The 220,362-nt window shown below is 39.3% G+C and overlaps 2 protein-coding genes and 1 long non-coding RNA gene across 9 annotated transcripts; 2 read left to right on the top strand and 1 right to left on the bottom strand.

The window, feature by feature from the left end:
• The first annotated feature begins 23,933 nt into the window (after positions 1–23,933).
• Positions 23,934–65,574, top strand: SCAMP1 (secretory carrier membrane protein 1). Its single transcript, XM_075740555.1, has 9 exons — positions 23,934–24,166; positions 36,997–37,074; positions 48,339–48,437; positions 48,712–48,823; positions 50,575–50,703; positions 56,436–56,595; positions 58,307–58,408; positions 60,264–60,381; positions 62,211–65,574. The coding sequence occupies exons 1-9, from the start codon at positions 24,110–24,112 to the stop codon at positions 62,373–62,375; spliced, it is 1,020 nt and encodes a 339-aa protein (XP_075596670.1). The 5' UTR covers positions 23,934–24,109; the 3' UTR covers positions 62,376–65,574.
• A 2,558-nt stretch (positions 65,575–68,132) lies between these two features.
• LHFPL2 (LHFPL tetraspan subfamily member 2) lies at positions 68,133–199,931 on the bottom strand. Of its 7 annotated transcripts, XM_075740556.1 has the most exons (5): positions 199,792–199,912; positions 168,544–168,780; positions 133,974–134,026; positions 87,310–88,096; positions 68,133–72,718 (listed from the first exon to the last, which is right to left on the bottom strand). In XM_075740556.1, exons 4-5 carry the CDS (start codon positions 87,737–87,739, stop codon positions 72,462–72,464), a joined length of 687 nt encoding a protein of 228 aa, XP_075596671.1. In that variant the 5' UTR covers positions 87,740–88,096; positions 133,974–134,026; positions 168,544–168,780; positions 199,792–199,912; the 3' UTR covers positions 68,133–72,461. The 7 variants fall into 7 exon arrangements, with proteins under 7 accessions (XP_075596671.1, XP_075596678.1, XP_075596672.1 ...); XM_075740563.1 differs by lacking the exon at positions 168,544–168,780 and having other exon boundaries at positions 199,792–199,931; XM_075740557.1 differs by lacking the exon at positions 168,544–168,780 and having other exon boundaries at positions 199,895–199,913.
• Positions 75,945–77,761, top strand: LOC142599532 (uncharacterized). The gene is made up of 2 exons (XR_012833099.1): positions 75,945–76,768; positions 77,369–77,761. It is a non-coding gene; the product is annotated as an uncharacterized LOC142599532 (long non-coding RNA).
• Positions 199,932–220,362: the final 20,431 nt, after the last annotated feature.

Here is a 220,362-nt window from a genome sequence, read left to right on the forward strand (position 1 = left end):
AAACTCAACATCTGCTACCTTAATATAAGGTGTGCGATATTTAATGCCATGCACAGTTTTTCACATTTTAGAATAACAATGTATAGAAAAAAGCTAAACATAACAGAACTTAGTTGAGATATTTGACATTGTTTGAAAAACATTACAGAACAGTGCTAACCTTGAGAAATAATTCCAACTATTAGTAAAATATGAATGTTTTACAAACTTACTTTTGAACTGTATTCTTTATATTTTTCAGAATTTTAATCTCATTAAGAGGAGGTTTAAAATAGGATATTAGCAGTGAAAATATAATTTAATAGTGGAGTACTGCTAACAGTAGCTCTCCAGTGAGTATGTAGACAGCTGTGAAAACTTAATAAAACAGTAATTCCTCATATATATTGCTATATTAGCACGATGTAGACTGAAATATTTAATTAAAGTAATTACTTATATGGCTCCAGTTAGTCTTTTTATCATGAAATGGAGATTTGATATGGCCTCCTACCTACGTGTTTAATTAAGCTGAGCTATAAATAATTTTTTATGGTTGGTTGTTTTCATTGTTGGCTCTATTTAAACTATTGTCCTTCCTCCCCTCCAGAGTAATTTTCTTATAGGTGTCACAGTCATTGTTCAACAACCTAGTCCTACCAGTATGGCCAGAGTACCATATACACAATTTAGATGTTTGTAGAATGAGTTAATTCCAGAAAGAACCTGTGTTTCCTCATCTGACCCCCTTCATGGACCAAGTTACAGAATATGCATTGACTCCCATTTAAAACAAGAGGTATTCTGTATTGTGACCACCATTTAGGAGAACAGTGGATCTTCGCTGTTTTGACAAACAATCCATTAATTTCCCACAGTATCTGATTACTCTTATTAAAATTCAGTGTATTTGAGCCTGAACGCATATAATTCAGTCTTAGCCTCCATGTTTCTATCTTTATTTGCAAGACTTAGCAATTGTGTTCCCCATGCATGCATTAAGCATAGGTTTAGGACTAGAGTTTGTCATAGCTTTTCTAGTTTTCTTAAAGAAGCCTATGTGGACAGCACGGAATAAATAACATTTTATGCCTCATAAATACATCTGGATGTATACATCTTTATATGAATTTTGTACTTTCCTCCGAGACTTTCAAGGGAAGTGCTAGTAACGAGATGGTCTACTTCACTGAGCAGCAGAGGGCCTGACAAGTTCCTGGTTTGTGCTTATCAGATCCAACTGGGAAGTGCACAAGGCTTTTTATATAGAACTGGAGAGGATTAAACTGCAGCTTTCATTTGAGGAAAGGTGATGGATACTTGCATATGGCAAAAATATGAAGAGAATAATTTAGGCCATTTTGCACATGGAGAATCAAACTGTTGTCAAAATGGGACTTGTGAAGATTTTTGGTCAGCAGCCCCAACTGCTAACAGTGTTGGTAATTCTGTTCAGAGCTAAGTTTCCAGAAATTTCGTATAGATCACTGGACATTTCTCTTGATATTAAAATGGTAACTAAATTGAGGTTAGAACTAATGAGCCTGCAGTGAAAAGAAACCTCTTCTCTCAGTTAACAGCACAATTTTAGATTATCCCAGAAACATGAATATGAAACTGTGGAATAAGCTAGCCAAATGATTTTATCAGCTTTATTTGAGAGAATAAAAATTGCTCAGAAGTTTTGGTTATTAATTTTAATACACAGCCTCCAGACATATGACTGAAATGAACATTGCTCTCTCTGCTGTCACAAAATACGAAATTCAAGGAGCTGGTTATTCTAAGAGCTTAAGTGGCCCATGTGCCACATACATACTTAAATTTGTCTGTCTCTTCCATCCTACAATTTGACTTGCACTAATCTAAAATTTTCAGATGAGTTTCTTAGACGATGAAGCTCATTGCTGCTCTTCCAGGACTGCCTTTCTGCAATTCACTTCTGCCAAATTATGCTTAAGCATAATTTTGTCCTACTTAAAAAAAAAAAGGTGAAAGTTAAATCCTATTGTCCAAGCTTTTACAACTAATTATACATGGTTCAATAAGATCAGGATCCCATTTAGGCTGTTGCCGAAATGGAGAAATAGGAGGATATTTTGCTCTTCTTACTTAATTGAATAATTCTATTGTGGAGATTCTGTGGTAAATTCTTTCTTTCTTTCTTGTTTTAATTTACCTTCAAATTACCAGAGATACTGTAGTAATTTGCTTCACATAAATGTATGTAACGACAATGACTAATCTCTTTATGAACAAAAACTAGCTTTGGAAAAATATATTTCTATTTAATAAGGAGAATATCACTACTTCTACCACCCTAACTTAGTATCTCCCTATTGCAAATGCTGAAAAACAGTAGGCACTATATATTTCAGGAATTTAAAATGAATGCTTTTACTGATTAGACTACATGAACATAATTTTCATATTTGTATTTGAATAGCAAGGGACTAAACAGATATTCTTTGCTCAGCCTGGCTGAACTTTTAGAAATATACTACCTAATTTGAAAATATCCTCCAGAAAGATGCTCAGTCCACAGAAGTGTGTGCCAAACGATGATGCTTTTGGAAACAGGTTTGCAGCAAATCAGACAGCTACCAAATAAGAAAATATTAAAAAGAAAAGCTATTCCTGAGACAGCAGTAATTTTGGTTTTAGTGGTTATGGAACAGACCTTAGCACCAGAAAAAGAACACAAAAATGGAAGAGAGATATTATTCTTAAAATTAAGGCAGATTTGCAAATTTCCATTGCTACCCCAGAAGATATGTAAACTGTTCTAGAAAAAGCCTAGCAATCATCACCAATTATTTATTACGAAGAATGGCAGAGAAAGCAAAGGCATCTATGACCCTTAAGATAGAATAAAACCAGAAGGAATAGGAATTATTACTGGAGACCAAAGAATTTAATTCTAAAGTAGACATGTATGCTTGGCTAGATGTATCACGCTCCTATTTCTATTTCTATTTTTCTATTTCTATTTTTCTATTTCTATTTCTGTTTCTATTTCTTGCTATTAACTATAAATGGTGCCTTCAATAAGTAGATCAGATGTGGAAGGATACATTGTAAAAGACAGGTTAATTTAGTCAAATGAATCACATCCAATAAAAAATTAGCAGTAACTTGGGCAAGGTTTTGGAGCTGTGAGGCAAGTTTCTGCTCATGGTATGTATTTGACTATCTGTCTGAAGACCTGTGGGAATATGCAAGTCATTGCAGACTTCAGGAGACTTGAAAACAAGAAGAAGAAAGGCAGGTAAATTTATTGGAAAGCATTCTAGTCCCATGACCAAGGGAAAACAGAGAACAGAGAAGGCAAATAGTTTGTTATATAACTAGTATGAAAATTATAAGTTCTGTGGAGCCCTAGGCTACATTCCAAGTAAGTAGTTAAAAGTAGTAGTGGTAGTACTTACGGGACTATAATGTTCAGTTCTGGTATCATTATTAAAAATATTAACAAGAAAGGATATGAAAGAGACTGAAAAAAACTATTTCACAACTTGGAAAAAAAGCCTTATAGAAACTTACAATTTTATCAGTTCAATTTGACTGGTTTCTTGAATGAAAGATGAAAGATGGCTTTATTATGATGCACTTGTATATCATAGGGAGAAAATAAAAGTTAACAAAGAATGAAGTCATCCAAATTAAGCACAATAGCAATGATTTAAAATTAAAGCCATAAAAATACAAAATAAGCTACTTATCTACAAAAACAAAAGTGGCTAGTCATTGGAACAAAAAAGCATATTCAGATGAAGACTAAATGTTTATTTCCTTCAACAGACTCCACTTGTTTGGCTCAAACCTGGATGAACTAGATAAATCTTTATGGCCCATGTTACATGGAAGATCTGAATCAATGAACTCATGATCATACCTGACCTTTAACAATTGTGATTCTGTGATTTTCAGGTTTTAGAAAACACACATTTAGTATAAGTGACATACAAGAATTTGAAGAAACCATCTTATGCTTTTTTGTCCTATTTTCTCTGTTCTCCATCCCAAAGCAAACACTGTGAAATAAAACAAATCTGAATTGAACTTAATTCTGAAGGTGGATATGGAGCTTGTAGATCTATATGCAAGGTGACTAAAGCAGTTGTATATACAAATCACCATTATGATAACCTAACATTTTATTACTGTACCAGCCAAGTAAATACTTTTGTCCTTCATAACATTAAAAGTTACCTATCCTCTGATTTTTGAGTAGTTATCACTATCCCATCCCTCCTCTCCAGTATCATCAGCTACTGTATGTAAAGGACTCAACCCTAGTCCTGGAAAGGAGTCACTGTATGGTCTGCCTGAACAATTAATGTGGGTGGCTAATACGTAATAATGAAGAGACTGAAAGACAATTTAGTAAGCTCATGAATGTGATGGACAGCTACTTAATCGCATGGGAGAAAGTTAATTCACTACTGAAGTGTCATTATTTAAGTAATGCTTGTCTGTTCAACAGGCATCTACTTAATAGAGATGTTATTAAAGCTAAATTACAGAAAAGCTGTGAGACATCTCCATCTAAACAAGACAGGCAAGTCAAAATGAGTGATGAGATACTTATTTTAGTAATTTTCAGTTTAGCCATTTATTGTAATTACTATTGGATGCTACATCTTCCGTTGCTTCATTTGTCACCTCATGTTTGGAGCCACCTGATATGTATTTTTGTTGTTCTAAGTACATACGCAATATAAAGTAATACAGAACTTTTTTTTAAAAAAAAATTTATACTGTTATTTATTTGAAGAAGTGATATGAAAACAAGATGTGATATGAAGCAAAAGAAATTAGGATGTAATACAAACTAAAATAACCTCAACTGCTAGATGAAAATCAGCATCTGGGAATATCAACTTTAAATTTTCAGTCTCTCATGGTTGCAACAGAAAAGCTTTAAAATGTAATTACAGTGTTACCTGCAAGATATAAAATTAGAATAGATATTAAACCCCCTCTTTTGCTATTATTTAAATCTGATTGGTTTTAAGGCAAGCTTTTGTTATGGAGCAGAGAGAGGAGTTAAATATTAATATAAATAATAGACCACAGTAATACAGATCTTGATTACTAAATTTGTATCAAAACAATACCTAATCCACTCAAAGCCATAAAAACATGGACCAAAGAAATTTAGGGGAGAGGCAATTCCTCTGAAGCATGCTTGTACATCTTTTTATCTTCATATTTTTAGTACCCCCAAAAATACCAATAATACAATTTAATGATTCCAAAGGCTTTCACTGTCAATCAGCAGCAGAACCTAAACACAAACTGTACCCACAGTTCTGCGATATTGAAATGGTAATATAAAATTTAAACTCTCTTCTGCTTTTATGTCCATTATATCGAGATCAATATATGGGGCAGCCTCACAAATTCTGTTATTGTCAGAAGTTATTCTGCACTAAAATAGATGAGGATGCAATCCCAAAATAAACTTCAAATTTCATAAAGAGCTAATAAGTTTGTTTTCCTAATAATCTTGAGACTCTTTGTACGGAATCTTCTCTCTTTTAGAGCATGTGAAATGGGAAAATTGAAATTATTGGTTTTTTATTTCAATACATAATGAAATTTGTATATTTATTTTGTTCTTGAAATTTAATCCAACCCAGACAATTGTCTTTTACATTAACATGTTCATCTGTTTTGTTTCCTTTGTTCTCAAAGTACATCACAGTGGTGTAATAATATCTACAACAACAAAGACCACTGCTGTTTAAACAAGTTGTTTTCACTATTTTGCATTTACACATTTTCTTTTAGAGTTTTTAAAATAGTTTAGCTCAAAGTTTATTCTTCATGTATAATGTTAGCCTTTTAAATTGCTTAGTGCATTTATTCTCTTAAAATATTTAGTAATGTGACGTTTTATTTACTAATAGTAATATTTAAAAAATAATGACTACTAGTATGGTATGGTTTTTTTACCTAACTGATTAAAATTTGGCATTGAAAAACCTTGTTCTCTTCACCTTCAAATACTGGATAAACAATAAAAGATGTTTATTTACTCATGGGTCACGTTGTGATTTTACATTAGATTTTAATGTATTTTGTTGCCTAATCTTTCTTAAAATACAGAAAAGTGATCTGCATTGTGATTTCCCTTTTTCATCTAGATGGCAAAAGGTTCAGACTAAGGATCTGACTTGTCATCCTTTATTTGTATGAGTACTCTTTCATCATTTCAGTAGTTCTCCTTAGTTGAGTATTCATACAAATAAGGGATTTTTCAGTTACGCATAAAGTGTGTCATTCAGCTTTCATCACTTATGCATGGATTATTTTCATTTTCAGTTATGAATACTTGATATCTTACTCTTTTTTTTTTTTTCCTTTGATCAATTTCAGAATTTGTAGCTTCATTTCTTTTTTCAAGAGGTCTGGAGGAAACATTGCTGAATATATAGCTTAATGTTGTGCAATTTTAGTGCAGTATTAAAGAAAATTGTTAAAAACTCAAGTTTAATTATTCCAGTCTGTCACTGAAGAGAAAGAGAGTTTTGTTTACACAGGTCTGACCTTTAAAGCATGCCAGATGTTGTGGAATGAGCTATATGAGAACTGAAATAGATGTTTACTCTTCACAAAGTTAGGTGTGTTCCTCAGAAAAGAGGTTCTTTAACCAATTACTCTCATCTGTCCATTTCTACATTAAATGGCTTTTTATTATATTATATTGAGCACCTTTCTTCCTCCCTGGCAAGTAGGAAAAAGGCTTTATTACTCAGATGATGAAGTAAGTACTCCATGTAATAATTCCTACTTCAAAAATAATAACTTAAGAGTAAGTTGCAAGCAACATATGGTTTCACTTACTCAAGGCACCATCTGATACAGCGGAGAAAGTCTCAGTAATTCTTTATGTCTTCCCAGTATTTTATGGCATCTTTGAAAACTTAATTTAACTGTATCCTTTTATTTATTGATAATTCCCCATTCAAATTAGGAAAGCATTAGTAACTGTCTCACTTGGCTGTTTTAAAATGTGTTTGCTCTTGAACAGCTAGAGAGATCTCTTTTCCAATTAATATTGCCTTGCTCATTAGACTTAGAAAGTGGGTTTCTTATTAACCAGCATTGGTTTAACCTCTTTTTGCCAACACTTTACAATATTCTGTTGTATTGGGTTTGCGTGGCCAGATGAGTTTGCTACCCATTGGTAGTGGGGGGCAGCTACAGGGGTGGCTTCTGTGAGAAGCTGCCAGAAGCTTTCCCTAGGTATGATAAAGCCAATGCCAGCCAGCTCCAAGACGGACCCACTGCTGGCCAAGGCCGAGCCCATCAGCCACAGTGGTAGCAACTCGAGTATAACATAGTTAAGAAGGGGAGAAAAAAACACCACCAGTAATTGTAGCCAGAGAGAAGAGTGAGAATATGTGAGGAACAACTCTGCAGACACTAAGGTCAGTGAAGAAGAAGGGGCAGGAGGTGCTCCAGGCACCAGAGCAGAAATTCCCCTGGAGCCCCTGGAAAAGACCACGGTGAGGCAGGCTGTCCCCCTGCAGCCCATGGAGGTCCATGGTGGAGCAGATATCCGCCTGCAGCCTGTGGAGGACCCCATGCCAGAGCAGGTGGAGGTACTCAAAGGAGGCTGTGACCCCGTGGGAAGCCCGTGCTGGAGCAGGCTCCTGGCAGGACTTGTGACCCCATGGGGGACCCACGCTGGAGCAGTCTGTTCCTGAGGGTCTGCACCCTGTGGAAGGGACCCACGCTGGAGCAGTTGGTGAAGAACTGCAGCCCGTGGGAAGGACTCATGTTGGAGCAGTTGGTGGAGGACTGTCTCCCGTGGGAGGGACCCCACGCTGGAGCAGGGGCAGAGTGTGAGGAGTCCTCCCCCTGAGGAGGAAGGAGCGGCAGAGACACCGTGTGATGAACTGACCACAACCCCCATTCCCCGTCCCCCTGTGCTGCTGGGGGGGAGGAGGGAGAGAAATGGGGAGTGAAGTTGAGTCCGAGAAGGAGCGAGGGGTGGGGGAAGGTTCTTTAAGATTTGGTTTTATTTCTCATTACTCTACTCTGTTTTGCTTGGTAATAAATTAGATGAATTTTTTTCTAAGTTGAGCCTGTTTTGCCCGTGATGGTAATTGATGAGTGATTTCTTCCTGCCCTTGAGCCTTTTGTTATATTTTCTCTCCCCTGTCCAGCTGAGGAGGGCAGTGACAGAGCAGCTTTGGTGGGCACCTGGCCTCCAGCCAGGGTCAGCCCACCACGTCTGTCAATATTTTAAAATATTCCGAAAATGGGACAACTTTCCAAAGCAAGCCTTGTGGAAACCAGAGCTTACTTGAGAAAATCAATCTGGTGAGAAGTCAGGCTGAGGAATCCACAGAGCTTTCTTCTACACTCACCAGCTCACTTCTTCACAAGGTCATCTTTGTTGTATAGTTTTCCAGACTCAGAGTTCTTGCAGGTCAGCACCTACAAATACTGTAACTTGCCCATAGTTATGGAACAGAAGTACAACAGGGAGAGCCATGAGCTCTAGCATCACTTCTAATGGTGATCTCTAATGATTTCTCCATTTTGTAGTCTTTATGACTTTTAGAAAGTACTAACGTGCCTTCATTTTAAAAACAAAAACCAGTAAACCTGCAGAGGAACATACCAGGAAGAGGTGATGTTAGGACACCATATTTCGAGCATAGCAGACTAAAGTTTTGTCAGCCGAGTAGAAATGCCTTTCAAATTCACAGGCATTCAGTATATACACTTATCTGTACCTGCAACATAGATCCTCTCTTAGGTGCTTGCTCTATCAGGCAGCACTTACTGGATGCTGTTACAGATCAGAAAGATATATAAAAGTGCTATCTTTCAGTTGTTCCACATCTGATGCATTAAATCAGTGGCATTTTATTTCTGTTGACTGATAAGATGGATATGACAACCAGATTGATACAAGCAATTACATACACTGCATTTAATAAATTACATCAATATAGAATATCAAGGTTTCTGTATTTTTCCCAGTTTAGTGTCTAACAGCTTTAATATTTCCAGTATATCATACTTGCATTCAACTTTGAAGAAGGAATAAAAATAAGCATTTAGGAAATAGCAAAGACATGTTTCTCTTGTTGTATTGTGTTGTGTAAATGTATTTGAAAATTCTTTCAAAATATTTTTCTAGCTTGTATCGGGCATTAACCAAACATCTCTTATTGTTTTGAATGCAAATACCATAACTACACTTTGGAAACTTCGAAAATTGGCATGATACATGAATATACATCATATAAGATTTAAACTATTGCTTATTTCTGTCTCAGATCAGCTGGTTTTCATTTTAAAACTCATTCAAGGGATTTCTATATTGATATTGGATAACAAGCTCTCCATGAGCCAGCAGTGTGCCTGCATGGCCAAGAAGGCCAAAGGTACCTGGGGTGCAGGTTTGTCACTGAAATCCGGGAATGAACCTCGTAACACCAATGTAGTGTTAAAAGGCAGGCATTCTTTATTGCAGCACTGGATGCACGGGGGATAGCTCCACCCAACGTGCATGCCAGGTGATCACCAACACACAGGTTATGTAGGATCAAAACATACATATTCATCATTTTTCTCAGAAAAGGCAGTCCTATGATAATCATTTCTTGGAATCCATTTCCATATTCTCCTCCCCATCACGCATGCTCAGTGATTTGAGTCGGTGGTCCTCAGGGGTCTCTGGTGGTCGTCAGTGGTCTTGCACCCGTGTCCGCTGGATGACCCCCTTCATGCAGGCATGCACAGTATCCTTGTTGTAGGTGCACCTGTCCATAGCAACTTACTTCATAAGATTAATATCTCCAACCCTATTGTTCAGTTTGGTAGGGACTGTACGTGGAACATAGCAGCATTGTATCTTGCCACGGTCACCTTGCCACTTGCCACGGTTAGTTAGCTTCATTACCTATTACCTTGGTTATAAACTAATTACCTCAACCTGATTCTATAGTTTCTATTTCACGGCCCCAATCCTATGGTTACAGGTTGAGGGAGGTTATCCTTCCCCTCTACTCTGCCCTGGTGAGGCCACATCTGGAGTTCTGTGTCCAGTTCTGGGCTCCCCAGTTCAAGAAAGACAAAGAACTACTGGAGAGAGTGCAGTGAAGGGCTACAAAGATGATTAGGGGACTGGAGCATCTCTTGTGTGAGGAGAGGCTGAGAGAGCTGGGTCTGTATAGCCTGGAGAAGAGAAGACTGAGAGGGGATCTGATCAAAGCTTATAAATATCTAAAGGGCGGGTGTCTAGAGGAAGGGGCCAGACTCTTCTCAATGGTCCCCAGTGAAGGACAAGGGGCAATGGGCACAAACTGGAACTCAGGAAGTTCCATCTGAACATGAGGAAAAACTTCTTTACTCTGAGGGTGGCTGAGCACTGGAACAGGCTGCCCAGAGAGGCTGTGGAGTCTCCTTCTCTGGAGATATTCAAAACCTGTCTGGATGTGATCCTGTGCAACCTGCTCTAGGTGATCATGCTCTAGCAGGTGGGGTGGACTAGATGATCTCCAGAGGTCCCTTGCAACCCCTACCATTCTGTGAATCTGCAATATTATATTTTAAATATTAATAATATAATATGTCTTTTTATCATATAATGTTTTTAGTGTTGGTTAGAATATAGCAATAATAATAATTTTTATATTAAATAAAAATATAATATTTTTATGAAAATAAATATTTTCATCAAAATGCTGACATTCACATAAAAATTACTATAACTAATGTTTACTAAAAGTAAACTAGCTTTAGAAAAGAAGGCCGATATGCAACAGAAAATAATTACATGAGAGGGAGAATTTTAGAACTACTAACAGAGAGACCTACTACTTTAACTAGGAAGAAGTATTTGAAATTGCCAGGATATCCTCTTTTGTTCAGAATATAGAAGACAGCTGTTTTGGGGAACGCTTTCTGAAACGAACTTAAAATAATGGCTGTTCAGCTGTTTGGAAAACAGTAGCAAAACCTAGAAACATAACATTATACAGAAGAAAGACAGGGACATTTCTTATTATACTTACCACTTGTTGTAATTGTAAAGCCATTTAGGACAGTTGAGTAGGGACAAAAAGAAGCTGGAGGGATTTACCTACTGGAAGCAGAAATTAAGATTTCATTATATACTTATAACTTTATGTTCTTCCTACAATATACATAATACAGTTGGGAAGGATTATAGGAAGTAAAGCTTTTTTCAGCAGTAAGGATAGGAATTAAAATACTGTAAGTCACAAATACAGCATTGTGGCTTAAAACAGTAAAGAATGACAGATGACTTCTAAAATGTATAGATGACAAATTTAGATATTTTGGCACTAATATTCTGAAGAACGGGGATCTGTTTCAATGAAATATGGAATGGCAATTACTTACTCTGATGTAAATGTGAAAATATTACTATCTGTGAAATGACCTGGTAAATTACAGGACTTTAAATGAACAGTTGGACTTCAGTATCTCCTTCTCCTGAATCTCTCTTAATCCAAAGAAGAATCTTAAAGAACTCTATAAAAATAATTAAACAACTCCTTCAGGTGAAATTGAAAGTTAATATGCAAAATAGAACAACTGAACTGTCCTGCTGTGGCAGGACAAACCAGGGCAGTGCTGCCACAGAATTCCTGGAGGAAACGCTTCTTCAGAAACACTGGCAGAAGAGAACTTACTGACATTGATGCTGCAATGTAGCTCAGCCCAAAACCTTCAGTATAAAAATTCTGGCAAGCGTGAAACAGACTCTGGAATTTAAAACCACAAGTGACAGTATATGGCACTGTGGGCAATATGGAATTAGCCAATATAAATCTAATATATAGATACATACACACATGTTTACATATACAGAGAGAGGAGGAGGAGAGAGATGTTTTCATTCAGACTCAAATTAAAAATTGCACAAGTCTTTAAGCAAGGGAAGTATTTATTCATAGTATACAACCTAAGATAACATTATATTTATAATAGATGTATTTAAAAATAACTACCTGATAGGAATTTTTAAAAGCAGTCCTTTATAAAAAAATCTCTTAGAAAGCAAGCTGATAAAGCTATTTACCTTATGAAATGTCATACAGAAATCTGAAATGTGCAAAGGCAATAGAAATTGTTTTGTAACTTATTATTTCAAGGCTTAAAAGACAAAATTCAAAGTCTAAAATTATGAAGTGTGCAAATATGAACCAAGAGCAAAACATTAGAATGAGCTAATGCAGATCACAACTGTTACTCAAAATTAACCAGATAGCACAAGTTCACTACTATCTGCTCCATGGAACATTTTAATCTTTATATAATTAGATAGTACTGCTGTCCCAGATATCAATGTGAAATGTAAAATTACACAGGCCCTACTTTACACAGGATGTGGTGGTGAAGGCAGAGCTTATACAGGGCTGCAAAACTGACGTGGAAATGAATTTTGCAACAGCATTCTGGGAAAGCAGGAGCGGTGAAAAATGAATTAGTTGGGGAAACGTGTTACAGCAAATGAGATATGAGATGATGAAAGCCTTGCTGAGGGTTTTTAGTTGTCGGGGTGGATAAGAAAGGGGGCCACTATGACTGCGTGTTGCTAACATTTTTACTTCACTTTATGTTTCATTGCAAATGCCTGGCTGAAACCCTGACTAAGCTTATCTCTTGGACGGGACACCTAGGTGAAACTGCATCAGTTTTTAACATTTCTCAGATAGTTACTAAGTAGATGGAGTACTTATTCTTGTGTTGCACTTTTCATATAGGTGTTCATCTGAATTAAATACCAAATATGTTATTTTGCTGACTGCATTTTCTCAGCATTTCTACAATCCTCCAATAGATGCCCTTTCACAAAAATAGGAACAGTATTGTTTAGTTGCTAAATATTTCTCAAATGTTAAGTGCATCTCACAGCAAGGACAGGGGCATAAAACAGAAAGTATACAGCTTCTTTGTCACTAAGAATATTGCAAATTGAAGAAGAACTATTTTACAATGCAGTTACACTTTTGAATAGAAATTTTGCAAAATCAGTTTTCTTGATTGGAAATTTTGCTCTTTGTGTTCTGTATCACATTTGGGTTCTATATAATTCAAATTTTCACTCACTGTAAATATGGATTTTTTTCTGATTCGTACAGCATGAAAAAACTAAGCAATTTTGAGTTATAGTTTGTATCAAAAAATAGAAACTCCTTTGAGTCTAAGACTATACTTCTCTAAACATTTTCTAAAAGCTAAAAACAGCAAAATACTTCATTCTTTGAAGGCTCATCTAACTACGTTTGGAAAGCAGAAAAAGCAATAAATATGGAACCCTTTTATTACTATTTTTGCAAAGTCACATTTCACAGCGGGTCGAGACTTTAGCGAGCCACTACTAAATGTTTTAAACATCCTGTAGGATGGTACATTTGTACGGTGTGAATGGCAGTCTGTTTCTAAAGGAATGGAGTTGCACACTCATCAACATTAGTAAAAAATTTAATTCTTTCCTTTTCTATTTATTTCTGTTGATGGAATTGAAAGGAAGAGGGGGGAATAAATACTGAGAAAAGTGTTGAAGCCAGATTTCTAAGGATAAGTAATATTTGACAGATATGTTGGAATAACTACTTGGACAAAAACTGAAGGAACATTTGTTATTTACAAAAAAATTCACATAACTACTCCATGTGTGAAACAGGTTATTAACTAGTTCTTCTTTAACATAACATACACAAGGGTCATTCTTCTCACTGAAAGCAAGCAATTACTTTCACGAATTCTTGTTTATGAAATGAGTCTCATCTACACTGTTAAATTAATGTCCAGTATATAACCGTACTTTTTCCTTGGAGTCAAGGTGCTAGGAACTCAGCTCTCACCTGCTATTTTTTGAACAGTATTTCCTCTCAGGCATTTGATGAACACCAGTGGGGTTTGCTGCTTACATATTTAGGTCTTAATTCCGTAATTTTTCCCAACAGTACTTTCTGACTGATGATTAACATCTATCTTCTTTCTTGGATCTCTACAGAGTTATTGTACCATAAAAACCAGAAAAATGAGAGTCTTTTTGAGGAAAAAAACCAACACACATCTGCTTGAGGGAACCAAGGAAATGCAATAAATAAAGATTAGAATTATTAAACATTGTGAAAAACAGGTGTCAAGGTTGTCTGCTATCAGGCTTCCTTTCCTAAAACATCCCTGAGTCCAAGGTAGCTCAAAACATACTCCTACAACTGAGACTGAGATGTCTCTTCTGGGACAGTTTGCTCCTTCTTTGGAAGGTATTTTAAAACTTTCAAACATGCCTCAAATGACCTGGCAAGATCTAGCTGTGCTGACAACATGACACCAATAGCTTATGCTGGAAGCAAAGATGCCAGGCCAGCCGGGATAGCGCTGGAAGCCTGGGCTAGGTGATGGGGTCTCTGGGCTGAACTGCTGATCTGCCCCCCAGTTTTGTCAGCAGGGCTGGGGACTGGGACAGCTGGCTATTCCACTCCAGAGGGGGTCCTGGTGCTCAGGCACCATGCCTGGTGCTCACGCCCTGGCTGAGTGGGAAAAGGATGACCCAAAGCAACAGTAATAGGTGCCCCCACTGTAATGTAAATATCAAAGCCAGAACATCTGTCATCAAAATAACAAGCTCATCAATGCTTAGCAAGCACTATGCAGTAATATAATCAAGTTTGTTTAAAAGCATAGTACCATGTTTCAAAGTGAGCTTCTTTACACTGACTGGATCATACACCTTCTGGTGACTTTTTTTTTTACCGAGCTTCGTGAAAGTGATACCTCATCTATCAAACCAGACACACCTATCAAATGCTAACATTAAAAAATGGAAAAGAGGTTAGTGTTTTCAAGGCAAATATGCTTTGAGAACTAAATTAATAGTTCATTATCCCATCTTCTGCTGGCCACTTACAGTACTTAAACCATGCTGCTAGTCTGTAGATACTGATAGTCTGGAATATTGATAGTATAGATGAAAAATTAATTCTTCATTTCTGCTAAAAATGCCTATGAGACTTATCAAAGTGTAATATCTAGCACTTTGTAATACCTAGTTATGAGCTGCACTCCAGCACTTTCAATGCACATTTATTTCAGAGTTCTATTATAGATTTGTAAATTAGTCTTTACTAAAGCACGGATCAAACTTTCTAAGGGGAAAAACTTGATTTGCATTGATTCTAATGGTAAACACATACCCCTATTTTTTTTTCTTTCGATGAGCACACAATATTTGGCTGGAGCAGAGCACTCTGCATGCACTACAGCTCTACCACACATATGATGTAATAAAGATACCATACGATAATTGAAATGGTTTGGCAACCCAGTTTAATAGATCTGCATCAAGACCTGCTACTCTATCCATCACTCTCTATTCCACATAAATGTTAACAGTATTCTTTGCTTCATCTGCAATTCTTATGGAAAGACTGAAACAAGAATATCCTTGGCAAAACATTAACTTTGTCATAGCAAATCTCTTTCACCAAGCACCTGCATGTTTTCTCCCTCACACTTCAGATCTCCATTTACTGAAATGATGATTTGACATTTACAACTCCTAGGTTATTCTGAGCTTTGAATTTTCAAGTACCACACAGAGCTTGCCGCACACTTGTACTCACGTATTTCAAAGGGAATATTGATTTGACTTTAGCATGCTTACCATTAGCAGTTCAGAGTTGGCAAATGTTTTAAAGGCAAGCATTTTCATGAAGTCCAGGATTTCCTTAGCTATTTTAGATAATGTTAAACTTTATCAGTATATAAAAATATTTTGTGATGTAATTTTTAATTATCTTATCATCCACAAAAAAGGCTACATGGTCAAGAAAGTGTTGGAATGGAGATTAATCGACATTCTTGGCTAATTCTGCAATTTAATTTAAAGAGTTACTTTTGAAACTATAGAAAAAGCAGTTATCTTTTTTAAATGGGGGACAAGGGGATGTGATCCTAATAAGAAATTTCTTGCTTATGAATTGCAGACTTTCTTAGCATATGAGCTCCTGAATAACTTTAAACTTTTGAGCTAATAACGCACTCTTGTTTCCCTTTTATGCAATGCTTCAGAGATGCAGATTTTTTTCAAAGGCAGCAAGATATGTGGTTTTTCTGCCACTTCTGATATGTTTCCAGTGAGGCTTGATTCAAACACTGAATCAACTAACTTTTCATAACTGCTAACATTTTAAATATTACAATTACATAATTATATAAATTATGTAAATCTGGTTCCCTTGCTGTATTTCTTTCCAACAGTTAGATTTAGTGATATGCCTGGTTTCTTTTCTTTTTTTCTCCCCTTTTGAAAAACAAATCTGTCCTAATAAGGAATCATTACAAAATGGAATCAATGTTGAAATCCTTTCCTCCAGAGATCTGTAGTGCTTTAAAGAAAAAATACTTTTTGTCTTGAAAGCATGCACTGAGCTACTGTTATTAGAAAAGAGAGAGCAATTACTACATTTTTAAGATAGAATATCCTTCTTTTTTAATTGACTTTAAATCTGAAGAGGCACAAGTTTAACAAACATTTCATTTATGTTTCTTCTTCTTCAGAGGAAGCCTAATCTGCATGCTGAAATCTGTCATTTTTCATATCCATAATTTTCCCCTTCTGAAAACAAGCCTCTCAAAATAATGAATGGGTGGGGTTTTTTAGTTCTGCCAAGATGCTTTTCCTTTCAAGGATCTTATTAATAGCCTGTTATGAATGTCAAAGGGCAAATTCAAAATAAAGAGTTATTATTAAAAAAAAATGAACATTTTTTTTTAATATGAACCCTTGTGCAATATATGTCTCTCATTTCAAACTATGCTGCCTCTACAGCTATGTGCATGAGTAGCTACCAGAAACATCCAGAGCTCTTTTGTGTCCATCCCCACTGCTTCCTCAGTTCCCTCCCCTTTCCTGCACACCTTTTTAAGTATGCAAGTAAGATGCAAAAGATTTTTCAAAAGTCAGACCTTAAATGAATGTGCTTTCCTAAACCCTACATACAACTCCCATGAGAACATAAACTCCTGAAAAGGAGAACACAAACTCCACATTATATATACTGTCAGCAACAGACCACCATCTGATTTTTTGTTGGTTTTGTCTACAAAAGAAAGGTTTGCAGAGATTCCTGAAAGCTGTTGTTCTTATGGATTATTTTATAAAAAGATGCCATATAATAGAACATATACCCTCTGCTTTAGGTCATGCGCCCACTACATGTGATAGGCCACTGTTTGTGGTTCTGTCATTGCCCGAAAAAAATTCTCAGGAATAAAGTTTGAACAGAGAAAAACAGGAAAAAACCTGTATGCCATTAAAAAAATACAATCCTACCCAAAATGGGATATCTGGGTACCGAACTTACGGTTTACTGTCATCTCTGATCCTTCCAGTTGCTGACACTTCTGGGAATCACTCCTTTCTCTTCTTTATATAAAAAGCAGACATCAACATATAAGAATCATGCCTATCCAAATTAAATAAAAACATGCCTTATTTTCCTTTAACACTCTATCTTTCCTATTTAATGTTTAAATCACACAGATAGGAGTCCTTCTGTCAGCTTCACTTCATGTCTGCTATTGCTGCCTATCTCCACCACACCATATCTTCCCAGCAGCGTGGTAATCTGGAAGGCTAATTTCACGAGGTGATCCATAGATTTAATCTTGGAATTATCTTTTTTTATATCCAAGATTTAGCTTCAGACTGCAGGTAGCTGCCTTAAAGTTCCCTCGTTGTCTGAAACTTGTTCCATGTTTGCGGTTGTGCATTGTCCTGTCACCCTGGAGCACAGGTTTGAGTCAGTTCAGAGAAAAGGTCACTTTTCCAACACCACTGTTCACTTAGCAAGAGCTAATGTTAGAGGTTCTTGGATGGCAAGAAGCCATCCTCTTTCCCTCTGGGGCTCCCTGTGGACTGGCCTCTTTGGAAGAGCTGGCCTTCTGTTTATAATATCAGATTTCCTTACATTGTTGGTCATAAACAACTGTCCTTAAAGCTCTGCTTCACTGCCAGGACACCATTCAGCACTGCACAAGCAAAACACAATTTTTGCTTTTGACTAAGCAGTGACTGCAGCAGTAGACATGTGGATTCTTGCCTCATGACAGCTGTACGTGTCCTAACGTAGCTGCATTGAGACCCTCTGTTCCAGGCATGAGTCTTCTTGTTCACTAATGGTCACATACAGGGAGAACAGGTACATGCAGAGATGCAATGACACTGCATTTAGGCTGTCTGAAGCCTGAAAATTCTCAATATATTGTTGGGCTTTGTGTGAAGATCATTAACTACTTGCACTTGCACATCAGAATCAGTTGAGTCCAACTGTGAAGGACGCTCTCTGAGCTATTTTATGCAAAACTGTGTATAGTTGAATTGAAACCAAGAAACCATCATTCCCTATACCTTTTGTTCTCAATCTTTCTTCCTTGTCCTATTTGTTGCAGAACAGAACTCCTGACATTTGAGGACCACAGTTTTGAATCACTCACTCCTCATATGTATAGAGATTCCTCCCTGAATTGTTTTCCAGATGCCAGAATTGCAATTCAATTGCTTTTTAATTGGAATTTAATTCATTAATAATTACAACTTAATAATGGCTCAATGAAGAAAATATAAGTGACTAAAAAGCAATGCAAAACATAAAATAATAAAAATGCAGACAACTATTTATGTTCAAATATTTATGTACAGCTTTAAATTGGAAAGGATGAGACACACACTGAAAAGTTACTTGCCAGAATCATTTGGCTGGAAGGGATCACAGCACGAGTCCTGCTGCTGTCTAGACAATTCCCACAGAAGTCCACTGGTGTACCTCTTCTTGAGGGGTATGGATACAAGAAGAGGTTGGGGAGGTGTAAGAAAAAGGCTGCAGCAGCCAGGCATCTGCTGTATAATACAGCAAGAGATAATACAGTGGGAGGAGCAGACAGGTGAGACTGGGGTCTGCTCACTGCCTGAACTAGCCCTTTTATCACCTGCCTTAGCTTCTGCTCTTCCTCCCACTCTTGAGTTGATACAAGAACATATGCAAGCAGCACAGACTGCTAGTGCCGCTTGGCTTCACTCCACAGCTGCCTGGAATGCTCTCCCAACTCACAAATAGCATGTGTTTGATTTGTTGTATCTTCCCTCATGACTGTAGCTTACTATTCATTACTCCCACGTGCTGGCTTCCACAGTACTTTAGCCATCCTCTTAAAGGTAGCGTTTGTGGCAGTATGTGGGTTCATCCGCGAGTGTCATGACACTTCAGACAAGAGGGGAAAATTGCTACTGTTCTGTCCCCAGCTAGATGGATACTTAAGTCTTCCAACGGAAATAACTCTTCTTACATGATTAGATCCTGCTGTCTTGGCCAGTGCTGGGCTCTGTAAGTGTGCTTATAATTACCCTTGTCGCCGGTGTGATGGGAAACAGGCAGACAAGCTCAGTCTGGGAGAAAAATGAAGACATCTTGCTGGTGATAGCAATGCTGTGCCTGCATGCTCCTAAAATACAGACATCCCCTGCCATGGGAGGAGGAGTCTACTCCTTGGGTGAAGACCAGCAACTTGGTCCACAGGGAAAAGAAGCAGAAGGAAGTATGGCTTGCTGATGATGTACTCTTTGTAGAGGCCCAGGACAGATGGAGCAGAATAGAACTAAGGGGAATATGAAAAGCAGCACAGATTAATAGTTCCACAGGGGATAGCTTTTACTTTTCATATTTAACCTTCCCTTTGAATGACATGACATTGAGTAATGTCATTCTAGGTCAGAAAAAAGATTCTTTGCTCAAGCCAAGAATGACCCGATTTTGGTTTTACACAGCATGCCCTTAGAGCACATGGACACTAGTGAAACCAGTTACTCCAAGCAGTGCATATGAGATGTTGGTTCTCCACTGTGAACTCAAGTTCAGTTCTAATTCCCCTGAGGGGTATGAGGTACGGTGGCTGGATGCACATGTCCTTACATCAGTGAGGGTCTGGGGTAAAGCGTACAGTGCAGGGTCAGTCACAGCAAGAGTGGGGTAGAGCACGGGCATACAGGCACAAGATCACTGGCAGTACAGACTGACATTTGGCAAAACGACCACAACTTGGCTATGCTCCAGTTACCTGTTCCCTGCTGCAATTCAGCCATTGCCCTGACAATACTTCTCCTACCTCTGAAGAGGTGAGATGTCCACAATGAGTTCCAAATATCCTGCTACAGTTCTGGAACACAACAGGAAAATCGAAGTGTAGGATTTCAGAAAGTAGTCAGAGTTCTCATAAAAAGGGCAAGATGCTCACCAGCCTATGCGTATCCACTGTTGCACTTGTTAGGTGACCCCAGAGGTTTGCTTGGTGACGCACCACCTCCTGTAAAACCGGCTAAGCTGGTTCTACTCAGAAAAGGGTACAAGTGTACCTTCTGACAGCAGAACTGGCAAAGCTGCCCCATTCCCAGAAAAAGACTAAAGCTACCTCTTCAGACTATTTAAAACAAGTTTATATTAGCTCAACACTTTGCATGATGGAGATTTTGATTCAGTAATTAGCACACTAAAACTGGATATATTATCTTGCGGAATCAGGGCTTCATTGATTGTGGGGAATATTGCAGCTCATGACCTTCAAGTATTATATTGAAATGCCTGTTCATCATACTTCTCTTCCCTCTCTCCTAAGTTAAAACCTTTCCAACATTTTGCAAGTAAATCTCTCAGCTGTAAAACCTAGAAAAAGGTTCGTGTTGTTTTAAATTGTTCCAAGAGGTGTTATTGAATAACTCTTAGGGTGAAGTTTTACCTAACAGACTAGGTGTCTTCCACCTAAACTTTCAGCAAGACTTTAAAATTAGTATCTGCACATGATATAATTTGAAGCTGTAACTTGCACTTATACTACCATAGAGTTCTCTTGCATGTTTCTGCTACATGAGTTTTCTAGCAGTTGCTTCTGTGCCAGTCATTTTGCCCAGTTTCTGTAGCAAAGCCTTAGCTATATGTTCATGTGGAACGTTAACATAATCCATCCTTGTTTTTTCTAACAAGTACGCTTGCATTTGATGCTGCATAGACTGCTCCATTTTATGAAAGGAAATACTTCTTTACAAGGGTTACTAGGGTTTATTTGTTACAGCTTGGTTTTATTTTTTGAAGGTCCATCCTCTATAAAACTGTGATCTAGTTTATTGGAATCAAGACAGATCACTTAGTTGCCTACTCAGCATTTGAACATTCTGCTGATCTGAGCACTCCTCACCACCATCTGAGGTTTGCATAAACACTGTAAACTCTACAAGTGATATAAAATTGAGAGAACCATGTCAGTTCCTTGCACAAGATTTCGTAAACACAGTATACAAGTACAGTACTCACGCAAGCAGTTCAAATCTACTGTTTGTTGAAGTTTAAACTCTTTCTGAGAAAATGACCAACTGAGATTGAGATAACTTTGTTTGCTAAGGCGGCAATTATTTCAGAATTATTGAAAACCACTGAATCAAACCAGTTCCAGGAGACTAGGAATTTTTAGTTGAGAGAGATATTTTTATCTAATGTCACCCATTCTCTACCAGAACATATTTTTCAATAAACTTACTAGCATATTAAAAATCAGATGGATGTATTTATGAGCTGTATCTTGTACCAGAATTAGAAACAGTTAATTGCATGTAGGTAATTCTTACAAGAAATTTAAATTCTACTATTCGAAAGCACAGTGTAGACAGGACTTCTTTAAGTGGGGCATCCTTGGCTTACCATGTCTCTTTTCTAATTCTGAAACTTCTTTGAAGATGAGGAAAATAATTAACAATGTCAACCCTCAGCATCAAACGATCACCATTTATGTTGCCCATGTTGTTTATGATAGTACAAACTACTCAATTATTTGGAAGCACACATTAATTCTCATTTCTATTAGCTAGCAGTCAGTTGGTATCTCCCAAAGTTGACACTTCTAGTAGCAAGCAAAGATACACTATCAAAGTTCTATCATTTAATTGTAAAGCACTTATTATCCTTTCCAAAAATGTCCTAATACAGTTTCATTATTGCCTTGAAACTCATACGAGATGACAGATTATTCCTTTTTAACTGTGCACTAACTATTACCAAAGAAATGTCACAATGTCCATGAAGAACCAGCAACCACACAGGAAAAGATAATCTTTTCAGCCAAACCTTCATTCATGCATGCATGCATTCATTCATTCATGTTCAGGTGAAAGAGGTGCGAATATACAGTTGCCAATACACACAGCTTTTGAACTATCAACACATATCTTTGCGCTATGATACACCGAGTCATGGGCGAATATTGGAAAGCAACATGATTTAATTTGCTGTCACCATAAGTGATCTGTATGAACGATTGTGACTAATACTGTAACGTACTTTTGTTGATTGTACAACAGCTACCTTTGTGTTTTTTGAAGTATGAAGTATTTTACACTTCATAGCAACAAAAAAGTTGAAAGTGTTTTGTTGTTTAGAAACTGTTTTTATGATTTGTCCCATTTGCATACCATCTTATATCTGACAGTCCTTCACAAATAACTGAGAAACTTCTGCATAAATTAGAGCAAGCCTTGAAGCAATTATTGCTTTCTTTACTGATCCATGCAAAATCAATTCTTGTGTACACATAGAATTTTTCCTGACTTGTTGACAGAATACCACCATTGTAATGACTGCCAGTGTCAGGATTAGGGTAATGATACATGTAGAGCCATTAAAATACATAGAAGTGTTAACATTCTGAGACAGCCTTCAAAAAACCCTTGATAGTGTGCCCCACAGTTAGTCTGTGATTACTCATGGGAAAAAAAAAAATCACATTTGAATACCAAAAAGTTAAAATGCCAGTTTTACTTTCACAGCAATTTCTTTTAATCTGACCTGCCTCAAACCATATTTTTTTTTTCATTTAAATGAGAGCTTAAATAATTTCTTTAGAAAGCATGTAAAGAAGTTCAAGATTCACTGCTTTTAAAAGTGTTGCATCAATGCAGACTGTTTGATATCAAGCATATGGGATTTCAGGTTTCAACCATAACTCTGGAACAAAGGTTCTTCAGTGCTTCAAACAGCTGCTCCCATTTATTTGCATCATTTGGACTGGGTTCTTCGAACTGCAGTGTCAGCATTTCTGAGGAAGTATTTGAAGTCTTTCAAACAGTTCAAAATGGTTGAACATTTTCAAGAAGCCCTTTTATTGTGTCAACCCATGGAAGTAGGATTTTGTGACCATGGTTCAAAGCCATGCTCCACCTACAGCCCTTGTTGAACTTTTATGCAAGACATCTGAGAAGCCATACACTTGGCAAGCGATTTATCATGCCAACAAGAGAAAGGGAACAAGAGAGTAAACTTGTGTTTTAACAAATTAGCCTCAAATTTGAAGCCTTTCTTATTGCCTTCATACGTGCAATTTCAGTCTCCAGACGAGACAGGCTGTCCTGACCCACTCTGAGGTGTGGCAGGGGTGGAGGAAAGGAGAGGCCACGCACCTCCTCCCTTTGGGTACCGAGTAGCCCCGAGACACGGTTACCAAATGGGGGCGACCCTGGCCGAGCCGGCGTCTCGGAGCTGCCCGGCCGGGCGCCGCTCTGTGAGGGTAAGCACCCCGCTACCGCCATGGCCGCTGGCACCCTCTGCACGCCGTTTCCAGCTGCCGCGCCTGGCCTGCCACACGCGGGAAGCCCCGGGCGCCCTTCCCCCACGGATCTCGGCTGGTGCTGACAAGCGAGGGCGGCGGGATAGAGTCCCCGCCCCCAGCCCAGGCGGAGCGGCCTAACGGCCCTCACCGGCTCCAGGAATGGGCTTTCCCAGCCCTGCTCCCTCCCAGCCCCGGGAATGGGCTCTCCCAAGCCCTGCTCCCGCGGCCCGCCCCGGGAATAGACGTTCCCCCTCCTTTCCAGGGCCGTCCCGCCCCATAACCTCACTTCCGGGGCGGCCATTTTGGGAGGTCGGCGCTTCGTGGCTGGTCGGTGGCGGAGGGGGCGGGCTCGGGCCCGGGCCGCAGCGGCTGGTGAGAGCGGCGAGGGGGCAGCCCGCGACCCGGCGAGTGTCGGGGGCGCCGCAGGGGAGGAGCCGCCAGCAGGTGGTCGCACCGCCCGCCTGCCCCCGCCATGTCGGACTTCGACAGCAACCCCTTCGCCGACCCGGACCTCAACAACCCCTTCAAGGTGAGGCTGGGGGCGGCGTGCGGCCGTGAGCCTTCCTGCGTGTGGCGGCGGGGGGAGAGCGGGCTGCGCCGAGCCGCGGGCATCCCGCGGGAGGGAAGGGAGGGAGGGGCCCCGGCCCTTCTGCCGCTGCCTGTGGGGGGGCCGCTCCCTGCCACGGGGGGCGGGGAAGGACCGGCGCTGCGGGGCAGCGCTGGCCTCGGAGGGGCTGGCGGGCCGGGGGGGGCTGCCCTTCGCGAGGCTTGGGGCATGAGGGCTGGTGGGGGAGCTCGTAGGGTAAGCAGCGGTTTTGGAAGTCCTGGAAGCGGGCACAGCCGTTTCACAAGTTCAGGGTTCCGTGTTTCCTTCTGTTGCTAAAATAACACAAATCGCGTTTCAGGTGCATTATTTTGACGGGGGGGAGAGAAAAAGATTTCTTGATTTTTGGCGGTAACTTTGTGTATAATACTACTACTGTCTTTTTTTTTTTTTTTTTTCCATTTGACCTGGATACTTAAGCTTAGTGAATTTACCCCCTTTTTTCTCATTAGCCTGCTCCCAGTCCCGGTCAAGGTACTGACTTCTTTACATTATTTCTGAAGCACACAGGATACAGTGATGTCTAGGCATAAGTTTTGCTCTGCATCTCAGAATCCTGTGTTGTAATACATTCTAAAGCTTTTAGCTTTTGCACTGTTGACTTGTCATACAGCTGAGAATTGTTTCTTTACCTGCTGTTCTAGCTTCAACTGTCAGGATGAATTGACCTCCTTGGCTGCTTCTGCTCCTTATTTTGTCTTTCTTTGTCATTTGAATCCAGTTCAACTAATTTCTTGAGCTACTTATTTTAATAATCTTACAGAACTTTTTTGCCTCACTTTTATTTCATGCTGACACTTTAAAGCACGCGCATGGTATATGGCAGTGAGTTTAGGATGCCAGCTGGAATAATTAAGCCTTTTAAAAATTGAGCTGTCACATTTCAAGCATACTTCTTTGCAGGTAGCTGCTGGACGCATAGTGTTACTGACATTTATTTATTGGAGTCTGTTTGCATCATTAGTTTGGTTTTTATGGTCATAAAATTTAGTTGATAGTGTTCCTTAGGCTAGATACTGTGTTTTTACTTCTTGTTTTACACAATGCAGTGACCTTCCAGATGAACAGCAGCCCTGGCATTGAGGTTGCCGCCAACAATAGTTTGGACTGGCACCAATGCAATAAGCACTGTTATTTTAAATACCTTTTGGCATCATGTACTGAAAAGGTGTCATTGTTCTAGAATATGCCTTCAGCAACAAAAATATGTGATACTTTTCCTTGCTTTTTGTAATAGCTAGGAAAGTAACATCTAGCAAAATTTAGTGTGTATAGATACCCAGAGTGGTTAGAGATATGGAAAACAGTATAGTTGCCCCTGCATGCCTCATCGGCCCAGGTAACTTGTCCTATGTAGTGTTTCAGAGACCTGAGCTAGGGACCTACCTCAATCACACTTACAGTTTGATGATACTGCTTAGAGTGCAGTAGTTTATTCCAATTTCTCTTCAGGGAAAGGCTTCTATTGTAGCTGTCAGGCAGAATCCACGCTCTACTTCTCATCTGCAATGCATCATGATAAAAGGACTTGATAACAATTTCTCTGTTATTTGAAGCTCACTGTTAAACATGCATCTGGGTTTCTTTTACTTGCAGGAGTTGTTTTAAAAAAGCTGTATAGTTTTCCTTTTTTGGAGGCTTTTTTCAATTCTTTCAATCTTTGCTAAATTCCATCACGTTCCACTGCCCACAAAAGGTAATTTTGCATACCTTTGCTTATCCACACATTTACTTGAAGGGGCAGAAGGCCTCGTGATAAACTAAACCTTGATTGCCATCTTGCTGGCAAAACAACTTTGAAATTAGTGGGTATTAATGCATGTCTGCATTTAAGTTTTGTCTATGCGTTTGACTTTGCACATAGAACCAGTATTTCCAGATGGACCCTGACAGCCTACGTCATGTTGTCTGAACAGCTTATTGAAATGTATTCATATTTTTATTTGTCTGCTTGATAATTTTATGTACGATAAGTTGTTTTCCTTACTTTTGAAGCCGCTTCCTGTGCTTGTGTAAAATCGCAAAGTAGGATGGCAAAGAGGGGGGGAGGAGGGGAGCATCACATAGAAGAGTTGTTGCCAAAGTCTAAAGCTAGATCCTTTTTCTTAAATAATTTGGTTTTACTAATTGTCTGTGATCTGCTTGTGGGGTTTCCTGTAACTATGCTCATGCTTTTTAATAAAAAGATTTCAGCAGAGATTCTTACTCAATGTTGAATCAAATAAATATGTTCTCTGGGATGATTAAGGTTAAGACAGAAACATCTAGTTTGCTCAGTATTTTTGGTAGTTAATTCTTTCAGAAACCTAAAATTAAATTATGTTTCTGGTTTGGTATCTCCTGGAAGTAATGAAATTCAGTTTGTAAAATAGAATTTCTTGTTTCAAGTATTAGCTTTCTTGGATTGATCATAAAACGTTGATTTTGAGACAGTGACTGCTTAATTGCTGCTTTTTTTGGTATTCTTTTCAAAAGAAATAACCCAAAGGCTGATACGCTTTTAAAGTAATAGTATTCCTCTGTAAATAGCAGTCCTCTGGATGCTGTACCAACAAAACCAAGAGATGTTTTGGTTTGAAAGACAAGAGGTAATGAAACAGATAAGTAACAGTCTAACATTAAAGTTGTGCAGAAGAAAAAGCATCCGTGTAACATACAAATGAACATGTGATAATCCTGCTATAATTTGATGTAGCAGCATTTTTAAGAAATACACATTGGGTGTAACCTCAAGTATCATAAATGAAAGTGGACTATTAGTGAAAGTTCTTTAATTTCTTTCACTGAGAAACTCTTGTCATAGCTTGTGAGCATGAGTTCACACTTGGTGGAGTACTCACTGACAAACAGCGCAGTTCCACAGCACCCAAACAGGGTGAGCAGAGCAGGTCCAGTGACGGTAACTGCATTCAGCCAAGAGTCTAGAGTACTAGACAAGTCCATAGAGAGAAGGCAGATCGAAGCCCAAGTTAGAAAGTCAGGTTGGGGTCAGGATTAGGTCCAGCAAAAGTAACTAGGGTTGGCCAACAGTCTGATGATGACCAGGCAGGACCTTAGTGATGAGGCTGGTCTGACTTCTGAGGAGATGTTTGGGCATCCTTGAGGCCCTGACAGTTTATTCTTGAATAGATTACAGCAGCATGAAATAAATTTTGCATGACAAAATAAAGGCAAATTTCTAGTGTAGCTGTCTCCTTGGTGTACTTGCTTTTTTTTTTTTTTTTTTAATGTCATAGGATAGGGGAAGTTGTAGTCTTCTATCTTGGGAGATGATATAGATACGAAAGTTCTGAAATTACAATGTCTTGAAATCCAGTCTACACTTAATTTACTCTGAAACAATTCAGCAATTAATCTACAACAAAAATGTGCTGTGGTGTTTTGTTTTTTCTTTTACAAGTGAATGATACTACTACTAAGAGAAGAAATTCTTTTTTTTGAATAGAGCTATGAATTTTGCAGGCCTTTCTGGCTTGGCTGACAGACTGTAAAAGGTTTGAGAGGTGGCTGTTACAGTCATCCAAACATATGAAACGGTTACTTCCAAGTGACTGTGGAATTGGGACTTTAAAAACTGGGTTCTGTGATGAATTCTGTTGGGTCAGTTCATCTGATGTGTTTAGAGCTCTGAGCAGGTGCAGGTATTTAATACTATAGAAATTATGATAGGACTGAAAACTAAGATATATTTCTGTTTGCATGTGAATGGTGACCTTCAGATAAAAACCAAACCACTAAGTGATGTGGATGAAGATTTGAACAGAATGCCCAATATCTTGTTCAATTATAGTGTGGAAGGACACTGTCATGGAAAGCCTCAAATGTATGTAATGTTAATTATATGAGTAGATGCTTTGGGTGGAATTAGTTATCCAGACTGTGGTTAGCTGTGAGTTGTTGCTCCAAAAAGACATGGGTCTTCTGTAGTTCTGTCACAACTGCCATTCTTGTATGGATGCCTGACATGCTCTAAGATACCTGAAAATGGCATTAGGCACCTAAATTGCTCCCACTGAGGTCACAGGATTACTTGAGTCACTAGAGCTAAGTATATGTTGGAGCTTAAATTTACTACAGAGGTAGTTCCAATTATAATTTGGATATTACACTAAATCTGACTCACATGAGCACAAATTAATCTTCTGTCTGGTTTGGCAGGAAGTACATGCTGGATGTTCAATGTTGAAGCTAATAGTGCAGATGACTTTGCTACCTTCTGTGGCAGCAGAATCCATACAGTTTACGCCTTGATTGCTCAAGTGAAGCTGAAGTGATAGAAACTTACAAGAGGAAAGGGAAGTCTTAATTATTGTTGAAGGATCAGGACCCTACTTAGTTGAAGTGTTTTGCAGTATTTATGCTTTAGTATTCAAAAGTTTTGTTGTGTGCCTATACAAATAACTGAGTTTTAATTCTTTTGTATGACTATAAAATATGCCTAATTAAATTGTCTGTCTTTAAATTAGTAAAGGATGTAAAATACAAATATTTTTCTGACTTAATTGCCTGATTTCCCTTCATGACTTCAAAATTTATGAATTCCCCTAAATCTTGCATAATTTAATGTTGAACATCATGGTATTGATGTGTCCTTTAGCTGTCCTACATGGTAGTTAGCTTTCAAGAATACACTTCATCAGTGCTGTAACTGCACTGTAATCTCTTAAAGCTGTGAAGAGTTATAACTGCATTTTTTTCCCAGATTTTCAATAAAGTGTTGGCACGTATTGCATTAGTATTATTGTTGCACTATATATTGAGATTTAACATCACAAAGTGGAACATAACACACCTCTCAGAGCTGAGGAAGGAGGGAGATTTAAGAATAGCTATGAGATGGAGATTATGCTTTGTTAGGCATCCAGTAGTCCGTTGCAAGATGGGACCAGTGTGGGCTTTAGGACAAATTTGGCCTTGTGAGCCTGTGAAGTTCTTTTTGGTTTCAGAGGTGCGGAATTTGTCTTTCTCAGTAGCTCAGAGCCCTGCTTGAGAGCCAAGTGTAAGAAACCCTAGTTGGCTACTTTTGCATTATCCTATTTAATAATTGTGTTGTGGTAGTGCTAGAGTGAAAATCTTTTGAATATCATCCTGTGAGGTCAGCGGGGAATAAGATGTTAAACTTGAAATTGTGAAAGAACTATTGTAGTGGTTACTCAGATTTTATTTTTTATTTTTTTATTAGAAGTACAGAAATAGTCTTTATTTTGCCTTTAAGTCATTAATTCTACCAGATGTTACATGTGTAACCTTTGAGGACAGTTCTTTCTTGCAGTAAGTGGTTCTTAATCATAGGTTAAAATACACTATTGTAGGTGCAAGACATTAAGACTTCCTTCATACTGTTAAATGTAAACTGTTTATACTGCTAATGTACTATTAGGATAGTGAAACATGAAATCTCAATTAAGTTACTGTTTGTGAAGTTTCTGTAACTTTACTCATTCTTGGGTGTGGTATGATGAAGGAAAAAATAAAGTGTGAAGAAACAGCAATGTTTGACACTGCATCAAAACATTAATAGCTTCTTGAAAGTTTTCTTTCCCATGTGCAGCTTGTTGTAGCATGAACAGGGAGGAAGTCTTTGGGGAGTTTAGATGTCTGATTTATACCAAATGTTTACTGAACGTGTGCAAATTGCAATTTCAGAGGCTTAATCTGGCTCAATGTAGAGTGTTACAGGACTGAAAAACACATCCTTCATGTGCAGGCTATCTTCTTTTCCGAGTGTCAGGTCCTAATTTAAAAGCTAAGACCCAACAGTTAGCATAGGAGGAAAAAAGCTTTGATATTCATTGCTGGCCAAATAATTTTTTTTCTCTCAATTTTGTTCTCAAAAGCTAAGCTTTGTCAGAAATCTTTCCCGAAAATGCTCATGAGGACGTACTGAAAGCAAAGTATATCATTTGGAGAGTTTCAACTGAAACAGCAATGGCTTTGCTCTCCAGAACTTTTTTATTGAAAAGTGGGATGGATAGTTTTCTTTTTGATCAAGAAATCAATAAACACAGTTTCAGGCATTTTTCATTGCATTTTTGCTTAATTTTCTGAGCCAGTGGTGTGATCTTAGCAAGTACTCAACAGAGGGCAGGAAGTACAACTATTACTATAAAAAAAACCCCAAAACTTCAGGATAAATTCTCACTGGAAAGTGTACAATTACTATTATTCACATTTGGAAAAGGCTACTATGAAGTGGATATAAGGACTAATTTGTGATAATCAATGGAGAACTTATTTTGAAATGAGAAGAGCTTATCCTTTTTTGTGTAGCAAAAAAAAGCCTTTCAGTAGGAGTGGTAGGGATAATAAATCCTAGTTGGTCAAGATTGACTTTGCTAGTTTTGTGGACCTAATCTCATGATTTCCCCAGGGTGGATTCACCAGTCTGGATTCAGTCCTGGTAGACCTCTTGCTTCTGCTTCTATTCTGTATACAGTCAGGGTTTTTTGAAGGTATAACACCTTTGCTGAGCATGTTGAGTAGTTTGGAGGATAAAATTGGGGCTGTGCCTCTTTTGCTTTCTGGGAACTTCTTTCCAAGCACAAAAAAGCAACAAGGAGAATGTATACCTAGGTGAAGGTGGTTATGGAATGGTAAATGCTGAAGAAGTCAGCAGAGTGAAGGCTGGTTGATGTCAGCGACTGGTAAAGCAGTTAGGTTGGTTAAAGTTGTTTGTGGGGATCTTGAAGTAAAAGACAAAAAATGTATGATGGCAGAGGTGAAGGGTAGCCAGTGAATGATGTCTGATGAGGGAGGTGATGGGATTGGTATAATGAATTACTGATATTATAAAGGGATTTCTTCTAAGAGATTTGTGATGAGGATAACTGGTTTTTTGGCTTGGACTGAAACTACTCCAGTCATCAAGAGATTATTCTTAGCCCTTGAACTTAATATGAAACTAAGGTCAGAAATGAAGAAAAAAATCTGTCACTTCTAAGTGCAGCATTTCAGTTTTATGCTTTTTCCAAACAACATAGTTATTATATTCTTTTGATGTACAGTACGGCTGGTATTGGTCTTGGAAGATGTAAGCTTAGCTTTTTCAGAATATTATTGTGTTACATAAGTTATCAAAGCATCTTACTCATGGTGGAACAATGCTGGACTCATTCCCAGTGAACAATAGTATAGAGGATCATTACAGATGTATCTACTTCTTCAGTCTTTAATTTGCTAATCTCTTCTGTATTAATGAAACCTGGTAGCTGATGACTAGTTTTGGTCTCCTAGACAACAGAGGTCTCTGTTCCCTTTTATGTGATTTTTAAAAAGCTGTAAAAACTTGCATAGAATGGATTATTCTCACTTGTAATTAATTGAGTTTCCACACCCTCTGTGTTAACTGGGTATTCAGGGTTTTTTTCATCTGTATCTGAGTGATGTGATCATAATTTGTTAACCTGGCACAGGAGACGTTTTTAATAGTTCTATAGGTGCCCTTGCCAATGTGAGATACAAATTTATCAAGTTTTCTGGTTTTTGTTTGTGCTTGGTTTTGGGTTTTTTTCTGACTGATTTTCCCATTCTTGATGTAAACACTGGGGTGCTTCTTGTACCTGACTCCTAGTGATTCAAAGAGTGTGATGCTAATCTTTGCTTCTGAGGTTGACCTTATAGGAGGGAGATCACAGGAAGCAGGTAAAATGAAAGATCAGATGGGAAACAGTTACTTAGGTTATGCTTGATTCTTGAAACTCCAGTCTCCTGAACTAGTTCAGATCTTGAAATGTCATCTGAAATAAGTGTGTGTGACTTCAGTGCACCAATAGCTACAGTAGCTGGGTGTGAAGAATGGCCTGTTCTTCAATTCTGTTCCGTGGTTGGTATCACTAATAGTTAAATAAAAAGATGAGAAACTCAGAGGGCTGAACATTCCAGGTTGGATGAGGCTTTGGGCAACGTGGTCTAGTGGAGGGTGTCCCTGCCTGCAGCAGGAGGGTTGGAACTGGATGATCTTTAAGGTCCCTTCCAACCCAAACCATTCTATGATTCTATGATAACTAGCAGGATTTGGGGTAAGATAAGGCTGGAGGAGGAAGTATGAATTGAAAAGGAGAAACAAGGAGTTGGGCAAGATGAGAATTACAGGGATCAGAACTCAAAGGAGCAGGAACTGGGACTGGCTGGGTGGCTGAGGAAGATCAGGTTGTGGCAAGGAGTTAGTGCAAGGGCAGGTCCAACTCGGCCAGAAGTACTGGTCCACCAGGACATAGCTTTCTCAGTATGAGACTGGACCAGGCATTTTGAAGTTGCTGCATTTAGTGGCTGACATCAAATATTTAAAGTCTGTCCCAGAAATTCTTTATCTTCTCTATCTGCAGTAGTTAAGACAATTTTTAATCACTTAAATCATGCAGCAGGTTGAGGTCTCTGGATATTTGATGATTCCAGCCATGCTGCTGCTTTGGGTTGGTGTCTGTATGTTATCACGTATTGGAACAATAGACATACTATTTCACTCTGTGGCTTTTTTCTGTTTCTTAATATTAAAAACCAAAAATAACTCAAAAATAATGCATTTTAACTTTATTATCTAGGTGGAATATCAAATATGGAAAAATAAGTTATGCCAGCCTACATTTAGTTATTCCTGTAGAATATTAAAGTTTTCCTTGGTTTTAACCACTAGAATATACATGTCATGCAACATAGAAATTTGATAGCATTCATTTAAATGCCACTTCTTCTGTGAATATGTGGTCATGCACAGCATTTAGTGCTCGTATTCATTATTCAAACCCAGATTAACTTCTAAATTCGATGTTTTTTTTATTCTGCAGCAGTGAGTATGAGTGCTTCACAGTTTTTCTCACTGTATTTAGATGAGTTGGCATTTGCTTCAGTTTTAAAATGAATGCAGTGAGTGTAAGGTAAATGATTCAAAGTAATTCTTCATGTTCCTTGGGATGTCAGCTCTAATCTCTTCAGAAATATTGTAACTAGTGTTTTGAAACGTGAAGTGCAGCTCCTGTTGGCATCAGTTGTTCTGTGCACTGTAGGTATTCAGAACAATTTGAAGTCTAGCAGCATACACCTGGGCATCCAGACTATGAAGAGCTTGTTTCTTTCCATGCTGAGGATAGCTCTAGCATTAGAGAAGATCACAGTGAATGATCTCTCGGCTAGTACTTACTTCCTTCAGCTATGAGGTTACTTTTCTTTTTCTGTGATCTCTGGTTTACTTCTCCTTGAGTCTTTCTGTTTATGGAAGAAATCAGGCCATGAACTTCTATTGAAGTCCAGATTGTGTAATTGAGGTTTTCTGAGAGCAGAATTTGAATGCTGCTTGCCATGGTGGCGTTCAATTTGTGCATTTCAATACATCTATAATTTTTTTTTCTTACTAAATAATGAAACTTTTCTTATATAGAGCTGATATTGAATGTCCTCTGAGTCATTCTGTTTTTTTCAGAGCTGCTGCTCCTGTTGCAAACAATAGCAATATTGGAGGGCTTCTTGCTCTACTCACTGTGTATATTTAAGTGTACAACTTATTTCTAGTACTAAGACTTTTGATGCAGTAAGCTTGTTTGGCTCAGCATATGTTTCCTGTTTGTCAGTGTTAGAATGTCACAATAGCTGTGTGGACAAATCTGAGAAACTTCTTTCTCTGAAACACTCAGAGAAAAAAGGCTTTCTTTAATCAGATATTTATTATTGTTTGCATATTGTATTTCTAAATATAGATTGCTCTTCTGAATTTGACTTCACCAGTCCTTCCTGCTTTTTGGAAATCTGCTGCTGTTCAGTGGCTGTCTCATGAGTCTCATATTGTAGTTATTCAGATAACTGCATTGTCCTTTGGTTAGTAACGCACTCTTCAAACAGAAGTTTAGTGTTGAAATGTACTTTTTAAGCAGCTAATTTAACTTAAAGTACTAAGTGCTATTTAATAATGTGGACATACTGTTTCACTATGTGGCTGATAGTTAGGTATCACTAGTTTCATATGTGTCTGTACTTGGAAATTTTTGTGTGGAAGAGGGAACGATACGAGAGCATTTGTGGAAAGGGTACCATACCAAAAGCATGAACAGAGAATAGAGTGTTTTATGCTTTGCTAATTCACACTAACATGTAAAGGCTAGAATAAGTGTACCAGGTCTGGGTAGGATGGAGTTAATTGTTTTTCATAGCAGTCCTTATGGTGCTGTGTTTCAGATTCCTGACTGAAACAGCACTGGTAAGGCACCAGTGTTTCAGCTGTTACTGAACAGCGCTTGCATGGCATTGTGGCCTTCTCTGTTCCGCACTCTGCTTCCCTCTGGGAATAGGCTAGGGATGGGCAAGAGATTGTGAGGGGACACAGGCACGACAGCTGACTCCAACTGATCAAAGAGATACTCCATACCATATAGCATCATGCTTGACAATAACATTGGTAGTGCTGGGGGTGGGATGTTCCAATGTAACCATTGTTCAGAGGCTTGCTGGACATCTGCTGGTGGGAGATGATGAGTGTGTTTGCATCACTTGTGGGGTTTTGTTGCTTTTTTTCTTTTTTTTTTCCTTTACCCCTCCTCTCCCCTTATTAAACTGTCTGTTTCTCAACACCCACAAGTTTTACTTGCTTTTGCCATTCTGATTCTCTCCCCCATCTCACTGAGGAGGGCAGTGAGTGACTAGGTGGGGGCTTAGCTGCCAGCTGGGGTAGACTCACCGCATTAAGTTAAAAGTTTTCAGCTGTATACAACTTTCTACCATTCTGTATATTGAATTACGAAATTGTCTTATTTGTATTAACTTTGTTTTATGTTTTTGATTTTGTACTGACAAGTCTGGTAAACAAATGCCTAATTCTAATGTCAGATTTAATTCTTCCCTTATTTTTTATGATCTTTTCTGTGTTTCAAATGATACACAGTTTAATTTTGACAGCAAACATTCTCCTCACTCATACTTTCCGTTGTTTTTATTGTTCATCTGCACAATATTTTGTGCCAGTCATTTAATGAAAGAACATGTTACAGTGAATTAGTCTGTCAGTTTCTGCAAGACCTGATGACATTTTAGTTGGAACAGTACATTCAAGTCTAGGATAGTAACTAAAAAATATGGCAAACTTGTGGGAGGAGACTGTCACTTAAGGTGGCTTTATTGAGATCACATTGTTGTATAAGTCAAATGTAGGAAAGCTGATGATGAATTGCATGTAACATTGTTTTGTATACATTTATAGAAAGGGTTATTCTTGTTGAGTCACCATTAAAATAGTGCTTTGTAGGTAAATGTATGCTTTAGCCAAAAGTTTGTGACCAGAAGGGTCGCTTTTATGTATGTTTATGCACATGAATTTAATTAAAATATGCAACATACAACTTTTTAACTTTGAAGCAATGATTTTCTTGTGGTAAGCTTTTTTATAGTAACATTTTTTTTAATTGCCTCATATTAATAAATCTGTGACTGTAGCTAATGGAAAAAACAATGTTCTCATTTGCTGTATCCTTCAGGATTTTAGAGTTGATAGATATTCTTCCCTGTCTCTTTTTCTAGCTGTAAATAAGTTGATTGCAGCTATTAAAAAATATTGTTGCTGCATCTGTAAATCGTTACTGCTGTCAAGACTAATGCTGTAATAGATACTGGTGCTGAGAATGTAGATTTTAATTTTCAGTAGTTTAATAGCTTGTATATTTACTTAAGTGTAGATTAAGTCACTTACTGTTCTTTTTTAAAAAATTAGGCAAATATTTCATGTAGAGGTTTTAAATTTAGCTGTCTTTAAAGGAAATAAGATTGTAAATGTATATAAATGTAAAGACCTGGAAGAAGATAAGTATTTATCAACTCCATTTTGTTTTCTAATGTTGAACTACAGTGTTGAAATTAAGAAAATATGTATATTTATACATAACAATTATAAATAAGTAAATAGTATATTTACAGGTATTTGCATATTTGATATACGTATAAAATATTGTACACTTCTTTTGTTCATTTACGTAAATATAAATGTAAATAACCATACTGATAAGTGGATTTATTACTATTCCAGAAAACCTTCCTCTCACCTATTTTTATGTTCTGAAGGTGCAAAAAACAATGTAGTGGACAGAAACAATGTAGTGGACCCAGGCATCTGTGCAATAAGTACAATTTTTCTTCATATGAAGTTAGCGTGCTCTATACTAGTGGACACTTCTGCTGTTCTGCAGAACCAAGCCTGCATGTCTCTAGCACAGAGAAATGTTTAATTCCTGAAATAGCTTTCTTAAGCTAAACCTCAAGTAGTCTTTCTTACTGTATAGATCATTGGAGGAAAAAAAATTACACTTTTTTCATAATTTTACTGGTTCAGGTAGAAGCTGAACCAGAGGGGCTTTTGGCACTATGGGATGCCGTTTCCTCAGCTTCATTTTTCTGAAATGTTTTCCTGTGAAGGTTTTGGAGGTGCTTCTGGGTAGGGAAAACCAGGAGTTTAGAAAGCTCTTTTCTTCCCTTGTGCTTTTGGTGTCAGTGGCCAGTGTAGCAGGATACAGTTTTCTTCCTTACTCTGAGAGCTTTTTTCCTTATAAATCAGATGTATGACAGATGGAGTTTCTTTTAGACTGTGTTAATCTCAGTTTATGAGAAGCTCAGAAGTGAATTATGTCATTTTGGAAACAATGAAACAGGTGGATGTTTACAGGCTTTCTTAGTGAAAACAAACCTTTTTAGACTGAAACAAAAGCAAAGTTTTATGTGATATAAGTGTTGACTTGTTGCTTATGTACACGTGCATACATTTACAGAACTGCTTTCTCTTCTAGGATCCTTCTGTTACACAAGTGACAAGAAATGTTCCTCCAGGGCTAGATGAGTACAATCCTTTCTCTGATTCAAGAACAGTAAGCACATTTATTTCTTAATGCTATGTGTGTACAAATGAATGTATGTGATAGGAGTAAGGGCAGAGACAGTGGCAGTGAATGTCTTCAAAGATTGAACAGAGGTATAAGCAGGGTCTGTGAATTTTAGACTTGGAGGATTACAGTGTTCATCAAGGTAGGGATAGGAATTACTCTGCATTTTGTGTGCTGCTTAGAGCAAAAACATCCAAATAGTTTCTGGGGGTTTTGATTTGCTGCTGTTGCTTGTTCTACCTTTGTTGGGAAGCTAAGTTACCTTGAACAGTTTTGTGCAAGTCATCCCACTTCTAACATTTCAAAACCATGGTGGCGCTAGTGAGCAGAAAGGATACAAGCTAGCGGTAGCAAAATATGTCCTGCAGATTTCTGTGCTCTTTAGTTTGAGAATTGCTGGTCTGTAAGATTTAAAATGATGTTTGTTTCACTATGAGTAACAATATGTAGTTGTAGGTTTTAGGGAAGCTGAGAATGGTATGCTTCAATTAGAACCCCAGATTTCTAGTGGTAGTGATAAGATGGTGTCTTGCAGTTTATAGCATTGACACAGCATTAACCTTTATTCTCTTTTCCCTCCAAATTCAAGTTAATAAAGCAGCTGAACTGCAGAAATATTTCTCCATTGCAAATCCAGATTTTCTTCTGTGAGAAAGCGACTTCAAATGCTGAATACTGGCATTTGCTATCTTAGCTCCGTTGTGTTCTTCTTTTGCCAAGGGAGATGCTTCCTATCATTTCATTCGTGGTTATCAGGATAGGACAGAAAAAAAAAGAAAATTCTTTTTTTTTCTCAGTATTCCTTATTCTATTTTTTGTATTTTATTTTTTTTTAGTATTTTGGTGCATTCACCTTTTCTCAGTCAACTTATGTCCTCCACATCTGCAGTGGGAAATTTGGTAGGAAAATAACATGTGAGACATAATGAGGAAGGTGAATGGGCACAGGAGATTTTAGGTCTCAAGTGCCACCACCTTGATACCTGACATGAGAAATCAGGACTCTTAAGTTTTCAGTGAATGGTACAAATGTCAGATTAAATATTGTTGCCTGCATCTTCAATGGTTTTGTCTTCAGCTCTAACAGTCACCATGGAGATGACTGTATCTTTTGTCATGTTTCTGAAATCAACAAGGAACAGATGATATTAGACACTTTGTATTTCTGCTTTATCATTTAATGAAACTAGTGTTAAAGAAGGCCTTTAATCTCTTCATGCTTCTACAAGTTTTGCTAATTGAACTCCTCTGAGCACTGTGTATGTGTAACACGTATAGACAAAATAATGCACATAGCAATCACTTTCCAATTGCTACATTAAAAATTTGGAAAAAATCATTAGTAGAGTTGGGGTGGTTTTTTGTTTTTAAGTGTATTGGGTTTGCACGGCAAGGTTTTGGTAGCAGGGCGGCTACAGGGGTGGCTTCTGTGAGAAGCTGCCAGAAGCTTCCTGCACATCCAGCAGAGCCAATGCCAGCTGGCTCCAAGACGGACCTGCTGCTGGCCAAGGCCGAGCCCATCAGCCCTTCTGGGATAACGTATTTAAGAAGGGGGGGAAGAAACCACCAACAGTAATTGTAGCCAGAGAGAGGAGTGAGAGCATGTGAGAGGAGCAACTCTGCAGACACCCAGGTCAGTGAAGAAGGAGGGGCAGGAGGTGCTCCAGGCACCAGAGCAGAGATTCCCCTACAGCCCCTGGTGAAGACCATGGTGAGGCAGGCTGCCCGCCTGGAGTCCATGGAGGTCCACAGTGGAGCAGAGATTCAACCTGCAGCCTGTGGAGCACCCCACGCCAGAGCAGGTGGAGGTACTCAAAGGAGGCTGTGACCCCGTGGGAAGCCCGTGTTGGAGCAGGCTCCTGGCAGGACCTGTGGATCCGTGGAGAGAGGAGCCCATGCTGGAGCAGGTTTGCTGGCAGGACTTGTGACCCCATGGGGGACCCACGCTGGAGCAGTCTGTTCCTGAAGGGCTGCACCCTGTGGAAGGGACCCACACTGGAGCAGTTGGTGAAGAACTGCAGCCCCTGGGAAGGACTCACGCTGGAGAAGTTGGTGGAGGACTGTCTCCCGTGGGATGGACCCCATGCTGGAGCAGAGGCAGAGTGTGAGGAGTCATCCCCCTGAGGAGGAAGGAGCAGTGTTGTGGTTTTGTCCCAGTGAGCAGCTAAGCACCATGCAGCCGCTCGTTCACTCCCCCCACAGGAGGATGGGGGAGAGAATAGGAAGAGGAAAAGTGAGAAAACTCGTGGGTTGAGATAAAGATTGTTTAATAAGTAAAGCAAAAGCCGAACACACAAGCAAAGCAAGACGAGGAATTCTTTCACCACTTCCCATTGGCTGGCAGGTGTTCAGCCATCTCCAGGAAAGCAGGGCTCCATCACGTGTGATGGTGATGTCCCTTCCCAGCTTCTTTTGCACCCCCAGCCTCCTGGCTGGTGGGGTGGGGTGAGAAGCAGAAAAGGCCTTGACTCTGTGCAAGCACTGCTCAGGAGTAACTAAAATGTTTCTGAATTATCAATACTGTTTTCAGCACAAATCCAAAACACAGCCTCATAGTAGCTACTATGAAGAAAAATAACTGTCCCAGCCAAAACCAGCACAAGCTGCAGAGACATGTGATGAACTGACCACAACTCCTCTTCCTCCATTGCAGCTTTTTTTTTAAATGAAGTTAGCTTAATTCTTAATTCTTAATTCTATTGCCTTTTTAATAACTGTACAAAGAACTGTCTGCCATACTGTTTTGTCTACCAAGCCAATAAATTATTATTTCTTTGACTTAATAATAAGTATGTCTTCATTGCATGTATGAAGGAACACTTGTTTTGAGTACCTTGTTTGCATTAAGGCTTTGTGTGCATAACCTCTATTCTCCCTGGTTCTTGTTTGTTTGCCTTGTATGCATTTTTATTGAACTTCTGTTTTTTCCAGTGATTGCTGAATACTGGGAAATATATTTATAGAACCAAAGAGGACATTAAGTGGTTTCTGACAAAATCTTATCACAACTAACATTTTTCCTCTATTTTTCCTGTACCCTTTCCTTACTACGTACGTCAGTCCCGTAATAGATGATCTATTACTACAACAGCTACATTTTGCAGTTTTTGTTGGGTGGGTTTTTTTGGCAGCAGAATGATTTTCTAAGGCAGCTAGGTACTTCTGTTTTTTCATTTTAAGTAGCTGTGGGTTTTGTGGGGTTTTTTTTTGTTTCTCAGCTTTGATGAGGGTTATAAAAAATAAGTACTTCAGTTTGATAGGAAGACTTAGTGCAACCTGAGTTTAAAATGGTGGTATGCTGGTCACTTTTTAAGAGCGCAGGAGCAGGGAATTCCAAAGTGTCAGAAGTTAAGCAAGTGGGGCAGAAAGCCGGCTTGGCTGAGCAGGGATCTTGTTCTAGAACTTAGGCAGAAAAGGAGAGTGTATGGACCTTGGAAGGAAGGACAGGCAACACAGGAGGATTAGAGAGATGCTGTTCACCACTGTAGGGAGACAATTTATGTGGCCAAAGCTTGATTAGAGTTCAAGCTGGCCAGCACTATGAAGGACAATAAAAAGGGCTTTTTAAAATGTGTAAACAGCAAAAGGAGGATCAGAGATAACATAGGTCCATTACTTGGTGAGGTAAGTCACCTCACCGATAGGGATGTAGACAAAGCAGAGATGTTTAATGCCTTCTTTGCCTCTGTCTTTAACACCAGTGATGGGCACTGGGACCCCTGGAGCCCTGTGACTGGAGGGATGCCAAACTTGCTCCATCAGGATGCACATAAATCTGTAGGGTCCGATGGGATTAATCCAGGGTACTGAAAAAGCTGACCAATGTTATTGTGGGACCTCTCTCCCTTATTTTTCAATGGTCTTGGGAGTCTGGAAAGGTACTAGTTGACTGGAAGCTGGCATATGTTGTCCCAATTTTCAAGAAGGAAGACCCTGGTAATGTCAGGCCTGTCAGTCTTACTTCAGTGCCTGGTAGAATTATGGAGAAGGTTGCTCTGTCTGCTTGAGAGACAGTGCAGTCGTTAGCCATAGCCATCATAGGTTCACAAGAGGAAAGTTCTGCTTAACTAATGTAATTTCCTTTTATGACAAGGTTATCTGTCTAGTTGACCAAGGGAAGCCAGTAGATGTGATGGTTTTGGATTTTAGCAAAGCTTTTGATACTGTCTCTCACAGTATCTTGCTGGATGGAATGTCCAGCACACAGCTAGACAAGTCCATAATACGTTGGGTGAGCAGTTGGCTGATGGGTCAGGCTCAAAGTGGTATGGTAAATGGAGTTACATCAGGCTGGTGGCCAGTCACCAGTGGAGTTCCCCAGGGCTCAGTTTTAGGACTGGTGATCTTAAATGTTTTTACAAATAATCTGGATGCAGGAGTCGAATGTACATTAAGTAATTTTGCCAATGATACTAATAGGAGCTGTGGACTCCCTTGAGGGTGGACAGGCCTTAGAGAGATCTGGATAGACTAGAGAGCTGGGCAGTCACTAACCGTATGAAATTAAACAAGAACAAGTTCTGGATTCTCCACCTAGGGTGGGGTAGTCCCGGTTATATATACAAATTGGAGGCTGGAGAGCAGCCCCACAGAAAGAGATCTGAGGGTTTGGGTTGATGGCAAGTTGAGTATAAGTCAACAGTGCGCCCTGGCAGCCAAAAAGGCAAACTGTGTCCTGGGTGCATCAAGCCACAGCATAGCCAGCTGGTCGAGGGAGGTGATTGTCCCACTCTACATTGCACTGGTGTGGCCCCACCTCGAGTACTGTGTGCAGTTTTGGGCTCCTCAATATAAGGAGGATATCAAACTATTAGTGTGTCCAGAGGAGGGCAACCAAGATGGGGAAAGGTCTCGAGGGCAAAACTTAGGAGGAGCAGCTGAGGTCACCTGGCTTGGAGAAGAGAAGCCTGAGGGGTGACCTCATTGCAGTCCACAACTTCCTCAAGGGAGGCAGTGGAGGGAGGAGGTCTTATCTGGTAACCAGCGATAGGACATGAGGAGATGGAATGAAGCTGCATCAGGAGAAGTTCAGATTGGACACCAGGAAAAGATTCCTCACTGAGAAGGTGGTCAGTGGCTGGAACAGGCTCCCCAGGGAAGTAGTCCAGGCACCAAGCCTGTCAGAGTTCAAGGAGCATCTGGACGATGCTCTTAGTCATATGGTTTAGTTTTAGGTAGTCTTGTGAGGAGCAGGAAGTTGGACTCGATGATCCTTACGGTTCCCTTCCAACTTGAGATATTCTATGATCACAATGCTTTCTTCATTAGGTTCTTGATCTACAGAAGATGATTTATAATACCTCTGCCTGTTGTGCATTGAATTGTGATCTTTGAATAATAACCTGGAAAAATAAACACATTAAAGCAATATTGAACTTCTACCATTTGAGGTAGGTGTGAGCACTGACACTTGGTTCCCCTGTGCACACATTATAAAGCTAAGTAATAAAAAAACCACAGTAATATACAAAAACATGCATGGCTTTTTCTGTACTTAATGAAGACATGCTACTATATTTAAACAACTGGCTGTATTCTGTGCATACAATGGGTGGAATGCAACTTTTGCTGGGATTATATTCTTAATATATATACCTAACAGAAATGCTGGAGTGATACTCAGCAAAAATTAACAGTGGATGTTGAAGCAGATACATGATTTTTCTTATGTTTCCTTACTACCTATGACTCTCTTACAAGCTCTTCTCTTTACTTTTTCTAATATCGTGCACTAATTCCATCACGTGATATTAAATAACTCTTAAGTGATGTTAAACTCACAATAACATCCGTGAATGGTGTAGATATACTTACTGCTCAAAATAGCTGGTTTAGATGCACCATAAGAAGACACTAACCAAGCTGGCTTTTCGCTTCTTTTTCAAGTGTGCTATTGGGGTAGGACAGCCTTTAGAAAAGTGGAAGCTATTTTCAAAGAAAACGTGAAAGCTTAAACTCTGCCAAGCTCAAGTGTGGTACTGTAAGGCAAGCTCAAAGCTCTGAGGAAAAGCTTGTAGAACAACTTCGGAAACTTGCTTTCCTGGAAGCAGGAAGCTTCTGCCATCTTTAAGGCTGTAAGAGTACTAACAGATGATTATGAAGATGTAGGAAAAAGCTAAATGAATTGTTCCTTTACAGGGGAAGTGCCTTAAACTTGAATTCTCAGTAGAATAGGCTTTAGAGAAGTCATAACTTGCTGGAAATAGGTAGTCAGCTAAGTGTTAAAAAAACTAAGATGGAAAATTGCTAAAGCATGAACTGGAATGTACCTCAGCTGTACCAGAGGAAGGAAAAGTGACAGCTGTCAAACTCACCATAGAAAAAGCTCTAGGATTCAAGAAATTAAGTGGCCAGAGGGTACAAGTTCGTTACTGGCCACGTAAGGGCAGGGGTGTTATGGCAAGGGCTACTAATCATAAATGGGGTGTTGGTTGGTTGGTGTTTTTTTTGTTTAAGGTTTATTTTGTTCGGTTTTAGCAGACCTCTACACAGACAAGGGCTTTATCCTTTGAAAAGATGTGGAAGTTGCCTTGACTACTGGGTCATTCCTGTCTTAAGTAATGGACTGTAGCACACAGATCTTAACAACATGAGACTCAGGGCAGCTGTTTCCTTGCACTACAGTGCTTGAAATGATAAGCCTGGAGTGTCCTCCTTCATGTTACTACAGTGATAATGGCTGTATGGTTCTTGAGGGCTACGGCCTGAATGAAGGTCATAATCCCAGTCATATTATTACAGAGTATCCAAAGGTATACGTGATTCTTAATCATGTACCATTCTTGTAAAAGTCATGATAGCCTTTCGGTTGCAAACCTTCATGATGGTCTGAATAATCAAGTCAGTCATACTGTTACTGTATAGAATGTGAGAGCTTCTGTTTCATTAAAGTTATAGACTCTTTTCAGCTTAAAGGGAGTAATAGGTAAAAGGGAAAGCAGTAAACAAAGGCAGAAACACAGACCTGATAGGTAAGTGATAACTGAGACAAAACAGAAGACCAAAACTCTTTAGCCACTAATGTATGGGCTTTGAAGAGTGTCAGCCTGCACTTTTTAACTGATAAGAAGGAAGAAACAAGCTAAGCGTGAATATTACGGATAGTTGAGGGGAGCCTGTGGGACTATGAAGAATTTAGGAAAGAATATTTAGGAGAATAAGTCAAAGATGTGGAGCACTTGAGGAGTGAGGATAAGCAAGGATGAAGCTAGAGAAGAGGATGGATTTAAAGGGGCTGGTTGCATGTAAGTGCTACCAGTCAGTACGCTTGTCTGACAGCCATGTGCCTAATCACTGCAGTTACTGTTAAATTCTCTCTTAACTGTCTTTCGGTGACATTTCACTCTACTGCATCTGTGAGTGCTGCAAGGTCCAGGTGCCAGCAACTGGAGAGACTAGAGTGAGTGACTTAGATGCCAGCAATGCAGTCAGACCCCAAGTAGCAGTGGTCCGTATGTCTGTGGAGTCAACAACTGAGCATCTGGGTGTCAGCAGCTGGAGGGACCATGGGTCATAAGGCCCAGGTGTTTGAGGTGCCAGCAACTGAGGGGACCAGTGTGTTTTCCTCTGTGTGTATACGTGTGATTCACTGTCAAACTTCAAGCTGGACTAGCTGGCAAATGGGAGGAAAACCTCTCTCTGCCAATACTCAAAACCGGAGCCAAAGTGATTAACGGAGTCTGGGGTCTGGGATTGGACATGTGGCAAGCTGAAAACCCGTGCTGAAGTTTGAGGGAGCTATGAGTGTGAAGGTTCCCTGTGACAAGAGTGTATGAGTGCGTGAATCTTCTAGTGAATGTCAAACTGGCCTAACTGGCAAACAGGATGAAACCTGTATACCAGGCAAGAGAGCTCCAGATCCAGGCAGGTGTATCACACAGGCTGAGGGCCCACTGCTCGTATCTGAAGGATCTGCAGCTGTTGGTGTACTTGTAAATCTAGAGAGAGGCATGTGCTTTCAATAGCGAACTTCAGTGCTGATCAGCTGGAGAGGAGGAATGGGATATGACTCTCTGTACCTATGTTCTGTGTAGTTCTGATAGTGTTATGGGGGGGTGTTGTTAAAGGCAGTGCCCTGCCTGTGGCAGCTTGTGTAGTGTCCTTGGTATGTGTGGACACATATGCGGACATGCTAGTGTCCTTGGTATGTGCATTTGTGTGTATCCCTGGGATATGCACTCAACTTGCTACTAGCTGAATGTGGAAACAGGAAAGCAATAGCTGTATCTATCAGCCTGGAATGGAGAGCCCTCAGAGGGTCTCAGGGTGTGCTGGACTGGGCTCCAGCAGTCAGAAAGGAGGAGTCCCCAGGTCTCATAGTGGTAGCTGGAAGCGGTAGCCTTTGTAACATTCCTTAACAGCTTTTGTCCCCCAGCCCGTCTTGACTTTCTTAGGATTCCAGGACCCTGCTAGTATTTGCTGGTGTAGTCTCATTTCTTGCCGGGAGCACAGGCTCTTCCCTCCGCATCGGGTCTTTTACACGATTGTCTTCATGTATGTAGTAAACAGCAAGTCTAACACCATATAGATGGCCAGCTAGCGTATAGTAGAAGCTAAACAATGTAGAAATCTAAATTGGAAGAATCTTGTACATGTACAATTAGTACCTTATATTAATGTTTTATATCATACATGCTGTTGGCTAACATCTTTGCTTATGTAGTTCTAATGCGCTTTCTGATTGGTTCCTTTGTTCCCAAGCATGTATGCATGTCCTAGTCATTAGCAGCACTGCAGGCTGTTTTGACAGAGCATCTTCAAGGATAAATATTTTGAATTCATTGTTCAAATATTTTCTACTCTGACAATCCACCTTCGTACACTATTACAGGTAATATTACTGTTACTTTTTACAGTATTACAGGAGGGCTACTGGAGTCCTTGCTGGAAATTGCGAACAGTCTTGCTCGTTTGTCTAGCTGTTTATCAGTTATGCATTCCAAGCTATTATTACTTTAGCCACAGAGCTACAATAATCAGACTTTTTTCTTTTGGCTTTTGTAGCATTGCTGTGGACGACAATGCATAATACATGAGAGTTTTTGTTCAGTAGTTTTTTGTTCCTCTGATGCAGGTATCTTATCCTATGTTTGAAGCAGAAGATGATAAGACTCTTGATGGTTGTCTAGTTTTTGTTGTTCTCACACAGGCCTTTTTCCTTATCACAGAATGCTCCAACATAAGGAATAGCAGTATTAACCATCTTTAATCAGCTTCATAGAATCATTTAGGTTGGAAAAGACCCTTAAGATCATGGAGTACAACTGTTTACTTAACACTTCCAAGACTCCCACTAAACCATGTCCCTAAGCACTACATCTACACATGTTTTAAATACCTCCAGGGATGGTGACTCAATCACTTCCCTGGGCAGCCTGTTCCAGTGCTTGACAACCCTTTGAGTGAAGACATTTTTCCTAATACCCAATCTAAATCTCCCTGTCACTACTTGAGGCTGTTTCCTTCTGTCCTATTGCTTGTTACTTGGAAGAGGAGACCAACACCCACCTGGCTACAACCCCATTTCGGGTAGTTGTAGAGGGCAATAAGGTCTCCCCTCAGCCTCCTTTTCTCCAGGCTAAACAACCCCAGTTCCCTCACCAGCTCCTCATAAGACTTGTGCTCTAGACCCTTCACCAGCTCCATTGCCCTTCTCTGGACACACTCCAGCACCTCAATGTCTGTCTTGTAGTGAGAGGCCCAACACTGAACACAGCACTCGAGGTGCGGCCTCACCAGTGCCGAGTACGGGGGGACGATCACTTCCCTGGTCCTGCTGGCCACACCATTTCTGATACAAGCCAGGACGCTGTTGGCCTTCTGGGCCACCTGGGCACACTGCTGGCTCATACTCAGCTGGATGTCGACCAACACCCCAGGTCCTTTTCTGCCAGGCAGCTTTCCAGCCACTCTTCCCCAAGCCTGTAGCGTTGCCTGGGGTTGTTGTGACCTAAGTGCAGCCTTTGGCTGTCTTCATCCTACAACACTGAGTAATCCTTTTTCGTATGAAAAGCTTAAATCACTAAGCATTTCTGAGAATTGAGACCTCCCTGATATTTTGCAGTTCTGTCAGGAGCTGATGTATGAGGTGGAAAGATAATTTTGAAATGCTGGAATCAGCTTATATTGGTGAGATATGCTGCAGTATCACAGAGGTGGAGTTCACTCAGACATGGTATTTTCCCCTCTGCATAGCATTTGTGCATTTCAAAAGATGGTTAGAAAAGATGGAGGTAATCTAGGCCAAGTCATAACTTGCCACGTTAGTGGTATTTAGTTGATTCCTGCTTTGTTTTAAGGTGCTTTTGTATTGAAAATATCACACTTCTCACCATATTTTTGTTCTTGATTTCAGTCTTACTAGGGACAAGTAGTTCTCTGACTTACAAACTCACAGAACAGGGAAGTCTTTCATGTTGCAAGCTCTACAAAAGGAAAGAATTGTAGTTTCCCTCCAAGCATATTTAAGAATAAAGTAACATCATAGTGGTGCTATACTGATCTGCCTTGGTAAAATCAAGTTCATAGCTTCAATCTAGGCAGTAGTTTTTTCCTTGTTTTGACAGCTACTGGTTAACATTGTGTATGATAGATGTGGAGAAAGTCAGAGATGACAAATGGGAATAAGGAGGAGAGGATTTAAAAAAAAAAAAAAAGAAAAAAACCAACCTGAACTCCTAAAAGCTCCTTGTAAGCTGTATTATTACAGGTAATGACCAAGTGAATGAAGTGCCACTGATACCTGAAATCTAGATACTATGGTACGTACTGGTAGAATAGTTAAGCAGTAGATTATGGATCTTGAATTGTAAAGTTTAATACGGTACATTGCTTCTCTGGTTAGCCAGGTGATAAAAGCCTTTGTTAAGTAAAAAGCTCTGGAAGACATTGCTAATAAATGGCATTATGTTTCAGAGTATGAATAGATAAATCCTGCAGTTCTCTTAAACAGTACCTTATTCATATTTGTGTCTGAACAAAACTAAAATTCTGTTTACTTTCTACTGATCCCCAAAGTGCCGTGTGTTTATGGCAAGTAGTGCAGTGTAAAAACAAATGAGCAGAACACTGCACCACAGAATACAGTTAACTTCTTTTTCCTAAAGGTTATAAATATTGCAGGCAGCATATCAAATTTTCAGTTTATCAGTAACACCTCCTTTTAAAACAACGAGATTAGTTCTTACAGAATTAATGAAAAGATGTTTATTAGGAGACTGTTTTCCTATAATTGTCTCTTGTTTTCTTAGCCTCCTCCAGGAAATGTGAAAATGCCTAATGTACCCAGTACCCAGCCAGCAATAATGAAACCAACGGAAGAACCACCTGCTTACACACAAATTGCAAAGGTTTGTCTATAACTTTCAGGCACTAGATTCCTTTTAATTACAATTTTAAAAATATGCTTCTGGAATAATGTCTTTTATAAACAAGCATTACTTTCCTGATTATTTATGAAAATTAATAACTGCCTTTAAGTAACCACTTAATGAATGAATTTGTGCAATATTAGGTCAGTCTTCATCCATAACTGGAGATGCTTAATTGTAGAAAATAGACTTGGAATATCTATTTTGTTTTCATATTTTTTTATCAATATCTAACAATGCTTGTTTTGTTCAGGAGCATGCTTTGGCCCAGGCAGAACTGCTAAAGCGTCAAGAAGAACTCGAAAGAAAAGCAGCTGAACTAGATCGCAGAGAACGGGAAATGCAGAGTCTCAATCAGCAGGGGGGTATGCATGAAAAAAAATACTTCCTTAAATTGCAGCAATTTCACTTTTTCTTAGAAATTGTTTTAGTTTTATAGTGACATTGTGAAACAGATCAAAGAGGGAGTTTTATAATCTCTTCAGGAAAAGAAAGTTTATCTCCTTTGAGACAATGCATAGAGTGAATAAAAACTGGCCTGGCCTGTGCAGATTTTCACTGTAATAATTTTACATGTGTCCTCTGTTACTTGTTACTTTCTGCTTTCTGTTTTCATTGACATTTTTACATTCATTTTTACTTTCTGTTTTCATCGACACATTCCAGGAATATGATTACCCAAAGTGTATTTAGAAAAAGACAGTTTTTTGATCTCAAAGCTCATCAAGCTGTCTTTCAGTTTTACTTGAAAATTTTGAAACCTGTACCACAGCATAGGGAAAGTACTTGAAATACAATTCTTAAGTAATAACTTGAATTATTACAAGATATCCAAATTCTTCCATAACTCTATCTTGAAACTATCAGTCCTGAGAGAAATAACCATATAGTGCAAACGAAGATCTGAGTTATTATCAGATATTTTTCACATAAGAAACCCCAAGTAGTTTTTAATATGGATGGGATTATTACTTGATTACTTTCTCTGTGCCCCCTCTGCCAATCCCTTGCTCTGAAAGGCTTGGTAAAAATTCCAGTAGAAGAGGCAGAAAACTTAACAGGTACTCAGTGCTTTAAACCTGTTTGGGCAGAACTGACAGCTTCACCTTGTCTTGTGTGGTAATAAGAAATAATGCAAGTATGCAAGCTTTGCGAGTTTTCTGTTCGTATCAGATGAACTGCTAGTAAAGATATGGTTGAAGATAGAAAAGGCAAACAAAATCTTGTCAGAATTTCAAATAAAGGTGCCATTAGGTTAGTTTGTAGTGCAGCCGAACTTTTGGAACATGGGGATTAAGGTATCACTTGCATCCAGAATTTGAAATGCTATGGGAAAGGTTTGTTGTAGTTATTACCTCCATTGAATCTCTGAGTCTGTGCTTGGTATAAGTTGTGTTTGGCAGCATGTATACTCCAGCCAGTGAGCAGATCAGCATACAGGAAATCCAAGTGTCTGATAACTGTGTCCTTTGTGGTGTCCTCACTCTGTAACACAACTGTATCAAAATACAGTGATGCTGTAGGGCATCTTCTGGTAACAAAAAAGTAGTTTAGACCATTTCAATGGCTGCCTTTCTTGATGCTTATGGGCTTTTAAGTAAAGCTTTGACCGTAAACTATATTGGGAACTAGTTCAAAGTGTCAGAGATGGCCTGGTGTTAAAAATATCAGGATTCTGAGAATGAACAAGGCTTTTCAGTCCTCAGTCTTTGTGTTCAACAAGTGCGTGAGTATGGTGAGACTTTAGGGAAACGTACATTGAAAAGTCAAGGAACTCTGAGAAATTGGTTTTCTGTTCGTATCTGCTTGTTTTGTGAAGAATTGCCTTTTCCCATTACTTTCTGGGAACTGTCAGATACCTGCTTAGTCTTTTAAGTAGATAAACTATTGTACTTTCCTTGATCTGTCTGCACTTCATTGTATTTTATTTCTGAAGTTTATTTTCAGTATTGTGTGAGGATTGCTGATAAAACTCTTGGGTTTTAGTAGCCCAGGTTATCCATACGCTTGTGAAACTCATGCATAAAACAATTTGAACAAGTCCAGATGCATATCTCTTTCTAGTATACAGAGATTAAAACTGTATTATAAAGCTCTTTTTTTCTCTGTTTTGCAGGTAGAAAAAATAACTGGCCACCTCTTCCTGAGAATTTTCCAGTAGGTCCTTGTTTCTACCAGGACTTTTCTGTAGACATTCCTGTAGAATTCCAGAAGACAGTAAAGATTATGTACTATTTGTGGATGTGTGAGTATTTTTTTAAAAGAAAAAACAAAGCGCGTATTCAAACTTGATGATACATACCTGCTGTTTTGGCTTTTGCAATATATGTATTGAGAAATTGTTTTGAATCCAGAGGTCAAGTGTTGAAGTGAAATCTTTTTGCTAGCTTCAATTTTAAAAATATGGAATTATTATTTCATAAAAACTTCCACAGAAAAAAAGGAGGAGGATTATCCTAAGGCAATTTGGTTATAGTATATTGCACTTCTCTGGTTTAAGTATCTCTGTTGTTGTAAAATGAGCTTTGACCATTTATTAATTTAGAAATAATTTTAATGTTGTTAAAATCAGCTTATATATTAAGAAATATAATTCACAATCAGTGTTAGTAGACTTATGAAGCTAACTATAATATCAGTTTGCTTTGGTATACAGTTTTATATAGTTTAATATAGTTTTTAGTCTATAGCAGAGATGTACTATCATTTTAGTCTATTTAGGAAAGTACTGGTAAGTGAGTTAGCTGAAGAATCAGACCATGTTAGAGTGATCCTTTGTACACCAAGAAGGTTCTACACCATCTTTGTGGCATTAATTTTGTGCCCATTCAGGTGCTGTGTTTTGATTTGAGAAATGCTGGATGAACCAAATACACAAATACTCGAACATTTGTATCTTCTGCCTTCTCCAGTGTGATGAGAGCTTAAGAATTAATCTGACACTGAGGAAATTGTGAAGATTTAGGTGCTTTGATGCCTTTAGTATATTTTTAGCATACTAAGGGAGTGTGAATTTCAGAACTCTTCTGTATTTTTTTTCAGGGTTAAGATTTAGTTAGCAAATCTCTGTAATTTTACCGTTAATCTGGTAATCTTATTACTGTGATTGAACCACGTAACTGAAACACATAAAATGAGCAGTCAGTATTGAATCAAGTGAATTCCACTTCATCATAATACACAGCTTTCTATATTCATTGCTGGGTCACTAATCTTCAAATAAGCAACTAAATCCACTGTAGAATGTGTGACTAGTTACTCATAAATCTGATAGACCTTTAAGATTTATATGACATCTAAGATGAAGTACTCCAGAATTTTAGGATAGTTACTAATTCTGGCCATTTGCAGGACTGAGTTCTGAAAGTGCCGTATGTTTCAAACGCAAGGTGAAATTGGGCAGTGAGAGTTTGAATATTAATACTGTTTTTCTTTTTCCTTCTTATGGCCATAAATAAAGGAAGCAGCAATGTTACAGTATTTAAAAATACATAGGAGTTGTGCTTTTGTACTAGCATGATGGATTTTCTTGTAGGTAGACTGAGATTTTAGCTGAGTTCTCTTGCTCTTTTCAGCTCCAATACTCTGACTTAGGGATTACTCAGGAAAGAAAAAGGCTTAATAAAGGAAAAGAGAGACAAAATCTATTTCAAGCTTTTTTTAAAGAAAAAAAAAAGTTTAGTACAGATCTCCATTCCATAGGGCTGGTTGTTGAATCAGTCCTTGTGACTCTTCTTTCCCAGGATCATAGCTACGTAGTTTGGCTCATTTTTCACTAGAGTGGCTGTGCTTCCTCAGTGGAGGCACTTACTACCATAGCAAACCAGTCTGCTTCTGCTTGCTGCTCTACCCTACATTTTACTTCCTCTTCCAGAACTTCCTGGGTCTCGTAAGGCCTAGGGCTTCTGTGAACATAATCACACTTTGATAAGTCTAGTACCACATGCTGAGCACTTGGTAAAGTAGGTTAGTTTTCCTCTTCCTTTTTAGCAGCCCTAGGAACAAACCTTTCTGTTTCAGTTTTCTGTGTGTTTCTGTGGTTAGTAGCAATTTTTATATCCTTATTATTGGTCTTTATGTATCTGAGGAAACTTTTTTACCTGTTTCAGATCTATATGCTCTTTAGCTCATGAGAAAACAAATATTTTGTCTTTTTTTTTTCTTTTTTTTTCTTTTTTTTTTTTAACTGAGTGCTACCATGGTTTTGGCTTCTGTCAGCTGCCAGTGGAACTCTATCTTGGTTTTGTGACCATTGCTGTTTTAGTGGCTTGCAGATAGAATGACAATTTTCCTGTCATTCTATCTATCTTTAGCACTGAGCACTACTTTTTAGATGTTCCTCTGCTGTTACTAGTGAAATGTCCCATGTCTCTTGACCTGTATCTAACACCAAATTTATTTTGGCTTAAAAGCCTGTGTTTTCCAGCTACTTTCCCCACAGGCTGATAGCATGCACAAAATGAGCAGTACTGATTTTCAAAGAATATTTCTTATTTGAAGTTACAAACCAAAGAGCTGCTTAATCTCATCAAAAGCTTTTGTGGCGTTTGGGTTTGTTACTTTACATAGGCTGTGAATGTTTCCATTTTCTATGAACAAGACTTCAAAGGTTTTCAAAGACCAATGACATAAACTGTAGATTCTTGTAGAAAAATAATACCCTAAGATGCCAACTTCTATGGTATTTTTTCTGTTTAGGAGAGTTTAATCTCATCCATCCTTCTGTCTGAGCATATGATCAATAGTACATACATAGTCTGTGTTGATGTTTGTTCTGCCTGTTCTTGAGAACCTCCAATGATGGACACTTCATAAACTCCCTCCAAGCCTGTTCTAGTGTGTTGCTGTCTTCTATCATCAGAAGATGTTTCCAAGTGTATAATTTAATTCTCCTTTCCTGTGATTGATCTTCCCTGTTCTGTCCTCTGTTGTTATGGAGAACACATTTATCGCCATTAGCCATCTCCTTTTGGGTAAATTAGCCAAATTAGCTGAGTAGTTTACTCATGCTTTCTTTGTAGGTTATGTTTTCTAGAGGTCTGATCGGTTGCTGTCTTACAGATTTGCTGCTTGGTCCACTCTCTATTATTATGGGGTTTTTTTAGTATGTAGCATCAAGAATTTTACAATATGGACTGTGTCCAATATTTTAGCTGAACTGCTACTGTACTGTGTAGAGGGGAAAAAACCACCTTCACATTTTTGGTGGCAGGTGCTTATGTGCTGATCTAAGTCTGGTTTAGAGTATATTTTTTTCCTATGGAAAATTTTTCTGTCCTTTGTAAGGTATGTTTGCACATGTCTTACACCCTCTCCAAAAAGAGCAGAACAGACAAGGAACAAATGCCTAAACTACATTTGAAGCCACTGTGTGCTCCAAGGTTGTGTGTGATTAAACTTCACCAGCAATATCTTCACTTGTTAGTTGCTTGTGGCTTCAAAACCCTCTCTTCTGTAGGCATCCCATTCCCTTCGAGGCAGTCCATTACAAGGTGGCAGTCCAGCTGGTTCCAGGGAAGAAGTGCACTCTTTTGTCATGTGTCCCAATGAGGACTTTGGTTTCCTGAGAATACCATCAGCAAAACATTACTGAAATGAAATTTAGTACAAAAATCTATTTTCATACAGTGTCAAATGGGACTGCAAAATAATCATCTCAATAATGTAGATACCAAATAGCGTCAGAGCAACTTGTAGTCTTTATCTACAATTCACTTTCAAACATTAATGGATGATACAGTTAATTAAGATAGGGAATGTATATCGAACTAGGATTCTTCTGTACAAGGAAGTTTAATAAAAATGAAGTTGAGTCTGAATATTTCTTAAAAGTAATTTCCCATTGTTCACTCTCATTCTGGCATGAATGCCTTTTTTTTTTTTCTTCTTTTTTAATATCAACTGCTTCCACAGACAAATCAGGAGAAGGCTTTCTTAGATCACTTTATACTGAGTATTGTATTGGTATAGCTGTGGAGTTACTGTCATACAGACATTGAATGTTGCAGACTTCCACCAAAGCCTTAGGTCATTTCAGCCCCCGAGTGGTCATTATCGTCTAAAAACTTGTATCAGGGTTTAATTTGAAGAGGCAAGTAGGTAGAAGGTGCTTAAAACCATTACCCTGAAGATAAAACCACCTGTCTGTTGATGCAACAGCAAAGCTTATCCAGGTCACTCTAGTGAAGGTGTTGGCTCAAAGAACAAATAATGCCTTTCTGTAGCTTGCAGCAGGCAGAGAGAAGGGCGAGTGGAGCCAAGGGAGACTTGCCAGTGAAGTCCCATATCGTCTGTAGCTTGCTGTAGCTTTTGCAGCTGAGATTCTCTGTGACAGTAGTGAAGCAGACCCCTCTGTTGCTGGTTTTACTGTGGTAATCGGTATCAGTAGTGTGTGTGACGTATTCTTTTAAAACTTGTCCTGTTACCGTAATTGCAGTTATGAAAAAAGTAGTAATTTCGGAAAGCTCCAACTCCACCAGAATGTGGATGTTTCTATTAACCTAGGGAGTCTCCCTGTTTTCCAGTACTGACTAGAAAAAGAAAGAAATACCACTTAGTAAGTGTTCTCGTGTTTACCAAAGGCAGGTAGGATTTGTATCCTTTGTTGTGCTTTCTGAGGCAAAGACACACAAATTCTGAAGTGACTTGCTGTGTCGACCTCTTAGAGCAGTGCTGAGATATGTAGATGCATTAAATGCTTTATATTTAAAACCACAAAGTTTTCTGTTTGTGGTGACTCTTAGAGGAAAATATGACTTGTTTTGAGTTTCATCAGCCTTTCATGCAGTGATGTGAGCATTTTGTGTTAATGTTTTTTCCCACTAAGTTGATTTAGGGCTTATTTTAGTACCAGTTAAGACAGCAGCAAAGAGTTTGAGGAGTCTTTTTCAGAATCTATCTTGCCTGTTCTGTTAACCTTACCTTCCAGTAAAATGACTAAAATGTTTCTCTGAAGTTAAATAAAAAAATCATTGCTGCACGGAGCAGCTTGTGCACTCTTAATTATAAATACTCTACTTTGTTGTGGTCCACAGGGACAGAAACTGTCCTCTGAGACACCAAAATCACTCCTGAATCACTGGTTATTACTGAACAAAGACAGAAATTCATGTTCATCTTTTAAGGCGAGCAGAACTAATTTCTGTGCCAGATAGCATGAAGGTACTAGTTGTAAAGTTTCTTAATACTGCTGTATCTTTTTCTAAGAATTAAATATATTTGAAATAAACTGTGAAGTCATAATGCCAATGCATTTTCTTTAGTGGAAATTCAATAGTTAACCTGTAAGAAGGTCTGCCAATGAGAAAATGCTAGTATTGAGCTAAGAATGGAGCACCAAAGGTAGATGTTTCAGACCAGTGTCACAAGAAATACCTGAATATGCAATATGTATTAAAACATCCAGAACAGCTTCTTGCAGATCTTGTTTTACTGAGAAACATTTTCATTAAGTGGGGTTTTTTTTGCTTTATTACATGGAAGACAAAGAGCTTTTCCTTGGAAGATTTTTTTTGGAAATTTTAATTTTCAAATTAGAATGTGTACAGTGCTAAATTTATGATTCATTTTATATCATAAGCCTTCTCTCAAACAATATTCAGTAGTGTGTTAAATATCTGTATCCAGTTATTACTGTAGAAAAAGTATCAATTATTGCAGCTATAGAAGCCTTTTTTTTATCATTTTAAGTTTGAAAATGGTTTATTGTTATGACAGGATTTTTTCCTTCACCATATACTTGATAGTACTTGAATTTTCCTGTTCAGTACTTTCACTTGTGAATACAGGGTTTACCTGAAAGTCAGAAAACTGTACAAAAATCAGCTTATTGCTGAGGGTATTGAGAGGTTATTGATTTATTGTCAGCATGCTGATGTTTTCTTTAAACTTGCTCAGTTTTGGTATTACTTTAACAGTTGTAATAATTTATTGTATAAACATAACTTAATTAAGACTATTTTGCTTTTCCTTCTACAGTCCATACAGTGACACTGTTTCTTAATATCTTTGGATGTTTGGCCTGGTTTTACGTTGATGCTACGCGAGGGGTTGATTTTGGATTGAGTATTCTCTGGTTCTTGCTTTTTACCCCTTGTTCTTTTGTCTGCTGGTACAGACCACTTTATGGAGCTTTCAGGTAACAACTTCAGCTTGACTTAGGATATGTAAACACTTGTCGAAATGCATTAATATTCCAGAATTTGCTTATCATTATGATAATCCTTTAATATGCCTTCATTAGAAACAAGTAGTATGTTTGCCATTGATTCAATTGTTATATTTGAAACATTAGATGGCAATAGTTAGGAATATCATGGAATATCCTTTAAAGTATTTATTGCTTATACCATTGACAAAGTATTTGTAGGAAATTTAAGTTTGTATTGGACTGATAATAATTTTAAGGAAAATTCTTATTAAATCCCTATACTAAGAACTTGAGTAGGTTAATAGTTGAGTGCCTTAAATTTTTGTCTTCCTGAATGAACTTCATAAAATCCTACATGTAAAAATCTGACGTCATTAAGTGACCTACAGTGTCTGTAATTGAAGTAGAATGAAATTCTTAAGAATGAGTAGGGTTGGTATATAGTAATGAAACTAGTATTTTTCCTAGCTTTTAGCAATCTCTGCAGATGGCACAAGTGTCAGGTGTGGTAGCTTTGTGTTTAAGAATAGCATGGTTGCTTGCAAGAAAAATGGAATTTTTTTTCTTTTTTTGTGCAAATCAGCATGTAGAGATGCTAAACCCAGTACTCTTACAGTATTTCTTAGGATTTTTTTTTTTTTTTTTTTTACATTGAAGTGATTCAGGATATTCTCAGTTAAAATGTACTAATTCTTGTAGAGAAAGATTGATGGCCAGAAATTGCAGTTAAGCATAACTTTTTGACTAAATCTGATGTTTCCTTTGGCTAACCAAGGAAATACTGCTGTACCCACACATCTTGAGGAATCATGTAGTTTAACTTGCTTTTGGTCTCTAGTAAATCCATAGCTTTTCTTAGTGAATATTGATTTTTTGGAAAACTACTCCTTGTATATTCAACTTTCAGTCAGTTGCTCAGCTGAAAATGAAATAGTTATTGAACTGAACTGGTTGAATAAATGGAAATGTAGAAACTACCTTCTGAAGGAAGAGCTATTAATGGCAAAATCTGGTTCTGTGACTTAACTAAGTGATTTCTACTTTCTTTAGAACTCTGGTAGCAAGCATATCATATGGTAATTTGTTTTGTTAGTGATAAGTTGAGGTCTTTGTTGAGATTTTGCCTGTACATTTATATTTGGGGTTCTTGGTTTTTTTTTTAACTTTCAGTCTTTGTCAAGCTGGCATTTTAGTAATTTAAACAGCAAACCTATTTTGTATATTTTGCTTTTAAGCAACAGCTGCTTCAGTATTCTGGTCTGCACTGTGTTTCAGTATTTCCATATTAGATTTTATTTCCTTTTACAAGTAAAATAGTTTCTTCCCATCCTGCCAGCACTGTGAACTTCAGTCTGAAAGTGGAGCAGAATTCTGTTCTTCATGCATTGTAGCAAATCTGTGTTCAGTCTAAGAAGCCCTGCTGCGTGCTGAACAGAACACTAAGGAATAGTATCTTGCTGCTATTCTCACCTCTGTTAGAGGTGCCGGTGCCAAAAATACTGTATTAAAGAAGAAACAGCAACTCTTAAAAATAAACACTCTACAAAACCACAGAATTACTGATATTTCAAGTCACTGTCAATAAACAAAAGCACTTTTCTTCTCGTTAATACAGAAAAAAATTTTAGCTTGGTACTGCAGTATTTGCAAAAAGTCATTAATTTCCTGGCTGCTTTAATCTTTTTTCCCCCTCTTTCAGGAGTGACAGTTCATTCAGGTTCTTTGTGTTCTTCTTTGTATATATCTGTCAGTTTGCTGTACATGTACTTCAAGCTGCAGGATTTCAAAGATGGGGAAACTGGTGAGTATTCTGTTTGCTGTAGTGCTGTGTACTCCGTAAGACAAACACTTATATTTGATACAGCAACTGCAATATAGTCTGTGTTTTTTCAAAAAAATAATCTTATGTTCACTGGAATTGTTATATTTAGCACTCAAAAAAAGCATTTTTTGAGTCCTGTTAATGAGGAAGAGTGGGTGAAACATATCCCAAGAGTGTGAGAGATTTCTGTTATTAGGCTGGTCAAAATTGTATCCTTCCATGTAAACCACTTTGAATTATTCTTTCATACATTACCTCCTCTATTTTGGTGGTGCGTGGAGATGTTATTTGCTCCATATTTAAGATAAAGACATAAGCAAAACTTAAAATGAAAATTATTTAGATAGTAATATACTGTTTGCATATTATTTTGTATGATTAATTATTTTAATTATAATAATATACTTACTACTTATTAAGGAAATTTATGGCTAGAATTTGAAGGATCAGTCAGCAGTGTATTCAGGTGAATATAGTGGTATATCTTTGTTAGTATTTGAAAAGCTCATTTGTCTGAGTCAGCTCCTTATTCTGTAATAGTTGACTGTTCTTTTTGATGCTTGTAAGTGTGTAAGATTTATGTGAAGCTTTTATGCATATTATCTTTTATTTGAGATTTTACAAGGAAAAGCTATTGGGAATTGGTCATTATCTGTGGGGAAAAAAACAACCAACTTAAATTAACTAGAAGCATGGTTGTAGAAGCCAGCTGGTAGCATGCAGAGCTGTGACTGGCAGTGCTGTAGCTGGGTGATGACATTCTCTGCCTCAGCACTTTTTGCTGCTAACCTCCAAACATACGTAAGGTAGACAAAACAGTATTGCTTTTAGAACTGCAGTGTAAGGAAAGGTCCTGTTTTATGATTTTTGCTCTCCAATCCGATATTCTGTTTTTTAATAGATGCATTGACATTAATAAAAACGTATTTTAGAGGGCCAGCTTTCCAAGTATATGGACTGTGCTTTTAAGGATACTTGGGGCATGGGTATGAAAAGTACCCAGATCATCAGAAAATGCTAATTACAGTTTGGATTTTGGAGTTCTGTGGTAGAGTCCAGTTGGATATAGGGGATATCAAAGCATCTTAAAACAGGTAGAGGAAAGTTTTAAGGTTGTTTGGGTTTACAGAAATTTTTTCCTCCTTTTTTCTGTGGAAGAATCTTTTCCATCTTAATGTTTTCTTTTTCTTAAGGCAACCTGCTTTTAGTGGTTTCAGGTTTGAGATTGTATTTTTCTGTTGGTGCATCAATTTTGAAGAATGGGGAAATGTTTGAAATAGATACTGATACAGCACTCTTTTCTATTAGTTAATCTGATGCTGTCTACTTCAAAAAATCATGAAATTAACGTCAGTTGAGAAGGAAGCACTGTGTGAATACAAAATAAATGAGTCTGCCCACACAGATGCTGTCTCTGTGTGTGGCATGTTTTTGTTTTATATTTAAAGAAGTTAGAAGCTAACTTTTTAGGGACATTTTCTCTTCCACAAAATCACAAATCATGTAGTCTTAAAGCAGTCTGAAATAACAGTATGACAAAAAAAAACCCCAAAATTGATGAGCAATTCTCTAATTTCTTCACAAATTCCGCTCAAGGATAATCATCTTTACTACAGCTTTTCTGCATGCATTGGGAAAAATGGAAACTCAACTCTAAAAGCTTATTATAGAACTGAAATATGCTTATGTAAAATTGCCTTGACTTTTTCTTCACAAATATTCAAAGCTGATCAGAACCATAGCTTCTAGGTATAAAGCTTCCCTGGATGTGGATACCTGTGGTTGAATGGCTCATGTGCTGTGCTAGTAACGTTTGTCCTTTCTTTTTCTTCAGTGGGTGGATTTCATCTCTTACTGGTCTTAATAAGAGTATTCCTGTTGGCATTATGATGATAATCATAGCTGCACTTTTCACAGCATCTGCTGTTATCTCATTAGTTATGTTTAAAAAGGTAAGTTAAATATTATTCCCCTCTTCTCTTTCCTGTGTTTCATCTAGATTTTGCTTTCCTGCTTGAGAGGGGTACTTTCTCACAAGTAGTGGGGATTTAATGATATTCTTGGGAATGTGCCTTACCTATTAACAACTGTACTTTTTTTTTTTTTTTATACTGTTGTGGACTTAGAAAATGCTGCTTGTACAATGCAATTATTTTCTGCAAACTAAAATGGGGAGAGATAGCTCTGAATAAGAGAAATTGGGAGCTAAGTCCACAGTGAAAGGGTAGGTGATGAATGCACTGGACACTAGGATTGCACCTGTAGATGCCAGGTTGTAATTTTCAAATCTGTGGCAATTCATCAGGCTGAGGGAAGTGTGATTCAGACGATTGCTAAGTTTCAGCTCTTACCAAAATCAGAAGAGGGAAATGCCTGGCACCTCAGAAAAGGAGTTTGATTTCTCTGCTTCTATTATTTTAACATTTTGTTGTCAATCAATGATTGCGTAGCATAATGGCTCAAAGAAAGATGGGGTTTTTTCCCCTTGGTTCCTTTTTCTAAATTTCCACCCAGAAGATCTAAGTTTAGGTATTAATGTGCTAGTCAGATTTTGATGTTTAGACAAAATATAACTGAGGATTCTGCTGCTGATGTGCTGGCAATTCTAATAATTCAACCTCAGTTACAGTTACACTTCAAGATTTTCACATACCCAAGCTCTTCTGGCCTATTTACAGTAAACTAGAAATTTTAAGTGTTGCCTGTAGATGTCCCTTCTCATTATTTGTTTTCTGTGTAAATACTCAGGTACAAGAGAAAGAAACAAGCAAGAAAAATGTATGGTGGAGCATTTTTTTTACACCCTTCCTACCATATGCATCTGGATGCTTTTTAGAAAGCTGCATACTCAGATATGTCCTGGTGTATCTTTATGGATGAGAAATAGTCACATTTATAACAAAGAAAAAAGTTAACATTAATTTCCTGCTACACTTGAATGAAAATGTCTTTGCAATATTATTTGGCAACTTTATTGTGATTTGATTGAATATGAGTCAGAAATAGCATTTTAAGTTTAATACTCAGGTAATTGGAAGTTACTCAGGATTTATTTTTTTGCTATGCTAGAGATTATACACCATATTGTTTAGAGTGTTTGCAAGTCATATTGTTTAATAACTCTGCTTATTATGCAGAGCTATTGGTCATCACACTAGTTTAGCACAAACATATCTGAATTATTATGATGTTTTATACTTTTTAATATTGTCATAGCTTAGCTCGTTTTTTAACTGTATCAATCAGAGAAATTAAAATGTTTCTAAAAATTGATGTAGAAAAAAGTTCACCAAAATGTTATTGACACAGTGGATTCAAAACTACTTTTTTTGTTTTGTTTCATGCTGTTATTTTTTAACATGCACGCTTACCAACTCTTTTAATAACTATGACAAGTTGTGTACAAATGGAGACAGAAGACATTTTTGCAAGGTGTGAGCCCTGTGTTATGCGAAGGATGCAGCCTGTTTCTGTATTTAAATATGTTGTTTCAGACAGTAGCTACCACATGGCATTTTAGAAAAGACCTGTGAGACCCTCTGAACTTGCAAAAAGTGATTGGTATTCCTACAGTCAAACTGTGCATGCAGCAGGGCAATCAAAAGTTGTAGGATTTCTGGGGAAAGAAAGTCTGTTTACTCATTTCGGGATCCTGCCAAACAAATGAGCAAACCAGGTTTCCCCACCACATGGCTCTGCTTCATGTTTGACACTTTGCTGTTAATTTACCAAGAAATGGAAGGCTCAGCACCATATTTTCACTGCTTTTCCACCCCTCTAGGTGCATGGTCTCTACCGTACAACTGGTGCTAGTTTTGAGAAAGCGCAGCAGGAGTTTGCAACAGGTGTGATGTCCAACAAAACTGTACAGACTGCTGCAGCCAACGCCGCATCAACAGCAGCAACCAGTGCAGCTCAAAACGCGTTCAAGGGTAACCGAATGTAGGGAAACACAAAAAGTCATCGCGGTTCTCTTCGATTGTACTTTATTTTCCAGTCATTTCTTTTATTCCCTAAAAGCCTAGATCAAAATTCACACAGCATGTTTGTCTCTTTTGCAGCTGTGCATGGGTAAAACGGGAAATGTTTGGTTTATTTTATTTTAAAATTTATTTGTTTTAAAAAGATAACCATTCTTTACCCTTCTTCAAAATGTTGCATTCTAGAATGTAAAGCGTTCCATATTTTATGGAGGATAAATAATTTCAACAATTGGCCTGAGAATGAATTGTGGTATATAATGCTCCAATAAATGTATTAAGAATTTGGAAGGTTTTTTTAGTGGTTCACTCTGGTATTTTTTTTAACTTCAGGAAAGCACTTTGGATCAATTATTTTGCTTCATAAGAACTGTTTTCCCTGTTTCTACTATTAGAAGTGGGGTAGACTGAGATGTAGAAAGTTAGGTATGGCTACTGCTTTTGCAATTTCAGCAGCTGCTGGAGGACAAATACAAGTAGGGTAGATATTATAAATTCTTTTCCTGGGTTTTCTTTTAGGATAAGTCTTTTGATATAAACCTGTAAGTTTGCATGAATACTGTTGAGTTATCTGATCTTGTTTAAATAGTGTTTTGGTCCAGAATTTACCTGTGCCACTTTATAATTATAGCATTTGTTTGTATCCATTTTCATGGAGTATTCTCTACCTGTGAGAAATGACTGTGGTGCAGAAACATTCTGTAGTAGAATGTGTAATGCAGTGTACAGTTCAAGGAAGTTAATTCATGGTTTCAATCACAGAGCTACATGATTATATATTTGCTATTTTTAATTTCAGTATTCATGTCTTGGGGTAATACTTTTGCTGGAAAAGAAACTAATATTAACTTTTAGAACACTAGTTTCTTGCCCGCTTTCCCTCTTCTATGTGCAGTGGTATTTTTGTTGTATTTGGGATTTTTTGAGGGGTTTGGTTTTCTTTTTTTTTTAAAGTATAGATTTGTGTTTAACAGTGGTACTAAATCTCTAGCCCAGTCAGTCACTCTGTTTACTGCTTGTCCAAAAACCTAAATATACAGTATTTAATTTTCTAACAGGAATATTGTCTAAAAACAAGCTTTTTAAGCAATGGCATTTAACAGATACTTGAATCCGTTTTAACATTAACTCAGCCATTTTTGTGATGTGATTTAAGCTGGGGGAAAAAAAGCTTTTAAACTATTTTGAGTGGGAAAAGTGAGAAATCTTCATCTTTAACAAAGTTAAATTTTAACTCCTTGACCTGGAGGCCTAAGAGGTTAAATTGGTGCTGTGGAACTGAACAATCTATAATGGTACTTACCATCATAATATTCTGGAATCTAGTCAGGTCTTTGTAATGTCATGCTTCTCCCCTTTGAAGATTTTATGTTCTTGGATTGCCTCATGAGTCTTATGCACAATACTTGGGCTGTTTTTTCTAACCATTACAGAAAATGAAAACGGGAAGGGCCATATCCCAGACACAACCTGTATAAGTATATGCTGTAGCTGAAATTAATTCAATTCTTAAGGTGAATCACCTTTAGTAAGGGAACATAAAATTCTGAGGCCCTTCCATGCCCTGAATGTGGACCGACTTCTCATAGATTCTTTTTCACTACACTGTATTCATAGTAACAGAAAAACATTACAAAAAATAAACCCCATAGCTTAACCCCTGGATCAGTATTGTACTGTTAGCATGAAGTCCCTATTAGTCACCTTTCTTTTACTAATTTCTTTAAATCCAACTTGAATTTGGGTAAGTGTAGTAGTTTCATCTATGCTGAAGTTTATATTAATGAATATACTTGCTTCTAAATGTTCTCTGCATCATGAAGTTAAAAGCAATTTAAATATTCTGTGTAATGGAGGCTCTAAAATTTCATACTAGTGGACATGCTAGCATTGAACTTAAATTTGTGTTTAATGTTAAAGGCTTTCCAGACAAAAGCCACCATTTTCTGTTGAGATCAGGCATTATCCTTCCAGCAGCTGTAGGCCAAGATTGTTCTTCATAATCTTTTAAACTTAACTTGAGGGTTGTATCTAGGAACTCTACTGTGGATTACTTTTAAATCTAAATTTAAGCAATTCTTTTGGTATCTCTTGGATAGGAATCCCAGGGACATCATCCTTGCAAAATAACTTAAGCTGAAGATTGCATAATAACACATGTTACCAGAATGTATTATGGGGAAAAAAAGATTAGGAATAAAACTTGAATTTGTCAGGTAGATTTTTTTCTCCAAATATTTAAAGTCTCTTTGAGAAAACATATTTAATGTTCTCTGTATAGGGAGTGTTGATTTGTAATGTTGAATGTACGGATTTAAACCTCCTAAGTGAAATTCAAGGTTCAGTTGCATATGAATTGTTTAAACCAGAAATCTCTGAGACTTCGCAGTCCAAAAGGGAGGGAAAAGTTTGAGTTTAGCTTTGACAACAGAAGGCTGATATTTGTTAAAATATTTTGTACCCAACGAAAATAGATTTTACAGTCTATTACTAATTTTAATCAGAGTATGGCACCCACTTAAGTTGTCATTTTGTTGTATTGTGGCAAATTGAGTACAAAGTATGAAGTTTAAACACTGGAATGTCAGTCGTCATTGATCTGTAATTTAGGAGTCGGTTTTATTTATCTGAGGGATGTTTGTATATTTTGTAAATTACTAACAATGCTCTGCCATCCTGGTGAATGTCATGGTTCTGTACAAATGCACTTCTGTCCCTCTGTTGCATGTCTGAGTAGTTCAGCAGTTTTGTATATTTATTGTATTAACACAGTGTCATAGAATAAAAAAAGACTTTTTTCCTGGACATTTGCTCTGTATAGTTTTGACCAATATAGGGATTTTTCTTCTAATGATCACGATAATGTGCGGGGCAACTGATCTATGTAGAAGTCTCAGTTGGTTTTTATAATTCTGTATATAAACACTGTAATTCTGCTGAAATGGAGAAGCAAAATGTCCACTATCAAAATGATACATTAGGGTATTGAGAATTAGTCTACTCAACTGTTACGAAGAAAATTCTTAAACACTTGTAGCCCACTTTCTTGTGCTGTAAACTTACGAGGGTTAAAATCTAAACATGTTCTGTCATTACTGAATGAAATTCTACAGGTGTTAAGTGACTCCTGAAACACTATTGAAAGTAAAATGAAGTTGCTGAAAACAGCATAGCTTTGGTAGTGTTTATTTTCCTAATATCTGCTTATGAATTATGTTTCTGTATCACTGCTATCTCTTGCCTTTTTTCTTTTTTTCAGGCCCTATCACAGTGTGTTGACTTTTTTTTTTTCATACGGTAACTGTAACACCTGCTCTCTAGTACTGCGTTTTCTTTGAAGGGCAACACAACTTCATCTAGACCACGGTGATACCGTTATGTTTGCAAATGTACAATACAGAGAACAGTGCGCTGAGGCACAGTCAGGATTATTTGGGGAGATGGCAGACATGATGCACGCATGTACACATCATTTTGTAGTGAAATTCTTCATCAGCTTAATCCATTTCTTTGTAATTTACAGATATAGGATGGCAGTGGCAGCAGACTAAAGGAACAGGAACAGGTTACATTTACTCGTAAATGGTAAGCACATGGGCAGCATGATCCAGTCATGTTTTATGATTAGAATTATTACACGATTCAAGTGCTGTTGTGGGGAGATAATACCTCTGGTTTGCTGAGGCCAGTTTTTCTGAAGAAGATGTAAGCATGAAGTTGGGGAGGCACGTACACAGAGACAGCAGCACAGGGAAGAGAACTGTGACTGAAGCACTCAGTGCTACTTTTCCTTGACACCTAGAGCATTCTGGTTATGAATCAGTAGTAATGCACAGTGGATCAGATAATTAAAACAAATATGTGTTAGGTTTCACTCAGTTACATTAAAATCTGTAAGAGTTAGTTTGTACTTTTTTTCCCTACAAATTAATTTTATGTCTGAAAGTACGTTTTTTCTCATCAGTAGAAAAATCAGGAAGACTTACAAAAGAAATGGTGCAGATTTATCTCAGCAGCAGAATACTTCATGCTTTAATTTCATGCTAGGATTAAGCTAGATACCATGTCACACACTACTGAGGAAGGAACAAAGTGTCGATAGGAAGTATGACCTGTGGATCACGCTGCCATACATTATGTTCTGTTTAATGGAAACAGGTACAGCTCGTCTAAAATGTGCTTTGTGTTGGATGAATGGATAGTGATTACACCAAACAAAAGTGCTTTTGTTTGTTTTACCTTTTCTCAATACACTTGGTGCTGCGATGTGACTAATGCGTGTGTGTGTGTGTATATCTTTGGTGACAAAGTTGGAGGTTGTATTAGTAATTGGCAGTGTACTTGGAACAGGGCTAACCTAGGCCTGGAGAATACAGCCGGGGTTAGAGTCCAGTTACTTGTGACCATTGACTCAGCTTTTCTGCTTCTCCAGTGTGTACAACTAGAGCTGGGCAGAATACACAGCCTGGAGCCCAGGCCGTTTTAAAAACCAGGTGCTTCTGATCACTGATGATGTCTCTGTGGTATCACCTGCTCTGCCACTGTCTCAGCTGACAGCGCTGCAAGTAGATTTTACAATGTTTATATTGTTTATATTAAACAATCATACATCATCTGAGCTGTAGTCATTGCACATGTGCCAAACTTTGCTGTTTTGCAGTGCAGGCCTGTTGTCTTTGCTATGAATGTATTTTTCATGTTTTAGAGAAAAAAGTGGATATGCTGGATTGGGCAGTGGGGTGATACTTTTTGTCCACGGTAAGATAGCAATTGGAAGTATCAGAATAATGTGATTAAATTTGAAATTATTTTTTCTTTACCTTTCTCAGCTAGACCAAATTACTGATGCTGCTGTGGGTGATACCTAAAGCTCGTTAGGGACGCCAATTTCTACACTCTCAGAATTTCACTTACATGAAGATAGTGCAAATCAAATAAAAGGCATCTATTTGAAAACAAGCTTTCAGTGAACCACAGGAGCAAGACAACATCTTTAAATTCCTGTCCCTCTGATATTAATAATATACATTCACTTCCTTACTGCATCACCATTCTAAACTGGAGCTTGAGGAAGAAGTTACTAGAATACAGAAATCTGTAGTAATTCACACAATTAGAGAACTGAACTCTGCATTCCCTATTGCCAACTCCATTAACCTTACTGAAAAAGGGAGGTAATATTTTTAGCTATACAAATCAATACGTTGCCATTTCTTTCAGCAGTATTTGGTATTTGTAGACTAACTGCTGTATCTATACCTGCTTTGAAATCCATAAAGGTGACTAATGTGGTGCTGCATTGAGTGACAACTATCCCCTAACTTCTGGACTGTAGATTTCTAAATGTTCCAAGTTTTAACCAAAAGCTCCTTCTTAGAACTTTAGAAGCTGTTAGAAGTGTAATCCAACTAAGTGCAATAATTGTATGTAAATTTAATAGAAATGGACCATAGCAACTATGAGACAAAAGCAACATCCTGACTTTTGTTTTAAACTGCTAAAAGCTGTACTCCTAGTTCTGTCATAAATTTGCTTAGGGAACAATATGTAACCTGTCTCTAGTGTTTGTCAAGTCACAGCTGAAAGATGAAACACATTGTGCCAAACACCATTTAAAAAGTCTGTGGGATTAAGGATGTTGTTTTATAACCTTCACTACCCCTTTTCATGAGAAAGGAACTGCAGTGCTTTAGTTGCAAAATGAAAAACATTTCAGACATATATTCAATTAGAAAGTCTCTTTAATGCAACTGTATTGTATAACATATAGCTACAATTTCAGATCACATACTTTTTGATCAGTAAGTGATAATTCTTGAATTCAGATGGAAATCTGAAACACTAACAACATCAGTGGGCTGGGGTCTTAAATGCTATTACAGCTACAATTAAAGCTACCTTGCTATGGTTCAACACGTCCAATACGTTTGAATTAAGGTAGTCAGACTCCTGTTAAAGTTAGAAAACTCACATTTTAATTGAAATTTAGATTAAAAATAACACATTAGGTACATCGTTCATGCTAACAAATGTACATAGTGGTGACGCAAGAACAGGAAAAACAGTACCACAAATAAACCATGGCTCAAAATCTACTCTAGCTGGATTGCCACAACTGCTCTTCCTATACAAAGCAGCTGTGGTGTATACATTGCTGCCATGCTCTGCTTTTGTTGGGCTCTGTCCTTCCCTTGAGGCAGGCACCAGTGCCCACTCCTTTCAAGGAAGCCTTGAGCTCCTCTCCACTTTCCCTTGGGACATGAGAAACTCTGATGTGGCATAATAATGCAAAAGGGAAATGATTTGGCTGAAAAAAAAATCTCAGAATTAAGGGAACTTTATAGAGTAAAATAGATACAAAGGTGATACAGACAACCCAGGAATAGCTCAGTAGCAATGGTTTTTGCAGTGCTGCCTGATAAGTAAAGCACATTAAGAAACCTTGCTCAGCCTTTTCAGCTTTTAGATTGTATGTTGTCAGAGATAGACACAGCTTCACATTGAATTGTCTGTATTATATAGATGCGAGTATTGCAAATCAATCTAGAAGAGATTTTTGTTTAATGTTTAAGCTGCTGTTGTATTAATCTTCAAAATCAGTCATTCTATTGCATTAATCTATGCTTTAGTTTGTCCACACCAGCAAAACTCCAGCCACATCTTCCCTGGGATGTCCCTTTTCAAATATCTTGTTTAAAAACAAAAACTACGAAAAAAACCCCAAACAACAAACCCATTCCTGGTATTGCACATCTCACACAAGTTTGTGTATATATATATATATATAAAATTTTTTAAATATGCTACAATTTTTTTAAAAAAAAGGTCTATGGCACTTTACAGAATATAAGTTTACGAAGTCAATCAAACCACAGATGTTTGAAGAATTCTTCAATACCACAAAACCAAAGTTAAACTGAACTAATTGGCACACAGGTTTTAAAGAATCCACAGCAAATTCTTCTAGATCCTATGCAGTGCATGTACATTAAGAAGCAGTTACACTCCGCAGCCCCCTTGTGAAATTACTTAAATTAGCTTTAAGCTGATTTTTTTTTTTCCCCAAAAATATTATTGAAAACTACTGCAGAGGTGGACTTTGGGAACAGCTTTAAACAGCTGTCAAATTTAATGAGTGCACCCTACATCTGAAACCCTCATCCAGAAAAAAAAAATTTTGCAATATATACCATCTTATCACTTGCTAGAAAAACAGAACCCTGAGAAAATAAATTCTGATGATTTTTTTTTTTTCTGTATTTCTTCCCAGCCTGTCTTCTATCTGTGCTATGTGATGAACATGGATATTCTTGCAAGTTAGTTGATTATGTTGTTGCAGAGCAAGTTGATAGTAGACCAGCAACAAGCACAAAAGCTGGTTCTTCTTGGTTACAAATGCAAACAAAAGCAAAACATGCCACTGAAAATACCTCCTTGTACTTAAAAAAACCCCACAATGCACTATTAAAATTTTTAAGCGTTCTGTATCTCACTGCAGAGGTCAGCTAGTAATGTAAATAAAGATTGGTCATCATTTACTTCTAAGCCAAAGCAGTATATGCCCTCTATACCTTTTGGAAGAACTGACCTTATTCTGACTATTCAAGTGCTCAAGCCAAAGCAGCATTTGTCACCCTAATATAGTGTCAAGATTTGTTGGCGGTGGTGACGTGGACATCAGATTGCTACCCACCTAAGAAAACATAAGTGTAAATCTACTTCGTAATTAATTTTTAGCTCATTTATATACTATCCTTACTCCTTCTAGCCCCCCTTTTCCAGTTGCAGCACCCACAAGAGCAGAGTGGAGCTGTTAGCCCAGCCTCTCTGCTGCACACTCCAGCAGAGGGCTCAGGAGGAACGTCAGAAGGACGGTCTGAGGCACCTTCAGCTGTGCTGGACCTGAGGTACAAGCCAAGTGTGTGCCCTTCAGATGGCGTGTTTGGGGGGGGGGGGGGGGCGGCAAAAACATGGAGAGAAACACAAGTGTGGACAGGATGTGCTGGCTGTGATTTTTGTCCTCAGACACCACTTTGTGCTAGTAATTTTGATTTGTTAAAATCTGGCTTTGTGCTGGCAGAAATGGTTCCAGACCATAACTTTTGTGTGTTTAAATTAAACATTTAAAAGAAAAGTTTAAAGTCAAGAAAAGCCTAGTTTTAAACTAGACTATGGTGGACGTGGGTTGCAGGAGCAGGTGAATGTAAGAAGAGGAGGCCAGAATAAAACAATGCCTTTTTAATATGGGCAGTTGACTGTGCGTGTTGCACAGCGGCTCAGAGATCACCTCTGTATATCCAGAGGCCTGAAGGTGCACCGGGCAGGGACACAGGCAGGCTGGGAGCTGAGCCTGGTTTGCTCCACGGATGGGCCAAGCTGAGGCGGCATCCATGCTGCACAGTGGGCACCAGAGGAGTGCTCCAATGCTGTGGCTGCTTGTGCTCGCTGTGCTCGAGATTGGCCCTGGGCTTGTGGTCCTGACTGCTGAACAGGTCTCGTATTGCGAGTGACTTGAGCAGTGTATTGAAATTTGTGATCTGCCTGTACAGTAACAATGATTTTTTAATACCTATAAATAACTAATGGCACACTTTAAGGGACTGACCAGGCATAAGCAAGAATCTCTGCTCCATATTGCACAGTGAAGTAATGGAGAGCAACACTGTCACGTGATGATGTTAAACTACCACAAAATAAGAAGAGGATTCTAAAATTCACTTAGTATTTCATTAGAACTACTTCTCAGATGAATTCTCCCCAATGCTCCTATGGCACAGTTGCATCATCATTCCTTTGTTTTTAAAATACTTTCAGGTTTGTTTTCAGAAGTAGTTCTAGTAAGTGATGCAACACCACAAGTAATACAACCAACTGCCTTTGAGAAAAGAATGTCATTTGTGGCAAGGTCTGTTTTAATTCTGCTGATTTTAGTTGGAAAAGGTCCATAATACATGCAGTTTAAAAAAAAAAAAAAAGGCAAAGATCTTCCCAGTCCTGTAAAATTTGGCAAGACTTCCTGAAAAATTTAAATTTTCTTAAGGACTCATGTGGCTCTTGGTCATGAGACAGAGTGATCTGTAGACTAGGAAAGAGGTTTCACTGGCAAAAAAATGAATAATAGTGTTGAAGTTCAACATGTGATCTGCATTTGCAGGAGAGGTTACAGCCCAGACCAGGCTGTTGGCATTCACAAGGTAATGCCCGGCTGTGCTGTGGGGAGTTGTCATCTGCTTGGGATTTTCAGGAGAGGCTGCAGAAATATTTCTAACAATGGTTATTTCAAACAATTTTATCAAAATCAGGTGAAAGCCAGCATAACAACAGCTTCTCTGCCTAGTCAATGGAAACAAAATCATTTACCTGCTAATTAACAAGTGGCACATACCTTGCACTATCATTTCAAGATAAAAAAAACCTGGCAGGGACTCAACTTTTTAAATGCTTAAAGACTGGTGTAAACTGTGTCATTTCAACTTTGCTCTCTCCAACGTAAACTTACTATCTGAGAAGGCACTGCACTTTAGGTTCAGTATCAAAAAGCACCTCAATGAAAAGTATTGATGAAAACACCAAATCTGGTGGTGTTGAAATATTCACAGGTGAGGGGAGCCCTTGGAAACAAAGCCTAAATAAAATAGGCCTCTTTTGTATAAGAAAAAAAAGTGTGCTAGCTTTTATTATTTTAAACCCAAATTCTTCAAAGTTACCAAGGTGGGTAAGGCAATTCGATCTATCAGAATTTGTCAGTTAAAACAGCATTCCTGCTCTATATACACAATTCCTCACCTCCCCAGCCAAATTAATATATTCCACTGTGTCCTGATCATAGAGTGAAACTAAAAAAAAAATCCCCAAATATTTACATTCTGCTTTCTTGGGATCCTTTCTCAGATCCTCATTGCCCAGCAAGGAAGAAAGACCATTTCAGTAGTTCGGGTCTGGAATGCATGGGGCTCAATCACACACATGGTAGAAACAAGTAAGCAGATCTGCTTGCCCAGTCAATGGAAAGCAGATCAAGAGCCCGGTGCTGGTATTTTTCCCCACTGGAGTTAAAGGAGGCAGATAAGGTTTTTTCCTTCTTCTATTTCTTCTTGCACCTTGTCACTGGATGTGGCTATTTCAGCTTGTGCCGAGAAGACTGCACAGATGAACGTCAGAATAGTGCCACCAATAGCTGTGTAGAAAGCCCAGCCCAAGGAGCAGTCTCCGAGTTTGTAAGCAGAAGCATAAGGTCCACAATAGCTTATTGCTTTCTGGCATCCCCAACCTGCAGGGTAAAGTATCAAGCCTAAGATAAGGAAGAGCCCTAGAAATAAAAACAGAGAGACAGAAGTTTAATACACGATCAGTTTAACAACATGCGTAGTAATGGCTATCATGGTCACTACTCACTCCTAAGTACTAGGATTAGGAGAAGAACCCTTCCTCATCCATCCAACCTTCCTTTATTAATTATTCCCTAGTATATACACCATGCAGTGTTTTATCTAAACTTGGAGCTATCCTTTTTTTCTTCTGAAAGGCTTATTTCATATGATAATAGCCTAGTTCCTAATTTTAATCTCTGTGTTTCTTTACATCCTTTGTTTTCACACATTATTGCTAGGTATACAGAGCTTGCAAAACATTTCAGCAACTCTGCCTTCTGCTTATACTAGCACTTTTCAAATATTTAGGAATGTATGCATCCACTTTTGAGTTTGTGTTTAGCTAGCCCTCATTCAGTTTTATTTAGTCATTCATCATATACATTTTTATATTTTTTCCCCCTGGATTTTGCTTACATTGCTTTTCTTGCCTGGGGGGGGGGGGGAAATCTCACACTGCATCTGCTTATTTGGCTGCCTTAGGACACAGTAGAAAAATAATACTGCCAGTTCAGTAAGCTGCTTTTGTAATGAAGGAATTCTGGAGTCAGCCCCAAACAAATGGATCTGTGCACAGCCAGCGCATAGGTCACAGTGGGATCCTCTAAACGAGCGACTGACTCCTGCAGAAGGAAAGCACATTTCTAGTGATGTTGGAGCAAAAGCCTCAACTGCCCATCTTGCTAAACTGCCTGAACACTCTGCTGTGCCTCCGGCTGGAAGTTAAAAGCTCACACTAGATGTTTTGCCTGTCCAATAGTCTCTCAAAGCCATAGTTTTCTCTCCTATGAGGACCAGTCTTTATCTAAGCAGTGAAGGGATTCATTAAGGAAATTAAAAGTCACATTACATGGTATGTCTTTGTACAAAGATGAGAGATTTAATCAGAACGCCTACTATGCTAGTGGCTACAGTTCTCTCTTATGGGCCCTGCTAAAAAAATCACAGTGAGTTAAAAATAGATCTCCCTCCTACAAGATATGTAGGAACGATCTAAACATCCAGACAGATCATAGGTATCAAAATTTTGCTTTGCATTTTCTTCAAAATTTTACTTAGAAGAGCAGAAAGAATTATAAAAAATAGTTTTTGCTTAAACACAACCAGTTAATACAGAAAATGAATACAGCCTTCCAGATCCCATAAATATTACCAATTTATTTGTCCTGCACCGTAAAGCCCTTTATTCAACCTAGCACTTTGATGAAAATAGCTGGTAAAGGTGCTGTCACCTTCCAGAAGTGGGCTGAAAGTTGTGCTTTTTATGTATGGTGTTGGTTCATCCATTAGATTTCATCTAATCCCAAAACTTCTACCAAGTAATAACATAGAAAACAGTCCTCTTTTCTCCCCTACACTAAGAGATTCCCAAGAACAGCTGTAAAGACTTTGCATCTTCTTCAATTCAGTTAGACTAGCCTATGCTGCAGGACTTTACATTTCCTTAATGGTTTGTTTCAAAAATTCAGTCAGATGCAAGAAAACTTCCTCACTGAGAAAGAAAAGCTTGGTCCTAGCTAGTAAGCAGTTAATATACACAAAATGCAAAAACCATCATCCAACTGTCTAAAATTAATGTCTATGAATGCCACACATTTCACAAAAGAAAATCCTTGCTCCATCATTTTTCTAATGATGACAAAACACCATGGACATGAATGAACTAAATGCCATTATTGTCTGGGGCGGCAAAATCTATTAGTGACTGATACTAATCTCTGTGAAGGGATTTCATCACTGCTTACATTTAAGAACCAATGACAAATTTTATGCAGTGTTTCCTGGCTGATTGGCGAAACTACATTAAGTATAAAGTATTGCTTTATCTTGGACAGACCTGGATAAGCTGTGCTTTCATCCTGCTGAGCCCTGCAGCCGTTTCAGACTAAACACCGGCAGTTCCTTCTCCTCTGTTCATCACTAGTTTCCTGTTCTGCGTAACCGGCATGACCACACTATGTATTTTTCTGACTGTACATTGCTGTGAGCCAGTTGCCATTTTCTCTGAATGAGCACAAGCCCTTTGGTAGTTAAAACCCACCATCACTGAACTAAGAAGCTGGATCTGAAATGCAAATGTAGCAGCTGCCAACATTTTAAAGTTTACCACTCCATCACTCACAAACCTAGAGAGCCTGTGCTTAACAGCAAACCTGGCTTATGGCTGAGTCACAAGCAGTACTAAGAAGCTACAGCCATCTCTTTTTACCAAAACTAGAGCACTGAACAACTCCTGAAAGCTACTAGTTCATGGTATGTATGCCCCAAGCTGAAAAGCCGTTACCCAGAACTCAGCCCCTGCAAAAGGCTGTAGCACTGCTGTCAAGCGTAGCCATCAGGAATTTACTGAATTAAAACTTTTTTTTTTTTAAGAGTACAGAAAATTCCTGGAGAAATAGTGACTACAGCCCTTAATTTGATAAACTACAGCTGTTTTCTCACCAAACAAAACAAAATTTGCTGAAAAGTCTTAACTAGGGACTTGAATATGGTCAGACTCTCACCTGCTTTTTCCTTCAGATAGCTAACTTTGTGAATCCTATACTAGCCTAGCATACTAGAAGAAAAAAAAAAAATTTCCCCACCAAACCTACCTTCTACTACTCCATTTTAGTGCAGACAGAAAGCTTCTCAGGACATGCACCTCTTCACATTATCACTAATATTTATCATAATTTCTCATTTCATTAATACCTGGTTCCTCCTTGTTAGGCAAAGTGAATAGATGATTCAATTAATCAAATTCAACATACCCACAACAGAAACAGCACTCCTTGGATTTCACACTGACCAAAAGCAAGTAGAAAGGCACAGACTTCTCATCACATACTCAGCTCAAAGCTCCAATACCTGGAGCAATGCCTGAGCTGTTCACGGTGCAGACATGCCTTCCTGACTCTTCCCACCTGTCCAAAAAGGGGTGCTCAAGTAAAAAGATCAAGACAAGCTTTGCCTCCTGCTTCCCATTAACTACAACAGAGACGGTCACAGGCTACAGAGCTCATCTCAATGACTCCTGCAGTTTAAACAAAATAGAAGCTGCTTTACCACCCACCAACAGAGCAAGCCATGGGCTAAAACAGAAGCCAGCAATCCAAAGCACTTAACTGTCCAGACTACCTGTAACCAGAGTAGTGGCTTCCAGAGACACACACACTCCCCCCCCAAAAAGAACCACCTCTCTGCTCCTAGGAACATGGATGCAGAGGGAAAAATACCCATGTGGAAAGAACAAGGTAAGATATAGCAGGGGTAGCAAGGGCAGGAAAGGTTGTGATGCTGCTTGAAAAGTCATGGTCTGCTTTTAAACAGGCGAAACGATTAAATGCAATATGAATAGCTTGGCAGTCTCTGCACTTTTCCACCTTTGACCCGTGTAGCACTGCACAACCATTTTATGCAACACAAAGCCAGAGGGCTGTTTCTACAGCTAACATTGCAGCCTTGATCTACATCTAACACACATGTAAGCAGCTGCAGTTGAGCAAAAACCAGTCTGTGGCGAGATGATCCACAAAGGGAAAAAACATGGTACATTTTCAGTGCTGATTTCTCATACCAGTGTCCACAGGGTAGAGCCTGGCCAGGCCCCTTACATCTCTTTGCTGCTTTGATTGATAGAAGTTTAAGCTTAACTGCCTATAATCCTGCCTCTCTGTAGCTGCTGCTCAGTCCCTGGCGCTTGCCTGCCTGCAGCTCTTTCATTTGGGTTATTTATTTGCATTACCACAGAGCCTGGCAGCTCTGCTCACAGTTCCTGCCTCCAATAGCCGACAATCTGCTTTTCAGACAAGGCACACAGAGATGGAGCGCAAGGCACAACTGAGGTAACTCCAAACACCATACCAGCAATAGCTTAATGAAGTCCATAGTCTGCTAGTTACCAAGTTTTTCTTTTACAGCCTCTGCAACAAGAAGGTCTTAAGAAAAATGTTGAAGGAAGAGAAATGGGTTTTCAGTTGCTTGTGGACAGCACAAAGCAGCATGGGGTGTGTGGTTTTGTTTTCTGAAGAGTCCCCGGGGGCGGGGGGGGGGGAGGCGGAGGAGGGCGCTCGGTAGGCTGCAGGGAGCCAGCGGCAAAGTATCTTGCCAGTGCACGAAACACGGGAGACCACGGGCTGAAGGTCACAACGGGCTGGAAAGGGGAGCCAAGTGCCTTATCCCTGGCATTCATTTATACTCACAGCGCACAGGAACACACCACCAGCTCCAAATACGATCTACAGACTTGTATAAAAGGTGCTCTCTGGATTGATTAACAATTACAATTCTCAGGTTTCTTGAATTTGATTCAGTTACTTTTACACTTGACTCGTTCAAATATTACTTCTGTATTTAATCTGTATCGTGTGGTTTTCTAAACCATTTAATGCTGTAAATTAAGAATAAAGCACTTACTTAAGCTTTTGTTAGCCATTGACGTACAAAGCTTAGTTTTCTGTTGTATAATTTCATGTCAGCATAATCTGATAAAGCAACAGTTATCTCCTGTCAACAGTTTGCCTTGAAACGTATCTGGCAGGAGGACAGTAAATACTAATGATAGAGATTTCTTTTTCTTAATAAATCAGTTTTTGCTCTTGTCCCAGTGTCTTTGAAGAGAAGCCAATCTTCAAGAGAAAGAACAGAGAAGAAAAATAGAGTGCTGTCTGAAGAAAAGTTTTTTGCAACTGATCCTTTGAGTTCTTTGTGCTGACATACAGTAAATGAGAGTTTTAATTCACAGAGAATCTACCTGTGGAATTATTGCTGTTTCTTCCCCTGCTGGGAGGAACAAATTAATTTTGAAAACATTACAAGCTGTTTTCCACTGTGCTTCTCTACAGGCCCACAGAGCTCAGGCTTGCTCTGCTCTAGATTTAATCCCCTCTCTGAGCACAGATGCACTGCTGGGAGTGCAGGTTCTGCTGTACATATACTCTTGCTCCTACTTCTTAATAAATCTACCTCACTTCTTTAAATAAATACATAATTTTTCATAATTACATTTTCCTTTTTATTAGTTGTTGCCAGATCTCAGTTACCTTTCCTCTTAGGATTCCTTAAAAGAGAGGTCTGAAAGAATGCTACACAATGCTGCCACATGCCTAGGAATGACAACAGAAAGCTATTTAAATTACTTTTTTTATCCACAGACCTCATCTAAAACTCTTTGGTATAAGTCTGTCAGCAGAGAACATTTTCCCATCTTTCACTGAAGGCAATTTGCCCACGTAACACTTTATTATCAATTCCTATTTACCTGCTTTCAAAAGGAAGCTTTAAGAAATACAGAATTTAGATGAGATTTAGATTTTATTGGGATTATTAGACTAAAATGTATTTCCTTATTACAACACCAACAACCTATTAAACATTATCCCTTCTGTATTCAAATGATATAAAAGCAACTCCTTTCTCCTTAGATACCAGAGCAAAACACTACAGCATACTGTGAAATATCAACATAAATATAGCAGACTGTACCTGCTGTGCAGCAATGTTTCTGAAGACAGTTCAGTAATGCTTCTTCTATATGAGAAGTCTTTTTCGTTTTGTGCACCAAGAACTTTTCCCCTTTTAAGGATCTGGAACTGCAGCAAGGAATTGCTGCTCCTCCTGTTTTTTATACACTGCAGTAGCATTGCCAGCCTAACATTGTGAAAAACCAACAGCCCAATCTATCATTACGAGCATTTGTACATCACATTATGTACTGGGGTCAGATCTGAGTAAAAGCTTTTTCATTCCAACCTTGGAAGCAACCCTCAAGACAGGGGTTAGGCAGATGCTTGTTTAGCTAAGTGAAGGCACGCTACTTACTTTTGACAGTCTCCTGTGCAGCTGCTGTTGTGCCATATTAAACAACAGCATATACTAACAAAGCCAATTTCCATTGCAAAGCCTCAAACTATCTTCTCATTTCCTAGCAAAATAGCAAAAAAGCTTTTAAATGCTGCTGAACAAACAGGAAATTAAGCAGCTGTGATCAATGAGGTGGCACTGCAACAGGCTCCCAAGGAGCAGCACAACTGAGCAACAACATTTTAAGAGAGGAAGAAAAAAAAGGGTAAAGGCAGGGAGGGATTAGCCTTGCACAACACCACGCAGGCAGTGCAGGTGGGTCACTTCCTCAGTGGCAGTGATTCCAATCGTTCTCATCTTCTGCGCAACCACAGGAGATTAACGCTCAGCCCAAGGGCATTGCACCAGCCAGGCAAAATAACCCTGCCTTTATTGCTCATATTTCCAAATGTGTCATTATGCTACCTGAATACCCAAACAATTTCACATGTAAAATATGTGCACAAATGTACTATGCTAGCTTAACCTGAAGAGGCTTTCACATTGCAAACTTTCCCCGGCAAACCCCTACTCAGCAGGAATACTACTACCAGGTTGCCATTTGCGTGCTTTTGACCACTTCATCCACCGATAGACAACTGAAATGATGGCCTCCCACTTAGCAGCTGTATAACAGAACCCTTGAGCCCTATGAAATGATTCAGTAATCTCATTTGAATCAAATGAGAGCTAACAAGCCAGGCTCAGGTCAGCTGATGTGGTGGTCTCAGCAAGCCCCACTGGCTGTAGGAAAAGGGTGTGCCAGGCTAGTGCCAAGATGCTGAAGGGAGCGCTGGTTAAGGTACCTGCACAGCACAGGGCCCCAGACCTGCCTTCTGCAGTGGCTCTCCATTGCCCTGATGACTGCCAGACCCATCAAATGCAAGCAGCTAACAAGAGGCAAGAAGGTCTTTGCCCAAAAAGAAAGGGAAGACTCTGCAAGCCATAGTGCCTTGGGGATGGCCTCTGGCCCACTTGGAAACGCTGCACAACAAACAAAAGAAAAACTCGTAACAATTAGAAGATCAATGTTTTAAAAAGCCACCTGGACACTACACAATGCAGGTTTGCAGAAGCAGAGGGGATTTGGGCTAAGTTGGAAGCATGGCTGTTGAGGGTGGGGAGGATTGCTGGTGGGCAGTGCACCAAGGCAAGGTCCATACCCCCATACCTGCAGTCACTGCAGAGGACTGCAGCTGTATGCAGATTTCAGTGTACCTGGGATACCCAAGCTGAGGCAGGAGAATTAATTGTTTAAAACTATAACCAAGTGATGGCTCAAAACCTGCCAGATATACTTTTTTTTTCCTTTAAAATTGTCTCAGGGTCATATAAGGGTAAGCAATTACCAGAAGAAAAAGCAGGTCCCTAACCACTGCCTTCCCCAAGCTGAGGATGAGGGTAAGATCCCATCTCTTTTCAACAGTAAATTAACTACACCATTTGCTTATGTGTCTTTTCCCATTTATTAAGCAAATCAAAGATGCTCACTGATAACCAAACCTATGCAAACACATACAAACTTCTGATGGCATTACTGATGTTGGGGCCCAGAGACAGGGACAGGAATACAGGGGGCTACTGGTGGGAGACTCAACTGTCAAGTGTATTTTGCTATCCAAAGAAAAGGCGAAAAGTCAGTCAGTTTATCAGCTTGATGTGGGTTGCTTTGGCAGAATATCTTTTGGGGGATTCAGGGTTTGGGTTTTTTGATATAGGTATGATCTAACTGCTTGGAATTACCTGTAACAAAGTATAAGCCTGCAGACTCTTGGTTTTAGGAGAGTGGAAGGCAAATTTGCCATTAGCTTTTAAGAATTTTTATACAGGTGGTGAGAGTCCCCATTAGTTGGAAGGGAAGGAAATCTGGAGACTCAGAGTAAGATCAGTCCCAAGCCCTGAAATGGCACCACTGCCTCTTTGCTGGCCATTAGCCATGTGGAGTCATGTCACCACACTACAGGGACTCCTGTGCAGTGGATGCTAACTCTGCAATTAAGTCAAGATAAAGCACCTTATAGGGGAAATGCCAAATGTTTACAAGTTTTCAGCAATGCAGAGGTAACCAAAGACCTCTCTACTTGTAGGGCCACTGTTCAGGTACAGACACGAGGGCTGGTCACCTCTCACATTTTACCTTAGAAGCCAATGAATCGTTGAGTGTTTTTAATCTAGGACAGCCCAATAAAAGGCTTGAAGCTGCTAAATGAGAAACTCAACTGTGGATGGTAAATTCAGGAGGTTCCTTAGATGGGGAAGGAAACATCAGGCCATGTCAATTATTTCGTCCATGAAAGAAGCAGAGAACACCCAGTACATTTCACATCACTCACCATAACCTTTTCAACTGCTGTTCGACCAGTGAGTGCCATGCCTTCTAAACCATCAAACGCTTACACTGACTCAGCAAAAAGGGCATGAAAACCACCACTTCTCAACCACAGCTCTGTAAGGGAGACTGAAACAACAACCTGCCGCGGCTTAAGCAAAGAGGTAAAAGGGCTGCAGGCCATCTTTTTCATGACATTACGTTTCCTTAATACTGATCCCACAACACAAAAAAAGACCTCAGAGGTGCTGAGGGGAGGAACTGCAGAGGAACTAAGGCTCAGTGAGAACGAAAAGGTGAAGGGGGATGCAGGAAGAGGAGAATTTCGGGTGGGTTCACAGGTCATGCACCACCATTTGATGGAAGAGATTTATGCTTGCTGAGAAAATCAGCTGCCAATTTTGATCACTGAAAACCTGAGTTTTTTGTTTATTTTTCTATTCTATTTACAATCTGCTGAGTGTCTACTGGTTCCCACATGCCCACCATGGTAGCACAGGAGATGAGCCAACCACCAAATCTAACAAAACACTGAAATCTTCGCTTTGTTTCTTTGAAGTTACTAATAGTCTCCCTCAGGCTCAATAGCAATTTAGCACTTGAACTCAGTTTTCCTTCCCAGGCATATTCCAACACAGCAGTCCCCTTCACTTGAACTTTCAGCAGCCAAGTGTGTATTAGATGTCATGCTGGCATTTGGCCATATAGGTTACAGGAAGCACTATACCACAGACAGCACAAGCAGTTCAGACTGTCAGGATTTCCATTAGAAATCCCCACCCCCCTTTTTTCTTTCTTCCCACCCCAAGAATTCAGAATTCTGGCATAAGAAAAGAAAAACTCTGAGCTGCATCCAAGAGGAAATATGCTTTTTGAAAAATGCATGCTCTGCATTTTAGAAAGACAAACAAGAAGCTTCCTAGCCTTCAAGGGCAAAACCACTCTCACTCTGCTCTCCTACTGCCTGGGCTCCCTGGCCAAGCAACAGCTTCTGTCACACGCAGGCAGCAATGTGAGCTCACAAGGCACTGTCTTCTTTGCTCGCCAGCTGGGCCCTTTCTGAGACAAAATAATGCTTTTTTACAGCATGCCGCTGCCTACAACTAAATATCCTAAACTACTCTGCAGCTATCATAACCTTTCATGTCATGCTTTGAGCATTAAAGAGCTCTAGCAGCCTCATGCCCCCTCTACAGCAGCTTGCTTCTCCTGCATTTTCTCCCCTCTCTGAAGAAAGTCCTGGCTGACCTCCTGCTTTCTCCTCAGCTTCCTCCTCCACAACTCCCAATGGCTGCCTTACTTTCCAGCAGCCAGGAGTGTGCAGCTATACTGCCCCAGGCACCACAAGCCCACCCTGCACAGCTGGATCCTACTTCATACACCCCCACAAGCAGCTCCAGATACTCTTCCCCTTCAGATGGTTCCCATCACGCTCTGCTCAAGCCATCTTCCTAATCACCCAGCCTCCCAAATGGAAATGATGACCAATAAGTATAACACACTGAACTATTTCTTAGTGCAAGAGATGTAAAACAAACTCTCCCAGCAGCAAAGATAGACTGTTACAGACACAGCTGGCTTCAAACTGCGTTTCACCTCTTCATTTTAGAAAATTGTGGAGAAGTCTCCTTGCATTTGAGGGTAAAGCTGCACTGCTGGAACAGAACTATTGCCTAGGGAACAGAAGACATGAACAGTAATAAAAGGGAGAACATAAGAAATCATGGAAAGGACAGAAGAATGAATGCAGAAGAGCTTGTGAGATACCAGAAAAGAGAAAGTAATGTGGAAGAGACTTCACTGCTTGGGACTGAGCAGGACAAGTGCCAGGGGAAAAAAACAGCCTCCCAGAACAAAGCAGGGGTAAGAAGAGGAAATGCTAGGCAGGAATAAAGTAAGGTGAAATGGTAAGGAAACCTCAGCGCTGGGTGATGAGAGAATACTAAAGTAGGACCCTGGAAAGGAAAACCCGAGTCATACCCCAGTAATGCTGCAGGAGAAACTACTGAGGTGAGGGAGCAAAGCCCAAACCTGCAGCATCTGGGCCCAAGCAGACAGACTCTGACAAAGTGGCATGGGGAACCTAATGCTCCCAGCCCACCTGCAGCAGCCTTTGAAGACACAAACTTCTGCTTCGTCTGACTGGACATGTATCTGTTAAAGGCATAACAGCCAGTGGCTCAGCCTGCTAAGCCACACGATGGCAAAATGCAGCCATGCATTCTCCTGACCAAACCAGAGATGCTCCTTGGCACATGGCTGGGACGCAGCTCAGTCTCCTGACTGATGCAACCCAATTTTTACATCCTTTTTTTTTTTTTTTCCATGCTTCTGTCAGAAACTCATTTTGAGCTAGGAGACAGTGGACTGTGAAGAGTGAGAAGGGGATGACCCACAAGAGGCTCCCAGATGAAGCCGTCAGCACTCTGGAAAGATTTGAGAGAAGAGGAGCTATTTTAACCCCTTTCAGTAAACCTACCAGTAAAACCAATGCAGCCCCACTCCAGCATGGCAAAGCAGGAGTAATAGAAACTGAACTCCCAAACCCGGACAGCTTCCTGACATGCCCATACCCTTTCTCCTCTGCTCTCCCCAAAGCCTTCCCAGGCACCTGATGGTGTAGCTCCTCACAACGAAGCACAGGGCCTGCTCAGGTTTTGCGGTTGAGATAATATATATGCTGCTAGTTTAGCTTCCGCCTCCTGGTGCGTGGTCAGGGTGTCGCTGGCGTGTTGTGGCTCACCTGCAAGTCAGGCAGCTGCTCGCTGTGGGGAAGGCCCTGTCCACCCAGCCATGATGCCAAGGGCCTGCTCTGCACAGCTGTGCCCTTAGAGGTTTTAAAGAAAAGAAAAAAAAAAGCCAAGAAAAGTTGGTAATTATGAACTTCATTAAGGAAACTGTGTCAGAGATGGAAGCTGACCCTGGTTTAGGCTTGCCTTAAGCTCCCCCCCCCTTTGAGGCCAGGTTATATTTAAATTACATTACTTAGCATCAAAGTGAAATACCCAAGCCCAAATAAGGCTTGTAAGCACATATGCAGCTATCCTATATGCGTACCAAGGTATGTCAGTAAGGGATCACCAATTAATTATTTACTTGCTTTAACTAGATAATTATTTTGAATTGGTTCTTATCAGCTACCATATAATAGCATGCTGCCTCTTCTAGCCTCTGCATTTCAAGTGATTCACAGACTGTAAAAATAGAATACTTTCCCCAAAAAGACATTCAAATGAAAGTCTGCCTGGTCTTCTTGCTGCTGGGTAGTAATTATCTATTTAATTACATGGCTGTGTTCTTTGCAGTCTGTATTGCAGAGAAAAGTTGCTTTTCCAGATGAAATGATCCTCAAACATCTCCAAAAACAGGGCCACTGATTACTCTCTACAGCTCCAGAATGAAAGGCACTGCAGTCTGAAAATAACAGGTAGAAGGTCTTGCTGTATAACAAAGGAAATAGAGGAGTTTAAATGAGAGCCATATTTTCTTCCTTTATGACTTCGTATTTCTAATTTTCTGCCACAAAAAAACCCCAAACGTCTATGGAGAGATGTGTATATGGCTCCTTCCCATTGACCTAAATGAGAGTTTGCATATTTGTCCAAGGGTTGTAACAGAAGAGACATAGCTTTCTGTTCTGTAATTTCACCATAGGCATCATCCAGGTCACAACCAATGTTGCTAGACTGAAAAGATATATCCAGTGTCTGTTACTGTTTTTTCATGATGAATTCCAGGAATAAATTAACTTGTTGTATGTTTTTAATTATATTAAATCTCCACTGCAAAGATATAGAGATTTTAAATGAGATTAAGTCTGCAAGATCCTGAGTTCCTGTAGATGACACTACCATGGGTGCTTCTCGTCTTTGAAAATGAGATGTTTTACATACTTGCAAATATTGGACTGATATAGGCTGATAAACAAAGTGATTTTGTGAATTCTTCTCCTATGCTTATTAAAAACATAATTGTTCACATTTGAAGAATGATCTTACACTTAAGACCATTAAGACAGGGTTGTATCTTGTTCTCTGGTCAGGCCATTGGTCTAGCTATCATAATCCCTGTATGGATTAACCATGCTGACAACTGTCCTTATGAACAACTTGCTTAAGCATTTTCCAAAACTCAGGAATTGAGAAAGTTGAAATTAACAGCTGTGATAAGTCATAAGGAAAATAATTTCAACTAAGTAAGCAGATGCTGCAATGCTACTGGCACAAAAGTAGCAGCGGACCCAATAAAACTAATCTTGAGAAAACGAGTTGCTAGCCACAAGACGCCTTGCTGCAAATACTGGCAGACGTACTTACATCAACAGTTTCAGTATTGTGACCTTTCTGTTATCCAGTTTCATGCTGTGTCATTTATCTGAATTATAAGAAAGGAAGTGCTTCTATCCTCAGTACAGCTCATAAAGGACTGATCTACTCTCTAACATGTAAGAAATGCTTTGTTGACCATGTTGTTCAATTCATGAGGCCACAAGTCACATTACAGGTACAGCCGGTTTGATTAAAAAACATAAAACTGCACATATTTTCTCACAAATACGTGGTCCCCAGAACAGTATTCCAAGATACAAGAACCTACTTCCTGCTAATCTTGATGTTAGACTAGATATTTTGAGATGGTATCAGAGTTGTAAGTAATCTTCTCAACAGCCCCAAGTCTGACGTGCCAAATACCTACTTACGCTGCTAACCAATCTCTCACGTACAAATACCCCTCGAACAGAAAAGAAGTAATGTCATCTGCTGAAAAACACGTTTCATGGATTATTTCTGAAATACAGGTTAAGAAAGCAAGGAGCTAATACCTTCCCCCGGCTTAATCTGCACTGCAGAGCTGCTTCCTTGTTGCACTGGTTCTGGCAAATTCTGCAAACTGGGAGTGGCTACAGCAAAACCTGTAATTTTTATCTAAAGTACATTCATCTGCTAATTGTATGCCATCATGTGAACAGAAGCATCTTGAGCCAACTTAGGGATCTAATTCTGCCCCAGAAGCACAACCCTTACATTGTGGATGACATGAAATAAGCAGTATGCTTTTATACCGAAGCTGCATGAAGTGGAGGTGGTGAGAGCCACCAGGCTAGTGCTTCAGGGGCCAGCGTCAGCTTGTCCCTGGCTCATACTGCTGGCTCTGGAAGGCTGCAGCAGGCAACAAATTAAGTTTTTGCCCACTTCCCCATGTGTATGTAGAATAAGATTCATTTAGGTCTCAACCAAGCAAATGAAACCAACCAGCTTCATAAAGGTTTGAACACCTATTATTACACCTCCTGTCAAGGTACAGCCACTACAGATATGTTTGGTCACCTCAGTGGAGGCAAGAAGCCAGATTCACTCTTCAAGGAAACAAGTTAAAACTTCCCAATTTTTTTGTAACAAAAACATTTTTTGAATTGAAAACATCTGCTTAAGAGCACCACCAAGAGGGAAAGAGGAGATGGCCCTACTCATTCCCTCCCTCCTCACAGGTCTCTGAGGGCTGCCAGAGGTAGGGCAGAAGACTACTGTCCTCCTCCAGATGACCACACGCGCACAGCACAAAAGATGAAAACCTGCATATGGGACAGGTTCTCCCCACAGCTTGCTGGCAAGTACAGAAAGCCAAATACTTGTCTAACTAGGGCTGTCCAGTGTCAGTTTACTAACAGTTATTTAATCTCTGTAAAATCCATGGGTTTAAGGAGAAACACCAAATCTCTAGAACCAATTCATCTTTTCAGGCAAAGCACAGCTGATACTTGAGACAGTGAATAGATAAGCTCACTGGGCTGTGTAACTGCAGCTGAACAGTAAGCTGGCTAAAGGAAGGGTTTATCATAAGATATCACTTGTCAAACTCACAGCCTTGAAGAAGGCTGCTTAGCATGAACAGCTGGGGAATGGCGTGTGCGACTGCAGGCTGTTCATGTCCTCGGGGTGGTATTTGCTCTCACCACAGTCATGAAGCCTCCGAGACACTGAGAACTGCCTTCAGTCCAGTCCACGGAAAAATTACTGAAGTAGTGAGAGGGAGATAGACTGCCTTAACGTGAGTGAGTATTAACTTTGCTCTCTGCTGGTAACAAAGGGGAGAAGTTTTTGTTACTGAAAGAAATTCAAACAGATGAAAAAACTGAACAGCAAACAAAAGCAACACTGGTCAGTTCATTTTGGCACACAACAGGCTGCAATTCTGCTGCCAATGTCAATGTATTACATGCTGTGTAGCTATAAATTTCAGTTGTGTTTGAATAAACACCAGCATATAGAACTGCTTTGGGTCTGCCTAATGCAGTCTGTAGACAGGACAGAATTGCTCTATTTCTTCAGCTGAATGGCCCCAAATTAACATCTTTAGTTGCTGTCAAAGTACACATACCTGCAATCCCTTGTAGCAGCCCACAGACATTAAAAATGCTTTTCTTCATAATACTCTGCACACACATAGTAAAGACAGACACAAACGCCACAGCACAGAGAATCATGATTCCCACGGCTAGAAAAATAGCGGTTGCCTGCCAGAACCCACTGGCAATCTCATTGAAGTTTTCGGCATAAGGACCACAAAGCGTGTCTCGTCTAGAAAGCTGCGTGTGGGAGATTCTGGTGCAGCGCCCATAGATGCCCAGCGTTGGATGGTAAGGCTCCTGCGATCCCCCTGTTCTGTTGTCCACATCTTCGGAGTTTGAAGGCTTTGCTTTGCCAATCAGCCAGTCTGCGCTCATGAAAGCAATAAGCTCTGCAAAAGCCACGACAATACTCAGGAGAGTCCATAGCATCGACCGACACGTTACAATGACATGACACATATTGATGTCCAGCGCTTGTGATCAGTGCAGCTGACAGTCTTAAAATCCAGGCACAAGGGGGGAAAAATTAAATTAAGAAAGAAAAAAAGGACCCTAAGATAATCAGGGTGGCTGCTCTGTCTGCTCTTTCAGCTCTCTCACAAAGGCCAAGATGAAATTTCTCAGGAGAAAAAGTGAACAGCCCCAAGTTTTGCAAGCAGTGCAGTCATTTGTTCTTTCCGTTTAGTTCCTCCTTTTTTCTTTCTGGGATGCTGCGCTCTGAAGTATGCTTTTCTTTCTTAATATTCATACTGGCACATGACACTGCAGGCTGGCGGGGGAGACTGCAAGGACTGCCCACTGTTTGACATCACACACCTACAAGAGAAAGAGACAACACATCAGCAGTGAGAAAAAAGTCTTCATTTCCACCCCCGCAACAAGCCAAGATCTTGTGCAGAACCACATCAACATGCAAAAGCCCTAACAAGGGCCGGTGAAACAGAGCCTGCTGGAAACATCATGGCTTTGTCCCAGGGGAGTGATTAAGCTCCCGCCCGGCAGTACTTACAGTATCTACTCTGCCCCATCCTATTGAGGGTGTTTGTCAAGCACTTTGCAAGCAAAGGTCTCTAACACCCAGCAGTCCCACCCACTCCTATCACCACGCCCCCGTCATCCTCCTCTGGTCGAAATTAACCAAGGTTACTGGCAGTTACCCAGCAAAATGTTCGTACACGTTTAAGCAGTTTCACAGACGTGCAGTTCCTGCCTTCATTTTGGGGAGGTAGCACAGCGTGCCTTTGGGAAGGGAGCTCGGTACAGCGCCACGTGCCACAGGCACCTGGGTGCAAGGAGCAATGAAGGAACCTTGTTCCAACCTTTTGGGCTTCTGCTGACTGCAGCTAAGCCAACCTTGGCCTCGAGACGAGATGAACAGGATTGCAGCTGGGAACAGCCCACCCTGCAATGTGGTGACACTGCCCATCCCTTTGAAGCCCAGGTTTTGCAGAAGCAGTGCTTCCCCAGGTCTGTACCCAGCTTTGTACCAGTGTTTCAGAAAAGCTATCTGCCTGCAGGTATGTCACACACCTCATCTTGAACTGATGCCAACACTGGCAGCCTCTGATGACTTAGGCCACTGTAAACAGGAATCTGCAGAAAAATGTACCAGTTGCTGCGAAGTGGCCAAGAGCTCTGGTGAGGGGGGTTGCCAGTCAGCCTTGAGCTTCCTGACTCCTCTCAGTTTCCCCCATCAACAGTCCCGTGCACACTGGGACTGCAGCAAAATGATCCCCAGGGCTTCCCCCAGGCCTTTATGCTGCCTTTCAAGAGTAGCTGATGACATTCCCAGAATTACAGTTATCTTAGTACAAGAGGCAATCAGAGATCGCTATACTTCCAACTCATATCCAAATATTGGCCTTAAAATAACAAACGGGTCATCGCACATGCCTCTGTGTCACTTGAAAGCAAGGGGAGGTAGCAGGAAATGCCCTCACATTACCCTCTCCGTGATGAGAATGTAGCACTTCCAAGTTTTCTTCACAAAAAACAAAATACCAACACTGAACTGGAGGCAAGAGAGTTGAGAACCAGATCTGGACCTCGCTGCTGCGCTGCTGCCAAACACAAAGGGGTCAGCAGATGCCAGAAAAACAGACATCCTCTTTTTTTTTTTTTTTTTTTTTTTTTTTTTTTTTTTAGCTTTGTCATGTGGTTGGTATTTCATGTCTCAGGAGTTTTGAGCTCAGTGGTTGAATCCTAGTCCCACTGAATGCAAAATGAAACACACCCCCACAACTTCAACACATTCAGACTTTAATCCAGCAATTTCTACTCCCTCCTATACTGGTCATAGTTAATCATCTGCAAGATTTTATCCACATTACTCTTTCTCATCTAGATCTGCAGACACCTCTGGTACTAGCAGATACATAGACTTAAGTTGCTGTGCCAACAACTGAATTTTGAATCCCTTAGGTCAACATTACAGCACTGCCTTAAAAAAAGGCAAAACCTATTTAGTTGTGCTTTAGCCATACTGAGATAACAGTTCAGCTCATTTTCCATTTTTTTGGGGGGGAAGCATGAAGTTTTCAAGCAACCTGACATACTGATGACTGGAATACACCCTGTGTAATAACAGAGAGCTGAAGTATCAGCCTGCCAAAAAAAAATTAGTTCTCTCAGTATTTCTACTTTAAATAACAACTGGAATGTAGGAAAAGTCCACTACAAACCTACATTTTCCTGATGTCATCTGCACAACTAAAGAGAATTTAGTAGAAAATGTCTTTGTTTTTTAAGAAAAGTTCCAAAAAGCTCTAAAATCCATATTTCTGTGCAAGCACCACACCCATGTGAACTCCTCATCTTTGTAATGCCAGGATTTTAATTGAGGTGCAGTAAGAGTTGAACACCCATCATAGCTGTTACTGATTACTCTGTACCTACTGAACATAAAATACTGTTTATTGAACATAGATGAGAACAAAGTTCATATTTACTTAAGTAGGTGGAAATGTCAGATGAACACTGGCAGCCATAAAAACATGGCACTGATAACAAATGTGGGATGCTGTATTAGAATCAGAAGAAAAAAACCAAACCATGGGGTTCTTTTCCATTTGAAATACAAGTGCAAGAATAAATTGCAACAACATTTTAAAACACAGCATCTCTAGAGAAGTCACTGCATAAGCAAAATAGCCTGTCTAAAGATGATATGGAGGCTGAGTCAAATCTTAGGAATTCAGTGAAACGTATACTTCCCTGTTTTGCAACACAGGCAAACTTCACAGCACCTAAAAGTTAGTAAATGTCATCAATAACTACAGTTCAACAGAATATACTTTGATTTCCAATTAAACCTTCACAATTCATCTTTTCCCAGGTAACGAGTACTTTATTCTGGTACAAAACACATATCCAGAGCAACATACCCTTATTCATGGGAGAACTTCTGCATAAATTTATTCTTGCACTAGTGATGCCCTCAAATGGGAGTGCCACTCACCTACAACTCCTTTTTGTGAGCAGATGGACAGAAACATATGAATGGATTGAGACCAAACGAGGGGCAGGGGCCACCCTCCTGCAACTCCTTTTCATGAGCAGACAGGCAGAAACATATAGACCAGAGGAGGGGCAGGAGCATTTCTTCTTTGTGAGACTAAGCAAGGAAAGACTGCACATGAAGTACGGGAGATAAGTTACAGTTCAGTCATAATTGTGCAGTTAACCTTTTCCTTCCAAGACACCTCACCTTAAGTTTCCAAATGAACCTAACCAATTCTTACACAGCTCCAACAGCATGTTTGTGCTACACACCAAAGCCTTTCCAGCTACAGACTGTTAAATAACTGCACTTCATGAAGCTTCCCTCCAGCACTCTGCTCACCCCTTTTCTTCCATTTTTGCTCACAGAAACTCAGGCTAGGCCTTTGCAAGGCTGAAAAATGGCTGTTTATTCCTCCTCTCAGTTTCCCATCCCTCTACAAGTGTTTTCCATGACAGAACTGGTATGTTCTTCACAGCATGCCGCTCAATATCCACTTTTGACTGACTGTCAAAATATTTGCTTTGACAGCCCAAATTCAAAACATACAACGGTTCTTTAACCCCTTTGGTATTAACTCATTCAAAATAACTCTCACTGAGGAAGCAGACTACAAAAAGCTGGCTCACCCTTTAATCATTTGGGCCTCCCCCTGTTTTTACTATTTCATTCAACTGTACAGGCATGGGAGGAGGCCATCCGTGCTAGGAAAGCAGGTACCCTGGGAGGGAAACAGGCCCGCACAGCAAGCAGACATGTGAGCCACGCACCATGACAGGTCCTCAGCGCGAGGGTCTCGGCAGCACCATCCCACCCTACCACTCCTCGGCTGGACAGCACGGCTCTTGGACAGGTCAAAACTACACCTTCAGCATCATCTACTCTGCTCCCTGAACCATGCTGATAGTCAGATTCTGCATTAAGTGAAGTCTAACACAGTGAAAAGATGTCAGTGAGAACATCAGATCCTCACAGCATCCAGAGAGAATAAAACTGAGTTACTGAATGCAAAAATCTTTTGGTTGTTTTAATCTAACAAAACATACCATCTTAAAATATTGCTAAAACCTCTTCCTCTGTAGATGCAATTTTGACAACTGGATACTCTGCCTCAAGTTATACTTCCACATTCTAGCTAAGACTATTCAGCTGTTGCCTTTTACTACACAACATTGCTATATGTTAAGTAAATACATAACATATCTTTTTCTGAACTAGATAAAGAAACACTGGCCTCCATTTTACTTACACTGCCAAAACCAGAAAGTCAGAAGCTGATCCAAATTATAATATCTGAATTAAGGTTTTGATTTTACAGATGTTGAACTGCAGGGTTTTGCTTTGGCATACCAGGCAGATAGAAGGGAACAGCTGCAAAGGTCAAATCTGAGTCAATCACATACCACAGGTGTTTATTTTAAAAAGGTATCCTACAAGCAACCTAAAAGGGACCCACAAGTACCTTCTAGAACAATGTTCTGGCCAGTGCTTCATGCTCCCCTTATGGTTTGACCGAAGATGGGGGCTCAGACTAAACTCTACAATTCAGCTTTTGACCTTCCCAGCCTGGATCTGTCAGCTCAAGAGTGAGAATAAATCATCTTTAGATAAGTGGCTTTTAGCTTGGCTTAAACAAACAGCTGAATGGAAGGCCACACAGACTGCTGAAACAGTCCCAATTTATAAAACAAATCCAGTCACAATTAGACATTTTCTTTTAAAGCTTGCTACAGTCCAAAGCACAAATATGCAGAAGAGTTTCTAAAGCTTGTTTACAATACACAACCTTGAGCGTCTCATAACCCAAAATGTGCAAATCTTGGAAGCCTGGGTTCTGCTTTCTCTGAAACATTGTTCATTAGCAGTTATAAACACTGTGAAAATGCTTTGAACTATGAGAGTAGAAGTGGCTCCTATTTATGTTGATGTTTGCAGACTCACTATTTAAAACAAACAGTAAGAGGCTCACACACTAAAACTCAATTACCTCAAGCTGACCCCCACCCAGGTTGACATAAGCTCCCGCTGTATGCAGCTTCCATCCTTAGGTGTTGCTGGACAAGCAATCCAGTCAACTGTGAGCTCACTCCGCCTCACAGAGTGAGGCAGCCACCACACCACGGAGGCAGGAGGGACAACACTTAGACAATATGGGATGAGCATTAGAGATTATTAATTTTCTGGATGAGTAAATAAACTTCTCTGCCCGCTTGGTCCCCTCACAGGAGATGCATTCTTCCAGGAGCTGCTGCCCAGGAGGAGAGGGCAGGCTCCTGCCAACTTCCATTCAGTCTTCAAAGTAGTGGACCAGGCACCAAGCAGCGTTTCTCAGGAGATACCACCATGAATACCAAAATACCTTGCTAAAGGTGCACCGCTGCATTTCTATCCCCACACACTTATAGGTGACTTGCAAATTTAAGTAAAGGTACATTCATCACATTCCCCTGCCACAAGAGAACAGGGACAAGGATTAGTACTTAAGGCAAGACAAGTTGTCCCAAAAGGTTTGGAGTAAGCTTTCTCTGCAGACCACAAGGAGCTCTGCTGGCACTGGTTTCTGGTAAGCAGTGCATACTCACCACAGGAAGCACCTGGACCAAGAAGAGGGAAGGACACTTGGATACTTCAGTCTTTGTTTTGTTTTGTTTTTTAAATGCAACATGTTTCAAAGTAATCAAAAATATTCAGTCAGATAACAAAACAGGAGAAGGTGCTTTAAAGATGAAGTGGTTGCACAGCTTCAACAGCAGAGAATAAATAAAGGATTCCCTCCCCCTCCATCCACCTTCATATTTTCATCAAATTATTGCCTACTAAAACAACATTCCAGAGCAGAACTTTTTACTTGAAGCACAGTAAGCAAAGCTTTGATTATTCATCACTTGTGAATTAAAGAAGGAGAGCAAACATTTACATATCTTATAAATATTTAACTTATAAACCTGCACAGGCATATTAATGAGTGTACTATTGTGACAGGCTGTTGAAACCATGCCATACTCTGTTCGTAGACAGATGCATTTCACTGGTAATAGAAGGAATGTAGACTTACAATGCATCATGTGTTGTTGCTGTTGGCACAATGTAAGATGTGAAATATAACTACAATATATCACTAAATAGTTAAAACTCACTGTAGTATCCTAATCAAATCCCCATTTCCTTGCCTTTCATTTGAATTATGCCCTGTTTACTTCAGCCTTTTCCTACCAAGGGCAGAACTTGTAGATGTAAAATCTTAAACTATCCCTCATGTGCCCAAATGCACAAATTCTATGTATGCCAACAGGTTAAAAAAAACCACAAATAAATGACAAAAAAAATGCTGACAGTGACTATTGTTCTCCTGAGGCAGCATGAGATGATTATTCCATCCCATCATCTTCCTATCATGCTATGGAAAATGCCATCTAATTTCAGGTGGATTTGTTTCTAGAATACATCACTGTAAAAGAAACTAATATAAAACTTATTTCCAACTTTAAAAAAAGGCAGTTGAAATGTACTATTCTCTTTCTGACCTCATTAAAGCTGTGGCAAAACTCCCACTGACTTTAATGGGGCCAATACATCACTGAAAAATCACTAGAAGAATGAGAGTTTCCAAATTTTCAGACCAACTGCAGGGGAGGTTTAAACACAGGATTCATTTCCCTCTTCCCTCATCCAGACAAAACTTTGCTTATTGCCCCCCCACTAAGAGGAGATCAAGCTAACTCGGATTTCCAGCATCTCCTCTGAACCGCAAATTCTCAAGCAGGAGATTTGTTCCATTGCTCCATTTTTATTGACTTAGAAAATTCCTTAAACCTACAGCCATTACGTTGTGTTTTGAAAACTTACTCAGGATCTTTTGCAATTCCAAAATTTATTAAAACCTATGAGGCTAAGAAAAGCTTATGTGTAGTATTTCTATTGTTGCTATCTCAAGAGAAAATTACACATCACATCAAAAATCATCACTGAGGGAGCAATCTTGGCTACAATTAGCGATAGCCTAACTGCTCAGGAATTTACCAACTGGGAGCAGAATAGTGAGTTTCCTTTCCTACTTTGATTCCTCACTAGCTCACTGAAGTCTCAATCTTCAGGAGTCTCATCTGAAGACCCCTTTCTTGGTTACTGACAATATCACATCTGTCAAGAGGACTCAAATATTCATTGTGTTGTGATTACTTCTTACAACAACTAGAAACTACAGTTTTTGAAGGACTTTGGCGGGGGAGAAAGGGTGGTTAGGAGGAAAATGGGAAGGCAGAAGGAAAGTACTACTAATATTTGGTAGCAAACAGATCCTTGCTATTTTTATACTAAGGATTTTTACCTTAAAAGGAAGCTAGGCTTTGGCTGTTTAAATAGTTAATAGTGTCTACATGAGCTAGAGCATCAGCCCAAAAAAACTTGGAATCTGTGCTTGTTGTAAGCAATTCACTCCCATGAGTTCATCGTGGCAGATTTGGAACTACTCTTCATAATTTATGAATATTGTATTAAGATATTTATTATACTAATATATTGGTTATTGCTTAATATGAAGCTGGTGAGAAAAACAGGCAGGAAAGGAAAGAATGACTCATTTATGCCACTTCTCAGCAAACTCTGGGGAATTGCTTACTAAAAAGACAATACTAAGACAGGAAAAGCCTCTCAAACACAGCAGATCAAAGATGCGAGGACTGTTTAGGAAGGAACAGACTCAAACTGAAGGGAAGAGAAGCTGTTTTGGACAAACAAGCTTAAGAAAAAGGCACCTCTTGGAGGTGCCTGTTGAAGTTAGGCCAACACAGGACACCATATTGGGCCTTTAGACAAAGCAGACAGCCCTGCAAATAGCCTTGGTCCCTTGTATGAAGGAAACACCACTTCAGTTAATTTTCTAAAGGAAACCACTGCCGTATCTCCTCTCACAGTTGTGGCTGCATTATCAGAGTGACCACAAAGGTTATAGATCTCCAGCCTGTTCGAGCAGCCTGGGGTGGGTCATTCTTCTGCTGAGACAAGACCTAAAGCTATAGACTCAAGGACTGTCCTTTGTGACCAGGAAGGACCCAGAGGTGTTTGCACTGTTACTCACTGCACATGCCTGTAAACAATCTGCACCAGTGTCTCCAGAGAGTCACCTCACAGGTATTGACTGTTCCCCAGCTTCATGACGTGCAACGTTCCTACAGTGCAGAAAGGACACACTTTCGGCAGAACAGGATGCACTTTGGATCCAGGCCATACAGCTCACACAAACTGCCCAGCTAGGATACCAATGACAGATGGGATCGAGAACCTATCATGTTTCAAAATGTATGTATTCATTTAAGTTCCTCTTAATTCAAACTGAAACATCCTTCAAAAATAATTAATACAGATGATCAGCTCAGCACAGTAATGCATACAAATTTGTGTACATGACAGAAACACCTTTACTGAGCAAACATTGACTTTTCATTGTAGTGGAGCTGAAGAGAACCAGTAGTGACTCAAGGTAACTGAAAAGGGTCATGATGGATCGGAGCTGCCATGTTTCCCTACTGGAAAGGTGTGTAGACATCTGAAATATCTGGGTACCACATACAACAGTAAACTTGAAAAAAGTGCAAGAAAATCCTTTTATCTAGTCTGGAAAAAGGCAATATACTCAGAGAAACACAGATATCCGATATCTTTGCAAACATCTACTGAACGTGAACCATTACTAATGGCTAACCATTTAATCACAGCCAAGAGAGGAGAACTGAAATGAGATGTTTCTGATACTCTGCATTTCATTAATTAATAATTACAGGAATGCTGTCTTCAGTTGGGATCTCTAAACTTTAAAATGGAAGCTCACTGCAAAGAGCTCGGAAAAATCTAGACTAATAATTCAAATTCTGGAAACCTCATTTTTAGAGCAAGAAACAGAAAGAAACAGATGATTTATTTTAGTAACTGGATCCAATTATAAAGCCATGAGTGGACATACTTCTACAAGCTGAGCCATGTACAGAATTGTGGCTTGGTTTATGCATTTTGACTTGCTAGACTATGGATTGATAATAGTCCTTTTCTGTCCTTAAAATGTATACAACTGAAAATGAATAATGAATAAAAATTTTTAAAAGCTGAAAAGGGCTAGAGGGAAAAAACATCTGCACCTTTCTGAGCTTCATTTTCTCTGAAAATGCTTTATCAACTTTCTGCCACTGATGTCCTGCAGTTTATGTCATAGCAGCACTTAATGGAGCAAACTAAAACTGGAGCTGTGTGGAGTCCAGTTTTATTTATCTGTAAGGTTGTAAGTGCTACCCCTTCCTGCCATCTAGATACATAGGAAAAATGAAAGGAAGAAGGCATTATCAAACCGTCCCAGTTTTCCAGATGAAATGTTCCTCAGTCATATAACAAAGTCTGTAGCAACACTGGGAACTGAACCTGAATACTGCCATTACAAAACCTAAAATTCTGGGGGTCCGATATACTCCTAGGTGCCATGCACTGTGCCAACCACTTTTTTTGTCATCCTTGAAACACAAACCTCAGCTATTCCTCTGTCACTTTGAATCTCCAGCCGTGACATGTGAATCTCCAGCCGTGACATGCTGCCTGCAAAGGCGGTACTCCTTTTCCATCAAGTATGACCACAGACAAATGATACTAAATGAAATGATCATATCTCCAAAAGTAACTGCAATTTTCCTGGTCACTGAGAAAGAGCTTTGTTATTAAACTGCCATTTTTCCTACAGTATTCACTGCTGAAATAGATAATTGCCATAGCAACATGCTACAACAACTTGTCCATGGTATCAGGAGATACAAATTCACCTGCAAAGAAACAAACTTATCTTTACAACCAGCATTCTCTATTTGTACTTCAGAGAACATAACTTCAGTCATAACACCTACAGGGGATGGTTCTGCCCACAGGCATACCTTATTGAAAAGAACCAAACTATAGGACAATAGCAGATATTCAACAGGTCCCACAAGATTATAGGGAATGGACTTACTTCAGGATAGACAGCCTTTTTACGTATTAGGTTGGTGAGTTTTCTTTTTAAAGCTTTCACTGACATGAATCCTTTTGAAAGCAAATCCAGTCTACAAACTAGTATAAATGTAGCATCTGATTGTACCATTGCCAAAAGGTGGAAAGTTCTTGATTATGTCTTCCCCTTGGGAAATGCAAATAAATCAAAATCAAACCTGCATCTCTGAAGACCTCCCAATGTCTAGATAGACATCTTTACTAACAAAAAGTCCCTGCATGCTACCAGCTTTAAGAAAATCCGTCTGCTCTGTAAGTTTCAAACACTTCATTGGATTCTGAAAATAATCTTTAAATATAAGATTACCTATTAATCTCGTTGTTGCATTTCAAGCTGTACATAAATACAGAACTTCAGTGTGAAATTAAAAGTACAGTACAATAAACAGTTTCATTAACTGTTCATCATGCAACTTACTGTTTCGAAACAATTCTAAACAGTGCATTGCATTTTGTAAATTCATAATGGCAATTATTAGCATCGGTTGGTTCTTTAAAATATATGGTTGAAAATTATAAACTTTATCTTCCATATTCTAATAAATGCCTTCCTAGAAAACCAACTCATTTCATCAGAGAAAAAATTGAGCAGATCTGAATAAATCATTAACAGCATTTATAAAATAGAAAGAAAATATGGTCATGCAGACCAGACATTTATTTAAACATTTGTCAGAATTTTGCTCAGAATCTTATTTCATGAATCCACAAAGGTCTTTCAGTGTCACAGCTTAAGCTGTGCGCAGTGCCACTGTTTGCATATATTCCTGTTCACAATGTTTTCTTCCAACACATATCTCACTTATGTTCTGGAACAAACTTCCTAGAGAGAAATGTGCAGCTACATGAACTATCATCTCAGGTGGGCAGAACATGCTCTTCTGCTACTCTTTGTCTATTTGGTTAAGACCATAGAATTAATAGTTCAGATAAAGCAATCAAATAATCAAAATCATTTGAGCCTGAAATGGAATATACTGAACAAACCAGTATTTGCTCCAGGTTTTGTGTTTGGTTTTTTTTTTTTTTCTTTTTCAGGATGCTTAGCCCGATGTTCTCTCACTGTTGAGTAATAAAGTTATGAGATTGGTCCAAAGGATCAAGGGAGAGAAAAGAAAGTAAAAAAAAAAATCAAAATAGACTACCTAAGCATGGAGAGGACAAAAACATGCAGGTAGAGAGAAAAGGCCAACGCTCTAACCGCTGCAGTTAGTTTCCTTTGCCAACAAGGTTTTGTTCTGGTTTTAGTGAAACATTGCTTAAAGTACTGAAGCACTTTCCAATGACTGCTAGCCATTACTAAGCTTCAGACCTCTGATAATGTGTCAAATCTTGCTATTGGACACAGTAAAAGTTTTATCTTGTGTGTGTATACATATATATAGAGAGAGAGAATACAAAAAGCTTGGAAACATTCTCTCAAAATACAAAATAACTTTCCATTCTTCCTGCATAAAAGTTGAATGAGGAGATTTATCTATTTTTTATTATAGCAGAAAAAAAGATTAGGGGACACCAGAGTTCTTATTTTGAGTTAACCAGTAAAAATACCTATATAAAAAGCTGAACTTCAGAATTATCATCATTTCAAAGCCTTAAGAAAAAAAATCTGTTACAAATTCAACAATCCACTGAATAAATCAAAATGGAAACAAAGCAGCTTGCATGCACATCCAGTATGCCGCCAGTCTCCAAGCACTGTTCGGTGAGTAGTGTCTGCAACACACACAGGAGATCATCAGTTTAGCACCTATTGCACCGAAACGGCACAGCAGGCTCCCCTTTCGTATCTGTATGACAGGAAATACAATTCTACATGAAAATGGACATAGAGTTCATTAATCTATGTTCTGTAAATGCCATCTTTAAAAAAGTAAGGAGTTACTTCTTTTGGGGTATTGTTTTTCTTTTAAACTTTAATTCATTGTTTACAATAAGAGCTGACAGATTAGTCTGGTGTTTTGCAGTGGATAAATTACATAAATACACTGGTTGGTATACATTACACTTCTGCACTAGGTTAAAACAGGGCTTTCCAAGTTAAAAAACAAAACACAAACATGTTGAACCAAACATTTGAGTCTCTGCTCCTGGAATCACTTTTGTCTGTATATTCTCTGAACTGTTAAGATGGCACAAGAGTAACAGTAGAAACTCTTAAAGCTTTTGGTGGAGCCTGGTCCATTTGCAGCACAGCCAGAATATTGCAAAAGATTTAACTGGACTGACTCATCATTTGGATAATGATCTCATCTGCACTGAAGCTGTGAAAATACCAAGTGACTTGAGATGACATAATTGCTGTTGCAAAATCTAGATTCTTCTGTAGCTCTCCTAGAAAGAGGGCTTTGTTGGAAGACAGAGATGAGACTCTTAAAGCAGATGCTCCTGGGAATGTGCCCAGAGGCTGGTTGGTACATGTGCACAGGGAGGTCAGAGCTGTCGGCAGTGCTGCAGCAGCCTCTTGGCAGCAGGCTGTCCTCTCCCAGCTGCAATTTGTGCCCTGTGTCCTTACTGGTTTTGCCCTTGTAGCACTGAGATCCACCTCAATTGCTCCCCTTCATATTTGGAAAAACTTACCACATACCAGGCTTTGGTAGTACACATGTCACCAGTGGCTTCATTGCTAGTAGCATCTGCACTGCTAGCGATGCCTACTTTGGTATTGACTCTTTTTGCAGCAGTATTTTAAGATGCTGCCTGAGAAGCTCTGGATAGAACACTAGAAAACACAGCTTATCTTTTAGGCCTATGTTGTCTGGACTGGAAGAGACCTACACAGATTGCTGCAGATGAACAGCAGTTGTGCTTCTCTGTGTACAAGGTGTGTGTCACTGACTACAAGAACACTCATATTTGCTTACGGCACATTTTTTTCGCAAGAAAGGAAAGAACTACTTCTTCACTACAATCAAAATCTGCTATCCTATTCAGGAAGCGAATATAAAAGGCAAAAGATACTAGATGGACAAGTCATCGTTGTTTTTCTCAGTATGGTGCTGTTAAACAGCTATTTTTGAATGGTTTCAAAACCAAGCTTAGGTTAATTGCTGCCTTCTAAGCAATTTTCATATTTGCTTATCATGATCATAAGGGCATGACTCTGCAGTGTGATGTAAGACTACTATGAGTCCTACCAGTTGTACTGAACTCTTGAACGCTCCCTCAAAATACACAGTTAAAAAGAACATCATCAGTATTCACTTCAGGGGGGTTAACAGAAGATTATCAGAAAAACTCTAAAGCATTTTGAAGAGTTTGAGAAGAGTCTGTTTACCTAGGACACATCCAAATTCTTGTCTCCCAACTGCAGTTTGAAATAAGAGACTGCATTAACTGTGCAACAGTGTAGCTGCACAGCAACATTGCACTCAGTTGCCATATGCTGGATCCAAATACTGCTTGGAGCATGTGCACAGTCCTGATTCACTTTTTGTTATTCCACAGACGCTGCCTTGTATGCGTGAGGGCTTAAAAGCAGTTGAAACCGCAATGAAGTATGCTGCAAGAAGAACAAGAATGCATATACGCATATTTCCTCCCAAATGTGGAAAAACTTTTGTGTACCAGGTTTTGGTTTATGAGCTGTTACAGTAAGATTGTATAAAAAGGTACTTGACAAGTTGGTTTGTAGGAAAAAAAAAACACAACCAAACATGACAGAGTAGGTTAGGTTGGGCGTGTGTGTCTGAAATGTAAAACTAACATGCTGGTCATGGTTATACCTAGTAAAACAATCCTCTCCCTTGTTTTTAAACTCATATTTATGTTTAAGGATTTTTTTTTTACAGGAAGCTATAAAAAGAAACAATAAGCAGAAAGTACTTAAACCACAAGCAAATGCAAGGAAGAGATAAGGTGAAATACTAAAAATAAATCTGGAGCAGCTGCGAGTTGCTGAGGAAGGAAAGTAACATCCATGTCTATGCAAATATGGTTAAAAAGAAAATAATGAAATAGGAATCAGCTGGTGAAAGGAAGAACATGGTGGAACAAAGCACACTATGGGAATGCAAACACAGACTGTTACAATAACCTGTGCAGGAAAGTTGCATACCTAAGAGAAGGTCAATGCACTCCTACTATACTGAAAAAAAATGAGAGTGTGCTAAAATATGAAGAGGAACAATAGAAAATACAAAATAGAAAATAGAAATTCAGTTGTACCTGTGTGGAGACTGATGCAGTCATTCATGCTCCAAGACCTGGACTGCTGAAGGCCTACTCAGAAAGCCTGTGCTGTTCTCCAAGGAAACCCAGCAGGGCAGCTCAGCAGCACCACTGCTTCTTGACAAGACTGGAGAAAAATAAGCTCTGCCTGACCTGGGGCAGGCTTGACACAAGAAGGTGTCCTTGCTCCAGGTACCTCTGTGCTGCAGATGCTTTACACTACTCACCAATACAAAAAATGACATAACCAGAGTCTTATAATACAAATGTTAAATGATGACCTAGGAAAAATGATACAGAATTTTATAAGAAACCGTAGAAGAATGGCAGAGAATTGAAAAGTGTGCAAAAGAATGGTCACTGGTAACTTAACCTTTGAAAACTCTTGGGGAATTTGTAAAAAGAAGTTTAATACAGAAGACTGGAATTTATCAAACATAGCAGTAACCTTTCAACATTGGAGAATGTAGTACTAGAGGGGTGGGGGTGGTGGGGAAATCAACCCAACCTCAACTAAGACCAAGAAACAGGATACCTATGAGCACTTGTAAGCAATTCCCTTAAACCCATGAAGAACATGAGACTGTGGAAATAAATCTAACCTTTCCATGGTGTGTTCCTTTAGAATGACAGGCTAAAATCCAAAACTTAAAACTACTATTTCTTTGGGAGGGAAAAGATCAAGAAAGGTCTTGGGACAAGCAGGCAGTTATCCCTCCATGCAATTTAAACTATATTTTCTTTCCTGAAAATACTAGGAAGACATGTATAGAAGAATGCTAGTGAAGACAACTTGAGTTAGGCTAAAACTGGGTACCTCCCTTTATCAGACCCTAAAAACCTAGTTTCCTAAGGGTAGGGTACCATTGAAACTTTTCTAACTGAGGGAGCATTCAAGAATTCAATACAGCTGCTAGGATTCACAGAAGTTAAAAGGAGGACAAGGGAAAACGTGGGTCCCCTCTGGAATGAAATGGGTGACCTGGTTACCCAGGTTACCCAGGATATGGAGAAGGCTGAGGTACTCAATGACTTCTTTGCCTCAGTCTTCACTGGCAAATGCTTGAGCCACACTGCCCAGGTCACAGAAGGCAAAGGCAGGGACTGGGAGAATGCAGAACCGCCCACTGTAGGAGAAGATCAGGTTCAAGAATATCTAAGGAACCTGAAGGTGCACAAGTCTGTGGGGCCTGATGAGACGCGTCCGCGGGTCTTGAGGGAACTGGCAGATGAAGTGGCCAGGCCACTCGCCATCATATTTGAGAAGTCCTGGCAGTCCGGCGAAGTTCCCGCCGACTGGAAGAGGGGAAACATAACCCCCATTTTTAAGAAGGGAAAAAAGGAAGACCCAGGGAACTACAGGCCGGTCAGTCTCACCTCCATGCCTGGCAAGATCATGGAGCAGACCCTCCTGCTCAGGCACATGGAAGACAAGGAGGTGACTGGTGACAGCCAACACGGCTTCACTAAGGGCAAATCGTGCCTGACAAACTCGGTGGCCTTCTATGACGGGGTTACAGCATCTGTGGATAAGGGAAGGGCAGCTGATGTCACCTACCTGGACTTGTGCAAGGCATTTGACACTGTCCCACATGACATCCTTGTCTTTCAATTGGAGAGACATGGATTCGATCGATGGACCACTCGGTGGATAAGGAATTGGCTGGATGGTCGCACTCAAAGACTTGTGGTCAACAGCTCAATGTCCAAGCGGAGAACAGTGACGAGTGGTGTTCCTCAGGGGTCGGTACTGGGACTGGCACTGCTTAACATTTTTGTCGGCGACATGGACAGTGGGATCGAGTGCACCCTCAGCAAGTTTGCCAACGACACCAAGCTGTGTGGTGTGGTTGACACGCTGGAGGGAAGGGATGCCATCCAGAGGGACCTTGACAGGCTGGAGAGGTGGGCCTGCGTAAACCACAGAAAGTTCCACAAGGCCAAGTGCAAGGTCCTGCACGTGGGTTGGCACAATCCCAAGCATGACTATAGGCTGGGCGAGGAATGGATTGAAAGCAGCCCTGAGGAGAAGGACTTGGGGGTATTGATTGATGAGAAGCTCAACATGAGCCGGCAGTGTGCGCTTGCAGCCCAGAAAGCCAACTGTGTCCTGGGCTGCATCAAAAGAGGTGTGACCAGCAGGTCGAGGGAGGTGATCCTGCCCCTCTACTCTGCTCTTGTGAGACCCCACCTGGAGTACTGCGTCCAGCTCTGGGGGCCCCAGTACAGGAGAGACATGGAGCTGTTGGAGGGAGTCCAGAGGAGGGCCACAAAGCTGATCAGAGGGCTGGAGCACCTCTCCTGTGAGGACAGGCTGAGAGAGTTGGGATTGTTCAGCCTGGAGAAAAGAAGGCTCCGGGGAGATCTAGTTGCGGCTTACCAGTACCTGAAGGAGCCTACAGGAAAGCTGGAGAGGGACTGTTTATCAGGGAGTGCAGTGACAGGACAAGGGGTAATGGGTTTAAGCTGAAGGAGGGTCGATTTAGATTAGATGTTAGAAAGAAATTCTTTACTGTGAGGGTGGTGAGGCACTGGAACAGGTTGCCCAGAGAGGTTGTGGATGCCCCATCCCTGGAAGTGTTCCAGGCCAGGTTGGACGAGTCTTTGGGCAACCTGGTCTTGTGGAGGGTGTCCCTGCGCATGGCAGGGGGGTTGGAACTAGATCCCTTAAGGTCCCTTCCAACCCAAACCATTCTATGATTCTATAAGTTTTACATCACACTGTAGAGTCATGCCCTTATGATTATGACGAGCAAATGTGAATACTGCTTAGAAGACAATAATTATCTCTGTTTGGTTTTGAAACTGTTCAAAAATAACTGTTTAGCAGCACCATCCTGAGAAAAACAAAATTATTTGTTCATTTTTCTCTTTTGCTTTCTGAGATAGCAAAGGAAAAAAGTATTCGTTTAGGTTTTTTGGTACTGTACTTAAGTGGTAGTTAATCACTCAGAAACAAGCAATGCCTCTGTAAGACAAATGAGGCATGGAAACAATTAACACAGAAAAACCTCTGTGTGCCTTTTTTGCCTCCCTGTCTTGGTAGACATAAGGTATATTTGCATCAATAGTGAAAAACAGGGGATACCACAACACTTTTGTTACTGCACCTTTCTTAAAAGCACCTATGCTGATTTAAAAAATATACTATAAACTCAATTAAGTAAGGTAGAATATAAAGAACATATCTTTTTTAAAAAAAAGATTTGTTTTTAACTTTATAAAATTAAGCATTCGCATAGAGCAGATTTTTAAGTCTGACAGTACTACTACATGTACATCTAAATTAATTCAAAGTCATGCTCCACCACAGTATCTCAGGGAGGCAAGTGTTATTCCAATACTGATAAACTGTTATGCATGCTGTCAAACAGATGCACTGTAAAAACCAGACAGAGAAAAAACAGAGAACACATCCCACCCACTTCCCCTCCCTCCCCCCCCCCCCCCCCCCCCCCCCCCCCAGCCATGAAAGGAAGAAACCAAAGCCAATTTGATTCCAACAACAAAATCTAGGCAATGCTCACTGGGTAGGAGTGATGGGGTGTTTTGTTTTCTTTTATTTTGAAAAGATTTGCTAGATATATTCTGCAGTAACTTGTCATGCACAATATTATTTAGTTCCTACTTAAAATTGTTGCTTAAAGCACAAAACAAATACAGACTATGACACTGATCTTTCAGCTAGTAAAATGCTTTCATGTACCCACCAGAATATTAGACACAAATCCCTTTGGTTAGTGACATTGTTTGAATTCGGTTCCCAGAAGAAACTAATATACAATATCAAGGCTGTAGATATATCAGACTTCTCAACTACAGCAAAACTTTTTGAAACGATAAATATGTTTGCATAGATTTTTTATTTTCCCTAAGCAGGAAGATTTCCTAGGATATGAAATATGAATACTTAGAAATGCTCTGTATCATTCAAAAATTCCAACTTCATCACCAACGGTTTATGAACTCATTGTTTCCATAAGGCTTGCCCTGCTATTTGATCACAGGAATACAAGCTTCTTTTGAGTATTAACATGCATCTACAATTGCAATCTTGGAAACAGAATAACAAACCGACTCAGTTACTATGTGTTCACTTAGGTCGGCTGGTATTCAGGAAGTGAGACTGAATACTAATCATCTGAGAAAGCCCTTGAAACGATGAGTGACCGTTTAAAAGTTCAGAAGAATAAACATATATCATGAAATCACTGGGAAACAGCCTCTAAAAGAAAACAGGTAATGGACATATTTAGTTGAGGGTGAATGTTTCATTGCATGTCTGTCACATCCTGACTTTAGTGTTTTGAACACAAGATTGAGCAGCAGCCCTCTCCAAAAAACAGGGATGCTTTGTTTTCCTCTTCCCAACTAAAACCTATGCTTACCTTATATTCATATTGCCCATATATGCTATATGCTAGAAGACTACCTATGTAAAAAACTTCTTGTGCTATGTTGCAATATTGTGAGCTTTCCAAGACTGCATTTCAAAGCAACAAACACACTTGGAAAGAGAATGAAAAAAATATAGTAAGCAAAACTGCTTAAATCAAAGGTAACCTTTATGACCTCTCACTGTAAGGCAGACATGATCTTAAGTAGAGGAATTCAAAAGGCATCTCATTGAAATAAAAGTCAGTAATTTGACCTGCCTATATCAATTACATATCATAAATACAATGAACTTGAAGCCTTGGTACATATCAAGGAGTATGAATTAACTGACACCAATGAGAAAAGTGCAATAATAGAATACTGATACATTTTGGAACAGTTTTGCTGCTTTTACAGCCAGAAACAGTCCATGAGAAGGAGATAATCTTCTGCTGTATCTCAAGAATGTATGTATTTGCTCAGATGTCCAGAAAATTGCAGACAGACAGATCTGGAATGTTTCTGGTGAAAGGGGAAAAAAAACGGTAGGAGGGTGGAAGGGGAGAAAGGACCAAAACAAGCCCTGTTTCAAAACTGTCCCATTCTCTGGTTCTCAGTGAGAAGGGGATGATGAATGAAGTTTTGTTTTTATTTTTTTAAAAGTAATTCAAGCATCCGGGAATCTGGACATACTGGTAACACAGAACACTCGGTTATTTCTTGAAAGTACAACATAAAATAGCATGAAATTAAAAAAAAAAAAAAAAAAAAAGGACAACATTCAATGAGGGCAAGTAGCAAGAAAGAGAAATCAAGTCTATAAATACAGAGTGAAGGACAGCTAGCAGTACTACAGATAAGGATCCAACTGTAAAATGGGTCGCAACTGAGTCAAAAGTATGACAAGATGCAAAAGCAAAACTGAAACCTTCTAATTCAAGGATGTGTCAGTACTCTTACCAGGACACAGAAGGCAGTGATTCCACACACTTCCAATACATTCAGCTTTTTGCTTTACACTTTACCAAAGTCTACAAGAGATGTACTCAAGAGAGACCAGAGGACAGCAACAAGAATGGCTAGGGATCTTAAGAATGTAACATATGAGGGAAGATCCAAGAAGCCTTAATTCATATGAAAGAACAGACTTATAGTATGGTATTAACTGAGCTAAGTAATATAACTAGGATCTTAGAAAAATGGTTCACAGACAGTGCATAAACCCTTAATAGATGGATGTTTCATCCAACAAACAATTTGTCTTTAAATATAAAACACAAGCGTATTAGGGTACTTGTAAAAATAACTGCACTGCTGAACAGACCCATAAGAAAACAAAACAGAAAAGAAAAAAATCCTGTGTGGGGTTAACATTCAAACATCTGTATACAGACTTTGTCTACCTTTCTCCCAGTTTCAAGTTTCAGTAACAGCTACGAAAGCACTTGTGGCTGGGGTAAGCTCACATGGCTGGACAGAAGTGCAGTAAGAATTTCAGGGTGATCTGAAAAGAGCTTTCTTTTACAGTGCAATCAGTCAAACTCAAGATTCATGCCCTTCACAAGGCCAGTCTATAAACTACAGGACAATAAATCAACCAAATCAAAACAGGATGTGCAGGGCAGTCGCTGTGTTTCTAGAACACCTCTTCTGGCATGTGGATGCAAGACGCCCAAGGGGTTTTGCAGTAACTTCCAACCTAGGTGATGCACATGCTTAAAATGGACCAGAACTAATTATAAAACTGAATCCCATAACACAATCTGCAGTTTAGCTTCCTGGTGGCAGCGTGCTGTGGGAACCCACAAGAAAAGCTTTGTACGCCATCACAACCCAAGGATATTCTTCCTGAAGTTTTAGTTATGCTCGCACAGAGCTTCTATACATTTCACTTGGTAATAGCTAAAGCTGCAGAAAGTAACTATGTAAGTGTTAGAAAAAAGTCCAGTTGACACTGGAGAATTTCAAGTTGGGTAAGGGCTTCCCCTTTCAGGAAAAGGGAATGGAAGTTGTTGCAGTTCAGCCTAAAACTCCAGCACAGGTTCCCTTTATGCACCAAAATATAAGTTCTGCCTTAGTACAGAGACTGTTCAACACTTTCCACTCTTAAAACACATTTTCATTACTTGCAACTTTGCCAAAATAGCAGTTTGGGCTGAAACTTTCCACACCAGATGCCTGCCTGAGGCTGAATTTTCTTGCACAAGTTTCAGTCAAATGGTTCTGATGTTTTACAAAATGAAGCTACATTTTTCAGCATTAAAGGCTTCTGGTGACCTTTTTTTCAAGAAGGAAAGACATTCCTGGCAGATTTCAAATGCCTGCTAGCTTGATAGAGAACTAAGATTTGTCATAAGGGATAAAATCTTCTATTCCATCAGCTGATACATGATGTTGAGAGGTGCACATCTGATTTGGCAGTTGTAAGCCTTTCCTAAGTTTGTCTAGCAACTCAAATCTTCAGACTGCACACCTTTCCCTCAAGCTGGAGTCCTGACCAGAACAGTAGAGCCACCATCCCCAAGTGATAACATGTGATTTCAATCAGCTGAGCACCATGACAGGACAGAGCTGGAATCAGAGCTGAAGACAGGGCGTACTTTTCTCTCTCCTGCCAGCAACTAGGGTATGCAGAGGGCCAGGCTGGGGGGGCTGCTTTGGAAGGAAACAGTGAAAAAGCTTTAAAAAATAAATCCAGAAAAACAACCCACCAAATAAACACACACAAATAATAACAACCACTACACCACAGCTGAAGACTGGGTGGGCTGAAGGAATGAAGTGAGCTGGAAGAGTCTGGACCAGGGAGACTGGACTCACTGATGAACAAACAGATAGGGTCTGCCCAGGGGGGCACCCCAACCGGCTTACACAGGGAGAGGAACTGGGTGTTAACAGGTGAAAAGCATCTAGAAGTGTACAAAATTTATTTTGCACAAGCAACCTCAAATGTGGCATTTTCTTACCTTTTAAAACTCTGCATGGCAGCATTCTTAAAGCTCCCTTGTTCTGCAGCTGAAATGCTACTTTAAAATGTCCACACAAACTATTGTGAAGCGTGAACTTAAATGCTATAGCTGAGCCAGCCTAGCACAGACTCCTTGGAGGCTAAACCTGACCTTTTCTTCCCATTCCCAGACACATTTTCCTTCCACTTCCCTCAACCATTCTGGTGGCTACTGGAACCCTCCATGGGGTGACTAAATCCACTAACCCAGCAAAAAGCTAACCCAGGAAAGTACGGGAGGAAAGAAAACCCAGAAAGCAGCCACACAGGCATCTTCGCAGTGAGCAAGCTGAACTGGCTCCCAGTGAAGATGAGAAGCACCCCAGCTGGCAATAGGAAGGTGGCAGGACCACACAACAGGGAGTGGATGGGGAGGAGAGCAAGACATCCCCCTTCTTTTCAGATAATGGCCTTCAGCATCACAAGTTGAAGGATATTTATTACTAAAATTACAGCATGACATTAAATCTTTAGAAGTGGGAAAGTTGTTGGTTTACCTAAAGCTAAGCCATAATCTCTGCTTATGACAAGCAGTGTTTCACAACAATTGCTTAAATCTTCCCACCAATTAGCGCCCCTAGAAACAGAAGCTTCTTCCAGAAAACATGAGAAAACTATTGATATTTCTTTATTCACAGTCACAAATCTGGAGCCACATGCTGAAATTGTTTCATTTCAGTGTCCCAGTGACTCATAGGCTAGTGTGCAGTATATTGCCCACAAAGAACTCAGCTTTATTGTTTATCTCGTATCTATGTTTAAAAACAATATAGTTGTATTTAGTCTGTTATTTTTCTGTAGTTCCGTCACACTGGTCCAATTGTACCCAGTGGGCACCTCACCCACTTCAAGTTTAAAACTAGAAAAATATTCTATTTTCATTAAAAAGTTCTTCCTCCTTTACCCATGTTTGAACTGAGACACTACACTCCAGACAAAGTTTTGAAGTTTTCTCTCCACCAATTTTTTTCCTAAACAACAGCCTTCTGGCCACACCCCAACCCCAAACCCTGACAATTCTTGCAAAAATATACATCTCAAAAAAAGAGGTCAGTGATCCAGTTCCAAGTTGTCATGCTTGTGTTTGAAAGTAACAGCAGTGAGGTGGTCAGGTAAGTAGCGCCTCTGCCTCTGGACAAAACAGCCCAGCCTTTGTTTGGTTCTGAGACTAAGGAGGAAGGCTGCTGTGACCAGAACCAGTGACACTGGTGCTGGTACACCAGAAGTCTCATGTTCTCACCAGCCCCAAGACACCCATTGGAGAACCCTGGTGCTGGGCAAAACTCCCCAAAGTTTCAAAGAGGCCTGGGGAGGGCAGATTCCCCCAGGCCATGGACTCAGTGCAAGGATGCTAACTATAAATTGCACTGACCATCCTGGAGCATGCAGAAAGACATGCACAACTTAGCTTCCCAAATAGTTCCCTGCATTCAGTCCTTACTTCACAGACATACAATCCCCCTGGACAGCTGGGACTGCATCACAGATCTGCAGCATGAAGTGTCCTGGAGCAGGGAAGGAATTGCCAACACCACTCTCCAGCTACAGACTAGCACCATTCATCACACCAGTTGACGCACTGGACTTGTGCATTGGGGGAAAAAGAAAAAGCAACAAAACTCCCACCACACACCGAGCAGTCTGCAGCAAGAATGAAAGATTCTTGCATCACATTCTTCCTGTGCTGCATTCAGGGCCTTTTTGGCCCAAACTCCCTTCCTGATCTCATCTACCATGACTATCCTCCAAGTCCTGTCTCAAAGCTCATTTTCTCAAGGGAGTTCACAGTTAGAAATTGCAGCTACACGTGCACATTTAAAAAAAACAACTAAATATGCACAGATGGTCTAAGCATTTCTCAAAGAATGAGCTTCCAGTTGGTTTAGTCATCCAGTTCCAGCAATCTACTTTGTTTCAGCCTGTTGCTCTTATCTTCAAGACATTAATTTTATTGCAGGATGCTTTCAGGAGGCAGAGGACTTTTGAAATCAGAACAACAGACACTAAATCCTGACACAGGATTAATGAGAAGAGGCCTCTGCTGGAGGTTTCTCTGGGCTTTTCGAAGGTACAATGTACTTGTTGAGAACATTCATCTCTTTCTAGACTGTCAAGTGCTGAGTGCTTTTATTATTACATACATAATTGAAAATACCTTTACTCTCACTCATGTGAGTTGGGTATACCAATCCTAAACGTAAAATATCTCCTCTCAGAGTTTTAAAGAATCAATGCGAACACCTATGTCTGAAAGTTCCAACCATGATAAATATGTAATTAAAACAATTAATTAATCTTGTAAGTGTATATCATATAGAAAAACAAAGTACATCCATAAATGCACACAATAAAGAAAGCAACAAGACAGCTTCCAGAAAATAGTAAGAGCACTAGTAAATTTGTATTTGAAAAAAAATTAATCATCTTTTCCCTTTTCCCTTCAATAAGAGCTGAAACTAACTGAAATAATTTGGTTTTCAGATAACAGACAGGAAAGAATTTCTCTCAGAGAGATGAAAGGATTTAGGTAACACTGTATATACAATTAGAATTCCCAAATGTTTGCATCACTGGCAGTTCCTGAGGGTGCTGGAGGAAAGATTAAGGTTGATTAAACTGCAGATTGTGCAAGTTTATTTATGGACTCAGCTGTGAAACAGAATAAAAATCTATTTGAAACAAAGTTATTACCCGCTAATCTGTTGGTAAAATATCTGGAGTCAGTTTCCCAATTATTTTCAACCTAAAAAAGCATTGTTTTACTGTGAGCTGGGAAATAAATGAAGTCTAGTGAAACTGTTAGACAGGGAAGTAAAGGGACAAGCAAAATTATTTCAGTCCAAGAGTCTGAAGTAGAGAATTCACTGCCTATTTGGTAAAAATACACAGTTCAGATGTGTTTGTCACATGGTTCGAATTCACGTAATGACCTCTTCAACTCAACTGCCATTTATTTTCAGCACTAATTACTCATTAGCATATGCATTTTGTCATGACAAGATTTTGCTAACATGAAAATATTTCCTGGATAGTTTGGAAGCCCTACTGTATTTCTAAGCCAGAAGCCCAAAAGGTTGATTCAAAAATTGAAATCCTAAGAAATTGCACATTGTTGCGGGGGGGTTGGGGGTGTATTTCAACAAAGAAATTAGAGATCAGAGAGGGAAGGTCATGGAAATTCAGCAGAACATTCCTTATAGTCCAATTTTTCCCCAAGACCATCAGACAACTAGCTGTATTCTTATCCTGCATGGTAAATCTGAATGTACTAGTTACTGGCAAAAGTAACTAGTTATTAGGTTTCAACCCTAATCTAACAGTACTGAATATAGACTTGAAAGATGTGTAAGAGTTTACTCTCAATTCCAGCAGAGGCAGGGTTTAATCTGTTCAACTCACTTCCCAGAATACTTTATAGGGAGGAGCACACTCAGCCATTTTTTTAGATTTCAAAGCTGTAAGAGAAAAAATCTGATGCAGACTTTGGTTTGACTCCCTTATTGCACCATGCCGTTGAGACGAAAAAGTCACTTCTGTTCCTAGAAGAGTTCAGACAGTCCAAAAGCAAGCATTTCTTCTCAGGAAGTTGGATTTAGATGCATTATAAAAGATTGTCAAGTTAACTCAAAAGGTAGCTAAAAGAAAGGCTGCAGCTTTTGCTGCTATCTTGGCATGTGAGAACAACAAAAGCCCCAAAACAATTCAAATTACAAGTCAGAGCATGAAATATTCCAGCCTTTGATACTTTTTTTGTATTGTCTCAGTTTCTCTAGACTTTTAAAATGTCATAAATTGTCTCTGTGCCAGAGAAGTTGCCTTTCCAACTCTCAAGTGCTTTTTTATGTGAAATACACTGCTGAGTTAGCCTTCACCCCTCAGGTCTAATCATAAATTATACTGCCAGGCAGATTTCGTAAAAGCTTTTAGCACTGATATAGCCACAGAGAAATGAAAAAAATAATGCCAAAATGGAAAAAAAATGCAATTATTGGTTGAATGATCTCTTAATTAAGCCACATGTTAAGAAGTCCTCTGAAAATAATCCTGTTTCAGTCACCCAGGTAAAAGACAGAAGTCAGCCTTTCAGGGCCTTTCACAATGTAATGCAGGCTGAGGAATCAAATTTGCAAAAAATCCTTGAAAGCAATAAAGGAGCTTGTGTAAGGTAGAGCTAATTGGCAAGAAGTGATCTTTGTGTATAGTATATGACAACACAGGAAGTGCTATGGGTTGGGTTAAGATGCCATTTGTTGCCAAAAGTCCCAGATTAATAGCTTAGCATGCTCAAAGAGAGTAAGATCCTATGCAAAAGGGAATCCTATGTGAAAGTGAACATTTACACAGTATATTTGGGATATTTTCTCAGCTATTCATCTCAATCTCCTTAACAGAGGCCTCTGGCTGTAACAGGAGGGGAAGTACAACACCTTTTCTTGCTTTCTTTTTTGTAATGCCAACATCATTCACATAACAGCCTATAAGAATATGCTTCTTTTTTAATTCTCCTTACTTACATAATAAGTATACAAGTATGCCTGGGTTTTGTGTCTATAGCAATGAATCTCTGTTTTGCAGAATTAAAGATTATAGTGGGCTACTTAAAAAAAACAACCCACAAAAAACCCTTTTGAGAGAACTCTTCTTGCTATGCAGAGTCCTTGCAAGTTGAATTTCAATGCTTCCAACATCCACATTCTGAAAAACACCATTCACAAAGCTGAAAACAACCCATTATTCTTCGACTGCAGCCATCAGCTAGTGCTCATAAATACATTTTAAACAAATTTGAAAAGAACATTCAAAATGTACCCAATTCAGTCAAGAGTTACTGCACCGCTTGCACACTTTCATTGGAACATATAGAGAATGCATCCTCTCTATTGTTATATCCTGCAGAGTTAAAAGAAAGTGACATATGAAAAATATGTACAGTAGTTTGAATATAATTTCTTCTCTAGTGTAGTAAGTTGTATTCATCTATTAGACACATTATTTTTAATATGGAGTAAAGATAATCTTTTAATGGCCTTTGTAGCTCAGCATTAATTCATTTCTTTATTGGCAGCTGTCCTTAAAAAAAAAAAAAAAGAAAAAAGATTGAGCTCCTTAAGTGTGGGTTGAATCGATTTTTCTGTTCTGTCCCGTCACTCACACTCTCCCACAAAGTGCAATCTACAGGCTCTTAATTTATGAATGTGGTTGGCATTATCCTAAGAGCAAGGAAAAACTCACTCTATCTTTTAGGACTATCTTTTGGCAAATCAAAGATAATTTACACAAAAAGCTGATGCCTGAAGTCAGATTTCTCTTTTAAGTAGGAAGGATGCAAGGTTAATTTAAATTTTACTTATGCCTTTCTGTGAATTATTGAAAGTTCTGAGAATAGGAAGAACTTTGATATGTTCACCAAAACTTTAAATTGCCTTCTTCAATAGCTAGTATGAGAACATTTTAACAGATAAATAAAGCAGAAAAATGCAGATCCAGTTCACAGGTACTTAGAAAACAGACTATACAAGTCATCATACACTTCCATAGGGGTGTATTTGACCTTGGTGTACCATTATAATCATAATATGGATCACTGAACCACAATGGTAGCAAGACAAGACAAGCAGTTAATGTTTTGTCAGTGGATGCTCTTAACACTTTGTCTCACAGATAATCTATCTGCCTATCAACACATCACTAAAACAAATCCTTAGGAAGGAACAAACTTCCACTGCAAGATCTCCTCTCTCAAAAAGATCCTGCATTACCTTTTAGAAAACCAGTGATAAACTTCCTCAATCTATAAGCGAAGGTGTCAGTTCTTTGTAACCACGTACCTTTTTCTCCAAACAAAAGCTCCGCTGCTGCTGGCTGACCTGATCTTTTCCAAAACGCACTATGAGTGCTCTCAGGCTGCAGCAACTGCAGAAGCTCACCCTGTCACTCAGCCTGCCTGTCCTGTTCGTTGTTCTTCCCCTTCACAGTTGAGATCCATAATATTTAGCTATGGATAAAAGAATCAAATATCTCCACTTTGGCTGGTATTGGAAGAACAAAGGAAACTGATGACAAACTAATGAGGAAAATAAGACAAATTAAGAAAATGTGCTACGCTTTACCTGAAGATGGAAGAAAGCATGGTGAAAACAGAAACCATGCAAATGGATTAGATAATGAAATACAAAGATACTAATAGCCTGGAAAAGATCATGTAGATAGCTCATGTGTATGTAGCTATAACCACCTGACCTCACAAAACAATTTTTTTTTTTTTTTTTTTTTTTTTTTAAAGATAATGATTGTGACTCTAAGTTTGGAAACTACAATCCCATGGAATAACGCTCTGCATAATCATTTTTCTTCTGCACAAATATTTACATTGTATTAGTGGAAGAGTAACCCATACTCTTCCCTCCCTGGATTAAAGCATCACCATCAAGTTACACAAGAAGTCATGGCTAACTGGAAGCAGCTGCTAAGCCGCTTGTATCTCTGTTGCTTTGTAATACCCACTAATAACTCAGAAGGATCATATCTTACATCTGCTTCTCTTCTCTTCTACATCAAAGTCTTAACAGATAGCTTGTAAGTGAAGTTATCATAGAAGCTAGTTCTCAAATAGAGGCACAGAAAGCTGTCCTGTGGTTGCTGCAGATGTTCCCCTCTGTACATTTACTAATAGCTGCCTGCCGAGTTTTAACATTCTTGGAGCCAGGATTTCCAGATGTCTCCTCCAAAATTAATACAAACAACTGGGAAGTTTACAGAAGTGAGATGATCTAAAAATTTCTCTTTCCTCACAATTTTTTTTCCCTGCAACCTCTGATATCCACAAAGGAATTGTACACACCACCACAGATTTCCTGCCCTAGCACAAACATGCACAACAACAGCATATACCCAAGAAAAGTGTCACAGAAGACCCCATATCATAGATCACCACTTTCACATACCAGAGACAGCCATTGATCACCAGCAGCGGTCAAGCCACTGGGTTGCACTGCCTCCTCCTAGTGCCAAGCATTCTGCTCATATGCTGTCAGCATGCCAAAACAGGGAGCTAAGGCTTAGTCTGACATGAACGCCATCACCTCAGAGGAAACATTATCCATAAGGTCTGACAGCACGAACTGAGATACTGAACTCAACACACTAAAATTTAATGAAAATTCACCCCAATGTAGACTTGATCAACATTTTTATGGCCATCCTATACTGCCCTCAAGCAAAGGCATCTACTCTATTTTCCAAAGAAGTACTTTGAACACAATAGAGAAGCTAAGATATGTGATTCACGCATCCAAACTTTCAAATCATGTTCTATTATAAAACGAAACCCTGCCAAGTCCCTTTATCAAATTCATCAAATATTTTCCTGTTTCTATTGAAGAATGAATGCAGCCACCCTGTTCTTATTAAAAAAAAACCAAATCAAACAAAACAGATTGTACCGAGGAACCCAGTTTCAGTGACTATTGTATTTTATTCAAGAACTCAAACTGCTTCCAGCCAGCAACCCACAAAAACGGCCTCTGAGTATGCATACAGGCACTTATTTTTCGGTGACAATTTTATGAAGATGTACATGCACAAAACAGGTCCCATGCAGGCAGTATTTACAGCCTTCCTTGCCTCCTGCCAGAAATTTTTCCTCTTCTTTAAACAAACTACTGCTTTTCCTAATGGAATGAACATTTCTAAAGCCCTGGAAATCTAGCTGCAATTAGGCAGTATAAATCAAACCACAGTAATGAAGCACACAGATGACCCAGTTTTCTAACCAACATAGCAGTAAGGTTTTTTCTGAAGTATTTCTAGCAATGTGTAGTATTAGCATACAATATATTTTGTCTGATCACACAACTATTCTCCCTTCCTGCAAAAAAAAAAAAAAAATCAAATTCTGCTTTGTAAAAGAAAAAACCCCAAACCAAACAAAAATATATAAGGTAAAACAAAAAACCCCCTATGCCATAGTCTATATGGGAAACAGAAATCATTCAAACTTTCCTCCAAGAACCAGCATCACAAGAGTTAAGAATAATCACTTCAAACACAGACAAGGCTTCCAAGATCTTGACCTAATATCACTGAACAAGGGCACAACTCAAGGCTTTCAGCTGAAACGGGGACAAGCTACTTCCCTGTTGGCTGTTTCAGAGCAAACAAATCTGACTCCTGTTCACACCAGCAATTCCTTTCTTGTCAAAGTCTGTAGCACACACCTATGTAAAATACTGATTTTATAAAGTTTCAGATTTTAAGAAAGTTCATGGAAAATTCTTCATCTGCTTGATATCAGGCAGCGTCAGCTGGTAAATGGCAAGTAGAAACAATTGCAAACTATTCTGGAGAATACTTCTTGCAAATTAGAAAGAGATTCAATGAAAGCACATTTCAAAACAGTCTTGGCCCAGTATCCATTTCGAAACAAGCATCATGTACTTGCTATTGACCAACATTCAAACCGTTGCTATAGAAGCTTATCCATCAGCTTCCCACCTGCTTAGCATCTATTTTTCTTCCCCTTTTGAGCTACAACTCATCTTTAAAATGTGAGGGGATAGCAGTAAGACTTAAAACACAAGACAACAGACTCTGCCAAGAACTACTGTTTTCTTATTAATCTCAGGATGAGAAAAGAACAACAAACACGCTTTCAGGAAGAATCTCTTTCAACTTACAGATCAAGCTTCACTGTCCCCTCTCCAGTTCTACACCACCAAAGAATAAAAGTCGCTGCTCTCACTAAAGTCACAATAGTGCCCTCCTCTTAGAGAAAGAATTACATATTGTCCCTTAGACCTAAAATTAATGTTTGAGTACCAATTATTTTTTGTAACATGTAAATGTCAGCTTGTAACAGAACAACAAAGGACGGCATGAAGCAACTCTGCATTTCAAAAGTGGCAGCTATGGGTAAACAAAATACTGTGCTAGAATACTGCACTGGCAGAAGCTTCATAATTTATGGTTTCTGCAACACTGTGAACTCCAGAGGATGTTGCTACTATGGCTGAAAAGAAGCAGAAGTTAAGCAACACTGAATGCTTTTCTCTGAATATCACCACAGGAAGGCTTTCCAGTCAGCAAAGGCAAGGCTGAAATCTGCCCTTGATTCAGTAGTATTCAATACACTGCACACAACTTCCGAACCATCTGTGTGATTTAAAGTCCCAAGTGTTTCTTTTTTTCCCTCTGCAAAACCATAGTTCCCCTTAGTCTTTTATACTTTAGAAAGGACAAGTCACTTAATGAAGTTTGCTCTGTACCAAAAGCTGGGCTCGCCCTTGGAACAAAGGGCCACAATTCAATTTACCTTTTAAAATGAAGAAGCTCGCAATTCTGTCCAGCTATAGCTTACAGTAGTACTAGATAACACTAATGCCAACATTTGAGAATTAAAGACTATGATAATGAGCTGCGACAATGCCTCATATTTTGTTAAAATAATAAAGGCATTATGTTAATCAGCATAGCTGCCATCAACCCTTATTATGCAACGGTAAGCCATCACACGCAAGTCAGCAAAATGCTTTAGCAACTGGAAAACTCAGTCTAGACCTTTATCAAAAGATGATCAGAATAATAAGATTGCAAAGACTTGTGCATCCGTTTAATTAAAATAATATGTTCTTTACTACAGTAGGTACTTCATCCCACTTCAGCAAACATCAAATCAACTCCATTCCATCACTGTTTAAATAACTTTTCCATGGCAAACCCCATCTATTCTGTTATCATAAATTTAGATCAAATGAAAAACGTTTTACTCAGACTTTGTTCTAGACTACGCCATAGAAACATCAAACTGTTGCGGCTTGTAGAGATTTGACTAGCTCTTTTTCTTCTTCCTCAAATCACAGAATTTAAACAAATGAAGTTGTAAGCTGTAAACTACCCCAAACTATTTGCAAATTGCAAAGCAGGAGAATTGGAGATGTTCACAATTCACCAGATTTTTTGTCTAAATACACTTATGTGTCAAAGAAGAACACTGCTTTTGTTCCAAAAATAATTAGGGAAATGACAAAAGGTCCAATGTTTTATCTACTGTTTTCTATCCCTGCTCTCTTCTTCTCCAATACATCTAAAACACCTGAGGCTAATATTTGTTACATTTTTCTCTGGGCCTCTTTCAACCCTGTGATTTATAGACTCTAGAGGTAAAAAAATGCCTCAAATATAACAAGGTGAAAGAAATAAAATTACTTAATAGCATTCTACTAACAACCTTTTTGCAGGCTTTTTAAACCTTTTAGGACAAGGTGTGTTTCAACACATACTCCATTGTTAAAGGTGTAGTCACTGATCACTGAAGCCAACCGGAGTTTTTCACCTACCTTCAGTGGACTCTGGACAGAGGTGTGCCAGCGTTACTACAGATATGGAGATACCCTTCCTTCGTTCAGACTTAATTGCATGCACACAAATGTCATAGGAATAGCTCTTGAAAAAGCCACAGCTGTTTCTCACTTCAAGCATTAAATCCAGGTGGATCATGTAACGACTCTTACAGTTGTGCTGATTATTCCAAGTTTGAACACAGCCAACATTTTAAAAATGCCTAAAACCCCTCAGTGGATTAGGCCACCCTGGTTGGAAAATCTGACAAAAGACATAACTTTATATAATTCTCACTGATTTAGGCATGCTGCAAATTGCTGGACCATTACAACAGACACTGCATCGTTGCACTCTTTTGCTAGTTAGGAAACAGGGCTAACACACACACAGACAGAGCTAAGAATATGGAACTGATCTACAGATTAAACTCAAGTGTAAAATGGACTCATTTTCTCTTCATCCAAGAGTCTACTATTCCAACTCTCGTTACTCGTGGACAAGAATAGAAATAATCATATGAACATCAAAAGCCCAGTTTTATGGACCTATTTTGGAAAGTGATCCTTTTATTAAATACATGATACTTTACAATACACTAGCTTCCAATGAAGCAAACTGTAAAGATCCATGTCGCATTATTCAATATCTTATGTTAAACCAATATGAAGTCAAACTTACATTGTCCCTTAGTGAAGGATGGGTATAATTACTTAAATCAATACTTATAATTTCATCCACTGGCACAGAAAACAAAGTTCCATCATCACAATACCACTGCACAGTTCCCAGTGGTATTAATTTCCTTTTTATTAGCATGGATAACACCACAAAAATATGCTGCTAGGTGAATCTACAAGCATGATCCTGTAAAGAAATGTGCAACTATAGCCAATATCAATCGAAACTAAGAGAGCTCAGATGATTTCCAGCTCTTGTGATTTTATCATGAGTCATATCTGGTATTTTCCTTGAGTCACACATTTAGGAACCTCAGCAGTAGTGCCCATAATTACATTTTTCAATTTCATTACTGTGGTGAGGGTGAAAAGAATCTGCCTTTTTATATATATGCATCCAGATATGAAGCACGCATGTGACACCCTTGGTCACATGCCAAACTACTGGGCATCAGATTTTGTTGCACAAAACCCAAGAGATTGTTAGAAAAATGCTTCTTCATCTGTTAATGATAATTTCTTAGTGACAGTGCACTAAGACCCACATACCTGAATTCCAACATATCTTCTTTGTTGTTTTCACTAATGACAGAACTTCCATTTTTTTCTTTCAGATAAAACCAAGTATTTATTTATCAGACAGCTTACAATAGCAATAGTATGACACTCCACCCACAGATAAGCTGAAACAAGTCAAAAAACTGCAAGAACATAGATGAAGCTAATTTTTCTGCCCTTTTTTTTTTTCCTTTATCAACCAAATAAATTTAATGAGTAGTATCAGTAAGAAAACAACATTGGCTGGGTCTCTACTTTAAAAAATGTTATTCTGTTGTATGATTTCAAGACCATTCAAATGCTATTTGAGATGCAAGTGGTAAGGTAAGAATCAACGTTATGTAAATCAGAAAGGGAGAGGGAAAACATACAAGTGCTTGCAATACAAGCATACCTACACATTTTACAATTCACCTCCTCTGAATATCCTCAAAACTGTTACGAAGTTTTTAAAAAGCAACTACTGCAAACAAATTGCCTTTCAATTTTCACATAAACCTCTCTAAATCTTAACCATTGCGTGCAGCATATACCGCTACTCCAGCAATGACCATAACACTTTAATTCAGTAGAGGAATAAGAAAAGAAAAAACAACTTCTCCTGTCCTCATTTCCAACGTTGAAAGTACTCAAGTTGTACCCAGCAGGAAGCAATTCTGGTTCAGCAATGGATGAAGTAGATGAACTAACAGATCTCTGTCACATCAGATTTTAGTGGTGTTCCACATTTTAACTAACTTGTCATTTAATAAAGAAAACCAGAAAGACCCCAACGTAAACAGTCTCCACAAGGTAGATTCCAGCAAGCATGAATTTAAGGGTTCCATAGAGCTGACTGCAGTAAGGGAAACACAAAACCAAGGATGAGCTTCTTAAGTATGCTGTTATTTGGTAAAACAAGCAAGATTGTGCTCTGGCTGCTATTCTTATAAATATCCCCATCTGGCCTCAGCAAACAGGGGAGAAAAGTGACGCAATTTTCATGGCACCCACATCCTCAATGCTAGATACTCATCACGTAGGTGTCAGCAAGCTCTTACATAAGTCATCTCAAATTACTGCTTCCCACCAAGACCTGAAACTGGCTCCCTTTGACATCTGTTAATCTAATTGGTTCCTATAAGCCTGTAATAATTAAACCTGTTGTTGCAAGGAGCAACAGGGAAAGGGGTTTTTACATATTCACAGATGGGCTGTTAGCAGATCAAATGGACTGTATCTGACTCAATGCCTCTCACCAAAATCCAGTTATTAAGCTGTGAGAACAAACCCTAAATGAAGCTGATGTCCTCAGCAACCAGGCTGAGCTTAAAGCGCTTCAGCTGCTCTGTTACAACAGTGATACAAGGAGCAGGCAAAGGCTTCAGAATTCCTCTAGTCAGTAAATTTGACAATTCTGGAGGAAGGTATGACTACAATCATAGCAAATAGTGAGTGAATCACTCAAAATGAAAATAGAATTTTTGTATAATACATTATGAAGTTGGCAATTTTTAGTTGGCTTGTATTAAAAAGGAAAAAAAAAACCCGAAATCAAATTTCCTGTTTAGATTCAAAATATTTTTACAAAAAGGGAAGTACTGCAACAGCTGAGCAAACTTAGCTCTTTACTTATGCAAAATACTTCAGTGGATTTAAATTAGAAGTAACTTTTTTTTTTCCCCAAAAGAAAAAGTGAAAATGGAACAAAGCGATACCCAGCTCAGTATCATTCCTGGTCCCATTTCCACAGAGACATATGGATGTCTCTCTCTGTACTTGCAGGAGATTTTCACCTGCAGAAGGAATTCTCATACGTCTTATACTCTGCATAAAGGTTTGCAGAGCAGGAGCTGTAGTATCTTCTGTATCATCAACACCTAGCATAAAGAGAGGAACTAATGCGTCATCATACGTTTTGTAGACCTCTAAGCCCTAACATCTCTCAGCCTGAGAAAGCAAGCGAGCCCTGCAGTTTTCTTCCAGTGCACCAGATCAATGTCTCATAGAGCTAATTTCTAATCCTTTCTACAGTCTAGTTTTAAAATGACTTAATGAAACACTTTTCAAAGTATTTTTGCTCTGTCCTCGCTTCTATGCTTTCTACCCCAGTATTATGCTACCTAAGCAGCTGGGCACAATGCTATGCTGAGGTGACACTATGACCCGTGAAGTTCTTCACAAGCTCTTGCTATACTCTAACAGATTACGTGCCTCACACTTGGAGACCTCAGAGTTTACTAGCTCCCATCTTAGGGTGTGGGAGGAACAACAAGTGTTATTTACCTTATGGGACCCAGGGAATTAATAGCTTTCAACCTTTGTTTAAGAACTCTCTAGCCACTGGCTTTTATTTTTTTAACTAACTGGTTTTTTTGCTATTCATCCCTTTCTTAATCTGCTCCTCTAATTTCCACCAACATTTGTGAAATTCCACAAAGTCACCTTTTAAATCAGAAATGGTTCTAATAGATAAGTTGAGACTTTGGTACCCATAAGTGAATGCAGAATGTTTTCCCTTTTCCAGAGTATCACTGAAGAAGGCCTATGTATCTGAAATCCCCTTTCCACCCTTCCCTCCTCCCCCTGATGTTTCCTCAGACCATCACAATTACAGACACCTATTACTACATTCCATAATGTAAGCCAAGAATTTATCAGTTAAATAATTTCTTTTCCCTGATGACTGCAAAACACTTCAAGACTATCTTAATTACACTTTATAATCATTCTGAATCAAACTCAGTCAGCATAAGAAGGTTGCTCATGCTATGTAGAGCTATTTGACGCTCTAACAGGTAAAAATATTAAAACTGCGCCAAAGTAACTAGATTTCTTTTAAGGCTACTTAAATACCTGGAACCACCCAAGACTTCCAACAGGCTTTCTGTGGGTACAAAATTCTGAGCTGTGCCTTCAGGTACATTTGAAAACAGCACTCAATAGCTATTCATATCCTTGGGTTCAGCAATAGCTTTTAAGTTATAGCCCTGCTAGACCATCATCTCATGAAAAGTCATTTCACATCACTTCAGGTTAAAAAGGCTGATCATCTCCAGTACCTTCAATGCTCTAAGAAGTTATTCTATTTCCTCTGAGCTTCTAGTTACTTATTTACCTCACTTCCATTTCTGGTCTGCCTAGAGTAAACTCTTCCACAGCACAGTCAAGATGGAATAGAGAAAGATCTTGATTCACCATGAACACGTTCTTCCCCACTGGCATAGCATATATATCTGCAGGGGCTCATTAGTAAGAGTGACAAGTGAGCTGCTACAGGCAAAGCAGTGAACACACCACTGTGAGAGTGTCAGAATATAGGACAGACATGAATGCAAACAAGCTACGTTCAGACCTAAAATAACACAGCAATCTTTCAGACTGTCAGAAAACATGTTAAAAATTACGATTTTGCGCTTCTAATCCTAATTCCTATCTCACTGTTGTTAGTTGTATACCATCCTAAAACAGAAGTGATGAACTTTTGAAATCATTTGCTGAAATGTAGCACAAATTAAAATGTGCTATTACTGTTCACTGAATTCCTTTTATAAGGAGGAACTATACACACAAACTGGTGATTAAAAGAAGTAAAAATAAATGGAATAAGGACTTTTCAAGCAAGAGTCATGGCATTTGGTCAATTATCTTTTGATTTACTTAGATATTGCATGTGTAGACTAAGCAGCATCCCCTCTATATTTCACAAGCATTAGTATGCTAGCAGTACTTCTGAGGTGGAGTCCCTCCAGCTGCCAGGAAAACAGCCATCAAAAAAAAATTAGTAACAAAGAAAATCAGCTTGATAACCAGCCATCAGAGGATGGACTGGTGACAATGCCAGGGAGGCAGATCTAGAAAATGCTTGAACTGCATTAAATACAATGTTGTCTTGACATATGTGCATGCAAGAGTACTTTATTATCATACTCCTAATGGATTTGACAGTTTCAGGAAGGGATATGAACAGTATCCAATTTCCAGAGAGAAATATGCTCAACGCAATCTGGAAAACTAGTTGGATTTCAAGGGATGTTTTCAGCCTCCCTAGTATAGAATTTCTTTTTGTTCTTCTCAGCCTCATCTTTTCCAACACACAAAAAAATAAATAAATTGCAGGGAAGGACTTTTTCCTCATTTAATAAAATCTACAAATCTTTGGAGACTATAAACTTTTTCATTTTCTACTGCATTAAATTTTACCCCCAAAAGAATCTTTATGAAAATATTTATTTTCCTGTATTATTTGTCTAAGAGGTAGATTTTAAAATGACCCAGTAAAGGAAAATTGCAACCTTCCAGAAGTAGACAAAACTATTTGCTTCGGGGATGGGTGAGGGGAAGTGATATGAAAAGTGCAAAATGAATGAAAATCATCAGCCTGCATTTGATATAGCAATTTTTTTTTCAATTACAGCCATATCCAATTTTATCGAGAATATTTACTATATTTTACCAAAAAAAATTCTAATATTTCGGAACAATAAGATACTCATTTTAAAGACATTTTTCATGGGCATCTTGAAGCATTTTAGGAGGTATGCATAGCATAAGACGACATTCACCTTTGGGTCAGATATGTTACCTCCCATCCTCCCATCCATTCCTTCCATTTATTCCTGTGCATTGAAAGTCAATAATATCCTCTCACTGCTGTTCACTCTAAGTCCTTCTGCATTACCTTGCAGTGAGCTGCCATTACTGGGCTGAGGGAAGCATTGGCCCTATGCAGAACTGCAGTGGCATGATCAGAACACAGGACTCAAGCGTCAGGTATCCCTGACTACATGTATAAGTATATGTCCTTGATTAAGTCATATCTCTATTGATCTCATGCTGTTTTAAAAATTAGTGAAGTAGGGATTTTGGTCATTCCCTGGCATTCATAAAAAGTTCAGCTTGTAACATTTGCTCACCAGGCAGCCCAGTTCTCAGCTCATAACTTTCATTGAATGCTTTTTCCGTGGTGTGCCTGCGTAAATTATTGGGGAAAAAATACATACTGGGGTTTTTTATGCTTCAGTTCCACAATGTATTTATACACACGGGTTTGAACAGCCATTAACAGGTTACTTGCAAGCTTGCTTAGAGGCCCTAATACCTCCTTCCTTTTAATAGCTTTGGAAAGTAATCTAACAGCTCCAATAGCTTAAGTTAGAGAGGGCCAGGAGGATATAAGGGAAGAATACCTCTGTGGGACATAGAGAAAAAGAGTAAGTCAGCCTCAAGAAATGAAAAAGGAACTATTTCTTTCAAGCAGTGCAGTTTTACTTGGACAGAAAGTACTTGGCTCCACCATTGAGCTTTCTGCACTGCTCTACTTTCTGTGTAAGGCATCCCTAATCACAGCCAGGGTAGAAAGCAGGTTTCAATGATAATACTGGTGATTCCTGGCAATCAGTCTTGGTCAATCTGTATAGATTTCTTCTTTCACTGGCAGCTCCTTTTTAAGAAGATATCTTTTCCCAGACTTTATGATGGCCCCGTTTCTAAGAAATTATTTGCATGCACAGGCTAACACATCTGCTTATGTTCAGACACATCTAGAGCACACAACTCATAGATACTGCACTGAAATAAGTCGGTGAGCTGTAGTATATGGTTGGAAGAAGGGGGAGGGAAGAAAGGTAAAACATAGTCTGTTTAGCACATCTGAAAATGAGCTCAAGCTCTTTTTAGTTCCAGCAGCTGCCTATAATGGAAAAAATGAAGATTGGCTGTTGCCAGAAAAGTGGGCAGTAAGAAATAACAGATGTGAAATTTCACCATCATCATTGGCTAGGTCAGTCATACAGACAGCTTCAGAGCCAGGGTCCCCATTGGGCTGCAGTGTTCTCAGAGGTACGTTTGCTTTTTAGGCTGCTGAACTGTTCCCCTTGCTTAGCTGAATTTACTCAGCGACCTCACCCATGAATATGATGGACAGGAAATATTCGTGTCCTCGTAAGCATGTGTGGGCTGTGTGTAAAAGCTTCGTGAGTGAAGTTAGTCACTACATTTTCCAAAATAATTTTAACATTTCACTTCTCTCTTCCTCTGTCCCACTCACCCCTCTTTATTTCATGGATGCTTAGGGTGAGGGGGGGAAGAAAAGACAGGTCCTTCAACACAAGATCTTATTACATACGGCTCACAAAGAAAGCAAGATCAAAGAAACCAATCTAATCTGGTGGATAAATTTTCAAGAGAAAAGGCAGTAGTTAAAAAAATGCCCTTCAAAGAATCAACTCCGATTACAGAAGTCATTTTCAGAGAAGAATGAAGTTTCTTGACAGTTTAAAGGGGAAATGATGAATACAAGGTCTGTGGAATACATCACATCAAGAGTGACTTCTGTCAGTTCAATTTGAAAGATTAAGTGGACTTCAATTAAAATTAAATAAAAATTGTATTTAGGCATCAGAAACATGCCTTGAAATTGTAATGTGGATCCCAAAGAGGACTGCTAATTCAGAAAAACCAATTATAAAGCAAGAATAGGAAAAAAAATACTTCCAGTGAAGAATATGTAACAGCAGCAACTAACATCAGCAGAATTGAAGTTGGGCTGTCATATCCATTGCAAGCCATTCTTCTGCTACATTCAAAATCTGGTTGTAAAATGCAGCTCTTAATAAGCCTAGGTTTTCATGCTATGTCTCATCTGGTGTATTTATTACCTATTGCTGAAAGAAACAGTACTACTCTCCCCACCTACTTCCAGCTGCTTATTCCCTTTTTGTCCCTTGTGTTACATCTAGTAATTTCTCAGCCACAGGACAAGCCCGGCCAGCGTAGTTATCTGATGTAGTTTTCCTTAGGCAGTTAGGTTTCTTCATTGAATCAGTTGCTTACCTTGAACTCACCTTCGGGCTGATTCGAGAGAGGGAAAGAACAGGCTGAAGTGGTACTGCCCCTTTTGGCATTAACCTGCAGTTGCGCAAGACCAGCTGCAACATTAAACCCTACTCTGAATAGTATTACTAGCTTTCTTCTTGCAGAATGAATACTCAAGTGTCTTCAGGATTCCACATGACACAGTGATTCCCTGAGAGTTAATGTCACAACATGAGAGAAAGTCTGCAAGCAAAAACAGTAATACTATAGCAACTGGAGGACTGCACAGACACCAAAGGACAGTGAGATGAACTGAGGCACAGTATCTGGACAAAAGACCTTGCAATCTAAACAGACAAAAAGAGTAAGAAATGAATTAACTTCCCTAATATCACTTAGCAGGTTAATAACAGAGGTGGAAATCGAATGCAAGATTCAGGACAGGCAGATCTATCTGCTACGCCACACTCCTTCTTGTGGCTGTGATTGCTATTTACTCACTGCTTGCAGGATGGCATCTTCATGTTGAGAACTGAACTAAGTTCCAGAACTAACAAAATTAAAGTTAGTCATTGTATTTGTTGCTCCATAAGCAAATTATCAGTTCAATGTGGTTTACAGCATCTGAAAGTTCCCAGTGCCTTCCCAAGGAAAAAATTCCAAACCTTAGTATTTTCCTGACTTGGTAACGTGTCCTCTCTCCCTTCTGATGACAGACAAAAGGAAAGAAAGTGAAAAAAAGTCTGCTGCTGTTTTTGTTTCTATTAAATGGAAGTGGGGTACAATTTTGGATTAGTGCTTTAAAAATCACCTTGAAGTTCTCCAAAGAAGGAATAAACAAAGATAAATTATATGAAAAAGAAAACAAAAAGGGAAAGCACAGACACAGGGAAGAGATTGCTCATGGAGAAAAAGCAATACAAATATATAACTTCCTACTTACTCTGTCTGTTAACAAAAACAAGTAAAACCAGCAACACTGGCTACAGCTCCTCTTCTGGCTTCCAGACCTAAGAAATCCACCCTGCCTCTGCTGTTATATACATAATAAAAAACTGTACTGATATTAAAAAACCCCACATATCCCAATCCCAAAATCAACTCCCTGTCCCCATTTGTATTCTGCTGTCAACTACACGGGATTAACATGCAGGGACCTTATTCACCTCAAAACTATTACCAACTTTTCTATCTTGGGCTTAAGACATAGCAGGGCTTCATCAGAAACCTACAACATAATTCCTGACGTCACAAAGCACTGTCATGAGGCAGACAAAGTTCAGCACATAGATAAGATGATGGCTAGAACACCTTGAGCAAACCACAGCTTTCCTATCTCTGCAGGTTATCATGACATGAGGAAAGACCTTCAGAAAGACACTGCTTGCTTTCCTTCACCTTGGTCTCTCCCAGTTGTTCCCAAGGCAAGAAGCACAACACTTATCCTCCAGTGCCAAATGGGACACCATGCAGGAAAGCTAAGTATTATTACATATTATGACCTATTAGGGCCAGTTCTTTTTAATGTTTTCATAAAGGACTTGGATGTAGGACTAGAAGGTGTTGTAAGCAAGTTTGCAGATGACACCAAATTGGGAGGAGCTGTTGATTCCGTCGAGGGTGGAGAGGTCTTGCAGAGAGATCTGGACAGATTGGAGAACTGGGCAATCACCAACCACATGAGGTTTAACAAGGGCAAGTGCTGGATTCTGCACCTGGGAAGGGGCAACCCTGGCTATACATACAGACTGGGTGATGAGATGCTGGAGACCAGCCAAGCTGAAAGGGACTTGGGGGTCTTGGTCAACAGCAAGTTGAACATGAGTCAACACTGTGCCCAGGCTGCCAGGAAGGCCAACCGTATCCTGGGGTGCATCAAGCATGGCTTTGCTAGCCGGTCCAGGGGAGTGATTGTCCCACTCCACACTGCGCTGGTGCGGCCTCACCTCGAGTACTGCGTGCAGTTTTGGGCGCCACAATACAAAAAGGACATAAAACTATTGGAAAGTGTCCAAAGGAGGGCAACAAAGATGGTGAAGGGTCTAGAGGGGAAGATGTATGAGGAGAGGCTGAAGTCCCTTGGTTTGTTCAGCCTAGAGAAGAGGAGACTGAGGGGAGACCTCATCATGGCCTACAGCTTCCTCATGAGGGGGAGCGAAGGGGCAGGTGCTGATCTCCTCCCTCTGGTGACCAGCAATAGAACCCGAGGGAACAGCATGAAGCTGCAATGGGGGAGGCTTAGGTTGGATATCAGGAAAAGGTACTTCACTGAGAGGGTGGTCAGGCACCGGAACAGACTCCCCAGGGAAGCACCAAACTTGACTGAGTTCAAGAAGCATCTGGACAACGCTCTCAGTCATATGCTCTGATTCAGCTGATCCTGTGTGGAGTCAGGAGTTGGACTCGATGATCCTTATGGGGCCCTTCCAACTCAGGATACTCTACAATTCTACGATTCTATGACCTGAAGAGGAACTGGACTGGCTGGTCAAAACATTTATTTTCATGTAACACAGAGGAATATTTGTCACATCACCTGGCATGTTCCAGAGTAGCTGGGAAGCCAAAAGTCCATAGTTCAAGAACTGCACTTATGTATCAACCTGTAGCAAAAATACTGGCAACTGACTGGTGAAATTTCAGCTACTAAAAGAGGGGATCAAACGTCCAAATCTTCAGGGACTAGTGTCACCATCAATCATCAGAGTCCCTAAGCTAACATTCCCCAAACCACATTAACGCCTGCTGCCTTCCAGAGATGTCCAACATCAACATCTAGTGCAGCATCTGACCTTTGCTGAGGCATTTCACTGGAGTGTGGATCACCATCAGATGTGATGTGCAAGTCCTGGTGGGAGTTTAGCACCCCTGCACTAAGCAGTCAATTCTTGATTAATATTATTTTAATTTTACATATAATAACTGGTGCTTGTTGCCCAATACAATTTTGGAGTCTTTCATGTTTATTAGAAAACGCATTATAAGCCTGTATCCTACTGACATTGCAATAAAAAGAACATACGTGCAAATCAGGGAGTATGTGAATGCTCTTATAATTAAATTGAAAGCTTGGGGAGAAAAAGAAGAGGAAAAAGTAAGCAAAATACCAATGATTTCATTAAGAGCTTATCAGAAGGTAATTTTAGCCTTTACATTTCTATCATCTCAGTTGTTTATTTCTTGCTTCCAGTTACAATTTTATTAATTATTTTATTGCAACTATGTGAAAATTTTTATGGAATTAAGTGCTTACCTATTTTCAAATGTTTCCCCAAGACAATGGGGAATGCCTATGCAATGCCTATGAAGAAAAATCAGACAACTAGGCCTTTGCTGTGCTCATTAGCACATCTAGAGAGAAACTACTTTATTTATATATTTCATTAGGAAGGGAAAGTTATAATTTCAACTTTCTTTCAACATATTAGATCTACACAGCGCTAATTTTGTTAACTGTGCAATTTTACCATCCCACTACACTCAACCCTCTACATTGGCTTCCCACCTCCTGCTGCTGACAGTTGCTCAAGTCAATGTTTAAGTTAGCTTCATGTTCTTAATACACATGTTAGTGTTTTTGTTATGTTGCTAAGTGTTATAGGGCTTCCTTCTTAACTGGTCCGAAGCACATTACTATAAAATAGGTCATATTATCTGTAACACTACCCAAGAAGCCATTTTAAATTAAAAGTCTCTTTAATTCTAAACTAGCAGCTTCTTAAAGAGCATTGAACTTGAAAGAATGAATATCTATACTGGTTGTTAGATAAAGCTATATAAACTGCCTACAATGTAACACCACCAGATAGAGCTCCATGCAGTACACAGTTCAGTTGTCAGCCCTACCAACTGCTGTTAAAAGTTTGGCATCTCAATCTGTATGATTGCAATCTGTAACACGAGCAAGGTTCCAGTTTAGCAAAAGCTGGTGCTTCAGCTTTTTCCCTGTTAAACAAAACTCTTAAACTCCTCCTTAGTTTCTAAACAAATATAATTTTAACTGTATTTTAATAGCCCTTGCACATATCTTCTGATTCTCTGGTGAATCGGAGCCTCATATCAGAGCATTCCACCAGAACAGCCAGCAAATTAATCATAAAATAATAAGTATCAGCACTCTGTAAAGAAAGAAATTATTTCAGTTTGAAGTCATGCAATTAGATGTCAGTAAAAAACCAGAAGTTGCTTCACGCGAATTATTAAATTGTTTATAAGACTACTTTTAAACACACTTAAGTCACCAATGAGCAGCAGTCATAAGCAAGCTTTGGAGTTACTTTTAAAAACACTGAGTATATTTTAAACAATAGGTATGTTTAGCTAGACAAAAGGCTAATTTTTATTTTCAGAATGTTTGGGACAAGTGACTTCTGAACACCAGGCATGTGATATTATCAGATCCTACACATGAAGAGGCACAGACCAGAATTGTCCATTGTACACTTGTAAAGAAACACTGCAATAGTTTCAGCTTTTTGTAGGATTACGTAATACATGCACTGGAGTGGTACCTGATCGGTTAACACATTTGTTTCAACGTAGATGAATGTTGTTTAGGTCTTTCTGGTATCCACCGTGACCAAAAATATCCTAGATAACTCAACACATTCAAAGTGAGCAAGGACCTGTAACATTTTTTCTAGAGTACTAAGTGAACTAATATAAATACCAGAAAATGTACCACTTATTTTTGAGGACTCTTGAATGCCCTGGCAAACACTTACAGCAGCAGGAAAGAACAAGTTTCATTCTACCAAGAAGGAGGAATAAGGTAGATGGAAAGCGCACAGGAACTATCAATTCCTTCCACTTGTGCACTCATGACACATGAATGCAGCAGCTTAGTCCTCAGAATTGTCAGGGGGTGGAGGATGGGGGCAGGGGCAGGACAATAGATAAACAGTAGGCAAAAAGGAACTATACAAAGTTAACCGACAAATTCACTTAAAATTCACTTATTTGTTTCTATAGGTAAAACTGAAGCAGAAATAGAAAGGAGAGAGTAAATATGGAACTGCATGAAGGTAAACATTCTAAACTGATAAATTCCTTCAAAATTTTAACTAAATGGTATTTCCAGAAATTAGGAACTATACAGACATAATCTTCAGCAGTCATTAAAGCAAAAAACAAGACAAAAACAAGGCAAGAGTTTCTCACTGTATTGCATTTGGTTCTTCATCACCAAAGTCAACAGCACATACAACCAAATGCATAGGAGTTAAAAACTTACATTTGCTGCCAACAGCACTGAAATCAAACAAGATCCCATAAATACAAAATATTTCACATAAACCAGCTCTTCTATGGAAAACAGAGAAACAGAAATATTACATTATTCCAAATAACTATCTCTTGGCAAGAAAATGTAGTTGCTTTTTGAAAGTATTATTATTATTGCTATTACTACTATTAAGTACAATTAACAGTTGGTGAGTTTATCTCTACAATTTGTAAGGCTCTCTATGCCAGCCTACACCTGCAGCCAAGGAAGTGCAAACAACACACTTATAAACACATTACTAAACAAAATTCACTTTAAAAAGTTTTTGGAATTTTTAAAGTTCTTCCTTAGATCCTTCCTGCGTTCTTCTCTAGTCACAACAGGTTGTCCTGGCTCTGGCAAGGATAGGTACATAATTGGCACATAGGATGCAAAGAATCAGCAATTAACAGGGTGTAGGGGATCATCAAAGTGATCTATCTTCACAACAGACACCACAATTGCAGAGGGGGAATTAAGAATCACAGGCATAAGCTTGGGGGTTTAAAGAATGAAAAAATTCATCTTGCAGTAATTTATTAATTTACCATAGGTTTCCATGTATTCTAGAATGACATCTGATTTCATAACTGCTTAATGTATACACTGGTGTGATTCTGAGAAGTCTGGGATTCAGGCATCATTCACTTAATATAATGGGTCACAGTGTATTTTACGGCTTCAACAAGTAGAGATTGAACTACTCTGCTTGAAATACGTATTTTCTAAATCAAGGTGGTGGTGGTGGTTGTGAGGAGGTTTCACTTATCAAAAACAGTCACTGAGACTACCTCCTCTTTGCTTTCTTAAAATCTCTGCTTAAAAAAGTCAGAGGAATGCTCTGAACAGGAACTTGGTGCTCAGAAGAAAGTATTCAAAAGGCATAACCTACTGCACATCTTCCATCCCTCAAACAGCAGTCACACTTCAGAGTCAGACAGCATGTGAAAATATCAGATAAAACAAACTGAATTTAATTTACTCACCACTCTTCCAAGTCCTTAGGTCTTGGTCAACCACTTCAGATGCCTGGCACTACCTAGAGAAATAATTGATGTAAAATGTAAGAAAGGTACAGAGCCAAAAACATTAAAACAATATTTATGATTAGCATTGGTGGCTGGAACAGTACAACTCCGCTTGTAAGAGATTATATGCACATGGGTAACATTTCATGACCAGGATACTTCTGCTTTGCTAGAAATGCAGCATTCTAGGCATCACTCAAACCACTAAGGAGCTAAGTAAAATAAGCATATGTGAAGGAATAAACCACTAAGCATGCACAAAATTGTATCTTTTTCTCTTCCTCTATTTTACTAATAAAGTATGCTAAGATTTGAAAATGCATTTAAAATTGTTTATTCCAATTTATAACATTTTAAAATCAGTCATGACTTAGGAAGAACTCCAAAAGTTCCTAAACTACTGGAATAAAAACCTAAACTACATAGCATGTTCATCCCACAAGCTCATGAAACCTCCAAACCCCTTCCATGACCCCACATGCGTATTTCATAGAATTCAGCAAGGACAAACATGAAGTCCTGTACCTGAGATCAGCTAATCCCTTGGACAGGCTGGGCACTGACTACCCAGCACGCAGCTCTCTGAAATGGAATATCAAGCCAAGAATATCCTGGGGTATATCTACAGGCTAAGCTCCCACTAATAAGGGATTATTCGCCTTTAGCCAGCTCTCCAGGACTACATACCTGGAACACCACATCCAGTTTTGGACGTCTAGTTCCAAAAAGTAATAAAATAAGGTGATAAAGGTAAGATAAAGTTGATTCAGTGATGCTAAACTACAGGATTTCCCACAATAAATGCTGCATTCTTATATACACATCAGGACAAGATATATGAAGAGCCTCCCCTTAAATAAAAGAATAAAGTGAGCCAGAAGGTCAGTAGACTCTAACAAAGAGAGACAATTTGGCCTTGGTGAAGATGGTTTAACAACAGAAAACTCGGTGCAGAACTCCTAACAAAGTGTGCACCTGAGGACAAAGGAGAACATACTGGGAGCACTGGAAAGTCAAGCAGGATTTAAAACAGCCTCTGAATTCCTGGCACAGAGAATGTTCCTCCAGAAAAAAAAAAAAAAATGGACTGCACTAAGTAGCTGTGATTAAGCCAACTTTTCTCTTCTGTCTCAAAAGCAGTTAAAAGTGGCAATGAAAATATAGCAGTGTTAACAGAGACAGACTACATTTCAAGAACAAAAAAGGCCGAATTGTTTTCTTTTAGACTCAAGTACCCAAGAATCCAGGATCAATTTGAAGTATATAAAAATGATGGATTGCTCGGACAATCAGAATTAAGTGGTGTTATTAAGGAAAATTTCCTTGCCTGGAGTATGAGTTCCCTAAGAAAAAGCTGTATGGGCAGGGTAAGACAGGATCAGCCCATCAAGGAGGCTGTAGAAGAGCCTTCTCTCACAGATTCATCCGCCTGCCAAAGGCATAGCAATAATCTTCCTCACCCGCACACAAGAAATTAAAAAAAAAGAGAAAGCAAGTTTTACATTAAAAAGAAATGCTCTTTTATGCCACCACATTTGTGACAAAGCTAACAAGAAGAAACTCCACATGCCTTCCACTGCCCCTTCACCACACAGGCAGTGTGCACTTTCATTATGCTGTAGATAGCCAAAATGAAATTCAAATCCTCCCAAACAAATCAGAATGAGAAAAACACACGTATGCTTTCACTCTTTCTCTCAGAAGCTCTTTCTTACAAATTTTTGCAATAGCTCAGATGGATTTCTACAACAGTTGGCAAAATTACATAAAATCCATTTCTTCCTTTCTACTCAACTAGCTATAAATTTGACTGCATCAACTCCACTCTACACAAAAAAACCCCAAAAACAACCACCCACAAAAACCCCAAAACACCAAAAAAACCATTACAATCTTCATTTTTATCTCCTTTCTCAGATGCAAGGGAGAAATGTTGAATTCAGAGAGAAAGAGTCTCTATACCAAGCAGGGTCATTGATTTGAAAGTTTTTTATTTACAGTCAACAAGAGAAGCAAATAGGCTGCACACTGTTAAGAGAATGCAGTTGGTTTGATAACATCCCTGTGTCACATACCCTGGCTTTGTACACAACAGGAATTGGGTATACTAAGGCTTCCCAGCAAAAATAAACTAAAAAAAGAATACAGATATATCCACTGTATCTTAAAATATGCTTTTCAAGTAGCTTTTTCTCCAGATATACTACTGTGTGATATTTCCATGTATTACATAACAGCAAGTGTCCAAATCAAAGACATATTTACTTACTTCAGGAAGGTTTGTATGACCAGTTATGTCACTATGAATAGAAGTAATGCATTCAATGGGTTCTTTGTCTTTTGCTATCAATGCATAACAGTATAAAATTAAAAAAAACCCCATACTATTTCATAGGCGTCATTAAGGCTACTTTCAGAAATAACAGCAAAACAAAAAGCGGAAAGTATTTTCTTTAGGAATATACTCCTGGCAGGTTAAAACAAAACAAAACTTTAAATGAATTACAATGCTAAACTCCATAGGAAATTAACAGCTCAAGATACAACAGGTTTTTGTAACGTTTCTTCTCGGATTGATTATTCTTTGTTTCATATAAACCCACAAAAAAAATTATCCAGTTTTGCTTTTTGCATTATCTACCTGATTTGTTCAACCTAGAAGGTCATGCTACATATCTGTATGTATGCAATTTAAAGAAAATTCAAAAGAGCATACCGTATAGAGCAACATAATTTGCAGCTATTTCAATGAGAACAAAAAAAATCTCACTTTTTTACACCACAAAAAATATTTCAGCAAAATGCACCTGCCCTGAAGTTTACACCTAATAAAAGCCAGATGTACTTCTAATACACTGCTTATCCCTGTTCTTAGTGCCTGTTTTCCCACTGCACCACCTTAACCAAGAAAGTGGTACAACACAGTTTTACACATCATTAAAATGTTTAAACCAAATATTACATTTTTATAATCCTAGCAATTCCCACAAAACTAAACAGAATAAATACAGAAGCATTAAGAGACCAGCACTGTGAATGAAAGATCCCTCTTTGCCTGTTGCCTGATAGAGTAAGCACCTGAGTGATAAGTGAATCAAATTACCACATTTCTTTAACAAGTCAGTCATTACTAACTGAGGCAAAAGATATGCAAATTTATTTTAGTAAAGTTATTCTCTAAAATGAGTTTTGTCTTCTAGTGGTTATTTTACCTAAGCATAAAACTTTATTTGAAGTTAGTAATACATAACACCAGCCAGGAGCCTGATCCCACATTCACTGAAATCACTGGGAGCTCTTTACTGTTACCCATGAGAATAAAAGGACATAAATTGTTTACTTTAAAGGTGGTGTAAAAGCACTTAACAAATTCACTTTACAACATGCTTCTTCAGTCACATCTCTGTGTCACAGGGATAGTAAAGCAAAAAGGCGAGTCCCACTCCCACTGCAGCACCGTGAGTTACGCCACAGCCAGCCCTTTGAGCTGGCAGAGGTGATGTGTTGTATGGAGCAAGACCAAGGCAGCCAAACCCAGCAGCTTCACAGCAGTATCTCCCGCAAGAACATCCACAGTCACTGAAAGTGTTCATTGCCTCCATTTTGGCCATAAATTTGCTCTAGGCGGCTGCAGCTTGGCCCCCACTGAGAGGCACCAGACAAGAAGTGACTCAGAAAGCAGCTTCACCCCAGGTTCAGCACTGTTCAGCTACTTGCTGCCTGCGTGCAGATGGTGAGAGAAACAGGTCCCATGGACAGCCCAGCGGTCATCAGGCAAAGGCAGGATCCAGGTCAACCCCACAGCAGCTGGGACTAGAACAGGAACACTGGTAATACAGCTCCAACACAGACTGATGGCCACAGGCTGGGCTGAAACAGGCTCCTAGGCCCACAGGCAGGAGCACTGGCAGGACCTAGGACAAGCCAAGGCCCATTAGTGCCCCAGGGGCCATGATGTTGTGTTGCTAATTAAATACTCTAACCAGTAGCATGCTCCTCAGCAATGAGCTAAAATCACTTGGCAAGCTTAGGCTATTCTTCTTCCTAAATGTCAGCTGTCTTAATAAATAACAACTTCTGATGAGTATTATTAGCATCCAAATTATTGCCCCCAGATTACCACACATGTGGCCTGCAAAACACAGATTTTACAAATGCAGCCGTCTGCTGGCAGAAGTGGAACAAAATTACTCCAAAGGAGACAGCTCAGTTATCTTTTCCTGAAGGCCTGGAGATGGTAACTGTGGAGTTAAGGCATAAGCAATAAACACACTGTTTTATTTAATAGGTAGACAGCCTAAGCCTGTTGCAGAAGGCTGCAGAGCTACATCATTGTGATAGTCTGGGAAAAAAAGACATGTTATCTCACACACACACTCTTTTTAAACCAGCAGCTAAAGGGTTTGTTTCGTTTTCACTCCAACACTTCCTTCTTAGGCCGAAGTTAAGAGTATCATCCTAGTGACGCAAACTGTGACTATTACAAATCAATGAAGCAATCATTAAAATGTCCAAAGTACCTTATAAAATTCCTGTGTTTTCCAGTACTCCTGCACCATGATTGAATTAGGAACCTGTTTGTTTTGTGGTTTCAGCCTAAATAAAAAACTGCCTTGAGCGCAATCCTCCTCTCCCCCACAAAGAAAACCAGACGTAACATTCAACCTCCATCTAACAAAGCAACTAAACACAGAACTAGGGACTGACTTACCAAGACACTGTGTTGGTTTTGCGTGGCAAGGTTTTGGTAGTGGGGGGCTACAGGGGTGGCTTCTGTGAGAAGCTGCTAGAAGCTTCCCCTGTGTCTGACAGAGCCAACGCCAGCTGGCTCCAAGACGGACCCACCGCTGGCCAAGGCCAAGCCAATCAGCGCCTCTGTGATAACATATTTAAGAAAGAGAAAAACAGTTAGAGAGCACTTTTGCAGCCAGAGAGAGGAGTGAGAAGATGTAAGAACATCTGCAGACACCAAGGTCAGTGCAGAAGGAGGGGGAGGAGGTGCTCCAGGCGCCGGAGCAAGATTCCCCTGCAGCCGGTGGTGAAGACCATGGTGAAGCAGGCTGTCCTCCTGCAGCCCATGGAGGAAGGATGAGGGGGTGTAGAGATTCCACCTGCAGCCCGTGGAGGACCCCACACCAGAGCAGGTGGAGACACCTGAAGGAGGCTGTGACCCCATGGGAAGCCCAGGCTGGAGCAAGCTCCTGGCAGGACCTGTGGATCCGTGGAGAGAGGAGCCCAGGCCAGAGCAGGTTTGCTGACAGGACTTGTGACCCCGTAGGGGACCCATGCTGGAGCAGTTTGCTCCTGAAGATCTGCACCCCGTGGAGGAGACTCATGTTGGAGAAGGTCGTGAAGGACTGTGTCCCGTGAGAGGGACCCCACGCTGGAGCGGGGGAACAATGAGTCCTCCCCCTGAGGATGAAGAAGCGGCAGAAACACCGCATGATGAACTGACTGTAACCCCCACTCCCCGTCCCCCTGTGCCGCTGGGGGGGCTGGAGGTTGAAGCCGGGAGTGAAGTTGAGCCCGGGAAGATGGAAGGGGTGGGGGGAGGTGTTTTTAAGATTTGGTTTTATTTCTCATTCCTCTACTCTGTTTTGCTTAGTAATAAATAAGATGAATTCCCTCTCTAAGTTCGGTCTGTTTTGCTCGTGATGATAATTAGAGAATGATCTCTCCCTGTCCTATCTCAACCCGTAAGGTTTTTTTCATTGCACCTTTTCTCCCCTGTCTGGTGAATGAGGGGAGTGATAGAGCGGCTCTGGTGGGCACCTGGCCCTCAGCCAGGGTCAACCCACCACAGACACAAAAAAGCTGTTAAGATTCCCCAAAATACAATTTCAAACTTCTCTACGGTGTCCGGAAAACAACATTGTTTACCTTAAGCATATATTCTATATTGGACTAATTTCCATGCCTTCATCATGGCTTTCATCTTCATAGATGCAAATTAAAAAAAACACATAAAAAGTAGCTTAGTGAATTAAAGCACCCACAGGTGCTACCTGTGACCTTCCACCAGTGAAAAGCTGCTTTTTAATCACAAAACACTTAAGTGATTCATGTAGTGATTTTGTAACAAAATCCAGAGCTCATGCCATTCAATTTGTCTTCGAAGCAAAGTTCCTTCTATCGAAAATAGTCTATCTGGACAGTATCCAACCAATAGGCCTGTCATGCAAGCAAGACCTTAATTCAAATCTAAAAATACTGCTTAAAGCACATCAGCTTGTTTACTTTCAGCTCTTCTCCAGCTTGTGTCTCAGAACTGATATTCAGTTTTGTAAAAAACAAAAACCAAAACCCAACATAAAAAAAATTAAGAGGAGACCATAAGCAACATTCCATGTGCCTTCCCTGAGTGTTTCAGTAAAACCATGCTATGGAAATGAAAATCCTTATTCAAGTATTATCTTATCAAGTCTTACCTGCCCAGTTTTCTGACTCTGGAGAACATCCTGCAGTTTCTACAGAAAGTCCTGAGCCATCTCCATCCAGCTTGCTTTTCCAACAGGAGCTTACAAGCCTACAAAGAGGCATTCCTTTGCTGCTAACCCAAGGAAGGGAAAATGAGCTAGCCACTGCTCAGTAAGAGTTAAAAATTATACTCAGTTTGCAGATGGAAGAGTTAGTCCCAGAATGGTGGGAATTGAACAGCAATTAAGAAATGTGTTCACTGTGGTTTTGTTTACCACAAAGAAGCTTGCCTTTGCCTTTTTAATTTTTGTCATTTTAAGCTTTCTCTGGAGCCAGTTTGCTTAAACACTGCTGGAGAGACGATCTTCTTTCCAGAAATGTCCTGGTAATACAAGAAATAAAACGTCTGGGTTTAGCTTTTCCTGAAGACTGTCACAGCACAGACTTTGTAAGAAGTCCTAATTATTCTTTAAATTCTTCTAAAAATTCTTTATATTATTTTTTCAAATAAATTTCTCAGTAAAACTGAGATACAACTTTTTGACAAGTTATGAGTTCTGAGTGAGAACATTTTATTTTCCCTAGATTTCTACTATACTTTCTACTACCTAAAAGAAGATTGTGAAAGATTGTCCTCACATATAGATGTGCACACTAAGAGGAGAATCACATCTGAAAAGGAGTCCAGATTCAGAGGGCAAAAAGCAGAAACTGAAATCTCTTTTCTTCTCCCTTTCAAGGGCAGTTAAGTTCTTTAAAGAATAAACTTATGACTTTTTAAAAACCATACCAATTGTTACCTTTACCATTTCCTATACAAAGGTACTTGCAAGGCTGAACTGGAGTGTCATAGGCCAATTTCAGACTCAGATAATAGGCCGCAGAATAATCCATGAAGGATTCAATTCAAATAGAACCAGCTGGCAGGGGGAGGCAGCTACCTGACTTTTTTTTTACCCCTCTTTCCCAGCTGAGGGTAAAACTGACCATTGTCTTCAGAGGTGCCTTCCAACCTGTATAATTCTAAGTACAAATTACCGAATATAAATTTTAGTCAGACATGTTTCTTGGGCTTCCTGCTTGCTTATCTTCTATCACTGATTAAGCTTTACATTCCCAAATGTAGATATTCAATGTTCAAGAAAGTTTATGGTAAAATTGTAAGATGATCCCCTAAAATTCTTTACTGAAACTAATGAGATGTTTACCTGACCCAAACTTTTAAGTTTGATGCAAAAACTTTTTAAATTCTGTGATGTCTTCTCCCTTAACTTTTACCAAAACTGTGGGAATGAAAGAAAATTCCTTGCTTTCCTCATGTCTCCAACTGAGAAACTGAGTTGGTGCTATCAATTAGTTCACTTAACTTCAGCTCATTTTTTATCTTAACACCCCCCCAAACCCCCCCCCCAAAAACCCCAAACCACTGTACTTTCTCATTAAACAATTATTTTCTAAATTAAAGCAATGAATAGGAAAAAAAAATAATCTTGCAGTCCAGGTGGCATTCTCCACCAGATTCACTGAGTTTTAAAGTTTACTGGCAGCTTGAATTCCTAGAGAATGTTTTTTTTTAATATGCATATATCATTTTGAGAAGAGGAAGACCTTCAGAAGCATTTCATAACTGATCTTGAGCCTGCTGGGCAATACTTCTAACAAGATATTGGAGGTAATGAATGCCAGTGTAATCTTGGAATATATCAAAAAAGTTATCAACAGCCCAGAGGACAGTATTACCAGTTGCTGAAGACAGTGACATCTTTCTCTGAACACTACAAACAATTCTTGCTGTCCATAAGTGAGGGGCAGGTGAAGACATCCAAGTTGTAATAGGAACACAGAAGGAATAGTGTACTGATCAAGGGAAGAGAGCTATGAAAAGATATAAGGTCTTGCCTTCTTTAGCCTAAAAAAAAGGTGACAAAAATTAAGTATAATTGTTTCCTACAGTTACTGTAGGCAGCTAATCAGCAAGGAGAAAGAAGAAATATTAACATTGAAAGCCAACATTGCAGCAGGAACAAAATAACTGTGAATTGACTGTGAATACACTTAAAATGCAGGTTAAGAGATGGTTTAGAAATCATCTGAAAGAGTAAGATTCTGCAACAGCCTTTCAGCAACAAAAGCAGAGGCAAGAAAACTTCCTAGTTTTAAGTCTGAGGCTGATGACATGATAAAAGGAATTGCAAACAATCTGATTGCCTGCAATAACAAGGGAACAAACTGCCTTAGGAGGGCCTTATCATCCAAAGATCTGTACATATTTTAGAGTATGTTAGCATACCTTCCAATCACCTCTCAAAAAGTAGGTATTTAATAGCTTAAAGTCACCTCAAACTCCACAGTTAAAACCAAGACACGCATTCTAAGTCCATTAAAAATACTCTCAAAGTATTAAACACCAAAAATGCAGTTTCTCATTTGAGCTTTATGAGCCCCAAACAGGCTGTATCCCATGGTTTTGATTATTAAAGGCAGCAGACAACTGCATTTAGTACAAGTCTTGATCATGCACAAGATATCTACATCAACTACATTCAAAAACTCAGATTTAAAGAACATGAAATACTTAGCCATTTATACCATTCTAGGCAAAGAATAAAAAAACAAGACATGGGAGGATAAAGTTGCTTATTTTTAATGTTATTATCTCTTTTTTTCTTTTGCAAAGTGTATAAACAAAGTAATATCCATGAAAGTAACTTCTTTTGAAACAAAACACGAAAAACTAAGGTCAAGCAGACCTCCTCAATAACAAAGAAAAGGAAGAAATTGGTCACTTCACAGAGCACAAGCAAAACAGCCTCAGGAAATCCATATGAAAGATTTTTTTAAAGAATGCATAACCTCTGCTATAACCTTCACAGATCTCTCCAGCAGTCAAGCTAAGAGACAACATGTCTCTGGAACGTAACAAACATTTCTGAAAGTTCCTTCTGTTCTCTCCATCTCTCAAAACATTGTATTTTGTTATTTTATTACCAATGAACATTTTAATTGGCATTGGCCATTTGCTTCCTACCAGAATAAACATAATGATGACTGTGCAAGGTGAGAAGTTAAGGAACAGCCAACAAGGCAGTGAGATGGAGGACTCCGTTCCTTCTCCTTGGAAGGCAAGAAAATGCATCTAATCTCCTTACGCCCCACTTCAACATTGGGGGGGACTCTATTATCTGCAGCTGAGTTCACAGCCCTCTTAACCCTTCAATATAATACAAGAAGGCTAATTTTAAAACTTCCAAGGGGGTTTAAAAGCTTCCACCATAAATCCTGAAATCCTAAACTTGCCTATTTAATTAAGTTTGTCAAAATTTCAGAAGCAACAAATTTGTTAGGTTCTCCTCCCTCCTTTTTGCAGGTTTATGAAGGCAAATTATTTTCAGGATACACTCGATCAAATAACTGAAAATCATCTTATACATACAAGCTACACATTTTAACAACAGTTTCAATTCTGCAGCAACTGAATATGCAGATTTCTCCTAGTAGGCACTATTTTTCAGGACCTATATATAAGACAGGGCAATTACACTGGGAACATTATCAATAGCCCTGTTTCCATGAGCTTTCTTACCAATTATGAAGAAATTCATTCCAAGAACAAGCATCTGACAATTCCTTCAGTCTCAGTGACAGTCCAATGCACTGATTCAAAATCACGATTCTGTAAAGCTTGAAGCTGTAAGTTCCAGAGTCCCTAAATACTAACCTTTCCCCCCCAAAACTATCTTTCTGAAGTAGTTGTATGGACTATCTTTTTAAGTGATTTCTCCAATGAAGGCTGAGGTTTAGAACACAACATGAGTAAGTTCTCTGACATAATTGCTTTCTTATGGTATTCCAGCAATGGAACATTGACTTGAAATCTCTTATAGGCAGAGCTGGCTGGTTTAAATCATTGCTTTTGAAAGCACACAGATGATATGCACCTACTTTACTCTCCAATATCCATTACAGCATTAAAAGGGCTCTCAAATAAGGAAAGAAAATTACACAAATATACACAATCTCTCTTTCATATTCATACACATAATATATCCCAGCTCCATTCAGGTGGTCCCCTGAGGTTCTGGCTCTCTAGAAAGTTAAATATCTGAAACAGACCCTTTTCTTATTCATTTATTAGTACTGTTTTCAAAGGACCTTTCAGAGAATGAAGCCTAAGAAAAATGCAAATTCTCCACTCCACGTTCGACTAACAAAGCACCCAATCAATTCCCACTGAGCTCCAGTTCATTTTGTGTCCACATGTAAGTGATTAAGAGTACATTGTTTGAAACTTAATTCCACATCTGTTCTTCTGTGGGACTTGGAAAACAGATGAATTTTTCTGACAATTGTTTGCAGAGTGGATAATCACAAGCATGTGTAATAGTATCCCAAAGTGCAAGGGGAAAACACCATGAGTCTAAGAAACTACATGTTTTTGTTTCTTTTCTAAGTAAGATAAAAAAATAAGATGCTCTCAGATGGAAATCATTAAGAAATGCTTGAGAAGTCATCTACTATAACTAAAAAAGCAAAGCAAAATCCAGCTTTTCTTCATAAAGGTTATCGTTTCATGTCCTGGCAGTTTACCTAGAGAGCCAAAATCCATTTTATGGCCTGTCAGGTAACTTTTAAAAACTATGCAGAAATGACAAAATTCTGTAGAACTACAACACAGAAAATACATGGTTTCAACATGGAGCTCTACAGTTGTAAGAGAACGTTCCAGGCTATTACAGTATGAGAGTCAGCATCTTTTGAAGGGATTGCACATTTAAGTGATAAGGATGTATTTTCTTTTGATGTCTATAAAATGCTGACAAAGGACAGAAAGGAAGAATAGATAACAACTCTTCACTGTATTTGCTAATGCAAGTGCTGACAGCATCAAAGCATTCTGGGGAACGTAAGGTTAAAGAAAGTACTTTTTCCACACCAGACACAGTTATGCTGAGGAAATCTGCCACAGTTTGCTGTGGATGCTAAGTTCTATATTTGCTCAAGAAATAACAGGACAAGTTAATGAAGGAAAAATCCACTAACAGTCAATAAATGTAACAACTGCCTCCTTTGACCCAGTAAGTCCTCAAGATGCAGAAGAGTGTAAATTTGCTCTGTACTTTAGGCCACTGGCTATTATCAGACAGTGGGTTAAATGAACCTCTGGTTAACTATTTTATTTATGGCCTTATGACATTACCTTGGACCTTCATTTGACCTATACATATAATGAGTGCAAGAGTGACATTATCTGCAGCAGTTCAGAAAGAAATTCATAGGGAGGGCTCAGGGTAGATGAAAGACACTTTTAAAAAAAATTTTATTTTACTTAATTCTGAGCTTAAACTAAAAATTAGTCATCTATGAGGACACATCAAAGAAAGGCCAAAATTTCCATTCAGTCACACCAGACTGAGGACTCAAAGGAACCAGACACTGCTGCCAACACCTATAATGTTACTGTTAACTTCCCAATACTTGGTGTTTTCCTAAAACTGCGGATGCCAGAGATACCCGATTAACTCACATTGTAAGAGTTGTTTTCAAACTTCTCTCCACAGTCATTAGGACTACAGACATGGACGACAACAGAAGCTCAACAAGAAAAACAAACAATCAACCACACCCCCCGCAAACCAAACCACTTCATTTGTAAAATAAGAAGCATCTGTTTTTCCCTCATGCTGGTACTGGTAACATTGGAAACCAGGTTAAACCTGGGTGGTCCCATACGTGGCCAGTGCTGAAACACTGTGTCACCCTGGATGAAACAAATTAAGAACATGAATGAGAACCAGAGAGACTTCCTAGAGCGAAAAAGGAGAAAAGGTGCAGAAGGAATCAAGTTCAAACATCAGAATGCTTAAAATGCATTTGACACTGTCCCGCCCGATATCCTTGTCTCTAAATTGGAGAGATATGGATTCGATGGATGGACCACTCGGTGGATAAGGAATTGGCTGGATGGTCGCACTCAAAAGAGTGCTCAGTGTCCAAGTGGAAAACAGTGACGAGTGGTGTTCCACAAGGGTTGGTACTGGGACCAGCACTGCTTAACATCTTTGTTGGTGACATGGACAGTGGGATCGAGTGCACCCTCAGCAAGTTTGCCAATGACATCAAGCTGTGCAGTGCGGTTGACATGCTGGAGGAAAGGGATGCCATCCAGAGGGACCTTGACAGGCTGGAGAGGTGGGCTCGTGCGAACCACACAAAGTTCCACAAGGCCAAGTGCAAGGTCCTGCACATGGTTGGCGCAATCCCAAGCACAACTACAGGCTGGTCAACGAATGGATTGAAAGCAGCCCTGAGGAGAAGGACTTGGGGGTATTGATTGATGAGAAGCTCAACATGAGCTGGCAGTGTGCGCTTGCAGCCCAGAAAGCCAACCCTGTCCTGGGCTGCATCCAAAGAGGTGTGACCAGCAGGTTGAGGGAGGTGATCCTGCCCCTCTACTCTGCTCTTGTGAGACCCCACCTGGAGTACTGCATCCAGCTCTGGGGGCCCCAGTACAGGAGGGACATCAAGCTGTTGGAGCGAGTCCAGAGGAAGGCCACAAAGCTGATCAGAGGGCTGGAGCACCTCTCCTATGAGGACAGGCTGAGAGACTTGGGGTTGTTCAACATGGAAGAAAGAAGGCTCCGGGGAGATCTAACTGCAGCTTACCAGTACCTGAAGGGGGCCTACAGGAAAGCTGGAGAGGGACTGTTTATCAGGGAGTGTAGTGACAGGACAAGGGGTAATGGGTTTAAGCTAAAGGAGGGTCGATTTAGATGAGAAGTTAGAAAGAAATCTGTGAGGGTGGTGAGGCACTGGAACAGGTTGCCCAGCGAGGTTGTGGCTGCCCCATCCCTGGAAGTGTTCAAGGCCAGGTTGGATGGGGCTTTGGGCAATCTGGTCTAGTGGAGGGTGTCCCTGCCCATGGCAGCGGGGTTGGAACTAGATGATCTTTAAGGTCCCTTCCAACCCAAACCATTTTATGATTCTATGATTCTAATTTATGTAAAAAGAAACTATACAGATAAGGGGAAAAAAATGTGACTTCTACAGCAAAGGACACTGTTGGGTTCTAAAAGTATTCTGCTCAGTAAAATTGCTATCTGACATTATTTCATTAGGACTTCCATTTAAAATGCATAGGATAACCAGGTCCATAAGTCAGAAGGCACAGAGGACCCACTGCACATGGTAATCATATTTTTTCAATTCTATTATGTAACTTAAAAAGTATCAAGATTTATAACGCAGAGCATGTGATCAGACAGTATTGTGCTTTGGAAGAAATGTTCCTATCAAATCTGAATTAAAGCCACTGAAACATTAAAAGGGTAAGCAATACTGCTTGGCTAACGATTCAAATACCACAAATATCCTTATTTATACATAAAAAAGTAGGCAGGTTATCAGACATGATTACCATACTCATCAAAAAACTGTAAGCAATAATGACTTTGAGTTTTATTCTTTATTCTTGATTTCATGTAAAGAATCACTGAAGGCTTCCTGCACATAAGGGAAGGTTAGACAAGTCATTAACCATCCGCAGAGAAAGGTCAGGTGAACAAAAAAAATTCCCTCTTGCATATCCAACCCTGCTGATGCCAGGACAGCACTGAAGCTGAGCATCCATGCTGCCAAGTTATGCGCCAGTCCCATGTGAGTCCACTTACTTCAAATGTTGGGAAGGAACAAGGAACAAGGAAGAGTCTTGACTTTTCTTCCATGTGCTATGGGCACTGGAAGAGAGGTACTTATTTTTTATTTTTTTTTAGCTTGAGTCCCCTCTGCCAATACCAATTCCTAAAATACTACAGCATGCACATATACAAATACACTTTTTTTTTTTTTTTTTTTTTTAGAAAAAGCAACACCCCCATATTTATACCCCAAAGACTACAAACATATATATTTTAAAGACAGCTATAGGGTTTTTTCCTGTTAGTGTGACCAAAAGGCTAAACAAAATTCAATACACACAGGAGTCCCATGGGTCTCTTCCACTTTGTCTTTCTGTAATTGTACTACAAGCTTGTCTGGAGTCTCTCTCTCTCAAGGCATCTGGAGTTGACACTTCTCCTATTTATCCAGCTAAAGAAAGGTTCCCTGCTTCTTCCCTGCCAATACCATGAAGAATTTAATGTATCAGCAGGGACTCGAAGCTTGAAACTGAATCCAGTATTTTCATAAAACAATTCACAGACTTGCACTGACTTTTTTGACTTAAGAGCAAAGGGTTTCTGTACAGCAATCTGGGGCTAGAATAATCCACTCATGTTTCCAGCAGTGGGGGAGGGAGGAAGAGCACCATAACACGCAGCCACTGAATTGATTTTAACATACTGAGACAGAAAAGAAATACTTAGAGTCCCTTCATCATTCTTAAAAATCACAGCAGCTATTTAGTTCCTCCTATGAAATAAGGAGGGATGAACACCAAGCAACAGACAGCAAATTAGTAAAATAAAATGGGAACCAAGAAAAAAGAAGAGATTGGTTTTTACTTCACAGGAAGGAGGACAGTAGTTTGGAACTTAATTTTGCTCTATACCAATATCCTGGATAATGGGGCGGGGGGGGGGGGGGGGGAACAGAGGAGGATTCAGATCAAAGGAGCATTCATGTGCAAAGCTGAACTGATCCCCCTTTTCATAACTAAATAACAAGACAGGTACTTAACACAGAAGTATGCTACCACATATACTGAGCAATTTGTCAAACACTCAACAACACTTCCACTTTTATTATACCATACCGTAAAAGAAGCATCAGCAAGGCTAGTTATTCTAAGTGTGCCTTTTTGAGAATGGATTATTTTGTGCTTGCTCTACTCTGACTTTTAAAAATTGCTTGCTTGTGCAAAATGGCATCTTCAGTTTCTTTGAAACTCGACATGTCCCCCATTACCACATCAGCCAAGCATCCAACTGTGAAAAACATGAATTTTATTTAAATTAAAAAGCCTTGTGCCAGCCTTTCTGAAACAGATAAGAAGTTTACAGTGAGTTTTCTTCCAGTTAGATAACTTTTCAAAGTGAGAGAAAAAGATAGCTCTGAAAGATGAAAAGAAGCCATAGAAGAGTAAAACCAAGAAAATTAAAGGCATTTATTTTACTTCTCTAGTGCTTTTTTTAGCCACCAGAAATCAGACAGAACTGCTATTCTTCTATATGGAGTCTTAAATAATATCAAGTCTTAAATAACTTTAAACATCCTTTTAATCCCCAGGGCACCCATTGTTAAGATCCTAAAATCTATTTTCATCTTCCAGATTCTGAACCAATGTCAAAAACATATCTCAGAGACTTGGGATTTATAAATCTCAGTTTTTGAATCATCAGAAGTATTTGACATAAGCAAGAAACAGGTTGTAGAGAGTAATCCAGAAGCACAGCAGAAAATAAATTCATGATACAACAAAATCCTTGTGCATTGAGGATGGACATCAGAAATGCGACCTGCATGTAACAGGAAGACAGTTTCCACTATCAGTAACAGAAAGTATGTATCGTCACAAGTCACAGGCAGGATAAATTATTTCACAATCACCAAATGCCCAGCAAGGATGCCAAAACACCAGAATAAACACTAAAGTTTCCGCAACTTTTTCTGGTTTTCTGGAGACAAAGTTCATCCAGCAAAGGCCGTTTATGATTGTGCATTGGTACAATGTTCCAGTTTCGACATATGGCAAGTCATCTAGAGGAAATGCTTCATTCAATTAACAGTACCTGTCCTTTCTTTGTCTGAACACTGTATATTCTTGTTAAAAATACTTCACTGCTAACAGTGGTTTTAGGGAGAGTATACTCCTAATTACACTGATGAAAGATTCTTAATGATTAACTCAAAATCCAACTGAAGAAAAGCCACAGAAACATATATTAAACCCTATTAATGTCTGGCCATATAATCCAGGCACTTTTAACATTCCTCTCAAGATATTAGTGTGAATTAATATCTCTTATACCAGGTTACATGTTATAGTACATGTACAGTTATCTGTAAAGTATGTTCTCAAGTTTAAAAATACTTCTAAAAGCTTATATAACAAAAGTTCTTTTTTCTTTTTTTTTTCCATTCCTACCACCTAAAGAGTTTGCTTTTAAGGAAGGACAAATGGGTCTGAATGACAGCATATATCGCTATTAAGCTTGGCTCTCAAACCTTTGTGCCTAACATAATGGTTTCCCACAGAGTCAATCAAAAGCATCTTACTCTCAAAACAAATATTGTTTTAATGACTTGAATCAAAGATCAATTAACTAAATGGTAGTTCATTTTCTGTAATAATCAACATTATTTTCTTCCTAAATAATATATGTTTCCATGATCACACTACAACCAAGCTCCAAAAATATTTGTAAGTGTTTTTAAAAGCCTGATCAGGGAAGCCTCTTCCTGGCCAGTTTGTCTCAATCACTCCTTTTGGCAATATTAAGGATTACATGGATCAGCGATCAGGAACCTGTGAGGCCAGGGACTTAGTTTCACATAGCCTTTAGTCACACATGGTGGGTTTTTTTCATGGTTTTATTGAGTAATAGTAGGATGCATATCACATTTGGCGTGTTAAAATGTGTTGCCTACTATTATCAGCTAGCAAGAATGAAATTCAGAGGCACCTGCTGCTATCAAAGAAGGAAAATAGAAACCTTCTCCTTCTGCATCTTCAAAATTGCAACCTCTGTGGAGCTTCTGGAAAATTTACATTTATTTAAAACCAAAGTTGAATGTTAGGCTACAACATGTAGGTTCTTCATTAAAATAAGTATTTATGACTTCCACGTTTATTATAGAATTGCAGTCAAAATTCTTAGTAGTGAATTTCTTTTAGTTCATTTAAAGTTTTAACTTATCTAATCTTATTAACTACCTACCACTGAACAATGAAATTATTAACATTCAAGAACCCTACTACTCTGGGTCTGCCTTTTTTGGTCAAAGACTTTATTCCAGCACCAGGATCTTACTAGCTGAAAGGAGAACTTCTAAGTTTTGTTTAATGCTTGCTTACATTCAAAGACCCGAATGCCAAGACAAGAAACCACTGAAGAGTGAAAAAAACGAACAGCCCAATAGGAACTGTATGAAGATGAAGGAAAGGCATATCCTCTGTAATCACAGAACAACACATTTAACCTGGAAGATATTCTGGATCTTCACACCTGGACAGTGATCCAACACTACGTGGATGGGCCACAGAGCTTCTCGACAGCAATGAACTGGATAGATGTGAAGGCAAAAATGCCTTTCAACCAGGTAAAATCTAAGCTGCACTACTAAAGAGCCTGCAGCCAAACAACTTACTTCCACACCAATGGTCTGGTCACAGACAGCAATTTTTTTTTTTTTTTTCCTCCTTTCAGCTCTATGAAAAACCTCCATTTCTTTGGGAATCTTGCCATAGCCTGCTAGGGGTATGACTCGCATTTTTCTGCCTGTATGGAAGGACAATCTTGTTCAAAACGTCTTTTAAACATTAGCTTTGGACTAATGTTTTTCAATTTGTGACACAGATGACGTAAAGTGGAAACATCCTAAGTTAGTATTGGGACGAATGATTAAAAAACTAAAATGGGAAGGAAAAAGAACAGTTGAGGTAGGAGAAGACACTTTAATTATTCATAAAGGTAAATGTGAACAACAATCCTTCTGTTTAATTCTCCATTTTGTGAATGTCTGTGTAAAACAAAATAAATGCTTTTGCCTAGATTATAAAACAGAAGTTCTTGTTATAAAACTCAGCACAAGATGATAACTATGCTTAATGCTTTCAGCATAAAAACAAAACAACTTAGAGTTGCACAGGAAAGCTGTGAGGCCAACCATGAGACCAAAATACATTTTTAATATACCTACAAAACAAAAACAAAGGTAACAAACCAACAAAAATGCTTTCATGGCAACTTTTTATGCCATATTTATGCAGTGATCAAGTATGACTTTAAAGCCACTATTAGCATAAATAATAAACAGTATTTAACAATAACAAGCTGGTATTTAAGACTGTAGCCTAAGTGTAAGAAAACATGAAATTCCTACTGGTGCTTTGAATATAGTAGAATACAGCTCTCTTTACTGCTCATAGCCTCATTAGGAAAGACAGACCCTCCTTGAAAGAGGAAGGAAGGAAAAAAAAAAACCCCTTTAGCTCCTTATAGTTTACATTACTTACTGTATTTATAGGTTGTGTAAATTACTACCACTTAAAGCAAAGCATTAATTCCAAAAGCAAAGCATGAAGGGCACACTTCCTTTGCATAAGTGTTTTCGGTAATATGTTTGCACTGCCCCAAACAGCTTTTAAGTTCAATAATTCTACTGTCTTTTACAAAACAAATACATTCCTGTATTCAGTCAAAGGATATCTGTAACTTAGAAGTATTTTCCTGGTTCAACACAATGTTAATGGGATTTCCATTTGTTTCCTGTTTGAATTTTAAGGAAGGTTTTTTTCTGATAAACGCATCTTTGTTATTTCTGAGTATTACACCCCCCCCCCCCCAAAAAAAAAAAAAAAAAAAAAAAAAAAGAGTTATGCTTGCCTGACCCTTATCCATGTGAGTGAAAGCAGCTCTACTCACAAACCTCCACACCGTGAAAATCCATCTGGCTGAGATGTTCTGATGTTCATTTTATGGGTTATGCAGTTTAACCTCACACCTAGTATTTTCATTTTCTTTCTTCACGAATTCACAGACACACAAACTATACTGCAGCCACCAAAACCAATCACAACCAGACACCACAGCAATTTCAAAAGTACTCTTTGCCCTAAGGAACTAGGCTAGCAAAGTAAAACTGGTTTAAAAACTGAATACTTGCAACTAATGCATAACCTTTCAGGGACACACATACCAGGTTAAATCAGTGATGCTAGGTCAGCTTGCAGCTATTTCCCACCCCACTCCTCCGAGTACAAATACAAAAAACAAGTGTTTAAATCAAGATGGGATCAACAGAGAGGTTTGCAACTCTTCACTGTTTAAGGCCATAAGAAGTCTCTGGAACAAAGATGAGATTTCCACACTCTTCTCCTTGAGCACTATGAGCTAAATCATGAGGTCAGGCCAACCTCCCTTTTCACAGAGAGGGCTGCATTCCCTGTGCAGTGGCACAGCTTCAGTGGGACCAGAAATGTTGGCCGGTGACCCACCAGCTCCAGCCCCTCTGGCCAAGAGAGGTGGAACAATTTGAACTACCTTGCAGCAAGGACAGAAACGCACCTTCACAGCCAAGTGCTCTAATGATTTTTGGGGAGCAGAACAGTATCTTAATACTCCAGTAATTCCTTTTTTTTTTCCCCTCTGCAAAAGAAATGAGTGCAGTTATTTATTTGCAGGAAAGGGCTCCAGTCCAGGCCTCCCTCCAAAGCAAGAAAAATGTGAAAACCTTCAATGTGGGCAGGTTTCTTCCCCTGAACATCCTTGCCATGGACCATTTGCTCCTCAAGGAGATGCACTAGTGAAACACACCTCTGCAGTTTTGTCCAGCATTTTAACATCTTTACTCTCTGCAGCAAGGAAAAGACATACAGACCTACATTTTTAAAATTTACTTTAAAAATAACATAAATGCATTCTATTGTTAAAGCAATATTAAAGCCTATACAGACAGCTTGCTACCTCTGGTTCTTCTCATACTTGAATGTAGCTGGGGACCAGATCAAGAAATCTATGCATAGCCAAGATGCCTCACTTGCAAGTCACTGCTTGCTTTTTGGAAGCTTTCCTTTTGCCTTGCAACCAGCCTCCTTCAGCTGTGTTTGGCTCCTCAGCTACATCATCTCTGCACTCTCCAACAGTTGTTCTCTCTCTATGCTGGCAACTCTCCCTCTATGACCCATTTCACCACAGTTTTTAAAGGGCTGTACCAATGGCTCTTATCTTTGTTCCTTTTCCTGTGGAAATGAAAATTTCTTGAAACTTTATGCCTCCCAACAGCAGTTAAGGAAACTGGTTTTATCTAGAGTGCAATTCTTCCTTAGCTCTGCCTACTGGGAGCTGTTGGATTTGACAACTCATCTACTCACAGGCAGATGGGCTAGCTCACCCACCTCAGTCCCTTCACAGAATCAACATGCGGGAAGGATAAAAATACTTAGAAGGATATGAAGAGCTTACAAAACCATATGAGTTTTCTAACAGAATCTTTAAATTTCACATAGACAAATTCCCCAAATCACTTCTGTATAAGCATTACTGACCAATTTAAAACCTTTGCTTAAATATATTCAACAACTTAATAGTTTCAAGATTACAATAAAAAGAGGGAGGATACTTCTTTTTCTTTTTACTTTCATAGCATAGTTTTAACCCCTGTTCAAATGGATGTTTAGAAAACAAAGGGGATGGCTAAAGCATACATTTTCTAGAGTATTATTTTTAGCTTGCTTAACACTGAAGGAATTCACTACAAGCTTTCCACTGCATGGAACAATGTTCCCACCAATCTCTGTTACAAATTAATGAAAAGCTGGCTGCTCATTCTCTGCCTAAAGGCATCTACCATGCATCATAAACTTCAGACGTGGGCACTGAGGAGCAGAACAGGGTACAATCTTACACAAATAGTCCAAAGGAAGCTCTCTGCTTCACATTCCTCACAGCAAGATGATGTCTTGAGCCTTCTACACAATTAATTCTTGTGTCCTCTCCTCTTCTCTCATTACCAGACTTCTCCAAAAGCATCACATGTTCGGAAAAAATTGACTTCTCTCTTAAAGATCTTTTCCAACCAAAACGATTCTATGATTCTATGATCCTCTTTAAAGCACAGTATGCAGGACAATCACATGTATTTTTAACAGCCACACTCCACCACTTAAATGTAATGTTGAGTTTGAAGGAAAGAACAAGAATCAAATATTTGCAAAACTGCATCAAAAAGACTCAGTGGTGATCTTTACATTAAAAGCCCTGCTCTAAATAAAACATATAAAGAATTTTAGCTGTGTACTTTGGAATAATGCCTGGAAACAAAGCTACAAAGAACTCCCCACCAAACCACTCCTCTTTGACTGGTATTTATCAACAGCAAAGCAAATATAAAATTATAATATGAAATCACTTGTCTATGAAAGAAAAAAAAATCACTAAATCAACAACAAAAATGTTAAAAATTCTAAGTAAATTTTTAAAAAGTGCTAAACACTGTAATTCAACTGTTCCTGCTTGTGTCAGTGAGACTAACTTTAAACTATTACTGGCTACTAAATTTGATCTATTTGGCTTATAAACCTTGCTAGTCATAATTCTCTGTTTCTAAAGAAAAGGGACATTTTATAATTTAAAATAGAGAAGAGCCAAGGGATTGTAATAATCTAACTTAAAACATAGTGTGAGTTATTAGATAATAGTACTAGCGATTTATTTTAAACAACGTTTTAAGTCATCATTTATGATCACTGGCATAGAAAGCATTAGCCTACCTGCCAAAACCTATGGTTTGCTTTTGACTTCTGTAACTCAAAACAACAGTGACAGATGTGCAGAGGAAAGACACATAAAACACTTTCCCTTAAAATTAAGTTTGGTATTTCATAGCAGGCCATATATTGCCCCATGTTTCGCCTGCCAACTTGGTCTTTACTCTGCTCTCCAGCGAAGTCTTTCGTTTCCCCAGTTCAAGTTTTTCTAGGTACGCACCTCCAAATAATACATAGTAGGCAACATGTTCTAGTGCAGACTTGCAACTTCCAGAGTAGAACTGCAAACTGCACATACACAGTATCCTCCATGCAACATAGCAAGCAGTAAGGACAGACAAGTCATCCATCCAATCCTTCTCACCACTAAGGCTCCTAATACAATATATGAAGAAATCACACAAAACAAAGAGAGATATTTCGTTGACTTTTGGAAGAGTGAAGTCTGAATTATATTTTAATTAAAATTTACAGTGTTTGTCTGCTAATGGAAAACTTACATCTGAAATAAACCCTTATATGGCAAAGAATTCCACAGCTATGGAAAACTAATTAAAGCAAGTAGCTCCATGAGCACTGCTACTAATGAAGCTTATTTTTGTCAGATTTGTGCTTCACAGTTGATCAAGACTTCTGACAGGATATTTTACAGTCCCTGCTCCAACTGGCCACCTACTTTTGTAAAATAGAAGTACCCTGTTAGCTCTGAGAAGTCTGCCTTTCTGTTGAAGGCTGAAATCAATCACTGAGCAAAAAAATTACATAGATAAAGAAGCACCTACAGATCCCAGCCCAGAAACCTAACAGCTAAGTGAGGATAACAGCTTTTAACAAAGCTGCACAAAAGACACTTGCTGGCAGGAAGGGCTATGTGCTGTGCACACTTCTAACTCTCTAATACCACAGAATGATGCAGTTTCCTCCTAATATAGGAGTGAACAATTGAGCAGGACTCAGACTTTTTTTTTGCCAGACCACATGGACCACATCCCACCAGCCTCTCTGCTGAACCTCCTAGCACCACCTACCACCTCATGCTCAACACATTCACATTTAGCAGCACTGCAATACCCAGCCCTTCCCATTACTCACTGCTCCCTAATCCTCTGCACTGCGTAGCACTACTATACATCCCAAACCTGCCACAATGCTATACCCGTACTGTCCTTTCCACTACTGTATGCCAAATACACCCTCACTCCTTTATGCAGGGCCATAAAGGTACAGCATAGTAACAGAGTGTTTGAGGAGTAACAGAGCATTTGAGAAACCATAGACAGGTACATATGGTTGAATGATGGGCAAAGAGAGAGGCACACCTGGACTGCCAAGGCACTTTGAGAGAATCTGCTGAGAACAGCTCAACAGATCAGGTTGCAATTCAGATCCAATTCACGATCAGGTAATTGGAAGATTTTCTTTGGAACCACACCCACGTGTTTGTAATTTTAAATTCTAAAATAATTTTGTTCCTATTTAACTGAAATTTTACATAACATCTTGTTTCTCAGCCTCATCAGCTGTTCATCAACATGTTTCTTAAACCAAGTAAGATGCTATAAGATTGCCTTCATTATTCTCAAATTTTTCCATAAAAATAAAAGTAGAAACCATAAAAATAGAGCTATTTATTAGAAGTGCTTTTAGCAAGAAAAATGGCTGTGGAAATACATTTCATCAAATAACAGAAGCCACCATTAATGACTATGTACAGCATATAGAGAGGAACTTCAGTAATATACTACTTGTGGAAGTTACCATCATTTTCAAAACTACAATTTGGTTCCTCCTTAATTTATACATGTCATCTACCCCATAATATATGAACATGGGCATTAACCAGTCTTCACAGAACCTTGGTTAATTAAAGAAATCTTAACTCAGTTTTACTGGTAGCAAAGTAAAAATATTATTTCGTGCATTGGCTACCAAGTGGATGTCAGTGCTTTCAGTGCAGTGAGATTGACTTTTCTGTCAGAACACTGTCAAACCTTCCAAGACCAAAACAACTGGAAGTCTTCAGCAGAGAAGAAAAATCACCAAGCAGAAGAGCATTTTGCCAGAGGCTGGCAAAATGACTGACGTGTGGAAACATCAACAAGAAGCCATTTCTCACAACAAAAAACTAGTGGGCAGCTCACTAAATGGTAGATCTGTAACAACTGAGGAAATGATCTTTCTTCACAATGTATACTTGAGTTATGGAATCATTGCAGCAAGACATTGGACACATATAAAGCACAAATGAAATCAAAAAAATTCCAAATTCTTGAATGACAGACCCACTGCTGGCTATTTAAAACACAAATGCTTGGGTGCAAAGCTTAGCCAAGGAGGTCTCCAAACTACTAATTAAGGGACCTAACCATGGGAAAGAATCACTTTTTGAATGTGATTTCCATTTTGAAATGCATTTCTTACATTTTTCTCCCCAAGCATCTTTACTAGCTGCCTTTGGAGAAAGTACGGAACTAAATGGACACTTGGCCTGACCAGAACACGGTTATTCTTCTGTTCTCATGAAATACTGGAAGACATGCCAAATACCAGATGAAGGCAGACAAACCAACAGGCACAGAATGTACGCAGACATTAGACTCTTAATCCCCTCCCAGTTCACAAACAGCATTAATCACCATTTCTGCAAACAGCATGATATAATGTAAGACATAACACATTTGGACAGACTCACGTATAATTACTGCGGGAAACAAAAATTACAAATAAGAAAAATTATTTCACCTCTCTCATATGTGTGATTTCATCCGTCACTGGGAAACAAGCCATGATCCATGTCCAGCTCTCAAACACGAAAACAAATTAGGTACAACCAGATTTAAAAGTCAAGGCTGTATTCTACAAAGAGGTTAAGTGTTGGTCCACTTTTAGAAAGCTTTTCTAAGTCAGTGGACATCAAGACTGGATAGGTGGACCCTGTATCTGAGGAAAGCCCCAGTGCAGTACATAGATCCTGCCCAGTATAAGGAGTGAGAAGTCATTTAGGCTAAGACATATGTTCCCTTTGTGTCTTAAATGTTCCTTTTCTTTTGATTAACTATTCAATTTCCATCAAGATCTAGGATCTTCAGATTTATCTGGAAATCTGTAAACTGGCCAATCAAATACAGCTACATAGGAATGCGGTGGTTTGCGGAGCTTGGAGGGAGGTTTTGTTTGGTTGGGTTTTAGGGTTACGGTACTTCTTGCATAAGTGATAATGCAAGAAGAATTAGGTACAGAGGGTTTTTTCACAACTTCTTCTAAAAAATGAGTTCGATATTAAATCTGACATCCTTTCTATGGGGAAACAACAAATTGACCAAGATTTAATTTTGTCATGTCTTGTTTGTCATGAAATAGGATTCAGTTCTTTTGGACAGAATTTGCTGCCCAAATCCTATTCACTGCTATGCTCAATAGCCTTCAGGAAGGACAATACTTCAGCCTGGAAAACTAGCATGACTCGGATGCCCATAGCAACTGAGACTCCCTGATTCCCAGTTGGGTGACATATAAGAACTTGTTCCTTCTAGTAACCCAAAACGAAACCTTACAGATTGGTGCAAATGGCCGAGAATACCTCTGTCTTCTGATTACTAATACCTTCCTGTTGGTTCTGGTCACAAGCAAGTCCACTGAAAAAATATACCACCTTACTGCTCTCTGGCATAAAATTATCCATGTGAATGCTCATTCCTGTGGAGCTACACCTTGTTTCATGAGCCAGTTAGTTTCCCTTAACTCAAGTTGTTCCTAAACTAGTAAAACTATAGGAGAAGCTAGAAGAGACTTCAAATGGTCTACTTCCTGCTGTGAGATACAAGCAAGTATAGTGAGATCCTCCCTGAGACTTTTTTGTGTCTACCCTGTTTCTGGAAACCTCTAATCTCAAAAGCTATTCCACAACTTCTTTAACCATCTGTTTCAGTGCCTAACTATGCACACAAAGAAGTTATTGAGAACATGTTGAGGACTAAATCACATAATAGATGCAGGGTATTTGGCAGCTGCCACAGAAACTTGCATACCTAACACAATTCTTATTTTTATTACCCATCCCAAGTCGTACTACTTTTTTTTCTGCCCTCCTGTAATGGAAGACAGTATCTCCCACAACCCTTGTTTTTTTTCTATGAGACAAAACAAAGGCACTTCCTTCAAAATTTTCTTGCAGGTCATACTATTGAAGCACTTTATTACAGCTGCTGTACACAGTCCTCTACCTGAGACCTCATCAGTGCTAAGCAGAGAATAATAGCTATGTCCCCTTACATGTGACGTTCCTTGTTCATACACGTCAGACGATATTTGTCCTTTGGCTATAAATCTTAGATTTTTGTTGGCTAGACTACTTCAGCTTTTTATCCCTCTTTCAACACTTATGCAAAACATAGCGAATTGTGTTCACCTTTTGGAATTTCAACTCATTGTGTTTGGACTGTCTCTCCAAATTGTCAAAACAACTGCTTTTCAACCAACCATTTCCTATGTGGGAACCTCTTTAAATTTTCCAGTGGAAAAATAGGACCCTATGAAGCAAATTTAGGCTGACTAAAATTAAGCTTGCTTTTGTTAGTTACCCTTCATGACTCCTTATAAGCGCATTCAGAGGGTCTGCAGACCACAGCTTGAAAGTCATTTACCGTCATCACTCTGAGCTCGTCTTGAATTTCAACATGCTAATACAATTTCCCAGCTTGCTGCTGTCCAGAAATACATCCTCTATATTCTACTAGCCAAGTGCCAATAAAAATACAGAACAAAACCAAACAGAAGATACAGTGAGCCATTAATGACACTTGGAGACCTTTACTGAACCACTTGTGTGTTCACTTTACAATGATTTCATGTGGAGCTCCCCAGACATTTTCTATGAATGATGTGTGAGATACAATCAAGAATATCACATGTAGTCACTACATGAAAAAATAATGAAGTCAAGATACTTCATCCATCTACCACTCAACTTTATTCCTTTATTCTAAGAAATTACAATTGTCTGACACAGTTTGATCTTGATAAATCTATACTGGCCACTTATCAATTTTATTATCTTAGAGGTGCTTATAAAGCAACTGTTTGATAACTTGTTAAAAAAAAAGTGTGGGGATTAAAGTTTCATTGACCAGCTTACAATTCCCTTCCCCTTTAAGGTTTTATTGACAGGCTTACAATTCCCTTCATTTTCCCCACACCTTTAAAAAAAAAAAAAATATATATATAGAAAGAAAGAAGAATGGAGTGTAGTTTCACATTTGCCCCTCCCCAGTCCTCTAAGAATCACCTCCTGTCCTCCTAAAGACTCTCTGAAGAGTTGGACTAAAGGGTCCCCAACAAAGAAGAAAAGGATAATGCTGACTTTTCAGTAGGAACTTCCTAATTCTTACCTGAGCACAATAAGCTATTAAAATCAGTGAAAGACCACAGTAAGTTAATCACACATGAGCTTAAATAGTATGCTGAGGTCTCTGGAGAGGACAGAGAGGAAAACTATGAGAAGTAAACTACTAAGGGTGATTCCTGACCATCTAGATAAAAAAATTTCACTAGTTTGCTTCCTGTGGGGTATCAATGGTTCAAATGTTAAAAAAAAAAAAAAAAAAAAGATAGTAGGAAAAAAATAGCCTAAGTCACTAACCTTGTTGCTTACCTTCAAAAGCCTGTTGAGGGGCAGTAAATCAGACTGGTTCAACAGATGTTTAACAATACACTTCTAAAGAACCTTTGGCCAGTTTTGGTAAGTGGGGGCCTGCTCGGGTATTGCCTTCAGCTGCACTGCTGGGAAAGTGCAGGAAGCCGGTGTCTCCATTCTGTCTCCATCGTGCCAGTCTGAAGCATTCCTTATTGCTATAGCAGGAGGCTATTATGCTAACGGCAATCCCCTGTTAGCTCTCAATTGCAGTCAGCACTCTCTCTTTCCTGCCAAGTTTTCCAAAAATGTGAGTGCCTAAAAAGGCCTGTATTTAAGAAATTCTCCATGAGACTGGAGGCAGCTCACCCCGTCAGCAACAGCAGAGACACAAGTCATTCTGACAGCCTGTCAGGACACAGAGAATGCAGCAGGAATAGCAAGAAGGTGATCTTTTCTTCTGTACCTGCCTTGAAGTAAATGGAAATGTCAGGTTACCTAGAAGGTAGGCCGAACACTGGATTCAGCACATGAAGAAGACCTTACTCAACTAATACGTGTTGTTATGCACTAAACAGTTAAAGCAGCCTGCCAGTACTGCCAGAAACAATCCTATCATATATGCACTAATTTAAATACTGGTAACACTAACCTATTTAGCCTTCAAGGCACCTCAGAAGGTGCTTCTCTCTCTTTTCTTTAATAGAAGAAAAATTAAAGAGAAGTAAGTTTTTAAAGAGAAAGAAAATCAAGAGCAAGAGACAGCCATCAAAAACTATTTCCCCAGTTTACTCAACACAGATAATTTCTGGCATTTATGCACTCTGGTTCCATTCTCCAGCACTGCTAGCTGCCACTACAGATGCTGAGTTAGGTTAGCACATGCATTGTGGTTTCAAACCTACCTGTAGCCCAGAAAGTATAAATAGTAGAATCTCTCCCTTTACCAGCACCCATTCATTGGTAAAACATCCATATTTATTCTTTTAGCTTGATCAGCTTGGGGTCCTGTGATATTACTTGTGCAGAGTTACTGTACAATTTCAGTTTGCTGTGTTCAATGCATATATGGGACTCAAGCAAGTACAAGGCCTCACATCTTCTGTATGCTGGCAATACAGTGATGTATCTCATCAGACAGTAGAGCACTAGACCAGTTAAAAGACTTACCCAAAACCCACTTAGAAGAACTGAACTGAATACCAGCATACTAGAGAGAACCACAATAACATCCGTGGATGAAGGATTGGATCAGCACATTTCTTATCTCTTACTCCTGATTAATGTCCACATTTCATTAATTAAATTCAGAAATTGAAATGGGTTTTGCCAGTAGTAAGTATTTATACCAAAGCAAAGGCTTGGCTCATATCAATCATGCCACTACCACGACATCTTAAGAGTCATTCAGAAAAACAGCCAGCACAGATTCTTGATCCACATCATTGGCAAACATCAATTTAGGTAAGCAGGAATCTTTCCATTGAGATTTGGATCAAAATTTTACTGAACAAGACCAATACCTACACTGGACTTCAAATATACTGCAGCAAATTGAACAAATTCTTTTTTATTTATAAAATATATAAACAGAAAGAAATCACTTTCACAGAACATGGCAGTTGAAGGAATTAGGTTGGACAGTCTCTTACTAGTTTAAGAAAAAGAAAGACATACTGACTGGCTGATCCTTTGGGAGCAATATGGTTCCACCGTGTGTCCAGGTGTGTCAGTGGAACACATACATGTCACATTGCCTTGTCCGGTTCCTTCAACTATTCTGTACAGAACTAAAGGTAACAAAGGGATGAGCTGTAACACACCAGTGAAAAGCAAAGCATGAGGAAAGGCAGGCCAAACATTTAACTAAATTAATAGTCATCTTCCTAGTAATTTAAAAATATGTACTTACTATTCACATAACAACAAAACATCCTGGAAAAGAAAATTGGTGCCTTGACACACACACCCCCCCATACCATGTTTTCCGCTTCTACAATACATAGCTCTTCATTATGTATTTGTACAGGACTTAAATAAACACTTTGTTTAAACAGATCCTTCAGTCTAGAAGGATGGTTTATAGCTCCCAGTTTAAACAATTACAGTGGTGCATACTTGACTAACAGATTGCCTTAGCAGACCTTAACAATTCACAAATATGCAGAGGAAACACCATCGAAGCAAAAATGCCAGTGTTTGAACTAAACAATGGCAAACTGAAAAGTAAGCATCGGCACCTAGTTTTACTTCATAACAGGGATTCCAATGAATTCAGTAGTACTTTTTCTACAGATGTTCCAAAACAAGTGCTAATTCTTTATCCTTTTCTAATGTTAGGAACATTTAGTTCAAGACAAAACCACATTTATCTAAGCTTAATAGAGATGAATGTTTTTAATAAGATTTTGCCAGACTAACCTTGTTTTCAGATACATAAAATACATTTATTACCCCAATTAACATACATTTATGCTACATATGAAGTAAAGCAAACTCATGTCATTAGAAAACTAATCAATGTTTCTAATGACATGTTAATTCATGTCATTAGAAAATAAAACATGTATTTCTGAATTATATACTTTCCCCTCCTAACCCATCAATAAATTCAGCCTCATTCATCATTTTTCTCAGTATCCCAAGTTTTAGGTTGTCTGTGTGAATACTCTAGAATAGCACCATAACTTGTTTTATCTAAGGCCAAGGAAACTATATACATACATATACATGCAATCCTTACAAAAATAAACCAAAAGCTGATAGTTCCCTTTCAGAAAAATAACCTGTCTTGAAAAAGAAGAAAGGAATATACTTTTGATGATTTCACAATACAGCCTGGCACCATATGTTTCATTTGTGTTGGGTTTTTTTCCTATTTTTGTTTTTCTTCCCTCTTGAAGGACTAGAGCAAGCTCTATTATGCATGGATTTGGAAAGTACAAGTCAGCCAAAAGTCACAGATCTCTCAGGATAGACACGTCCATGTCATTTCACAGCAGGGGAACAATAGCGGCTTCAATATAGACACAACAAGCTCACACAATCCTTACACAGACAGACAATCTGCCTTAGCTGATAGATAGCTGCCTTTGAAACTCCAGACAGATGTTCCTGTGTAACACTGGGATCAATTGCTGCTTTCTTGTTTCTGCATTTTCAAATTCCTCATTTGTTCATAGCAACCAAAATACAGTCAGTTTACTGCTTGTAATCTCTACAGAGCTTTGGGAAAATCAGATTTTAGAAGCAACAGAACTCAAGAGATCGAAGCATAGAATACACTATTCTTTAATCTGCATTTTTTCTGCTCTTGGGGCCTGTGTACTCGGCTCTGGTGAGGCTGCACTGCGAATACTGTGTTCAGTTTTGGGCCCCTCACTACAAGACAGACACTGAGGTGCTGGAGCGTGTCCAGAGAAGGGCAACGAAGCTGATGAAGGGTCTAGAGCACAAGTCTTATGAGGAGCAGCTGAGGGAACCGGGGTTGTTCAGCCTCAAGGAGGCTGAGGGGAGACCTTATTGCCCTCTACAACTACCTGAAAGGAGGTTGTAGTGAGGTGCGTGACTGTCTCTTCTCTCAAGTAGCAAATGACAGGACAAGAGGAAATGGCCTCAAGTTGCATCAGGGGAAGTTTAGGTTGGATATTAGGAAAAATTTCTTCACTGAAAGAGTTGTCAGGCATTGGAACAGGCTGCCCAGAGAAGTGGTGGAATCACCATCCCTAGAGGTGTTCAAAAACCGTGTAGACGTGGCACTTTCAGGACATGGTTTAGTAGACGTGGTGGTGTTGGGTTGACGGTTGGACTTGATGATCTTAGAGGTCTTTTCCAACCTTAAAGATTCTATGATTCTGTTTTAGAAGTAGGTGATCCATAAAGCTTGACAAAGACTGTGCTTGTATTCATAATTATATGAATTATATATTATTATATGATTTCCTAGACCTATGCTCAGCAGCCTCCAATGATCTCCATTAATCCAATAACAGACAGCATATTGCATTGCTTCTCTACTGTTGAAAAAAAATTAACTTTGATTTTTTAATGATGTATTCCATATCTGTAGATCTTGAAAACAAAAGTTCTAGACAGAAAAAGAGTTATTTGTAAAATACTATAATTAAATCTTTAAGTGGCTAAGCAGAAAAATTGGCAAAGCATTGGCTGCAGTTCAAGTAAAGTGTTACTGGTAACACTCAACCAATTTACATGTTTAAAAATAACCTCACCAGGCTCATTTCCTAAACTTTTCTTTCGGTAGTATTATGTTTGTTTGTTTGTTTTCTTCCTGACAATCAGTCTCATTGGGTTTTGATTACAGCAAATTTGCAACACTGGCTCCTTCACAGTTCCCACATTTTCCAGAAGTAAACAAATGGCTCCTTTTAAACAATAGGATAGTGCCAGTGTCCTGTGCCCTACTGTAAAGTTTGCCTCATTGAGAATAAGCTCCTAAAACAAGTTTGACTGCTAGGAACTGAGGGCACACTGAAAACGTACTCCTTGAAGTACTTTCAGAAGTCAATGGCGGGGTTTAAAACTAAGCAAACCCCAAATTAAGAAAAAGAAACTCAACCATGACATAAATCTACAACATGAAGGCTGATGCGTTACCCTGTAAAAATCTCACCAGTTTTTTGTTCAAGAACACTATAATCTACATTTCATCTTTTCAAGGACCATGAAGACAGAGAATGGTGAAGGTTCAGGAAAGAAAAGAAGACAAAGCAGCTTGGGAAGGAGCAAGAATAAAATGCTCAAAAGATGAAGATGGAATGGAAGTATATGCATATTACTGATAGAAAGTATGCTTTATACAACCTTTGAATTCCAAGGTTTCACTTCAAAAATTTATCTATGCCTCTTAAATATTTCTCAAAATTTTCGAGGGACTGGATGTAAAGTTTTTCTTACCAAAATCATTCTCCTTTTTGAAACCTGAAAGCAGACTCATTTTCTTTTGACATCCCACAAAGATGTAGTTCAATCCCCCCCCCCAACTAGCAAAGGCAATTAATCATGTATTAACTCTTAGTCCCTTAAAGTTTGCTGGGTAGGAACAGTATATAAAACTTGAATAAAGAATATCTCAAATCCCAAGACAGAGTATGTATGTCAAAGCAGGGGTAAAAAAGGCAAAGAAAACTCTTTTAAAGGGGCTTTGTTTTTAGTCTGGGTTTGGATGGCAGGAGTTGTTTGCTTTCTCATCTGCGTTGAAGCCTGGAATAGCCTGAAGCCAAATGATAGCAGATTGAGTAGGAGTAAGAGTGCAGCTGGAAAAGTCTAATGGTAACAGTGAATTGAATTCCTCACCATTAAGCAACGGAACAAGAGTCAAACCTGCCACAAAGGAAAATTAAATTTGAGATACCTGCTTTTCACTTGTATCCAAATCTGTTAATATGGTTGGTCACTCTCCTTGTACATCACTGCTTTCTGTGAAGCCGTATCATACTACATAAGCCCTGTATTTTTTAGTAAGAGGTGCTTTCCTAAACAGCAATTTTTATAAGCATACCTCAATTAATTTCTCATTCTACTAAACAAGCTATGCTCTACTTAGTAACAAATTAAAATTCTAAAAGGTCAATTTCCACTTTTTAGCAAGATTAACTAAACTGACTTAGTTGATGCTAACTTATAATTTAAAGAAAATAAAGTTTCAGGTAAACATTATAGTTTTCCTTTTCTCCTTACATCGAAGTGCACAGATCCATTAGAATGTGACCTGTGCCTCCAGGAACCAGAGCAGAGAAATAGTCTCTAGTGTGGACATACAGCACACTGTAAACAAGCATCCCCCTCCTTTGTCTGCTCTTTTTCTCTCTGCTTTTCTCCCCTCCTGTGCTTCCTCAGAAATCAGATATACTGGTAACATCTGCAGTAAATAAGTACCATGATTGAAAAAAGAAAAGAGCACAGTACTGAACTAGCACTTGACAACTAGATCCTTACTCAAGCTGTAAAATTGTTCAGGGCAGAAAGTTCCTAAAGGACTCAATATTAAAATGAAGGAGGAACAGTTTTCAAATTAATACAAGAGAGTTAGTGGCCATGAAAGTTTCAAGGAATGGTTTCATGATTTAGAAACATTTACTTTTCCTAGGAAAGTTCTCAAATTCAAATAGATGCAGTATCTTGAGATGCAGTAGATCTCAAGATACAGCAAGACATTTTAATACAGTGTTTGGAAAAATGAAGTCACAATCTATAAACTGCAAGGCTGGAATAAAATCTGTACCTTACGGAACCATTTAATGCTGGGACCTTTGCAAAGAATTCTTTTCTTGCATGTGTTAATATCATCAGCATAATACCATCACACTTTTGCCCAAAACTCTCATAAAAAGCCATTAAGATTATGCTTCACATGTTTAACATGGTATTTAACTGCTGGACTTTACATAAACCAGTACAACACTTGTTGATGTCTTTCTGAAGCCTAGCTCAGCAATGTACCACATCATCCAAACACTCCTCTTAAATCCACATGAACCCAGATGGAAGCCTGCTATTCACCAGGAAACTCCCTCTGCCAAGGTGCATTTGCAAAGCCTCCATGCTTTGTTTAACAAATGGAAGAACAAGAAGTTCTTCAGCCAGAAAAGTATAAAAAATGTCAGGGCCACTGTCTCAGTCCTATCTTTTGTTCCATTGTGGGTGACCACTGAAATGATGAGTAAAATTTTAAAAATATCTTATCCAAATATAGCATTAAAAAAAAAAAAAAAAGGAAAAAACCCCTACCAGTTCCCACTGTGTACTCAGACAATTGCTGACAGAACAGGATTATCATTAGCAGTTTCCAGATGCAAACAGACTGATCACAAACTCATTGGCAAGACTCATGATGCCCTATGTACTTCTACCCAGCGGCAAGAGCCGCTCTGCCCCCCTGCACCATCACACAAGCACCAGTCCATCTTCCTTCATGTAAACACAAGAAGTGTGTGGACAGTTCACAAAGCAACAGGAAACTTTGATTACGCTGGCAGAGGGGAATTGCTGTGCAGGTCACAAACTGTAGCTTTCATAACAAGTATGGACATACTCACCAGTACACACCTGCTAATCGTGAAGGCAGGAGCAGTGCAACACCTCAGTGAGTGGCACGTAGATGCAGCAGACCCTGGAATGCCCTTCGTGTGAACCGAATCAGGAAGATCCCTTCAAACAGAAGTTGTTTTCTACCGCCAACAGATGCATAAGTGGACAATCCTCACAGCAGATAAGGATGTGGAAGGAAGACATCCACAGTCACCAGATAAGTAACTCAACCACTGAGTACGTCTCTGCAAGACAGCAAGTATTTTGATAGGTCTCAGGAGGAGCTAGGCTTTGTTTCTGTGATATCACTTACTCCTCACTGCCAGCAACTGTGTCTTCCATTAATGTTTTTCTAGGGCATAGCCTTGTACCCGGAAACACTCAGCACGGCCAGTGCCACGTCTCCTAGTCACTCCTCAATCCAGAGTGCTACGTACAGGGGCCACAGCACCACAGCTCTCTTTGTTGCATAAAGCACTAATTTGATTTCTAGGAGCAGATCAGCTTATTTTCCTCTTTCCAAAACTAACATTACTGCTACTGTAATTCTGGAAAAAGAGATGCCCAGGGGAGAATCAAATGGTAACGACAGAAATTGTGAAAACAAAATGGCTTCCTTCCATCTGTGAAACATAACCACTGGGGAGGGTAAAGAGAGAATGCTTTGAAGAGGAATCTCCACATTAAATATTTATTTAGATGTGTCAGACAGACAGTGTCCTGCTGTGCTTGTCCCCAATTATCTGTAAGTAGAAATAAGATGGGCAGCAGATTGCAAAGCTTTGATCTGAAGCAGAGCAAGGCTGGCTTCACGATATCAGTCATGTCACAGCCTTTACAGGCAGCCAAGGCTGAGATCTGCTCCTAAAACTCTCATACATCTTATAGTCTCCTGTATCCACTGATCTCCTTTGATCAAAATAATGAGTAGCCCCTTTTGCAACAAAAAGGGAAAGCCTCTGGTAGAAGAAAGAGGCCTGTATGTAACCCCAAGGCTGTGGTTGCTGGTTTCAGGAGCAGCCGAACCAGTTTGAAGGTTTCTTGACACCCACAGAGGAACATAACAGAGGCCTTCTCCCTGCTGCCCTCCCTTCCCGCTGCCCTGCGCCTTGCCACTCTGTCCCATCTCCTTCCCTCCCTTACACCAGCACGTGACAGACCCTCCTGACAAGAGAGTACATTTAAAAGCTGGGTATTTTTTCTCTTGAGCTAATTTGGGAGAGGGGAAGAGCAGGGCTGGTTAGGAGCAGAGCCAGGGGACGTCCTCACTCAGGTCTGGGGGAATCTAGACACTGGGCCGCTCTCAAGACTGCCCTCTTCAGGTACCATTGGAAAAGGGTGCTTCATCTATGGGATTTTAAAACATCTCTAATTTGCCCTATATGTACTATTTTCTCTTGTATCATTTGACAGGAGTCAGGCCCACACTTTAATATTTTTTTTTCTGATGATCCTAGACCTCTCTGCTTTCTATTAGGACTGCAGTAGTGAACAAATACTCAGCCTTGGTAATTGCTTATGCTAAGGATTTCTGCAGTCATGGCAAAAGATAAACAGAAACTCTTTCAGATTTAGGACAGACCTACCTAAAAATGTTATTAGCTTGCTACTTTGACTGAAGGTTACAACAGTTTAACATAAACAAATCCATTTTTTATTGAGTATAAAATTATCACATTTCAGGGACAAATGCACATTTTACAGTTTAGTTAGAAAATACGATGCTTCCATGGAGTATTATACATAGTTGCTACCACTTACCTTTATTTATTTGAGAAAAATACGTTTAAAGTATACGTTAATAACTGCTAATGATTTACTGACCTAACTTTTTTAGGATACTTAATGTTACAACAAAACACAAACTTGCATCTTTCAATTCCACTATGCAAGCATCCAGGATCTCCTAGAATACCACATATATTATAAACAGCAGTTTAGAATTACAAGCTTAATTAAAGAACAGGAATTTAAGTGACCTAAACTTATCTACCAGTTAACAAACTAAGTTATCTGACCATATCTGAACATATATCTGATCACTTGAATTATGCCCCAAGTGATAAAGCACTTCTGTTGTGAGATTTTTAAATCTAGAGAGACAACACTTTAAAAAATCTTCCCATTTACCACTGGTTTGAACTTCGGTAGAAGCTCTTCAATGGTCAAATGACAAAAAAAGCAAACAAAAAGTCATTTGCCTCATACCATCTGAATACTCCTACTTAAAGGAGTGTGCCAATGATGTCAGGGTAAACTTGATACAGAAGCTTCACTACTGCAATGGCAGACACCCTCTGAAGCTAAATCCTCTCCTGATAATAAACATCAAGAATTGGACATTATGGAAACCAGACCTTTATCCTTATATGTGATAACAAAGTAAATTGTGATACCAGGGGAACATCCTATCCCAATATAAATAAAGAAATCATTTTTCAGATAAGATTTCATTTTGCATCCTTCTTCGCAAGCAAGGGAATCGGCAAGCTCGTCTCTTAAGAGGGTGGAGATTTTACACAAAAACCACCCTTTTATAAAGAATTTCCAGGCTATCAAGAACAGCACCTAGTTATCACAAATTTACCGCAAGTTGGTAATACAAATACAATAGTTCTTGTAACAGATGAGATAAGGACACACAAAGATTCCTGTAATTCTGAGGACCAGAAATGTATGAAGTCATAGTGCACAGAAAAACAGCGTATGAACAAAACCAGTGTAAGTAGCATAACAGCAGTCAGTCCAGCAACGCACAGAAAGCATTTTTTCAGTTATGCTCCTTTGAGTTGATCAATATACCAAATAAAAGGGAAAAAACACTCGGGAAAAGGTCTTTATGTATGCCTTTAGCAGAGCCCCACTTCTTCACTCCTATCCAACCACAGTGAGACTTACCTTCCCAGAAAAATGTTTCTCTTTTTCCTTCTTGCATACAACCAGCCCCCTCACAAAAGAAAAGAAAAAAAAGGAAAAAAAGAAAAAAAAGAAGAAAAAAAAGAGAGGAAAAAAGCTGCTCCTTTTTCTGATCAGATGCCAAATTAACCTGATCCTTTTCTTTCTAGCTCTCCTCTCCATGTCAAACTCCTACTATAGGTGTTGCAGAGAAAATCTGATGGGGCTCATATTTTTAATTAATCGTCATGTGGCCAGTATACTACTTACACATGAAATACAGTGAATTCTCAGTAAATGCAGGATAAATGGATAAATCCAAAGCAGTCTCCAAGATATTCCAGATTTTAAATCCTAAAGAGCTGGTTTTAAATCAAATCAACTCACTTCCAACACACACGTATTTCTGTGTATCTATCATCTGCACCTCTTGCAAGCAAAGTTCCATGGACCTTTATTTAACCGCATCAGTAACTTAAAATATTTTCAACATTTTGGAAAAAACAAAACAAACCCACAAACCAAAAACTCACAAAAAACCCCACAACACTTCTCTGACAACAACATGAAATAAAATTAGATCCCACTATATTTCACAAAAAGTTATCTTAAACCCAAGAGTTCAGTCAATAAACATTAGCCCCTTATGTCAAGTGTAGCCTATATGTGATCAAGCTCTAACAATCCCCATCCCACTCTAGAGTCAGATATAATCTATCGCTTCTTAATTGGCAAAATATTTAACCAGCCTGAGTAATCACTTAAAGAGAAGTTAACCCCTTGGTTCCATGTGTTTAAACACTAACATTTTCAGTCCGCAGAAAGCCTGTTAGCCTTAGAAAACTATTTGCAGCCCATTTCCTTTGATCTGGAAATATACAATAGCCACTAGCAAATGGCAACATTTACACATGAAGTAACTTTTTTTTTAAGATTTACTTTAATTATAACTACAAATCTGGTGGTCTGAATGCTATTTCTGACTCTTTATGATCTGAGAAACTAATTTAAACCAATTTTCTCAACTCAAGTCTTTACAATCTTACCTAACAAAACAAACAAACAAACAAAAAAAACTCGGAAAAATTTACTTGGTGAAACATTTGAAGTCAATTGCTGGATAAATCTCATCATCTCAACTAGAGAAGAGTCTTTTCTTGTATCTCTTCAGGAGAGGAATACTAATTTCAGAGAACAAAACCTTTTTAAAAAAAATATCTATTTCTGACAATCTCTGGAAAAACTAACATATATTAGCACAACTCCCAGTAAACATTGTTAAGCAAGCACCAAAAGCAAAAGATACAGTAGAGAACAGATTAATTTTACCTTTAATCCTATCATGTTTAAGAAAACCAAGATTACTCCCCTTTCATCTATGATAAAAAATAGTCAGGGATAGTGAAAAGTACATCTTCTACTGATTTTTACTGGAGCCATTGGTTTTCAGCTTCTTGGAAAAAATCAACCCTTGAATATGAAGAATGTCTCACAGTGATACAGGATACATCATGTACTTCCAAAATATACTAGCAAATATCACATAATTCCCTTTTTTCTGGTAATACTGCGAGCAAAATTTTCAAACACAGCTGGTGATTGCTTGTGTACAGTTAACATCTAAGTTGCTTATGCTGGCACCTAAAGAAAGAATTGGGAGGAAGTTAGCTTCTAAAATACAAGTCTAACAAGACAACGGGGCAGCAACCAGCCTGCCCGCCCGCCCCACAGCACTGACAGATCAGCAGTCAGCTCTTTGTTGGGCTGGAGAGTTTCTTTCACCAGTGCCAAAACACGGACGCTCTTCACATGCAGAACTGTACCAGAAGCCCAACACCTGCCTTCATCACCAATTGCAGATAACAACCCAAAATTCTGATTAAATCATGAGATACATGTGATGCTTTATACTCCCCAGATTCTTTGGACATTTTATATTGTTCATATATTTAAGAAGTCACCTAAACCCAATCATGCTCCTATGCACAGGGACCAGAAATTATCAGGTCCCCACTCCCCACTGCAGGCACCACTCCCGACTGCAGACACCAGCTAAAAAGACACACCGAATCAGGTTCCCTCAACCATTTTCTCATTCCTCCTGGCTCTTTTATTCTCCACACGGTCAGCTCCTCCAACTCCTCTCCCTCGGACAATTCTGTATCCTGGTGCTGAGGATACAGCACTCAGAAGTGGTGACCACACCTGGGTCCCCCAGCCTGCAGAGAGATGTGAATATGCGTCATCCATTTTCAGTGCAAGCCCCCCAAACTAGCAGGCGAAGGGAGGTGATGGCACTACCTCTTTAACCAATATGCTGTAGGACTACAGGGCAGGGCACAGATCTTTTACCTTCAAGTCCTCAGGAGAGATCACATGTTGGTAGAGATGATCGGCACCCACCAGCCAGGTACCTGCACTCCAAAGGTAGGCAGGAGATGAGCAACACTTTCCATGGGCTAATTCTGCAAATCTCACTGTTCCTGGAGATCTCCAGTTCTCTCTACTGACTCTACAAACATTGCAGGCTCTAAGTTCACGTAACGTGAATTGGGTACCGAAATTTCCAGCTCTACATGGGATTTATACATCCAGTTGCTTTGAAATTGTACTCAGCATTTTTATGACTTAATATACTGGTATATCTATTTCTGGCAGAATTTTAAAGCAAGCCATTCTGAAAACAAATTTATGGAAGAAAAATGAGTCAAGGGAGAGAAAGATTGAGTTTACTTTTACACGCATGACTCATTTTAATTATCATCCTGCAGGAGGATCAGTTAATTGCTAGAAACCACTGATAATTAACTCCTTTTCTTATTAGGTAAAAGTCATTGCACATTCAGACTGAAAAAACATAACATGAACAGAAACCAGACCTTGCTTGACATATCAAGCATTTCGACTTTATTTTGAATTTTTATTCTATTTTCAAACTATTGTTTTTCCAAAATAATGGTAAGTCTACATTGCTTAGGCATGTTTTTCATTTGCTTTTTTAACATCTGAAATTGGTTACATCAGGTAATAAAGCATTGAACTATTTTTTAAGCTAAGTATCCAGATGTGTTTCTAGAAGTTTGTATTTAAATCAATATATTATGAAGGCTTTATTTTCACAGCATAACTCAGTACACAGGATCTTTTTCAAAACACTACATCAGATCAAGGTTTGTTTTTATTTTACTATACTATCAGGGATCTCAAACAAAGCTAATTTGGCAGGGAAGGTCAAGAAAGACAAGAACTTTAATTGCTTTTGGGGGTTGGGGTTTTTTTGTTTTGTTCTGGGTTTGGGGGGGGGGTGGTGTTTGTTTTTTTGTTTGTTTGTTTTTTTCATGAAACAGCAGAAGTGTTGTGGTTCAACCCCAGCCAGTAACTGAGCACCACACATCTGCTCGCTCACTCCTCCTCACCCATGCTGGAAAGAAGAAGAAACAGAGCCCTGGTGACATATCAGGTGCTCAGCTAATGAGATCATGCCAAAACCATCACCTATAATAGACATACAATGGAATGACAATGGTATAAGCTCCAAAAGAGGTATCTTTCCTTCTGGCCTGAAGGAATCATGTACTGGAGCTGGGAAGACTTTTTTTTTTAACAAATCAAATACACATGTTGGCTTTTCAGCCTGGAAATAAGACATGGCAGGTATAAATAAAGCAAGTCCCCCAGCTGCCATGATTTATTATTGAAGAGTAATATATCTAGAGAAATTATCTGGATTTACAGACGTTCTTAATTACATTCAGGTCTTCACAAATGTATCATTCCATAGAAGAGAAGTCTCGAAAAAAGCATTCAAGCTTGCGAGGGAGAAAAACTCTAGTGCACAGGTTGCTGCCAAGGTAAGCACTAGCGAGGTCCATCTGGTCAGCTAAACATTGCAGTACTGCACTGATGTGTAGGTGACTGTGCTGCAGGAGGGGCTATCCCAACACAAGGTCACCAGGGCAGAAAGCACACCCAGAGATGCACTGGTTATTCCGACTGACATGAAAGCAGTACTGTGGCTCAGCCAATTTCAATCACTGCTTTTTTTTTTTTTTTTTTTTTTTTTTTTTGTGCAGACTTTAGTTTCTAGAGTTCTCAAAGTACAACACCTTAAGGGACTTCAATGTTCACAAGTACTGTATGATGCACAGATTAGCCCAGAATCTGTTATATGAAAGCCATGGTTTTGTCAGATGGCCTCTATGCAAACACGCACAGCTAGAAATATAGCTAATCTTCTGACCAGCAAGTGAAATAGATTCATACCGTATTGAGCTAGAAAGGAAGGACTGCTATGTAACTCAAGCCATATGACTTCCCTGAAATATTTCAGTGTTGAAGTACAGTTTATTTTTCAGGGAGAAAAAAAATGTAATCTGGATTCTAGAATTGCCCATAACTTTCTTACTGACACCCTAAACCAAATAAATACAGTATAGGGCACAGTTCCCAGTCCAATATAGATTTCTCTGGCTCTTCTCTGGCCACAGTCAACATAATCTTTCATTCATGGACATTAGCAGGGTATTCCAGTAGCAGTTGTACTAGTGCCAAATACATGATATAACCTCTACTCCTTAGGCAGAGCACCTCATTTTTAACACCCAGGAATCACACTAGTCCTCTCCAGGCATATTACTATGTTGAGAGCTCACATTGAGCTGATTCTCTGCTGTGACACTCTATTCAGAGTCGCAACATTTCACACAGGACCTGCCCATGGGAATTATTCATGTTTCCTATCACGATGACTTTGACATCAGAATTGCCATTAACCAGTCTTGCCTTATCAACCTATCCACGTCACCATCTCTATCTCATTCCACTAACTGCTGTATGTAACTGACAGAGAAAGGAATGATTTTTCCATCACTGGTGATTTTTAAATTTGCACAGAATGGTCTTTTTATGTTGCAAACAAGAATTAATTCAGAAGTGTCCTAATGCCTCCGTTGCTCAGGAAGTCAGGCTGCCTGACCACACAGGTACTTTCAGGCCTTGCAAGCTCTGGTTTTGTGACTCTTCAGAGGTTGGCAAGGGTAATGTGATTTTTGGTTTATGTCACCAGTAAAAAGGTCAGTGAAGAGCCAGCAGCTTATCTGCAAACCCAGCTAAATAATGACAACTCCAGATTTACAGTTACATTAGGCACCTGTCATTTAGCCCGGTCCTTTGACTTTGCTTTGTTCTACTTCGTGAACAAAAATGGGTGTTGAAAGGTTAAATACTTGACCTAAGCCTATTACATCTTTATCCATCAACTCAACTTGTCACTTCAAGTAAAAATGTTACCAAGTTAATTTTATCAAATAAATTTTCCACAAACCCATACCATTGAGTATTAGTTTTATCCACTTATACCAGTGTGTAATAATTCAATCCCATCACACAGAGCACAATGTCCTGCTATAAAGCCTGGCTTTTCCAGCATTTCCTTCCAGCCCACCCCAGCACCTTTTCCCTGGAAGAGGCAGTGTGCAGTTTTCAGGTAGCACCAACTGCTTGAGGGGCAAAATATTGCTGCTTACCACAAACTGATGCAGAAGGTCAGGCTGAAGCTGCTGGTGGTGGGAGCCAGTGACTGTTTCTGGTGCACCACTGTCCACCACCATCAATCTGCTCTAACCTCCTCAGGCAGCAACAGTAATCCAACTGTTCAGGGCCAACAGCACAGTCCACCCACCCATCTGTACATCCAGCTGTCTTCCTAACCTCTCCTCCCCAGCAGCTCATAACAAAACCCAGATCCAGCCCACAAGTCTGTGTTGTGCAATATTAAGTCATCACATGTAATCTAATAAACTAGAGACAAAACACTTACATCATATTCTAGTCTCTGAAACTTCTCCAGAATTTAAAAAAAAAAAAAAAAAAAAAAAAAAGGTGGGAGAGGTGGTAATGATGGGGATGTACATAGCATTAACTGAGCAGAGAACTCACTGCTCAGCTTTTCCAAATTTTCTGGATGCACTTTCTTTGGCCTTGGTGATTTTAAAGAATGCTGTTTAACAGCTGATGTTACTGGACTGGAATCTGTTGTGTTGTAAATCTGTGAAAAGAGCTACAGTGTCTCCTCCAAATACTGAACAACACTACCTAATAAAATCCTTGCTGGTTTTGCGCTCTCATTTACAGTTATACAATTCTTACCAAGTAATGCACCAACTGTAACGCTACAATTTGATTTGCTCCTCATGGGATACACTCAGCAGCCTGGAACACAATGATCAGGACAATCATATCTATGGGACAGCATCTTGGCTTCTTTTAAACAAGATTTGTAGCTGGTTCCTCTTCAGTGCCTGAAGATTGAAGTCACCTGTGAGGTGAAGCAGGAGGACCCTAAGTTCTGAGAACACTGATTATTATCCTACTCTAATAAATCAAAACACAAAGGATTACTGTAAACAACCTCCATTATTTTTGTATATTTGGAACCTAATACAGATATACTGTGTGTCCTAGAAATGAACAGACATCTAGAGCTTGGGTAACACTGGGAAACATTCTGAGTTCCCTGTGAAGATGGGCAAAGAATCATACTCTGAATATCTTAAAACTAGAAATCTACAGCTGGAGACCAGACAATTCCGTGCTCTCAAATAATTTACAAAGAAATTGCCTAGACGTTCCTCCAGAATTTTATGACAACTGAAAAGGGACCTGGGGCAGTTGTTGCTGACAAAGAGACTTTAACAGTGACATCAACTATGCTGGATTAGGGGTTTTAATTTGCATTTCTGCACAGGCAGAACTAATTCTTCTCATCTATGTGATCCTAAGTATATATATCATGTATATTCTTGATGGGTGGAAACCATACATTTCAATTCATTTCCTCTTACCTTGCATAATACCTCTATAAACTTAAGTCTGCTGGCACTGCAACACTATCACTGCCAAATGGGTAATCTATCTTTCAACACTTTTAAGAAAAGTTATTTTCATTCATTTTAGATCAACAGATTCATATAAACTTATAATACAAATAAATAGCTAAAGGCTGTCTATAGCTATTCCCAGTTATTAAACTTTCCAGCATCAGTTTCTATTATAATTAAAGCTGATATTTTCCCATAGAGTTAGTAAGCAGAGTTTTATAAAGGAATGGAAGATTACATCTCTTAAATGTCAGTAAACTTCTGAGACAACTTTAGAAAGACCCCAAACTCTCATCAACATGAACTCAACACTGTGTAATGGCCTTAAAAAGAGAAGCTCAAAACAACATTAATCAGTAATCATTCCCGAAGAGAAACAGATACAATGCTCACAGCGTTATCTAACATACTCTGGTTCCTTTTTTCGGTTTTAAACTCCGAAGTGGAAACTGTTCCCTGTCACTCTCCTGAGTGTCACTCTCCCTTTCAGTTCTCCTGAAAGTATACCATAGACAACTTACAGTGTAACTGTTACCTAGGCTTAACATGTTCTACGAATTGGAATTCATGTCCTCAATGCTATATCAAATAGATAGACAGACAGATAGATAGATAGGCAGACAGACAGACAATTAGGCTTCTGTAAGTGAAGTGATTGAAAATTTATTTTCCAACACAGTTTTACAGAGGAATATTTCTATTCACCATGTACTCAGAAGGCCTGAACTGAACATGGTCAGCATGATCAATTTCTGACCAAAATGAAACATTTCCCAAGCTCTGTCTAGCAGCTTCCTTCACAACCTTCTAGAGCTGAAAGGCAGGGCAGGTCTGCAAAATGGTTTAAAGCAACAGACAAAAGGTAAGCGTTACATTTTCCCTTGGCCTTCTGAAATTAAAAGCTGATACAACATATGCAATACGACTCCCAGCTTCAGTACAGAAGTGGCTGTTAAATGTTTGGAGGCTTTTGTGCCCTGTTCATTTGGTACTGCGTGATGACCTCCCTGTACTGAGCTCCCTCTCCAAAGCTGCTGACATGCAGTCTCAGAACTTTCTTCTACTGAAGTCAGACCAATCATAAAGAAAATGACAACAATGCTGTGATGTATCCACAAGAAGTATCAATGTAAGCATGACAATTTCTTGCTTGCCAATCACATTCCTAAAGGTAAATTTTTATTTCAGGATGGAAAAAGAATAAAATTTCAAGAGTTCTCTCTCCATCAGGTATGGGAGACTAATGAGATCTGGATGTGACAAGCTAACCAAAAGTGCCACAAAATGGGACCATGCCCGGAGTGCATGAATGTACACCACACACATGAAGAGCAAAATATGTTAGCATAAACAGGACATTAGTCGGAGTGTGCTTCCATGACAACAGCAATAGATCTCTTAAGTAAATAACATTTCTCTCTTTTCACTACTATCTGTACTCATTTCTTTCTGAAACACTCAACAGAAGCTTTACTAATTGACTAAAGGACTAATAAATACAGGCTCTGAGGAACTGGCAGGGGCAGGAGATAAAATTATTCAAGGTACTAAAGTGAACATACACTCTTTTGAAGCAAATACTTTAATTTCTGCTGAAACAACATAGACAGGCTCCCTTTACTAGGCATGTTTTCAATACAAAAAATCAATACTTGAAATTTTATCTAGAAACTGACACCACCCAGCCAAGATGGCTCAAATTTCTGCTGCCCTGTTCCTGTCAAACAAAAGGAAACTTTAATTTCAATTCTAATTTTGCATCTTCATCTGTTTATAAGAGGATAAGAAAGATACTATTGGAGCCTGGTTTAGAATAAAACCAAATCAAGCATTTTACAAATTTAGAGATATTGTTTTAAAGGATCATGTTAAAAAAAAAACACCTCCCTAGCTATAAATGAAAGACCAACTGATACTGTACACATTTTATTAATCACACGTCAATATCTCTCTGTTATGTTTCAGAAAACTGAGATTTCTTGGAAGCCCTTTTTCTCAATAGCAGCAACACCAGAATATGGCCAGTTGAGAATTTGGCTGCTTCTTTAAAAAGTCAACCAGCTCAAACCATTCATGCATTTAAAAAGCATCTTAAGTCAACAATGCAATGAAAAAATAACTGTAAAAAAGGACAAGTTAACTTTGCCTTTAGGAACTATTTTTGTTAATTTTTTTTTGTAACATTCATCTTTTTAAAGTATCAACAGTAAATGCACAAACTAAAAATAAAAGCAGACAGAATCATAGAAGGCTGTCTAAAATTGTGAAGTATTCAAGTCCCCCATGACTTAAAAATTTGCATTTACCATATATAATTAATTTAATAAACCACACTTCCTAGCAGTATGCCACTTCCCACCTATTCAGGAAACGCCAGAAGAATGTAGGACTACAACGTGGTTGATCCCTGAGTTATCTGAAAAGTACATTGTGAGCAGTACTTATTAATTCATAAGAGGTGATTTAGTTATGAGGCTTTGGAATGGGAATGGAAATAGCTCAGCTGTTCCTCCTGTTTTAAAAAAAAAATGCATCAACATTTCCCCATTTTTTAAAGCAGAGGTCCCATTTGCTTGTTTTGTTTGATGTAGTCTAACATTGTCTGTTGTTTATAATTAAAGTTTCCAGTAAAAGGTTTTATAAACCACCTCTTCACATCATCACACATGAAAGACTGGGGACTTTTCTACCACCTGCACCATCCCTATCAAAATACGCAAATCCCCAGCATTTGTCCATGCTTCTGAGATAATAATGACTTCAAATGAGGTTTACCCAAGAAAAAGGAATTACCTGGCTATGTCTGGTGGATGTTTGATGAAATGGCGCATCCACCCTTTTGGTTACTGCAAGATATATAGCTTCTCAAATATTCAGTCATAAATAACTGTGCATATATATACACACTCATACAATCAAAATTTATAAATCCCAGTTAACATAACAGGTACAGCATGATCTCTGGCTTCATGATCAGCACATTTCCTCTGGTCACATGGCCATGCACCTGCGGTGGACAAGTACACAGTCCTGCTGCCTGGTGGGACTGCAGGGTCCTCACGAGTGAGGGAGATGGGGTCAGGATACAGTTTGCAATTCATCCAGCTCAGTGCCCTCTGAGTATGACTGACAAGCTTCAAGAAGGAAAGGAGATGAGATTGATAGGCACAACCCCATTATTACAGAAAACGAACAAGAAAATCACAAAAGGGAAAAAATAATGGAAAACGTGTCAGCTTAAATGCATGAAATGGTAAAGTTTCCCAGAGAGAGAGTGACAGGGTTAACTACAAACCTACACAGCTAAGAGCTTAAATGCATGAAATGCAAAAGTTTCCCAGAGAGAATGTGAAAGGGTTAACTACAAATCTACACATCTAAGTATTGCAGTGACCCTCTAGGTTCTGTATATTAAGGTCAGTATGCAGCAAATATTTCCATCACAACGTCTAACACAAGTTCAAGAACCAGTGAACTTTAGCACTAATGAAGGTGAAGTTCATTTAAAAACAAAACAAAATCCCACAAACTGTTCTTAGAAACAAGACAGAAAACAGACACCCTACTCAGTCTAGGTCAATGCAAGACTGCTCGTTACAGCATTGGTTTCCGAACAAAGCATCCTATTTAATTTTATCATATCTGACTAATGCAATTTTTGGTATTTGACAGGAAACAGTTCCAGAGAAAATTATTTCAATATACAAAGTAACACTGACACACAGCCTACATTTTCTTCATTTCATCCTATTATCACCTTGCTTCTTTGACCTCATTTCGCCACTGTTCTACAAAGCCATTAAAAGTAGTTTTATCTTCCTCCTAAATCATCCCACCAACACTTTGATCCTTTTAACACCTTCTTCTTAATTCCTTTGATTCTGTAAACATCTTTTCATAACAGGTACCTTAAACTGCCTGCAATTCAAACAAATGTAAATGTACTCCAGGACAGAAAGGCGTGTTATAAAACAGGGAAGAAACACTTCTTCCTTCCTTCTTTCTTTGTCCACAGAATATTTTTGCAGACAACTGGACTATTTTTCCTTTTTTTTTTTTCATTCTTTTTTCATTACTATCTCAAACTCAGGTTCCATGTATCTTCCCATTTCTTTAAATATTAACAGGTTTTAGGTTTCACAGACTCATTTGCTTTTTAGTTTAAACTGCATAGCTGCATAGTATTAAATAACATTTTTCAAGATGAAACTCAATATAGTGGTTTTCCTGATGATATTTAATTTGGGAGGCTTGATGCAGAATGAGGGATGATACTATGATGCCTATCTCTGCTGGTATTTTCTTAACTGATTTCTGTCCTGAGAAATTAGAATCATAGAATCACAGAATGGTTTGGGTTGGAAAGGACCTTAAAGATCATCCAGTTCCAACCCCGCTGCCATGGGCAGGGACACAGGACACCCTCCACTAGACCAGGTTGCCCAAAGCCTCATCCAACCTGGTCTTGAACACTTCCAGGGATGGAGCCTCCACAACCTCTCTGGACAACCTGTTCCAGTGCCTCACCACCCTCACAGTAAAGAATTTCTTTCTAACATCTAATCTAAATCGACCCTCCTTCAGCTTAAACCCATCACCCCTTGTCCTGTCACTACACTCCCTCATAAACAGTCCCTCACCAGCTTTCCTGTAGGCCCCCTTCAGGTACTGGTAAGCTGCAATTAGGTCTCCCCGGAGCCTTCTTTTTTCCAGGTTGAACAGCCCCAAGTCTCTCAGCCTGTCCTCATAGGAGAGGTGCTCCAGCCCTCTGATCAGCTTTGTGGTCCTCCTCTGGACTCGCTCCAACAGCTCCATGTCTCTCCTGTCCTGGGGCCCCCAGAGCTGGATGCAGTACTCCAGGTGGGGTCTCACAAGAGGATCATCTCCCTCGACCTGCTGGTCACACCTCTTTGGATGCAGCCCAGGACACGGTCGGCTTTCTGGGCTGCAAGCGCACACTGCCAGCTCACGTTGAGCTTCTCATCAATCAATACCCCCAAGTCCTTCTCCTCAGGGCTGCTTTCAATCCATTCCTCGCCCAGCCTATAGTCGTGCTTGGGATTGCGCCAACCCATGTGCAGGACCTTGCACTTGGCCTTGTGGAACTTTCTGTGGTTCACACAGGCCCACCTCTCCAGCCTGTCAAGGTCCCTCTGGATGGCATCCCTTCCCTCCAGCGTGTCAACCACACCACACAGCTTGGTGTCATTGGCAAACTTGCTGAGGGTGCACTCGATCCTACGGTCCATGTCGCCGACAAAGATGTTAAGCAGTGCCAGTCCCAGTACCGACCCCTGAGGAACACCACTCGTCACTGTTCTCTACTTGGACACTGAGCCGTTGACAACACCACTTTGAGTGCGACCATCCAGCCAATTCCTTATCCACCGAGTGGTCCATCCATCGAATCCATGTCTCTCCAATTGAAAGACGAGGATGTCATGTGGGACAGTGTCAAATGCCTTGCACAAGTCCAGGTAGATGACATCAGTTGCCCTTCCCTTGTCCACCAATGCTGAAACCCCATCATAGAAGGCCACCGAATCTGTCAGGCATGATTTCCCTTAATGAAGACATGTTGGCTGTCACCAGTCACCTCCTTATCTTCCATGTGCCTGAGCATAGTCTCCAGGAGGGTCTGCTCCATAATCTTGCCAGGCACAGAGGTGAGACTGACCGGCCTGTAGTTCCCTGGGTCTTCCTTTTTTCCCTTCTTAAAAATGGGGGTTATGTTTCCCCTCTTCCAGTCGGCGGGAACTTCGCCGGACTGCCAGGACTTCTCAAATATGATGGAGAGTGGCCTGGCCACTTCATCTGCCAGTTCCCTCAAGACCCACGGATGCATCTCATCAGGCCCCACAGACTTGTGCACCTTCAGGTTCCTTAGATATTCTTGAACCTGATCTTCTCCTACAGTGGGCGGTTCTGCATTCTCCCAGTCCCTGCCTTCTGCGACCTGGGCAGTGTGGCTCAAGCATTTGCCAGTGAAGACTGAGGCAAAGAAGTTGTTGAGTACCTCAGCCTTCTCCATATCCTGGGTAACCAGGTCACCTGTTTCATTCTGGAGGGGACCCACATTTTCCCTCGTCCTCCTTTTCTCACTAACATACCTATAGAAGCTTTTCTTGTTGTCCTTGACATCCCTGGCCAGACTAATTTCTATCAGGGCTTTGGCTTTCCTAACCTGATCCCTGGCTGCTCGCACAGTTTCTCTGTGTTCTTCCCAGGCTACCTGCCCGTAGGCTTCCTTTTTTTGTTTGACTTTGACCAGGAGCTCTTGTTCATCCGCGGGAGCCTCTTGGTGGTTTTGATGACTTCCTCTTTGTTGGGATGCATCGTTCCTGAGCCTGGAAGAGGTGACCATTGAATATTAGCCAGCTGTCTTGGGCCCCTCTTCCCTCCAGGGCTTTGTCCCATGGTATTCTACCAAGCAGATCCCTGAAGAGGCCAAAGTCTGCTCTCCTGAAGTCCAGGGTAGTGAGCTTGCTGTGCACGCTCCTCGCTGCCCTGAGGATCCTGAATTCCACCATTTCACGGTCACTGCAGCCAAGGCTGCCCTTGAGCTTGACATCCCCTACCAGGCCCTCCTTATTGGTGAGAATAAGGTCCAGCATGGCATTTCTCCTCATGGGCTCCTCTATCACTTGGAAGAGGAAGTTGTCAGCGACACATGCCAGGAACTTCCTGGATTGCTTGCACTCAGCTGCATTGTCCCTCCAGCAGATGTCAGGGTGGTTGAAGTCCCCCACAAGGACCAGGGCTTGTGAGCGTGAGGCTGCTCCTACCTGCCTATAGAGGGCTTCATCTGCTCGGTCCCCCCGATCAGGCGGCCTGTAGCAGACCCCCGCTATGATGTCCCCTGCCCCAGTCCTCCCTTTAATCCTGACCCATAGGCTCTCGGTCAGCTCCTCATCCAGCCCCAGGTGGAGCTCCATGCACTCCAGCTGGTCACTGACGTAGAGAGCGACACCCCCTCCTTGTCTGCCCTGCCTGTCAAATTATGTATTAATTCTGCACAAAAGTGAACTATGAGTTCTAAAAAAATATTTATGAAATCATGTTAATTGTAGTCAAAGAATACTTTTTTCACATAGCCAATCAAATAAAATTAAGACTCTGTGTGTCTATATAAGACTTAAAATACATCTCAAAAGTTAACTATGTAATAAGCAATCACATTATTACAAATATTAAATATCATAAAACCTGCAACACACAGCCACTTGCTTTTATAATATTTTCTAGACAGTGCATGTGTTTAAAAATGTAACTGTTCACATATTTAAATAACTATCTACCTTGTGCTGGAACAAACCAATGTGTAGGTGGTGAATCGTCCAGCTGAGCTGAGCAAAAACATTAGTACACAGACAAATAAGTGAAAGGGAGCCAAAATAACTTCCTTCTAAAGGCAGAAACTCATTTAAGTATAATCATTAGGGAAAATAGTTTATCTTCTGTTTCTGAAAGGATATAATAAATAACAGACACAACTACAGTGTGGGCCCCATCCAGAAAATCTGTGAGGTCTCTTGGACCACACACTCCCTCCAGAAAGTCACATGTAGTAATGATGAAGCAACTAACCCACTCAGGGCAATGCTCAGACCATATGGCTGGAAAAGTAGAGAGAAATTCACCAAATGGTTACCAGCACCTCAAGAATTACTGCCATTGCCAGACTGAACACCGGCTATCCCAGTGGCATTTGAGGATGCAGGAATAGCTACAGGCCTATGCCCAGGCTTGCACCCCCAAATAATTCCAACGCAACAGGAGAAACAAATTCATTTTTCGATAAAGTCTTCCATTGACAGCTTAACTGATTTTTTTCAAACCTCAAGATGCAAAAGCTTTCTGAACTGCAGAACTCTAAGTCACAGTCAGCAACCACAGAAGTGGGTATGGACCATCTTGTGCCAGCCTACAAGTTACTAACATCCAAACCTCCATGCAAAAGGGAAAACCATCTACTTCCCAATTGCATTAAATTACAGGAGAAAGAATATGATTTTTTTCATTCAACAGTTGCTGCTCCTCCAACTGCCTGACAGGTAAAGAATGTCTGCCCTTTTTAACAACAAAACGTACCCCATCTTCAAAACAAGATAGATTAAATAGGAGCCATTCAAAAACTTGGCTCTCAGCAGAGCCATAATCCAGGGGGAGGGACCAACTACTGAAGCATTTATTCCACTGTGGGAGCATGCAAACTTCATAGAAAAAAGGGGGGAAAAAAGAGAAAGAAAAAGCTTCTGCCACATAGACAGGTTTAGGCTGACTATAGCCATATATAGTAATTTTCCCATTTAAATCTTTATCTCAGTCAAAGGAAGACACATACACACAAAAAACCCAAACTAAAATAAAGTATGAATGGAAAAATTAAGACTTAAAGCTTAAAATGTGGATCAGCCTCTACTCACTAAGGACAATGCTGTGCAGCAATTTTGATTTCTCTCTGGTTCATAAACAAAGACTATTACTACATTACTCAGCCATGAATGGAGTAACAGCATGTGGATGTTAAAACAAAAAAACATTTAATTTGAACTAGCTAAATCCAAAGCTACTGGGACATATAACTCATCCAGGATCAAATAATTTAGAGTTATATGCAAAAACAGAAGTGCACAGCAAAGAGATTTTAGGAAGCTGCCAGTTGCGAACAGCAGATAGAACCAGTAGGTGGACATTATTATTTTTTAAACAGGACACTAGTTCACTGCAAGACCAGCAGACAGACTATTTCTATCATTTGGTAATGAGATAAACACAAATTAAGAGGTATGCTGTTTGCTTCTCACAAGCGAAATCGAGATGTCTGTAGCGATCCAAAGCCAACAGAATGTTCCCTGCCCTTAGCAAGGAAGCTCACAGAAAGCTGTTGGGAAGAAAGGAGAGAGCTGTGGGGTTTGTCCAGCGAAGCCCAGATTTTGGAGTCCATCTACTGAGCCCTTATGTCATCACTTAGACCTTTTGCCTGTTTCTCTCTTTATGAGGACAATGCCCTGTACACAGGACTCTTCTAGATGTCTGTGAATACAAAGCCAGTGGTTATTTGTTACTATTTCATGTACTATTGGTAGCTATTCCTATCAATTACAGTTCCTTTAGAAAAAACAAATGCTTGAACATACCTGCTCCCTCTCTGAATAAGGAGATACTTCATGATGTTTTGAGCTTCTGAGGCTTTGCAGGAAATCACAGGAAACTAATGTGAAAAACAAAACACTGCTTTCTAAAAAGTAAACAGGAAATAAACTTTGTATTTTTGAGAATTTGGCTGAGGAAGGGCATATAATGGTCTAAGACAGCCCAGAAAAAATAAGTATCAGGTAATTTTGTTACCCCCTAGATTGCAAACTGCTACACTGTGCTATTCAATGGGACTGTAACCGCCCATTCTTCATTTATCAGACCAACATCTTCCTGAAATGGGCCATAATGTCTGAGGATTTTAGAGATAATATGAAGTACATTATGTGTGTTTGCAAAGATGGCTACACATATACTGCTCCCCTCAACTGATGAATGATGCTTCAGCCTAGACAGATAGACACTGGTGTGATGCCCTGGATTTTAATTAACCAGTGCTTATAAATAATCTTTCATATTATCAGACAGAAAAACATGAGTAATGACAGAATTGATTTTGATAAAAGTCTTTGTCTTTGTTCAGGTTTTCCAACAGAGGAAAGCACATTAGAAAGAGACATATTTGTTTTCCAAATTATCGGGCTTGTTTGATGCAAATCTGAACTCTTCATCCTCACTGAAAAAAAAATTGTACTCAATAAAATAATATATTCTACTCAGTCACAAGAGGAAGAATGAGTGGAAAGTGAAACAATAGGCAAAAGATGGTAGTAAAGACTTCTTTGCAATATCATTTAATTAATGATCTCCCTTCCATAATTTAATCTCCAAAAAGAGTGCTTAACAGTTTTCTCCTAAAAAGTATGGTCTGGCTACATAAAAACTTCAAAGAAGAATCGCTATCATAGGTACTACATCTGAGGTCAATGATCAATGAATCGACTAATTGATAGCTAGATACAAGGCCATTCTTCTGTCCTTTTGCAGTCTAACTCAATAGCAAAAGGCTAAAAGGAAAAAAACACAAAACCAAAACAAACAAAAACCCAAACATTTAAAAGATTTTCTTTGGACTGTTTTCACAGACTGTATCTAAAGTATGAGCCCTTTGGATGTATTCCCTGATTCTCTGGCAAAGAACCTTGTGCTATTGTTCAGATAAAAGGCAGACTGTTAGATATCTGAACAGTAGCTTCATGTTACCTGACGTACTTCTCAGTATAATCAGTTAACGACATGGCTGAACCTTCCCCTGTCCATACAGAAGAGGTGTTGTGGTCCAACAGAAGAGCTGGATGACTTTCCTGTCTAAACAGAAAACTTATCTTCCTTTATCAATTCCAAAATACCCAGCTGTGGTGCTGTTGACTACGACTAATTGCATTTGGCACAGCTTTAGTAAACTTTCAGAGAAGAAAACTGTATTTGTTATATGCATCATCAGTTCAAATATTTGCAGGTATCAGATCATATTTGAACATAAGAATACTTCTGGGTTTTCCTACAGTTTATTCTTAAGGTAGTCACACAACAACTTTGCTGTAGTAACAATTAACGTTCACTCAGTGTGCAGAGATCAAAGTATCTACTATATACAAACATCCCAACAATAACAAAACAGCACTCAGTTATCTACAACAAACTTCAATAGTCTCACCTACACAAACACAAATGCTGCCTTTCCTTCCCCACCTCCAAAGCCACATACTTCAGTAAAGCCCACTTCAGAATCTGATGTAACCTCTACGGAGTCAGTATGATCAATCTCTTTCAGTAGCAGATGTGGGAACAGACTACAAAGGCTCAGGAAGGAACTTGCTAATACTTTCATGATCCTTGCCTCTTCAGCCCAGCCTCCACTGCAGCAGCAGAGGATAACCTAGGAACTCAACTACCGGTAACACGGAACGGTCTAATACCTGGTACAAAAAAACCTTCTATGGCAGTATAATCACTGCCCAGGGTTTCCACTTCCAGCCAAAATTACTTTCCCCCATGCCTCAGACCATAGACAAAAGGAGGATAAAATTATGTATTTGGTGTTACAAGAACAGAGGAAACATTTAGGTCATAAGACAAGAAGTCTGTAGATAACAGTCTGCAGTGAAAAGCATTGTTAATATAACCCTCATTACCACCTCGGAAAACCCAGCAAAAGTGTGTTAAATGTATTAATATGTGACAGAAAAGTAAAGAATGCATGTGCAACACATGGCTGTGTCTTCATTAACACCAGATTACCATCTGGTACATTACCATCTGGTAATACAAATTTACCCCTGAGCAGGTGTGGACATAATAGCATTTCTGTCAAGTTTGCCAGAGCACAAGACATTGCATTCATGCCGACTTCACACAAGCTGAAGAAGGACGAACAATACCTGGTCTGGCATTGTCAGAGTCATAGAGAGATGAACAATATCTGACAGAGCAGAAAACTTACTAATACAAAGTTAACATCAAGGTATATTTACAAGAGATGTTTGCATTTGCAAGAGATGTGTGGTTATGGGTTTTTGATCTGCTAGTGAGTGCCATAAGGTGTACCATTGAATGAACACTAAATCAATCCAGTAAATCAGTGTCTGTAGAATAATAAGTAACACTCTCTCTATACTGCTCTGTCCCCATCAGAGATCTAAGAGCTTTCAGTTTTTTCTCTAACTCTGCAGGGAATCTCACCCATTTTGTGTTCATGTCAGCAGCTAAAATGTATTTAGTGTAGAAGGGAGAAGGGCAGAGAAACGAAAAACTTCCATATTAAATACAATTTCACACACACGTAGGAGAAAATAAATCAGAAAAACCAAGTTAGGATTACAGACATAGCTGCTTAGATTCCTTAAATGAGACAATATGTATTATCTCATCTGGCAGTTTAGCATGACTGAAATGAAACATAATTTGTAGTTGACGCCAACTGGCAGAAGACAGACAAATGTTCATAGTAATTTTTGTGTTTTGTTAAAAATGTACTTCTGTCTTAAATTATACGGAAAATGAATAGGAGGCTTTCGGTCTACAAAGTACAAGATTTGCAGATGCTACCCTGAGCTGCTAACTCACAGAAAAATGTGTCTTGAGTTTTTACAATTTAAAAAGACAAATCTAAAATTATGCCAGGTCAAATCTTCTACCCAGTACTCCCCATTTCCAAGAGCAGCCAAAAGCAGATGTCTGGCAAAGCAGATAAGAATAGCGTAAGCATTTAGTCATATTTTCCCCAAATACTCTCCAGTCTCCAATAACTTGGAGCTCAGGGACTTTCAAAGCCAAAGGTCACACTTATGTATTTAATAGTCCCCTACAGACTTTTTCTTCCATTCATTTTGTCCAGTCTCCCTTTGAATTGGTATAAATTTTCAGTATCCACCACATCCTGTGGAGTTACACAACTTAATGATATGTGCATGAAACAAATCTCTTTTTGCTGTTCCGAACCCAACACCTGCTAGTTTAATTTCCATGCTCATTAGTTCTTGTACTGGGAGAGACAATGAACAACTGATCCCTATCACCCTCGCCATGCTGTTCATGTTTTTATAAAACTATCATCGCATCCCCAGTTGTCTCTTTTCCTCACCAACTTAACTGTTCATTGTGTGGAAGGTGTTACGCATCTCCGATCATCCTTGCAGTGAACAGAAAAAAAATACACACTTAAGTCTTACTACTATGGCCTTGCCTTCCCTGAATGTTCTTTTCATTGCCCAATAATCTGTTGGCCTTACAGACTCTCTGTAGCAGACTTCCTGCTCCTCAACTTATTCCTCATTCTTTTCTAATCTGCGTTCTTACGGTTATTTAATTCTGCCAGAGTTTGATCTTTCTGTTTTCCTCTTTCAAACACAACTTGTACCTTTTTAACTACAGCCACTAACCCCTAAAAGTGCATTTTGCAACAGGCTTTGATTATACAATAAACTAGTATTAATATTACAAAAATAGACAAGAATGGAGGCCAAGAGTTCCTTGTGAAAATATTTACCTCCATCACCTGCAAATTAATGGAAAGACTTGAGGACAAAGGAGGTTTCCCTCTCTGCATTAGTATCAGCATGAACTGCTTTCCCCAGTCCACAGGACTACCAGGAGTCTGGTGCATTTTTCCTTCCACAGATTCTTCAATACACATGACTAATTTTAATCACTTGCATGACAAGGAAAATTGTCCTAAAACTTTGTCTCTCCTCTACATTGCCTTCCCTGAAAAGGATCATTACAAGCAGAAAAAAAGACAATTAAAAATGTCTTCCATTTTTTAGGTAAGATTTCCAAAGAATATTTGTTTCATGATGTTACATGATCTGTATCATGTAATAAAGTAAGTTGTTCTATCACCAGACAATGTTAATCTAGAAAAGGTAGCATATTTATTGGAGGAAAGGATGAGAATTCAAAATGGTGAACTGGAAGAATGACCTGAAAAAAGTATCATCTTCAGTAAGAAGATGTGCAAGATACTACAGTTAGGCAGAAATAACCAGCTATAAAACGATCAGTGAGAACAGTGTCTTAGAACATGTAGCCTTGGATGAGGAAGATCTGGTGGATCACTGAAAAAGATCATGAAAAAAGAGTCATAGTACTGCAAAAAAGACATGCATCATGTCAGCAAGTGTGAAAAGGATCCCATTCCATTTTATTCAACATCATTAAAACCTCAAGTGGAACACAGGCAGTGGAAGTTGGACATAACAAAACAGATGTGAAGTAATGGAAGATAACCCAAAGAAAAACAACAAAAGTAACCAGTGTACAGAAAAGAGCACCTGTGAGGTCAAAAGAATTGAGCTTAATGAAACAGCAGGATATGATAGTTAGGAAGAAACATAGTAAAACACATTGTAAGAAGAGTAGCAATTATTTGCATTGTCCAAGACAAAGGAAGGATGAGCAGTCACAGTGTTAGACTGCAACAAGCAAGGTGTGAATTGGATAACAAGAAAATAAAATTTTTTCATGGTATGATAATGTAAGGGAGTCACAGATGACGGATATGGATGATCCTAATCTGAGGCAGATAAATGGACTAGATAACTTCATAAGGCCTCTTCCAGACCTGTCTTTTAATGATCTTTTCCTCGTGACCTGAGGAAGACTCTCTTCAGCAATTAAAAAAAAAGGCGGGGGGGGGGGGAGGGCTAAAGGGCTGCCTTGGAAAAAATGAGGTTACAAACAATCTGCTTACACATATACTATTTATCCAGACCCTTGCCCTGCTCAACTCCAAGAAGCCTGTGGAAAGAAAGGAAGACTAACAGCCAAGAGCTGGATAAATTGTGCTGAAAGCGTGGAGTTCTATTCTCTGAGCTTCCCCAGACATTCTTTAAATGTGGCTTGGAAGCAGATACATACTAGGCAGAGTACAGGGCATACACGTGTGCAAAACTCCTAACGCACCCTGAAAGCAACAGATTGCACATCTACTGTGCAATGCATGCAATGTGCAACAGAAAAACTAGGTAAACTCTGCTGATATGGGCATGTCACGCACCAATGAATTCAATGAATTAGAACATTCCTAAGGATCTGTTTTAGACTGGATTTTCACTGCTTCACGTTCACATGTCCCACTCTTGCACTGAGCAAGCTCAAGAAAGGCTGGATATTTCTGTACTCCAAATTTGGCTGCGATGAAAGGCAAACTCTAATTCAAGCTGTCAGGGCTGTCATGGAATGCGGTCTGGGTCACTTAGACATAAAGATTGGTTGAAGGTAATTACACTGATTTTATGCAGTCATGATCATGACTAATGATTGAATAAACATGTGTGTGCAACACAAAATTCATGCACATTTCTGCAAACTGGATACCTCTGCTAAATTATCTAGCATCTCAGCAGATCAATCAACTGGCCGGTCTGTGGAAAATCTTGCACGCCAGCTGTCATGTACTATGTCTGTTAGCAGCTTAAAGAAATCCTAAAACAGAAAGAAAAATGAGATCTTTTTAACTCTTGAAAGGTAAACCATACCAAAGCAACACTATCCTGAGAAAAATCAATGCAGAGAGAGAAGGAGAGAAGACATAACATGGCATGAAACTTTCTATTGAGCATAAAACTGTAATTTCATTATCATGCCAAACATGGCCCACCACTTAATGTTGAACTCATGAGTTACAACCAATCAGACTTGCCTGTGCAGAATGATGCTCAGGTTTTATCAGGTGTCTGTTCTGAAATAAAGTTACAATTGCTAAAATTGTCACAATGACTACATACACTCACTGCCTTATTTTGTGAAATGAGTTCCATACAAGGCTGAGAGTGCAATACTATTTGCATGAGATACCCACCACAGTTTATATTACAAGCACAATTCAATACATCCTATTCATTAGTACTAAATAGTTGTGCAGAAAGATGCTGCTGTTCTTTGCAAACAAAGAACTCTCTTGGTAAAATACAAATCTTGCTTTAGAGAACTCCAGCCATCTGACAAATGGTACTCTTACCTGCAGCTGTTTCTCTTTTGCAGGTACTTTACTGCAGGAACATTAACTATATTTACAGCACTGCACATGTATCACTTATTTAACGTTTCAAGAAAAAAACCCCATCACCCCTATATATGAAAATATTTTTTGTTACAGCTTTCCTTCCACAAAACTACCTTTTGCACAGGACATATCAAAGCAATATGCGCACACTAAGACACAAAAAACCAGCACAAAACCATTAAAATAAAGCTTCTCTTAAATGTATTTGCCAGCATATAAAACCAGTGCATTAGCACCACCACACACTTCCGTGATGAGGTCAGGTTTTGACAAATGAAGTTCAACGAAAACTCTGAAAAACCTCTTTACAATGATCCCAGACATAACCCTTGCAAGCTGCAATTCACTGACCTATGTAAACTGATTTGGCATCCAGATAATCTCTCAGTGAATACTATTGCAAAATCTACAAACACAGATGGCACCAACTGGCACCCTACCTGTAATCTCAACTTAAGATCAAATACAGAGACTGAATTTATCCTCCCACATCACAGGTGATTCTTTCCAAACAGGTTTAAGGGATTATGCCTGGAAGCTGAACCAAGAAAGTTCTGGGACAGCCACCCGAAGTTTCAGCCACCCTAAGAAGCCACACTGCATGAATGAAGCTGGTTTAAAAACTGTACAGCTTTTAATAAACCAATGCAACATTCAGTTCAGACAAGGCTCAGGTTATAATTGCTAAAATTATCACATTGACCATTTCTATTAGCAGTAAATTTAGAAGATTTGTTTTTCTAAGGCGCCGTAACAGAAGAGCCTACTTGGGATCAAAAAGAATCTTGCAAAATGAAAAGGCCAACAATCTACAGTCAAACTTTAAAATAAATACCATTTGTACTATTAAAGCCTATTATACAATTTTATCTACAAAATTTACTGTTATTCATCTGGAACAGAATGACAGCATTAATACTGTGATTGGTGAATTGTAAACAATGCCTGAAAATACACACAATGTATGCAATGTCAGGTGTTAGCAAACGTGAAGGTCAATTAGCGAATCCTAAAGCTAATTCAAACCCAAGACATTTTCACCAGTAAGATGTTGGATGCCATGTATAAAACATGAATCTAACAATAACTCCACAGCCTGTAAGATAAGGCAGTATTAAGACAAAGTACTTTGAAATAGAGCATTGATACCAATGACAAAGGAGGCTGCACAGCTGCTTTGGTAATATTGCTTCATTAATCCTTTCTAAGCACTAGAAACTGTATGAAGCTGAAAATAAAAATATCTGAAAATCAGCTTAAAGTAAGGCTTCCTTGTGTGTCTGGGTTCATTCATTAGTTCTCTCACTGGCTGCAATACAATTATCTGGCTTTCTCCATGACATTTTCCCCCTCTTTTTATAGTGTTTCATTTTCATGGTTTATTATTTAGCTTCCATGCTTTCACCATGGGCCTCAAAGGAAACCCCTACCAACAACATTTAAACCAATATAAATAAGAAATATTTTAAGGAACAAATATCACTGCAGCACTCCACTCATACAGCTATGTCTTAAACATCCTGGATTCTCCTTTGAAGAGCTCACATATAACTTTACTACACAGGTCCAAGCTGAGAAAGATAGTTTGATTATAAGGACCAGAAGACAAGGAAAACTGGAGAAATTAATCTTTAACAACAGACTGTGATTTAGTTTTATTATATTTTTTATTACCTATACTGAATCAGAAACTGTGTCTTATTGATTGTGTGAACAGCATAAAAGTCTCTAGATATTTTCTGCTGTGATTTATTTGTGCTTGGTCATGAAAAAGATAATCGCCCAATTGCTACACGTATTCCCTGAGTTCAGAATTTCAGATATATTCCTGATCCACTCACATAGATTGGGCACATTTGCAGTCAGTTGCTTGCTGTTGCAGCAAATTTGTAATTTAATTATTTTTTCATTGTGGATTTTGTTTTCTTTGGAATTACCTTCCACAAAGTTATCTTCTAGCAAAATTATTCTCTGATTAACTAGTGTTGACATGCTTATCCACGGTTTATGTCTGACCTCCTGAAGTCTAAACATGGGGAGAAACAAAGGCAATTAAAAAAATTTCATATCTCAGATCAGCAGTAAAATATTTTCCAAAATGTATTAACTACTTTCAATAATATAGCAGGACAATTACTGAAACTATTTGCTTTACTTAGAAGACTATTTAAAAATAAAATAACAGAACTGTTGTTTACACAGCTTTCAGAGTATCTGACCATGATTTTAAAATCATATCTGACCCAGTGATTTTAAAAGACAAGTGATAACACTAGTTTTTAATCAGGCCCTACATTCAGCTGACTTCCAGTTCATCTGTATGTAGGACGATGATTTTGGAAGAACATACCCTACTAGTTCCACATTTCCAGGGAAGATTTTAGGCACCATGACCCGGGGGGAAGCCTGTCAATTTTTGTGAAAGCTGGAAAACCACAAGGGAGAAATAATCTAAGTTAAAAGTCTCTGGCATCATTTTAACAGACCTGTCAGTTACAATCGCATCAGCAATTGTCTCTGCATCAAATAAAGGGCTCTGACAGCCAGTAACACCTTCCAGCCGCTCACCACCTCTGCCCTTGTTCCCAAGTGAGTTCAAAATGTTGACACTCCAAATCATTTATCAGCACCTAGGCAGAAAGCAGAGAAATGGGAACTGTTGCGGGGGAAGGGAGGCACCAAAACCAGAGAGGAACGAAGCAAATGGGGAGACACAGAAAGCGCCTGTTGGAAGGGAGGGAGGGAGGGAGGGAGGGAAGGAAGGAAGGAAGGAAGGAAGGAAGGAAGGAAGGAAGGAAGGAAGGAAGGAAGGAAGGAAGGAAGGAAGGAAGGAAGGAAGGAAGGAAGGAAGGAAGGAAGGAAGGAAGGAAGGAAGGAAGGAAGGAAGGAAGGAAGGAAGGAAGGAAGGAAGGAAGGAAGGAAGGAAGGAGGGAAGGAAGGATGGAAGGAAGGAGGGAAGGAAGGAAGGAAGACACAAAACAGCTTCTCTCATTGCCAAAAGCCACCAGCAGTTCAGAAGTTGATCTTTGCTCTCCTCCCCACAGGCTGGATGGTGCAAAAGTTCAGCCAACAAGAGGAGCCATGTGTGCTTGTGCCTGTACACGAATGCACATGTGTGTGTAGGAAGTGAGGAGTTAGGGACAGCAGAGCAGCAATCCTCACACCCACCCCAAGCTTCACCAAACAGCTCTGCAACTCCTGCATGGTGAGGGGGAAGCCCAGCCACTTCAGTGGGGGCTATTCCTACACGAAGAGAGCTTTTCCTTTTCCTCTTGTAACGAGTTAGTTTTTAGAAACTAAGGGTGAAATTCCTAGAAACTGGTTGTTGCCTACAGTAGGTAACCAGAAATCTTACACCAGCTAGGAGCTGCCATCCTGTGTTGAACATGTTCCCTTGTTGTAACCACCTCTTCTGTTTTACTGGGGAGCCCTTGAACTGGTACTGAATGTCTAACAAAGCAGAAGCTTCTGGAAATACAAATTTTGATAAATAGTCATCTTCACATCACTCAGAAAAAAAATTAATCTTCCTTGTCATGTAATTTTTATTTAAACTATAATGTCTACACTGTATGCAAAACAAAACATTGGGATTCTTGCCTGGTGCCAGCTATACAGTCATGTGCAGCCCAACCAGGTTCAGCTGACGCAACAGCATATAGCACTTAATATGTCATTGTCCTACTGTATTTCAGAACACCACAAGCAATTTTCACAGCTACAAGCTAGAACATGAAAAAGGATCACAGCAATTACTAGCTTCCTTTCAGTCTTTGCCAGCAGTATTCCTGATCCAAATTTACCAGCCCAGCACAATCAAGAGTGACTTAGAAGATGTGGAGGAATATGTTTTGATGAAATAGGTAAAAAAAAGGAACTGTAACATTCTTATACAGAAATGCTGCATCCAGTCCCAGGGATTTACACTCTTAAAAGCAAATGACACACTACTGTTACTTGCCTAACATGTGGGTACATCATCACCCAAGCATTTCCCAGAATGCTTAATAAAAACAGATGATTAACTAAAACAAAGATAAAGAGGGCAATTTCCTACATACTGATTAAACCCACTCCATGACCTAGACAGAGAAAACTTGTGAAGAAAGCAGCGATGTGATTAAAGCTGGAGTGGCCGCAACTAGCATATGCAATGAAAATTGAGGAATGGTCCCATGAAACTGTTGGAGACAAAACCCTCTCATTAACAACTGCCTGAACAGAGCAGACTGACAACCTGTCTATATCCTGCATCCTACAATGGGTGGTCATGGAGAAAATACTCAAGGAAGTACCTCTTTGTAGCATGTTTTATTCAGAATAAATTGGAACATTGATTTTAGTGTCACTGACACTTTCTAATAAGCCATTCTTTGTGCATAGTATATATTTAAGCCTCAATGAATTACAGCTCTATAGGGTTTCTGCGACCAAAGCAAACCCCCTGAAAATGACAGGTCTCCTTGAAGGTGTGAGCTTGCACAGCCAGAACCCACTGCAGGACTGGGACGGAGCAGATACTTTCATTAAGGTATCTAATGGTGCCTAGGAATGCTTCCCTAAGAAAGCCAAACCTTTTAATTAACATATATAATATTTTCTTCTAAATGAGGTCAGCTAGAGCTTTTTAATTTTTTTTCAGTTATTCCTAATAACACATCTCTCATCAGGTTGTGCACAATTGCAGCGTCTTGTCTGCTTACTTTTGGCTCTGTGTAAACTTACTGCGATGGAGCAATCCAGCCACTCTGTCACCAGGTACTGGCAGAGCGCGCACTTGTCCGGATGCAGCACTGCCAGCCCATGTTGTTCTACTTTACATTGCTCCAACGCACCCGCAGCTTATGAATTACGGGATCCAGTCTCAACAGTGTGTTACCACCATTCCTTCGGAGCGATGCCTGAACTACCAACAAACCTTCACTAGTAACCTGTGCCATGCATTTCTTGCCCTTTCCTAAAGGACCTTAAGAAACAAAATATCCGCAGTTCCCCGCAAGAACTGAGCCCAGAAAGGCGAGGGGAAGGAAGAACACGCCGTAGGTGGGAAGGCGCCGAGGTGAGTTTTGAACCCTTTCTCCCCCAAGCAGCTCGCTGAGGAGACAAGCGGCTCCCGCCCCGCCTGCCCTGGAGAGGCCGCAGGTGCCGCGGCCGGTAAGTTCAGGCCTGTCTGGGGGCAGCCTTACTCCCGCTCCCTCCCCTCCTCACGCTCCCTGTCCCGCACGAAGCCGCCATGGGACCACCCCGGCAGGCGGGTCCCCCGCCATTCCGCCCGCCCCGGGCTCCCCCGTCCCCGCCCCGCCCTTACGGCGCTTCCCGCAGAAACGGAACAGGAGGGAGCACGGGAGCCCCTGCCGCCCTCCCCGCGGCGACCGACAGCCCGACGGCAACCGCGACCGCTCGGTGCTGCGTACGTGTGCGCGGGGCACCCCCTTCCAGCGCCGCCGAGCCCCCGCCCGGTGCCGGGCGGCGGGAGCCGCATCCCGTCGGGGCTGGCTGCTCCGTGGCACCTCCGCGGTCAAGGGAGGGAAGGAGAGAGAGAGGCAGCCTGGCGGCTCCCGGCGCCCCACCGCCCTCCGGGTCGCGACCTGGTTCCCCGCTCGCTACGGTGCGAGCGGGTGCCCTCCCGTCCCGCCGCGTCCCCGGCGGACACGGGGCGGCTCTCGCCGGCGCCGCAGCCCCGTCCTCGCCGTTACCTCCGCGCCGTGCCCCGTCCCCCCACGGCGGCTTCCCGGCCCCTCCTGCGGCTACAGCCCCAACTCGAGGAGAGCTGCAGCCCGACCGCCGCAAGGGCAATGAATGGAAGCGTTCCGAGCGGTACCCGTCCTCCCTCCCTCCCTCCCCCCCCCCTCACAACTCCAGCGGCGCCGCCGCCTCACCTCTGCCCGGCAGTGGTAGCTCCCCCGCACTGGGTCTCCGCTCCTGCCTCCGGCCCGCGCCCCACCACGCTCGCCCTCCCCCGCTCCCACCGCCACCACGCACCAAGGGAGGAGGAATGGGATCCCGACCCGGCCGCCCCCAGCCAGAGGGAGGGAGGGAGGGAGGGAGCGAGCCGCGGCGAGGGGCGGGGAGGGACGGGACGCGGCCGCCCTGCCTTGCCCAGGGCCGGCCCCTTCACACTGACGTCCCCAGCTCGTACACCGCTGGACGCGACAGGGTGCCCGTGGCGGAGCGGGGCCGGGCGGGAGACGAGCGAGGGGCGGGAGGCCCGGTCTAGCCCGTTCGGAGCCCCGCCGGCAGCAGCCGCGGCGGGGCGGGTACTCGGCACCTCGGCCACGGTGTGCTCCCCGGCCAGTGTCACAGCTGTCCCAGCGGGCTGGCCAAAGCGGAGAAACGGGTCTCCGGAAACGGTCCAAACAAACGTTGACCCACCATCCTGGCGGGTTAAACAGCCAACGGTCTTTTATCTGCCTCCGCCAACGGACCTGGCTAAGAGCTGGCACTGGCCTGCACGGCTGGCAGCGTCCGGCCTGGTGTTAACCGGGGCACAGTTTGTCTGCCCCATCGGACCTAGTGGTGGAGGATGCACTGAATTGAAAGCGGGAATGGTAAACACCAACTCTCCCCATTTCCCAACATTCCACTTAGTCTAGACCTGAAAAAATGCAGTTAATACGTATACAACTTACATTGCTAGAAAATGTCTCAAAAATTGTTTGCAAAGCTGCTGTTTTCAAACCTTTCCCCCTCAGAAGAAATAATTTCCCACTAGTATCCCTTTAAAATCCCAGAAAACACTTCCAGTTTCAAAGCAGCACTCTGATGACCCAGGCTTTTCAAGAATTTTTGTAATTTTTGAAGTGTCTTAAGCTGTCTAATGCTAAGCACATATGTGTCTACTAGCAGTGATACTCATTTAAAGCATCTGCAGAGAAAATTATGGATTAGTCTCGGACATGTCTCTGCATGCCTCTCCTATTCCCTGCTGTTGTACACTCATGTAATACTCTGATCGTTGCAATTGGATGACAGGTGTCTAACTTCATACAGCCCTTCTCAATGTCAGCTTCACTTGCTAGATTGGAACTGGCTGTTGCAATAGATAAAACCAGCCACTAAATGGGTAAATACAATGAATCACTCTGGGTATCTCAGAGACATAAATGAACTGTTACACCAATGGAAATATTGATTTGCCACAGCTAAAGTTATCCTCCTCCTGGGAAAGAGTAAGGAGTTCTCTTTTCATAGCTATCAGAGCACTATCTGTTACGAACACTGCATTTACTTGAAGCTATGGTTTTGAGCTGAATTACTCTTTCACTCTGACGATACAGAGGGATTAATGCAGGCTGGCCCTGCTGACTGCTTTGGACTCCAAAGTCTTCAACGGTGCAAGGGCACGCTCCATCTGACTGGCTCCAGTTGCTGGATCTGTGCCTTTTTAATTAGTGTCTGCTGCTCAGAAAACCAAAAGTCGGTTAATGTTTTCCTAAGTGTGTAGGTTTAGGATGAAGAAACAAGCACAAAACCCCAAGAATTATGTTCCTGTGGTAGAAACATTAAAAACATACACAGGTATTTACACTTACTGAAAACAGAGCATTTGCTTTCGTGTCTGATTATTGTCCAAACTTGTATCCTTATGTTACTTTTTGCCTTTCTTTCTGGACAAGTCATCAAATGAATATTCTAAAAAGTTTTATTAGAGACATTTTTGTTTGTTCCCATTAAAGACTCTGAAAATTCGGTTTCTACAAAATAAGGGTGTCTGTAAAGCTGAACTCTCTGTGACCTCTGAGAGCAGCTACTTTAACATACAATAGGAGACAACTCAATAGGCCTGTCCAAAAATAAACATCTCTTTAAAGAATATTTTAACTCTAGAGACTTCACACAAATAGAGCAGTCACAATGTTACTTGATAATACAAAATTAACATAATAAAAATGTTAATTTTCAGAAAGCTATAATACCTTTTGCATTCCAGTTTTTGAGTGCACTTTGCACTAGTCTCCATAATAGATGGCTCTACTACTTTGGCTCAGAGTTTTCCCAAAACAGATAAATGCACCATGCCATTTCAAAAGGATGTGTTAGAACCATGATAGTCCATCAATAACATGAAAGCAGAAAGTATAAAACCTACATTGCAAATATTCTTGTAGCAAAGATCAGTTTTATCACTCATCATCTATTAACTCCTAAAAAGATAAAGTGCCTATTGATTTAATAAAGCTTACTTAGAATGAAAGGAAATAATTATTAATGCATCCCTGCTATATAAATTTATGAACTTTGCTTCTAAACATAGACACTCATATGTGTCCAAATCACATATAAGTCTCACTGCAATTAACAGATGGGATAAGGAGTGATGTTGTGATGGTTGCTGTGGTAGTGGATCCAGTGGCAGCAGCAGCCTCTTCTTCCTCCTCCATTAATTGTTTAAAAATTGTTTGCTATTTAAAAATACACAGCAGGAACAGTTGCACAGTCCTGCTATCAGTTAGCACTTACGTGCAGGCTTAGCAATTGGATAAAATAATTACTAATGGGAATGATGATACTGGGTAATAAGAAAATGAAGAGAGAACACTATGATAAAGTTATTAAGAAACTGATTACAGACTCACAGTATCACATGTAATACAAGGGGCAACCATGGCTTAGAACATTTTAATTTGGGCTGTGAGATAGTCCAACCCCATTGGATGCTGTCTGGTCCTCAGCACAGGTTGTTAGTTACTTCTTACCATACTACCCTGGATGCAGAAAATTGTGTGGCAAGCTCGGTGCATCAGGTTGTGGGACTGAATGTGTCTGCAGGTTAGAAAAACAGTCACGAGCAGGCAGTTTTCACTAGGAGGTAGAAAGCAGCGTTCTAAAATCCTCTGATTTGGCCCTGAAGGCCAAGGATCAGGACACAGACAGATCTAAGAATAGCATATAATTTTCTTAATTTGAAATGCTTATTTATTCAGAATTGGTGTGAGGAACTTGTTATTTCCTTCTATTGAAGTAGCAAGGTTTTAATGCTAAGTAATTACAATATTGGCTTTGATGTGCAGTTCTAAACATTTTTATTTTGATTATCTGAAACCCAACTGCACAAACAAGTAACTCATCATCAGAACTTAGCACATATGCACTATCCAAACAGGAAACAGAGACGTCAAACAAGCACACTTTGGATTAAGTAATAAATGAGATGGAAAAGATGATTTTCCTCTTGCTCATAGATCTTCCCATGTATTAACTTCGTGGCCATTCATTTGTTTAGACAGTTTTCCTCCCTAAACATTGGTTTATTTATAACCCCAGATAGTAGTACCTAACATGATTTTGATTGATCTATTTAAATTCTCCATGGACTGTTAGAATGAAGGATTTTTTTACCCTGAAATTTCCTGAAGTTCACCTGAACAAATACAGCCTTGGATGTGGCCCAAAAAATGTTCTGTGAAGGTTAGAAGAATAGAATATAGACAGGGCAGACAAAACAGAATAGCAGAAAGTACAACCAAAGAGGCTACGACATCCACATAACTAGCAAATAACATATAGGTTGGAAAGCAGCACAGACACTGTTTGGCTCAAAATGAAGCTCTCAGTCTGTGAATAGTCACTGGAAACTATTAAAAATATTGGAGAAGATACAAAAATGTCTATATGGTGCCTACAGAAAGCTAAAAATGAACAAAGGGAATATCATGTATGCATACTGCAATTAGAAGAAGTAGTTAGACTAAACAGCAAGTCAATCTCAACTTTATAAGCTTCAGATATATTCAAATTAGATTTGTTCCCTGATTGTATTTACATTCCTGCGTGTTTTTTTTAAGTGGCTGCTGTTCCAAAACCACCTCACTGTGGAAGATTGGAATAAATTTCAATATTCTATTGAAATGAATGGTCTGACTATAGAAACAAGCAGGGAAGAATTTTATTGGAGAAAATAACGTTGGAAAACCGATGTTAAAATTGGAACTTGCCCTAAGCACTCCAGTGAAAATGGAAACAGAGGAGTTAGGGAGACAGAAAATAGTGGGAAATATACAAAAGAGAGGACTCAACTCTGGAAGAGCTGAGAAGTCAGAGAGAATTGAGTGAGGGCATGGGTGTTATTTTATTGTGGTTTGTTTGTTCTTCTACCCCAAAGAAAAGCAAGTAAAACATCAGCTGAGATAGATCTCCAAGAAAATGTATCTTTCTCATGTAATGCTTGTTTTTGTTTACAGCCTCAGAAATCTCAGTTCCTGTAAGCACTTGGTTATGACATTTAATTTTTTGGTAGTTCATTCCTCTAGTGTCAACCAGCATGTGGTGTTACAGAAAAGAATCTGATCCCTCTACTCTATAACCAGTGACAGTAGGTGAAGGAGAAAAAAAAAAAAAAGTACATTTGAAAAATGGAGAAACCCATCTGTTACAATTTGTTTTACCATTGCTTGTAGGAACCTTGGTCACGGATCAGATTCACACTGTACTATAAACACAGAGTAGAATGAGGGCGTCCTGGCCAGAAACATCTTACACTCAAAGCAAATCAGGCAAAAACAAAAACCCCAATGCCTAGACCCAGACAAGCAGGAGGATGCTGAGAACTAAACAACAACCACTGATTGGCATTTTTGGCGAAAGTATCACTTTTTTAAAAATAAAAAAAAGGCTCCAACTCAATCATCATGGATTGTTTGTAATATAATGGACATTTTGATAGCAAATGAGAGATGAGAAAAGGCTGTGGTTATGCTGAAAAGGACATTCAAAATTAGCACCTTACATTGTAGATAGTAAAAGGGTGCAGCAGCACCCTGAGTGGATAACAGCAGTACCATATTGAATCTATCAAGTTCAGAGAAAAGGAATTTTATAGTTCAGACCCAAAATAAAGTTTATGTGAGAGTTTTAGCCATGGATAGACAGAAACCATACTATTTTGAAGTTATTATGTACAGAATGAATGTACAATATCTAGACTATCTGCATGTGAGGACCTAGGGAAAGATCAGTGCTGAGTGGCAGAAAGTATGTAGATGTTGCCTGCAGGGAGAAAGGAAATGAGAGGAAGGTTTGGAAGGAAAGGCTGGGAGTTGTCTTATCCATACTGAATTTGAACTGATGGTTTAATTCCAAAATATCCAGAGAGATATCTTGAGATTTTTATCTCTACAGGAGAGGGAAGTCTAGGGTGACTTAGAAAAGTTAGTTTAATAGCGTGCAGATTATTTTGATACTAGGAACAAGTAAAGGGGACAAAGGACAGAGCTGCTTAGAGCTTCCGTGGGAAAGTGATGAAGAAAACACTCTTCCAGACATGCAGACCAATGCAAGGCAGCAGTATGCATTCATCAAAACAAAAAACAATTTGCAAAAATAAGGTCAGTTAAAACAGTGTCTCATAGATTGAAACCTTTAAAAAGAAGGCAACATGAGAAGAGATAAAGGCCATTGGTGGGTGTCAAGAGATCTCTGTTGACCCTGGCTGAGTATTCTGAGGTCTCACGTTCCAGCTCTGAACCAAATTCAGTGTTTTGGGGACAGTAATTGTTAAACTAATTTGGGACTCAGCCAGTGTGGTACAAGCAGGAATCCCACCACTGTATTTTAAGAAGGCTGTAATTGAATGCAGACACTCAGGCTCACTGAAGGGATCCAGATTTATCACTGTGTCTAATCTGTATTTTTGAAACACATATTATTGTAAGTAGTATGAAAAAAAGCTGTCTGGCCAAATAAATGTTGCCTGACAACAGCAGTAACAGCTGTTTTATTTCCTTTCCCATAATTTGGGGCTCTAAGATAGAGAATATTTTTAACTGCGCTTTGAGGCAGTAATTCATCGGAATTTAAATTAGCGGTATCCTTTCTACTGACAAACTGAGACATCCATTAGGTATAAATAATTAAAGAGGCGTGTTTAAATATGACATTCATCTATTGAAATTCCCACATTAATACCCAACTATGCTAATCTATTTCTGTTCTAATGTCTTAAAATATCTTTTTATATCCTAAGGACTGCTAAGAGAAAACATATACAGTCAAGTGATTTAATGATCTTGAGTGGGATACTATGCATATCATATTTGAAATTACTCTTATCAACTCATATATCCAGTTGAAAAAGCAACTCCTATTTGTTCTTCAACTACTAGCTTATTTATCACAAATGAGGCATTTTCTTGGACTTTGTCCAAAATATCCTACAGTTCTACTGGCTGTGTTACAAATTATAAAAGGAAATAGCCTAGTGCTATTTCTAGGAATTATATGTCTCAAGATTACTTAATATTTTTCATTCATCAGTGCTAACATCATTAGCGATAGGAAAATCTCAAAGATTATAACACTGCCAAGTTTTTCAAAGCAATTTAAAACTTGAAGAAATTGCTTAAAAATTGGGAAGATTCACCCTAACTATCCAAAGAAATTCAGTGCAACAGGCTTCTTAGTCTATAACCCCAGTTCTAGAATAACTTCTTGAAACATTTTTCATACTGAAAATGGGGATCCCAGTGAGCAACCCTGCCTAGGGAAGAGCTGAACCATGATTACTCTAAGGCTTTCTAAGCTCCATCTGGAGTGTCAGTGAGACCCAAGGTAGCACGAATCAGAGCAGTTACAGACATGTACTACTCCCATTGGCAGTTTGTGCTGCTTTTGAGCTGATTTCCAGACATTACCCACATTCAAGGATGGGAAAGGGATTCCTAGCATATGACCATGGCATTGCCAGGATGGAAAAGTAGGAAAAAATGATGGTGCAGATGATTGTTTTTTATTGGATTCCCCTTCTTTGTTTTGACTTGTCCTGTAGGCTCTCATTTCCACACCTTGCACTCTTAATAAAACTTCTTACAGAAGATATAATGGTACCTTCCAGCCCAGAAGTACGAATTAGTAGTCTATCCTCATCATCTTTACTTGTCAGCCACCTGTAATACAGTACTTTAGGATGTTTTTGAAATCTTTTCCCTTTCCTGTCTCATGAGGCTCTAGTTTCCTATGTGTATTTCCTAAATGAATTGGAACCCTCCCTACTTCTGAATATGGATAATATGAAATGATCACGTCCATCTCCAGAATGAAATTACATAACAGGCCTGATCTATCAGCTTTTTATTTCCAGACTGTGTAAAAGAAGGATGGAATTCTCATTTACATGTATATGGTTAGCTATACTTTCACCTTAATCCTTGTTTTTCCCTCAGAAGCATTTACTTTCTGTTTTGAAGCTTATTGACTGTAAAGCCAAATTGGAAAGCATGCAGTCTAGTGCTTTTGCCAATACTACGTTTCAGTTAAACCAGAACTCTGAAAACAAAATAAATAAATAAATAAACCCTCAAAAAAGAGTTGTTCTGTGTTTAAATTTGAGCTTCCTGCAAAGTAACTATTTTCCCATCTGCTTGGACCACAAACTATTCCAATATACTCAAGATTCAAAAAAATTAACCTTGTGAGGACATACTGTACAAGCCATCTTCGTTAAGAGAATGTATTTCATTTTTCCAGAAGGAATTTAGCATGTAATATCTAATTTAAAAAAAATTAACCTTGAGACAGTTTTAGCTGTAAAATACCTGCAACATCCATCAAATACGAAGTGAAAATAATGTACAGGTTAGACCAACTCTCTCAGAAAAAAGCCTGCAATATCATTAATGCATTCTTCACATCCTGTGGAGCTACATCATGTTCATGTTTATGGCCTCACTAGAGTACTAATCTGACATGTGTCAGATTAAAAAGATTCAGATGTCCTAAGCAGCCTGGGGGCACACAACAACATGTCTCTTCTAAAGAACAAAAGATACACACAGTACATACTGACATTAATTTGGGGATGATCTTTTAATGTGGAGGATCAAATACAGTCTATAAAACTTGGAAGAACCTGGATCTTGCTAAAAAAGATTTGTAAACTAACTGGGAAAATGCCTTTTAAACTCAAACCCCGTATTTGTGACATGGTCTGTTTACTGACTCCAGCACTGAGGCACACCGGGAGGCTTTTCTCTATCAATCACTAATCACAATTAAGTACTAACAGTTACAAGGATGTAGCAATTTCCTTGTCACTGGGCAAACTACAGAGTATTAGAATATTAGCTTCCTTGGGACATGGCCATGCATTCTGAATATTAAGAGAAAAAACTAATGTAAGATGTACAAAGAGGTTTACACTTGATAACTTAAAAATAGAAAAGCTTTTGAAATTACAAGATTTCATTGTGCAGCATACAACAATAAATTTAAGACAGTCAGCCTAACCATTAGAAACTTTCAAGGAGCATATGCTGAATAAACTTGGAAGAGTGAGCAACCATTTGCTTTAAACTAGCAAACAAACTTGCTGATTTTACTTTATTTAAAGAAAACATATAACCTCATAAGTTGTTCAGAGACCTCAAACAGGAGTCTAGAAAAACACCCAGAATTTGTGTCAGCACACTTATAATTGTTCTGGTACCTGAAGCTGTTAATGACAAAGTAATAGAATATTTTTTTTGGGGGGGGGGGGGGGGTGTAATAATGTAAAGCCAAGTGAATGCACTAAACTCTTATTTTTTTATATAACATATTAAAGTGTTTATAATAGCCTTTACAAAGAGCATAGTGCTGCATGAAGGTTTTTTAAAAAAAATGTGCATTTTCATTAAAAAATGGGATTTCTGCAACATAATACTCTAAATTTGTATTTCAACTTAATAACTTGTATTTATTATTAAGCCACAAAACATTCATTGGATGTTTTGATTTTAAATTCCATGTAATTGAGCTTACTGGATTTTAGCAGTAAAGTGTTGTGCTGACCAGAATGCTGGCTAAAACAAACTTTAAAAAAAAGAAAGAAAAAAGAAAAGAAAGAAAACAAGTTTAGTGACTGAGAAAACCCTGCTGAAGGAGCCTGATAATTAGGATTTATGGCGTTTCCCTCTAGCGAGCACTGTCTTTCTCCAATTATTCACTAGAAGCTGAATCTATCACTTTGATATGGTATCTCTACATCAACTTTAAAAGAATGTGAAAACCAGCCTCAATATAAACAGGTGAGACCTAAATAGGACCTTTTGGTGATCTAGAAGTTGAGGATTCTGAACGACAGGCTGTTAAACCTTTTTAGGGATCCAGCCCTGAGCTAACATATGTATTTCTCACTACCCTTGGCTTTCCTTTAAAATAAAGACCGGCATTTTCATAACACTTCGTTTCACCTTATTGCTTATTTACCATTCAGGTGCATACCTGTGTATGTTAGAATGGGAGATCTCTTGGGATCTTTAACTCAGGCTTAACTGGTGAGGCTGCATTTGTGTTCAGTGTTGGGCCCCTCACTACAAGACAGACATTGAGGTGCTGGAGTGTGTCCAGAGAAGAGCAAGGGAGCTGGTGAAGGGTCTAGAGCACAAGTCTTATGAGGAGCTGGTGAGGGAACTGGGGTTGTTTAGCCTGGAGAAAAGGAGGCTGAGGGGAGACCTTACCACTGTCTACAGCTACCTGACAGGAGGTTGTAGCCAGGTGGGTGTTGGTCTCTTCCGCCAAGTAAGAAGTGATAGGACAAGAAGAAATGGCCTCAAGTTCTGCCAGCGGAGGTTAAGATTCGATATTAGGAAAAATGTCTTCACCAAAAGGGTTGTCAAGCGCTGGAACAGGCTGCCCAGGGAAGTGGTTGAGTCACCATCCCTGGAGATATTTAAAACACGTGTAGACATGGTGCTTAGGGACATGGTTTAGTGGTGGACTCAGCAGTGCTAGGTTAACGGTCGGACTCAATGATCTTAAAGGTCTTTTCCAACCTAAACGATTCTATGATTCTAGGAGTATAAAACCACAATATTTGAATCCTTGTCTTAAAATAGGTTAATGGCTGTCATGGAAAAAGGTCAGTTTTTCATAGCTCTTAAATTATCTACACTGTGAATACTGCTGTACCACTGCACTAGAAGGGATTTACATTTCTCTTCTAGGCCATTTGTTTCAATTTGTATATGCTCATGGGCAACCCTGTCTTCCAATAAGTCAATTGCCTTGTCTGTGTGGAATAAGCAAATATTCTTACTCCCATCTTATGGTCGGTTCTGACTGCAGCATAGAACTTGTTTCCCCTATAGCTATCCTTGCTAAAGACAGATCTCTTGGATCACGCACTCACAAGCACTAAGCCTTTTATTTCTCAAAGATTCTCTCACATGCTAAGTGAGTGTTGGCAAGTCAGGCTGCATCTTTAACTATTTTGTGTGTGAGTAGAAAACTTTAAATTGCATTTTTATGTTCTTCATCTCTGTAAGAATTAAATTAGCTGTTAAAGAAGTGATGAATGATCTACATTAAAACATGGATGAAAATGCTTAGCTGGAGATAACATTAATGAAACACTACAGTGATTAGTCCCAGGAATTTGTGCTTTCATTATTTGAACAGATGAAATGGAATCAAAATAAGAGCTTGGAAACCCAGTATTTCCATTTAGCTGCAGATAGTACTGATATTGCAAGGACACTGTAATTATTGAGAATAATAAGAAAAAGAAATATGAAATGAGAATTAAAATACCACAACTGATTAAAAGTAAACATTGTTACTGATGATAATTATAGGGCTAATAAACTCAAGAGGAAAGAGAAAGGAAGAAACTAATTACAGAGAAAAATAAGGCACATACATTGACCAACAGTAGGATGCATAGTCATTAGTGCATGCTTTTGCTGCAGTACCAAAACATCCATAAAGAGCTGTAGCGAATAAGGAAAATTCTGACATGCAAACCCAAAACAATACAGTTTCATTGTCTGATCATCTTAATTAGCTATTACCTACACATTAGGGCTTGGCATCATAGCCATATTCAATAATTATGCTGTACATCAACTGTAGATCACAAAATCATACTGTACTGGCCACTGCACAGTAATAAACCTGGCTAACTATATGTATGTAAAATACGTAGTTTTGCTAGATGAGTTAGTTTTAGCAAAATAGCAAATTTAAGCTAGCATTATTTCTCTTAAAGAGCTTTTTTTCCAGCCTTTTCTTGTTTGTTAGTTGTGGGACAATTACACAAGAAAGTGCTAGGCAGATTTGCAAAGTCACTGAATGAAAAGTAAGCAAAAGTCCTATCAACATCAAAAGTAATTCAGTTGATCATCTTTGCTGGGAGTCATATTTGGTTATGAATCCTTGAGACAGCACTAGTGTTGTCCCAAAACTGGGGCTTTGTTTACCTGGTATGCAATACACCAATATGCACACAGAGCAGAGGTATTTTATTGCGTATTTGCACAGATATGGCTGTCTGTCCCAAGACAGCACACCAAAGCTCCAAATCAGTGGTTATTTATACATACAACATGAACATATTCATCTTTCTAATACATATGCATTGTTATTCTATTAAATGATTGGTTTAGATTTCTTTGTCTAGCATGAAAACTAGAACGCATGCTCAGTTCTTTTCTGTGCCTTTATCTTTTGAGTAGGTGGTATAATTGGGGGGTGGGGGGGTGGTCTGTGGGTCAGTAGCTGCAATTCCCCTTGCCCGAATTACCTTTCCCCTAGTTTCCCATCACTTCTGGCAAGCCCAAATGGTTCTTCATGTTTTACTGACTGAACTAGTAACAGTCACAGCCTACTTATCAGACAAAGGTACATTATTTAGATATTTCTTGCCAGGCCTTACATCAGCAAGGGTAGGGCTACACAATGGACTTTGCAGCAGCATGACAACTTGATTCATATCACATTCTACGTCTGATTTTACTGTAACAGTTGGAGAAATTCCTAAAGAAGAAAATTCTAAGTGTAATTTAGTAAACTAAGAAGAATTAGACCTCTTTGCTCCGAGAAAGGGAAGCATCATGTTTTATCTGGGAATTCACAGCGCGGCAGGGACACGGTCAGTACGCATGGTCATTCTGAGTGCTGTGGGAAGACAGGAGATGGTGCAAGGTCAATACGAAATTATTCCACACAGCATTTTCAGACCAAGTACTACACAGTGAAAATTACAATTAAAGCCACTGTTAATATATAGGATATATATTCTGGCATTGGAACAGCAAACAAAGAAAACCAGCCTCATATGGCAAAGCACATGTGGTTTCCCAGTGATGTAACAGCAGCAAAATTAACAAAACCCTAAGCTAAGGGTACAGCAGAATCTTTTATGTATGTCCTCTACTTATTGTGTGTATGCCAGTCTTGTGGATTCACATGTTTGGAACAGTCACTATTTCTAACAAGTTAAATTCTTGTGGTTTTGGCTATCTGATTTCAATTGAAACATCTGACTCAGAGCCAAATAATGGTCTTTTCGAAACTGATTGTAGGCCAAGTGGACTTCAGGGAGCTCAAATAGAACATATGGAGTAAAACAAATAAGGGGCCTTTTTTTCTCTCATATTTCAATTTAATTAAAGAACTATAATGGCCCTGAACATCCATTAGTGCTGTTATGATAAGAATAAATTAACTAATCCCTCTTGAAAAAAAATAACACCAAACAGCAAACAAGATTTATTTCTTCATAGTCTGGTCATAGACAATAAAATCCAGTGAATAAGTATTTGCAATTCATAGGTCTACTAGATCATTTAAATGACAGATACATTTCATCTTTCTTATATACATACAGATAAAGAAGAATTGTAGAGTAACTCACAAGAATAAAAATCAAGATTTTTCCCTGTACTGGGGGAAACACTGTTAAGATTACCAGAGAAATGGATGGTCCATGCCAGAATTTGAACAAATAATAACCATGGCTTGCGGCAGAGATACAACAATTGAGTAAGTATGAGGAGGTTACACATTTAGGCATTTAATGATTCATCTGCAACATCCTTTGCCACAAAGATTAGTTTACAATGGAATTATTCTGCACTTAGAAACTGTTAAAGAAAAACAAGCATATTAAAGTGTTCAGCTAAAATAACGTGTAAATGACTGAATAAGTAAATCAAAGACTTGGGGTAACATGGTTGTACAGTAGGTGGAACTACATTCAGCATCTTTATATTGCTTTATTTCTCTCTTAATGTTCAAACTAACAAATATGAAAGATTTTTTTTTTTTACTCCATTAAAAATCAGTGTCACTGATTATAATTCACCGGGGTTTTTTTCCTCTAGTAATTTTATTTTATCTATATAATTAGGATTTCCTCTTGGCTTTTCCTTTTAGTTTTTTGGATTTTTTTAATTACATTCTTTCTTTGTTTAAATTTAGCAGGCATTTTTATCTCTAACATCTTCCAGAACAGTACCAAAAACCCCCCATACCCGAGACAGTGAAGAATGCATAAATGAGTGACCCTTAGACTCATGAGTCAGTAGAGAAAGTTGATATAATCCACCCTCAACAACAACAGCACATTCTGTCAACTCAGCTGAAGTTGACAATATCATCACGTTTGCAATAGAGATACAATTATGGCTGGAAGATTCCCACAGCCCTGCCAGATTCCTCAAGGGGATTAGCACTTGTCTGATTGCAGTACACAACAAAGACATTGTTAAAATATCAGTGCATCAATCAGGAGGAATTTGGAGACTTTGAAGTTTAAAAAAATAAAACAACAGTGTGGGAAAAAGAAGCAGTTACAATCGTTAAGTGCAGTTATGTTCATCTGATTTAGTTAAATGACGTACTCTGTGACTAGAATTTTATTCTTAATTTGTTAGTAGCAAATTTAGAAATAACTTTTTAAAAAATTTCATTAATTAGTATCAGTAGTTATTTTAAAGTACTTCAGCTTTATGTGATCTTTTTCCACAAGAAAGAAAATAGCAAAACATAAACATTAATCACTGTTAACCATAAGTCTCAGGCCCCTAATTAACAGAGTGCAGAGCCTGAGACTGCACTTCCCTACACTATTGCCAGTGTTCCTTCCTCCCAGCAGCTGATTTCAGAAAATGTTGCAGAAAGTCTAAGGTGGTGGATCTATTAAGAGCAGGGTGTAGTAATTGCCAATGCCTTCTCTCTAAATCCCTCTCTGCTTTGTAGGCAATGCATAAATTTCAGCTGTATAACATTCACTGATAAGAGTGACAATGAACAACACCCGCATAATTTCCTATGGGCATAAAGTCATTGTGCTGGCATTTACTGTTGTGGCCTCATGACAGTAAACATACAGAAATGTTCAGGCTTTTATTTTGCTAATTTATGTGAATAGTTTCTGTCACTGTTCAGGTATGGATCCAAGCTAAATGTCATATACTAAAGGTGTCAACTATAGGGATGTACTCAAGATATAAGAATTCACCAAAACCTTGTTATGGTTTCCCAAGAAATTTGCCCTAGTTACAGTAGTGGACTTGTCAGAACTTCTTATGTAAGTCTAGCAAATATTACAGTTTTAAGAAATGTACTAAAAAATTGGTATCTCTTCAAAAGCACCTGTAACAGATTAGTCACAGAAGTGACTAAAGATGCGTTAATTCAATGTATGTGGATAAAGTGCAGCATATATATTGAAAGCACAGAGAACAGCAACCAGAGATTTCCTAGTACTCTTCTTACTACAAACAAGTCTTACGGAAGTTTATCCTGTTCCAACTGAGTTTGCAGCTTGTGTCATGCTTGATAAGTCTTTCCTTGCAAATAATCTGATTTTTTTTCAAATAGCACTGAGGTCTTCCAATGAAGTCAGAGGGCATGCTGACATCAGCATGAACTCAAACAAATCCTAAATTTGTTTAGGAACAAGCAGCCAAAGCAACTGGATAACTTTCTTAGTCCAGAGTCCACAGACTTTGCAATAGCCCTTGTAAAAATATATATCCATCATTTACAACATTACAGAAAGATGAATTAAAAGAAATGATAGCAGCAAGCAAAACTGTATGGCAAAGTGCTTGCTCTATCCAGTGAGTTACAACCATGTTCTACAAACGATGGTCATCAGATGAGCAGGGTTATGTGCTGTTAGGACAGAAGTGTGCTTGGATAGACATACTGTGCTTACAAAAAAATTGCCTGTTTTTAAATTGTATAGCTGGCCTTAACCATCACATCATCGGCAGAGAAATAATGAGCCTGTCAGAAAGAAATTACAGACTGACTAGAGTTCAGTTATTCACTATGAGCATGAAAAGATCCAATTGTTACCACTACATAAATATGCAGAAGCATGCCATCACCACATGCTTGCTAGAGACCAGAAATTTAAAAAAAAAAAAAAAATAGAAAAAAGGGACTAATATCTTTCTAATAACTGTATAGTACTTATTGGTATAAACTAGCTTAGCTCAGTTGGCTACAGTAGAGCTACATCAGCCTCCTAACATGAAGATCTTGGCTGTTCTACGACTCTTATTATTCCTCAAGAGTTTGGAACAATAGGGCCGAAATCAGAGAAACGCAAAAGCACGAGTTCTCAGTGAAACGTGCATAACTAGGTGTTGTGATGAGAGCAGGAGCTGACAAGAGAAAGGCCAGGTCATGAAGCTTTCAGTTTGTACATGGCAACAAATCATTAAAGGTGCATGAGGATTTGCAAATGCTACATGATTTGAAAATCTGTACTGCCTTTAATTTTTTGGTTTACTGCCTTTGAGAGGAGAGGAATGAAGAGTGTCAGATTACAAAGTGGAATTCCTACTACTGACCAGAAAACATTGGATTTCCTTGTTCGGACCCTAAGGGAAAGAACAGTAGCCACTGTTACGGCTTTTTGGAACTTGATTTCTAAGCAGTAATGTAAAGCTAAATATGGACCTGTTTTAGAACTATAAAAATCTGCGAGATTTACTGGGCTGTCTGTTTGGGCTTTATTATGAGTCTGCCAAAAGAAAATTCTATCATCTTAAACATATTTTTTCTTTCTAGTGTTTATAATTCGATCTTTTGATTTCATTTCCAGATTTTTGAGCAGAAGGATGGGGAAATGGAGATTATAACATTTTCAAGACAGCAAATTTTATTAATGATAGTTCCTAATATTAGCAGGTGTGTTTTGAAACTGAAGCTCTATGAATAAATGTATGTTTGATATCTTTCTCTGGAGTCATACATAGCTAACATTTATTTTAAAGATAAACACACAATGAAAAAAACTAAAATAACATTGAACAAGAATAGAGTGTTTGTAATATGCATAGATTAAAAAACTGAGAGAGTTATTAACTGAGAGACTAAGTTTCTTTTCTTCCAACAGTGACATAGGATAACAGTTATCAGCAAATCACACCTTCAGATTACTGTTCAAAATAAGCCCATGGTTCCACAACAAATATAACTTTATTAGTGAAGAAGAATCAAAGAGTTTTCACTGAACTGAGAACATGATTCCAGTTTAGATTATAAACGTGAACCTTTAATTCTGCTCTACGACTGGGCTGGTTCATAAAACAAGCTGGAACCATGACTGCACTCAGGTTGAGTGACCAATACTCTGAACAAAGTTTTTCCAAAAGGCACCATTTTTGGCACAGCCCTGTCTCTCTCACAGTATCCTCTCCTCTCCCTCTTGTCATAGGGGCAACTAAGACACACAGATGTTAATTAATCATTAATTAATTCAGAATCTTCTGAGTGCAGAATGTGGGCAAAAATCTTTCTTAAACACTGCATTTACTTGAAGCCATGGTTCCGAGTGGAATTACTCTGACTTTCGCTCTGACGATACAGAGGGATCTATGCAGTAATCAGGTCCTAAGGCAGCAGTGGAAGGAAACAACACTGAGGGTGCTGCAGTTTTGTGTGCATTTTGGGCTGAGAGTATGGAGCTAAACAATGCCAGATCTCTGCTACATCTAGAGTTTTGATGATTATCAGTGTATTATAATCACTTATGGCCTGCCTAATGTTTAGGATGAAACCAAGTGTTCCTAAAAGTTTTTCTTTCATTCTAATGCACATCAGCAGTACATTTATGCAAAGCACAATGAAAATAAACTATGGATAAAACCAGCACTTACACATAAAATGAGGCCATTGCTTTATTTGAACATGCCATCAAACAAATGTCATTAAATCACATTAAGTAAAAGGATGGATAGTGATTGCTATTAAAAAGCCAGCTTTTGCTAGCAGCTCATGATGTTTACAAATACATTTCTAGAGCACATGAGAAAAATGGCTGTTAAATGATGTTGTTATGGCATCATCACTGCTTCTGAAAAAAATAGATGCTAATGCACTGACTAATTTCACTTTGGTATTTAGAACCAGAGACCCAGAATGTGACCTCTTAAACCTACACTCAGTCTTTAGAGCCAGAAAGATGGCTTCTTGCAATTTTATATATCTCTATAAACAGAATAAACATTTACATAGAAAATCTTCCTTTTTGTACAAAAATGCTCTCCATATTCCAGAGGCACAATAATAATTAAAGAAAATTTTGCTTTTAGCCTTTTTTTACTATACCATGGCCTTTTCTTTATTATAAAGTATATACAGAAAAAGGGTGAATTCTAAAAAGTTCTCCACTTAAAACAATGTACATTAAATCCCTGAGTACTGTGGGCAGAAATAATGACCAAAAAATCCTGTTAACATGCAACTATAACTCAAATGAATTTCAGACACCTTATATCTGCTGCCTCTAAGAGACAATCTCTCACTCATTCACTTCTGTAAATGTTTCTTCAGAGTGGGCTACTTTGTAGGGTAAATATAAACAGAAATGCAATTGTTTCACTCTGTTCCCTCCTACATTTTTAAAAATCCAGCTGGGATATTTTCATAAGTCTTCTTTGATATTATAAATGTGCCTATGTTTTACTCAGCCAAAGGCTGTGCCATTTCAGCTGTTCTGGATTTCTTTAGGCTGAATTTATGGCAAACGAAAACTATCAGTAAATTCTTAGCCAGGCTTCTCCACTGTATTAATCTCAAAGCTTTAGCTAGAAGCAGAATAAAGGTAATGTGTATGTTACTCTTAACCAGTTGTTTAATATATTATAACCATGCTCTCTTCATTATAGAGTAAAGCCAAAACAGAACTGAAAAGGCAGGAGAATTACTTTGTTTCTACAACATGTCACTGGTGGGGCCGGGGGCTGTGACCAGACCAGACTAATAGCCACCTTGGGATTATTTCAGACAGTGCTTTATCAATCAAGTATGACTTGTAAAACAGGATATTTGAAAACAAAGCAAAGGGGACAATAATTAAAGTGAAAATTCAGTACATCTATAAGGACCTCCTACAGGGCAGCAGTGTTTTCGTGGTTCTTGGGATGGCAGTTGTTATGATTTTCACAGCCTTTTAAAAAGGCTCCTCTTACCACCAGTACTCGGGACAGAGGGAAAAAAATGGTGATCCTCCAGAAATTAACTGTTTTCATGGATAACCCCACACTGGTGAACAACACTGAGAAAACAGTTTGGAGTCACAGAACTGCCATGACTGTAATCTATAGAGAACAAAAGAAAAAAATAAAAAAATATATTTGTTACAGTGAGTAGAGTAAAGCTGGAACTGAGAGTATGTCTGCTAGAAGTGAAGTCAAGCCTCTGACTTAATGTTCTCAACATTAATGTCATCCAGAGAGACCCGTTAAACCTTTTTTCCCAGAGAGGTAGGATAAATGTAAGGGTAACTTAAAGGCTCAGATGTCCTCAAATAAGCCATTTCAGAGCTTTCTATCCAATAAAAATTGATGACTACTACTTCACAAGTGTGCTGGGAGAATGTACACAATGAAGAAAGGCTCCAACATCCCTGGTTAATAGGGCCATTGGGTGATGTTCCCAGCAGAATTGTAGATCCCATGAAATGATTTGGGCAGGCCACAGATGTCCTGATCAAAGTTTTCCATTCATTACTGCGGGCTTTATGCCCAAAACTACTCAACAAGCATTGCTGAATACCAAACACAGCTTACTTTGTTTGTACGTGTATTCACTGCATTCTAACTTCTTGTTTGCTTGAAGAAATCACAAGAATGCATGGCACAAAGCAAGACAGAGCTCTTTTATTTTTATCACTGTCCTGAATGCCAGAATCTGGCAGCCCAGAACTGTGGCTTTGGTGTAGTACCTTGTTGTGGCTTTTGAAGACTCGTCCAAATAAGCACTGCATTCCTTAGATCCAAATCTAGCGATTCTGAGTGTACTGTTTTCTAACTATAGTCCTGAAGCCAAAATATAGCTGCCTTTGTTGCTATTGAGTTTAGCCAGAATTAGGGGATCAACATCCGGGAGCTGCTTTGATGATGGGAGCCGGTAGTCACTTTTTTGAAACTTGGCAGCAGATATATCGGCCAACCTTTCCAATATCTCTCCACTCCACCCTGCAAAAATAACACTCTCAGGAGGGAAGACTAACACAACAAGAACTTACTGCATCATCCTCTTTGCCTCTGCTAACCGCGGTATGCAATTATCACAAGAGACGTCACTGAACACATCCATGGTTGGATGGCTGACTCAGTCTGCCTGCTCTGTGCCAAAATTTTTTTACTGTTCCTTGCAACAGTTCTGCTCAATGTATATGAGCTCATACACACATCGCACGGCACTGGAAGAAGACATGTGAGAGCACTGGAATCAGTCAAAGCAGCTTGGGACCCCAGGGAACTCTCTACACTGTATATTTAATCAGGATCTTCCCACATAACAACCCAACCTGAAACCAAATCAAGTCCACTGCCTGGAGCTGACAAAGAAAATAAGCTGAAAGAGTTAAAACACTCAGTTGGAAACCTGCTGGCAAAAAAAAAAAAAAAAAAAAAAAAAAAATTGCTTAAAAGCTTCCTCAGACTTAGAAATGGTGGGGTTTTTTCCCTTCTCTTAGCAAAAGCACTATTTTCCCATTACAAACCTCAGCTTATTTATAGCTAGAGAGACATGAAACCTATGGGTCGACTTAGGGTGGGGCTGCAAAGGGGCTGCCACAGGAAGGGCTGGGCTGTAGAAAGGGTCCTCTGACCCCTCCATCATGTCAGAGCTAAGGTCAATGTTATGAGAGAGATACAGCCTCAGGGTCCAGTTGGAGGGGGGTCTGCGGTGGGCTGCCAAAGGGGCAGGTAGGCAGGAATTCTCCCTTGACAACTCATATGTCTTGGAAGTGGCTTTGTGTTCCTATGCTAAGCAAAGCCCACACCTACGGTTAGAATCTGGATCACCATGTATGGCTTGACATTATATTTTTTTTTGTCAAGTTTTCCTTCATTTAGACTGTCTGACTTCTGTGTTTTGTGGTTCACTTGCCTATTTCTCATTTGGGTTTCCCTGGCCCTAGGATTACAAACATGACTACACATACAGACCGCATGTCCTCATATGCCAGACTCCATCACATATGCCATGTCAGTGGCTCTGTCCCTATCACCCCTTCCATCAGGATGCTTTGGTGAGTCAACAATAGGTTAGCACAGGTCTCTGTGCAACCTCAAACTCACTTACTGCTTCTTAAAGGAAACATGGAAGAGCTTTGGGAATATCCCTAGTAGCCTTACTACCATTAAACCACTTTGTCAGAAAGTAAGCTGAGAGGCAAATTCACAGAGGCCAACAGGGACTGCTAGTGGAGCTTCAAATCCACACAG

The sequence above is a fragment of the Balearica regulorum genome, chromosome Z, assembly GCF_011004875.1.
Source record: "Balearica regulorum gibbericeps isolate bBalReg1 chromosome Z, bBalReg1.pri, whole genome shotgun sequence".
NCBI classification, from domain to species: domain Eukaryota; kingdom Metazoa; phylum Chordata; class Aves; order Gruiformes; family Gruidae; genus Balearica; species Balearica regulorum.

Bases quoted from the DNA above. Each gene is read 5' to 3' on its own strand.
- LHFPL2 (XM_075740563.1), bottom strand. From the start codon at position 87,739: ATGTGTCATGTCATTGTAACGTGTCGGTCGATGCTATGGACTCTCCTG. The intron at 72,719-87,309 runs GTATGTGTACTT...TTTTATTTCTAG, and splicing joins GCTGCTACAAGGGATTGCAG to GGCTCTTCCTTATCTTAGGC.
- SCAMP1 (XM_075740555.1), top strand. From the start codon at position 24,110: ATGTCGGACTTCGACAGCAACCCCTTCGCCGACCCGGACCTCAACAAC. The intron at 37,075-48,338 runs GTAAGCACATTT...TTGTTTTCTTAG, and splicing joins CTTTCTCTGATTCAAGAACA to CCTCCTCCAGGAAATGTGAA. The intron at 48,824-50,574 runs GTATGCATGAAA...TCTGTTTTGCAG, and splicing joins GAGTCTCAATCAGCAGGGGG to GTAGAAAAAATAACTGGCCA.